Source organism: Pagrus pagrus (assembly GCF_965226575.1).
Source record: "Pagrus pagrus genome assembly, chromosome: 4".
In the NCBI taxonomy this organism is placed as follows: domain Eukaryota; kingdom Metazoa; phylum Chordata; class Actinopteri; order Spariformes; family Sparidae; genus Pagrus; species Pagrus pagrus.
The window spans coordinates 11,164,832-11,431,642 of NC_140188.1; the positions used below are offsets into that span (position 1 = coordinate 11,164,832).

The 266,811-nt window shown below is 41.2% G+C and overlaps 10 protein-coding genes across 29 annotated transcripts in view; 6 read left to right on the forward strand and 4 right to left on the reverse strand.

Moving 5' to 3' along the window:
• esamb (endothelial cell adhesion molecule b) overlaps positions 1–28,409 on the reverse strand; it is a 42,928-nt gene extending 14,519 nt beyond the window's left edge. Inside the window, exon 1 of one of the 2 annotated variants that reach the window (XM_084351732.1) lies at positions 27,984–28,409. In XM_084351732.1, the coding sequence (XP_084207858.1) occupies positions 27,984–28,038 (55 nt within the window). In that variant the 5' untranslated portion in view covers positions 28,039–28,409. Of the gene's footprint in view, positions 1–14,180; positions 14,259–27,983 lie in introns of those variants that run through there. The other variant, XM_084351733.1, reaches the window with a different exon arrangement.
• A 17,545-nt stretch (positions 28,410–45,954) lies between these two features.
• On the forward strand, positions 45,955–103,260 carry LOC311255651 (roundabout homolog 2). Of its 4 annotated transcripts, XM_084350290.1 has the most exons (27): positions 45,955–46,527; positions 57,115–57,441; positions 68,003–68,160; positions 69,945–70,065; positions 70,139–70,277; positions 72,001–72,128; positions 72,770–72,781; positions 77,341–77,465; positions 79,624–79,795; positions 80,184–80,389; positions 83,251–83,332; positions 83,560–83,728; positions 88,095–88,261; positions 88,574–88,695; positions 88,920–89,136; positions 90,826–90,944; positions 92,694–92,859; positions 93,818–94,036; positions 95,852–95,894; positions 95,986–96,119; positions 96,191–96,478; positions 97,231–97,369; positions 98,794–99,128; positions 99,347–99,463; positions 100,935–101,114; positions 101,407–101,528; positions 102,649–103,260. In XM_084350290.1, exons 1-27 carry the CDS (start codon positions 46,473–46,475, stop codon positions 102,658–102,660), a joined length of 4,074 nt encoding a protein of 1,357 aa, XP_084206416.1. In that variant the 5' UTR covers positions 45,955–46,472; the 3' UTR covers positions 102,661–103,260. The 4 variants fall into 4 exon arrangements, with proteins under 4 accessions (XP_084206416.1, XP_084206415.1, XP_084206417.1 ...); XM_084350289.1 differs by lacking the exon at positions 72,770–72,781 and having other exon boundaries at positions 95,974–96,119; XM_084350291.1 differs by lacking the exon at positions 72,770–72,781 and having other exon boundaries at positions 95,974–96,119; positions 96,194–96,478.
• A 3,825-nt stretch (positions 103,261–107,085) lies between these two features.
• On the forward strand, positions 107,086–111,028 carry lim2.3 (lens intrinsic membrane protein 2.3). Of its 2 annotated transcripts, none has more exons than XM_084351734.1 (6): positions 107,086–107,314; positions 109,110–109,312; positions 109,810–110,002; positions 110,371–110,520; positions 110,604–110,738; positions 110,820–111,028. In XM_084351734.1, the coding sequence occupies exons 3-6, from the start codon at positions 109,828–109,830 to the stop codon at positions 110,879–110,881; spliced, it is 522 nt and encodes a 173-aa protein (XP_084207860.1). In that variant the 5' UTR covers positions 107,086–107,314; positions 109,110–109,312; positions 109,810–109,827; the 3' UTR covers positions 110,882–111,028. The 2 variants fall into 2 exon arrangements, with proteins under 2 accessions (XP_084207860.1, XP_084207861.1); XM_084351735.1 differs by having other exon boundaries at positions 109,113–109,312.
• A 435-nt stretch (positions 111,029–111,463) lies between these two features.
• Positions 111,464–117,816, reverse strand: hspa8b (heat shock protein family A (Hsp70) member 8b). The gene is made up of 9 exons (XM_084351691.1): positions 117,671–117,816; positions 114,546–114,755; positions 114,258–114,463; positions 113,887–114,039; positions 113,108–113,663; positions 112,735–112,937; positions 112,450–112,648; positions 112,130–112,362; positions 111,464–111,989 (listed from the first exon to the last, which is right to left on the reverse strand). The coding sequence occupies exons 2-9, from the start codon at positions 114,748–114,750 to the stop codon at positions 111,804–111,806; spliced, it is 1,941 nt and encodes a 646-aa protein (XP_084207817.1). The 5' UTR covers positions 114,751–114,755; positions 117,671–117,816; the 3' UTR covers positions 111,464–111,803.
• Positions 117,817–123,497: 5,681 nt separating this feature from the next.
• Positions 123,498–127,588, forward strand: LOC311255766 (zona pellucida-like domain-containing protein 1; the record flags this gene model as incomplete). Its single annotated transcript, XM_084350415.1, has 10 exons — positions 123,498–123,511; positions 124,148–124,263; positions 124,371–124,597; positions 124,809–124,993; positions 125,100–125,172; positions 125,262–125,359; positions 125,443–125,523; positions 125,643–125,814; positions 126,393–126,495; positions 127,452–127,588. The coding sequence occupies 10 exons, from the start codon at positions 123,498–123,500 to the stop codon at positions 127,586–127,588; spliced, it is 1,206 nt and encodes a 401-aa protein (XP_084206541.1).
• Positions 127,589–131,132: 3,544 nt separating this feature from the next.
• Positions 131,133–165,427, forward strand: LOC311255767 (zona pellucida-like domain-containing protein 1; the record flags this gene model as incomplete). Its single annotated transcript, XM_084350416.1, has 9 exons — positions 131,133–131,189; positions 131,338–131,365; positions 131,501–131,727; positions 131,841–132,025; positions 132,132–132,204; positions 132,295–132,392; positions 132,737–132,817; positions 164,537–164,708; positions 165,422–165,427. 9 exons carry the CDS (start codon positions 131,133–131,135, stop codon positions 165,425–165,427), a joined length of 927 nt encoding a protein of 308 aa, XP_084206542.1.
• Positions 165,428–167,507: 2,080 nt separating this feature from the next.
• On the reverse strand, positions 167,508–184,335 carry sytl2b (synaptotagmin-like 2b). Of its 3 annotated transcripts, XM_084351661.1 has the most exons (20): positions 184,209–184,335; positions 181,364–181,543; positions 179,029–179,189; positions 178,031–178,139; positions 176,504–176,552; positions 176,288–176,387; positions 175,741–176,173; positions 175,448–175,656; positions 172,571–175,036; positions 171,319–171,432; positions 171,189–171,227; positions 170,992–171,086; positions 170,779–170,895; positions 170,431–170,600; positions 170,085–170,187; positions 169,789–169,950; positions 169,464–169,548; positions 169,271–169,373; positions 168,628–168,833; positions 167,508–168,530 (listed from the first exon to the last, which is right to left on the reverse strand). In XM_084351661.1, the coding sequence occupies exons 2-20, from the start codon at positions 181,462–181,464 to the stop codon at positions 168,382–168,384; spliced, it is 4,971 nt and encodes a 1,656-aa protein (XP_084207787.1). In that variant the 5' UTR covers positions 181,465–181,543; positions 184,209–184,335; the 3' UTR covers positions 167,508–168,381. The 3 variants fall into 3 exon arrangements, with proteins under 3 accessions (XP_084207787.1, XP_084207788.1, XP_084207789.1); XM_084351662.1 differs by lacking the exon at positions 170,779–170,895; XM_084351663.1 differs by lacking the exons at positions 167,508–168,530; positions 169,271–169,373; positions 169,464–169,548 and having other exon boundaries at positions 168,633–168,833.
• Positions 184,336–186,157: 1,822 nt separating this feature from the next.
• Positions 186,158–209,179, reverse strand: picalmb (phosphatidylinositol binding clathrin assembly protein b). 13 transcript variants are annotated; one of them, XM_084352120.1, is made up of 24 exons: positions 208,006–209,179; positions 200,309–200,451; positions 200,127–200,202; positions 199,912–200,014; positions 197,982–198,075; positions 197,680–197,791; positions 197,468–197,574; positions 197,131–197,172; positions 196,612–196,623; positions 195,962–196,047; positions 195,116–195,239; positions 194,887–195,020; positions 194,091–194,191; positions 193,755–193,907; positions 193,259–193,342; positions 191,942–192,034; positions 191,662–191,784; positions 190,722–190,838; positions 190,570–190,600; positions 190,340–190,439; positions 190,157–190,216; positions 189,171–189,323; positions 188,703–188,808; positions 186,158–187,659 (listed from the first exon to the last, which is right to left on the reverse strand). In XM_084352120.1, exons 1-23 carry the CDS (start codon positions 208,133–208,135, stop codon positions 188,716–188,718), a joined length of 2,271 nt encoding a protein of 756 aa, XP_084208246.1. In that variant the 5' UTR covers positions 208,136–209,179; the 3' UTR covers positions 186,158–187,659; positions 188,703–188,715. The 13 variants fall into 13 exon arrangements, with proteins under 13 accessions (XP_084208246.1, XP_084208251.1, XP_084208254.1 ...); XM_084352125.1 differs by having other exon boundaries at positions 194,887–195,014; positions 208,006–209,178; XM_084352128.1 differs by having other exon boundaries at positions 189,219–189,323; positions 208,006–209,176.
• An 8,770-nt stretch (positions 209,180–217,949) lies between these two features.
• LOC311256159 (zona pellucida-like domain-containing protein 1) lies at positions 217,950–224,467 on the forward strand (the record flags this gene model as incomplete). The annotated part of the gene is made up of 10 exons (XM_084351002.1): positions 217,950–218,088; positions 220,175–220,395; positions 220,514–220,695; positions 221,034–221,106; positions 222,044–222,141; positions 222,463–222,543; positions 222,741–222,912; positions 223,003–223,108; positions 224,004–224,033; positions 224,250–224,467. The coding sequence occupies 10 exons, from the start codon at positions 217,950–217,952 to the stop codon at positions 224,420–224,422; spliced, it is 1,275 nt and encodes a 424-aa protein (XP_084207128.1). The 3' UTR covers positions 224,423–224,467.
• A 3,293-nt stretch (positions 224,468–227,760) lies between these two features.
• Positions 227,761–232,585, forward strand: LOC311255953 (zona pellucida-like domain-containing protein 1; the record flags this gene model as incomplete). Its single annotated transcript, XM_084350661.1, has 10 exons — positions 227,761–227,857; positions 228,219–228,439; positions 228,809–228,993; positions 229,084–229,156; positions 229,272–229,369; positions 230,844–230,924; positions 231,243–231,411; positions 231,505–231,610; positions 232,075–232,095; positions 232,260–232,585. 10 exons carry the CDS (start codon positions 227,761–227,763, stop codon positions 232,394–232,396), a joined length of 1,188 nt encoding a protein of 395 aa, XP_084206787.1. The 3' UTR covers positions 232,397–232,585.
• Between the last annotated feature and the right edge of the window lie 34,226 nt (positions 232,586–266,811).

The following is a 266,811-nucleotide window of genomic DNA, read 5'->3' on the forward strand; positions in this document are numbered from 1 at the left end:
TGCCTCTGATACTGTATCATTACATTGTTTCTAGTAGGATTGATTCAAACGTTCAATCACTGTTAAAAAAAGAAGCTCCCCTGTAATTACTCACCGTTTAAACTATTTATTACCTTAATTTCCTGAACATTAAATCATCAGGAACACGATTACCATCATCACTACTGTGTGCACGTGTGATTTGTGTGAGCACACTACAGTTGAACAACCCTGTGACCCTCCTCACACGCCTGTCGTTTGTCCTCCCACTCTCCTTTCACTGTTTACTTACATGCATGATTATGCAGTTAAAGCACCAGAGGCGTGCATGCCTTACATGTCTCCTTATAGCTCTGACATCCAACACGTTTCACCACAATGCCCTCTGAACTAAACAAAGAGTCGGGCGAAAGGGGAAACAGAGAATTGGTTTCTATAGTCGGCGAGGGAGGGAGGGAGCAGCAGCAGGTTGAAGCTTTGATCACATGCAAATACCTCCCTCACAGGGGATATAGGTGTTTACGTGGGAAAACAAAGGCTCTCATTGTAGATGTGTGGATAAGTTAGGGGAAAGGTGCACAACGAGGGAATTAATTGAATTTAACTGTAGAAAAACAGGTGCCGCAACAATAAGTTACTGATGTGTTCTTGTGGCTGTGTTGGTCAGTCTGACTGTGACTACTGGATGCCAGCGGCCTTTTCATCCCAGCTGTCCATCACAAGTTCCCACAGTGCCCCATCGGCTAACTCTTGGGTCCTAGTGGCAGGGAATGAAAGGCAGACTGAGAGCTAATATGGGTCTGCAACCACAACAGAGCCCATAACCACCCTGCCGCCCCTCACACCGTCCCGGGTCTTTGAAGAAGATATTTATAAACCATTAGTGTGGCAGCGGGGCGAGGGGTTGGCTGTTTTATCTCCCAGATCTGTCATGTGTTACCAGGCACGAGGCGAGCTGTGCTGACAGAGTGACAGAGCGAGAGGGGCTGATAGGGCCGCTGCTGCACAAGTCCAGGGTCGAACATGGCGGTCTTGCCACTTCACCGCCTGTGGGACACGGGGAGGGCTTAATGCAGTGAGACTGTAATTAAGAAGTTGAGTGATCTGATTTCAGATTTCCTCCGAGCCTCTCATCAGAGAGGAATTACAGGCTTATCATCCGCATGCAACATCAGATACAGTACTTCAATGCCACCCAAGCTCATCATGGGAGAGGTGTGGGGTACGAATCATTTGAATGCAACATCTGGAGAGAAACTTCTCTCTCTCTCTCTTATGTGTCTGTATCCGTTTGTTGAAGAAATGGACATTTTGAGAAACAGTCAAACTCTTTTTGGCCGAGAGTTTAATGAGAAGACCACTCTCATGTCTTTCCAATATATATAAACCAGAAGCCAGTTAGCATAGCTTAGCATAAAGACTGGAAACTGAGGGAAACAGCTAGCCTGGCTCACTGAAAGTCATAACCCGACCGATACTGGATTGTTTGGAAGTTTTGAAACTTTGATATATTAGCCAACATTAACAGATGATAGATGTGGGCTTGTAGATTAACTTCCTAAATAACTTTCTAAAGCTACATTATGTAGAAATTGACAGTTTGTGTGATTTGGTGCCCCCCACAGTTTCTGAGTGCAATACAAATCCCAGGTCTGTAACAGTTTGTCAGGGCTAACTACAAACAAAACTTAATACGTCATAACAATGTTATGTGTTGAAAACTTGTTTGTTGAAGTAAACGTGTAACGCTGTGATCCGACCCTCTCACTGAAGTTACATAGTGCAGAAACAAGTGATGGGGGAGGCGGAGTGGCTGAGACAGAGACACCATTCACCCTGTTACAAGACACTGTACCATCAACATGAGTTTGAAGCTGTTAGTTTAAAGGTGAAAAAGTTACATAATGTTGCTTTAAATACTTTTTACATTCCTGTGCTGCAATTTCCAGCAGTTTAGATACACACCAATACCAATCAGAGCTGTGATTAATCATTGTTTTATGTAATCTGATGATTATATTCATGATTAATTGATTAATAATTTAGTCTATAAACTGGCAAAAAAGTTGAGTTTTGGACTCAACACTCTGTTGAGTCCAAAACTCAAAGATTTTTCATTTAATGTGATAAATGACAAAGAAAAGCAGCACATTCTCACATTTAAGAAGCTGGAACCAGCAACTGTTTGACAATTTGGCTTGAAAAATGATTAAACTGATTAATCAACTATCAAAATAGCTGGCAACTAATTTTCTTTTGATGGTCTGATTGGTCATAAGACTAATTCTAATACCAGTATATCATTATATCAGTATCAGCCAAGCCAAATGCGTAAAAAAAACAATTTACCATTTTGCGGTGGGTTTGTTGCCGGACTAATTCCAAGCACAGTGACACCTCGAACACTCGGCACATGACACTTTCATACAGCTTAAACAAACAAGACATTACATGTTAATTAGTGAGCTTTAGAGGGGCTGCTGGGCAGGTTTTGTTACCACTGGACAGAGTCAGAGTAGCTGTTTCAGTCTTTAACCTTCTCCAGGCTGCAGCTTTACATTCACACATGAGAGTTGTGTCGATCCTCTCCTCAGAAAGTGAATAAGCCAGGCCATTAACAGGAAAAGAGCAGGTCTGACTTCGACTCTCACCAGGCACTCTGAGGTTAAGTCTCGGTCCTTGTGGGGAATCAAAGCACTGATGGTATCATCAGTTCCCACAGCCAGAGCTGCTCCTAAACCCAACGTATAGATTTTATAAAGTGGAATCCAATCTATACAACTGACTGTGAGGCTACTGATCAATATGCCTCAGCAGGGGTCTCTTCGTGGATTGAGCCATTGTTTTGTGGAAAAAAAACACAATGAAATGAAAAACCTAAGTGCTATTTTGCCGAGTTTAGTAAATGCACAACGTTTTGGGGGCAGCACCAAAATCTGTAAACACAACATTCACTCATCACTCATACAGTTAAATTATAATTCCAGCAGATTAACAGATTAAAGTTTGTTTACAGGTCTCGGGGGAGTACTACTGTATATTTGTAAAGCCTTTTTTTGGCTCCAGAGGAAGCGGCATGTAATCCGATACATTGCCTTCCAGTGATGTCACACAGTAACTGAGCTGCATTGTGGGTAATGTAGGCATCAAAGCTGCATTTCCAGCAGATACAGAGCAAGGTTAGCTTTCATTTGAAGTTGTTTTTCTGGTCACCTGACAAATAAATATCTGACTCTTTGGCTGCTAACAGCTGCTAAATGCTCCGCTATGTTCAATAGGTAGTCGCTAACAATGTCTGTCTGCTTTTCCCTGCTGATCAAAGAGGGTACAGTTAAGTTTTTAGAGCCTTTTCTGCTCAACACCTGCCTACTTCTGGAAAAAAAAAAGTTGATATAAGCGATGCGACTGAAAAAACAGTTCAGTCTGACCAAAACAATGAGCTAAAAGACACTAAAGATGATGGGAACTGCTTTAGTAAATAAAAAATAAATCAACTGCTCACTGAAAACATCAAATTAAGCAGCTGCAGAAAACTTTGACTTTCTGATTTGGTAAAATCTGAAAATATCCATACAAATAAAACATAATCCAATTCTGTTACATAACAGAGTTAAATACTTTTCAATGTAAGATCAGGTTCAGAGATTTATAATCAAAGTCCCTTTGCAGTCACTGATATACAGTAGAGTACACCAGGTTATATTTAAACTACAGTAAGGTACATGTTCACCACACCTTATATCTCAACCTCTATCTTTACCTTAAGCACAGAAATGAGGTGATTAATTATTAACATCACCTGATGCCCAATCCATTACATAGCCTAAATCAATATTTATGAATCCTAATTCAAATCCTAATAATAGCATGCCATTTACACATGGATTTAGGACATAACACAACTTCACATACCCTCATAGAGCAGGGTAAACACACATGTGGGCAAAGAGTGAGAAAAGACTTTTGGATGTATGACGACGACCTTTGTAATGTTAGAAATGCTGTGATGAATGGCTCGAAATGAAAGTGATACAATCTTCACGTGCAGGAGAGTCTGGGCTCAGATGGTCCGTAACACATCTGATACACGCAGACAAACCTCAGCGACCCTCTCATCCACCCACATGTCCACCTACAGCACAGCTGAGGGGCCTGCAAAGGCTAAAAAGATGAGCGTGGCAGCTCAGAGTACAGAGACCAGAGGGAATAACTTAGCCCGGCATGTCTCCCACCTGAGCCCGGTTCACCTCCTGCTGCTCTGCTCTCCGCTCTAAACGGTCAGTTCACCAACATCACGAGTCCAGCTTGAGAAAGCTCATCAGACATCAGAACACTGCACAGAGGTTGTAGTGGCCATTTTGCCACATTTAAGGTTCATCTAATGTTTGGCCTTTATGGTTTGAAAAGAACAATTAATGCATTATATATTTTTTTGCAATTCTCTGTACAACAACACTGAATTACACGACTTTATAGGCTTTTTGTGCGACGATTGCTTCGACACCTGGTGCAATCTGTCCGTGCTGCATCTTTCCACACCACTGAAGTAAAGAAGATCATTAACGTGAGGTAAACTGTTACCCACTAGACCTCTTGATTGTTTGTGCTGCTGTGTTCCTGTTCAAACTCAGAATTTTAACATTTACAATATTAATGGAGGTAATGATACAAACTCAGAGATATTTATTTTCTCTAGAACTGAATGAACAAGCTGTTCTCAGAGGAAAATAAGGTCCCCGGAACAGTTTGAAGCTAGCATGGTGGCAGGGTCCGCCACATGTAAACAAAGTAAAACAGTATGAAGTTGTGTTGTCCTTTAGGGTCAGTTTGTTTATTCAGTTTACTCTGTCATGAAAAACAGAGTGTGTTTATTTAGTTTGTTTAGGCATAAAAAAACAGTCACTGAATCTTTCTCTTCTGTTAAAGTTTCTTCCCCAAAGCTACGTAGTGCACCTTTAATTTATGTGACGTAATATACAAATGTTTGTTTTGGAAACAGCATTTAGCATTTATTTGTAATTGAAGCCTAAAGTCAACACAGTCAACGAAACCTGAAATATTTACAGTGATTGTACCTTTGTTTAAGCATGACAGCATTATTGTAATTAATTTAACAACCTGTCAGATTATAACGATGTTTCACTGATTCTGCTCCGTCCGTATCTTAGCAATAAAGTTGGTGGATGAAGTGGATTCATGTCTTAAAGGAGTGATGGCTCTGCAACATGATTTTCTTTTAGGTAGTCAGACTATCGATGGAAATAAGCTGTAACTGACGCACAGACTTCAGGCAGCTTTTGGCAGCATATTGAGTTTGGTGACCGTCCTTCAACCACAGGCCATGAATTTAAGCCCCCCGTGTCGGCAAACATCCTTCAACACGACACTGAATCTTTACCAGCTGCGGGGCTGCTCGCCTGTTACTGACCCTGCACTTAGACCCTGCATGCTGCGGAAAGAGAATTTCCCTACAGGGATCAATAAAGTGTCACATTAGCGCCATAATGCACAGCAGGAAAGGAAAAGCAGGAGCGAAATTACCTGTACGAATCACCACGCCACATTAATCATGCCTGTGATTTGCGAGCGAGCCAAACAGACGACTACAAGCCACTTCACTCAGCAGTAAAATGTCACACATGATCACTGCCGGCTGCTGCGGAGGAAATAACTGCTGCTTAATGCTGCACGGCTGATGGACCTAACAACTGAACACCCTCTGAGGTGTAACTGAAGAAGACCTGCATGTTTTTTGTGATTTAAGACAATCGTTTGACATATATTTTGTTTAATAAATCCACAGACTGTACAGCAGCACGTCTTTTTGGTTTTTAAGAACAGGATATTAAGAGGAAAGCAGTTTTTGAGGTTGACCATAACTGCATAAATGTTCCTCTCATGGCATCTCATGATGTTTCTGACGCCCAAACTCTAAAATGATATCTGCAAAAGACATTTTTTATTTAATTATGTAGCTGCAGCTTTAACCACAGTGTGTTTAAGGGTCAGTTCACCCAAATTATCTCCCAAATAAATAATGACTCTCACTCTGGATAATCCACAGACCACACACCACTCATCAGTTGCCATCGAGAGCTATTTTCCACCAGAGAGAAAAACAATAGTTTAAAAAACATCCACACAGTGAGGTCTGTGGTTTATCCAATGTAAACATGCACATGTCGCTGCTGAGATTTTCAGATGTAACATTTAAAAATGTTGAGCTGCGTGAACAAGTGGATATTCAAAATCCTCCAGCTCCTCGACTTCACGTGAAACCTAAACTATCTGCATGGTCAAATATCGTGAAGGCCACGTCAGACTGACGACAAAAAACCCAAAATGGTGCCAACGTCATCTGGCAAGTCGCTGCGTTAGCGAATCAAATGTGTACTAACGCACATAACTTTGTTGTGTGTATACCGTACTTCTACACTTCACCTTGCAACGCACTAACAGAAGATAAAATGATTAAGAGGTCTACAAAACTTGGGATTGAAACATGTTTTCCACCGTCTGTGTAAGAACACGTATCGGTCATTTATGTAGGAATAAACCAACAAGTTGGTGATGGACCGGGCCGAGATGTAACTTTGGCTAATAATCACCTTCTGTGATGTTGTAATCCAGCTTTGCTCTGGACTTGTAGTACATTGTTAGGTTTTCACTGGAAAAGTCGGATTTTATTCAGTGGAACATGAAGATCTGCTGTTAGACTTCATGTTCTCCTGTGACAGTAAACTGATTTTCATTGGTTTAAAACTGTTTTTCAAACAAAACAAGCAATATGAAGATGTCACCATGGACTGAAGGAAATCGTGATTGTTTTGTTTCATTATTTTCTGACCAAACCTGGTGGCAAATGTCACCATCCTGTGGGATCATCTCACAGCTCGTCGTCTTTGCCCTGTTGGGACTCTTCTGTAGCGATGTCACCACCTTCACAGGTCTCAAATATTATTTAATTTGCAGGTAAAAATGTTATCTCAACTGACAGGAAAGGGATAGGGATTTTGGGATTTGGGTGCACAGATGAGTGTACATGGATATGTAGTAAAGGTCAAATGAAACACGTCTGTTTCAGAGATATATTATGTATTTTAGGGGACCAAAAATATTCACAACACACAAGATAAAAATTCAGATACGTCACAGAAAAAACAATCAAGTGAAACACTAAAGCATCCCAATATCTCTAACTAATTGTGAGTAGCGTTTGTACAAACCTAGAAAAAACACGGGCAAAGACGTGAGAAAGAATTGAACCTTTCCTTTAAATTGGCGACAGATTGAAGAGCAGATTGGTCTCGCAGGACGATCAGCAGTGAGTGAGCGAGGGACGGGCTGAGCGATTAAGTTTAAAAGAGCCGGAAAAGAGCTTTTCTTTGTTTACAGCCGCTGATAGATTCCCAATAAATACCAAATACACTCATAAACACACAATCGAGAGAAACTGTGGCAAACGTGCTGAACCGTATAATTGAGCTGCTGAACCTAAAACCTGCGTCACTTCTTGTTGTCCTGAAAACGAACTAAAACGCACACACACACACACGCACACAGACTAACATGCACACAGACTACATGCATCCCACACAATTAAGAGCTGCAGTAATTTAGGAGACGTGTGAGGTCTGTGATCAACGTGGATTAAATCAAAGTGCAAAAAGGATTCGATGGCTCCCACACCCTGACATGATAGATTAAGCCAAAGAGGCTTTTAAGGCCTCTCGAGGGTCTGCTGCCTGTGAATGCATTATAAACTGTGCCTCTGACTTGGGATTAGATGGAGAACAGTTGCTCCCCTGAGACTTGACCATGTGCCGTCTCTGTGTAATGGTCAAAGACAAATGAAAGAGATTTATTCGCTCTAATCCTCTTGAGCTACTTTACTTTTCACTACGATAAGTTGATGGATAAGAAGATGGTGCCTTAATGACAACACACCTGCCAAGAGGCATTTACTCTGAGGTGGAGGCCCACAAACAAACGGGTGAAGAGCATGAAATCAGGGTGTTCTTCAGTCTGGATCGCAGTCATCTGTGTTGTACATGATTTGTAGCAATCATCTGAATAACAACGAATAAAATGAGTGAAAAATATAACGCTCGGAGCCCTGAGCGATGTCGTTAACTTTTTGTGCAAAACCCCCAAGATATTATCACAATAAATAAGCTGGAGTATGTTTGGTATTTCTTTGCTTGTTTGGAAAATGATATTAACAATTCAACAATGAACTCTTCACCCTCTGGATCCTCAAATAACTTTATTTGTATACCACGTGAGGATACTTTCACACAGTATCTTATTTTTGTTTGTAGACAAGAAGACATCTTATTATTGAAAGAACTTACAATACAATCAGGTCATTCAGTAATTTACAGTTGTTTTTAATGAAAAATGCACAAAAATGAGTTTCACTTCACATGTGAATAGACTTACATTTTCTCCTTTAATAATATTTAGTATGATTATCACTAAAGATTTGTGTGTTCCCAGTAGCTTTATACTTTCTTAAACTGACAAAGGAAAAGTCTTTACAGCTGAGTTTGTGCTAAAAAAACAAAGATCCATGTGTGTTATGACCGTTTAAAGGTCCAATTTTGTAAGATAGTTGATTGTGTCTCATTCCCAACTCGTCAAATACTGACGCTGTGGGTTCAACAACCCAAAATGGAGCCATACAAAAACAAAATGAATGCATCTGCTAACATTTACCAAACTGAACTCCAGAGGGTCGAAACACTTTTACTAATCGACTACTCGTTTTCACGACGCATCAATTCTTTTACATTAGACGTTACAAAGCAAAGATAAAGACAGCAAAAGCAAAAGAGGGGAGAGGAAGGGGCTATATTCAAACCAGGCTGCTTCTGTGCTCACATTTGCTTTCTCTAGTTAGTCTGAGAACTGACAGTTTCTGATTGAACTAAAAGCAGATTAAAAAATATATCGGCCCTGATGATCGGCGTGGCCAATCATCAGGGCCGATATTTGAGCATTTTTCTGATTATCAGCATGTTTTCAGTGTTTATCCTTCATTCATTCATTTAAAAATGCAATACTTTGGCTCTGTGGTCTCCCTCAATGTCCAACCCACAACACTATCTGACTGGATACATGTCACAAGTAACAGCAAACACTGAATCTGCAAAGTAAATAGTGACTAAAGCTGTCAAATAAATGTAGCGGTGTGGAAGAATAAAGTAGCAGAAAAAGGGAAACTTTTCAAGTAAAGTACCTCAAAATTCTAAAAAAGTACATTTCATCACTTGTTCTTCTAAATTTTGACACAAAGATTTAGATTTTTTTTACTGAAAACAACATTAAACATTTGAGATGTGCGTATATTTTTCCAAGCAAGGTATCAAAAAAGCATTTTTTGCATTTTTTAAAATGGTATCCAGCCCCATGTTTGTGTTAATTCATATTCTTTTGGATTTGGACGTTTCAAAAACAGATGATAGCGTGTTTACTCCAAGAACTGTAGAGTAGATGTAGGAATTAATAAAGGGAAAACCCTATTGCATGTTGTTTTTGTTGTACTTTCAAAATAAATGTCACTTTTCCAGACACCAAGCACAATAATATCACATAAAATAGACATGAAAGATAAGTGGATTACAAAGTCAAAGTCATCAAACAAATATTATACATGGATAAAATGGTGTTAAATAATTTTATATTTTTTTGGGTGTGTTATCTGGTTAAACATCTTGATATATATAAATATATAAAAACACCTTACATGAAAACAACACTCCTGTTTCAGACAAATCACTGGAAGCTCTTTGACGGCAGTATTTCTGTGGTGCTCTGTGTGTCTTATGCTGCACAATACGCATCAAAGTGCCTTGTGTAAATCTGCAGTTCTGTTCAGATCCGAGCGACAGTTGGGAGCAAAGGGGTTAAGCCTTTAATTCTGCCACAGTTCAACAGAGCATCGATTAGTCTGGATGGATGGACGAGGCCACTGATGGAGGAGAAAGTTGTGGAGGAGGCGATTATGGACGGAGACGTAAACAGAGTGTTTGTGTGGACATAAAATAAAACATTAATTTTAGTGCATCGTTTGCTGTGTTGTGTGTGCTTGTGTGTGTGTGTGTGTGTGCGTGTGTGTGTGTGTGTGCACTGTGAGGATAAATGTCGACACTCGTGTGCGTTTTCCTGCACTGGCCATTAAAGCCAGGCACAGGACTGAGCGGCGCTCGTTGCCTTTTAACCTCAGCGGCCTCACACCAACCCTCCACTAGGAGACCCCCTTCCTCACGGCTGTGTCCATCTGCAGCAGCCTCCCGGATAAACCATCACTGTTTCTTGGGCCAGGTCGCTAAGCCGCCTCTCTACGCTGTAATCTTGTTATCGGCCCAAGCTGGCTTTAGCAGGGAGGGAGATGAGATGGACAAAAGTCGTACACAACAAGACATCATAACATGACCACTGTGCTTTGACGCGGGAGACAATCGCATTAAAGGACAGAGACGGACCTGTTGGTGAGCGTGGCCGGGCTGTGTGTGGGTGTGAGCGCAGTTAATATTATTGTATCAACACGTTCATGTGTGCTTGATTGTTGTTCTTTGTCATGAAAACAGAGTCTACAAGTATATTTTAGTCTATAATCAGTTGTAGCTGTGGCTTTATAACCATTGAAATACCTCTGTTGCACATTTTATTTCACTTTTGTGTGTAATTTCTGCTTTCTACACGTATCAAATGACACAAATCGGATAAAAAGAGCAGTAATTGCAACATCAGTGCTCTTAAAAACACTTACAAATCATGAAACCGATGTATTGTTTCAGATTTTTTTTTAGATGAAGCTCACGATTGTCAGGAGGCTTTTAGATCGTGCCACAGCAAACTCGTGTGCATCAAATGCAGCATCTACTGGTTTGAGAAGGAAAAAGTAGATCTAAAAAAGGTCCCAGTAGCTTGTTTTTCATCTAGTCCTTGAAAACTGTGAAACTGATCCAACCTCAGAATCGTCTTCATCTTCTTTTTGGTGTAACAACCCATTCATTCTTGACTCCATTGTGTTTTTATGACCACAAAACACTGTAGTGTCCATCTGGATTTGAAGAGTAAAGCAGTTGAAACACTATCCTGGTGAAACAAAGCGGCTTTCTAACCTTTGTTTAAAGCCATTTCGAGGAAAACAGTCTTCTAGGAAGAAAATTGAGCTCCTCGGGGCACAAACCATTGTCCAGTCCTTCAGCTAAACCGATTAGGTCTCAGTGTTGGTAAACTGCTGCGCTCCCCTTACCCCACCCCACCCTCTCAAAAGAAGTATAAATACAACTGTAATTAGATAGAGGGATTCACTTTTATCCGCAAAAAGACAGATATAGTGGAAATTAACTCCTGATAGCCTTGTATCACTCTAAATTGAGATGAAATCATATTTTAAATCCAGTAGATTGGGATTTTTATAAGGATTCAGATGAAATTGTACACTCTCATAGATACCAGACACCTAAATAAACCTGATTTTCCTTCAGAATCCCTTCATTATTCCCAGAAAAATGAAGGGATGTGTCAAAAAACACCCCATGTCACCATGTTAAAGAAAGTCAAAAATGTTATCTGGATCTGTACCAAAAGGTAACGAGGTCTATTCTGGGCTGAGAGGTGATAATAGAAACTTGGAGCAATTTGGCGGACCTCCGGCCTTTATGAAGGTATCTGTTTGACCCTGACACTGAACGTCTCATGTCCACCAGCGCTTTTAAGGAAACATGAAAAACTTAAGCAAGATAGTATTATAGTTTTGCTTTATTAATGTAGTGTAAAACTGCTTGAATAACAATCCTGCTGACCAGCCGGTGTGATCAGCAGCTTTTGTGATTTTCCACTATACCGAGACATCAGGTTGCGTTTCTACAAAAATTGATCGTTCCTTTTTGTTCTTTTAAGGAAAGAAATAGGAAAACTAGAACTTTCACAGCAACGACTGGATTGATCTGAACAAGGCCTCAGAAAACGAGACAGGAAACTGGCGGGCTGACAACATGCAATGCAAGGTTTAAGCCACTGAAGTGAATTAACCTGCGGTGACTTCTTGACCTAGGTACTCACAGTATGACATTCACTGGCTACTTCAGCCTCTTGATGCCTCGATATCTGTTACACTTTATATTTGACTTGTGTAATATCTGAACACAGATTCTGGCACTTCAGAGCAGGATGTCAACGTCCGACACTTATAGCGCGATAAAACTATCTGGTTCAAAACGCTGCCCATGCTCTTGTGTTTCTTACTTGACTTGTCATCTGGGTTTCAAAATTCAAAGCGTCCTCTGTTCTCGCAGTGGAAGCTGCATGTCCTTTAACCACCGCAGCTCTATAATTTCTGTGACTGCCGCAGTTCCACTAATTTTCTCATTTTAAATCAGGGAGGACGTACAAGTGCACTGATTAGAAAATCTAAATGCAGGACTGTCATCTCCACTCCAGGATTCTGCTGAAAACTCCAGCAGGATGTCCGTCCACACTTTGTTCTTCTTTTGGGCAATTAGTCAGTTTCAGTGCGGCGGAGAGGAGATGAATAATGAAACGCTGTCTTTAACGCTACAAACCAGCAGATGTTTTAGTCTGAATCATTGATTAATCACAAACTGCATGTGACCGCTACAATGTGAAAATGGAGCAGTGGTAATTTTTAAGGGCTATTAAAATTATAAAAGAGCTATTTTTCGCCTCCAGATTGAATAATAACACGTCTCCGTGATAAAGTTATTTGCAGCCACTGACGATCAAATTTTATTCTTTCAAGCGCTTAAAAGCAGCCGTTAATCTCTGCTTTCGTGCCGGTCATTACTGTGACTTTTGAAAACCAGGGGTGTAAAAAGATTTTCTCTTATCTTTTCTAGTCTCCAGGCTTCTTTTTAATTAACCGTAGGAACAAAAACAATCCTGTCACCTGGGTTTACAAAACAATATGTGGGATTTTATCATCGTCAAAAGGGTTCAAAAACTGGCTGTATTTCACACCGTGACGTCAAAAAGCAAAATACAGTAAGCAAAGCCAGCCACAAAGTCTGAAATAGAAACTCAAAACAAGACAGAGAGAACAAGGGAAGATTTAAGAAGAGATGATCCTTTACAGAGTTTGTACAGATAAACGGAGACACAAATAATACAACAATACCGTCTCAAGCAAAGTGGTACTCGGTACTAGTGCTTTGACGAAGAGCTGGTTGGTGAGGAGGTACCGAAGAATACGGCAGATGTGCTGGACACAAGTGTTTTCATCAGGATATCGACCGGTTGAGCATGTCTCAAAGAATGACGTTCACAATGGCCTGAAACACAGCTGGAGCACCGGTGAGGCCAAGAGACATGGCCAGGTGCTGGAAAGCGGCTGTCAACTCATCCCCTTCCCTTATCCTTACTCGATGATATGCATTTATAAGATCGAGCCTCGTAAAGATCTTAGTACCTTGCAGAAGAAGGAGGGGGAACCAGATTTTGATGGTGATGTCAATCAGGCCTCGGTGGTCAATGCAGGGACAAAGCGTTTATCTTGTCAGCCGAGAAGAAGCTGGGACTGGGGAAGTGTTGAGAGTCTCTAAACGTGCTGCTAGCTGCTGGAGTTGGTCACTCAGAAGACAAACCTGGCTACTGATGAAAGCCTCGAACCTTTAGTCTCTCACCCCGAGACTAAACTGAGGTGAGCTCAGAGTGCAGCATGCATTGAGTCAGTTTTTGACCAGTTCGTACTGTAACAACTGGTGAAATCACAGGCAAGACGGCTCAATTTCACGACTCAGAGACAGAGTCTTCCAAAGGAAATCTCTGGGGATGGTTCCTGACGGTTTGAAAATGCCAGGCGCTCTGCCGCGAAGGGAAGTCAGCAATCCAGTTTTACAAATCATTGTTTTAAAGGTTGCAGATTTTCAGCGATCCTCGAAAGCACATTCACAGCTATACTGACAATACCGTCACACGCTCCGAGATAATAGCCTGTTGGTTTGAAATTTTACAGGAATTTTTCAGTGGTCACCTTCACAAACGCTTCTGCTTCCTCCCAATACTTCGAAACATGTTGTGGAGACGGTCGTTTCATGCTTCTCACATTTCATCTTCAGGGAAACGTCTTCACATATCTTGACTGTAGAGCATAGACAGCTTAATCTTTTCTCCTGTATCTCACCAGCTTCAGAATAAACTCTACATTTTTTTAAAGGTGGTAGATTTTTTACCTGAGAAAGTTCATGACTTCAGCTTCCCATCTGAAATGGAGCACATTTGATGTTGGGGGCTTTGCAGGTAAAGGTGCCATGGTTACCGTTCTTATCAGGTCTGAGCAGGTTTCTTAGAAGCAGCTGTGTGTCGCCAGATCAATTTAGAGGACCAACCAACCTCTGGGCTGGAAATAGAAATGAGCAAATTCCCCTCCTGAAAAAAACCCATATAAGGTAAGACTTCTCCTAATATACAGTATGTAGCTCAATGCATGACTGCCTGCTGCCACTTCGCTGACAGAGATACAGGAGAGCGACTCACAAAGCAGCTCCTGTTTTTGGATACAGGTCAGGTTTATTTAATTTCATATGATTTTATTAAAAAAAAAAACTATTTTTCAGCACTCACACGAGTATTTCACAGTGGATAGGAAAGTGGTGATTTAAACAGCTTTACCACCCAGTTACTGTGTACGCAAATTGCCTGCTGATGCGGTTTCCAATGATTTATTTGGACTTTTATGCAAACACGGTGCCAGAGAAAGGTTCAGTGGAGTGAAAATGGAGCCGTGTTTGTTAAAACATCATGACATGTTTACGTTCTGTACGATTCATGTCTGTTGTACACTCGCGGTTACCAAACCAGCGTCAGTGCGTGATGTATAATGTGAGGAGACATAAATCAGACATGATGAAAATGACTCATTTACACATGGATCATTAATGACAGTAGGGGAAGCGTACTACTTTTCTCTCTCAGAGGAGTGTTGTGGTCAAGACCACGCAGACGCAGTCCACGTCATGACCAAGACCAGCGCGAGTCCCACAAAGCATGATACACAATAAAATGTGGAATATCTGAACTATAGATAAATGAAGTTTCCTCTTCATTTCCTTTTTGTTGCCACAAATATTATATGTCTGTATGTATGTATGTACCATGAGGAATATCTTGATCAAATAATCAAAAATCAACATGCAGTGAATTTTATGTGTTCTTTCTTTTCTATGAGCAAACAAACACAAAGTAGCTGAAATCAACTTAACCATTTTTATTCAACACTCTTTTTCCATGTTTTCAATCCAACATAATACAAGTTCTTGTGCAAGCGTTTGCAATCATTTCTGGGTGACTTGTCTTGTCTCATAGAAACCATCTTTAGTCACAAGTGCAGATGGTATCAAATAATTACTCAATGCAGTGATATCCCTGCAGATGTGGCCTTGACTTGCCTTGAAATAAATTCCAGAGTCTTCTTTGTCCGAGACTGAGACAAGACCGTGACCTCTATAAAGTGATCTTGAGACCGAGACTGATCTTGAGTACTACAACAGCACCTCAGAGTGTCAGTCCCTTTGGGCCAGCAGACCGGACCTTGGACACAACTGTTGGCCCATAAACAGCCAAAACTCCATAATAATTTATTTAGAATTGAATTCAATCTACACAATAACATTTTTTCCATGCAATACGAAAGGGATGGATCCAGGATTTTTGTTCTTGTGTCTTCAAAGTTGCATGATAGAGCGTTTCATGCCGTTTTCATTAATTTCTCAGCTAATAATTAATGGATGTTGATGAAAAAAGCGTGGTTCAAAATTAGGGTGATAAAGGGCTGTCAAGTTTGATATTGGATTAGGGTTGGTTGAATTAAAGGGGATCCTTACATACTCAAATTTTCTTACTATCTATTAACTTTTTTTTCTCTCTCTATACTGTGAAATTTCTATTCTAGACTGAGCCTAATATAACCCAATTTCCCCTCGGGCCACAATTAAGTATTTCTGATTCTGATGCTGTTGGCAGAGGGAAGACTGCTGCACCAAAACTTTAAATGCACAGAAACACAAACAACCCACAAGTGAAAAACAGCTAATAACTGGGGCAGAAATTTCACGGGACCGGACTGAAATTTAAAAAAAGGTTCACGTGATAATTAGGTACAATATGATCTCCCAACAAAAGATGTTCATCTTATTCAAACAGCTTGAATCTTGATGCTTTATTGTGAAAATCACTGAGGCCCTAAGATGGAAGGACAGCCCGGGCTAAGTAATATTTCAGAGAAACGGTTGCAGGATGAAGAACTGAATGTGTTTCGCTCAACTTTTACATAATCTGTAAACTGCTGTTCCATGTAGAAAAACACTGTTTGATGCAAAATGCAAATCCTCCTTTTTTTTGATCCAAATGTTTTTTTCTCGTTTGAACTCTTGCACTGCAGCCTCTGTTTGATTTGACTGTTTTGATCATATTTTCTGTGTGAAAATGTTGGTGACACAGAAACGCTGCGTGATACACGTCTCTTCCTCAATAACGGGGGAAAAATTACCGATGTTGTATTATGAATCTCACCTGTAGGAGACTACAGGTCTTGCAGAAAGGCTGGCAGCAGCGACGACGCTGAGGAGAAACGTCTCTTATCAAACCTCCCCGGTCATACTAATGACATCTGGAGAGGCTTACCGACAGGAGCGTCACTTGCTAAGGTCATTACTCTGCCTGGCTTCAACTCTCAGTCATCCCAAAGAGCCAATTATTCCAGGGTTTGACAGATCGCCCAGATTATAAAACACTGTTTGGCCTCATACTCCGCTTGCTAGGTTGTTTCTATTTTGGGCGTCAACACCCCCAAGGTATTAATTCTAATGGCAATCGCCTCGCCACCACCAGAGGGACCAAAGAGAGTGAAAATTTGATCCACAAACTAAATTGATGTTACAGCTGCTATAAACACTTGAGGGCAAGAAAACGAAGCAAAGGGACTTATGGAAACGACAAAGGCCACCGCTGGAGGATTAGATGTAACATATACGGCGAGCAGATCAGGTGAAGCACAGAAAACCGTGACCTTTAAAATATACTCTAACTTTTCACGCAAGAAATTAATTAAAATGTACGGTGTATTGTTATTTTGTGTAGGTTTGTTTAGACTTTTGTGCAATAAAAAGCTTTTAGGTCATCTCTGAAGTCGTGCTTTCACTTGGTAAAGCGGTTCTACCTGCAAAGAAACAATCAAGGCTCAGATTGAACACAGGAAGAGAAATCAAGTCCCACCTACTGTATAACCTCACTGCTCTGTGACAGGGGGTTAAAGAAGACGAAGGAGGGGATTATACTCGCCGATATCACTGATGCGCTAAATAGCAATGACCAGTCAGTATGCTTTCTATTGATCCTCTGTAAAAGCTACAATAACTTTGCGGTAATTTTGTCTTCTTAAGGTTCCTGAAGAAAAACAGCCATGTCTGAGCTTTCTTCACTGGGGTGGTGATGTGTGAAGCTGCGGTTCACGTGCTCGGGTGATCAATAAAGTCAGTCAGGTTTCCCTAAATGTCATTGCAATTCCTCTCATAGCTGGTTCAACTTGCTGCTGGTGCTAGAGAAAATAAAATAAATAAATAAAATAAAAAATAAAAACTAGAATGGCACTCCACATATCATACCAGCCAAATAAATACGCACTTTTCATCAAGATCCATGTATTATTCCCTGAGAAACTGTTTGAATTGGATTAATATCTACGAGATTTATGTCTCGTCCAGAGCAATTTTTGTTTCAGTTATCTGCTGTTTTTCGTTTGTGGGCGGTTTGTGTTTCTGAACATTTAATTTGTTTTGTGCAGCGCTTGCCTCCGCCTGCAGAGTCAGAATAAAAAAAACACTTTATTGATCCCAGAGGGAGAAATTGGGTTACATATATATTGGATTAGAGTTGCTCCTTCCAGAATAGAAATATCACAGTTATGAGAAACTACAAGATAAATACAAAATAGAGAATAGATAGGAAACAGAACTGCACTGATTAGAGCGCATACCTCCGCCAAGGCCCAAGAGTCCCCTTTTAATCCAATCAAGCCTACTCCTGTATCGCTCTAAAGTTTAAACCATAATTTAAGCTCATTAGATCTAGGATGTGCATCAACTTGCCTGATTTTGCCTGACGCCTGATATTTATCATCAAGACCCATATATTATTTCCTGACAAATTAATGAAAATTTCATAGCAATACATCCCGTAGATGGATGAGTCGAAACCAAAGCAGTGGACCGACCAACACTGCCATCCACAGCGCTGCTGCAAGCAGAGATAAAACTGTGATAGGATTTTGATATTATATATTTAGAGTGCCTTTAGGACGCCTCTCGCTGAGCTCAATAAAATAACTATACGGTATAAACCTCAGTGCCTCGAAACCACTCATAGACAGAACCCTTAAAATTCCAGGGTCACAAAACATTAAGGAAAGTCGTCAGTGAGAGGAAATAGAAAGGCAAGCTTTCCTTGAAGAGTGCATTACATGAGGGCGAGTAACATTACGGAGGCAGAGCGTAATGCAGTTTTAATCTGGAAGGAGGAAAAACTGCAGCCTGCGCGCTCGACTTGCCTCGCCACCACAGGATTGACCTGAGAGACCTTCTTTAGCCTCACATAGCCACGCCCGGAGCCTGCAAGGCCAGGTTACACCTCGAACCAGATGACATTGGCATTAATCTGGCCACAGCAACCCTCCCCTCCATCTGGCGAGACAGTCGAGCAACAGGAGAAAGGAGCAGGGATGCCTCTCGCTCCTCAATGAATACTAATCTCTCATGTGCGGCTCAGACAAAACAATCCTGCTTCCAAAGACACCAATTCTGTCCTTTTACACATAAGAAATCACCACTTCCACAGGGCTATCACCGGGCATTTTCAAACTAACCTATCACCAACAGAGCGTGGCAGAAAACTCATCCAACCCTATGACACCTCAGAAAAAAAATCCCATCTCCTATTGCTTTACTATAAGAGCCAGACAGGACTATAATCTTCCACCGTCTTAGTGCAAAACTCATCTGCAGCCAGCAGACAGCCCAGTTCCCACCTCGGCTAAGAAGTCCGAAGAATAAAGGTGATTTTTTTTCTTTACAGACCAGCAATTTTCACGCATTTTACCTTTGAAAATCAATCCTCCTCTTTGGATAAAAGCACTTTAAAGTGCTGATGAAACTGATTTTGTTCACAGTCATATTGTCCTCCTGCAATTACCTTTCTGACAGTGTTTTCCCGAGTAATTGTGATGAATTGCAGAACGCCTTTCTCGACCCATGAGCACCAGCATTAATAGGATTTCTTTGTCTCAGATCTCAAGATAAATGCCTCTTGGTGAATCAAATGTAGCTGCAGACGTTGGTTAGTGGCCCTGCGTTGTGTGTGTGTGTGTGTGTGTGTGTTTTTGATGCCGGGTCTCTGAAGTTCACACACGTGTTTCTACCAAGACCAAGGGTCTCATTTAACGACCTCATTAGTGTGTGCCATTTTCCCAGGGTGCACCTGGTCTAAATCGCCACGACCCTCGCCTACGCCTGGGGTGTAAATGACACACTCCTCTGAGATGCATCATTTATGGGCTTCGATCAGCAGGGAAACCTGGTTAGTACCAAAGCAACGCACCTCATTTGGATGCTTCTGCCTTCGCAGATCTTCTATGACTCAGATGCTTTAAAAGGTACCGTAAGCTGAGGTAAGACTAGAAGAGCACGATGACTTTATGGCGTAATTGGCAGAGTGGGAAGACTGGAAAGTGTCCCGATAGTCTCATCTCAGTGGTGGACGAACCCGGACTGGTCACCAGTAGCCACATCATTAGCCGCATGAGGATGGAGAGGTGACAACGGGTGAAACACCTGTCAGTCTACAGCGATCGCACGCTCAATCAGCCTGCGATTCATTATGAGTCACTGCACTGAATATATCCAAGTGTAATTCTATGACAAGCTCTCTATACAACCTCTAAATAAAATCATAATCACGATTATTTTGGTCAACATGGGATCTTATTTAAGAATACATATGTATGGTAGTCAATAACGTGACACAAATAAATGTTTGAGCCCATTTGAGTTGTGCCATGAATCACACATATGATGTTCGTGAATTTAAAAGATAATTTGCAAGTAAAGATGGTTCGTGACTTTGCCTCTACAGATCAAATGTGAGAAAAGAGTACTTCAATTGACCCTCCTGTACTGTTTTGCCGCTCCAAGCTTTGGTACTGTGACAGAACAGATAAACGCGCATCAAAATTCCCGCAGCGGCTGGTCCTGACAGGGGTTTTTGCCAACATGAGACCCGAGTGAGATGAACTACACAAGCCACAACCTGGCTGAGAGTGAGTTTGGGCTTTTAGGGAGGGGCGACGGCTCCTTGCTCTGAAGGGGGGCAGTGGGTTTATAACACAAGACAAGACGAGTATTGCTGTGAAACGCCTCAATTGAGAGAAACCATTCAAAGATACGGTACAGTGGTGTCCATGAAACAGTGACTCAACCTGAGTGTCTCTTACATACTGTACAGTATTTTCACGTCCTGTCACATTTCTTTGTATTTGACAAGAGAAGCTTGTTTCTTTTGGCATCTGCTGTCCGTTACGGCTGCATGAGAATGTTAATATCACACCAGATAAGGAGAACGTATCCTCTAGGGTTTTGCATATTACCAAGACTGTAATTATTTTTTCTTTGACAGACATCATTTAAGTTTCCCTCTGGTCCTATTTACAGTATCAGCCCCCACCTGTCTCTTTAATAGAGATACAGTAAACAGTCAATGTATTTTACCTTGTATAAACACTTTTGCTGTGAGGGGAAAAAATTCCATCTAAATAAATAAAATGGTAGAGATTTTTATTAAGCAGTTAAAGGTCAATTTTAAAAGGTCACTATACTGCTGAGTGACGCTATCTTATCATGTATGACAAGCAGCAGCCCTCTCTTCAGCTAATTTCAATAATTCAAGTACACCAGGTGGGGTCTGGAATAGCAAAATACATGCGAGTATACACATACTGTAAAAAAATAACATTTCACAGTCCAGTTGGTTCAGCTTTAAGAAACGTGCGGCCAGGTATAACAAAATTGCTCCAGGCTATCATAATGTGGAGAACTGGGTTTTAAATCCCCCCCCCTAATTTTGGAGGGCCACTACAAGCTGGGACAAAGCCTTAACGTGCGTCTTGTTTAGCTGAACCGATGGCTCTCTCCTCTTCCTCTAAAGCATTTCCAACTACTGGTACGTCATAATGCGCCAGGGGCACACTGCTTATCTCTACCTGTGCGGTGACAGCAGCGTTGCTTAACTGCTGCAGCTTGAATGCCTTTGCCAGCCCCTAGATTGCCTTTGATAATGATCAATAAAGATGATGACAAGAGATGCCTGGGACATACCAGGCGTTACTGACACTGTGCCTGTTCTTCCAGGTTTCCTCCCTCAAACACATGCAGGTTCGGTTAATTGGCAACTTTAAATTGCCCATACAGGTGTGAATGATTGTCTCTGTGTGTGAGCCCCGTGATGAACTGGCGACCTATTAAGGGTGTACCCCGATTGGCTCCAGTTTCCCCTGACCCTCTGAGGGATGAGCAGGTAGAGCTAATATGTGGATGGATGTGGAGGGGAAACTCATTAGGACACAGGTGCTTGCTTCTCTCTTTCTGTACATACTGTGAACATATACATAATACATGCTGCACTGACACAAGGTTGTCAAAATTATTTTTACTTGTGTTTAAAACCATAAAATATCTGCATTCAATAGTAATGGAAAGAAAAACTAAACAAAATCTCATGACAACCAAACTTAAATCTGAGGTATGCATACTGTGTTTAGGCCTCACTTCTCACAAGCCTTTGCATCTGCTGCAACTCCTTTCCAATGCACCCTCGCTGAAATGTTTCCCAGATAATTAAACTAATTGATTGGACTATTATTGATGAAGGCATCCTCCTTGATTGGTTGGACTGGGCTTCTGACAGATCTGATAATTCTCCCGCCCTGTTAAAGAAGTTGAACAGTTTAAACAAAGAACATGAAGACGTGATGATGATGCGAGTTAGTCATGGTTACGTGACGCCTCTTGGTTACAGTCAGAGTTTGAGTCACTTCTAAATGATTCGTGACGATGACTGGACTGTTACGAGTGTGCTGCGGACAGCAGATCATAATGCCGTACAGTACCAAAACATCAAAGTGCGTTTCCATTCAGCGAAAAAGATGCTGATTAGTTTTTGTGAACATAATGGGAAACATGCTGAGCTGTATTTTTCTGTTTGATGTTGAAGAAACATGGAGCGTTTTTCTGATGCGCATCAGCTAAAATATAATTGTATCACCTTTGCAGCGGCGAAGGAAACACAAGCTGCCGACTGCAACGGGGATGTGAAAACAAGCGCAATGATCGCATGCATAATATAAACAGAAATTGTTTTTTGCTGGAATAGAGACAGACTGTTCCTGTCACTTAAGAGTTGAAATAACTGAGTGTAAAAGTCTGTACTGTGTCAACGCATCCATCAACATTCACTCAGCACATTCAGACTTTCCTCAGAGTCACATTAGCTCACTGAGGCTGCACGCAAAGCTTCAATCAACACCTGTCAGCCTCCACTACAGTGGCTGTCACCGGATGGAGTGTGGAGCTGAACATGTGGCAGTTGTTGTCTGTGCAGGAACATAAAAATCGGAGTCGTCGTCGTCTTCATTTTTGCGGCGAGCGCGAGCCAATTAATTTGACCTAGATTTACATGAGACGATCCTTTAGGTGGCACCGTCTCCGTCTGCCTGCCTCTAATCGGTGTGTGCACCTCTGCAGGGGTCTTTCTGTGCGTTCGCGGCTCACACACAGCGGACTGCGGTCAATTAGGCCCCCGTGTTAAACCTCCCACACTGCGACAGCCTAACAAATGTAAGCGTTCGACCAAACTGGTGGCAGTTCACCGGTTTGAGTCAGAGAAGATAAATCGAGCTCAGTAAAGTGAGTCAGAGGATGTACAGCATCAGGATGTTTTCTCAGCAGCAGACTGCAGGAAGAACGACGGCTAATGTGTTCGCTTTTAATGTTTTTCAGCTTATTAGCCCGCAGGAGGAGAGAAATCTGACGCACTTTCTCTGAGAAGAGAGTCTGGTAAATAATTTAGGTTTATAAAACTAACTTTATGACGTTGTGCGATTCCTCAAATATGGCAGAATACTTTTTTGTCCTGTGCTGCAATGGACTTCAACTGGAAGAAATTTTATCGGACAGATAAATCATTGGCACAATAATGGAAAATGTACGTTATCGGTTATCGTATTGACTGAAAAAAGTCCATATTGTCCATCCCTAATAATCCCTTTTTTTCAGCCAATACTGGCCAATAATTACCTGCTTCTAGTGGCCGATACTGATAAGATAGAGATAGTTGATTTAACATTTATATCTCCTTCTTCTCTATGTTCACTGGTGGAGAGCAAACCAACTTTCACAGTGAAAACACCTAACTAAACACTTGTTAAGTCAGAGAAAGCAATTTGGCTTCATATCATCAGCTCCGTTTATTGGCTATAATTTCATTGATAACGATAAACAGTCAATTATATAAATCATTTCTCAATATGGTCCAATGTATATCATAAATTATATCTCTTCTTCGTAAGTTTACTCAGCTAAAGAAATATCATTAAGTTATCTGACATTTAAACTTCTCCTCAGACGATGGACAGTATTTAAGTCAACAAGTGAATGAATACAGCTTCTGAATGATTGAATGAAATAGACTATTACTGATTATCGAAATAGATAGCGATTAATATCCTACAGTTCTACAGCTCACTGTAGTGGACAACTAGTCAATCGATTAATCATCACAGCTCTAGTGACAACCAGATGTGTTGGAAACCTCTGGAAAACACAACAACAATTACAGCTACTTCCCTAATTTACCAAACTCCCTTCAAAAACTACTGTATTTATCCTTCTATTACACACAAACATATTGGTATCTTCAAGTACAAACTCACTGGCAGCTTTGACTTTGACTTGTACTCCTCCACATCCTGTATCTTCCAGATCTCTGCATGCCTAAGACTCTTTATTGCCAAACTCCGTTCGCTGCCGAGGCCAGCCAAAGGGAAGCTTTGCACTGATAGTTAATTCTCATGCAGCACCCTGCCGGGAATGCTGTTTGTTTCAATCCTGGACCCTGACCGACTAATTTCTTGTTTAGTTAATCATGCGATACATAATCAGAATTACCCTAAGCTCTGTGAGTTATTCTGTGAAAAGGGATATAGCTGGCTGGCACACATCAGCCTGCACCAGAGCCAAGATGGTTCCTTATAAACCAGCCGTCAGTGAACACAATCAGCTGAGGACATGACGATATTTTAATAGCTGAGGCCACAGAGAAAGGCATTTTCACAAGAGGGGGGGGCTGACGCTGGCATGCTAACCTAACTCTATATCCAGTCAGCTGCGAGTCACCTTTTCACTGTCCTCAGGCCAATTTGAGCCATCTTATGGGCAGCGGCACAACTAGAGTGTGACATACTGCTGTCAGTGATTATAACCCTTTTAAAAAATGTGCGGCAAGTGTCTCAGATCATCAAAAACTAAATGATCCTCTGGGCAGCAAAGTATGAACAGATTTATTTTAGCGTTTAATAGCCAATTAGCTACGGGTCCTCTCATGTAAAGCCAATGAGCTGCTCCATTTCATCAATACCAGCTGGAGCTACTTTCGGACGGACAGTTTAGTGCTGCAGCTTCTTGATTTACTAATTATGACGTTTCACAGATGGGATTGGTCTGTTTTGACGGGCTTAGCTGCTGTCAGATGTGTGAATAGAGATCCATCATGCAAACTAAGAAATCCATTCGATCATCAGAACAGGAAGCAGACGAAGTAGCTCAACAGCGAGCCACAAACTGAATTCATTCATCTGTCTAGTGTCATTAAGCAGTTACACCAAATCAAAGAGAGGCAGATATGTCACGCCACAGTGGCTTCCATGCAGAATCCCATAAGGAAAACACATATTTTAAGCCAGGTGTTCTTTAACAGAACAAACACACTTTTCTAGGGTACTTCAGCGTTCAAAAGTAAGTTAAAGATGGATTCAATGTCCTATCTTTGTGTTTTCCCGTGCTGTCTATCAGTAAAACTGTGTGTGAACCAAACAATGGTGAAATGTGAAAAGAAATCCATCATGCAAACTAAGAAATCCGTTCAATCATGAGAACAGGAGGCAGCTGAAGTTGCTCGTCAGTCAGCTGCAAACTGAATTCATTCATTCGTTTCATGTCATTTAGCGTTTACTCCAAATCAGTGAAAGGCAGATATAGTCACGTCTCATTGGCTTCCATGCAGAAGCCCATAAGAAAATCACAGATTTTAAGACAACAACGACTTTATATGGAATTATAGCGTTCAAAAGTGATTTAAAGATGGATTCAACATCTCTTTTCCAGTCCGGCCCCTCAGTGAAACTGTGTGTGAACCAAACAATGCAATGTAAAAGAAAACCATCATGCAAATGAGGGATTTGATCATCAGAACAGGAGGCGGCTGAAGTTGCTCATCAGTGTGCTGCAAACTGAAATCTTTCTTTCATTTGACGTCATTTAGCAGTTCCACCAAATCACAGACCAGCAGATATAACGTCACGCCACAGTGGTTACCATGCAGAAGTCCATCATAAAAACAAAGATTTTAAGCCAGCTACGACTTTCGAAAGGATTTAAACCTTCAAAAGTAAGGTAAAGATGGATTCAGTGTCCCATTTCTTTCTCTTTTACAGTGCAGCTCCGTGTGTGAACCAAACAATGCTGAAACAGAAAAGAAATCCATCATGCAAATTAGGAATTCGATCATCAGAACAGGAAGCGGCTGAAGTTGCTCGTCAGTGAGCTGCAAACCAAATTCATTCATTGCATTACATTAAGCAGTTACACCGAATCAAAGAACGGCAGATATGTCACGCCACAGTGGCTTCTATGCAGAAACCCATAAGAAAAACACAGATTTTAAGCCAGGTGTCCTCTAAGACAACGTACACACTTTCTAAGGGATTACAGCATTCAGAAGTAGGTTAAAGATGGATACAATGTCCCGTTTTTTTCTTTTTCCGTGCTGCTCCTCAGCGAAGCTCAGATTGACCCAAACAATCCTGAAATGTGAAAAGAAATCCATCATGCAAATTAAGAAATCCATTCAATCATCAGAATGGGAGGCAGCTGAAGTTGCTTGTCAGTGAACCACAAACTGAATTCATTTCATGTCATTTAGCAGTTACACCAAATCAAAGGAAAAGCATGTATGCCATGCCAAAGTGGTTTCTGTGCAGAATCCCATAAGGAAAACACAGATTTTAAGCCGGTAAAAATGTCCCATTCATGTCCAGTGCTGCCCCATGGTGAAAGTGTATGTGAACCAATCAATGCTGACATGTGACAAGAAATCCATCATCAGAACAAGAAGTAGCTAAAGTTGCTCATCAGTGAGCTGCAAACTGACTCCATTCATTTCGGTCACAACACAGTGGTTACCATGCAGAATCCCATAAGAAAAACACAGATTTTAAACCAACTACGACTTTCCAAGGAATCACAACATTCAAAAGTGAGTTAAAGATGGATACACTGCCCCATTTTTGTCTCTTTTCCAGTGCTGCTCCTCAGTGAAACTATGTGTGTGAACCAAACAAATCCTGACATAAAAGACACACACACACACACAATCTCTGATTTCCACACTGGAGGAAAGCCAACATCTGGTAAGAAATGATGCAGCAGCACAGTTGACAGGAGCAAGATTGGCTGAGCCAGAAGAAGAGCCTTGAGGGCTAAACTAGCCTAAACGATGCCGAATGTGAGCTGATAAGAAACAAGAAAATTACGGCAATTTAACAAATCCTGTCAATATTTTTGTGTTTGTTTGTGATCGTGTGGGGTAAGAGCATCCAGCTGGATATCACTCTCAGTTTTGGATCCAAATAAGATGATTAAAGGAGGGAAATTGTTAACAAAAAGCTGCACAAAACACATGAATTGTAATGTTTCTATTCGCCAGACATTTGGAGATATTCCACCAAATGTATTGACATTTGCTCAGTCAGTCATCGCATCCGTCGTCAACAACAACAACGTGCGTGCAGAGCCGTACCAGCCAAAAGCCTGAATGACCATTGTGTGCCCATCAAGTGACAGCTGTGATTTCTTGTCCAGAATCTTTAAAATGACGTCCCCGCTCTTCCAGGTAGTCTTGTGTGCTTTCTACGTTATTTTTACCCTCGCAAGGGAAAATAAGCATCAAAAGGAAGTCAAAATAAAAGCAACAACATTCGACTTCCTTGAAATTTCAGAGCTCAGTCAACCGTGCAACAACATTATGCCCTCTTAAGATGGAGAGTACTCTGCTGTGCGCTTTAAAAGGGGACCCCTGGTAGAAAAACCACGAGCAGCAGCAGCAGCCACAGCAATAAAAATTACATGTTTCATGGATTGTCAGCTGTGCTTGTTCCTGCATTCGGATTCAAAAATTTGCTTGAGGAGGGAAGAAAGGAGGGAGGTGGGGTTTTTATTACAGATTGACATGTGAGGCATCTGAGCAGGCTAATAATATATAATAGTGGTAGTTTAATAGTTTGAGCATGCATTTGAATTAATCAGGATTTAAAGCAAAGTGAAAAATGCAGCCAAGGTTAAAGGTCATGCAGGTATAGAACAAACTGCTTATTTAATATGTTTTATTGTACTTTACTGGCTTCAATCATCATAATTCACCTTTAACACTCACATCAGCTTGTTCTTTAAGAATTAAGTTGCATAAAAGAGAAGTTTTGTTGTGTTTTTATTCACTAATTGGCTCAAAAGTGGAGTTTGATGACAGGAAAAGCGCTAGAAATTAAGGTTTCATCTTATTTTTCAAGCTGAATCTCCTTTGAGATGTTTCTCATCAAGCAGCCAGTGGACTCTCGTGTCACTCTGCCTTTTAATCCCCGTCGAGTGAATTAATTAGCTTACCTTGAAGGATCCACATTAACATCAGCGTGGCTCGGAGTCTTGTTTTTATCTCCATGGCGCAACATCCAGCGCAAAAAGGCAGCTTCCCTTTCAAAGTTGAGCCCGAGCCCTCTCCTCGCTCCTCGGCCGCTGCCTCCTAATTGTCTCCAGGTAACAATTAACAGAGAGCAGCGGGGAGACGTCCGCACGTGAAGCCGCCTCTCCTCTTCCCATCCCGCCTACAAGCTGCGGCTGACATCGCGGGGGGCGCACCGGAGGCTCGGCTCGCCTTCACTTTGGTACAAAAACCAACAGGAGGGAAAGAAGCGTGCAGGTGTTTCTGTCTTTTCTTCTCCTTTCTGTATGTTCAGGCCACTTCTGCTGCCCGGCTGCACTTCAGCGTGTGCTGCTCTCCTCTCTGCTCTCCTCTCACGGTGTACCAGAGGACTGAGGGAGCTTATTCACCTGCCTGCTGCTCTGTGACGCCCCCTGCCAACACAACGCACACTGCACCTCCTCAATAAACTCACAGACACTGGAGCCTGTATTAGGCTGCTGCACAGGTAAGTGGATTTAAAGGGGCATTCTGTAGTTTAATCAGAAGAGGCTGAATTTTATGCCTCAATAAACTGTGAAAATGTGTATCTGTGAGTGTGATTTCAGATGATAGTTTCTGTTTTGCTGTTTGTGTTTTAATTGTTCTGTCTGTATCTTCTTGTACATGTGTATTGTTGCGTTTGTGCTAGGGACGGGCACTTCAATAAGCTCAGGCTGCTGAATGATGACAGTCTTGAAAAACCTGGCAATGCATTTTTGATTCGTAATTCACATGTAGTTTGCTATTTCTGATTTAGATTGCAGCAGCATACAGATTATATGTTTTATTAGTGTCATTTAAACAATATATTTTAATATTCATGTGTCCGTTAAGGGTCGGTGTTACTGATAACTATAACATTTGTGTAGTACCATGAACTGTGATATTTTCTGAGATCGTTTGGTGATTGTCTCTGAGTATTTTTGACAATATTGTAGGTTTTATTTGTATTATATTCACCCTTTGCTTTGATATCACTGCTAAAACTGATGGAAGAAAATTAATGTTTTGTACTGACCAGCATAAAAAGAAATAAAAAAAAGTTAAACTATTACACACGATGCGTTTCCTCTCTTCAACTGACAATAGAAGTAAATACTGATCGTAGAGTGTAACGGCTGTAGAAAAATGACACAATCCATATATAGATTGGTTCCCTATAAACCTCGCTCTCGCTACAGTCTGCCACTGGGCTCGGTCATTATCCCCAGGTAATAATGGACCAGCTGGAATAAACTCTACACTGTAAAATGATAGAAAATAACTCCATTGATGGAGGAGCCAAGGAAGGGAAGAGGGAGAGTGATAGAAACAGAGGTAAAACAATAGTGAACAGACAGGCATTCACACTTACAAGGTCAGTAAGTAAAATAACCTGCCCACGTGTTAATACAACCAGGTGTCTTACTCTGCCTTTTCATTGCACTGATATCAGGGTTTCTGGGTCAAATTGGGATTCTTGCTGTTGTTTCTTTTTGCTCTGGACGATAGCCAGGCTGCTATCGGAAGCCATGTTGCTCTTATCAGGCTGTTTAGCTACTAAATGCTCCATTGTGTTGTCGCTGACTGTGTGTGTGTCTGCTGTTTGGTGCTGAGCAGGTCCTGTACCGTGCTGTAACCTGCCACTAAGTGATGAGACTGAACTAAAACAGTAAAGTCGTGGGATAGAAAACCAAAACAATGAGCTGAAAAACACTACAATGCTCCATTGTTTACATAAAAAGCTGATTTCAACAGCTTTATGTAAATTGTAAAATTTCCTGTGAAAGGGAACACATTTTTCTTTTCCGTGTCACATCGTATTACATCTGGAAACATTAAAAATAATGAAAAACTCCCTCAGTCCAACTCTTAAATACACTTAGCTCGGTATAAATGTAATGTCAACTCCATTATCATGCATTACCTGTTATATTACAAAGTGTAATTCAGGGCAGAATCGATGTCACAGGTAAAAGTCTCACAGGAGCACATTGTGCAGCCACTTATACAGGAGAACAGGAGCTGCTGCAGGATTTTACATTGTAATGTAAGTCTGAGTCCCCGCTCAGCTCACAATAAATGGGTCGTCAGGTGAAATATTAATGCAGGTGGGTCGATGTGTTGTATTTTTAATGTCATATAATGGATTTATTACATGATATTAAGACTCACACGTTTTCTGAGAGCATCACGCTTAAAGTTCACAATTAAAGCGCGGATGGAGACGCCAAACTTCAGTCACGACACACGAAGACAGATGAGAGGATGCTGTCTTGTTTTTTTCTTTTCTGACGTGCTCCGATAGAGCTCCTGTCTGACAGGCAGTTATAATCCTGATTTATTAATGTCGCTCTCGTATTGTGGAACCTGCTGTCCCCTGTCCGCTCCGATTGTTGTCAGATTGTAGGGTTAAACCTGGTTCAGTTTACGCTGAGAGGAAACATGACTCAGACTAATGAGCATGAAACATTTTATGAATTATTCTGAGCTTGAGATGTGTTGAAATGCCAGTGTATGTCAGGGCAAACTGTGCATTTAACACTTTATATTATAGTGTAATTATTTGGCATATAGAGTGAGGATGATAATAACATACTTAAAGGTGCCAGTTAGTACACGGGAAGAATACACGACCTTAAAGAACAACAACGTGTCGATTAAAAGGAAATTACACTGTGTTGTAGGTATTTTTGTAATTACAGAGTACCCTATTTAATAATTCTGGAGGACAGTGGAGGACATGTGATTACTGGGTAACAAGGCAGGGAAAATGGGATAACATGTAATTTGAAGGTGAAATATATATGTATAGATATAGATATCGCATAAGAGCACCAGCATCTCAGACCAAAACAAATGTGTGCCATGTTCAGTCAATAAAGTTGAAGTAAAAAAACAAAAAGACGCTGCTCATGAAACTCACAATATCAAATATGAATCAAGATTCTGTTTCTGCATGGCTGATTTCTAACCTAAAATATTTGAGTGTACTGTTTAACTATAAGTAAGTTTCCTCCCAGGCTGCCATGTTGAAAACAAATGCAGGGAGGGACTCATTCATCCCGGCTACCGACACACAGAGCAGAGAATCTCAGATCACAACACACTGTGTGACGTCATTTTCTGTTCAGGATGCCATTACTCCAGTCTGTCTTTACAGAGCAAAGCGTTGTTCTGCTGTATTAATGTTCGAAATCTCATATATTTGGTGCAAAAGAGCAATCAACTGCTTAACGTCAGCAAAACCAAGGAGCTGATTTTCGATTTTAGGAAAAAGACACCCATGTTGACATCACTGGAGCTGAGGTGGAGCAGGTGAAGCAATAGAAAGTATCCTGACTGGAAACACCACAAACTGGCATGGTTTGTGCACATGCAAGGACAGGAAGGCTCTACAGCAGGTGATTAAAACTGCCCAGAACATCACTGGTACCATGTACATAGCATCAGTGACATCGTGAAGTGAGACGTCTGCACAGAGCCCAAAGGATGCTAGAAGATGACACCCAGAAAATACTTTGTTTTCTTGACCTTGAACTGAAATTTCATTTCTGAAATGATAAATAAATGAACCTTTAGCCTTTAAGTTTAAATGAGAATGTATTCACAAAAACAATGTAAAACGTTTTTACACTTTGAGTTCTTATTATTTAGTCAGTTGTAGATTTATTATGTTCACAAAGTTTAACTAATGCAGTCGAATACAATAGTCCTGCGACACATCCTGCGTTCATGAAGGTTATAATGTTCAGTTTTTGTTAAAGCTTTAATAAAGAGGTGTAGATTAAACTTTATGGTCATTGTGGAGTCTGCAGTTTTTGGTCATGTCGAGCTGTGTTGCATTATACTGAGAGGTGTTCCTATTATTTTGAATTTGGCTAAAAAGCACGTCTGAAACATCATAGTGTTCATGATTTTGTAACTAATAAACTGTCAATTAAAGTCTTAAAATATGACTTAAAGGCGTCAACATGCAATCACAGGTAAGTAGATGATGTTTAAGTATGAAAATAATATTAAAAAATTAAGATTTGTGTACTCTGAACTACATTCAGTCCAGTTAGAGGAAATCTGAAGTCCAAAACAAACTTACCGTTTTCATGGTTTTCAGTATATGCGGTGTGTTGTGAATGTGTGGAGGCTGACGTCAAGTTCCCCGGCTCGAACCTTGTGTATTTCTTACCACAGCATCGCCTTCGTGTCTATATTTTATGTGCTCGTGTGTGTGAAAAATGTGTAAATCTTGGAAACTTGTACATTAGAAACTGGATGTCACCGCTATGTGTGAATAATTGATTGCTTAAGTGTGAAAGAAGCACTAACATGAATCTGCACAGCTTGCATGTTCGGGCCTTTCTCGACCCTGTTCCCCTCCGATGAGCTACATTTCCAGCAGGTCAGGTAGATTTCCAGGAAGGAATTCAGCAGAAATGTTACTGACTGCTCCGCCACCTGTGCTCTCATGCCGGCTGCAAATGATTTACGACCGCAGAAAAGACACTGAGGTGACAGAATCTAATCTGCAGTGGTTGGCATTTGGTTGGAGGCGTGTGTCTCCAGTATTTGTGTCACTTTCAGCAGCTATTTATATGATAAAAAACACTCCCTGCAGTCTTCCTGAATGCACCTATTGTTGAAGTTGGCTGAGATGCTGTTATCTCGCTGTCAGATGCTGGAAGGTGAGCTTAGCCTTGACGGTCTACTCCTTGATAGCATGACTGGACTTCTTTGTATAGACCATTCCCTCCTCGCTGCACTTTGTTCCACTGTACTTACAGTGTCTGAAAAAACAACAAAATGATGGATTACTGCTGTCCTACCACATGCAAAGAGTTCAGATTTGTTGATTGTCTTTTGTGCCATCTAGTGGTCCACACCTGCAGCACCGGCGCCTCCCTGCCCCCCTTTATCCATCAACCTCCACCTGCTTCTTTTTCATTGTATCGGAGGATCGGAGCAGTGTGTGGGCTGCAGATAAAAAACTGTAAACAGGTCAGCAGTCCCTCTTAAGGCTAATAAAGTCTGACAGACAATCAGTCACACTCATGTTTGTGTACCTGTTGGCAGCTTCACTCCTGACCTGCTCGTCTGTGGATGGAGGGAGGAAACACCCAGAGGAAATCCACGTGAGAGCATGATGTCAAATGTAATGTCCTCATAGAAAAGGTGTTTTTCTTGACAGGTTTTGACCACTGAGGCACCATATTTCTGGTTTAGAAGGATAAGAAGATCCTAATGTGGAAAACTCAAGTCTGTAGACATTTTTACCAACCTGAGCCTTAATTTAAAATCATCTTCAGTGCTGTCATAATCAATATTTGTTGCATTCAAAAATGTAATTTTATCTTTATAGAGCTTAGATTACGTAGGTTTAAGGGACACTGTTAATCTGCCTCTCTATACATCCTGTCGTCCCTACCCTGCCTCCCCTGCCTCACATTCATAGTCTTACTCATAGCGGAGGATCATAATCTTAAAAATCAAGTCCATTAACATTTTATGAACCTACACCTTTATGGAAAATTGCGGGGCTGAAGTTGGAATTGCTGATATTAATTCAAACCGGACAGGCCTTGTGTAGAAGTTAAACTTTTTACGACACCCTGAGGTGATTGGATCCCTTATCTCCCTGAAAACTTCTGTTATGTGACTTGATCATATCCATTTCTGCAGCTTGTTAACTTATAAAACTTTGCTGGAGTCTCTAATGGCTCAATCTTTGCACACTCGCATTTGGCAGCCAATCAGTTTTGAGACCAAAATAACTTTTGAATCATAATGTCGATTCCAACGTTTCTGAAAAGTGCTGAAGAGGTCGAAACTCCTGCAACACTTGTAGTATAAAGAAATCATTTTATTACACAATATAGCAATACAATTGTTTGTCATACAGGTTTTACTGGAGTTTAGACCTCCTCAGACTTCTCCATGCACTTTGGAAGAATATGAAGTTGTCATTACAGTGTTTCTCTGTTAGGAGTACAAGTCCTGCGTTTAAAAGCTAAAAGTAGTTTACACATGATGCAGCCAAGATGGGCTTTGTCTTTGTTACATTATTATATATTATAGATGATGCAGGAACATAATTTGCTGCTGTAGATATAATTGAATATTATAGCTGGCTGCAATAATGCTAATTTTACTCATCGTTAATGCTGTTGGTGGTTTAATTTACTGTATAACAATGTGTTTTATACATACATATTTTAATGTGTATCTTATGTATTGTATTTTCTATGAAATCTTAGACTGCAAAGTTACTACAGCAGTGTTGCTCAAACTTTTCAAGGTCAAGGCCAACAAAAACTCACGGACCACCCAGCGTTAACTTCCAATCATCCCCCAAAACAATCTGTCTACTTCAACTGTATATTACGAATTAAATTATAGCCTAATTAGATGACAGTCTGGCAAAACAGCCTCGCCTACTCACTCATCATTGTCTCTGTTGCCGTCCTGGTGGGAAGAATGAGGACATCAGTGTCGCAATGTCTGGCTCCAAACTGGAGACTTGTACTCTCACATAGCGGTCAACGGTTTACATAAATTGTAAATGTGTCAGGCAGGCATTGTCCACGGACCACGCTTTGAGAAAGGCTGAACTATAGTCCATGTGAGGCGCTACTTTGGCACAGTGGTATTTGAGGCTACATGCTAACATCAGCATGCTTATATGCTCACAATGCTAACAAGCAAACGTTTAGAAGGCACAATGTTTACTGTCTCACTTCCTGTCCTGTCATTTTCAGGCTGATGTCATTAAATTTGACCATTTACAACAGGGGGAACGCATCCTGACAGCTTGGACTATCATATGAAAACATCTTTGACTACTCAGGTTATTATCTCTGAAAATTACAAAAAATACAATTGCCGGGGATCAGACTCAAAAGAAATCATCTTGTCCTCACAAATGTTGCCCTCTTTCAAATACTTTTCCATTTTTCTGACAGACGATCTGACAAACCTTTGCTTCAACTGTGGGGAGGAAAATGCAGATGACAGTGAAGAGGCAGAGCTGACATGGGTATTATAGTTTATGTATAGACTGTGGTCCTGTGTTTGGATCTATTTCCCTCATTTACTCATGTAAGTGCCAGTATTTCACTTTCCATAAAGAAGATATTTCTAAAAACGTCCCATCATGGGGAGCAAAAAAAATAAAAAATCTTATTTTGCACGTTTTGCCAATATTAATTTGTCTTCTTAAATATTTCATGCAGTGTTAAAATGTTTCTCCACTACAGATATCCTATGATACCTGTGGACGGCATGTGTTGAAAGGCCAAAGACAGAGGACAAATTAGTTTGTGCAGCATGCTGAAGGAAAGGAACTTAAAGTTCATGTATCAATAAGAAATTTTCTATTGACAGTTGGTTTTTCCTTGATTTTGAATGTTTCATTTTTTAAATTATTTTGATGTTTTTGTTGATGTGTTAAATATTGCCATTTAATGTTGTATTTATTGAATTTGAATAATAATTGTATGTTCTAAAAAGTAAGTATACACTATTTTTTGTTTAATGTTATTCAAGTCTTTAATGCTTACAACACCTGTTATGCTTATCTCCTAAGCTGTCGTGAGGACTAGCCTCTCGCCCGTGAGTAGTTGGAGGGTGTGGTGAACTATATCTCATTAAGCATATACCTGCAAAACTGATATACCTACAGAGCAGGAAATGTGTCTTTTTGAGATATTTATTGTGATATTGACGGGTAAAAGTAGGAGTTCAAGAGTGTAATTAATGTTTCTTGGAACATTTCATGCTCCACATTAACACAAAGACCTTAAAACCAGGCGGTAAGTGCTCTCTGAACCCATGCAAATCAAATTTACACTCAATGTTGCTTGACTTATCTATTTGCACTTCGCACATCATCTCTTAATTTGGATTTCCCTCATCACATCAGATTTTGGCATCACATCTTGTTTTTTCTTGTACATCTCTGTGCAGCCTTGTCCCAGTTTAAACCTGCTGAAAGAGAGGCTGCTGTTCATCGATATGTGCTCTTCCCTCACCGCCACGCTGCCATTTCAGGTAACAATAACTGTGTTTTTTTAAGGTTGTGAAAGACCGAGAAAGTTGACATTTCAGAATCCCACCTACACTAAATCTCAGCAACCGTGGACCACTTCGGTGACCTCTTCAGCCAAAGGATGTCCTGCGGTGAATCGAGCAGCCGGGCCTGCCACTTTGAATTTATTCTGCGTGTGAAAACTTTGACACCTACACACATGGAAACATCTGAGGGCATGAAAGCATGGGCCAAGTTATGAGCCATCAGGACATTTAAATAAGAGATGTCTGCATTTTTTTTAGGATGCAAAGCAAATAAAAGCATGAATAATTCCCCTCCCCTGTGAAGTAAATGTTATTGAATTTTTTTCAAATTAAGTCCCTTTTCTCTGGAAAGATTGATGTCTATCGCTGTCGAGAGTTTGAAGAATCCTCTCTGTGAAATCGGAGCTATTAGTTTACCGTGGACATTGACTGCTCCCTTCCTACATTTCCATTAAAAATTTAGGAGTCACGCTGACAGTCTCATATTGTGCAGCGGGGACACGCAGCAGCAGCAGTGACAGTCGGGCCGGTGAATAATCTCAGAGGCAGTTTGTGTGTGAGGCTGGATGCCTGCCACATGTTTGGTGATATGAGCCCTCTGTGTAATGGGCCCGCTGCCATTTATCACTCTTTATCGTCATTAAAGAGGAGATTAGATTTGGATGAGCATAAGGAATATGAAGATGACCTTGTCTGAGCTCCGCATGTGCATGAAAGTTTTTTTCTCTTCAGGGAGAGATAATGCAACAGCACGTCCTGTACTCCTCTCTGTGAGTTTGAATCTGCATTTTTTCTACATTATTTGTCATCAGACGTAAACATGAATCCGTGCAGGCTCCTATCATCAGCTGTAAATCTGCACCATCCTTGTTCTGCTTCCCTCCAAAGGCTGGAAACTGTAGTGATGCTGATTTAATCTTAATTGCCAATTTGCCTCACGCTAGCACTGCATCTGTTTTATGCGTTCTCCATACATGACACAACAGAGAGCCTGTGACAAAACAGCAGCTTTCTGAGGGATTTTTTATGCCCTCGTACATCTGAACCCAGGTCTCTGTAAGAACAAGCTGCTTTCTTGGATGAAGCTTCACAGACAACAAAACGACCATGAAAGGTTCTTCAAAACATGAGAAATCACAGCTGAGCCTCGCCGGATAATAACAGAGGGTGCTCTGATTCACCCTCTCAAGATGGATTTCATTCAGAAGAAGGTGACAACAAGCTGAGAGAGATAATGAAAGAAAATCTGATGCATATGCACAAAAAGATGCTGGCTGTTTATGTTGATATGATCCTGGATGATATGATAAAATGATGAACACAGATGTTGCTCCAGCAACACGACAGCAGTCCCAAAAAAGAAGAGCAGAGATGTTTCTTCATCTTTGGATCGATGATTGAATAGAGGAAGCAGAGAGATACATGAAAGATGTGTCATCTGTGGATGTAGGGAACACTGATGATTTTATCGATTCATTTCATTGTCAATATATTTCTCCGTCAAGCAATTAGGCGATTTACGTTTGATCAATAACATGTCAGAAAAAAATGGTGATCCTAGTTTCTTAGAGAACAAGATGTTGTCATTCACCGTCTCTTTTTGTCTGACTGGGGATGGGAATCAAAACCTATTTTTAAACGGGCCCCGGGGCTAAACTATTACATACCGAAGTATTGATAAGCTCTGATGTTTACAGTCCTTTTATCAGTACTTTTTAATGTTTTGGTGTAATTTATTACAAAGTTGTTACAGTATCTCTTCCACTAATCTATCGATCACCACTGCAGCTCTACTGTTTTATATTCAGGAGTCACTTTGGCACAGACAGTTAATGTTTTAAACAATATCCATAATCCAAATAGTGACAGAAAGCTTTGTAGTCAGTCACTGAGGACCAAACATTCACTGCCTCCAGCTTCACATATGTGAACATTTGCCTGTTTCTAAGATACAGTATGAGCACCTTTTGTTTCTCCTTCAGCCTAAGGTCTGAAATGTTATACTGGTGCAGCTGACAGGAAGGAGGTATACGTGGTGAATTGCACAGCTCTTACATAAATCATGTCCCCATCTGTTTCTTGCTTTTCAAGTCTCACTTAGTTTAGACGAGGACAGAAACAAATGTTTTTGAGCCGTATTAGAACTGATGTAATATAAGTTTTGTTTCAGCCACATGCCAGAAAAGCCCATTTTCAAAAACTAGAAGATATTACCTTTCAAGTGAAGCCTCATACACGCAGTTATTAAGATTTTCCATGTGGCATGCCAAAAAGATGAAAATAGTAGGTGGGTCTAAAGAGGTGAAGAAGCTTTGAAGGTTGAAAGAATCTGACAGTTTACTGTATATTCTTCATCTGTAGCTTCTTGCAGTTTTTGCAGATGCAGATGATGCAGTGGGTGAAATATTCAGATCTTAACCTTCATGGTTTTTATGGCTGCATATTTCCAGTTAATAGAAATATTCTACATGTTTTGTTTCCTCAAATTAAGTCTGACTGATTCGGTACATCAGTGGGTTTGAGCAAAGTCTTGCTGCGCAGCATGAGTGTTTACTGACTGAGCCAGTGGCAGGTCAGAGAGGTTTGTTTGTACACTGGTTTCATGCTGACAAGTATCGATGCACTTCTTTGAGTCTGTTTTGTCATGGTGGTACGTGAACTTCTGTTTCAAAGAGACTCCTACTGTTAGATACTGTTGGATATACATTTTTTTTTGAAGGAGTAGACATGTGACATCTGGTGTGAGCTACAGCTCAGTTTAATATCTGTTTCAGCGCTGGCTCAGTGCTGACTTGATATCTCCCAGGAAAGACGTGCAGTTCTGACGTCACACCAGTAGAGGACTCCCATGAGCCTCGACTGGAGTCACTCTGAACACTGCTCAGTGACAAATCATTGTGTCACCTCTGTCTTTCATTCCTTTCAATACTCTTTTATTTCCATTGTCGGATAAGGTTATTGCAACTGTTGACATGCTGTTGTGTTCAGCACAATACGTGCTGCACGCCTAAAAACAACATAATACATATTAAAAGTACAAATCATGAGGACAGAACACCTCTTTACACGACTGCAGCAGATGAACTCTGTTTCAACTGTAGCAGATGCAAAACATGTCTGATATTTTCATTACAGAAACATGGAGGAGAGGCAACTCTTGAGGCCTGTGACGTAATGCAGCAGAATAGATAAATGGGCTCTCAAGCATAAGTGGCAATTACATGAGAGATCTATTTGTACCAAGCAATCAGTGGCTGAAGAAGTGGAAACTGAGAAGTCATTTTTCTCCCTTCATTTCTGCAAATATCGGAATCATTAGACGACGTTGTTAAGTGGAGCTCATCTCGTCCAGTCTCACTGTTTCACGATCCAACAAAACAAGTTACATTTTAATTATTTCCCCATCATAAGATGCGTTTTATCCCCAGATCAACACACTGAACTCGACACTATCAACAGCTGCCTGAGACATTATCATTATACAGATTAGAAAGCTACGTATCATTGTGGGAAGTTGAAAGATGAGCCTGACTTGAAGGAATCGAAAGGTTGATGATGAATTAAGTCATTTACAGTTGTGAATATGCATGCGTACATGAGTAAATTAGGATTCATTGTGTTTTATATCACTGCCTCTGCTGAGTGAATCATAAGACAGGAGGCCATTTATCTAAACATATGGAAGCTCATTTCTGCCAGGAAAAGGGGCAAAATGGTCAAGATGAATTAAAATCATGAGACAAATAACTATTTCATAATATTGACTTATCGTATGCTGATTCAAAATGAAGCGGTACATTTTGAAAACTAAAGCTAAATAATGAGATAAGAAGTCAAAAAAGTGAACATACAAACTCACAGTTATGAGATACAATGTGAAAAATATGAGATACTGAGTCGTAATTTATTTTTTATTTCATAATTTTGACTTAACGTGAGTTTCTTTGATCACAACAAACTTATTGCTTCATAACTTAACTTATCACTAATGTATTTTGTTTTTCAGGTTTCCATATTTAACAAATGTAAAACACAAAATTTTACATTTTGGCCATGTCACTGCTTCTGCAACTGAACCATAGGAGGCATTTCAGAGAAAATTAACATTACAAAATATAAGTATAGAAGCCCATTTCTGCCAGGAAAAGAAAAAAATGCTCAAGGTAAATCACAGTTATGAGTGAAATGATAATAATCTCATTATATTGATGCATATTAAACATTTCTTTTGACTTGAAATGAGATTAAAAGTCAAAGTTATGGGAAACAAAGTCATAATTTAGAGATAAAAAAGTTAAAAATGTTGACATACTAAACCAAAATTATGAGATAAAGTGTAGAGATTATGAGACAAGAAGTCAAAATTTAAAAAAGATAAAGAGTCAAAAATTACTTTCTCAACATTATGAGACACTAAGCCACACTTTAGAGGTAAGTAGTCAGAAAATTGCATACTAACTCAAAATAAAGAGCGAAAATGAGAGGATTATGAGACAGAAAGTCAAAATTACGAGATACTCAGTCATAATTAGTTAAAAGATTTAAAAGTCCAAAATGTTGTCATACCAAGTCAACATTATAGGCTAAAATGTGACAAATTACGAGAGGAGTCAAAGAATTGACTTCAAAGTCTAAATGACACTGACTAACTTCTAATTCATAAACTTTACTCACCACTAATTTAATTTATTTTTCTGGCAGAAATCGACCTCCATACATAACTAAAGGTAGAGCACAACAAACTACAAAATGTGTCATGTTTGGACATTTCCAGAGTTGTGAGAAAGCAGCTCTAAAGGAAAACATTTTAAAATCGAAAGCAGCACTTGGACTACTTTACAAACTCAAACCTACACTTTGGCCGAGTTGAGAGGAGCAGTAACATTTATCACACAGTGTACTGTACTGTTAGCAGCCTTTTTACAGGCTCATTATAACGGCTTATCAGATGCAGCAGGAGTCAGGGCTCCTCCAGGGCTCTTCCAGCTCCGTGCACAGCTCACTACAATGAACTCTTAGACAATGTGACACTGCCATTTAAGAGCATCACAAAGTGTTGCCATATATTGCTCCCTCTGCTGGCACGGCTCCCGAGACATGAAGAAAAAAAAAAAGCTGAGCCTTTAAGCCAAATGTTGCAGCGATAGGAGCTGCTTACCTTCGCATTCTGGTGCATTGGATGTAAATGACTTGCTGCTGTTGGCCCTGCGCTGCTGTGACACACAGCCTATAAATAAACTCTCGAGCCCTCCTGGCTAGCTGAAGGTCTTTTGCTCTCGCTCTCACACACACAGGCTCACACACAAACACCACAGGGAAACAAAAGCCCCGAAATCTGCCGACGAGGTATCTTCGCAGGTCAACAGCCGAGACCCTCTGCCATGTAAAGAGCTAACAGGAGCTCAATTAGGGCATGTCAGCTCATATCACTGCCTTTTTTTTAATAGATATTTGGGAGGTTTTTTTTGTCATGTTATTGTTGCTGCTGCCCTACGAGAGTGAAGCAATATGGAGTTTGACATAATGAGATGGAGCCAGACGGCGATCAGAGACACATAAGGTCAGAGCCGGGGGGCCAGAGGCCGACAGCTGAATCTCACATTCTTCACTGCAGACAGACAGACTGCCACATCCCACCATCTGTACCTCCCAGTACTGTCAACACACACAGAAACACACACAGCTACCTACAGCAAGCGGGGAAAAGGTGTCACCTTAAATCCTGCTGAGCTAAAACTCACAGGGAAAATACAAAGAGGAGAACAAAAGTCTAATCTGTGTGGATTGTTTGTGAAAGAGCTCTGGTGTCCACGTGTTTTACAAACACATATCCTTTCAGGAATACTCTGACATTTGGAGGGATGCGCTTATTTGCTTCTTGCCGAGAGTGGGATGAGAAGATCGATATCTCTGTCAGACTGGAGAGAAAAAAACCTGCTCCCAGACAAGAAATAGTCCAGCACATAAACCCTTCTATAACCAAAATGTGGTGTCACTCTTAGGTTGTTGTATGAAATAAAACATATAAGACGTATATTTGTTAATTTGTTGAGCTTACGTAGTGGATGTTGTCATGTTTTGGCTTTTTCCCTCTGTTTCCAGTCTTTATGCTAAGCTAAGCTAACTGTCTCCTGGTGACAATTGTGTATCTAATGGAGCGATAATCAATCTTCTCGTCTAATTCATGGTGAGAAAGTAAATACAGAAACCGTCAGTCGATTCAGCGAGGGGCCCAGACAACATCAGTATGTTTATGTTCAAGTGACGAATGGGATGAGTCAACAAAACAATGAAGCTGAACTATGGCCTTATTTTAGTCCAAATCATGATCGTCCTCTCACCCTAACCAAACCTTGAACGCACAGTTTGTAATTTCTGTCCGACTTCCCTTTATCACTCATGTCTTAAAAATAGAATAACAACAGACGACCAATGGAAACTTACCTTGAACATAAACTACAGGTTTGTCTGGTTTGAGCATTGTTGGAAACATTTGGGATAATGTGAGAACACAACACAGAAAAACATTTAATTAAGTATATAATAAAGGGTAGACACAAATTATTTGATCTCTGAGGTCAATGCCTCTACATGTCCTGCCATAAAGGGCATGAAAAAACTCATTTAATTTGGAGCACTTGTTGCCATACGTCCCCCCAAAAAGTCAAACTACTCCTTTAACATTGTGTTTTCTAGATGAATATAAAGACTGGGCTCTTCTTTGCATGATGCTCCAAAACTAGACTTGGATCGACTGCTCCTTTAATTCAATCTTAAACATGCTGGGTTTCCTGTCCTCAAACTGTGTGGAGATTTGATTGATTATTTAAGACCAGCATCAGTTAGAGTTGAGATAACTCACACTCAAAATCTAATTTTAAAAGAGGAGAGAAACAGTTCAAAGAAGAAAGTTACGGTTCCTTTTTGAAACGTATGAAGAAATAGAGAACTGGGTTAAAGAGATCTGAAAAAAAAAGCAATTGTGTTAAAATCAGTTCATTAAAAAGCATAAAAAAACATCGAATGGAGGATTCCTACATCAAAGCAGACGAGCACAGCCACATAAAGTGAAATCAGAGTATCATATGACTTCTATCTTTTAGTTTAAAGTGAGAACACTCTTCCCATCTGACACCTCCAAGACTCTCCCATTGAGATGCCTCCATTTAATGCCCGTTTAGCCTTTGTGGCCCTTAATAAGCTACACACTTCCACTGAGGCTGAGGCTGAAGCCATTGTGGGCCCCTCTTTGTGTCACGCCTTACGACAGACATCTGGACTCCTCTTCTGTTGCCCAATTTCCAGTCCCATTCAACAGGGACAAAGGGGAGCAGGCATCTGACCGTCCAAAAGTCACTCTCCATCATGTTGTGCGCTCGCGGCCTGACACGGAGACAATGAGGTGGAGGTACGGCACCGAGGAACCGGTCTGGTCTGAGCTGGAGGAGGGGCAGTGAGTGGAACAGAGCTCATCACCCCCAGGAGAGCTGTGCGTCTCCACAACTCCCAGCCGGGCACCAGAGGCTCCAGCGGGGCCAGATTGCGGAGGAGTGGGTGAAACAACAGCTGCTTAATAAATCAGAGGGTGGAGGCTAAAAAGAGCAGGACTGCAAAGACGTGGAGCGCCGAGGACGACCACAGTCAACACTCTCCATCATCATTATCATCAGCAGCAGTGACGATAGTGACACCGGTGACAACACTGAGCTGCTGAGGTTGTTGATTATTGATAAACAATCAGCAGTCGTCAGCGTTTTAGAGCTCTCGGGTTTATTTATGCGGCACGAAAAATGACAGATGTGCCTCTTGTACAGACGGACATCTTTCATTAGGAAGAACAATACTTGTTTTACAGGCGAGCATGTGGAATAATCACCACTTCTGTCCTGTAATTTGTTGCATATTTTGTGCTATTGATGTCCGACAGCATGCGGTTAGGAGAAGAGACCATTTAGGAGTGATACATGAGCAGTGTTACAAGTGTTACAAGGTTTTAAATACACAAGACGTGTTGTGTTGCTGTATTTACGCATTAAAGAATATACTGTTGTCCTCAGTGAAACTACTCCTGGTCTATATTTTGAATATGGTCAAGCAACAAAAGTAGCTTCACACGATAATAAATTCCTCCTGCACTTTGTATGGAAGCTAGCTGCCATTAGTGTAAGTGCTTCAGATAAAAGAAAAGCCCTATAGGCCTATAAGTGCAGTCCATTTACCATGATCCAACTTACTGTGCATTCAGACTCAATAATTTCCAGTATTTTTAAGAAGTAGCGTCGCTATTGCTAAAAACAAAACAACCCTAACAACGTGAACTTTTTAGATACAGTGTGTGCGTGTTGTCATTGTCGCTAGTCGATTTATTGTTGTTTATTCATTGATTTTTGTTTTTTAGGCAGCTTGCTTTTTTGTTTGCTCTTTTGTTCCCTTTATGCCTTGGATTTTATAATTACATAATTGTTTTACATCATGATGCTATTTAGTATGTGAGAAGATTGAAAAGTGACGTGAAAAAACTAGACCCTCCCCCGACTCTCTCGGTTGCCTGTGGACGATAAGTTGTTAAATGCTGCTGGACTGTGGATTTCTGCTGTGAAGGACTCGGGTGGGATTTTCTGCAACAGTCCAAAGGATGTAACTTTATGCATGTTCTCGAGTGCTCGTCTCAGAGCCTCTCTCCGCTCTGCTAACAGCGAGCAACAGCAGCTAATGTTAGTTTAGAGATGGAGTACGCTAATAGAAACTAACGACCGGCTTCCAGCACAACAAGGTCCACAGAGCATCTTTAACCTGGATTTAAAAAAACAAACAAAAAAAAAAGAACTTAAACACAAAGTCTTGACCTCTAACCCGACTTGAGGTTTCCAGCCATCGTGGTTTATCGAACTAAAAAATGATACTTGCGACCCCTCAACACCAAAAACAGCCAAAAACAGCACTAAGTTGAAGTCAAAATTGGGGGAAAACTTATTAAAATAGTTTTGTATAACATTTGATGTTTTGATACCTCAGATGTTGGAAACAAACAGCCCAGACCCAAGGCTCATTAAAACATCTGCATCAAATTTAATTGGAGCCGACCTCATTGGGAATCTTTTTACCTTTGTCGGGGTTATTCTTATTTAGTTTAACTCACACTAAAGATTAAATTTCCAAACCTTAAACCTTAAATCATTGTTCACGACCTGAAACTTAAACCTTAGCCTTTGTTTAACACCTTTAACTTCAATAATTATGCCAACACAGAATGACCAGAAAATATTGTAAGTTTTATCTAATCTATAGAAGCTCATTTCCACCAGTTAACGACAAAAAATGAATGAAAAACTGAGCCTTCATTCAAAAAGTCGAAATTATAAGGAAAAAAGCAACTTTTCGTCACATAATTTTAACTTTTTATCTAAAATTTTGACTTTCTATCTCATAACTATGACTTTTTATTTCATAATTTTGACTTTTTATCTCATAATTATATATATTTTTCTAATAATTTCAATTTTGTATTCGTTTCTATGACTTTTTAGTTCATAATTTTGAAAATGTTGACTTTTTATTCCATAATTATGACTTTATTTAATAACTATGACTTTTTATTTCAGAATTTTGGCGTTTTATCTCATAATTTTCTTTATTCATAAAATAACTACTATGGAATACTATATAGGCTATATTTTAGTATTTAATATCTGCTTAGTTTTCTGTCTTTCTTGTCTTTATCCGGCGGAAATGGACTTCCATACATCTCACGGTATTGTGAGCACTCGTATAGCTGGAGATTACGCACATGCAGGAGGCAGAAGTCGTGCCTGTCCCTTTAAAACACTGACTCCTGGAGCTCGCTGAGGATTTGGTGCGGATAGCAGGGAGTGCGCAGCGCAGCTCCGCTCGGCATGTGCAGCGCGTCAGTCTCGCTCCAACTGCGGCCGCAACCCGCCGCCGTCCCGACCTCAGCAGAGAGAGGGGGATTGTTTTATTTATGACAGAGATAAAAATAGTTAAACCTAATTTTTTACACATAATTTCAGCAGCTGAAGGGGTTACCTTAGAAAGAAAGAAGTGTGTGCGACCATGCGGGGATGAAGAAGTGCCGCTGCTGAGTTTTGTTATTAGGTTTCTCCGGGGCGGTGCTGCCGCTGCTGCTGCTGCTGCTGCTGATCATCATCACCCTGCTGCTGGCATGGCTTTCTGGGAGTGATATCAAAGTTTCTCTGGGATGATTTTACTCGCTTGAAATATTCCAGCTGAGGCTCAAGCTCCGAAGAGGCGCAGCTTCAGTCAGATCTGGACTCATTTAAAGAGTGGAGGCTTTAATTTGACTGAGTGTCAAGAAGCTGCAGAGGATCTGACACCTGGAGAGAGTGGAGATGAACTTTGGACATTTACTTCTTGTGGCTGTCTCATTCATCACCATCGCATCAGGTAAAAAAACAACAACAATATTTATATCATTACGCAGATGTGTGTTTCCTGTTTCTCTGCCTGCACACACACACACACACACACACACACACACACAATCAGAGCCCATATGGTGTGACTGCCTCGCCTCGTCTTATCGTGTTTTCTGTCCCTCCAGATGGATGTAAATGTTGTGTTTAGCTGCATTTCAAACACGTTTTCCGAGACAGCTGTGGGAACCGAGCGCGTCCTCCTCAACACGATATGAATTATGAAAGCAAATGTCACACACGCATTCATTTGCAATATTTAAATACCAGGGGTGAATGCCAAGAAGATGCACGTTTTCTCAAAGTGTCCCCCACCCCCCTCCACCCTCCACCCTCCTGAGCACTGAGGGAGGCCATTAGGCAGCAGGGGAGGTCGAGAGGAGCTCCAAAGTGAAACCATTTAACTCTCACTTTTAGTGCAGCTGTGGGCACAAAAACTCTCAGTGACAGTGTCAGAGTCTGAGTCTGAGCCTCCACTCCACCCCGAAATAACTGCTTCTGATGACACACACACACATATATGATTAAAAAATGATTTTAAAAGCTCATTTTGATTACCTTTAGAGATAGAGATTAATTTTTTCCCCCCTTTTTTAACCATTGCTCTTATAACAGCTTATATTCATGAGCCTTAATCCAAACCCTAAATAAAAGCAGGGCTCAGAAAACAATTCATGAGAGTGCAGATGTTTTATCTTTTTACAATATATTGCATTTGATCATAAATGCCTGAATTGTGTGTTTCGGTTTTAATCTTTTAGCAAAATGAGAATGAATCAGAGGAAATCTTCACTGATGCTTCAAACTACAGTCATATTTTAAATCAGAGCCTGGCTGAGAATTCAGAAATCTGAAAACCATATATTTGCTTGCATTAATAAATATACATACAGAGCATTATTATCCCTTAAAGGTGCCCTGTTGAGTTTTCGACCACTAGTGGTGCTGTGGAGCAATGTTTTAGTCAGTGAAGTACGAGCTGTCAGGGCACAAGTCTCGTCCTGCTGGTGGATCAATTCATGCTTTACTGCAAATTCAGAGCTGCTAGCATTAATGCGCCAGAGGAGGACTTATTGCAAGTAAACACAATGAAGGCGGCTTTTCGAATGTTTTACAAGAAAGGAAATTGCGTCTACAGGTACAGGTCTCACCCCTCCGACATGATTTTGCGTGGACGTTATGATTATACCTGGACACAGCCACTGGAGACGAAGTCCCATTTATTTCTATGAAAGCGGCTCAGTGGCGCATGAAGCAAAAATGACTCGACTGTCTTCTGCAAAGACTCCACATTGTGGGGCCCATAGAGCTAATCTCTGGTTCACCGCCCGGCTAACTTGAATGAGGAAAAAATAATTTAATAGTGCAACTCTTCTAGACTTTCAAAATTTTATTGGACCAAATGACTCTTCTGACAGTGAAACGAGGTATTTTGCAGGGGTTGTGATGCTCAAAAACATTTATCCACCATTTTACAGGAGCTTCTTTCACAATGTTAGCTTATGGGAAAAAGTATTTTTGGACCCAAGTTCATCATGTAATAATGATATAATTCCACGGTTTGGCCACTACGAGATGCATCCATCTCCTTTTAGCTGTCTTTGGTCTACACCAACTCCTTTGTGCACTTTAGCAGCTAAATGCTACTAAGCTATGTTTGCTAGATAGTTGTTAACTTTGTTTGTCTGCTGTCTGGTGCAGAACAGGAAGCGTACAGTTAGTTTTCAGAGATTTCTTTTTAATGAAAACTTTGGTCTGTCCTGCTGCTGAAAACGTCACGGATACGAGCACCTGAACCAAAGCAGTAGTTGCAGTCCCTAAAATCAAAACAATGAGCTGAAAGATGCTACAATGCTTTGTAGAGCGAAAGGGAACTGCAGAGTCAGGCGATGATCGTCAGTAGGAGTGATACCTTTTAAATGTTAATATACATTTACTGATTGAAGCGAGTGCTGACAGTCTCTTGTTTCTACTGTTTCTTAACAACAATAAGCATGTCGTTTAAATCCCAGGACTGTAATTGTCTTGATTGGCTAAAATATACACTATCAGTAAGTCAGAAACTGGTCAATTTATTAGTCTAGTCACTCTAATTTACACCCTCCTCAATATTATAATTAAACTGTAAACCCTGAGCTCTGTGGCCCCAGCAACGCCTCTCTCAGCTGGCTCTGCTTCATCGTTATAAACTGGTGCCACCTCTCAACATTAAAGGCACTTTTCAACACCCACACCATCTGCTTTCATCCATTAATCTTGAGTGGGTATTTCCTCTCATTCCCACCTCCATCAAACTGCACGTTCCCGCAGGGGCGGTGTGTATTTTCATAAAAATACTCGAGAGAAGAAGGATTCAAACAGGTCTAATAAGCTCTGCGGGAGCTGTGTTGAGACAAATGCCACACTGGAAGATATCATTCTGTTGTTTTTATGTAAAAAAATGTGTCGGCTGTAGCGAGATATGTTCTGTCTGTGTTGGTGTGTCCGGCCAATAACGTCTCCGATGATGTTAAGATGCGTGCTGGGGGGTTTTGTGTTTCTCCTCGTGTGTGATTGAAAACAAATACAACAACAGCGTCCTTCACAAATTGCATTCGATTTCACACAGCAGCCCCTCCTCACACACACACACACACAGAAACCAAATCTCAATTAAGACACCGTCAGTGTGGACCCTAATACCTCTCATTGAAATCTCAGTTATCTGGAGCTGCATTCACACTCAGCTGTTTGCGTGCTGGCTGTGGAACTAATTGATGCTAAACAACCCTTAGCTGGTGATTTGTGTCCACTCTGTCCTCCTGCTCATTACTCGGTGACAAATATGGCTCAAGGCTGACTAAAGCCTCTCACAGCCCTTCTTGATGAGGTGGCCGTGGATGATGAAACCACTATGCGCCGCAGGCTTGAGTCATGTTGCCGGATGTTGACGGTGTCCCACTTCTGGTACAGTCGCCGATGACATCATTTAGGGATTAGATTTCTGGTGAGGAGGACAGTTGCCAAACAAAGGGCTCAAAAACGCCCAGACTGCCGCCAGGAGAAACTCAAACCTGACGCCGCTGCTTTGAAATTTAGTTTGCCGTGGCACGTTATCGCACTCCCGCAGAGATTACTTGGCAAAGTCACAAGAACTCCTTGAATGTTTTTGGCCTTTTTAAGTATGTAAATGAATTGAAATTGAAAAAGACAAGGAAATCTCAGCAGACAGCCACCAGCCCCACAGACAAGCTGCCAGCCGTCTGCTCCTGTCTCAGTTCAACTCGCATGAAAAAGTTAGTCTCTGAGCAGTGTGCCAAACAGGTAGATAGTCGTGTTTGTCTCCAGATATCACGCTGTGAGCTCAGACGGGTCCAGGTTCCTGTATGTGTTTTTCGCTCCGAGCCTAGCTGTCGCTTAAGGGCACCAAGATCTGAAGCAAAACAGAGACGCCCCCTCTGAGGATTTGTTGTTTTCACACATTAGTGTGACAGCAGTACACTTGTGCCCCTGGGGAGGATGCGAGGTTACTATTTAGAAATACTAATTAATGAAAGCCCCCCCCTCGTTACGCAACGCCGCAGCTACGAGCCAAGAAACGTCAAACATAGCCCGAGTCAACAGGGTTTGCGGGACGTGATCTTGATCACCCCCTCAGCTCTTACCCCGATAACTCTGGGTGTTCGATGAGGCAGAAATGCAGGAGACGCCACGAGCAAACATGTGGGCGTGTCTGAGTTTGCAATTAGGGCCAATGTGATGGCTTGTCTATCAGAGCTGCGTGCGGCACTAATAGACTTTCGTTTGACTGCTTGCGTTCTCTGGATTTCTGTTTTTTTTTTTCTATTTGTTCTGTGAATAAATGGAGAGATTCTCACAGAAGAAGACACAATCATGACAATTACTACAATCAACAAATCAACCACTCATCTGTACACACATGATGAGATCATAATGAGTTGAGTTTGTAGCTCTAATTTTTATTAATACAGCTGACAAGACAACAAAAAATCCCACGCAGCCCATCACTTGTACTCACTTTACTCATGAAATCATGCACTTCAGACCTCAGGTGACGTTCACACAAATGGCCCCATGCATACAGTATAATGTACAGGCTGCCAATCAAAGACTGTGGGTAAGCGTACCAATTAAAGCGGCTATAATTGATATTATTTTAAATGCACGGTGTGTTCTTTCTGCCACGAACAAAGCATTAGACATATGTAGCGTGGGATCACAGGAGCTGTTTTTCTATACTGTTAAACAACCGACATTGCTGATGAAATATTCTATATATATATTACTCAGACGGAAAAGTTAACAGAGGAGATAATGTTTTAAAGTTTTATTCACATTACTTTTAGTCACATTTGTTTACTTTCGTTACATATTTCTCTGGGTTTGAACATTGTTGAAAACATTTGAGATACTGTGATTACACAACTTTTTAGACATTTTAATTTGGAAATGTTGCATATTCTCTATTTAAAGGTGATGTATCAAATGGTAATAAGCGAGAGGTTGCTGGTAGTAATGAAGCTACATAGAGTTACCACCTGTATCTGCAGCTCTCCTCGGCTTTATAGAGCGTCATAGCCAGTTTCTGCTCACTGTTTTGATTCACACTCTTTACTTCCAGCATTGTTTTTTGGCCACAGCAGGTGGCTGCTCAGCGCCAACAGCCAAACAGACACAGTTAGCAACTAGAATGGCACTCAGTAGAGCGCATACCTCCACCAAGGCCCAACGGTCCCCTCTCTTACTCACTCATACAGCAGATACCAGCCACCTAAATACGCTTGATTATTTTCATCGAGATCCAGACACTATTCCTGTAAAAATGAATTAAAATGCTGATAAACAACCCGATCATCAGAATAAATGTTAGCCAAGTACGTCGAATTTTCTATTTCTCTCTTGTCACAACGCTTGTGCTTATGTTTAGGCACAATAACCACTTGGTTAGGGTCAGAAAAGCATCATGGTTCGGCTTAAGATACCTGTTGACCAGCGCTCATGGATTGAGATGGTCCGACTTCCTGTGACAAACAAAACAAAAACACCCATTCTGTTTTAAACTACATTGACCACATACAATCTTGAAGCTTCCTTGAAAACAAAGCTCTACCTACAATTTCAACTGACAAATCGGTTCTTTTATCGGCAATAAAACGGCTGGAAATATGGCTTATCTGCCAATGTTAAAGAAAGCTAGGAAACATTCCCAGATCCGTCCCTTTATTCGGATCCGAACCAAAAGTTATCAATCAAAAAACAAATGTACACAGGTGAGAACATAACCTGCTAAGTAGCTGGTGAACATAGCGGAGACCGTGCTTGATTTACATTCATCATTTGACCACAAACACAACTCCAAATCCATAATAATGTTTCTCCATAGCTCCCGGCTGTTAATAAATAACTGCTTGCTAACAAGTGCCATATCAATTTAAAAATGGATTATATGTTAATGTTGTTTTTCGCACCGCGTGTATGCTGCACCCAAGTGGCCAAAAAAAATCAATTATTGTAGATTTAAATTCATTAGCTGTTAATGTAACACACAGCATGCTGAGCTCCTCCAGCTCGATATTATTTTCACGTCACATAATAATGCCTCCTAACTTTTACAGGTCAGTCCCATATTACACAGTGTAGCTTATAGTCTTTAGACTTATCACAACAATTTAAAATCATTCAAAAACAGAAAACCCCTCACTCAGAAGACTAACACGAGCAAGCTGTCGAGGAGGAGATCGACACGTACTGTATGGCATTTAATATCCATAAATATTGGACTGTATCGCAAAAAAATTATCAGCTTCAATGTCACCGCGGATCAAATGAGCAGTGCTGCTAAATTTACTGTTTCTCCGTGAAAAGCACCTCCGCCGCTCCCCCTGACACATTCATCTGAACACAGTACAGCCTTGAGAGTGTACCAGGGAGCGACAACCTTGCATTAGGCCGGCACGCGCTCATTCACAAAGCTCCTGCACATTGGATGACAGCTCAAGGTTGACTGCCATTCACTCTTATGGATTATCGAGTTCTGCTTTGCCCCTCGCGCTGAAGGTCTGTGAGGTTCGGAGGAGTTAAGGCGTGTTTAAAGGGGCTGGATTGATTTGTGGGCGAACCTGTGACACAAAGATGATGTGTGTATTTGTGATAAACATTCGATACGAGCGGTTTGGATCAACACACGTGTGGAGCCGTGCATTTTAGCGCCTGTTTGCTGAAAAACATGGGATTGTCGAGTTGTTATCTCCTGTTGTTTTTCTTTTAAACTCATCTGTTGTTTTTGTGTTTCATTTGCTGCTGGGAAACCACTTAAAGCAGCCAGACGTGACTCCGATCTATCCAAAAATTAGACTTTCATAAAGGTGAATGTATAGTAAATTGAAATATATACACCCTATCGATCAAAGCTCTGAATTTTGTGGATCATAAAAACAGCTTCAATGAACTGAAGCAGCTTTTTGTGAAACATCTTTTCCCGTGTTTGTGTAATTTGTCCTAAAACTCAACTACACGACTAGACGATGTCCTTCCTACTTGTAAATCTGAAAGTGATTTCACACCAGGATGCCTCAGATTAATGTTTTTCACACAAATCAAGTCACTTGGATATCTCTGAGGACCCACTGCGGGCTCTAATGGCCCGTGTTTATGATCCGACTAAAAACGCACCTTCACAGGCGTCCCCATTATCGCCCGTGACGTTTATTTTTCCGTGTCACAGGCGGGGCTGACAGACTTTCTTTTTGGCTGGAAGGTGCTTTCAACCGCAGCACCACAATCTTCCTGTCATGGAGCGAACATTACTGTGAAAATATTCCTTCTCACAAAGAAAATGTGTTGCTGTCATGCTCAAGGTGGCGTAGACTTTTCTCTGATTGCACACTTGTCTCAGGAGCGGGTTGTTGCTTGTCACTTTGGCCACCTGAAGCTGTTTGCTGTTCTTTTTCTCATCAGACAGGACTATTTTTCCTGTAATACATCAGAACGGCGCTGCATTGATCCTGTCGCATGATGGTTGTGGTTGTATAAGTGCTCATTAACTCTCATTTATTATCCCCATTTATATATTTTCCAATAAAATTAATACAGAAGAATTTGTCACGGTGACGTTAAAACCAACTGAGAGCAACCGGGACTGACACACCGCGCAAAAGAACGGCTGGATCTCATGAAAACAGAGAGCCAGACAGCTGCTCTAAATGTATATAATTAAAGGATGAAAAAGACCAGTCTTTAATGGTTAATGGTGTTGTTAATGGCAGATTGATGGTTTTATTGGGTGGTTTGAACGATGAGGCAACCATTTAGCCTGCAGTTCTGCGCGTATGAATGCAAAATGTCTGTCAGAGCCAAAAAAAAGCCCCGAACATAAAGTGCTCTTTCAGTTTTCTTTGGAAAGTTTGGGCACCATATAAAGGAAGTGATCAGAGTAATCAAAGACTATAAGAGATAAAGAACTAAGAGATTAAATGTACGTGAAGTTGAAACCAGTGGAGGATTACACAGCGATTAGCAAGAAAATACATCCTCCCACAAATCTACAAAGGATTTCATACCTCCTGGTTTAGATAAACCTTCTTTATTCAGGGAATTAAAGATGCAAATAACACATATGCAAGATCACAACAAGACAATATTTGTGGATAATATATCACAAAACAAATATTGCACACTCACACAGCCACACAAATTAAAACAATCATATATATATTATTAAAAACATGAGCTATAAAAGTCCCTCAGAGGAATGACTGTTCCTCTTAGCTTGCATTAAAACAAACATTAAAGCTGCACTTTTTCATGTTAACTACGGACGTGTCATCGAAGCTCCTTTCTGTTCATCGTTTTGGTTTTTATGGCGCACAACTTTACTGTTTCGGCCCTATTTCACCGCTCTCTCCTGCCTCGTTTCCTGCCACAGAAGGCAGCTGTGTTCTGCATAAGAAACAAGGAAACGCTCACTGCACGGACAACAGACAGACACGTTTAGCCATTAGCTGGTGAACATCGAGGAGCCTGGGAAGCAAGATATTTCCCTCGGGAGGTGGTGGAGACCAAAAACAGAGCGTAAAAAAGTAGTGAATGTTTGAGGTGGACACAAACACGACGCTAAAGAAACGTTAATGCTGCTCCATTACTGATGGATGTGTAAACTGTCTATTCAAGGCGATAACAGGGTTATGGACATGTTTGGGCTATAGCACGACACTCACAAGATCGATCAGCTGTTTTCGCTGTTGTGTCTTGTCAGATTAATTCCTACATTCCCTCCTTGAGGCGACTGGTTTTCTTGTTTTGTTTCTGGTTTGCGACCTCTACTTGTTCAAAACTAGGCTATGATTCTTTGCATGGCCTAGTTTCTTTGCTCCAAACCAGTTGATGGAAACGTGCCTGACTTGTTTTTCCGTTTTTTTGCTTCTATAAAACATTTAAAAAGTTCTTCAAGCTTCAGAGTCTCTTGGCAGATGCAAACAGAGCGAATGTTGTGTCTGCAGCTTGTTTTGCGGCCCCTGAACGGCAAAAAAATTTAATTTTTTGCTTTTAAAGGAGATTTTGTTTTATATTAACCTTCAGTATAACCTGAGCTTAATCCATTCATCCAATATTATGTGCAGCAAGTTGCAAAAGTCTGCGGCTATTGAATACCCTGATACTGAAATGTTGTGTACAAATGCTCCACGTGCCTTACCTTGAATTGCCCCCCGGGGACAAATAAAGTTTTTGAATTGAATTGAATTGAAATGAATGCTGAAGTTAATTTTCTTTTTAGTCTGATCGTTGTGTGCTATTACAAAAAGCCGAGAGTCAATCTATAAACAAAAACATTTAATTTGATGATGCTTTTCAAGAGATGTGCCGTCTTTATAGAGTCAGAGGATCAGATCTCGAGCCAAGGTTCTGTCTCTTACCAAAAATTGCTGTTTAACATTAGCAATCGTGTTTGTCTGATGAAATAACCCTGATGATGCCACTGTGACTCAGTGACGGGGGGGAATTTAACAGGCAACAATCGAGAGTTGTTCAACATCATTTCCTCGGTTTTCGTACCAGACCTTTTGGACTTTGCTTCATGGATTACATCTTTTTTTTTTTTTCCAAGTATACAAGCTTCATGGTACTCTAGCATTAAACTGCTGGAGTAATCTTCGACGAGGTCAGCTGACTCGCGGTGTTTGTTTTTGTGGTAAAATCCAGTTAGGATAGAAGAGGGAGAGTTCAGAGTGATGTAACTGTATTACATGAGGCGGAGATTGAGACAGTGAATCATTGCGTGCCTTAAAAACACGCTCCAGCAGCGGGACGCCGCTGGGCTGCAAAAAATTTCAAGCAGATGTGTCAATACAGATACAGTACAGATGTGTTGGAATGTAATCTAAAGGAAAGTCCATTATAATATCTTAGAGGATTAGCTGGAAGGCCCGCTCGCATGAAAATGATTTACTTGTTGTAAACAAACTGTGTGTTTTCGTCAGACTGACTGGAGGTGCCGTGGCACATTTTAATGCCTCGATTAGTATTCATCCACATGATGCATTAGCGATTTGAGCTGTCCTGGTTTGTGACCCCGGGGTGTTAGCTGAGAGCGCTCAGATCGCACTTTAGATGTTTACTTCAGGTTTATGCCATGATGGCGACTCCTGGCCTCGGCGCGGATCAAATCAGTTCATGAAAAAGACATAAATCTGCTTACGGCTGGAGAGTGCGGCTTTATCCTGAAGCCTCCGATTTAAGTATAATGTAACAGAAGCATGTGCGACAACATGTGTGTCATTAGGTTACTCCTGACTGCTCCTCTGCCGTGATAATGGAGGATTTTCATGCAGTCTAGATTATGTGCTGAAAATAATGCCCCAGACAGAGCAGCACAATAATCAGTGGCACAGTGACCATTTCATTTTCTTTTTTTTCTGAGTGAGGGAGAGACCATCTGTTCCCCAGAACCAAACTAAGAGCAGCGGCGTTTTGAATTATTCATTTTTCTAACTGTAACACACTGCTCCAGACATTTGGTCTTGCTCTAAAAGCTTACCTTATGACATGAAGCAGTGTGTCTTTCCCTCACAGCCAGGGGAAGATAGATTGTAACGGATCCCCAGGGAGAGCGATACAGTATGGGAAGTTAGATATATTGCTCTGCCTCGCTCTTTCTCAAGCCCTCCTCCTCTTGAATAGACGGGTCTGACTGGGGTCTTACCCTCAGCTCTCACCTCGGCAACAATCCTGATTGACACAGAGATTGTCCATTACCATATCACATGGGTGAATTCATCCTCTGTGCAGGTGATGTTTTCTGTGAAAATACTCTGTTATAAATATGTTTTCTTCAGGCTACGGGAATATAGCAAAGAACAAACGCTTATCAAAACGTGGTGATCTGAAAGGTACAGGTTGTTTTTGTGATGTCTTCCCCTGAAATCGCAGTCAACCCTCAAGATCTGTTGCTTCACTGCACACAGATTTATCCAAACACACAAAAACTTTCAAAAGAAGACTCTTTCTTTCGGTTTTGTCTGAGAGATTACATGTTTTCTTTGTCTGTATTTGTACTTCACAGGGTCCCGGGCACGGTTTGAAGACAGCGCACCTCGGATTGTGGAGGACCCCTCGGATTTGATCGTCTCCAAGGGGGAGCCCGCCACCCTCAACTGCAAGGCAGAGGGCCGCCCCACCCCCGGCATTGAGTGGTACAAGGATGGTGAGCGCGTGGAGACGGACAAAGATGACCCCCGCTCTCACCGCATGCTCCTGCCCAGCGGCTCCCTCTTCTTCCTCCGCATCGTGCACGGGCGCCGGAGCAAACCAGACGAGGGCGTCTACACCTGTGTGGCCCGCAACTACCTGGGAGAGGCCATTAGTCGTAACGCTTCACTTGACGTTGCCAGTAAGGCTCATTGATCATGGTCCTAAAAGTGTGTGTTTGTGTGTGTGTGTGTGTGTGTGTGTGTGTGTGTGTTGTTTTTTGATCTATATGTTGATGTGTGTGCAGCATGCAGATGCTTCACAGTTGTGTCCCAGATCTTTTCGCAGCTGTCTGGCAGCTTTGTGGAGGTCCACTGGAGAACTGGCTGTGCTTAAAAAATATGATATGAAACCACCACACTGCAGGAAGCAACCCCTGAATAGATGGTGGACATAAATTCAGTAATAAGTAATAGCCTGTGGATTCGAGGCTAATTTTAGGCTGCCGAGACAACATACTTCATGTCTTTAGTCCTTTGTGTTTTTGTGTGTGAGGTGTTTAATTGCAGCTTGAGAAGAGACACCCCAGTGCATTTAGACACTTTCAGGGAAGTTTTGCTTGTTAACTACCACGCTGACCAATTTAGAGCAGCCAGTCGTAAATTGAAAATGGAAGCAGACGACTTAGCGAATCTAAGTGGTGTCATTTTGGCCCCGCTGTCACAAAGACAACTGGACAAGAAAATAAAAGAGACAACTCTCCTCAGCAATTATCAACAACACAGGACAAAAGTGAAGGTTTATTCATTTATTTAGCCTCTAATGGAGATGTGAAAGCAGATAGAAATGGTGCCAGGCTGCCAGCCTGACTGGTTTCCAGTCAGCCCTTATTTTCCCTGGAGATGTCTCTGCAACATAATACACAGACGTCATCTGGTCAGAACTGTTGTTTCTCCACATTCTGTTGACAATTATAGTTAATTTCTCTGTAGGTAACATGGATATAATAACAAAACTGTGGGATGTTTAGGTTAGTTATTGGCTAACGTTGTAACATTTCAATATATTAATTAATTAGTTTGTCTTTTCTGGTGTTAGAGGCTGTAAAGTGGGGGTCTATTCTCATATTTCTGTCCAGTGAAGTATCACTGTGACTACATTTAAAGGTATATCAATATCAATATTTCATTTTTGAATATCTTGATTATCATCAATGCAGGTATATCGCTCCAGCCCTAATCTAAATAAACGTTGCCTCCAACAAGAAGGTTTTGTTTTCGTCCGTGACTGTTTGTTGGTCGGTTTGTCAGCAGGATTATGCAAAAACTGCTGAACAGATTTCCAGAAAACTTGGATGGAGGATGGGTCACGGCTCAGATTAAACCCCATTAACTTTTGGATGGGTGGCTCTGAATAAACAGACGGATCCAGGAATCTTTCCTCACCTTCTTTAACATTGTGAGATCGTAAATTCTCAATAATTAATGGACCTTTATAAAAAACATCAGATGTGTTTTTAGGTTGATTTAAATATGTTAAATTCGATGTTGGATTAGGTTTGATTGAATTAAAGGGGACTGTTGGGCCTTGGCGGAGATTTGCGCTCTACTGAGTGACATTCTGGTTCATGTATATTGGATCAATTTACAGTTTCAATCATTTTCAATATCAGGAGAGAAAATTTGGTTCAGTGCATGTCTAATTTTATTCCCCACCTCTGTTGCAGAGATTTAGGGCGTCTGGCAAGATCAGAGTCAATCAGTAAAGGCGTGTGAGCCTCCTACAACATCCAAAACTCTTCAGTTTAACAGAAAAACATTACCTCAACACTTGTCTTTGTGTCAGAGTTGATCAGTTATGCTATGCATCTCACTTTAGCAGCTGCGGGGAGACTGTTTTCCGTGTCGGTCAGACTCAATCACAAGTGTTTGAGACGATTTCTGTTAAAGTGAAGAGTTTGGGAAAGCTGTAGGAGGCTTTTGCTTCTTGCTGTGATCAGCGTCTCTCCTGCCAGAGTCTGAATTTCCCGATTCTTTATAATGGAGGTGGTGAAATAAAGTGTTATCGTGACTAATGGACAAAAGTGTGAGAATACCACTCAGGTTGATAAATGTTGGAACTTCGCCTTAAAAGGCTTCTCCTTGTCTCTCCTTTATTTCCACATCGCAGTCACTTATTCTTCAGTCTCTGCACAGAAAATCAGAGCAGCTATTACTATGATTTTCATCATCGATTACCGTTTTGTCGATAAACTGTCGGAAAATAGCGAAAGGTTCCTGTTATCACTTCCCAGGGACCAATGTGGTGTCACAAATGTCACAAACATATTCAACTGACTCGTGTGGAGGAAATAATCACAATTCTTGGCATTTCTGCTTGATCGGTTATATAAAAGATAAATCATCACGGCTCAGTTATATTGTGTTGCTGACCTGTGGAGACCTTCTCAAAGGCAGCCAGATTATCGTCACATCATCTGAGAGTCCTCCCTGTTTGTACCAGCAAAATCATGTGTGAGCTTGCATGTATAGCTGTGTTTTCTTTGCACAGACGTGTTGTCTGCAGCTCCAGAGCTCAGCAGGGGAGTATGTGCTCCCCCTCCTATCTTTATGAAAGTGCAGTGAAGTAAGAAGCTCCTACTAGGAGCCATGTCTATTATTTTCCCTCCTCGGTCCAGGACACGTGCCATTGTCTTCCCTCCCTCCTAATTGTGCCAGTGCGGCTCGGCCCTGGGCTGAACCGCAGCTCTCTTTGGCACGGGGAAATGGATTAGTCAGTGGGTTGATTAGGGGAAGGAGCGTTAGATTAGCAAGGTCGAACTGTCCTCGTTAAAAAACACAAAACAGCAATTTGAGCACAGTCTTATCTTCCGCCATATTCTGGCTTCCTTACTGGCACTTAACACTGTGTGTAAGTGCTCATGGCTGGCTGAACTCATCTGGAGCTCGTGTCCGAAAATAGGGACGGCCTCGGCAGATAAACTGTATGTTGGAAAAGCATAAACAGCTGCCACTAATGCAAATATCCAGGCTGGGAGAAGACGTGATGCGTGCACTGTCATGCTGCCTCTTTTAAAACATCGATAATGAAATTTAGCGTTGTGCACAGTGCAGTCAGATCAGTGCAAGGATGACTCACCTGCAGGCACTGAGTGACTAACAGTATTAATAAGTGCCTGTTTTTTGTTCTAATCTCGCTGCCTGTGGCCAGCGAGGGCATATGCTTAGGCAGCATGGTGGTGGTCTTAGACTCCCCCTCCCCTCTGTGTGAGGTTATGCTGACTGTGGGGTAAGCAGTGACCCAATTAGCTCTGGCAGCGAGCGGAGAGGAGGGTGGGGTGGTGGTGGTGGGGGGGGTCTGCAGTGTTAATGAGAGGCCAGTATTTAAGCTGGTGGTCTTGCAGTAATGTGTGAGTGTGTGTGTGAGGCAGGAGTCTGAGGGGCAACAGGTGGGTGGAGGAAGAGCTTTAAAACTCCCACTGAGCAGTAATTAATACCGATGCATCTGTTCTTAGTATGTCTGCCTGCGTAGGGGGAAGGAGTGCTGACACTAACCTGGGTTTAACCACATTAATTACACATTAATTGCCAGTGAATGATGCATAATGTATTGTGCTGCATGACTAAGACTTTTCTCGGCAGTGGGCTCACAGATTTGCTCTTCACTCATGGAGCCTCTCATTTCTTTAGCCCCAGGATACTTAATGTGAATTTACTGGCACAACGTCCGCCTATTATTTTCACTGAAGTGGCATCTTAGCTGGAATTGCTTCTGCTGAATTGTATTTAAAAAGCATTATGGTCGAACATAAATTGCGGAGAAGAAATCCTTCAAGCTTTGTTGGGGTCTGTGTAGTCTGACTCACTGAATGTAGACATGTTGTTATGAGCCTGTCCTTGGGCTATCTGCGTGTGGCTATCTAAGAAGCTAGCGCCATCGTCCCTTTCAAGTTGGTCTCATGGGTGAAGTGGTTTGTACCCACTGACACTGTGATGAATCTGATTTACATTTCCCCATTTCATGTCTGAACGACACCTGTGGAAGTGCCTTCTTTCTGATGGCCAGCAGGGGGTCATTAGAGAGTCAGCTTGTACAGTATGTAAGCTTATGAGAAAATGACCCTACTTCTCACTTGATTTAATGCTCCAATAACAGATTCCTAGTGAGTTCATGGTCTCAATCACTATTTTCAAGCCTTTTTCAACACACCATGATGTTCACTTTATTTAAATTATTGTCTCATGTAGAGTAAAATAGACAATAAAGCAGGGTTGTGCTTTAGGGCGTGGCTACCTTGTGACTGTCAAGAGGCTACAACACAAACCTTGACTGGATCGATGTTGCCATAATGACTGTTTTGCCAGCGACGGTGAAGCAATGAACAAGATAAAAAGCTCTGAGTCTTATCAGTTGTTTGGCAGTATTTTGTAAAGACGGTGAGATCTTAAAGCAGACATACAGCCAAGTCAGTTCTTTTGGATTTGCAACAACCCCTTGTTGTTTGAGCCACAAATTTAGTCTTTCTTGATTATCCAAGTGTGCATGTTCAAATGTCTCGTTTTGTCTGATGAACAGTCCAAAAACCCAAAGATACTCAGCTGTGCGTGACAAGGAGCAGCTTCAAAAAGCTCACATTTCAGAAGCTCAAACCGATGAATAACTTTTTCATTTATCAGAAAATAAATGATCACTGGTAACTTGTAACACAGCTCCAGTACATTTACTGACCTCTGGAGTAGCTCCGTAATATCTGAGCTAACTCCACGAATGTTGTCCTCCTGTCTCTGGGTAGAAGGGATATGATGACATTAATCCATTTAAGATGTGATAGTGATGATGTGACACCTGTAGCAAACCTCTACCCTCGCAGACACAGGGTAAGTAAAAATCATAACAGGAGGTCTCACAGAAAATTCATGCATGGCATCAGGGGCGAGGAGTGGATGTGTCTTCATGAAATAGAAGATAATTGGCTGGGACAAACGCTGACTTTACCTCCGAGTCATAGAGGTTTGTGTCAAAACATAAAAAGGATTCAAGAACTAAGATAGATTTCTTTTTTTCTGTACAGTCAGTCCCTATTTTCTGCACAGCTGCAGGTGAGGTGATGTGTTTTATGCTCAAATGCATTTTGCGCACCCCGAGGTCCACAAGTTATGTTTTTTTGTATAGCTGCTGTTGCTCCGTTCTGGAGTAGCTCGTAGTAGGAGCTCGCTTTGCTGGAAAATGCCAGCAGCAGTCATTATTCTGTCTTTTTTTTATTTATTTATTTTTTTCCCCTCCTCTCCTCTTTCACTGTAAACTGCCACTGACCGGCTGACTTGCCTGGCTGGTAAAAAACCCAGAATAATGAGACAGTGGGAGTGGACTGAAATCCATTCCCCCCATTCTTCCAGTGCTTTTAAGCTTTGAAATAAAGCGAGAAAGGGGTGGGGGGGCGAAACAGTAGTAGTGTCTATTTCAAAATCATGAATGTGAATGTCTGGCTGTCTCAGCGAGGGAGGAGCCGGTCACATGGTGCGCCGGGATTAGAATAAAGTAGGACAAATAAAAAATAAAACTTGTTTAAAAGCCTTTCGAGCCAGATGTTCCTCTTACTCCTGATGAGAGATTATGGAGGAATCAAACTTGTGGTTGCAGCTTGTTTCTTGGCTTCTTCTGCTCCGTGTTTTCACTGGGAAGAATCCTTTGATATAGATCATCCCCGATTAATACAGTTCATATGCGTAGTTTAGAAGTGATCAGCCATAGTTTGACTCTGAAATTGTGCAAATCGCCACTGCTACGGTTTACATTAGCACCGTGAAGCCTCGCCGATAATGCAAAACGTGTTGTCTGTATGCAATATCTGCTTGTAATTGAAACGCCATCACATTTTCAGAAAGTGGAGGAATTTGTATCCATGGGTTTTTCATAAAGACTGTTTGCCCTGGAGTCTTTTCTCATCCTCCATCAACACAATCAGACAATGGATGGATTAAAGCAATCTCTCTTCTCTGTAAGCAAAGCCTCCATTAGCTGTGACAGGGCAGTATCATGGCAATGGGATTAGACCACCTCCCTAACGGGTTTAGTGCTCTCTGAAATAAAAGAACAATAGGAGCCAGGCAGCGGGTCATCTCAGGCTCACTCCCTCTGTCCTCTCACCTCTTCGTCCACCCTCCTACCTGTCAGAGAACACAGAGCCTGGAAATCATTCCCACATCTGGCTGGCCCACGCTGTCTGCCCTGTCTGCGTCCTACACTCACTGTCACCTCGTTTTTAGCACAAAAGCTTTTCTATTTTTTTCCCGTCCTGTCCGTCAAGCTCAGCCGTCACATTTCTTTTAACTTGCCGGTTATGTAAATGGCCTGTGAACTGTTAAGTAATTTGCCCCGTGGCTGCTTGATTTGAGGTGAAATAAATGAACAAATAAAGCCCTGTCAACATACATTCATCAGGTTTACATACACAGAAAGCGAATGCCTTACATACACTTTCTTGTGATTTATCTCCCTTCCTCCCTCTGTTCATTTTTCCAAAAACACTAACAGATGGCCTTTCTGCGGTCCTGGAGCTCCTCTCTGCTCAACGCTAATGTTATAGAGATAAATGTCACTTAAAACTCAAGTGATGAATATTCACTGGGAGATTAAATCTCCTAATCTGTATATCCCTGAAATATTAAAGTTATGAAAATGAATGGCCACCCTCAGAATAGCGCAGATGAAACCGCTGAGAGTCATTTAGCGCTGCTTCGCCATTATTTAAGCACACAGAAGGCGCCTTTGGGGAATATGAGGATTTGTCTCCGCAGAGGCAGAGGCAGGGTCAGCCCTCAGCTGCCCCGCAGTAACCACGCTCCCCGTCTGAGCCCAGTGTGGGCGGACGGACGGAAGCGATAGCGCAGGGCCTGGTTTAGAAGATTATTTGGCCTACTTGTATTATGTCTGAGGAGTTAAGTCAGGGACAGTGGCCCCTTAGGAGGGAGGGGGGGGGGGGGGGGTTGAGGGTTCGTCTCAATGTTTCTGAGGAGATTGGACGATTCTATGGTGGGATCATCGTCACAAAACATCCATGGGAAACGCTTTGGCATAGCCTATCAGCCTTTCAAGTCTGCAAAAGGAAGGATCACATTAACTTGAACACAGCTTCAAAGTAAATTTGGGAGCTCGTGTTGCAGGGTGTTTTGGGGGTAGTGATGTCGGGAATACATTCTGCTCTCTGGCATGTGTTTCAACCCTCAAATGTCCCACTTTCTGGGAGTCTGAGCCGGGGGACTGTGGGTTTCAAATGCTAAAGGTGTGTGCGTGCATGTGTGTGTTTTCGCATCTGTGGGTGTGTGTGAGTGAGTGTGCAGTTCAGGGATTAGCTCTCCGCCCATAACTTTTTCACTTCAGTCACCATGGCAGTGAAACAAAGGTCTCTGTGCACCCATCTAACCAGGCCTTACAGACGGAGGTCTAAAAATAATGCAGTGCTTTCAATTAGCCCTTCAGCTCTGCAAAGCATTTGAAACAGGCAGCCAAGTGAACAGGGTCGTGGTTATGCGGTGAACAGACCTTTGGGAGGCGTGTGAGTGCCTTTGCTGGTTACAGTCGAGACAAGTCTCTGCTATAGCTCCTGCACAGGCTCCTTAAAGGGGCAATCTGTAAGATAAGGCCAGAATTTTAGGTTAAAGCCGACATTATTAACAGAATGTGAGGAAAGACGTGTCTATTGAAGTTAGCATGCTAACCAGCTAGCTGCAAAAGGTGCTCGGGGAGTAACTGTTCTTCTTCTCACCAACTCACATAACCTTTCCCCAAAACTTTTTCCTCTTCTCCTGTGGTTGTGCTCTGCTAACCGAGCCATGAGCTGAGCAGCAGGTGTTGGTTACTCTAGCGACATACTGACCCCTTGCCATATTTTACACATTACACCTTTAATTGTCCTGTGTTGTGAGCGTCTTTAGGGTGTTTTCTGTGGCAGATGTCCACATGCACCCACGGGCTCCCCAAACTCCCTGGTCTGGGAGGTTCCTCCTCTGCTGTCATATTATCATAATCATAATCATAATCATCTGCTCTGAGATGTATTACAGTGTTTGACTATGAATAATGATTGAAATATCTCTGCAGCGTAATGAGAAATTTAATAATGTCAAAGAGGTGAGGAGTTTTGAATGAGTCTTCATTTTGGAAGAGACTTCTCACGCCGCCTCGTCCTAAATGTCATGGCATTAAAAAAAAAAAAAAAAAAAAAAGAAGTAGAAGAAGAAATCCCATTCTGCCGCTCGGGAGAGAAAGTAAACTTCTGCTTCGTTTCGATAAAGCTCTGTTTAAGAATGTCTGCATGATTGATTAACTCATATCACGCAGCTTGTTTTAGAAAAGGGAGTGTAATGTGCAGATTGACGGATGTCCACTTGAGACCTGAGGGACAAAAAACTGTCTGCCGCCGCTTTGTAATATTCATAACCGTTTACCCAAGACAATTATGGACGTCAAACTATACTGAGGAAGGATTTAACATCTTTAAATAGTTGTAAAAAGAAAAATTCAGGCTGAGATTTTACTCAGTGGGTCTGAATATTGATGCTGCATTAAAGGCCAGCGCTGCCATGTTCACACAGGCCTGTGAGACGTACTGGATAATAAATGTGTGGCATAGATTTAGTGATTGGCTTGGAATAAACTCAGTGCTTAGTTAAATTGATTTAAGGTGGATTACAGCAACGTGACTAAATCCTAATAAGTAAAGACTAACTGAGATTACAGCAGTTGATCGTCCACTATTTACACTTCACCTGTGTTTGCTTTCTGCTCGAGGACTGTAAATATGCAGCCTGCGGTGATAATGCTGGCACATTTACCACTCGAAATTCGCAGTGACACCTGGGTCTCGGATTTAAGTATCATAGACTTCTCATTTCTAGCCAGCAGCTGTGGATTTTGGTCATTTATAATAAGAAGCAGATAAGGGAATGCCCCGTAGAGCGCCTTTATAAAAGAGATGTCTGTAAAAGTGCTGACAGAGCACCTCAAACTCAACCTCGACTACAGACGTCAGATAGCATTCTTGCTAAATCAAGCCTGTTTACATTACGTTTTTTATTTTTTATGCTGATGTTGATTAACAAGCTCTTGGTGCAGTCTCGCTTTGGCTCACCTTTGAAAGTAGGCTAGGCTACAGGTAGTAGGCTAACAGACAGCTAATATTTGCAGTTTAGGTTGAAGCAGATAACCTCACTGCTTTATGCATTCCTTACACATTTCTGTTGGTTTTTTGTTTTTGTTTTGGAAAAGCTCCAGATGCCCTGAAGCCTTGATTTCACGGTCGCTCGGGCTATGACTGGATAATGGCTTTTCTGGGTTTTTTGGCTCAACTGATGATTGAGAAGTGTGTGTTTAATGTCGAGTCTGCCATCAGCTGTTTTCACAAAACAGTGGACAATCAACAGGAGTCCGTCCTTGCCTCACCTTGCGGAGGAGGACCGTCCATACCACTGACAGTTTTTGCGTTGATAACAATACATGTTTACAGACGTATCCCCAGTATCAAGGGAAGGGCTGAAAGCAATGCGCAGTCAAGCAGGAAAGAGTGTGAAGCGGCCCCGTGACAGGTCCTCAACATACCAACTTGCTGTGAATTCTCCAGACGATGACCTGCTCTATTTACACACGGTCTCAATCAGACATTACATGGACGTTGTACAAGGGGAGCTGGCCATTTCACGTCCGCTCCGACTAGCTCTGACATTTGCGTTCACACGTCCAGCTCCTCTGAGGAATGTCTGCACAATTTCACGTGGTGGAAGTGTTTGTGTGAAAGCGGTGATGGATCGTACAAGTAGATGTTGGCAGAAAAGCAGAATTAATCATAATTATTTGCGAAAGATCGCTAAAATATTCATGGAAGTATAAAAGGAGATTGTATTGATTGATGACGCTGGATTAAAAACACTTTGGTGGAGAGAAAAGGCTGTAGGCAGTAGCTACAGGATGTGGTCCGACATGCCGAGTGAAGTCGTTTGGTGCGTGTGTGTGTTTGAAAATGTGAGCCTGTCAGCATCTGAGTATGAGTTTCCATTGTACAGGAGAAGGCTCCAGTTCACAGTTCACACTGAGTCTTTCATCTGTCAGTCACCGCAGAAGATTAGACGATATCAAAGGTCGCCGTGTCAAAGTCATCTCATCCTGTCGTCATCCGGCGGGTGGCAGGAGTGCAAACTTTCGGGGGTGACTCGAGGATAAGCTTTCCTCGCTCACTGCTGATTCTGTTCGAGTCGGTGTGTTGCAGATTTGTAGGATGGCAATTGGAATCAGAGACACAATCCTTTCATTAATGCAGAGGCCATTTTTTCCTCCCTCACACTTTGGCTAAATTATGAATGCGCTGTTATTTGTTTACTCCATGTTGGGCAGAGAGATGTGCATTATTCATCTGTTCTGACAGGAGAGACAGCAGAGTAGGACACAGTCATGGGAAAACATTAAAAGAGAGAGCGCAGTCTAACAAGGACGGTGCCAGGGATTTGAGCAGTCATGCACATGCAAACACAATAATCGACATTCTCTCAATAAGCTCGTTTTCAGCCAACCCCTCCGCAAGAAGATGGTTCACTCTGGAAAACAAGTCTAAATGATATCCGAGACAAATTGGTGTTTCTTTTGATTATAGCGGTCATGTGTCTGCGCTGCTGCTCACCGATCTGTGGGTCTGATTTCCAGGCTTTGTTTAAAGCACGCCAGACAGACAGGGCTTCTGAAGCTAATTAGATTTCTTTGTGTTTTCTTCTTAGTCCTGAGAGATGATTTCCGCCAGGCCCCGAGTGATGTGGTGGTGGCCGCTGGTGAACCTGCCGTGTTGGAGTGTGTGCCTCCACGAGGTCACCCTGAGCCCACCGTGTCCTGGAAACGCAACAACGTCCGGGTCAGCACCAAGGATGATCGCATCGCTGTGAGTTCAACATAAAAAACACTGGACAAGGACTGAACGTATCGAGCTCCCTTTTCCAGATGAATGGGATACAAACACAGCTTTTTAAACCTCCATGTGCAGCCACATTTAGCGACAGAAGATGAGAATTAATGCCACAAATATTCTCACAATTATGAATCCACGACTGAAAAAACTCAAATGCACTGTTTACTCATGTCAAAGTAATCTACAGTGCCCAGCTGTTTGAGTAAATTATTCAGACTTTTTTTTTTTTTTATGAAAGTATGTCACACATTAGACACACTCGCATGTGTTCAGCAGGAACCAGAGGCTGAGAGCCAAAGACAAGGTATGCAGCTAGTAATGAGAGACGCCCTGGCTGAGGCATTCTTGGCTTTGGACTTTTCATGACGAGAACAAAAATGTAGAAGATCACCGTTCCTGTTTTTTACGAGGGAAATCAGAAGTAAAATGACTTAACCTTTAATTTTAGCTCAATTTCGTTGCTGTGTTTTCTCATTTTTGCGGGTGCATATCCAAACAGGTGCTACGATGAATAGCACATGTAATCTAAAACAACAGTGTTACAGCAGAGCTTTCTCATGAAATGTCCGTTTATTACCAGCAGTCGAGAGAAATGGCAGAGATAACCATTTACACTGACAACAGTTTCAATAGACCGTAATTCAATGCGGACACCTTGGTTTTCTATGGACCGGAAAATGCCTCAGATTCTGCTCTCACTTTTCTTCTCTCCTCTCATGTGTAAAATCAACAGCTGGACACTTTCTCTGGTGCTTTTTGAAAAGCATTTTCTGCCCGTAATGTAGGAATTTCACAAGGTCTCGTTGACCGAGCAGTGTTCAAGTACAACTGACTCTTCCACACTATAAAAATACTCCATTTCCAAGTCCTGCGTTGAAAATATGCTTAAGGGAACGTTCAGTCCAAAAGCTACATATTTGTCCTCTTACCCGCAGTGCTGTTTATCCATCTAGATCGTTTTGGTGTGAATTGCCAAGTTTAGTAGATATCAGCTGTCGATTTGTCTGCCCTCTCTCCTATATAATGGAACAAGATGGCACTCGGCTTGCGGTGCTCAAAGCGGCAAAAAAATACATTTAAAAAAAAAAAAGTCAACAGCAGTGTCTCTTTCCAGAAATCATAACACGGTTACTGAAGATAATCCACAGAGCTCGCTGTGAGCAGTTTCATTTTGGAACGTATTATTTTCTACCCAACTAAGCTCGCTCACTGAGTAGGTGCAGGCTTCCTTCTGCGTGGTGATACGGTTGGCGGGTGTAATTAGGAAGAAAAGAAAGTAGTTCATGAAACTGCGGTCTGTGAATTATAAGAGGTAAGAAGACACATTTTTGATTTTTGGGTGAACTATCCCTTTAAAGTATCAAAGGTTAAGGTAATTTACATCATTTGTTTATCATTATTGATGTTTTACTCATGTTTTGTATGTAAAATACTGACTTAATACTTGTATCCATGACTGTGAAATACATGTAGAGGAGTCAAAAATACAATAATAGTAACATAAACATAACATTTGAGGCATTTGAGTAAATGTACTCGGTTACGTTCCACCACTGTTCAGACGAATAGCAGGATGACCCGTGCAGTGTTTTTGAAAATGAAGGATTAATGATTCATAACAGTGGCAGAGTATCCAAATGTGGATTATTTTTTCATCACAGGCTGTGATGATAACTCTGAGTCGTATCTGTCTGCCGTCTTCACTCGGGGCACCCTGAAAGAATAATCTCTTGAGCTGTCGCTGTTCTGTTTTGCAGATGCGCGGTGGCAAACTGATGATATCTCACACCAGGAAGAACGATGCCGGCATGTACGTTTGTGTGGGCACGAATATGGTTGGAGAGAGGGACAGCGATCCTGCAGAGCTGGTGGTTTATGGTGGGTTCCTGATATTTATGCAGTAATGAAGGAACATAACACAGTCATGTTTGACGATCTCCTCTTCCTGCAGAACGTCCTGTGTTGGTACGGAGGCCGGTGAACCAGGTGGTGATGGAGGAGGAGACGGTGGACTTCCTGTGCGAGGTCCATGGAGATCCGGCCCCCACCATCCGATGGCGCCGAGAGGAAGGGGAGCTTCCCCGCGGGAGGTGAGAGCGACCGACATGAGCACCGGCCAATAGAGAGAGTCCGACTGGTGACGCACACACGAGGCTGAATAAGAAATACAGCTTTACCAGAGACAAGTCATGTATTTGATTATTAACTCATGTGACCCAGAAAACATATGTAGAGTAATTGTTCATTAATTCATGTCTGTCTATCGAGTTGAGACCAAAGAGGATTTAGCAGGCCTAGTTGTCTGAATCCTCCTGTGGACAGACTCATCCTATTTTCCATCTAAACTCAAGAGTGTCTAATACATTTAGCTCAGCTTATTTAATAATTACATTTTCTTTCAATTTCCAACATTAAATTACTCTAAAGCCTAATTTTATCAAACTCTAAAAATAATGCTTAACATAGTACGAGAGAATTGTACAGTTTTATGTAGGTTAAGAAACTGTTTTAAGCTGTGTTGAGCTGATGTTATACATTATAGATATCATTTTATTCTCCCTGCCTCTCTACATCAGCTGTTGAGAATATTGTCCCATCATAGTTAAAAAATAATATTTCCTGAGCTAATGTCAAAGTCCAACAATTTGGGAAATGTGCCTATTTTCTTTCTTCCTTAGACTTGGATGAGAAGGTCGGTACCAATCTCATAGCTGTACAGTAATATAAAGCTACAGCCCGCAGTTGGTTAGCTCACCTTAGTTTAGCATAATGACACTTTATATCTCGTTTGTTAATCCGTCCAGAAACCCAAGTTAAAAAGGTGTTGCTAGGCGGATTTTGTTACCTTTGGACAGAGCCAAGAAAGCTCTTATCCTTCATGTTTCAAGTCTCTGTGCTAAGCTAAGCTAACCGGCTGTTGGCAGTAGAGTCCTATTGACAAACGTGAGCTTGTTGAGAGTCAGATTAGAAGATTGATACGACTCCTTTGTCTGTATAAATGTACAGCCTGAGACAGTGGTGGGAAAGTGAATAAGTATATTTCCCAAAATGTCAGATAAGTTGATTACTAAGAGCTGTATAATATTCTGTCTTTAACCTTTCTCTTCATTTCTTTGATCCTCTGCCTCTATGGTTGGAGTCTTATATTCCCAGCGTCCCTCGCTGTTGTTTAATATGGTATATAATGGGAACATGACAAAGGTTGCTATGTCCCCAGGGTCCTATGTTCCCCAGTTTTCGGGTTTAGGTTAGGATTATTTGAACCAAACACAATAGGGAGGTCAATGTTTGTTTACAGAGAGATGAACGTAGGACCTTGGGGACATAGGGCCATAGATATACTCCCTCTATGGTTTATGAGTCTATGAGATAAAGTGACTCATACTTTGATTTGATTCATATCGTTCCTGAATCAACGCTGACAGCTGATTTATCTCTCCGTAATGTGGTTGTATTTGGTGAATTAAATAATTCTGCTCTGCAAAGTCCATCTTCATATTGAATCTACTGTTAAGAGAAAACAAAAAAGGCTGTTTGTCCTTCATCAAGTGAAAAATTGATTTGATTTCAACAATGTTCCTGGATCCAGTAACACCATCTTAAGGCGGATAAAGCACATTGTTCCACTCCTTTCAAGATATCGCACCTGATTGGAACCAATCCCTGCAACAGGGTGATTGACAGGGGGAAGAAATGACATTATCTTGTACCGCTGACAGATTTTCTTCCCTTTGTGTAGATTAGTACGGCCATTTTTCTTTTGCTATGCTTCTCTGTTAGATCTTTCATTATCTCTGTTTTTCTCATTGCCAGGTTTGAAATCCGTAACGGCAACAGCCTCCGTTTGTTCCGCGTTAAAGAGCAGGATGAAGGGACGTATACCTGCACATCTGAGAACAGCGTGGGCAAGACAGAGGCCTCAGCCATGTTGCAGGTCCACGGTAAGGAGCGCATCATGCATATCGAATTGGAGCGCACACAGAGACACTGAGGCATGCATATGAAAGCTCTCGTACCTAGAGCTATGTTCATGCATAAGGTAACATCCAGTCACATGGCAACAGTATCATGTAAATTCCCATTTTCATGTCGAATGCTCCGTGTTTTTAAATCAGTGTATCTTTTGTGCGTCGCTGTCCAGCGGTCCTGCCAGCAGCTTATGCTAAACCGTATGGATTACGCCATTTGACAGATGTTTGGTAGATGTGTGCTTTAACTCACTGCCAGAGAGCATTCCCAGTATTAATAAGACATGACTCTCTCCTCCTCTCTTCCTGTCTCTTTATCTCCCACCCCTCGCCTCCTCGCTCTCTCTGTGCCCTTTTTCCTTTCTCTCTGTGTGTCGTGGTTTAAATAGTCTCAGACGACTTCATCCCACTAATGCTTTTATCAGTGTAAATGAAATCCAAACCGAGCAGTTTTCTATTCACTCAGCCTCCTTTTTTTTCTCCCCCTCTCTTTTTTTTTTTTGTCTGGCTCTTTTCCATGCTATCACCGGTTTTGTTTTGTAGCGCAGCCTTTCATCCATCTCATTAATTTTCCATCTCTCTCCATCATGTTTCAAACCCTATCATCATTCCAGTCGGCCCGTTCCGTAAGTTCACTTTCCATCTAATTCTTCTTTTTAAAAAAGGCATTTGTGTTATGCTAATTTATTTCATGCTCTTTCCTGTATGACATTCTTAATGGTTTTTTCATCAACAATCAATGCTTAATGGTGTAAATAAGTTCCTCCATTAGGCACTGAGTTGTTGACAACATGCCTGTTGCTGCAGCCAGGCATTAAGTAAGCCTCAGACACAGTGACTTAATGTACATCAGATTAAGGGCTCCTATCAAACCCACATCTGCTGTGTAGCGGGGAGTGTGTCATGGTACTGTGACACCATGTAAATCCCTCTCTCGTTTGCAGCTACAGTAGCTGCAAGATTTTTAATTACAACTCAGTGGTGGTCTTGGAAATTCACTTAGAAATAAGGGCATGGCACATTGTGATTATTAAAAGGGGAACTCCTGCCGGTTAGACACAGAGAAAAAGAAGATAAATAAAACATAAGGGTTGAAATCACAGCATTGAATGTTGAGATCATGACTAAGGTTGCAAGCGGTATATGATTTTCATGGTACAGAAAATATCACGATTTCACAATTATTGTTTTATCAATTAAAATGAGTCTTAGAGGAATGAAAACAGACGGTCTTTTTACCTTATTATAATTTCACAAAATGTTATGTCCTGGTAGAAATGAAACTCGAAAATATTAATATATATATTTAATAACACTGATATAGTAGAATTCCATAACTTAATACTTAAATGTACAGCGTGCCTTAAAAACGACATATAGCTGAAACCCTAATCCTGATTTTGAATCTCATATATGGGTCAAGTTCCAAAAACACTGGATCCTACATTTCCCATAATGCAACTCTAAAGGATTTCTTCATTTAACCCTCCATGACCATTAAATAAGTCTTTCTTTATTGTCCCCAGTAATTAAGACTAATTTTGGTGATATATTTGTAGATTCAAGTCAAACTCAAGTCAAAATAACCCTGATGACATCATTATATCTAGAGCTGATCTATACATGTCGGATAATATTATAAGCCGATATTGGCCTATCACAGATAAATGGGTGACGACATGTAAATCCCTCCCTAATTTGCAGCTAGCAGCTGCAAGATTTTTAATTACAACTCAGTGGTGGTCTTGGTGTTCACTTATAAATAAGGACATGGCACATAGTAATTATTTAAGAGGAAGTCCTGCTGGTTTGACACAGAGAAAAAGAAGATAAATAAAACATAAGGGTGGAAATCACAGCATTAACTGCTGAGATATCCTGATGAGGGTCTGAGCGGTATGTGATTTTCATTGTACTATAACATCATCATCCGAATTGGCTCTAAAAACCAGGTACTGGTCGGCCTCTAACTATGATATCATCAGAGTTATTTTCTCAGATTTGACAGGACTGCAGAAGAGAAAAAGATAGTGGAGTGCCCCTTTAAGTAATATAACTAGTATTAGTAGTATTAGTAGAAGTAGTAGTAGTAGTAGTAGTAGTAGCATCTCTTGTGTTGATTTTACTATTATAATGTTAAGATTTTCTTTCAGCCTTTGATATGTGTATTGTGAGATTAAAATACTTTACCTCTAGTTTGCACCGGCCAGTATGCAAAAAATAACAAAAATTACAAAGGAGAAAAACATCTTTTGCAATAAAAAAACTGGCAAAAATAATAACCATAACCATAACAATGCTGTATAACACCATCTGCTTATATACGAGTTAAATATAACACAAACGCATAATGAAAATCTGCCATGACAGTGACTCAGGCAAGCAAACAAATCCATATCATCCAGCAAAAAGTAGAGATCAGTCCACTCAGATAGAAATGCAGCAATAAATCAGATACATGTCTGTGCAGAGTGATTATCTTTCCCACTATGGGCTCCATTTTTGTCAATATCTATCCGAGTGGGAAAGATGCCCAAGGCCCCATACTCCATTAAAAGCATATTCCCTTTCCTGACAGTCTATAGAGTATGTCTTGTTTATACCGAGCTTCTTTACACCAGCTGCTAGACGTCTAACTACCAACTGGACTAACAGCAATTAAACGGATAAGTCACAAGTTTGAGACTAACACATCAGATTTGTTTAAAGTCATTATAACATCTCAAGAAAGAAAATTCACAAAAACATCATCAAAGCGCCCTGATGTTGATGTTGAAGTGTGAGACGTCTTCTGTGTTTGGGAACATGCTCGTAGTGAGAACATTACCACTCAACACAGATGACTCACATCTCTTGTGTATCCAGCCAAATATGTGTTGGTGTGTGTGCGTGTGTGTGCATATGTGCCGTGCAGAGATTTGTAGAGAGGATGAATCCAAGCTGAAGCAGCTTTTCATCCGACGGGAAGCGTGAGCCAATTAATCGGACGGGAGGTAGAAGGCGGTGGTCAGTGTAAATCTACAGAGGGTGTGGTGATGTGGCTAACGCAATGATCTGACCCGAGCTGGAAATTGGCAGCTCTGCTCAGACCCTTTTCCCAAAATAACTGAGTAAATGTCATCAGACCAGCGCTTATGGCACTGTGATGATTAGTCTTTTTTGCAGAGGAGAAAGAGGTGATGTGTCTCGTTAAAGATGAGAGGCCGGTGAGTGTCTAGTGATGGATCAAACGGCTCAGAAGGTTAAAGATACAACTCATAAATCTTGCTTTTAAAGAGCTGATGAGTGCTGTACCGGTACGGAAAGCTGAGTAGATTTACTCAAGAGCTGTGCTGTAGTACAATTTTGAGGTTATATACTTAACCAACAGCTTAGCTTGACCTTTTACAAAAAAGCAGCATTTAATTGGGGCTGTGTTGTCAGCAAGAGCGAGCAAGACCCACCAAACTTCTTGGAAGTTTTTATTTGGATAACTGTTGCAGCCCAAAGAGTTAAAAATATTTATTTCACAACATAAAATAAATATTTGTAAGGTTTGTTCAAAGCTAAGGACCCAAATACAGACACAGAGGCAGGCGGGCTGAAAAACAAAAGGCGAGCTTTAATAAGTAAAGCACGCCACAACTCAAAGGCAGGCAAGAAAACAGACAAAAAGGAGACTGGGGCTAAAAAAAATCAATAATCTAAAGTAAAATACAAAAACTAAACTCTAAAACTCTAAAACTAAAACCGTAAAGGCAAGTGGAACAAATAAACACAAGAAGACACAAGGAGCAAAACAGGACAGGGGAGCAGACGTGAAGACGCACCAGTGACACAGGGACTAAAACATGAACTGAAGAAAAAACAGGTGAAACAAATCAAGGCAATCAGAAAAAAGTAGGGAAAAAAACAAAGACAGGAAGTGTAAAACAGAACATGATACATGAGGATGAAACCTACAAAATAAAACAGGAAATAACTGAACTGAAAGCCCAAAACCACGACAAGATTAGTAGAAAATAAAAAAATAAATGAATACAGATTTCTGAACCGAAACTTCGTTTTCTCTTTTTTTTCCCTTCTTTTTCTCATTAAAGCAACATTATGTAGAAATTGGCATTTTTCTTCACTATTTGGAGCCCCCCACAGTGTCTGAGTGCAACAGCGCAAAGTGATAGGGCGGCAGAGTGGCTGAGACAGAGACACCATTCACGCTTTTACAAGACACTGTGCCACCAACATGATTTTGAAGCTGTTATTTGAAGGTGAAACAGTTACATAATGTTGCTTTAATCATCCCACGACCCCACAGATTCATTCATTCATTCAACTACTAGTCCTACTTATGTTAAAAGTGGCTCAACCTTGAGCAGCTGCAGCAGCAGAGCGCTGCTCACACATTGATGCGGCAGTATCAACACTCTAATAGTGTCATATTCTGTATAATGAGTGTGAAAAGTACCCAGCAGTCACACTTGAGTAAAAGTAAAAGATATCATGTTTAAATATAACATGTGAAACAAGTGAAGATCACCCATACAAATAGCAATTGAGTAAAAGTCTTAACGTATCTGATATTAAATGGACTTAAGCATCTTAAAGTAAGACTTAAAGTACAATTAATGTGAAACCATACATATATTTACATGTATGTATTTACTGTTTACTTTGGGTCGACCGATTATCAGATACAATATTCAGCACTTTTCTGATGATCAGATCACCAGAGTAACCGCTACCTGCCCCTAGCTGTAGTGGCCGTTAGCTCAGTTAGCCGTGTAGCTAGCGGTCCACACTGGGAGGTCGGGGACCAGATGTGTGTCAGTGTTTACACAAGAGCTTTAGCTAGCTGGTTAGCATGCTAACGTCTCTGCAACACTATAAATAAATGTCATGAGATCAAATCTGTTATTTCTTCACATTCTGTTGATGATTTTAATTAATTTCTGAATGTTTATATCTTAATTCTTACATATCGGCCAATTCTTACATAACTGTAACTGTAACATGATAATAATATGCTTGTAAGTAGGATTTTGAATGCGTACTACTACATTTACTCAAGTAAAATGAATATTTCCAGTGCTAAAATACCAGGTGTTGATTGCTCAGTGGAAACAGGATTCAAAAAGCAGGAGTTTCACACATTTCCATGCAGTAATTAGGCTTTTAACGAATGGTCTTGCTCCTTTCCCTCTTCTAGTACCACCCCAGATTGCCACGAAGCCCCGAGACCAGATTGCCACACAGGGGAGGAGCGTCACCTTCCAGTGCGGCACCACAGGAAATCCTCCACCTGCCATCTTCTGGCAGAAAGAGGGCAGCCAGGTAAGAGGCTGGAGCAGAGAACAAGAGCTCCTCTCATGCAGAACATTGCAGCAGCAGTACAGTACAATCCTGTTTGCAAATGAGTGGATGAGTAAATATGAATAAATTTGCCTTCTAACAAGCCTCAGGTTGATAATTATGTGTGCTCGGGGATTTTTCCAAACCTTACTCATACTGTATTGTTTATCGTACATCAACAAACAGAGTTTCACACCTCCTTTGTTCTAAAGGCGAGAAAGGCTCACCGCGACACGAACTGGTTTTGTCTGATTTAATCGTACTTTTTCTGACACTTTTTTTTTTTCTCCTTCTTTTGGGTTGCCCACACTCTTCGAGACACATTTTTCCGAGCGGAATGGGCGAGAGGCGAACAGGAGAGTGCAGCCCATTTGCATTTGGCTCAGAGATATGAGTAGAGACAAAGTGTTGGAAGGCTTTGCGGTACTGCGTTGGCGGGAAATGTTTCTCCTGCTTTGCGACCGCTGTGCAAGAGAGTAGTGACGGGGAGGAGGGGGATGAAGAAGAAGAAGTCGGGGAGACGGAGGTAGAGGTGGCAGGAAGTACACCAGGTGTGGAAACTGCTTCTTCAGGGCAGATCTGCAGACAAACACTGTCCTCCTTCCAAACTATAAATACCCTGTTGCTCAACAGAGGCCGGGATCACTGAGTCGGAGGAGCAGCTTCAGATGTTTTTGGAAGCTTGTCGGAGAGCAAACGGGAAGTTCAGCTACAGATTTTGTGAATAAGCTTCAGTTGGCAGGATGGTTGAGGCTGTTTGTGGAGCTTTTTTGCTGTATTTGGGGGATTATGTGTAGCCTTATAACCTTGGTCCCTCCAAAGTCTAAGCCTCTTACAGGAATGAAATGGATGGCTGAATGGATTGATGTGCATCCCTTCCCCCTTGTTCACATCCATGTAACTTACAGAAAAACAGAATGGGACGGCAATAAAACGTCTGTCAGTGGGCGACATCCCAAAAACACCAAAACAACCCGTCTCCTCCAGTTTTCAGCTCTGCTTCAGCTAAAGCTGTTAGTGGCCATGTCGGTCTTTTGGATGAATCGGCACAACATTTTTGTTAAGATGACAACGGTGCTGAAGTGATGATGATGACGACAGCTTAAAATGTTGGTGATGCCTGAGTTTTCCTTTAGCCCCGCTCACAAGTGCCGGATGGATTGCCATGACGCTGTTCAGACCTACTTTTAATAATACATTTAGTTATTTACTTTTAAGAGTAGACACTTAATGACATTAACTCTGGGCTTACAACAGATCGCAAGTGCTACGTTGCTCTCAGGCAATGATGCATGAAACTAAAATCTCTATCAACCCATGCTGATTGGGCTTTGTACAAGGTCCAATAGACAAAAGTAGGTCTTAGGTAAGACACCAGTATAAGACTACAAAAGCTGCAGATGGTGAGCGTTACATAAGCGAGAGATGAGGGCAAAACGGTTGATTCAATCTGCAGGACATGTTGTTTTTCATCTGCGCCAGCGGTGATTCTTATTGAGAAAAAGTGTTTTCTCTGCCTCGTCTGATCTTGCATTCTTCTCGTTCTTTGTTTTGTTGTTGTGCTTTGTTAAGCGTCCTTTAGTATTCATAAAAGCACTATATAAGTCCAAAGTATTATTATTATTGCTATTATTCAAAAGGCGTTGTTCTGTTTTCAGGAATTGATTAGATAATTGGGTGCTACACGAAGCATGCTGGTGTTAGGATTTAATTCAGCTCAGTACAGCTGTACCTAGCTGCTAGCATGGCTGTAGACTCTTGTTGTGTGGCTGCGTTTAGAAGCTGATGAGATGACGCTATGACTAAGGTATTTCAGTCATCACGATTTCTGAGTTGAACATGATGAAGTCACGAAATAGTAATGCTTAGTTAATCTGGATTACACCTCTTGTAATTCAGCAGACTGTGCACTTCTGTGACTGTCCTTTTAACTGCAGACTTATCAATGAATAAGACATGAATATCATTAATAACTCAGAAAACATGGTGATTTAAATATTGTAAGTGTTTGCATTAATTAACATATTGTTTTATTGCATTAATGTTGCATTAATTTGTGCATGGTAATTGATCTTCCCTGAGCATAAAGTGTGATGTATCAGTAGTCTTATGTGTATTTTGTGTCGGTCTGTGTGTTCAGATGTTGTTGTTCCCGGGCCAGCCGCCATCCCAGTCTGGCCGTTACTCCGTCTCCATGAGCGGAGAGCTGGCCATCACCGACGTCCACTCTGAGGACTCTGGTTTCTACATCTGCCAGGCCATCAGTGTAGCGGGAAGCGTGCTGACCAAGGCGCTGCTGGAGGTGGAGGGAGGTGAGTCCACACAGCCAGGGTTTATTCTTTATTCTGTGCTATCAGCTAACGAGGAGAAAACATATTAATTACTAAGTAGGTGCATAACAACAGGGCTCATAAAAGACAAAGAAAGAACACAGTTGTGGACCTCATGCTGGATGAGGGATTGATTTCAGGCTTAATGTTCTTCCTCGGGCAGCTTGTAAGCACCAGATTTAAGCAATTTTTCTGCCCTTTATGCAGCTTATTATTTTCTGTCTACTAAGCATCTAAACTATTTACACCCTTTGCTCCTTAAACAGCTGGAAACTTTCTAATCTTATTTTCTGCAGCTTCCAAAATATTGTTCTCTCCGCTGTTCAGCCCATAATAACATATTCTGTTTCCTCTCTCCTCAAACTGGTAGGTCCTTCAGGTCGTGTCCCGCCGATAATTCGCCAAGGCCCGGCCAATCAGACGGTATCTCGGGGTGCGACGACGCAGCTGCACTGCCGTGTAATCGGAGGGCCCTCAGTCAGGATTTCATGGGAGAAGGATGGCGAGAGACTTCAGGGAAATAAACCTCGAACGACCTTGATGGAGAATGGCACTTTGCAAATCGCAGATATAACGGTGCGTGTGTTTGTGTGCGTGTGCATTGAGTGAGTGTCATTTATCGGAAAGGACATTAAAAGGATGAGTTCTGAGAGGCGCTTGCTCTCAAACGGCTGTGTGACTGATGGAAATGACTAAAATAAATTTAAAAAACCTGCACAGAGGACTGTAAACATTCCTGTCTGAACTCTGACCTTCTGTCACTCTCTCTGCAGCCCACATCATTTCTCCCTTTTCCATTATACATTTGGTTTGTAAAATGAAGGTGAGGCTGAGTTTCAAAGAGCAATCTCTCGAAGGCAGCGCGTATCTCAGCAGCACAATTATGTGCTCATGCGGTGTGTAATTGTAATGTTAATGAAGCCGCTTGTTTGTAAATGCTAATGTGTTCGGCTTTGATGGAGGAGCAGTCAGTGGGCCCTTTGTGCTATAACCCCACCTGGAGGTCAGCGAGAGCACGGAGCATCATTTTTCGTTAATTGACTGGCGATAGATGATTAATCATCTAACCGGCATTTTAATTAAACCTCCTGCCCGGACTGCGCTTATTCACCTCCTCTCTCGTCCTGTTTCTGCCGCCGTGCTTGCTGCTCAGCAAACTTGGAGCATTAAGTTTTGGTCCAGTGCACCACTGAGGCGAGGGAAATCTGCCATGCCAATGTGCTCAATGGAACAGAAGAGATGCATTAGTGTGGCATCAAGGGGGATGACAAGGGAAACAAGAAAGAGGGGAAATGGAGATGACGAGTCAGGGACTAAAAATATTTACCCTGCTGATGCCCCCAACCCGCCATCAATATTTCAGCAGCAGTTGGATTCATCTAAAGAAGTTCACCTGCACCACACGCTGCGCTGTCTGTCTGTCAGCCAGAGGTCAACACTGCGGTGGATGATCTCATATGGTCTGATGATGGTTCCAGCAGACTGGCTCTCAGCCAGGACTGGCCTGGAGTGGCAGTGAAGCGTGCATTTACAGTTTATAATGTAAACAGGAGGGCAGGTACAGTAGAGTGTGGCGTGGTGCCTCCTGGTTTGTAGCGGTGAAGCTTTCAGAGGCCAAGATGACGAATGCTGAGTGAATATGTCACAGTTTAGGCACGCGTGGGTTACTTTTGAATATAAGGAAACCAGACAGCAGCAGTCGAAGAAGTATCCGTTACGTATGTTTATTTTAACGATGGATCTAATGTGTGTGTGTTAAGTGAGACAAACAAACCCACGGAGATTCATGCAGTTGGAGATTCATGCAGTTCCTCTCAGCGCTACGAAGCTTTACATGCACGCAATACTCCAGTTTTTGCGCTATGGAGGAATTTACTTGCTCCCTCGTTGTCACCCTTACATTACATTTACGCATATCCAAAAACCTGTTGATATGCAAGTCTTTCGTAATGTTTAGAAGTAGGAGTGTTTCTCCTTTCCGACCAGAAAAGTGGGCTTTTATTGTTTGCTTGCATCTTCGCCTCAGCTTAGCTAACTGTTTGCTGGTTTGTTTACAATGCACAGAGCTGAACTGGCAAGAGGCTGTGTGTCGCAAACTGCCGTAAAAAACCCAAATAATAGTGGAAAATAAGTGTGCGTGTAAAAGTGGCCATTGTAAGCATCATGGCTGGTGAACATAGTGGAGCATTTAGCAGCTAAAGAGCCAGATTATTTCCCTCAGGAGTTGGTGGAGACCAAAACAGAGCTAATGTCAAAGTGCATTTTGGACATAAATTCATCAGGTGGCCTAAAACATGACTTCAAATCAGAGATAATGTTAAAATGAGAGAGAAACAACAAACAGGAGCAGGAAGGATATGATAAACAAAACAACAGACATGTCTCTCTGACACTAGTTAATGTTAATACCTCTTGTTATTTGTTCAATTTGTTTGGTGCGAATAAACAATGAGCTAATTTACCAAGCCGGGTTTTTAACTGACGAGTTTGAAGAGATTAAAATTCTGGTTTGACAAGTGGAGTTACGTTTTAAGTGAGGTTGGAGGGTCACTTGCCTATTATAAATAAGCCTTATAAATAAAAAAGGAGGGGATGTCAGTCCTCGCTCTGGTATAACTCACAGTGGTGACTACTGAAACATCACCAGCAGCGATAAAGCTGAGTGCGGCATGGTAACCTGTGTCGAGTGATTTCAATGAAATGTCACCATCGTCTATGACTGACATTATATTTGATATTTGAGTTGCCATATGTTCATTACTTCCAAATAGTCTCCTCAAGTTTGATGGAAAGACGTTTGTGAGTACTTTGGTCCTGATTACAGAGAAAAGAGAGACTCAGTTGCCTCACTAGCATAATTGCAGGCGGAACATAAAGAGTCTGCTAGTCGGCGCACAGCGGGTCAACTGAACAATCAAAAAGGTGAGCACGGTACTTTATATAAAAATTAAAGTGTCCAATAATGAATTACTGAAGAAAAGATAATTACTTGGGTTTGAATGGAGCGGTGCTTTCAAGGACATCCTTATTTTCTCCATAATTACTGTAGTTCTAACTTACATGCTGAAAACCTGAAAACCAATTTATGGACTCGAAAATGAAGCATTTCCTACTTTACTTTCAGTATATGAACTTAAAATGTTACATTTGTTATATATACTGTATATAGTATATTTAGCTACTTTCTGTCCACCTAATATGGAAGTAACTGCACATTATAAGCACGGGTAGCTCAGTAACTGCACATCCCTCCACCGTCAGACTGACTGAGCATATAATAAGTAAAAACTGGATTTTCTTGATCTAAACGTTCTTCCAGTCATCCAAACGGATCCAAACCATCCGTCAAAAAGTAAAAACCGCTCGCAGCGTTTGTTCTCTTTGCTTTTTCCTTTTTTTTTTTTTCGGGGTCTCAAATGTTGACTGCTGTTTAACAGGACACGGACTCGGGGATGTACACGTGCGTGGTAACCAGCCCCACAGGGGAGTCGAGCTGGAGTGGGATGTTGACTGTCAGAGGTACTCACAGCACTCACACTCTGTCTCTCTGTTACACTTCACACCCCGTCACTCTCACACTACACCTCCACGCTCAAGAAACTACACACTCTGCCAGTGTTCTCTATAAGAGCACAGGCTGTAGCTGTAAAAAAGACAAATTTTCAAGTCGGTTTGGTACAAAACTTTGATCAGGATCAGTGTCACTGTCTTGTCGTAATCGTCCTGCTTTTCTGTTTACGTAACAGAAGACGGACTCTCTTCAGTATCGAGAGTTTCGGAGTTCATTCAGCTTCCGGGGCCTCCGCAGAAGCCCGTAGTGACGGAGGTGACCAAAAGCACCGTCACCCTCACCTGGCAGTCCAACCCTCACGAGGGCGGGGCCGCTGTCACCTCCTACATCATCGAGGCCTTCAGGTGAGCAGCGACACGAGTCTACATAAGTCACATTTCCACAGCAGGAAACCGAACCTTTGGAGGAGCTCAGGGACCGGGGTCTATGTTAAGTTCTGGGGACATTATGTTAACCCTCCCAAAAAGTCCCTGATTGAGGGATACTACTTTCTTAATTCACAGCATTTTACTTCAGCTACCATTTTTGAGAATCTGCAGCCTGATTTGCCTCATTCTCACGTCTTTAGACCTTGAAAATGCAGATATAAGTGGCAGAAGGAACCTTTTAGATCCCCGAAAGTGTTTCCTCCGACTAAAACCAACACCAGTTTGATTCATATTCCTAGGAAAATTAATAAATAGGGAGAACACTTCATTTTTTGTGATGTGTATGAGTTTGTAGATACATTATGGGTGAAAAACAGCATTTTATTCTGACCAGCACTGTGAGCTGAGTATTATTAAATGCTGACATTTCTCTGATGTCGTATTCAGGTTACAACAAAACATCGCCTATTTAATGTCAGCACCGGAGTCAGAAAACGTTTATTTTTTGTCACATGGCAATGGAAATCTGTCTTTGACATGGCCTGCAAGTCAAAACACTCAGTACACGTCAGGTAAAAATATACAATTATGAAGTGGCAAAGTGCAGATGGAGTATGTACACAGCACCTCTCCTAACACTGTCACAAAGTGCTGCTTTAGTGAAAGCCATGACGTTATAAACAAAAACAAACAGAGCAAAAGAAGCAAAACAAAGTACGTTTAAATAATATGGCTGGCAACTTATTTATTTTTCATTATTGTTTGGTTTATAAAATGTAAAAAAACATGAAAAATGTTCATCAAAGAGTCCAAATAGCCAACGTCAAACTGCTTCTTCCTTTCAACCAACAGCCCAAAACCCAAATAATCTTTATTTACTAACATAAATGACAAAGAAAAGCAGCAACTCCACCATTTAAGAAGCTGGATCCAACAAAATGTTTGTGAAATGTCTGAAACGCTCAATTTATTAACAAAATTATCAGCAATTCATTTTCGTTTGATCGACTAATCAATTTATTGACTGATGCAGCTCTTTCAGGTGAAAACATCGGATAGCACGAGCACTGATAAAGATCACAGGATAAGATAAACAAAATGCTAAAAGTAGAAAGAAGAAAGGTAGATTTTTCAGAAGAGATCCTCAGGCAGGATGTTTCAAATCCGCTGAGGACCTCATGTTATGTGGGGTGAAGAGATCCGAGGCCGAGAAGGTCTTTGTTAGTTACATAACAAAAAGGTTTTAGAAAAGTTCATACCTCCTGGCTTACATCCAAGCCGTGCAGCTGTGTAGGCTATTTTGGCTGACGCTGGAATATAATGACTTCCACGTCTTTAAAGTTCGAGGAGAGACGGATCAGTTTTACAACAGAAGCCAAAAATCTCCCGATTTTTAGTCCTAAATACGCATCAAGCATGTGATGAAGTCAAACAACCTTTTTCACAGCTACCAGTTTATTAAATTGTGTTAAATTGGTGGAATGCTCCTTTAACACTTGACATTTCCAGTCAGGACACTTGTTTGACTGGTTGTTTTGCTAGTTTGCTCGTCTCGGTTGCATAAATCATGAGTATTATTAACCATGCACTGTTACTTGACTTGACCTGAGTTTACTTTCTGAAGTGTCTCGAGTTGACTGAGTTACACTTTCCACCCCTGACTCAGGTCTCACTATCTTAAAAGGATTTGTCTTAACTGTATCCACCCTCTCTCTGTCGCTCTTTTATTCTCCTCATATTCTGACTCTACCCAGATAATGAAGTCTTCTTCATTTAGACTCATTAGAGTTGGGAAATGACTAATCTCAGCCCGAGGGGGGAGACGGTCCCGTTAAGTGACGTCCTGAAGTGAAACCGTGACACTCACTGCGTCAGTATTTAGCCGTAGCATCCCGAGGAGAGCCAAAGCAGCTCTTAACAACCAACCAGAGGCTTTAGAGGGACAGACAGTGAGTGAAAGAGGAGACAATTACTGCAGTGGTCAGCTCGCCAGCTCTGTCCTATCCTGGGGCAAAGAAAGCCCAGTTGGAGAGATCAGTCATTACAGAAGCAGTAGAAACACACAAGTCCAGTTATCGCTGTGTGGAGAGGAGAGCTCGGTGTGGCAGGCTCGCACGCAGAGCCGGTGATGGAGATTCACTCACTGTTGCACGCTCAGCCACCATCCAATTGTTTGGAAGTGTTTGTTTTCAGGCACCTGCAGGAACAAAGGAAGACGTACAAACTAATGTTTCTCTCTCATAGCGCTCCGTGTAGCTTGTGCATCTTGTGAACAGCCAAGCATCAATTATACGTCCGATTTAAAAGATGAAAATCTTGATGGATGCGTGTAAAAGCTGTAGTTCCCACTTTGAAACCCATTTACAGGCCTAGCATCTCAGCGAAGCTGGATGACTCAGTTTAAATGGCAAAACTGTTTCTCGGGAGAACATTTGGTGAGAAAGGTGGAAAAGGAGAAACCGCAGATGACAGAAAAACACCGTGCCCTGCTCGTTGTAATTACCTTGCCATTTTCTCCTCCACGGAGTTGAGGAAAATGTTAAATTGTGCTCACGCTGTTTGATAGTCCCTGTTCACGCACTGCATCGGGCCGTTGTGTCCTCGCCGGGCTCGTTCAGAAGCCGCCGTTATAACCTGCTGCAATAAAAAAGAGGAATAAAACTCGTCATTGTTGTGTCCGCAAGCTGAGAACAGGGACGTGATTTAAGATGCACAGAACCTGAAGGCCTCAAGAAGCAGCTGAGAGAGTCATTTGTTTATTCAATTACTGGTGTTAAAGAAAAAAGGATATGAAGCCACAGCTAGGAGATGGTTAGCTTAGCATAACATAAGACTGGGAAATCCACACGTTTTCATTTTTGCTCTGTAATTTTTAATAAGTGAGCTTTTGAGATGTCTGTAGGTGGGTGTTGTTTTCTTTGGACTGATTCTCAGCAAGACAGCAAGAAAAAAGTGTATTTCCAATTATGTCAAACCGTTTCTTCAAAATCCAAACCCCATGCTGGAACCATAAGTTGATTGACTGGACGGTTAATTGACAGTAAATCAATCAAGCAGTTGTATAAGTCGAATTATTCTTTAAGTCATTTATCGAGATTAATATTTATTTCTGTTTCCAGCTTTTTAAATGTGGCGATAGGATGTTTTTCTGTTTTTCATGTCATTTAAACTGACATGAAGATTGAGTATCTCTTGGTTCACTGTCATCTTGAGCTCTGGGAAATTGTGATGGACATTTTTACCATTTTCCTTGACAGGTTATCAGTTAATTGAAAAAATAACTGACAGGTCAACCGTCAAGACTCGACATGAAAAAAGGAAAGTTGTACTGGCACAAGACAAACAATCATATTTATTGGCATAAATCAAAACAAGAAAAAATTAACCGCGGCTTTAAAATGGTCAGAGTGGATGAGTGAATGCGTGGTGCAAAATAAAGAAAAAATGCAACTAAACGAAACCAAACAAAAATAAACCATGTGTGGAAGAGCCGGCGATGAAATAAAACAGAGGAGCGGGATGGCTGATCTTAAATACCCTCCGGACGGACTGGTCGACTGCACTAATCAAAACTCTGCCTGCCAGGAAACAAACAGCAGCTCGGGGCAAGATACAACGCAACTGGCACTGGCAAAACCAGAGGGCCATCACATGAACTAATAATGAAAATAATCTGCTGTTGACAACTGAACAAGTATGAAATTTGGTTGCGGCCCATAATATGTTGAACAGCAGTCAGCAGCTGTGCAGGGAAGGTTAGGAGACACAAATGGATTCACGTACAGCTGCAAAGCCTCTGTTAATTGATCCAAATGAGTTGAGAATGTGTATTTATGCGTGTTAAACAGGCAGAAAGTGGGCAAAATGACTCTGAAGTATATTATTAATATGACTGCTGAGGAAGAGACACTTAGCTACTGAAAGGTTGATGTAACACGGAGCCTTGACAGCATATCCACGGAATAATGTCAGTAAATATGAGTAAAATACAGACTGTGCTCATCACGAGGTCCCCTGAGATATCTCTTTCTAACATCTCTCTTTCTGCCATTTTCACTCCCTCCGACGAGTTGCGATCGAACCTATTACCTCTTTATCTGAAGATAACGTGATAATGAAGCCGTTCTCTCAAGATTACGGGAGTTCATGTTAAATGTTCACACAGAGGGCAGCACATTAACACTACCTGCTAACTGATCAATAACATGAGACCTTTTAAAGGCAGCAAGCTTCCTCCTGATAAAGATGCAGCCCTTCAAGTGTGACACTGTCATCTCTCTCATGGTGTTGTTGTATTTTAATTGATATTTTGAGATAATGCAATATTCCTCCCCCCCCTCAGCCAATCAGTGGGCAGCACCTGGCAAACGGTGGCGGACCAGGTCAGGCAGGAGAGGCACACAGTCATCGGACTCTTCCCCAACACTGTTTATCTGTTCATCGTCCGGGCAGTCAACTCTTACGGCCTCAGTGACCCCAGCCCGATCTCGGAGCCTGTCAGGACGCAGGGTGAGTTACATAAGCAAGACGAACTGCTTGCTTGCGTAACATGAGTCCTGCTGTATAATCTTGATTTCAGTTTTTATTTTTAAAGCAGGAAATTAGAGATATTGAATGTAAGGCTGGCAACCGAGATAATGTGCCACATGGATTGGAAAAAAGTTGCTTTTCATGTGCAGTCTCAAACTAATTGCTTTCTCAGTGTGCAATCAGCCTTGAGCAATGTTGAATTTCATCAAAAAGCTTCTCTTTTTTTAAGCTGTATAAGTGCGATTCAGCTGTTTTCTTTGGCCCGGACTGAACATGGCTTTGTTGTTTCAGATGGGAGTCCTACAGAACAAGGTGTGGACCACAGACAGGTGCAGAGGGAGTTAGGAGAGGTGTCTGTGTACCTGCAGAAGCCTGCGGTTCTGTCTCCGAACAGTGCCAGGATTTCTTGGACCGTGAGTTGAACACTTGACTGATGTGAAAGTCTACTTTTCAAAGTCGGCTCGCAGAGTGCGGAGGACACGCTAATCTCTCTGAACATTAACTTCAAACCCTCCTCCGAACGTTACGTGACACAAACAGATTAACTTGAGGTTCAAACACAGCTGGTTCTGCTCTTGATTACTGATGTAAATGTTTTATTGATCCTTTTTCTCTTTGTCTTGCCAACTTTCTCCAGGTTGCCCTTCAGTCTCGCTACGTTCAGGGCTATCGTATATTTTACCGGACTATTGGCAACTCCTGGTTGGTCCAGGACGTGGAGGCCACGTCTGACCACAGCATCATCTTAGTAGATCTGCACAGCAATACAGAGTATGAGGTCAAGATACGGCCTTACTTCAATGAGTTACAGGGACACGACAGCCTCATGGTTCTGCTGCGTACGCCTGAGGAGGGTGAGAAATCAATGCTTATCAATAATTTTTCTACAGAACTGCAGTTATCTTTTTTTTTTTTTAAATTATTGTCCCTAAAGGAATAGTACAGAAATTACTCATTCAATTTTTGATGTAGAATTGGATGAGATCAGTTCATATTTGTGCTTTGAATGTGAAGCTGAAGCCAGCAGCCCGTTAGCTTAGCTTAGCGAGTGTCACGAAATGTTATTGAATACCTCCAAACAATCCAAACGGAGGGGCTCTAATGTCAGTGTTGTCATCATTTAAGGGTGCAATATGGAAGAATTGACAAACTGTCGAATTCATACTCAAGCTAGCTGTAGCTGCTGTTACCTAGTTAGCTCAGTTAGCCTTGCAGCTAAAACCAGGGTCAAAGACCGGCCCACCAGCCCCTCCAAATATCACTAACATGTTCTTGGCCGGGTGCAGTGACTTCTGGGAGTTGTCCCTCCATTTGCCAGTGACGAGTCCTGGAAAAGTAATCTGGCCAATAACCTCCAACGCACTGGGTTTAATGCAGATTTGACAAACAAGATGTTAAATAGTGAGCTTTAGAGGTGTTGGTAGGCGGACTTTGTGACCAGCCGAGCTAAGCTAACTGGCTCCTGGTGGATATGGGAGAGATATTGTATCAATCTTCCCATCGAACTCTCTTCAACTTTTGTCCCCATCACTTTAGTTGTGAAAAATGTTCTGACAATTTTTCTTTGCTAAGAAATGCTAACTTATAAATTAAACTAACATGCACTGGCGCTTTCTTCGGTTGTGATGACATCATTGATCGATTGATATGGTGTTGAAGTTGTGGATGTGATGCAAATGGATGACTGTTGAACATTATTGTGCTGTTCTGACGTGTAATTCGTCCCTCACCATTGAAGATCGTCTGTTCATCTGAGCCTGTTTGTCCTCACCACTTTTCATCACAAAAGCGACGACCTTGATTACAGCTCTCTTGATTTGGAATAACACTTTCAACCCTGGCAAGTTGAATTGATAGCAGTTTGGAGAAAACTACCTTGAAAAACACATAAAAGAGAAGAACAAAATAATTTCAAGTAGAGTTAAAGAGACTCTTCATCCCCAAATTAAGACCACTCTTACCTGTAGTGCTGTTTAGTCATCGATCTGCTCAGGGCCAAATAAACACTAGAAAAACTCAACAGCTGTGACCAGTTTTATGTAGAAACTATCTTCTTCCTCAGGAACTACACCCGACAACCGAAGTGTGCATCTACTCATGAATGAAAGGCTAGCTTACTCAGCTAACTAAGCTAGCTAACGTCACAGCTTAGCAGAGGAGGAGGACACTGTTAATGTTTACATGGAGAGAAGGCAGACAAGAGATATGACCCTTTACATTAAAGTCAATAAAAACAATTCAAAAATGTATTTATTTCAGCGTAAAGCAGGTCAGCTGAACATGCAAATATGCTGCATTTGTTGCCAATAACACTTCCAATAATAAATAAATAAAGAATATTTAATTGGATTTAAATTCAGGGCATTCCTCCTCTCCTGAAAGATGCTATCAAATTAAATAGTTGTTTAAAAGGAACCTTTTCGGACTTAATTAGGAACACTATCTGGTAGTGACAGACCTGTAAAGCAGAGCTTCATTATAACACTGATATCAGTGACTAATAATAATAGAAATATAATTATCCTTCTTATCTCTGTCTCCAGTTTTGAGTGAACCCCCACAGGCTGTATCGGTGGTTCAGCTCAGCAACAGCTCCAGTATCAGAGTGTCCTGGGAGCCGCCGCCTCACAATATTCAGAGCGGCATCATCCTGGAGTACAAGGTGAGAAGACAGCTCTATCAGCGTGCGACTACACCGTACCCCCCGAGACAACACCTGTCTCACTCTCTGATGTTTAATTCTGCTTTTAATACCGTCAATTAGTGACTCAGCTGTCGACTGCGACGTGGAACAAATTGTTCTTGTGATCCCTGATGTTTTTATTTTCGTGCAGTCATTACTCAGTGTTTTCCAAATTGGTAGTTTAGATTCACATGAAAAACACTGATTTTAATTAACAATTAGTTATTACTCATTGCCTCATATCTGCTGGCAGTACATGCTCTGCTGCCGCCGCCGAGAGAGACTCGATTTTGTCATCAGATTGCGAATGCTGACTGTACCCGTCATCTGTTTGCTCGGTGAAAAAACACTGAGTTCTGATTATCTGTCTCTGAGCATGAGCACAACACTGATTACTAATCGTCAGGCTGCTATTCCAGGAAGAAAAGGACACTGAAGGGGAACAGACAGTGCTATTGTTTTTGATTTATTCTCCCCATCTGTGTCTGCATGTGGAAAGTTATGAGAAAGCGGCGCAAGTCTGATCATGACATATCAGATCCTCTTCAGCCGAAGGCGCGGATCACACCTAATCCCCTTAAACATTCAATTTGTCGAAAAACGGCACACAGTGTCCTATAAAAGCCTCCCATGAATTAAAATCTTAAAAAGTAAATGTTGGATCAGTTTTACGGCATACGCTTTCATCAGGATAACGTCATTAATAAGACATTAGTTCATTGTACATTATGCAGATTATACCAGAGGCAGAAGGCCACTAAGACCATTTACTAAAGTGCTCGAGGCAAAATGAAATACTTTTTTCTCCTCTACATTATTTACAGATTTGCTCATTTTATAAAATGTGATGAATTGTCGTGGATTAAATCACCCAGCTGTAAATAGAGCACGTGAAATTAGCTCCACCTCGACCAGCTGCGGCATTAAAACCAACATCACAAATATTCTGCACGAGTGCTTTTATTTAGAAACTTTAATTACATGTTCCTGTTAATTGTATACGTTTAAACCAAGACTCCTGAGAAATAACACATTCCTCATTTCACAAATGGAAAGTTTCGTTAATAGGCAGTTAATTTCACCGTTGCTCGGTTTTATTGACAGCCGTACGTGGTCTGGTACGACCAGCGGCTTCTGTGGCTAATGTCAGCAGACTGTTGATAGAAGTGTGATGTGGACACTTGAAGCCTCCAGTGCGCAAACTCTGAGAAAAATGAGTTTATAACACACTTCATACTGTCTTACTTTGTTTATATTTGACGGACCCTGCCACCTGTTTGTTCTGGGGACCTTATTTTCCACTGATAACAGCTTGACTAAAAATAGATATTTCTAACTTTGTATTACTTCATTAATATTGTAAATATTAAATACTCTCAAAAACGACATAGTGCCCCTTTAATACACGTCTCAACGGGATCTTTGACAGATCTGTATATGTCTTGACTGCAGTTATGCAGGCACGTATATTTGCCACATCAGCCGTTTAAACCTGGCTTTCAACTGTCGTTGCGCTGACAACCCTTTTATCTCTAATCTCTGCGACATCTCTGCTGTCGTTCTTCACCGTGTGCCGCCAGATAAAGCTTCAATGCCAAAAAAGTGAGTCCGTCTTGCTATAATAACGGGCCACATCTTGCCCCCGGGGCGCGCAGGAGAAATTAATGTCTTTATGCGGTCATATCTTTAAAGATTCAAACATTAACCTCCCTGTCTGCTGTCGATCAGGTGTGGTGTCTGGAGCAGGAGAACCAGATAAACCGAACGGTGGACGGAGCCGTTCTGTCCATCCTGCTGACGGGCCTGCTGCCTGACGTCCGCTACACCGTGGTGGTGGCTGCTGTCACCAGCCTGGGTGTGGGCGCTCAAAGCCCGCCTGTCAGCCTGCTTCTCAGTGAGTCACTCAGACTGTCACAGCTACTACGGATAGAGAAATATGGCGAGATGCTCTCTCAGCGGGTTAAGCACAGGTGGACTCTGTATGTGGAGTGATGTTTGTGTCGTGTGAGTGATTAAACAGCCGAGGCGTCATCAACACTTATGTTTTGAGTGTGAAAATAGAAAAAGTGTCAGTGAAGAGAGGAGTTTATTAAGTCTGTATTTTATATACTTGGATTGTTGTGTATTCAGTTGTGATAATGAATAACATGTGGTGACAGACTGGCAGACAATTACTGCATTTCTCTGTTTTAAATCATTCTTAAAATAAAACGTCTTGCCAGTCAGTTTTTTTTTTTCCCTATCCATCACCTGCTGCCAAGTTTTGGAGAAATGTTTGTCATTTTTGGACGTGCACTTATTCACTCTCTTGCCTGGAGTTACATGAGAAAATCAAGATCACTCTCACGTCTGTGGCGAATATGAAGCTGAAACCAGCAGCTGGTTAGCTTAGCTCAGCATAAAACCTGGAAACAGCTAGCCTGGCTCTGTCTACTGGTAACATGATACTCCCACTAGCACATCCAAAGCTCAGTCATTAACACATTATAGCTTAACACACAACACTTTGTGGATGTACAGAGGCAGTGTTTCCTCTACCATTGCCTTGATGGGGTCAGCCCAGGGCAGTCAGCCCTCTTTACTATCAAAAGAGCCAATTTTGCCCCCCTCCCATGCAAAAAAAAAAAAAAAAAAACACTCCCTGAAGCATTTGAGCCTTAAATTATTATTGTTACCATTAGACGGAGCCAGACTAGCTGTTTAAGCTAAGCTAAGTTAACCATCTACCACTGTGCTAACCGTGCTGTCAATCAAACTCTCAGCAAGAAAGAAAAAATTCCCCAAAATGTCACTAGATTGTTGTTGTGTTGTTATGTAACAGCTCTCTATTTTGTCTTAAACTTTACTTTCAGCTCCCTCGACTGACAAGACCTTGACGTCTGTGAAGAAAGGCGGCAACCTCAGCATATCGGAGCAGATCACAAACGTCATCCGGCAGCCGGCGTTCATCGCAGGCCTGGGCGTGGCCGCGTGGTTGGTGCTGATGGGCTTCAGCGGCTGGATGTACTGTCGACACCGCAGGAGGAAGCAGCTGGGACACTACACCACGTCCTTCGCATACACACCAGCAGGTGAGTGGGACAAGCTTTGATGCTTCAGTCGTATCTGGGTTTTAAGCATCATGACAGCTGTTCAAAGGATTAACTGTAAAATATCACGTATAAGGTTGAATTTCTGGAACGTCACATTTTCAGTGATTTCAGCACTTTTTATGTCAGGTACATTACTCCTTAAAGGATGAACTGTAGAAAGCAGAAACGACTTTAAGACATGACTTTTAGACACCTTCAGACGCACTCTGTCACTTTCTATTCATTATATATATATTTATATATAATGTTCCTGAAAGAGAGAAGAGAAAAGCTCCAGTTGTTGCACAACAAACCATCAGATTTAGTTTTCAATAAGCGACAGTGACAGAGTTCCTAATAGAGCGCAGCAGCTGCAGGAGTGATAAATGTTTTCAATTTTAGTTTTTTTATTCTGCAAAGCAACACATCCACTTTCACTGCAAATCCCGTTCAGTTAATTAAAATGTATTTATCCCCACTGGGTCGTTTTCAAAGCAGTCATAAAGGAAAACACTGAAGACACAGTGAAGCGTATGTAAACCGCTACGTCTGGTTTATTTTAGAAAACGGCCTTCGGCACATGAGCGCATAAACACATCAGTTGTTTTCTGACGTTGAGAGATGTTTGTCCATGTTCATGAATACTCAATGAAGCCCAGAGCTTCAGGAAAAACACTTGATTTTTACATAAATATTTGATATTACTGCCACACTAATGACCGGAGATTATATTGTTTCAGCTCAGTATTGATCCTATTATGATCCTGTTAATTTAGATGCCAGAGCCGCAGTAGAAGACACATTGATGCATTTTAAACATAGATCAGCTGTGTGCCTTTTACTTAGGATATGTAGGTCAAAAGTGTGTTTGTAAGAGGATATTGATTAAATTGGGACACATAAACCCCATGTGTGACGCACTGTTTATTTGGAATGGGGCATAAATGAGCTCAACATATTTTTATCTTCAGTGAATCGTTTGAAAAGAAGTCTTAAAGGTCCAGTGTGCAGGATTAAGCCGCAGAAATGGGATATAATATTCAGGATTATTTATAAATATATAAAAAAAATTGGTCCTCCTGCAGAAAAATGGGAGTTTCAGACTTGTTTCCTTCATTCTGGTGAATTTTACTGAAAGGAAAGTAACAAAATAATAAAAAAGAAAACTGCAACCACATTTTTATGGTAAAAAGTTTTGATTTCTTTTAAGTCTTAGGATGATGCAGAATGATTTACCCCTCTGGTGTGAACTTGCTTGAAACCTTGAATTCTTTCTTTAAACTGATGTTTGTTAGTTTTCATTTATTTATTATTTTTTTGCCCCTTTTTTGGCCTCTGTCAGTTAAAACTCCACATAGGAATTGGGAAGTCTTCCTTCAAGGACGACTGAAATTTGACTTCACTTCTCCATTTCTCTGTTCGTCACAGTAGTGTTGTGGTCAAGATCGGTCTCGGTCTCAAGACCATTTTTTAAAGGTCTCGGTCTTGTGTCAGAATCTGCAGCATTTTGACTCAGTCTTTACTTCCATATGAGTCAAGACAACAACAGCAGGCATGTCACTGTACTGAATCATTGTTTGATACCTTCTGTAGTTAATGACGGTCTCTATGAGAAGACAAGAGTCACCCAGAGAACCTGATGTTTGCACAAAAACTGTATTGTGTTGGATCATAAAAAACATGGAAAAGGAGAGTTGAATACAAATGTTTGATTTGATTTCAGCTGGTGTGAAAATGTGTCATTAATGCCACTAAATCGTTAATCGTTTCTGCTGTAAGACAAGATTCATAACCAAGAACTTTATCTTCTTCCAGTTGGCTTCGCTCACGGCGAAGGATCTGGAATCATCAACGGAGGGTAAATGAAAGATTATGATTTGATTCAGATAACTTGTTTATTTCATGTATTAAGAAAACATAGCATGACATAATCCCAGCTCTCTCTCCAGGCCGGGCTTGTTAGGATCAAACATGGGGAACTACCCCTGGCTCGCCGACTCCTGGCCCACTCCGAACCTCTCTCACAGCAAAGACTCTGTCAACTGCTGCGCTGGCAAACTGGACTCTGACAGATATTACAACTGTAAGAGCTCTCCCACTTTGACTGTCTGGTGAAATGGCTCATTTTACTGAGTGGATAATCTCTCTGTTCAGCAGTTGGTATCATGAACTACCCGAGCCAGACGGAGAAACGCAGCACGGCGTCCAACGACAGTCCCATCTACAGCACCATCAACACCACCGCTGAGGACGACCTGCTGGCGTACTACGACACCTACTCCAGTACGTCCTACACCCAGGGCCCGGACCCGTACAGCAGCAACCCCATACTGTCAAACAGTGGCCTGGTGGGGCTGGAGCAGGACCTGGACCAGTGGACCATCCAGTCTGGACAGTCCGGGTCTGAGTACGCCAAGCTACAGTACACCAAGAAAGGCAACGGTGAGGGTTTCCTGCTTCTATAATCTATTTTGATTTCATCAAACAGGGAATAAATCTGATTACTTCCCCCCTGATCCAATACAGTGTTAGTGTGTGACTAGTGTGTTTCGTTCGTCCAAGGATACAGTACAGTATGTTTGATGCACGTTAACAGTGTTTATTCCTGCCAAACATTATTATGGACAAATATTGATACTTAAAGCACAAGCGAGCAAATGTCTTCTACTGATCTTAACTGTAGTCAAAATAAATCATAATTTCTATTTTTTTTACCCCAAAAGATGATAATAATAATAATAATAATAATAATAGTATTTATATGGCACCTTTAAAACCTTGTTTACAAGACAACATAACAGAATAACCACTCAACAGTAAAGCTAAACAAAAGGAAGCCCTTGAAGCCCTTCAAGGAATATTTCTTATTTGATTTTACTCATTTAAAATCTTATTTATTTCCTTCTTGTTTTTCTGTCTCACAGCATTCTGACTTACCGTCTTGTTAGATGGTCCTTTACATAATAACCTCGCCTTCAGATCTGAATGGGAACATATAGGGATTAACAGGGTCAAGTGCTCCTTCAGGCTCTCAAGGGCAGAACAAGGACAAAAGAGGGAATATGTTTAGTTGAGAAAATGTATTGTTTAAAAGCGTACAGCGCTTTCAACCTCAGGGACAGTGTGGAGGCAATAACACCACATCGATGACAACTTGTAGATCATATGACGTGTTGTTTTTTCTCTCTTTATAGACAAACTGGTAAAGCAGAGGTCCACCGGCTCTTCGTCCAAGTCTGCTCCCCTCACCTGGGTGGATGTTCTGTCGCTGCCTCTTCCTGCCAACAAAGACAGAAGCGATAAAAAGACAGACAGAGACGAGGAGAAACACAGGTGAGACTGACATCTGATTTATTTTTAAATTTAAAGATCAGAGCCCTTTTGTTTCCTCCTCTAAGACCTCAGAGTCTAACACTCACTCAGTGGGTTTATTATTAGCATTAAGGCCTCTGACTTCACCTACATGACAGAGGGAGTTAAGGCAGCTGGATATCAAACCTGCCCTGTAACGCTGCCAAGGCTGTCAAACAAAACTTGAGTGAAGTTTGGAGTCTGGGGAGTTTTCGAATTAACAGCAGTTTGTCTCTGCAGGCAGTGAGTAGATTGAGCTCGGGGGTTACGGAGGGGGGCGTCTCCTCTAACTGCTTCTGACAGATTAGATTGCGGACATAACGGGGTGGGATCGTGAGGACTACTCTGACTGTGCCGTGTCTGTTTTAATGACATTAGCCACCATCTGACAGTGTGGATTAGCACTTTCTATTTTCAATGACAAGTCCATCATTAAATTAGCGCTGATGGCACTGAACTGACAACAGAAATCATGGAGGTGGTACTCGTCGTCTCGTACTTGTATCTTGATTCCATTTCTAATATGAACTAGATTGTTATTTACTTAAAAATAACACTTAAATATTTTTTTTTCTTATATATTTAACATCTGTATCCATGTTAGCAGTGTGTCTATATGGATGGCAGTGTTGGTATGTCCTTCCACCGCCAGACTAGCGTAACATAAAGACTGAGGAATTTGATAAATATTGACAAATTTGCCGCTTAGCTGTCTTTTATCTACCGACATCACATGCATCGCCTCTATTCAGCTATTCAAGTGAAATCGCTATACATTCTGCAAGAAACCAACATATCTCAATGTTGTTTGTTTTCCAATATCTTGCAGCCCTCGTGTAAACATTCATGACTTTCTGACCTCTGAAAGGAGCCCTGTTTGTTTACATTCAACATTTCTCACCGAAACTTGTGTTATATCTTTGAGATGTAACTAAAACAGTCACAAAGAAATATATTCATATAATTATGAAACCTGCATTGTTTATATTGGTGTTTACTTCCTGCCTGTCTTCTTCTCCCCTGCCATTCCTGGTGATTTACTGCTGACTGCAGATTAGTGGAATAGTGTGAAATCATTGACAGAAATGTATATCTGGCTAAAAACATTGCTATAAAACTCCACGGGTCACCCTTAACTAGTCATTTAGTCATCAGTCAGCTGTTCTTTTTAGTGGTTATTAACAAGTGTGAGAGTACTGCTAATTTGCTAAACTAAGATGGACAGTGATGTTAATATTTAGCTCAAAGCACTGCTGCACAGCCTCACAGAGCTGCTCGCGTGGCTGTGAACTCTGTCTTGTTTTAATTACATTTATTATTTATATAAATAGAGGTTTTACGTGTTGACTGTTTCCCTCTGAGACGCACACTCATGCTGCTGCTGTTACTCACCGTCCGTCCTCTAGCTCCGAGGAGGACGATGACGACTGGTGTCCTCCGTTGCCTGCCAGAACCTACCTGATGGACGCCTCCCGGGAGGAGCTCTCCAGCCTGCCCTCCAAACCAACTGAGCTGTCATACGCAGCAACACTGACATGTTCCCCCCAGCGAGACACTCACAAGCCCAGCGAGAGTCCACGGCTGCAGCACATTGACCTCTTGACTCGTCACCAGTCAGGCTCCCAGGTATCCCAGTCCAACCCAGATCTGTTTACCAACAATGCCAAGGCCCGGGAAGCCGGTGAGGCGTACCACACCCGCCAGTGGGCAGAAGATTTCAAGGGAGAAAGCCTCGGCAAAGGTCAGTTCAGATTCAGTTTAACGTCTCACATCTTTGGAAGTGACTCCCCAAGAGGCAACGCACAACCACACAGTGTCATGTATAATTTAGTTTATGATGTTACCTAACAGAAAGGATTTGTACATGGAAATCATGTCACATTTATTCAAAGTGCAGCTCAGTGTACTTTAGTTTGCTCTAAGTTTCCCGAGGATGACATCAGTGTGCTTTCTTGTCAGGACAATCTCCGGCTTCTGCTGCCGAGTCGAGCCCCACGGCCCCGGCACACAGATCCAGGGGTAAGAAGAGAACGCCCAAGGATGGACCACTCAGACGAGAGCTACACAACCAAGCAGGTATGACACACTGTTTGGGGGGAAAAGAACAAGGAATATTACTATTTATTTTATTTTTTATATATATTTTTTAACCACACTAGCTGGAAGTCAACAATTTAAGTTGATCCTAACTGAAATATCTATCGGATGGATTACTCCATTACTACTTATTAAATTCTAAACAGACATTAATAAAAAGGGGGAACAGCGTTTCTCCTCAAAGTTTTGAAAATATATTCAATATGTTTATATAGTGCTGCTGTATTTGCTGTGTTTTCACTACTTCCAATCCAGAAGAGAGATCTCTCTGTCATCAGTGCGCTGTGCGAGGGGCGGGGCAGCTCTCAGCCTGCACACAGACAAGAGACATGCTTTGATGAGAATGCACTAAAAAAGTCTCTTTAAACTAGAATCAATGTAAACTTCAGCAGAGTCGATATAAACTTCACAAGAGTCGACGTAAACTTCTGATTCAGTCAGAAATGGTTGTTCAGAAATTCTCAGTTTCAGTGCGCTCAGAGCGTCCTCTGTATGGAGAATATGTTTGGCCATATAGAATTGAAAATTAAAAAAGAAAGAATTGAAATATTATTATGTTATTACACTATGAGGAATAATAAGGTTGTAATTAAACAAAAAGAATATGGAAATTAAAAAAGTAAATTCAAAATATCGATTGGTAATTTGAAAGTGTACAGCGAGTGAATGAAAAAAGTGACATTTAAAATGCATAAACCTAGGCTTATTGGAAAGCTCAGACTGAGCATCAATTGTAACGCTAAAATTTAATTGAAACATCAAATGTTTGCTCAAAATGTGGAACAGAAAACGCGTATAATGCTAGTATAATGTGTATAGGCTGTAGCTGCATAGCTTTCAAGGTATTGATTAAAATGCATCCCTCCACCCAAGTGGTGTTGTTGTACCTGGCCGTCAAAGATGATGGACACGCTCAGGCGTGTGCTTCCCAGATCGGGCAGATCAGGAAGTGACAGGGTGTTATTTGTCAGGCGCTTTCTTGGCCAGGAGTTTCCTCTTGTTGCCTGGCAACTGGTCATGGTCTAGTTCGATTCCCGGCCCCTGCAGTCTACATGTCGAAGTGGCCTTGGGCAATGATACTGAACCCTATATTGCTCCCGGTGGCTCTTCTGATGTGTAATGTGAATGTGTAACTGAATGAAAGGGGGGGGTGAACCCTCACCTGACTAAATAAAATGATTAAAAAAAAAATCAGTGAGCTTTCCTGGTGCTCATAGTTGGATTTCCTTCCTTTTGGACAGAGCCAGACTAGCTGTTTACCTATTTTCTTTACGCTAAGCTTACCAGCTGCTGTCTGAGCTTCATATTTTAGGCAAAGGCATGAAAACAGTATCGGTCCTCTCATCTAACTCTCAGCAAGAAAGAAAATATTTTCTAAAATATCAAACTATTCCTTTAAATCAGATCTCTGTCTATGGTTTATTAATCGCCATTGATCAATCGTTTGCAGAACTCCCCCCTCCACCAGCCCCTCCCACTACAGATGACTCCCTGCAGCTATTGGCTGATGTTTTGAGCCGCAGCCGAACAGACTGCGAAAGAAAAGAGGGCAGCGACTCGCCCACACTTCCGAGGAGGCGAGAGCATTTCTCACCACAAAGGAGAGGACCTACAAAGTGGCCGTCGCAGGGTGAGTGCGATATGTGACACTCACCTCTGTATCTGTCAACAACAGATGATAAAAGAACAATTTCTGTCCCAGCAGACATTTTTCTTCAACAGCTGGAACCCACATAGATGCTTCATGCAAATCCCTTTGAGCTTAGAAAGCACCAGCTGCCACCAGTGTATGCACACTTATTATCTCATAGTCGTAGCTCTGCTTTTAGTAGCAGGGGGTCTATTTCTAGTCTGCTCCCTCACTTAGGGTTTAACCTATATAAATACAGCGGTAACTTTGCCTGATTTGTTGTCATCCCCAGATGAGAATATAATCCCATATGGAACGTCCAGCTTCCTGCCCAAGGTGCAGATGTCAGGCTACGGGTCTCTGGGTGGAGGAGCCTTTCCTCGACAGTCCACCACCGGCCGGAGGAGAGATGAGGTATGTCTAGACTTGCAGTAGGATCTGCTGAACAGGCAGAGTGTCTGAATAGTGAGGGTCACAGCCAGTTCAGCGGTAAACTGAGGGCGGTTTGAGCTGCTTGTCAGCCTTCTGGAGACAGCAGCAGAAGTTTCCCGTAGACACAAGTAGTTATCGAGCATAGTGAGTCGACAAAAGTTTGCATTTGTCTCCAGGTTGAACCGTGAAGAAAGTACACATGCTTCCTTAGGTAAAGACAAACTAAATCGTTAAAGTGACACCCAAGATCTGTCTGTCGAGAATGAAACTCACCAACTGTAGTCTTGAAAGATGACTGTGATACTTTTGCAGTTTGCTCGGCGACAGAGACAGCAAACTATAACGAGGAGGAGAGTTATGTAATGTTTTCACAACTGAGGAAAAAAAGTGTCAAAATGTTCAGAAAAACTTTGCAAACCACCCCTGCAACATAATCCACCTTCTGGCTATTCTCCCATATGCGCAGTACCTTCAGTTTCACTTTAAAACATTTTGAAACGATAGTTTGGCACTTTTTAAAGTTGATATTTGTCATTTGACCTGGTGTGAAGCAACTTTAAGGATTAGTCATACAACTACTCTTTAAAATGTTTATTTTTACATTCAGAAAAGCAGAATTACTTGGCTTTACTGCATTAAAGCCTGAGGTATCAAACAGTGTTTGCTGTTCATTAGTGACATACTGTATAATGTCAGCCGATTGCAGAACATTAGTGAAGTTTTCATCAAAATGTCGCACAAATTTTAACAGAATTTCTTCAGAACACCTCACTTGTTTTAATAATAACAACGTTTCTTTACAAAGACCTTCATCAGGTATCAGAAAATGACCTGACCAGGTCTTTGTACAGAAGCTTGTCTTCTCCTACGCACCTGTTGATCCATTATTATAAAGCTGTTTGCTCGTGTTATGTGGTTATGGATAAAAAAATAAGGAAAGAGAAACAAAATAGTCCTCAAATATTGATATCATATCCGTCTTCAAGAAATAAAAAGTATCAGCCAGGCATTAAACAGTGTAACCATGTCCTTGTTTCTGCACTCTATCTCCAGCTCTTGCACTGTCCAACTGTTCTCCTGTGTTGTCTTTGTCTCCTCTCAGAGCCTCATGTAAACAGATGCCGGTCACATTTCCTCCATGATTTCCTGTCTTTGCAAAACCATCAATCTGTTGCCATGGTGAAAAACTGAAGACTAAAGGGAAAGCGTCAAGGCTAGCTCTCTGCCTTTTCACAGCTAGTATTATTTTATCTTAATGACTTTAATCTTTATTTTTTGTGATTTGCTTCACCCTCTCTCCATGTACATAGACAGCTTTGCAATTTTTTAAAGATGTGATCAGATATATTGCTAAAAAAAAATGATCTGGGGTTTAAAAAAATACTGTATTTTTTCGGTAAATGTAAGTATGACATTATTGTACAGCAGATTAATGAATGTATCGTCTGCTTACTCCTGACCATGAAACCATGATGATGTGTGTGTTTGACGAAAGACGTGATGCAGAAAATGTGTTAATAAACCATCATACAGTATGTGTGGGTGTGTGAGTGTGTGTGTGTGTGTGCGTGATAGTGCATGTGTGTAGTGTTTGTGTGTGTTACTGTTTTGATCTCTCATCTCTGTGTGACTGTGTACTGTGGTATCCCTGTAGATCACCAGTGTGTTAGTAAGATTTTTAAACTGACCAATAAAACATTTATTACAAAAGATCCTTCTGTCCACGTGTGAGTTATTCAGATTATTGTGGATTAAAGCATTTTTAGCCAAGTTTGCCTCTTGATTGTAATTTAAGTCCAATGGTTGGTCCACCACTTTGGTCCAGACTGAAGTACCTCAAAAACACCTGGATGGATTGCCATAAATCTGCCTGAATTGTGACACCTGTGTCCATCTAGTGCCACCATCATCATGGTTGATACTCCCTTCTTATAGAGGGCAACAAGCGCCAAGATATCATAGAAAAAATACTGTAGGTTAAGCACAACAGCACTGACGTTAATTTACTTGTGATATAATAGAAGAGTGGCAGGCAGTGAGCCGATGTGTGAAAAAATCAGTGGTTAACGTACTCTCTGAAGTGTGTTCTCTCATTTTCTGGAGGCGTTTCTTCCTCAGAAGTCACACAGCGGAGATATGTTGGGTCTTAGTGTGTTTCTCCATGCATCTCCCAGTGACTTCAGTACAGCTGTCACCACAGTCTGGCCCCAAAGCAAGATCCAGTGACGTAATGACCCTTCTTTTTTAAGTTCTGTGATTATGTGGCCCACTGAATATGTGCAGTAGAGTTTCTCCTGCTTGCCCTGCCAAATCTTTGAATCGCTTTTACCAGCTCAAGGAAAGATGTACGAATGTACAACCTCCACGGATCAAAAATTCATGACAGACAGAGTCATAGTTGACCTTGAATGCACTTTGAGCTGCCTCTTTTATAATGGTAGTCTATGGGGAAAATGCTTTTTGGGTTGCAGGGGAATTGAAAGCAAGGCTAAGTGGCTCTGTCGTATCCAGCTCTATAATACATTCACGCTCTGACCATGACTCTGAAACCAAAAGAGTCGGTTACCTAGTCACACGTGACTGAATCAAACCAACTGGGTACAAGGGTACTACCGCATGAAGGTGTTAATTACACAAAATGAAGCACACAAAAGACTAACTGTAGTGCACAAAGTTGCATACGAAATCAAGCAGACAATTTTCTTAGAAAAAAATAAATATGATTTGTTTTCCGTCACAGTTCCTGGGTTCTGTAATGACCGAAACACCTGCACCATATTCCCATCAGCTCTCTTTTCTTTTAGCACAAAGCACAGCTATGCCTAAGTATCATGCCAAGTACGGCCTCATTGTCTCTTGTTCAATCGAAATAATGTTTCTGAGTTGTGTTTGATTTGTTCTGGAAAAGACTCACACATACTTTGAAGATGTCTTGAAATAATTCCAGCACAAACTACTTTTGCAAAGTGAACAAAACCTCGATTAGACCCACGTGTGTTGGATAATAATGCCCGTCTCCACAGAAGGCAGATAGCAGGAAGACAGACGAGCCAGCTCCAATTTTTCCATCAGAGCCAAATGTCCCTGAGGTCTGAATGAACTTGGAGATTGTTATTCCATGTTCCCGCTCAGATGACTTCTCTGATATGAGAATGTGTAAGACTCGATGCCTTCTTCTGATTACGGTATTGTGAGAAGTTTGTGAATGTGGCCTAACGAGAGGAGCTAACCTTCATCTCACTGTGCGACTCCTGAAATGTGTCAGCGATGGGATATAAAAAGGCTGTCTTCATGTCCGCACCTTCATCTGCCTCCTGTGTTCAGATCTTCCTGGATTAAAGTACTACAGTATTTTGGCAGGGAGGCTGTGGGATAGTGTGGAGCCTGCGTTGGACTGCACTGCCTTTGGCAAACACACACTGGGTCCCACCAGGCTCGGAGGATAATGGTAATCCGATGCAATTTGAAGGGGTTATGCAATTTAGAAGGGTTCTACAGTTTTATGCTTTTAGGCCTGGAGCACGGATTAGAGTCTCAGTGGTTTACACACTCCCCCCCGCACAGACAGCTCAGTTCGACCAGCCACTGTCTGTAACTGAGGCCACTTCACATGTCCACACCAGTGGATCGACATTTGACTTCTTCTGCTTTAGGAACTCAAGTTAAATGACATTTACAACTTCTCCTTCACTGGAATATACAGACATTATGAAATCACAGATATTCATTTCACAAATGTAACTTTCTGGACACAGCTTGTCACCAGCTCCACTGAAACGTCCATTGTCAGTCAGTGTATGTGCACTCATGTCTCTACATCAAACCGTAACCAGTGCATCTCGGACCACGACTGGCGTTCAAACTCGTTGTGATGTACAAGTGAAATCATCCCTGATGTCAAGAGTAAGATTTCAAACTCTGCACATCACTTTGCACACCGAAGGTCAAACATTCAAGTGGAGCGACTCTCAGCAAAACACGCTTGAGTGGAGGACGACTTTAACATCCACATTTGATTGTCAAAGTGACAAAATTCATCTCGCACAGTGATTCTTACCCAGGGGCACGTACGCTCCAGGGGAATATTCTGCAGGAGGTACGTGGGAAAGATGATGGATTCATTCAGCTAATTTAAAAATAGATCAAATTATGAGTTGGTTATATAAATATGTATTCAAATATTTGTGTTTAAGAGGAATGCCACTTGAGTAAAAGTCTTAAACTGAGGAGAGACTCAGTAGTATCTGTAGTATGCACTTAAGTAAATTATACATATAATTACATGTACTGTATAAACTGTATGCTGTATACTATCGACCTGGCCAATTATCAGATCTGATATTCAGCATTTTTCTCATTATTGGAATTAGTGTTTTTGTTAATTTGTTTGTTTATATATCTGATTGTTGATAAAATAAGTTCATTTAAATGTGCACTCATTGTGCTGTGATGCAACATGTAATCTGTAGTCAGAAAAGTAACTAGTAACTAAAGTTATATTAATGTAGTGAGTAAAAAGTACAATATTTGCCTCCAAAATGTCGTGGGGTGGAAGTGTTAACTACCAGAAAATGGAAATACTCAAGTACAGTACCTCAGAATTGTACTTGCATACAGTATTTGAGTAAATGTACTCGGTACTGTGACCAAGATAATAAAAAAACGAGCAAGAAAAGTGAGAAAAGAAGTCGAAACAGAAAAGAACAAAGATTAGTAGCACAAATAAAACCCTGAAAAATACTGAAGGAACAAACCCAAGAGTAAAGACCAACAATTCTAGGATCAAAAACATTATTAGCTAAAGCCTCAAGTCAGCAGGGGCTTTATTACTCTGCTAAGTTTTGTATCCATTGATTGGATAAACTCATCAGGAGCTGCTGGCATCAATATCATTGTGTCCAAAAAATCCCTTCTGACAACAAAACAGTTCGAAGTGATTTACATAAGACAAGAGATATAAAGGAGCCACAAGGGGATGCAAAAAGACACTGAGGATTAGTCCTCAATATAATTTGGAAAAAGCCAAAGTTTTACGCCCCAAGTGAAGAGAATTGAGAATAGGTAAGGCATTCTGGGTTAATAAGGGCAGAATGAAAACAGAAATCCAGTTTGAAGTCAAATGAGACTTAGAGAACAATCATGATTATCTGGCTGAGCAGGTATAAACACATAATCATCATTTCAGGGAGGATTAACATAGTGATTCTTTAAACGTGATCAGAAACTCATGATTCAGTCTTTGCTGCAAGACTAAATAAAAGGCCCCATCTAGTGGTCATACCCGAGACATGCAGGGTAACTGTGATGCAAAGTGACTCCATGCTCTGGATTTTGTTGGTCATCAGTAAATCCCCTTGGACTTAAAGGTGCCGCAAATTGTGTGAAGTTTAATGTAAATCATGAAGAGATCTGCTTAAGTTTTAAGAGTAGAGTTACTCCAAGATTTCAGGTTTCACACCGTGAGCATGAGCTCAGAGAGGTGTCAGGAAGTAGCTGATGATTCAGCTGCATCGATCAGAGCCGTGACCTTTTTCCACAGAAGACTTAGTCATTCTATGAAAAAGCACAGATTTCATAGAGCAGAGCCAAAACCAAGTAAGAACAGCGTGACAGTGAGCCAAAGTGTACAAAACCAGGAGCCTGAAACTGAAGCAGCTAAATGGAATTCAGCCATAATTAATTAAATTTTTTACACCTGTGATTTTCCAAGTGTGACATCTCAAAATGTCCCAAATTGATTGAAATGTGTTGCTGGCATCCAATTCAGAGTAAGTATCTATTTATTTTAAAAATCAATTAAGTTGATGAGGTGAAACATTAAAAGGACTGTTTTCAATTCAGTATAAGTCCAAAATAATTACCAAATGCTCACATTCTGTTTTATTTATGTTTTTTGACCACTGGTATCATGACAGCAGTTTATAAACCTCCAGGAAACTGAAGTTGTTCAAACGATGTTGAATACTGAAGGGGTATCTTACAGCTCAATTGTACATGCACATACTATCTTATTTATATATATTTCTTCAGTGTGATACCTTTGTTTAGCTTCCTGTGTTAAATGTCTCCCATTTGAGTCATTTGTATCTGTACATTGTATACTTAAAACTGGGGTCGACTTCCTCGTATGTATTGTAACATATTTGGCTAATAAAGTTGATTCTGGTTGATTCATCTGACTAACCAGTGGGCAGATGAATGTTGAGACTGCAAGTATGGCAAACTTTTTTTGGAGTAACTCTGCTCTCAAATTTTAAGTAGCTTCTTTTTATATATCCTAAACTCTAGAAGGAGAAGGTTGTTTGGTGCCTTTCAGGGAACATTCAGGAAGTTCTTTACTTGTTAAGGGGACTGTTAAGACCACAACAAAACCAACTGGTTTACCTTGTGACCTGCAACATAAAAAAAAGGACACCATACCCGAGAATACATAAACTAAACTAACAAACAAAGCCACGAAGACGGGACTACCAGATATCCATCCTCAAAAGAAAACAACTCAGGACACCAACTGAGGCAAGAGACACTCAAACGGTCAGGGCTGCTTGGTCGGTAGAAGAAGACACCACCCTCCCTTAAATATGGGGCCAGGCTAAGTGCCTGATGAGCAGCACCTGAGAGAAGGGAAGAAAGTGGAGGAGGAGCAAACACAGGAGAGGGTAACAGGGACCATTATAAGAGAACATATAAAACATAATGCTGATCCTGTCCCTGACTCTTCCCACAGCTACACCTCTTCATGTGCAGTATACTTCACCAGTTACACCAGGGAGAAAATTAAACGTATTTTCTCACCCATCTGACCACTCCCACTCCCTGAAGATGCTGCAACAGAGATAATTTTCTTTCACCTCTGCTTCTTCGCCCAAACTGTACAAACCTACACTTTTTTATTAGCTGCCCACCTGCCAGCCTGTACCAAGTTAACCCTACGCATCTTGTCCTGTTAATTTATGTTGTTGGCTGTGTTCACGTTCGCTGTTACATATGTTTAATTTTACAAATGTCTGAGCAATTTATTTTATGTGTAATTAGATAGAGTCCTCTGGGCCGGGCTGCGTGCCAATGAAATGACAGGGACTTGAAAATATGATGCTAAATGTAAGATTAATGGATTCAATTTGTCTTTCCACTGTTATTATGAGGGATCGAAAGACATTAACTGCAGAGAGTGCAGTTGCTGTTGTGTCTTCATCATTTATACTAAAGAAAATATGAATTGATTGTAACAATTTGTATGCAAGGCGGCACAAAGAGTTGTATTTAAAGGCCTGATATTTACAGAAAATAATGTTGCTTTTTCCATCAGCATAACAGAGAGAAGGGTTTAGCCAAAACAAATTAACTTGGATATAATTCAAAATGTCAGTGGACTCAGTTTTTAAATTTTTACCGCTTAAAATAATCTCTGTTTAAATGATCTTTTCCAGCCCCTGGCTGAGGGTAAGCCTCTCGCAGGCCGTGAGTTTACTGCGTGTGGTTGTGCAGCATTTTGAATGAAAAGCCCTGTGTCATCAGTATTACCGAGATGTGCGCAGCGCTTTAACAGTTTTGTATTTTCAGCAGATTCCCTAAAACACAAAACTCATCCTCTGTGATTGGTCGTGGCTCAGCACGCTCCATTGTTCCATCAGCCCGTTTGTTCGCTTGGTTTCCTGCACACAAACAAAACTTTCCTGCCACTCTGGGCAATATCGGGCTCCTGTGTGCTTTGACAACCCGAAATATTGGAATCTCTGACTTTTTCTGCAGGAAAAAAGATAAAGGTAGGTCATTCATATTTAAAATTGATGAGTAAATGTATACCTGTTTAATATTTTGATATTTAAAAATAGATCGTAGTTTCTTTAAAATAGTTTCTTTTAATTTTTCAACACATAAATATAATTTTAAGTCACTTTAAAAATTCTTGAACCCATAGAAGCCATGTTTTTATGAAAATATAGACGTGTTGTGCACCACTTTACACACTTTTACCTAAAGTTAGGCATGTTTGGTATCTTTGGAAAACTGGTGGTCTTTAAAAGAATTTAAAGCAAAAACACGTGTTTTTAAAGATAGACAACCTCTCAGTCTGTCAGTATTAGAGGTTAATGACTTGTCACACTGAGCTTTACTGTCCCTGTGACACCCTGCTGAATGCATTTAGATATTGTTTTATTCATATCCAGTGTCTCTCCATGCTCTGTAACAGGAAGTCCCTGCTATAATTGGTATCGAAGCGGCCCGTTGACCTGCTCTTCTTTCTCTCCCTGTGTGTCAGTCAGTGTTTTTTGGCAGGATGTACAGCTTCATGGGAGGTGGGTTGTTCTGCGCCGGAGTGGGGAACATACTCCTCATTGTCTCCACGGCAACTGACTACTGGATGCAGTATCGTCACTCCAGCAATTACATGCACCAGGGCCTGTGGCGGTACTGTGTGCCCGGGAAATGCATGACACACACAGACAGCATCGGTAAGACTATCCGGGCGGGTGACTTCCACACAAGGCAGCGCCTCATTTATATGTATTAGTCTGCTGACAATCAGGCCGTGACCTCGCCACTAACACTGATGAGCACTGGGGTTACAGTAGTTCCCTGTTGGGCTTTAAATATGGCTGAGACTCAAGTGTGAGGAAGATGGAAATGTAAGATTTTCTTTATCTAAATCAAAGCACACGCAACAAGAAATTGTGATAACCTGAGGTGTTTAAAAAACTAATTTAAAAACTAAATTTCATGCGCACCAGTGCAACACTAGTCACACCCTGGAGCCCCGATTCTGAATTCCTTGTTCAGTTCTGTCCTGGCTTACAATTTCTTTGTTTCCTCTCACCCACAGCCTACTGGGACGCCACCCGGGCCTTCATGATCCTCTCCCTGCTGGCTTGTTTCATCGGCATCGTGATCGGTGTCATGGCCTTCATCCACTACTCCTCCTTTGACGGGTTTGACAAGACTTTTGCAGCCGGCATCCTCTTCTTCATCTCCTGTGAGCTCCTCATCTGTTCACATACACAAGCCGCTCTCATACGTTAAAGACCTTCATCACTTTTGTTCTGATCTCTTGTGCAGGCTTCTTTGTGTTGCTGGCCATGGCTGTCTACACAGGAGTGACAGTGAACTACTACGGTAAACGCTATGGCAGCTGGCGGTTCTCCTGGTCCTATATAATGGGCTGGGTGGCGGTGGTGCTCACATTCTTCTCAGGTATGCATCTCGTCACGTCAACAAATAGGCGTGTCTCATTCTCATGTTCACAATCTTAATAATCGGATTGTTCTCTTCCAGGTATCTTCTACATGTGTGCCTACCGGATGCACGAATGCCCAAGAAACTCTAACTCACGCTGACCTGCCAAAGACATCAACAAACACACATACATACATCAGCATTGGTCCATAATTTATGGCCGAGAGGAACCAATCAATACCCCTATGAACCTTCCAAATACTTTGTGTTAACCTTCATGAATAAGCAAAATAAATGAGAAAAAAGACTGTTGTCTGTATTGTCTCTCTACATTTATGAAAAGTGAATAAAATACAGGATAGAAGAGGTGCGCAAGGATTGGAGCTGATATAGCCTCTTGTATTTGGGAGTCTGTTGGGAAAACCGAGACAGAATGACGTGTGTTTAATAGTGATCAACATCTTCGTCTAGAGGGTAAAACGTCTGTGACACATATAATTACTCAAGATTGTATAAGTGTAGTAATCAGCTGAATGTGTAGTTACATTTATAAATCAACAGCTATCTGACAGAAAAAGATTTACGTAACGACAAACTACTAAAAACAGGATAAATGATGATGTTAGAAATGACCTGAACTCATCATAACAGTGATGTTGTCACACTGTAACACCTAAAGTCGATTTTATAATAATAATAATAATATCTGTTATAATCAAAGTAATAAAAAGACGAGCAATGAGTCAATTCTCAATAGAATCTTTTATTTACTCTCATTTTGCAAGTGCTGAGTAATACTGACCATTTTGGCACTTTAATCACCTCAGAAGGAACAGCACACTGTGGTAATGCAAACATTAACTGGTTTAACTGAACGCAAAACAGCCCCCTGAAAAGACAGCCTCCCAGAAAAGCCACAGTCGAGGAGTTGGCTTAAGCGTGGCATAGAAAAAACATCAAAGCAATCCCAAAACAATCGTAGTTAATGCTTCTGTGTATAAAATGTGATATTTTGACTGTGAACACCCCTTACACCAACCTCAAAAGAGGAAAGAGAACAAGCTTGAGCAGGTTTGGTTTAGTTTAGTCGACCTCCTCGATGGTGGGGCCGGAGGACGCTCCTCCTCCAGGAGCAGCGCCACCTCCGGGGAAGCCCCCTGGCATTCCTCCCGGCACCCCGCCTGTACTCTGGTACAGCTTGGTCATGATTGGGCTGCACAGCTTCTCCAACTCCTTCTGCTGGTGCTCAAACTCCTCTTTTTCTGCAGACTGAGAAAAGAAAGAAAGAAAGAAAGAAAGAAAGAAAGAAGGGGAATTTAAGCATCGATCAGATGCCAGTCTGACAATTATTTTAACAGTTGTGGTACGAAAGTTTAAGGAGTTTTAAGGAGTATAATTCTGATTCAAACCTGGTTTCTATCCAGCCAGCTGATGACCTCTTTGCACTTGTCCACAATCTTTTGTCGGTCCTCGTCGCTGATCTTTCCCTTCAGCTTTTCGTCCTCCACGGTGGACTTCATATTGAAGGCGTAAGACTCCAGACCGTTCTTGGCAGCCACCTTGTCTCTCTGCACATCATCCTCCGCCTTGTACTTCTCCGCTTCCTGGACCATACGCTCGATGTCCTCCTTGCTCAAGCGGCCTGATGGATTTTAATTCAAATAAACATGAGGCTGAGTACCAAAATTTCACAATTAAGCTACATCGTTAAAGTTCTTCTTCAGGTTACCTTTGTCATTGGTGATGGTGATCTTGTTCTCCTTTCCAGTGCTCTTGTCAACTGCAGACACATTCATGATGCCGTTGGCGTCGATGTCAAAGGTCACCTCAATCTGAGGAACCCCGCGGGGTGCAGGGGGGATCCCAATCAGCTCAAATTTCCCCAGAAGGTTGTTGTCTTTGGTCATGGCCCTTTCACCCTCAAACACCTAAAGATTTAACATCAGATCAACCCATCAATGAAGATTTATTTGAAATTCTCTAGAGTAATTATTTTCAAAGATGGTGGTCGTACCTGAATGAGCACACCAGGCTGGTTGTCTGAGTAGGTGGTAAAAGTCTGGGTCTGCTTTGTGGGGATAGTGGTGTTCCTCTTGATGAGAACAGTCATGACTCCCCCAGCAGTCTCAATGCCAAGAGACAAGGGGGTCACGTCCAGCAGCAGCAGGTCTTGCACATTTTCAGATTTGTCGCCTGACAGGATGGCTGCCTGGACAGCTGCAGAACATATCAGTGGATTTTGAGTTTTGTCAGTGTGTTTAAATATCCTGTGATTTTTTTTTGCACTCTTTATTTCATTGTATGCTGGGCTTACAATGACAATAAAGCCATTCTGATTCTGATTTATGAGCGCATGGCTTAATTTATGGACATTAAGAGGATTATACCTGCACCGTAGGCCACTGCCTCATCAGGGTTAATGCTCTTATTGAGTTCCTTTCCATTGAAGAAGTCCTGCAGCAGCTTCTGGATCTTGGGGATACGAGTGGAACCTCCCACCAGGACAATGTCGTGAATTTGAGCTTTGTCCATCTTGGCGTCACGGAGGCTCTTCTCCACAGGCTCCAGGGTTCCTCGGAACAGGTCTGCGTTCAGCTCCTCAAAGCGCGCCCTGGTGATGGAGGTGTAGAAATCAGTTCCCTCATGCAGAGAATCGATTTCGATGCTGGCCTGAGTGCTGGACGACAGAGTACGCTTGGCCCTCTCGCAGGCCGTGCGCAGGCGACGCACCGCCCTCTTGCTGTCGCTGATGTCTTTCTTGTACTTGCGCTTGAACTCGGAGATGAAGTGGTTGACCATGCGGTTATCGAAGTCTTCTCCTCCCAAGTGTGTGTCGCCTGCAGTGGACTTTACCTCAAAGATGCCATCTTCAATAGTCAGGATGGAGACGTCGAAGGTGCCACCTCCCAGGTCAAAGATGAGGACGTTCCTCTCAGCTCCAACCTGCAATTTAAATAATTTAAATTAATTACAGCAGGCACTTATACAGGGCTTCTTAGTATCTCACATAAAAGTCTACATTATCTTAGAGATTCAGATTAAACTATACTATCACAGATGGAAAACTTTCTTAAACAGGTAGGTGAGACTGCCTACTACAGTAAACTCTGTCAAAACTCTGTTAAAACTAAAAACTGGATCTTGTAGCCTAAACTATTAAATGTACCTTTTTGTCCAGGCCATAAGCGATAGCAGCAGCTGTCGGTTCATTGATGATACGAAGAACATGTAGCCCAGAAATGGTCCCTGCGTCTTTGGTGGCCTGGCGCTGAGAGTCGTTGAAGTAGGCAGGCACTGTCACTACAGCATCAGTTACAGTCTGCAACAAGGAAAAGGTGGAAATTTAAATTTTAACATTAAATGTACAGTTGTTATCATACTAAATTAAACCACGAATCACAGATCCCTAGTCTATTTAAACAACACTCGAACTAGGAGGGTTGTATTTAAAACTGTTAGCAGAAGACATAGCAGCCAAAAAATGTGTGTATTTTTAATGCAAATCTCCTCTCCTAATAGAAACAAATAAAAGTGTACCTTCCCCAGGTACGCCTCTGCAATCTCCTTCATTTTAATCAGCACCATGGAGGAGATCTCCTCTGGGTAGAAGCTCTTGGTTTCGCCCTTGTACTCCACTTTGACTTTGGGACGTGAACCCTCACCAATGACTGTAAATGGCCAGTGCTTCATGTCTGACTGGACAACGGCGTCATCAAAGCGACGTCCAATGAGACGTTTCGCATCTGAAGGACGACAAAAGACACAGTAAGTAACCTGAAACATCACAGTCAACTGATCATACTTGACTAGAGAAATGTTTCATACCGAATACAGTGTTGGTGGGGTTCATCGCCACCTGATTCTTGGCTGCATCCCCAATAAGCCTCTCGGTGTCAGTGAAGGCAACATAACTGGGTGTGGTCCTGTTTCCCTGGTCATTGGCAATGATCTCAACTTTGCCGTGCTGAAACACTCCTACACAGGAGTAGGTAGTGCCCAGATCAATGCCGATTGCTGGTCCCTTAGACATGGTTCCTGAAAACATGAGAATCAGCTGTGTATCATATATTGACACAACACTGAACATCTGTGTGAAAATATGACAGATGAGTAACTGGAGCCCTTGTAAGCACTCGGGGGGCTACCATGATATACATTAGTAGTATGGGGTAATGATGCTATTACCAGAGACTGAGCAACGCAAACAGAAGTGGAAACAAACTGCCTGTGAAGTGAAGGTCCACAGCACCTGTTTTCAAGCCTCCTATGTTTGACAGCTTGGAAACGGCCGCCTTTATTATGGCAACAACAGACAACATGGATGAGTGGGTCTTTAACTCAGGAGCAGGTTTACTGTCACCGGATAAACAGACTGAACTGCCATTTTGATGAATTTTATTATCATAAGGCTGAAATATTAGTTGTTTAATTGTTTAAAAGCTGAGTCATTTTAAAACAACGTCAAACTGTTGTACTGATATTGACAGTAAAATGATTGTAATTGTGTTTGAGGTAAAACAAGCAGCTAAAATATGTAAACTTGGCCTCTAGACAGTACTTAGTGCTATTTTATTTACTGATATTTATACTAAATCTGGTTTGTAATGTTTCAGAGGTTGAACTAGAGCTGGGTTCACTACTTATCTCAAATATTTGTAGAGCGAGACTCATTCCTGGTTTTACTCAGTAACAAAGTTATCAAGATGACTCAGCAAGCAGTAGCTTTTTCAAACAGGCCTCATGTTTGCTGTTGCTACAGTATCAGAGCATCAGTATACTGTAATGTTAGCCAAATGTTAAGCCACAAGGGATGTCATTACAACCAACCAAGGCAGACGCTCACATGCTAGGGAGCTCCTCTGCATTGCAGGGGGAGTGATGTGCTCCAGTGTCTCAAGTAAATCCAAAGTCATTTTCTATTGGGCAAGTCAAGTTACAGGTTGTGTCAATCCAAGTCAAGTTGAATCAGTCTTACCTGCAGTATCTGGTCTTTATAAAGAGTAGTAAGTACTGGTAGTATAAGTACCTCTCAAATAATGATATTATCGACCATTTATCTAACCTGTTCAAAAAGTTTGACAAAGAATTGTTCTTTTGTTATTTTTTTATTCAGTGAGATAAATATAATCAAGAACTTTAAAAATGTTTTCTTAACTTCTTCTCGATAAAAAAAAAAAATCCCTCCCCATCACTCTGAAAGAACGAGACTCTGACACACAGACCGCAAAAAACTAAAATGAAAACATAAAATTGACACGAGTCATCATGTCTTAAGTCTAATGCAGTTTTTCCATTACATCTGCCGCATTTCCACCAAAACTGGGCTACCTGCTTGAAGGTGTGCCTTGAACCAATGGCGCGCTTGTCCCGATCCCCACAGTACAATCAAAGAATAACCGCTAACAAAGTGGCTCTGTTAATTCAGTCACAAACACGTTTTTATTAACTACAACAATAAAAGTCCCTGTTATTAACTCATTTAAAAAAATTTATTATGAAGCAGCAGCATTACAGGAAATGTGTTTTCATCAGCAGTAACTAAACATGACTCCTGAAACAGCTGAAAGTGAACACGACAAAACAGTAAAAAAAACAGCAGATGTTTCAAAGTACAAACAAGACGAGACTCAGTTAGAAAGCTACCAAAGTACTGAGAGCTGATTGCAGACTTTTAAAAATGCTGTTCTCTCAGGTTTCCTGCACAGACATGAGATGAGTATTGATTTAAGGGGAGACGGGCGCTTGTTACGGGTTGGCTGCAGTCGCCAGATGTCACTGCGACCCGCTTGGAGGCGGGGCAGGGCGGGGCAGGCCTGGCTTGGCCCTACTCCAGAGCTGGTCCATCGCCAGCAGGGCTCGGCTCAAAAGTGCCAGTGGAAAAACGGCGCAAGTCAAGTCTCAAGTCATTTATAGTCTAGTTGCAAGTCATCAACACAGTGACTCAAGGCAAATCGCGTCCAAGTCACAATGACTCAAGTCCACATCTCTGGATTCAAGTAGGAAAATGTGAATTTGAGCTGAAACAATAACTCATATAAACCATTGAAAAACAAGCCAAAACACTTATTTTCTCAGTCTTTGGTGTTTTAAAAAAGAAAAAAGACATTTGAAGGTATCAATTTGGGCTCTAGGAGCCTGTAATGAGCTTGTTTTAATTATATTGTATTGTTGCTTACAATATAGCAGGAGTGCTTTCAGTCTTTTGTGAGCAGGTTTGTTGCATTTTTAATTTGCACACCTGAAACTAATGAGAAACATGCAAGTTCATGTTCTAGATAAGGTTACTACATTTAAACCTGCTCATACTACAGGAGTTGTTAATATTTGTTAAAAAGTCATGTGGTTTGGGGGTTAGACAGATGATTTTTTTAATGTCTGACAGCCACTGAGACATTACAGCAAGTTATGCTGCATCATTAGCTCTGCTGTAAACAGCAGCCTCGGGACATGAGGGCGTGTCCCTTCATATTTTAGGAGACTTTGAACTTTCTGGATTACTCCTTCACTTCCTTAACACACGGAAATGTGCAGAGCCATCCATTTTAGCAACTTTCAGCAACGCAGATCCTGAGCTGTCAGCAGCAGAGAGGACGCAGCTCGTTAGCATCATGTCATACCTGTTGTTAGCCACGTTACCCGACCAACTTTCTCATCACATGAACGTCAAGGCTAGCCTTCAACATGCGCAGTAACATTACAAAAAGTTCGCTTACAAGATGAATTAATTAGATAACCTGTGTGTAGCTGTATTTTAATAATAGCAGAAGGATGCTAAAAATGATAGCTAGCTTACATGTATAACATAAATTGAGCAGCCGTTGACGTTGATAACGTAAAAGAACGATAGACGCATTAACGTTAATTAGCTGATATAACACTCCCTGTAGTTGTTAGCAACCTCTCCCACCTGTTAAAGTCTGTATGAAACATGATTTTCCTAGTATACTCACCTCTGTTCAATCAGAATATGTCGTTTTATCGTATTGTGGTTAAATTAGCTGTTTTAATACCGCAGTCTGGCTTCACCAAAGGTCCTGGTCCCCACTGTCAGTGATGAGGGAGCGGCCGCGCCTCCTCAACAACACTCCCACTGAGAACGCTCTAGAACACGGGAGGAGCGGCGCTGGCCAATCAGCTGCCCGAAAAATCCCTGCCTCTGTAAATTGTCCAATCAGAAAAAAGATTCGCTGATTTCCTCATCAGTTGCTATCACGATTGTGGAATATTAGTAAATTACATCTGAGTGACTTCCAGCAATCTGACACTGGTTGAGTACAGTGATGGAGAAAGTGTTCAGATCTTTTAAAGGACTGATGCCACAAAATACACGAATATGATTGAAAAACGAGTAAGTATTATGTAAGTATTCTCAGGAAAATGTACCAATCCATCAGGAGTGCCATTTAGAGACTATACTCATTCAACACCCAAATCTAAATTTGCAGCAGCAGGCTGTGTATTGTATAAAATAATAGACTTTATTTATATAGCACCTTTAAAAACAGAGTTTACAAAGTGATTTGACAATCAAGCAAAAGCAGAAAACTCAGGAAAGACAATATTACAGAATAAACAGGCAACAGTCCAGCCAAACACAAGGAAGTCTAGTCTAAGGTGAATTTAAACAAGAGGGCAGAACAGAAAATGTTAAAAGTCAATATAAGTCATTACAAGTAAAAGGAATAAAAGTGATAAAACAGGTAATGAATGTATAAAATATGATGTCTCATTATTTTACAGTACAAAACAGTGTAAGGTGTTAAAATTGGCTTCATCTCGACCGACTACAAGAATACAATCCTGTGTAAAGTAATACTAATAATACTATTACTAGTGCATATACATGGCACTTTAAGAAGGGTCATTCTGCTGTATGTACTTCTTAAGCCAATGGCACAATGATCAAGCACATCCAAACAGTTGACAGGTCAAAAAGTTGACTCCAAAATGACTTCAAAATAAAGAGTGAATAGGATGTCAATTAGAGACAGTCCTAAAAGTGGCAAGATGGCTTCAAACACGCAAGAAATATCAGAAATATCATAAGAAAATCTGGAGCAAGCAGTGGTTATTAGACAACATATTAGTTAGTGTCATGATGGATCTGGTTTTGTGATCTTCACTTGAGTTGCACCACAGCATTTCTACAGGCTGCTGGAAAAGGTTACACATAAGCCGTTAATAACTAATTACAGGGACTGGGGAGCGTCTGATTGTCTCTTTGAGACGTTTGGCAATAGGTGAGAACCAGTTAGGCTTGGGCTTAGTCAGGTCTAATGTGACATTTATGACATTTGTTGGGGTCTGTACTAAACACACATGTTTTCTTCCAAGAGAGAGCATGAGTTGTAGGCCAGGACGTCTCTGCAGCACTATAGTACAGTACTTCATTGTAATGTTGTTTTGTCACACATTTCTCTAAAACAAATCTTGCACTTTGCCATGTTGTAATTTTGGCAATATTTATTTTAATTGTGCAACCCTAATCAGGTCACAGTCCAAATGCAAAACAAACATGTAGGCCATATGAATGATTATCCATGTCATTTATCCATTTGAAAGCATGGCAAAGTGGCCAAATTCAATCAAACAAGGAGAAACCAAGGATCGAACATGTAGAATCTGACCAAACTGAAGGAGAGACAGCCATGGCACACAAAACAAACACCTGTGATTATTAAGTTAAGTAAATACGTTTTTAAAAACACATGACCTTCATGATAATGAAGTAGTCTACAGCGTGGTATTGAAAGCAGGAGTACTTCTTCCACCACTGAAGAGTTCAAGTGAAAGTTGACTCTGAGAAATAAAAAAATGAAAGCTTAACCACACCTATAAATGCCAGGTTAAAACACAGTGAGTCATTTTAGAAGCATGAAGTGCACTGAAATGTGGGCTCACACCACACAGTCTGCCGTGCAACACCAAATATTCATGTGAAAATGATATAAGAAGACAAATGATTTCTTTCAAAAAAAAGAACAAATGGGTCACAGATCCTCAGGTTTTATAACAAATCCAGGGATTGGTTTTCAATGAAGGAGTTGTGTCCTGATGTGACTTTTTTAAAAAAGGGCTCCTATTACCGGCATGACATGTTATGATACCGTTCGGGTGTTACATGTGTTTAATAGTGTGGCTCAGCATACGGGATGGTCTTTCACATTCAATAGCTGTCGTTGTGAAGAAATCTATTGTAAGTTTAAACAAAACAAATTCAATACTTTGCAGTTAATTTGACCCTGCGACACAACAAAGAAAGGAAAAATAAGATCTGAATGGATGGATCTAAAAAATGTCATAAAAGCTAAATATACATGCTTTCTAATAGTCTGAATAGAATAAAATAAAAGTAAATGTCATTGACAGCAAAATAACAGAAAACACTGTTATTTATTTTAAAGCATTGTGACATTAAAACCATTCATTTAGCAAATGTCACATTCATTTTCAGCCAGCAGGTGTGAATGTGAAAAGATCAGTAATGCACTGACTCAGTTTCTGTCAAGCCTGCACATGCTAAGGCTCAAACCAAGTGCAGACAACTCCTCATTGTTCAGAGTGGGATTATAAACATGACCAAAAAAGGCAGTTCTCATGAAATATTTGGGCGTTCACCGTGGCGTTGGGTTATGTAATTTATGTTGTTATTTGCTGTGAAGATCCCAAGAGATCCTTGTATATCACAGTGCCTTTAGAGTCACAAGCCTTTAGAGACCAGACACCTGTCCTCTGAGACTTGCGTGACCACCATTCATGCTCCAATGTAAACATTCCTCACATGTCTGCGAGTCACATTGATGGACACATGAGCGTGTCATGTGCAGGGGGCCTGCCATTGTTGCTGCCTGTAAGGTGTAAGAGGACGAAGTGTTAAGTGCGTGTTGATAAAGGAGAACTCAGTCATTATCCAAACACCCTGTGAGTCTAACGGGGCATACAGATGTTTGCTGTTCTGTGCTGGTGATAAAGCACGAACCAAGATCGCTTTTTCTTCATGGTATTTTCTTTGTTGCTGTCCAGGGGAAAAACCTATATCACCTATATCCACTTATTTGCTTCTGGAGCTTTCAGTTGCAACCCATGGTCTTCATCCAGAGGAGGCCACTCACTGTGGTTGGTGAAAACTGCTGCCTGCTGTGACCAAAAACAGATCTACCTTTCAGACACAAGTATGGGATTTATTGTTCATAAGTAAATATTGATCATCATCAGTGGAATTCATTAAAATTTTTGGGGTCAAAACCAGTACTGATATTGATATTTGTGAGTTAAAAAAATGATTATGTGTTGATTAATATGACAAGAGTTTCTTATAGGAGTCATTTGACATGCAGTCACTGATTTGTTTGGCCACGTGGGGGCAGTGCGAAGAACTTGAAGAAAAGACCATTGAGCCTTCAAGATGTACTGAGGATGTTTCATGGTTGAAAATACTGTAAACTTGTCGGTCCTCTCTAAATGACAGTATACAAGTATGATGGCACTGTTTCTATATGACAGACTGTCTACCTGTCAGTCTCTGTTGTTAACTGACCAGATGATCAGGAACATATTAAGGTAAACGCATGAGTCAGCATGAGTTGGATTCCTACATGTGGGTGTGTACTGCAGGCCTTCTGCAGACACTAACAGTATCTGCTCCATTTTAATACAGAACATTTTTGCTTTTTAAACATGAATCTTGACCTAAATCTGCCTGTACCACGTTAGAATTGTTATTCCCTAAGGGTGCCCACATTTACTGCCTTGTGGTCCAAGTTCTGAAGCAATGTGCCCCCAGTATCACTGATGGCATAGCTTGCAGACAATTGCTTGTTTAGACGACAAAAGAGAGATTAAAACTGGCATTTGACATTGGATACGTCTAGTAATCTAACAGGCACCTTTTTCAGACTGTATCCTCTCGCTGTATTGTGGCGCTGTACTTTAGGGACCCTAGTTACTCAGGAGTCGTTTTCATGTCATGATGCTGCACAAAAGACTTTGTGAGTCTCTCAGATAGGTGTGTCTTTTATTCACTAACTGTACAAAACAGCACTGAAATTTTCTATTTTACAGTTCACAGCCTTGGGCCATAACAAAGACTGATCCATTACAAAACTTGCACTCGGAAGAACAATAAGGAGACTCTTATCACATAAAAAGATCTCAAAAGAGAACACTTGTGATCAGATCACTAATCCTGCTCTTTCACAGGCCTGTGAGAATCAAAACATTGATTACGTGTATGCATTATGGTTTCCTATGCAACAGTCTCCCTGCCCATACCCAAGACAGCAATAAAGTGTTTTCCATTGCATAACATCATTACCAGCCATTAAATTTTCATTATCATACATATAAAGTAAGATTGTGAGATGACTGCTAATGCATTACTGGAAGTTTAAAGGTGCACTCTGTAGCTTTGGACATTTTAATCAGAAGAGAAAGATCTTTATTGACTGATTTTTTATATACCTAAACAAACTAAATAAACAAACTTTCTTCATTTTCATAACTGAATAAACAATAAACAAACTGACTTTAAAGGACAACACAATTTCATACTGTTTTACTTTGTTTATATGTGGCGGACCCTGCCACTTTTCTAGCTTCAAACAGTGAGCTGGGACCTTATTTTCCTCTGAGAACAGCTTGTTTATTTAGCTTTAGAAAAAAAGTTTGTATCATTACCTCATTAACATTGTAAATATCAAAATTCTGAGTTTGAATTTCTTCTACAAAACTACACAGTGCCCCTTTAAAGATAACTGCTGTTGATGTCAGTCTGACGGCCATCTCTAAACTATGGATTACATGATTTATCTTTTAAATTTGAAACACAAAGTGCTGATAACCCACAGGGTAACACACACTAAATTACCCACTTCCCTTTAAGTGCATTCAAGAAACAAATGATTAGTTCAAAATGCTCTAAGTTATCAGAGAGCTCATTCATCTCTCAAGGAAAAGCACCCAGTTTCAATATCTGGCTTTAAATAACAGGCGGACCAGCTGGCAGCTCCTGTAGCGGAGTTTTCTGCTTGACCTGATTGAGCCAAAATAAATTCTCCCTGCTGAGATCAATACCCATTACACATTAATAATACAACCAGGCTGCACACATATGGCATGAAGATTGATCACTCCAGACCAACAAATAAAACCAAAAACAGGCTGCTTATCTTTGAAAACACACTTTTTTTTTGCAACTTTTTATAAATATTCCATCTCTTGAAAGGTATTTCAATGTCTTCATTTGACTCCAGAAAGTGTGGCGAATGAGTTCAGATCAATAGATTGAGCTTGTTTTATGAATGTCTTCAATTAAACAACAACGTAATACAAATCAGATTGAGAAATCTTCATCTATGATAACTGTTTCCACTGAGGGACAAATGATATATGAAGCCCCAGTCTACTATTTCCTTACAGGCAAATATCACTTACATGTGTATACACAGAAACAAACACTAAAGAGAGCAGGTAACACCAGGGAAAACCTGTAAAAAGAGCTGGTTGTGTCTTCAAGAGGCTCCAAAATCTACTAATCATTATATAGAGAATGTGAACGGGAGTTGGCATATTGAACAGTGTAGAAAAAACAAGATTGTTCTTTGGTGTTGAAATGTTATTTAAATTCAAAATGTATGGACAGTGAAATATTCAAAAAAATGAAGATGTTAAAGGGACAGTTCATGTTACATGTTATTGTCAGAGGCGCTCCCTTACACGCCCCTGTGGGGGGGCGACAGTATAAAAAAAGAGATCTGGTGAATGATAGCGGGACACAAAATGAAGACTTACAGGTGAGTCCCTACAACTTTATCATCTCTTTTTCCTCGTAGTTTACTACGTTAAGCTATAAATATTCTTTTTACATAAATGAATGATTTACTTTTATATTTGAAGTGCAATAATTTTATTATTATTACTATGATTATTGTTATTATTATTATTATTATGATTTTTCTTACTATATCAACAGTGGAAGTTTCAAAAATGCAGTTTACAAATACAGTTATCTGGATTCCCTGGGTCCTTAAATCACAGTTGACATATGAGATATAATTTGAGGGTCTTTATCTGTTCAGTAGTGCCAGATTATTTAAAATTTTCATGAAGGATATATTAATAAGGAGGCACAGCTTGTATTTCATCAAGAAAAATGTCTTTCAAAGATGCAACCAAACTGAATAATGTTCGTACTTCAGCTGAACATAATGCCCAGGACCTTCCCTTTTCTTTCAAGTGACTGCTCACTGTAAGTTGCATAATGGGTGAAGGAACTCTTTACCTTTGTGGGCTTTTCCCTCATGTACAGTAAAGGATGATCTGTCGTCTTTGACGTAAAAAAAAATGGCCGTTTTTGAAAAGTTTTCTCTTTCCTCTTGAAAGAAGACGACAGATTCTTTAGTTTCTATTGTTTTGCTGTTTTCTCACAGGTCCACACTCAGAACAATGAAGCTGGTCATCCTTGTGTGCCAGCTTGGCCTCATTTTGAGGACAGAGGCTCAGATACCAGCACCCTGCATTACAAGCCTAACGAACAGACCTCCAGGTTTGTGCCATTTCTTTTTCTTTCTTTTTTTTTTACATGCTCTTCAGTTATTTTCACTTTTCCACTTCTGTTGATTTACGTCCTCTGTTTTTAAAAATCTCTTCCAGAAAACTCGGACATGGCTGTGGTCTGTGGCACACAGTATATGGACCTGAGCATCTACATTTGCCCAATGTACCAGGCTCTTTACAATGAGTCTCTCATGGTCGTCAATAATGAGTACAGCAAACCTGAGTGTTTCGGGGTGGCTGACTGGAACGCGGACCCACCAGTCTTGAAATTCAGATTCCCGATAAATGAAAGTTCTATCATATCCTGCAACAACAACTTTAGGGTATACTTCACAACAGATTTACCTTCTTTGTAGATCAATTTAGGCACTTTATAAAGATATTCCAGTACATAAGGATGTTAGAATAGCACCAGATCTTTAGTCCCTGGTGGTAAAAGTTGCTTTGATTGGATCTTGACTTTCTGCATCAAAGAATGAATCTGACATCTAATTTAAACTGATTCCAGTAACATACGTGTTTCTTTTTGAATAGATAATCGATGATGTTGGGAGCGGACTTTTTGCTGACTTCTCAAATGTGCAGTACGTCAACATCTCTGGCACTGTTACCTCCATGGACCCCTCTGCAGGTACGATCACCTACCGCCCGCAGATCCTGTACAAGTTCTCCTGCCGATACCCGATGCAGTATCTCCTGAACAACACCAAACTTGGCGTGTGAGTATGACACCTACACTGCATGTGAAATCAGCAGGACTCAGCTACATCATGAATCACCGAGGTTTTTAATGCACAATATTAATTTTATTTTGATTGTACACAGATCTGGTGTGAATCTTGCCATACGAGACAACAATGGGAGCTTCATCAGCACACTGAGTATGCGACTCTACAGTGTAAGACCTGCTCTAGCTTTCAGCATTGAACTGAGTCACTTTCTTAACATCTTATAATGTGATTTTGTTCTTACTTTTCCGTGCAACAGGACGATCAGTACAAAGAACGTCTTATTATCCCAGAAGAAGGACTCAACTTGAAGACCAAGATTTATGTTGCAGTTATGGCCACCAATTTAACAGAGAGGTATAAGTTGTGACAGTTTACAGTAACCCGTAAGTTACATTAGTAAGAAAAGACACTTAAAATTCACCTGTCTGGCCTCACAGGTTCAACGTGCTGCTGGACAGATGCTACGCAACAACGAGCCCATATCCCGTACGCAGCACCTTTTATGACCTTTTTGTGGGGTAAGTTACATATATTAATCACCACAGTGTATAATATCTCCCACTTACAGTGACACTCCATGCTAGCTCTTTGTGTTTCCCTACGTGAAGTCATGCTACCCATCTCTTTTTCACCCAAGGTGTACACGTGACCCACAAACTAAGGTGGAGGTCAATGGGGAGTCTCAGGTGGCACACTTCTCCTTCGAGGCCTTCAGATTCGTGGAGCACAAAAATCAGACAGTTTCCACTTTCTACCTGCACTGCATCACCCGACTGTGTGAGGTGTCCACGTGTAGCAGATTACTGCCTGTGAGTAGACGTCAAAAGAGTTCCTTGAAGAGTCCTATTATAACATTAAAGGAGACACATTATCCTAATTTTCAGGTCCATAATCTTAATTTGGGTTACTACTGGAATAGACTTAAATGCTTTAATGTTAAAAAAACACACATCACTTTTTTCATACTGCAGCACTGTATTCCCTCTCTGTCTGAAACGCTCTGTTTTAGCTCCTGTCTCTTTAAGGCCCCCCTCCTGAATACCCAGTCTGCTCTGATTGGTCAGCTCACACATGCCTGAGCCAGCACCGCTAACAACAACAGAGCATGTGTGCTAAATCAATTCTCAAGTGGCACACTAGCTGCGAGGCATTAATTATGCAAATGCATGGTGGTGACGTAGTGTGATGTCACAAAGTCACTGAATTAAAGGCGCGATTACTGACGAGGCGTTTCAGGAGAAGTGTCTCTGTGGGAGAGAGGAGCTTCTGTTGGTGTGGACCTTTTTAAATTCAAAGGTCTTTTAATGAAATGCATAGTCGGTCTCCTTTAAGATATCACAACTAGGTACTGTCAGAATTTTGATTGTCTTTCATTCATTTTAAACAGGACTGTAGCAGTAGCATTGGCAGGAGAAAGAGAGAGGTCCAGGAAGTGTCGGAAAATGCTACAATCAGCTCGCCTGCCATTAATGTGGGAAAACAGACTGCTGGTACGTCTTAATTATGATAATATGTCTTTACAACCTATCACAGTGACATAGTGAATAAAAATACAAATGCTAAAGTAATTGGAATTACCTGAAAATGTGCACATTTTTTATTTGCTTGGTTTTCCTCTTGAGGCACTTTGCTGATATTACCAAGGGCCATAATGACCATTTTTACCTCTATTATCTTCTCTTAAAGGAATATTTTGACACTTTAACAATTATTTGCTTTGTTGCCATGTTAGCTTAGCTTAGTATAAAGACTGGAAGCAGGACAACCACAAATTGGCATTTTTACACTTTTGTATTGATTAAACAAAGAGGAAGGGCTAATTTGTTCATTATTGAGCCGCTGGTGTGTGGATTTTTTTAACCTTTGGACAGAGCCAGGCTAGCTGTTTCCCCATGTTTCCAGTCTCTATGCTGAGCTAAGCTAACGGACAACATTTAGCATACACACATGAGAAACAACATTTGTTATTCCATGATAATGACATAAATAACAAATAATATTTAACTAGGAGGGAATGTTATATGTTTGACCCTGGATTGTTCAGGGCTTTCGTACAAAAGAGAGTCAAAGAGAATTAAATAACGCAAATTTAAAAAAGTGGGCATTCAAAAGTGATTTAAAAATGGTGAATCACTCATTTTAATGTAAAACTATTAATTTAATTCCCATTTTCCTTGTGTTAAAAAGTGAATCCTGTCAATTACTGACTTTAGTTTTTGCACAATTTTTCAGAGGATGCTCAGACTTTCTCGGCTTCTTATGGTAAGCATCTGCATTTTATGTGATGTTCTGAATGTACTGTTGAAATGAAGTGTAAAGAGCAGCAAATGTGTCTGTGATGGACTTCCTGGTCACTACGTGTTCAGTCAGTAACTAGTGACATTAGTTAATATACCCATGAAGCAATATATCATCTGATATCTTTTCGTCGTCGCTGCTCACACAGGTTTGCCATCTGAGACCAACTACAGCAGCCCGGTGGTGGCTGTGATCGTCTGCATCGTCGTCCTGGCTATTATCCTCGTCGCCATGGCAACTTACTTTATGTTGTACATCAGACGGAAAAAAGTGATCATTCAGTAACATCACCCGACAGAGTGGAGTCCCTCTACCAAACTTCCAGTTAAACTTCACCATCTACAAAGCATAGCAATTATAGCACACAGAGTCATGAAAGACAATAGTCAGACATATCATACTGTCATTCTACTATCTAGCTTTTCTGTTTCAAAGACAAAATTATAACAAGGTGGTCATTAACAACTTTATAATCAATCTGAATCACATAGTTTAAAGAGATGAGGGCACAGAATGTGTACAAAAATTGTGTATTATAATTAAGTGTGTGTTTTAATCCTGTTGTCAGAGTCCTATTGAAGTATTAAATTAATGCTTTTATTATTTGTAATTAGTCAGAGATGGTGTACATTTAAAATGTTTGCAATGACAATGATGGAAAAAGTACTTGTGCTTTATTCTTTCATAAAACGCACCATTAAAGCAAACATTAAAATACCGTCTGTCTCTTATTGTATGGCTGACTTAGAGAAAACTAACATTTTGGTTAAATGCTGATTATATTGTATATATTATATATACACACATATATATACATATATGATATAGAATATATATATATATATATATATATATATATATATGTCATACTTGAGTAAAAGTAAAGATATTGTGTTCACATATTGAGTGAAAGTCTTAAAGTATCTGATATTAAATGTACTTAAGTATCAAAAGCACAAATTATTCTTATATTGACATGTATGTATGCTTGATACTGTGGGTCATTGGATTGCCAATCTTTCTTTTATTCCAATTGATGATTAATTTAAAAATGCGTTACTTTGGCTCTGATGCGACATGCAGTCTGCAAAGTAACTCGTAACAAAGTTATCACATAAATGTTGTGGAGTAAAAAGTACAATATTTGCCTCCAAAATGTCGGGGAGTGAAAGTATAACGTAGACGAAATTGTAAATACTCAAGTAAATTACAAGTAACTCAAAATTGTACTTGAGTAACTTGAGTAACACTACCTGAGTTAGTGTACTCAGTTATGTTCCAATAAATATACGTTTTAAGAACTTAAATATTAACCTTTTTCTGGCCACTTGCAGGCAGCAGAAACAAGCTGTGAACATAATGTTTACATATAATCTTCTTTTAAGTTGATTTGGTGAAATTGTAATCACAGTAATCATTTACACATTATGCAGGTACAGAGTAACATTATCATTGTCAACCTGGAGAATATAACTCCAATGCTGACTCCTGAAGGAAATATCTGTCTCTGTTCACCAGCTGCCAGCTGTGTCTGTCTGCTGCTTGGTGCTGAGTAGGTAGTGTACAGTGGGCTTTTAGAGATTTTTTTTCCACTATAAAAAAAGCTGCCTGCTGCGGCCAAAAGAACATGAGAGCAGCGCAAGTGAAACAAAACAGGAAAGCTGTGGGCTGAACAGCAAAACAATGAGCCAACACTCACTATAAAGCTCCATAAAGCCAAGAGGAGCTGTGGACTGAGGTGATAACTTTCTGAGGATAACCCCTCTTATACTGTCACATTGTTTTGTCACTGTCATTTAAGAATCATTTAAAAATATTGATTGTAGCACTTTGAATAAAATTGCGTTTGTCTTTTCAAGTGAAAAATGTCTTGTTGGCATCTGAGGTTCTACCCTCAGTAGGGTATACGCTTGAAGAAGTATCAGCAGGTAGATGCACCTACCAGGTTTGTTATACAGAAAAAAACTGAAGCATAGCAATCTACTGCTGGAAACATTAGCATCTTAGCTAACGTGTTCTGGATTTGTAAATACTGCAACAAACAACTCAGACAGAGCAAGACCCTCGTTGTTTTACTGCAGTAAAGTTAATAGGCTTTGTTGAAGTTAAGTCTTGTTTATATGGGGGAAAATGACGAAGATTAATAATTTAGCCTTCCTCAGTGTGCTCACTGCTTTATCATTTGTTTCCTTTCCTTCAGTGTTTTATAGGTTCTTGTGCATGTTAAAGATGTTGAAAATTAAAAAAGGTCAAAGTCTGCACCAACAGAAGCTCCTCTCTCCCACAGAAAACGCTGCTCCTGAAACACGTCGTCAGTAGTCACGGCTTCAAGTCGGCCTTAAAGATACGGGAGCTAAAACAGAGCGTTTCAGACAGAGGGGGATACAGTGATGCAGCACTGGACAGTATGAGAAAACTGATGTGCTTTTTGAGCATTAAAGCATGTAAACCTATTCTAGTAGTTACCCAAGATAAAATGATGTTACACTTTGTCACAAGAGAAGGACCCAAATGCAGACAACACACAGGAGGCGGGAAATAGGGAAACCAAAAGTGAGCTTTAATAAAATAAAGCTGAAAATACAAAACACAAGAAATCTATACAAACCAAAAATTAATCACTAGGACCAAAAAGAAAGTAGCAACAAAAAAGCAAAGTTCAAATCAAACGAGACATAAGAAACCAAACTCAGAAACATACCAAAACAGGAAGGACGAGGAAACACTGGATGAGACAATGAACATCACAGATTTCACAGAGGGAAAGGGAAAATGATTTGACAAAGACATGAGGGAGGACAAAGACTAAATACCGACAACACTAATGAGGGGATGAGGAACAGGTGGAGAGAGGAGGGAAACTGACAGGTGAGGAAAGTAGTGGAAAAACACCGGGAGGGAAGAACACAGGAACTGAAAAGCAAGACAAGACACATGAGGGCAACATTTCCAAAATAAAACAGGAAGCACAAGAACACAAACTGGGATCGTAACAAATGATGAACCTGAAACTGAGTATTACATGTCTCCTTTATCTGGCAGTCTGTATTTATGTTGTATCGTACCCACAATCTCACAACAGTACGCCTTATGATAGAGGCTCTTCAACACATGAATCACTTTTTTGGGGTTTTTTTTGAGGAAGCTCTGCATGTTTTGATGTTAAGACCCAGCTTATGTTACCCTTTGTATGAGAAGTTTCATCTTACACCTCTTTGTTACTTGGTGGACACTATAAATGGAGAGAAATGGCAACAAATAGCCAGACAAAAAATGAAGACTTTCAGGTGAGTGTTGAGAATAACTAAACCATCTTTTCCCATACAGTATGAATAATATACCTGAGTGAAAATACTGAAATTCACTGTTGCCACAATGAAAAAAGAATATTTACAAATCCAAAACTGTTTATTGATTCATTTATCTAATGCATAATGAATTCAATGTCATTCTGTTTTGCTGAATATGTGAAGAAGCTCAGTCTATTGTTGATTATCTCTGAAAAGATGACTGAAGATGCAGCTGAATTCAGTGATAATTGCAATTTCATGTAGTTACATTTTTCATTTGATTAATATTACAGTAGGATAATCATGCATGAATCAATGCCCAGCTTGAAAGATGCATTTTTTCATAGTAGCACAGCCACATGTGACTTTAGTTATTCTGCCGTAGCTTCTTCATCGTCTGCAGGCTTTGTCCTAATGTAGTTTGATCTGCCGTGTGTGATGACAATTTCTTTATTCACAGTACTTCCTCTTGAAAGTGATAATGAGTGCTTTGATTCCCATAGTTTCTTTTATTTTCTCATAGGTGCAACCTCAGAACAATGAAGCTGGTCATCCTTGTCTGCCAGCTTGGCCTCATTCTGAGGGCGGACGCCCAGGTACCACAAAGTTGCATCGGACATGAAACATATAGACCTCCAGGTTTGTGACATTCTCTAAGACCATACACAGTTATTGTTGCATTTATCTTCATATTATGTGTTATTTCTGCATTTCTGGTGATTTACACCCTCCCTTGCTACCCAGTCTCACATCAAAATGTCTAATAGCTACAGTACGTTGGTCCACGCCACAAAATGTAGCAGTTTCACAATAATGGCTCATAAATTGTGAGATACTTACATTTTATTCTGCTATCACACCTTTTGATGTGCGACTTGGTTGCAACCTCCCTTTATGTCTCTTTCAGAATACAGGGACATAACTGTGGTCTGTGGCACAGAGTATATTACCCTGTACATCTACCTGTGCCCAGTGTACCAAGCTCTTTACACTGAGTCTCTCATGGTCCTCAATAATGAGTTCAACAAACCCGAGTGTTTCGGGATGGCTGACTGGGCCGCTGACCCACCGGTCTTGAAATTCATAATCTCCTTAGAGGAAAATTCCCTCTCATCCTGCAATAATAACTTGAAGGTAATAATAGCTTTTCCTACTACTTTAATTACATTTAACTCAGAAGATCTCATGCTTTGAATGTTAAGATGACTTTCCAGACAATAATCAGAAAATGTTTGTTTTTTCAACAGATAATCGATGATGTTGGGAGCGGACTTTTTGCTGACTTTTCAAATGTGCAGTACGTCAACATCTCCGGCGCTGTTACCTCTGTGACCACTGCTGCAGGTATGATCACCTACCGTGCGCAGATCCTGTACAAGTTCTCCTGCCTATACTCATTGCAGTATCTCCTGAACAACACCAAACTGGGCGTGTGAGTATGACACCTACACTGCATGTGATACCAGCAGGACTCGGCTACATCATGAATCACCGAGGTCTTTAATGCACAATATGAATTTATTTTTTATTGAAAGCAGATCTGGTGCAAGTCTCATGATAGGAGACAACAATGGGAGCTTCATCAGCACACTGAGTATGCAACTCTGCAGAGTAAGACCTGCTCTAACTTGTAGAATTGAACAGAAAGAATATTCTTTTCATTTCATAGTTGTATTTTGTTCTCACTTTTCCCTGGAACAGGACAAGCTATACAAAGAACCTCTTATTATCCCAGAAGAAGGACTCAGCCCAAGAACAGAGATTTATGTAGCAGTTGAAGCTACCAATCTATCAGACAGGTACTGGAAGGAATAGTTTGACATTTTGTGAAATTTGCTTATCCACTCTTCCCAGAAAAGGAACGGGCAGCAGCTTGTTAGCATTACTTAGCATAAAGACTGGACATATGATGAAATAGCTACCCTGGCTCTGTCCAGTGGTGACAAAATCTATCCACCAGCAACTCTAGAGCTCAATAGTTAACACATTGTGTCAGACTTCACTCATCCTGACAGTCTGTAAAAAACGTAAAAACAAAAGATCATCTCAGATAATTACTGGTGTATTTGCCAAATGTCTGAACTGCTGACAGTGCTACATTAGTAAGAAAATACACTTAAAATCCACCCGTCTGTCCTCACAGGTTCAACGTGCTGCTGGACAGATGCTACGCATCAACCAGCCCATACGCCACGCACAGCACCTATTATGACCTTTTGATTGGGTGAGTTACATAGATACAGTATGTGAGCTTCCTTTCCTATGGAACAGAGGGGGAACAGTATCTGACAGCAATACTCCAAGCTGTCAGGATGCGTTCCCCCTGTTGTAAATGGTCAAATTTAATGACATCAGCCTGAAAATCACTGGACTTGTCTGTTGTTTGGAAAGAAGTCAGCAGTATGAATTTGAAAGATATGTGAGCCTCCTTTCATATTGAACAGAGGGGGAGCAGTATCTGACAGCAATACTCCAAGCTGTCAGGATGCGTTCCCCCTGTTGTAAATGGTCAAATTTAATGATATCAGTCTGAAAATCACAGGACTTATCTGTTGTGGGGAAAGAAGTCAGCAGTATAAATTTGAAAGATGTGTGAGACTCCTTTCCTATGGAACAGAGGGGGAACAGTATCTGACAGCAATACTCCAAGCTGTCAGGATGCGTTCCCCCTGTTGTAAATGGTCAAATTTAATGATATTAGTCTGAAAATCACAGGACTTATCTGTTGTTTGGAAAGAAGTCAGCAGTATGAATTTGAAAGATGTGTGAGACTCCTTTCCTATGGAACAGAGGGGGAACAGTATTTGACAGCAATACTCCAAGCTGTCAGGATGCGTTCCCCCTGTTGTAAATGGTCAAATTTAAAGATTTCAGCCTGAAAATCACAGGACTTATCTGTTGTGGGGAAAGAAGTCAGCAGTATGAATTTGAAAGAGGTGTGAGCTTCCTTTCCTATGGATCAGAGGGGGAGCAGTATCTGACAGCAATACTCTAAGCTGTCAGGATGCATTCCCCCTGTTGTAAATGGTCAAATTTAATGATATTAGTCTGAAAATCACAGGACTTATCTGTTGTTTGGAAAGAAGTCAGCAGTATGAATTTGAAAGATGTGTGAGAGTCCTTTCCTATGAAACAGAGGGGGAACAATATCTGACAGCAATACTCCAAGCTGTCAGGATGCGTTCCCCCTGTTGTAAATGGTCAAATTTAATGACATCAGCCTGAAAATCAATGGACTTGTCTGTTGTTTGGAAAGAAGTCAGCAGTATGAATTTGAAAGATGTGTGAGCTTCCTTTCCTATGGAACAGAGGGGGAGCAGTATCTGACAGCAATACTCCAAGCTGTCAGGATGCGTTCCCCCTGTTGTAAATGGTCAAATTTAAAGATATCAGTCTGAAAATCACAGGACTTATCTGTTGTGGGGAAAGAAGTCAGCAGTATGAATTTGAAAGATGTGTGAGACTCCTTTCATATTGAACAGAGGGGGAACAGTATCTGACAGCAATACTCCAAGCTGTCAGGATGCGTTCCCCCTGTTGTAAATGTTCAAATTTAAAGACATCAGCCTGAAAATCACAGGACTTATCTGTTGTGGGGAAAGAAGTCAGCAGTATGAATTTGAAAGATGTGTGAGACTCCTTTCATATTGAACAGAGGGGGAACAGTATCTGACAGCAATACTCCAAGCTGTCAGGATGCGTTCCCCCTGTTGTAAATGGTCAAATTTAATGACATCAGCCTGAAAATCACTGGACTTGTCTGTTGTTTGGAAAGAAGTCAGCAGTATGAATTTGAAAGATACAGTACATAACCACACTGTATAATACGCTCCACTCAACTCCATGTTAGCTTTTTAAAATATTCACCAAAATTCCACCTGAATCCAATAAAAACTGCTGTGTCTTGTTCAGCCAGAGAAGGACCACATTTGGGAGCAATATTGGGTCAATCGGTCCAAAGACCTGGAAGCTATTGAAAAAAACGGCCAAGGTTTTCTTGAAAAATGGCGGCTTTTCTTCAAAATATTCACCAAAAATACAAATTCCATTGGAATCCAATAAAAATTACTGTTTTTTCTTTCCACCAGTATCGAAGACATTTGTGATCAATTTTGAGTCAATCGGTTTTCACTAAAATATTCACCAAAAATACAAATTCCACCCGAATCCAATGGGGACTGCTGTGTCTCGTTCAGCCACTTTAGGACCACGTTTGGGAGAAATTTCGAGTCAATCGGTCCAAAGACCTGGAAGCTATTGAAAAAATCGGCCGGGAGTTTCATGAAAAATGGCCCCCTTTCACTAAAATATTCACCAAAAATACAAATTCCACCCGAATCCAATGGGGACTGCTGTGTCTCGTTCAGCCAGTATAGGACCACGTTTGGGAGAAATTTCGAGTCAATCGGTCCAAAGACCTGGAAGCTATTGAAAAAATCGGCCAAGGTTTTCATGTAAAATGGCCGTTTTTAACTAAAATATTCACCAAAAATACAAATTCCACCCGAATCCAATGGGGACTGCTGTGTCTCGTTCAGCCAGTATAGGACCACGTTTGGGAGAAATTTCGAGTCAATCGGTCCAAAGACATGGAAGCTATTGAAAAAATCGCCAGAGGTTTTCATGAAAAATGGCCCCCTTTCACTAAAATATTCACCAAAAATACAAATTCCACCCGAATCCAATGGGGACTGCTGTGTCTCGTTCAGCCAGTATAGGACCACGTTTGGGAGAAATTTCAAGTCAATCGGTCCAAAGACCTGGAAGCTATTGAAAAAATCGGCCGAGGTTTTCATGAAAAATGGCCCCCTTTCACTAAAATATTCACCAAAAATACAATTTCTACTTGAATCCAATGGGGACTGCTGTGTCTCGTTCAGCCAGTATAGGACCAAGTTTGGAAGAAATTTCGAGTTAATCGGTCCAAAGACCTGGAAGCTATTGAAAAAATCGCCAGAGGTTTTCATGAAAAATGGCCCTCTTTCACTAAAATATTCACCAAAAATACAAATTCCACCCGAATCCAATGGGGACTGCTGTGTCTCGTTCAGCCAGTATAGGACCACGTTTGGGAGAAATTTCAAGTCAATCGGTCCAAAGACCTGGAAGCTATTGAAAAAATCGCCAGAGGTTTTCATGAAAAATGGCCCTTTTTCACTAAAATATTCACCAAAAATACAAATTCCACCCGAATCCAATGGGGACTGCTGTGTCTCGTTCAGCCAGTATAGGACCACGTTTGGGAGAAATTTCGAGTCAATCGGTCCAAAGACCTGGAAGCTATTGAAAAAATCGGCCGAGGTTTTCATGAAAAATGGCCCCCTTTCACTAAAATATTCACCAAAAATACAAATTCCACCTGAATCCAATGGGGACTGCTGTGTCTCGTTCAGCCAGTATAGGACCACGTTTGGGAGACATTTCGAGTCAATCGGTCCAAAGACCTGGAAGCTATTGAAAAAATCGCCAGAGGTTTTCATGAAAAATGGCCGTTTTTCACTAAAATATTCACCAAAAATACAAATTCCACCCGAATCCAATGGGGACTGCTGTGTCTCGTTCAGCCAGTATAGGACCACGTTTGGGAGACATTTCGAGTCAATCGGTCCAAAGACCTGGAAGCTATTGAAAAAATCGCCAGAGGTTTTCATGAAAAATGGCGTTCAGCCAGTATAGGACCACGTTTGGGAGATATTTCGAGTCAATCGGTCCAAAGACCTGGAAGCTATTGAAAAAATCGCCAGAGGTTTTCATGAAAAATGGCGTTCAGCCAGTATAGGACCACGTTTGGGAGAAATTTCGAGTCAATCGGTCCAAAGACCTGGAAGCTATTGAAAAAATCAGTCCCCAATGGGGACTGCTGTGTCTCGTTCAGCCAGTATAGGACCACGTTTGGGAGAAATTTCGAGTCAATCGGTCCAAAGACCTGGAAGCTATTGAAAAAATCGCCAGAGGTTTTCATGAAAAATGGCCGTTTTTCACTAAAATATTCACCAAAAATACAAATTCCACCCGAATCCAATGGGGACTGCTGTGTCTCGTTCAGCCAGTATAGGATCACGTTTGGGAGAAATTTCAAGTCAATCGGTCCAAAGACCTGGAAGCTATTGAAAAAATCGGCCGAGGTTTTCATGAAAAATGGCCCCCTTTCACTAAAATATTCACCAAAAATACAAATTCCACCCGAATCCAATGGGGACTGCTGTGTCTCGTTCAGCCAGTATAGGACCACGTTTGGGAGAAATTTCAAGTCAATCGGTCCAAAGACCTGGAAGCTATTGAAAAAATCGGCCGAGGTTTTCATGAAAAATGGCCCCCTTTCACTAAAATATTCACCAAAAATACAATTTCTACTTGAATCCAATGGGGACTGCTGTGTCTCGTTCAGCCAGTATAGGACCACGTTTGGAAGAAATTTCGAGTTAATCGGTCCAAAGACCTGGAAGCTATTGAAAAAATCGCCAGAGGTTTTCATGAAAAATGGCCCTCTTTCACTAAAATATTCACCAAAAATACAAATTCCACCCGAATCCAATGGGGACTGCTGTGTCTCGTTCAGCCAGTATAGGATCACGTTTGGGAGAAATTTCAAGTCAATCGGTCCAAAGACCTGGAAGCTATTGAAAAAATCGGCCGAGGTTTTCATGAAAAATGGCCCCCTTTCACTAAAATATTCACCAAAAATACAAATTCCACCCGAATCCAATGGGGACTGCTGTGTCTCGTTCAGCCAGTATAGGACCAAGTTTGGAAGAAATTTCGAGTTAATCGGTCCAAAGACCTGGAAGCTATTGAAAAAATCGCCAGAGGTTTTCATGAAAAATGGCCCTCTTTCACTAAAATATTCACCTAAAATACAAATTCCACCCGAATCCAATGGGGACTGCTGTGTCTCGTTCAGCCAGTATAGGACCACGTTTGGGAGAAATTTCGAGTCAATCGGTCCAAAGACCTGGAAGCTATTGAAAAAATCGCCAGAGGTTTTCATGAAAAATGGCCCTTTTTCACTAAAATATTCACCAAAAATACAAATTCCACCCGAATCCAATGGGGACTGCTGTGTCTCGTTCAGCCAGTATAGGACCACGTTTGGGAGAAATTTCGAGTCAATCGGTCCAAAGACCTGGAAGCTATTGAAAAAATCGGCCAAGGTTTTCATGAAAAATGGCCCCCTTTCACTAAAATATTCACCAAAAATACAAATTCCACCTGAATCCAATGGGGACTGCTGTGTCTCGTTCAGCCAGTATAGGACCACGTTTGGGAGACATTTCGAGTCAATCGGTCCAAAGACCTGGAAGCTATTGAAAAAATCGCCAGAGGTTTTCATGAAAAATGGCCGTTTTTCACTAAAATATTCACCAAAAATACAAATTCCACCCGAATCCAATGGGGACTGCTGTGTCTCGTTCAGCCAGTATAGGACCACGTTTGGGAGACATTTCGAGTCAATCGGTCCAAAGACCTGGAAGCTATTGAAAAAATCGCCAGAGGTTTTCATGAAAAATGGCGTTCAGCCAGTATAGGACCACGTTTGGGAGATATTTCGAGTCAATCGGTCCAAAGACCTGGAAGCTATTGAAAAAATCGCCAGAGGTTTTCATGAAAAATGGCGTTCAGCCAGTATAGGACCACGTTTGGGAGAAATTTCGAGTCAATCGGTCCAAAGACCTGGAAGCTATTGAAAAAATCAGTCCCCAATGGGGACTGCTGTGTCTCGTTCAGCCAGTATAGGACCACGTTTGGGAGAAATTTTGAGTCAATCGGTCCAAAGACCTGGAAGCTATTGAAAAAATCGCCAGAGGTTTTCATGAAAAATGGCAGTTTTTCACTAAAATATTCACCAAAAATACAAATTCCACCCGAATCCAATGGGGACTGCTGTGTCTCGTTCAGCCAGTATAGGATCACGTTTGGGAGAAATTTCAAGTCAATCGGTCCAAAGACCTGGAAGCTATTGAAAAAATCGGCCGAGGTTTTCATGAAAAATGGCCCCCTTTCACTAAAATATTCACCAAAAATACAAATTCCACCCGAATCCAATGGGGACTGCTGTGTCTCGTTCAGCCAGTATAGGACCACGTTTGGGAGAAATTTCAAGTCAATTGGTCCAAAGACCTGGAAGCTATTGAAAAAATCGGCCAAGGTTTTCATGAAAAATGGCCCCCTTTCACTAAAACATTCACCAAAAATACAAATTCCACCCGAATCCAATAGGGACTGCTGTGTCTCGTTCAGCCAGTATAGGACCACGTTTGGGAGAAATTTCGAGTCAATCGGTCCAAAGACCTGGAAGCTATTGAAAAAATCGCCAGAGGTTTTCATGAAAAATGGCCCCCTTTCACTAAAATATTCACCAAAAATACAAATTCCACCCGAATCCAATGGGGACTGCTGTGTCTCGTTCAGCCAGTATAGGACCACGTTTGGGAGAAATTTCAAGTCAATTGGTCCAAAGACCTGGAAGCTATTGAAAAAATCGGCCAAGGTTTTCATGTAAAATGGCCGTTTTTCACTAAAATATTCACCAAAAATACAAATTCCACCCGAATCCAATGGGGACTGCTGTGTCTCGTTCAGCCAGTATAGGACCACGTTTGGGAGAAATTTCAAGTCAATCGGTCCAAAGACCTGGAAGCTATTGAAAAAATCGGCCGAGGTTTTCATGAAAAATGGCCCCCTTTCACTAAAATATTCACCAAAAATACAAATTCCACCCGAATCCAATGGGGACTGCTGTGTCTCGTTTAGCCAGTATAGGACCACGTTTGGGAGAAATTTCAAGTCAATCGGTCCAAAGACCTGGAAGCTATTGAAAAAATCGGCCAAGGTTTTCATGTACAATGGCCGTTTTTCACTGAAATATTCACCAAAAATACAAATTCCACCCGAATCCAATGGGGACTGCTGTGTCTCGTTCAGCCAGTATAGGACCACGTTTGGGAGAAAATTCGAGTCAATCGGTCCAAAGACCTGGAAGCTATTGAAAAAATCGGCCGAGGTTTTCATGAAAAATGGCCCCCTTTCACTAAAATATTCACCAAAAATACAAATTCCACCCGAATCCAATGGGGACTGCTGTGTCTCGTTCAGCCAGTATAGGACCACGTTTGGGAGAAATTTCGAGTCAATCGGTGCAAAGACCTGGAAGCTATTGAAAAAATCGCCAGAGGTTTTCATGTACAATGGCCCCCTTTAACTAAAATATTCACCAAAAATACAAATTCCACCCGAATCCAATGGGGACTGCTGTGTCTCGTTCAGCCAGTATAGGACCACGTTTTGGAGAAATTTCAAGTCAATTGGTCTAAAGACCTGGAAGCTATTGAAAAAATCGCCAGAGGTTTTCATGAAAAATGGCCGTTTTTCACTAAAATATTCACCAAAAATACAAATTCCACCCGAATCCAATGGGGACTGCTGTGTCTCGTTCAGCCAGTATAGGACCACGTTTGGGAGAAATTTCGAGTCAATCGGTCCAAAGACCTGGAAGCTATTGAAAAAATCGGCCAAGGTTTTCATGTACAATGGACGCATTTCACTAAAATATTCACCAAAAATACAAATTCCACCCGAATCCAATGGGGACTGCTGTGTCTCGTTCAGCCAGTATAGGACCACGTTTTGGAGAAATTTCAAGTCAATTGGTCTAAAGACCTGGAAGCTGTTGAAAAAATCGCCAGAGGTTTTCATGAAAAATGGCCGTTTTTCACTAAAATATTCACCAAAAATACAAATTCCACCCGAATCCAATGGGGACTGCTGTGTCTCGTTCAGCCAGTATAGGACCACGTTTGGGAGAAATTTCGAGTCAATCGGTCCAAAGACATGGAAGCTATTGAAAAAATCGCCAGACGTTTTCATGAAAAATGGCCCCCTTTCACTAAAATATTCACCAAAAATACAAATTCCACCCGAATCCAATGGGGACTGCTGTGTCTCGTTCAGCCAGTATAGGACCACGTTTGGGAGAAATTTCGAGTCAATCGGTCCAAAGACCTGGAAGCTATTGAAAAAATCGCCAGAGGTTTTCATGAAAAATGGCCCCCTTTCACTAAAATATTCACCAAAAATACAAATTCTACTTGAATCCAATGGGGACTGCTGTGTCTCGTTCAGCCAGTATAGGACCAAGTTTGGAAGAAATTTCGAGTTAATCGGTCCAAAGACCTGGAAGCTATTGAAAAAATCGCCAGAGGTTTTCATGAAAAATGGCCCTCTTTCACTAAAATATTCACCAAAAATACAAATTCCACCCGAATCCAATGGGGACTGCTGTGTCTCGTTCAGCCAGTATAGGACCACGTTTGGGAGAAATTTCGAGTCAATCGGTCCAAAGACCTGGAAGCTATTGAAAAAATCGCCAGAGGTTTTCATGAAAAATGGCCCTCTTTCACTAAAATATTCACCAAAAATACAAATTCCACCCGAATCCAATGGGGACTGCTGTGTCTCGTTCAGCCAGTATAGGACCACGTTTGGGAGAAATTTCGAGTCAATCGGTCCAAAGACCTGGAAGCTATTGAAAAAATCGCCAGAGGTTTTCATGAAAAATGGCCCTTTTTCACTAAAATATTCACCAAAAATACAAATTCCACCCGAATCCAATGGGGACTGCTGTGTCTCGTTCAGCCAGTATAGGACCACGTTTGGGAGAAATTTCGAGTCAATCGGTCCAAAGACCTGGAAGCTATTGAAAAAATCGCCAGAGGTTTTCATGAAAAATGGCCCCCTTTCACCAAAATATTCACCAAAAATACAAATTCCACCCGAATCCAATGGGGACTGCTGTGTCTCGTTCAGCCAGTATAGGACAACGTTTGGGAGACATTTCGAGTCAATTGGTCCAAAGACCTGGAAGCTATTGAAAAAATCGGCCGAGGTTTTCATGAAAAATGGCCCCCTTTCACTAAAATATTCACCAAAAATACAAATTCCACCTGAATCCAATGGGGACTGCTGTGTCTCGTTCAGCCAGTATAGGACCACGTTTGGGAGACATTTCGAGTCAATCGGTCCAAAGACCTGGAAGCTATTGAAAAAATCGCCAGAGGTTTTCATGAAAAATGGCCGTTTTTCACTAAAATATTCACCAAAAATACAAATTCCACCCGAATCCGATGGGGACTGCTGTGTCTCGTTCAGCCAGTATAGGACCACGTTTGGGAGACATTTCGAGTCAATCGGTCCAAAGACCTGGAAGCTATTGAAAAAATCGCCAGAGGTTTTCATGAAAAATGGCGTTCAGCCAGTATAGGACCACGTTTGGGAGATATTTCGAGTCAATCGGTCCAAAGACCTGGAAGCTATTGAAAAAATCGCCAGAGGTTTTCATGAAAAATGGCGTTCAGCCAGTATAGGACCACGTTTGGGAGAAATTTCGAGTCAATCGGTCCAAAGACCTGGAAGCTATTGAAAAAATCAGTCCCCAATGGGGACTGCTGTGTCTCGTTCAGCCAGTATAGGACCACGTTTGGGAGAAATTTCGAGTCAATCGGTCCAAAGACCTGGAAGCTATTGAAAAAATCGCCAGAGGTTTTCATGAAAAATGGCCCCCTTTCACTAAAATATTCACCAAAAATACAAATTCCACCCGAATCCAATGGGGACTGCTGTGTCTCGTTCAGCCAGTATAGGATCACGTTTGGGAGAAATTTCAAGTCAATCGGTCCAAAGACCTGGAAGCTATTGAAAAAATCGGCCGAGGTTTTCATGAAAAATGGCCCCCTTTCACTAAAATATTCACCAAAAATACAAATTCCACCCGAATCCAATGGGGACTGCTGTGTCTCGTTCAGCCAGTATAGGACCACGTTTGGGAGAAATTTCAAGTCAATTGGTCCAAAGACCTGGAAGCTATTGAAAAAATCGGCCAAGGTTTTCATGAAAAATGGCCCCCTTTCACTAAAACATTCACCAAAAATACAAATTCCACCCGAATCCAATGGGGACTGCTGTGTCTCGTTCAGCCAGTATAGGACCACGTTTGGGAGAAAATTCAAGTCAATCGGTCCAAAGACCTGGAAGCTATTGAAAAAATCGCCAGAGGTTTTCATGAAAAATGGCCCCCTTTCACTAAAATATTCACCAAAAATACAAATTCCACCCGAATCCAATGGGGACTGCTGTGTCTCGTTCAGCCAGTATAGGACCACGTTTGGGAGAAATTTCGAGTCAATCGGTGCAAAGACCTGGAAGCTATTGAAAAAATCGCCAGAGGTTTTCATGTACAATGGCCCCCTTTAACTAAAATATTCACCAAAAATACAAATTCCACCCGAATCCAATGGGGACTGCTGTGTCTCGTTCAGCCAGTATAGGATCACGTTTGGGAGAAATTTCGAGTCAATCGGTCCAAAGACCTGGAAGCTATTGAAAAAATCGCCAGAGGTTTTCATGAAAAATGGCCCCCTTTCACTAAAATATTCACCAAAAATACAAATTCCACCCGAATCCAATGGGGACTGCTGTGTCTCATTCAGCCAGTATAGGACCACGTTTGGGTGAAATTTCAAGTCAATCGGTCCAAAGACCTGGAAGCTATTGAAAAGATCGCCAGAGGTTTTCATGAAAAATGGCCCCCTTTCACTAAAATATTCACCAAAAATACAAATTCCACCCGAATCCAATGGGGACTGCTGTGTCTCGTTCAGCCAGTATAGGATCACGTTTGGGAGAAATTTCAAGTCAATCGGTCCAAAGACCTGGAAGCTATTGAAAAAATCGCCAGAGGTTTTCATGAAAAATGGACGCATTTCAATAAAATATTCACCAAAAATACAAATTCCACCCGAATCCAATGGGGACTGCTGTGTCTCGTTCAGCCAGTATAGGATCACGTTTGGGAGACATTTCGAGTCAATCGGTCCAAAGACCTGGAAGCTATTGAAAAAATCGCCAGAGGTTTTCATGAAAAATGGCCCCCTTTCACTAAAATATTCACCAAAAATACAAATTCCACCCGAATCCAATGGGGACTGCTGTGTCTCGTTCAGCCAGTATAGGACCACGTTTGGGTGAAATTTCAAGTCAATCGGTCCAAAGACCGGGAAGCTATTGAAAAAATCGCCAGAGGTTTTCATGAAAAATGGCCCCCTTTCACTAAAATATTCACCAAAAATACAAATTCCACCCGAATCCAATGGGGACTGCTGTGTCTCGTTCAGCCAGTATAGGACCACGTTTGGGAGAAATTTCGAGTCAATCGGTCCAAAGACCTGGAAGCTATTGAAAAAATCGCCAGAGGTTTTCATGAAAAATGGCCGTTTTTCACTAAAATATTCACCAAAAATACAAATTCCACCCGAATCCAATGGGGACTGCTGTGTCTCGTTCAGCCAGTATAGGACCACGTTTGGGAGAAATTTCGAGTCAATCGGTCCAAAGACCTGGAAGCTATTGAAAAAATCGGCCAAGGTTTTCATGTACAATGGCCCCATTTCACTAAAATATTCACCAAAAATACAAATTCCACCCGAATCCAATGGGGACTGCTGTGTCTCGTTCAGCCAGTATAGGACCACGTTTGGGAGAAATTTCGAGTCAATCGGTCCAAAGACCTGGAAGCTATTGAAAAAATCGGCCAAGGTTTTCATGTACAATGGCCCCCTTTCACTAAAATATTCACCAAAAATACAAATTCCACCCGAATCCAATGGGGACTGCTGTGTCTCGTTAAGCCAGTATAGGACCACGTTTGGGAGAAATTTCAAGTCAATCGGTCCAAAGACATTGAAGCTATTGAAAAAATCGGCCAAGGTTTTCATGAAAAATGGCCCCCTTTCACTAAAATATTCACCAAAAATACAAATTCCACCCGAATCCAATGGGGACTGCTGTGTCTCGTTCAGCCAGTATAGGATCACGTTTGGGAGAAATTTCAAGTCAATCGGTCCAAAGACCTGGAAGCTATTGAAAAAATCGCCAGAGGTTTTCATGAAAAATGGACGCATTTCAATAAAATATTCACCAAAAATACAAATTCCACCCGAATCCAATGGGGACTGCTGTGTCTCGTTCAGCCAGTATAGGATCACGTTTGGGAGACATTTCGAGTCAATCGGTCCAAAGACCTGGAAGCTATTGAAAAAATCGCCAGAGGTTTTCATGAAAAATGGCCCCCTTTCACTAAAATATTCACCAAAAATACAAATTCCACCCGAATCCAATGGGGACTGCTGTGTCTCGTTCAGCCAGTATAGGACCACGTTTGGGTGAAATTTCAAGTCAATCGGTCCAAAGACCTGGAAGCTATTGAAAAAATCGCCAGAGGTTTTCATGAAAAATGGCCCCCTTTCACTAAAATATTCACCAAAAATACAAATTCCACCCGAATCCAATGGGGACTGCTGTGTCTCGTTCAGCCAGTATAGGACCACGTTTGGGAGAAATTTCGAGTCAATCGGTCCAAAGACCTGGAAGCTATTGAAAAAATCGCCAGAGGTTTTCATGAAAAATGGCCGTTTTTCACTAAAATATTCACCAAAAATACAAATTCCACCCGAATCCAATGGGGACTGCTGTGTCTCGTTCAGCCAGTATAGGACCACGTTTGGGAGAAATTTCGAGTCAATCGGTCCAAAGACCTGGAAGCTATTGAAAAAATCGGCCAAGGTTTTCATGTACAATGGCCCCCTTTCACTAAAATATTCACCAAAAATACAAATTCCACCCGAATCCAATGGGGACTGCTGTGTCTCGTTAAGCCAGTATAGGACCACGTTTGGGAGAAATTTCAAGTCAATCGGTCCAAAGACATTGAAGCTATTGAAAAAATCGGCCGAGGGTTTCATGAAAAATGGCCGCAATGGGGACTGCTGTGTCTCGTTTAGCCAGTATAGGACCACGTTTGGGAGAAATTTCAAGTCAATCGGTCCAAAGACCTGGAAGCTATTGAAAAAATCGGCCAAGGTTTTCATGTACAATGGCCGTTTTTCACTGAAATATTCACCAAAAATACAAATTCCACCCGAATCCAATGGGGACTGCTGTGTCTCGTTCAGCCAGTATAGGACCACGTTTGGGAGAAATTTCGAGTCAATCGGTCCAAAGACCTGGAAGCTATTGAAAAAATCGCCAGAGGTTTTCATGAAAAATGGCCCCCTTTCACTAAAATATTCACCAAAAATACAAATTCCACCCGAATCCAATGGGGACTGCTGTGTCTCGTTCAGCCAGTATAGGACCACATTTGGGAGAAATTTCGAGTCAATCGGTCCAAAGACCTGGAAACTATTGAAAAAATCGCCAGAGGTTTTCATGAAAAATGGCCCCCTTTCACTAAAATATTCACCAAAAATACAAATTCCACCCGAATCCAATGGGGACTGCTGTGTCTCGTTCAGCCAGTATAGGACCACGTTTGGGAGAAATTTCAAGTCAATCGGTCCAAAGACATGGAAGCTACTGAAAAAATCGGCCGAGGGTTTCATGAAAAATGGCCGTTTTTCACTAAAATATTCACCAAAAATACAAATTCCACCCGAATCCAATGGGGACTGCTGTGTCTCGTTCAGCCAGTATAGGACCACGTTTGGGAGAAATTTCGAGTCAATCGGTCCAAAGACATGGAAGCTATTGAAATAATCGGCCGAGGTTTTCATGAAAAATGGCCCCCTTTCACTAAAATATTCACCAAAAATACAAATTCCACCCGAATCCAATGGGGACTGCTGTGTCTCGTTCAGCCAGTATAGGACCACGTTTGGGAGAAATTTCAAGTCAATCGGTTCAAAGACCTGGAAGCTATTGAAAAAATCGGCCAAGGTTTTCATGTACAATGGCCCCCTTTCACTAAAATATTCACCAAAAATACAAATTCCACCCGAATCCAATGGGGACTGCTGTGTCTCGTTCAGCCAGTATAGGACCACGTTTGGGAGAAATTTCGAGTCAATCAGTCCAAAGACCTGGAAGCTATTGAAAAAATCGCCAGAGGTTTTCATGAAAAATGGCCCCCTTTCACTAAAATATTCACCAAAAATACAAATTCCACCCGAATCCAATGGGGACTGCTGTGTCTCGTTCAGCCAGTATAGGACCACGTTTGGGAGAAATTTCGAGTCAATCAGTCCAAAGACCTGGAAGCTATTGAAAAAATCGCCAGAGGTTTTCATGAAAAATGGCCCCCTTTCACTAAAATATTCACCAAAAATACGAATTCCACCCGAATCCAATGGGGACTGCTGTGTCTCGTTCAGCCAGTATAGGACCACGTTTGGGAGAAATTTCGAGTCAATCGGTCCAAAGACCTGGAAGCTATTGAAAAAATCGCCAGAGGTTTTCATGAAAAATGGCCCCCTTTCACTAAAATATTCACCAAAAATACAAATTCCACCCGAATCCAATGGGGACTGCTGTGTCTCGTTCAGCCAGTATAGGACCACGTTTGGGAGAAATGTCGAGTCAATCGGTCCAAAGACCTGGAAGCTATTGAAAAAATCGGCCAAGGTTTTCATGTACAATGGCCGTTTTTCACTGAAATATTCACCAAAAATACAAATTCCACCCGAATCCAATGGGGACTGCTGTGTCTCGTTCAGCCAGTATAGGACCACGTTTGGAAGAAATTTCAAGTCAATCGGTCCAAAGACCTGGAAGCTATTGAAAAAATCGCCAGAGGTTTTCATGAAAAATGGCCCCCTTTCACTAAAATATTCACCAAAAATACAAATTCCACCCGAATCCAATGGGGACTGCTGTGTCTCGTTCAGCCAGTATAGGATCACGTTTGGGAGAAATTTCAAGTCAATCGGTCCAAAGACCTGGAAGCTATTGAAAAAATCGCCAGAGGTTTTCATGAAAAATGGACGCATTTCAATAAAATATTCACCAAAAATACAAATTCCACCCGAATCCAATGGGGACTGCTGTGTCTCGTTCAGCCAGTATAGGATCACGTTTGGGAGACATTTCGAGTCAATCGGTCCAAAGACCTGGAAGCTATTGAAAAAATCGCCAGAGGTTTTCATGAAAAATGGCCCCCTTTTCATTAAAATATTCACCAAAAATACAAATTCCACCCGAATCCAATGGGGACTGCTGTGTCTCGTTCAGCCAGTATAGGACCACGTTTGGGAGAAATTTCGAGTCAATCAGTCCAAAGACCTGGAAGCTATTGAAAAAATCGCCAGAGGTTTTCATGAAAAATGGCCCCCTTTCACTAAAATATTCACCAAAAATACAAATTCCACCCGAATCCAATGGGGACTGCTGTGTCTCGTTCAGCCAGTATAGGACCACGTTTGGGAGAAATTTCGAGTCAATCGGTCCAAAGACCTGGAAGCTATTGAAAAAATCGCCAGAGGTTTTCATGAAAAATGGCCCCCTTTCACTAAAATATTCACCAAAAATACAAATTCCACCCGAATCCAATGGGGACTGCTGTGTCTCGTTCAGCCAGTATAGGACCACGTTTGGGTGAAATTTCAAGTCAATCGGTCCAAAGACCTGGAAGCTATTGAAAAAATCGCCAGAGGTTTTCATGAAAAATGGCCCCCTTTCACTAAAATATTCACCAAAAATACAAATTCCACCCGAATCCAATGGGGACTGCTGTGTCTCGTTCAGCCAGTATAGGACCACGTTTGGGAGAAATTTCGAGTCAATCAGTCCAAAGACCTGGAAGCTATTGAAAAAATCGCCAGAGGTTTTCATGAAAAATGGCCCCCTTTCACTAAAATATTCACCAAAAATACGAATTCCACCCGAATCCAATGGGGACTGCTGTGTCTCGTTCAGCCAGTATAGGACCACGTTTGGGAGAAATTTCGAGTCAATCGGTCCAAAGACCTGGAAGCTATTGAAAAAATCGCCAGAGGTTTTCATGAAAAATGGCCCCCTTTCACTAAAATATTCACCAAAAATACAAATTCCACCCGAATCCAATGGGGACTGCTGTGTCTCGTTCAGCCAGTATAGGACCACGTTTGGGAGAAATTTCGAGTCAATCGGTCCAAAGACCTGGAAGCTATTGAAAAAATCGCCAGAGGTTTTCATGAAAAATGGCGTTCAGCCAGTATAGGACCACGTTTGGGAGATATTTCGAGTCAATCGGTCCAAAGACCTGGAAGCTATTGAAAAAATCGCCAGAGGTTTTCATGAAAAATGGCGTTCAGCCAGTATAGGACCACGTTTGGGAGAAATTTCGAGTCAATCGGTCCAAAGACCTGGAAGCTATTGAAAAAATCAGTCCCCAATGGGGACTGCTGTGTCTCGTTCAGCCAGTATAGGACCACGTTTGGGAGAAATTTCGAGTCAATCGGTCCAAAGACCTGGAAGCTATTGAAAAAATCGCCAGAGGTTTTCATGAAAAATGGCCCCCTTTCACTAAAATATTCACCAAAAATACAAATTCCACCCGAATCCAATGGGGACTGCTGTGTCTCGTTCAGCCAGTATAGGATCACGTTTGGGAGAAATTTCAAGTCAATCGGTCCAAAGACCTGGAAGCTATTGAAAAAATCGGCCGAGGTTTTCATGAAAAATGGCCCCCTTTCACTAAAATATTCACCAAAAATACAAATTCCACCCGAATCCAATGGGGACTGCTGTGTCTCGTTCAGCCAGTATAGGACCACGTTTGGGAGAAATTTCAAGTCAATTGGTCCAAAGACCTGGAAGCTATTGAAAAAATCGGCCAAGGTTTTCATGAAAAATGGCCCCCTTTCACTAAAACATTCACCAAAAATACAAATTCCACCCGAATCCAATGGGGACTGCTGTGTCTCGTTCAGCCAGTATAGGACCACGTTTGGGAGAAAATTCAAGTCAATCGGTCCAAAGACCTGGAAGCTATTGAAAAAATCGCCAGAGGTTTTCATGAAAAATGGCCCCCTTTCACTAAAATATTCACCAAAAATACAAATTCCACCCGAATCCAATGGGGACTGCTGTGTCTCGTTCAGCCAGTATAGGACCACGTTTGGGAGAAATTTCGAGTCAATCGGTGCAAAGACCTGGAAGCTATTGAAAAAATCGCCAGAGGTTTTCATGTACAATGGCCCCCTTTAACTAAAATATTCACCAAAAATACAAATTCCACCCGAATCCAATGGGGACTGCTGTGTCTCGTTCAGCCAGTATAGGATCACGTTTGGGAGAAATTTCGAGTCAATCGGTCCAAAGACCTGGAAGCTATTGAAAAAATCGCCAGAGGTTTTCATGAAAAATGGCCCCCTTTCACTAAAATATTCACCAAAAATACAAATTCCACCCGAATCCAATGGGGACTGCTGTGTCTCATTCAGCCAGTATAGGACCACGTTTGGGTGAAATTTCAAGTCAATCGGTCCAAAGACCTGGAAGCTATTGAAAAGATCGCCAGAGGTTTTCATGAAAAATGGCCCCCTTTCACTAAAATATTCACCAAAAATACAAATTCCACCCGAATCCAATGGGGACTGCTGTGTCTCGTTCAGCCAGTATAGGATCACGTTTGGGAGAAATTTCAAGTCAATCGGTCCAAAGACCTGGAAGCTATTGAAAAAATCGCCAGAGGTTTTCATGAAAAATGGACGCATTTCAATAAAATATTCACCAAAAATACAAATTCCACCCGAATCCAATGGGGACTGCTGTGTCTCGTTCAGCCAGTATAGGATCACGTTTGGGAGACATTTCGAGTCAATCGGTCCAAAGACCTGGAAGCTATTGAAAAAATCGCCAGAGGTTTTCATGAAAAATGGCCCCCTTTCACTAAAATATTCACCAAAAATACAAATTCCACCCGAATCCAATGGGGACTGCTGTGTCTCGTTCAGCCAGTATAGGACCACGTTTGGGTGAAATTTCAAGTCAATCGGTCCAAAGACCGGGAAGCTATTGAAAAAATCGCCAGAGGTTTTCATGAAAAATGGCCCCCTTTCACTAAAATATTCACCAAAAATACAAATTCCACCCGAATCCAATGGGGACTGCTGTGTCTCGTTCAGCCAGTATAGGACCACGTTTGGGAGAAATTTCGAGTCAATCGGTCCAAAGACCTGGAAGCTATTGAAAAAATCGCCAGAGGTTTTCATGAAAAATGGCCGTTTTTCACTAAAATATTCACCAAAAATACAAATTCCACCCGAATCCAATGGGGACTGCTGTGTCTCGTTCAGCCAGTATAGGACCACGTTTGGGAGAAATTTCGAGTCAATCGGTCCAAAGACCTGGAAGCTATTGAAAAAATCGGCCAAGGTTTTCATGTACAATGGCCCCATTTCACTAAAATATTCACCAAAAATACAAATTCCACCCGAATCCAATGGGGACTGCTGTGTCTCGTTCAGCCAGTATAGGACCACGTTTGGGAGAAATTTCGAGTCAATCGGTCCAAAGACCTGGAAGCTATTGAAAAAATCGGCCAAGGTTTTCATGTACAATGGCCCCCTTTCACTAAAATATTCACCAAAAATACAAATTCCACCCGAATCCAATGGGGACTGCTGTGTCTCGTTAAGCCAGTATAGGACCACGTTTGGGAGAAATTTCAAGTCAATCGGTCCAAAGACATTGAAGCTATTGAAAAAATCGGCCGAGGTTTTCATGAAAAATGGCCCCCTTTCACTAAAATATTCACCAAAAATACAAATTCCACCCGAATCCAATGGGGACTGCTGTGTCTCGTTCAGCCAGTATAGGATCACGTTTGGGAGAAATTTCAAGTCAATCGGTCCAAAGACCTGGAAGCTATTGAAAAAATCGCCAGAGGTTTTCATGAAAAATGGACGCATTTCAATAAAATATTCACCAAAAATACAAATTCCACCCGAATCCAATGGGGACTGCTGTGTCTCGTTCAGCCAGTATAGGATCACGTTTGGGAGACATTTCGAGTCAATCGGTCCAAAGACCTGGAAGCTATTGAAAAAATCGCCAGAGGTTTTCATGAAAAATGGCCCCCTTTCACTAAAATATTCACCAAAAATACAAATTCCACCCGAATCCAATGGGGACTGCTGTGTCTCGTTCAGCCAGTATAGGACCACGTTTGGGTGAAATTTCAAGTCAATCGGTCCAAAGACCTGGAAGCTATTGAAAAAATCGCCAGAGGTTTTCATGAAAAATGGCCCCCTTTCACTAAAATATTCACCAAAAATACAAATTCCACCCGAATCCAATGGGGACTGCTGTGTCTCGTTCAGCCAGTATAGGACCACGTTTGGGAGAAATTTCGAGTCAATCGGTCCAAAGACCTGGAAGCTATTGAAAAAATCGCCAGAGGTTTTCATGAAAAATGGCCGTTTTTCACTAAAATATTCACCAAAAATACAAATTCCACCCGAATCCAATGGGGACTGCTGTGTCTCGTTCAGCCAGTATAGGACCACGTTTGGGAGAAATTTCGAGTCAATCGGTCCAAAGACCTGGAAGCTATTGAAAAAATCGGCCAAGGTTTTCATGTACAATGGCCCCCTTTCACTAAAATATTCACCAAAAATACAAATTCCACCCGAATCCAATGGGGACTGCTGTGTCTCGTTAAGCCAGTATAGGACCACGTTTGGGAGAAATTTCAAGTCAATCGGTCCAAAGACATTGAAGCTATTGAAAAAATCGGCCGAGGGTTTCATGAAAAATGGCCGCAATGGGGACTGCTGTGTCTCGTTTAGCCAGTATAGGACCACGTTTGGGAGAAATTTCAAGTCAATCGGTCCAAAGACCTGGAAGCTATTGAAAAAATCGGCCAAGGTTTTCATGTACAATGGCCGTTTTTCACTGAAATATTCACCAAAAATACAAATTCCACCCGAATCCAATGGGGACTGCTGTGTCTCGTTCAGCCAGTATAGGACCACGTTTGGGAGAAATTTCGAGTCAATCGGTCCAAAGACCTGGAAGCTATTGAAAAAATCGCCAGAGGTTTTCATGAAAAATGGCCCCCTTTCACTAAAATATTCACCAAAAATACAAATTCCACCCGAATCCAATGGGGACTGCTGTGTCTCGTTCAGCCAGTATAGGACCACATTTGGGAGAAATTTCGAGTCAATCGGTCCAAAGACCTGGAAACTATTGAAAAAATCGCCAGAGGTTTTCATGAAAAATGGCCCCCTTTCACTAAAATATTCACCAAAAATACAAATTCCACCCGAATCCAATGGGGACTGCTGTGTCTCGTTCAGCCAGTATAGGACCACGTTTGGGAGAAATTTCAAGTCAATCGGTCCAAAGACATGGAAGCTACTGAAAAAATCGGCCGAGGGTTTCATGAAAAATGGCCGTTTTTCACTAAAATATTCACCAAAAATACAAATTCCACCCGAATCCAATGGGGACTGCTGTGTCTCGTTCAGCCAGTATAGGACCACGTTTGGGAGAAATTTCGAGTCAATCGGTCCAAAGACATGGAAGCTATTGAAATAATCGGCCGAGGTTTTCATGAAAAATGGCCCCCTTTCACTAAAATATTCACCAAAAATACAAATTCCACCCGAATCCAATGGGGACTGCTGTGTCTCGTTCAGCCAGTATAGGACCACGTTTGGGAGAAATTTCAAGTCAATCGGTTCAAAGACCTGGAAGCTATTGAAAAAATCGGCCAAGGTTTTCATGTACAATGGCCCCCTTTCACTAAAATATTCACCAAAAATACAAATTCCACCCGAATCCAATGGGGACTGCTGTGTCTCGTTCAGCCAGTATAGGACCACGTTTGGGAGAAATTTCGAGTCAATCAGTCCAAAGACCTGGAAGCTATTGAAAAAATCGCCAGAGGTTTTCATGAAAAATGGCCCCCTTTCACTAAAATATTCACCAAAAATACAAATTCCACCCGAATCCAATGGGGACTGCTGTGTCTCGTTCAGCCAGTATAGGACCACGTTTGGGAGAAATTTCGAGTCAATCAGTCCAAAGACCTGGAAGCTATTGAAAAAATCGCCAGAGGTTTTCATGAAAAATGGCCCCCTTTCACTAAAATATTCACCAAAAATACGAATTCCACCCGAATCCAATGGGGACTGCTGTGTCTCGTTCAGCCAGTATAGGACCACGTTTGGGAGAAATTTCGAGTCAATCGGTCCAAAGACCTGGAAGCTATTGAAAAAATCGCCAGAGGTTTTCATGAAAAATGGCCCCCTTTCACTAAAATATTCACCAAAAATACAAATTCCACCCGAATCCAATGGGGACTGCTGTGTCTCGTTCAGCCAGTATAGGACCACGTTTGGGAGAAATGTCGAGTCAATCGGTCCAAAGACCTGGAAGCTATTGAAAAAATCGGCCAAGGTTTTCATGTACAATGGCCGTTTTTCACTGAAATATTCACCAAAAATACAAATTCCACCCGAATCCAATGGGGACTGCTGTGTCTCGTTCAGCCAGTATAGGACCACGTTTGGAAGAAATTTCAAGTCAATCGGTCCAAAGACCTGGAAGCTATTGAAAAAATCGCCAGAGGTTTTCATGAAAAATGGCCCCCTTTCACTAAAATATTCACCAAAAATACAAATTCCACCCGAATCCAATGGGGACTGCTGTGTCTCGTTCAGCCAGTATAGGATCACGTTTGGGAGAAATTTCAAGTCAATCGGTCCAAAGACCTGGAAGCTATTGAAAAAATCGCCAGAGGTTTTCATGAAAAATGGACGCATTTCAATAAAATATTCACCAAAAATACAAATTCCACCCGAATCCAATGGGGACTGCTGTGTCTCGTTCAGCCAGTATAGGATCACGTTTGGGAGACATTTCGAGTCAATCGGTCCAAAGACCTGGAAGCTATTGAAAAAATCGCCAGAGGTTTTCATGAAAAATGGCCCCCTTTTCATTAAAATATTCACCAAAAATACAAATTCCACCCGAATCCAATGGGGACTGCTGTGTCTCGTTCAGCCAGTATAGGACCACGTTTGGGAGAAATTTCGAGTCAATCAGTCCAAAGACCTGGAAGCTATTGAAAAAATCGCCAGAGGTTTTCATGAAAAATGGCCCCCTTTCACTAAAATATTCACCAAAAATACAAATTCCACCCGAATCCAATGGGGACTGCTGTGTCTCGTTCAGCCAGTATAGGACCACGTTTGGGAGAAATTTCGAGTCAATCGGTCCAAAGACCTGGAAGCTATTGAAAAAATCGCCAGAGGTTTTCATGAAAAATGGCCCCCTTTCACTAAAATATTCACCAAAAATACAAATTCCACCCGAATCCAATGGGGACTGCTGTGTCTCGTTCAGCCAGTATAGGACCACGTTTGGGTGAAATTTCAAGTCAATCGGTCCAAAGACCTGGAAGCTATTGAAAAAATCGCCAGAGGTTTTCATGAAAAATGGCCCCCTTTCACTAAAATATTCACCAAAAATACAAATTCCACCCGAATCCAATGGGGACTGCTGTGTCTCGTTCAGCCAGTATAGGACCACGTTTGGGAGAAATTTCGAGTCAATCAGTCCAAAGACCTGGAAGCTATTGAAAAAATCGCCAGAGGTTTTCATGAAAAATGGCCCCCTTTCACTAAAATATTCACCAAAAATACGAATTCCACCCGAATCCAATGGGGACTGCTGTGTCTCGTTCAGCCAGTATAGGACCACGTTTGGGAGAAATTTCGAGTCAATCGGTCCAAAGACCTGGAAGCTATTGAAAAAATCGCCAGAGGTTTTCATGAAAAATGGCCCCCTTTCACTAAAATATTCACCAAAAATACAAATTCCACCCGAATCCAATGGGGACTGCTGTGTCTCGTTCAGCCAGTATAGGACCACGTTTGGGAGAAATTTCGAGTCAATCGGTCCAAAGACCTGGAAGCTATTGAAAAAATCGGCCAAGGTTTTCATGTACAATGGCCGTTTTTCACTGAAATATTCACCAAAAATACAAATTCCACCCGAATCCAATGGGGACTGCTGTGTCTCGTTCAGCCAGTATAGGACCACGTTTGGGAGAAATTTCAAGTCAATCGGTCCAAAGACCTGGAAGCTATTGAAAAAATCGCCAGAGGTTTTCATGAAAAATGGCCCCCTTTCACTAAAATATTCACCAAAAATACAAATTCCACCCGAATCCAATGGGGACTGCTGTGTCTCGTTAAGCCAGTATAGGACCACGTTTGGGAGAAATTTCAAGTCAATCGGTCCAAAGACATGGAAGCTATTGAAAAAATCGGCCGAGGGTTTCATGAAAAATGGCCGCAATGGGGACTGCTGTGTCTCGTTTAGCCAGTATAGGACCACGTTTGGGAGAAATTTCAAGTCAATCGGTCCAAAGACCTGGAAGCTATTGAAAAAATCGGCCAAGGTTTTCATGTACAATGGCCGTTTTTCACTGAAATATTCACCAAAAATACAAATTCCACCCGAATCCAATGGGGACTGCTGTGTCTCGTTCAGCCAGTATAGGACCACGTTTGGGAGAAATTTCGAGTCAATCGGTCCAAAGACCTGGAAGCTATTGAAAAAATCGCCAGAGGTTTTCATGAAAAATGGCCCCCTTTCACTAAAATATTCACCAAAAATACAAATTCCACCCGAATCCAATGGGGACTGCTGTGTCTCGTTCAGCCAGTATAGGACCACATTTGGGAGAAATTTCGAGTCAATCGGTCCAAAGACCTGGAAACTATTGAAAAAATCGCCAGAGGTTTTCATGAAAAATGGCCCCCTTTCACTAAAATATTCACCAAAAATACAAATTCCACCCGAATCCAATGGGGACTGCTGTGTCTCGTTCAGCCAGTATAGGACCACGTTTGGGAGAAATTTCAAGTCAATCGGTCCAAAGACATGGAAGCTATTGAAAAAATCGGCCGAGGGTTTCATGAAAAATGGCCGTTTTTCACTAAAATATTCACCAAAAATACAAATTCCACCCGAATCCAATGGGGACTGCTGTGTCTCGTTCAGCCAGTATAGGACCACGTTTGGGAGAAATTTCGAGTCAATCGGTCCAAAGACATGGAAGCTATTGAAATAATCGGCCGAGGTTTTCATGAAAAATGGCCCCCTTTCACTAAAATATTCACCAAAAATACAAATTCCACCCGAATCCAATGGGGACTGCTGTGTCTCGTTTAGCCAGTATAGGACCACGTTTGGGAGAAATTTCAAGTCAATCGGTTCAAAGACCTGTAAGCTATTGAAAAAATCGGCCAAGGTTTTCATGTACAATGGCCGTTTTTCACTGAAATATTCACCAAAAACACAAATTCCACTCGTATCCAATGGGGACTGCTGTGTCTCGTTCAGCCAGTATAGGACCACGTTTGGGAGAAATTTCGAGTCAATCAGTCCAAAGACCTGGAAGCTATTGAAAAAATCGCCAGAGGTTTTCATGAAAAATGGCCCCCTTTCACTAAAATATTCACCAAAAATACAAATTCCACCCGAATCCAATGGGGACTGCTGTGTCTCGTTCAGCCAGTATAGGATCACGTTTGGGAGAAATTTCAAGTCAATCGGTCCAAAGACCTGGAAGCTATTGAAAAAATCGGCCGAGGTTTTCATGAAAAATGGCCCCCTTTCACTAAAATATTCACCAAAAATACAAATTCCACCCGAATCCAATGGGGACTGCTGTGTCTCGTTCAGCCAGTATAGGACCACGTTTGGGAGAAATTTCGAGTCAATCGGTCCAAAGACCTGGAAGCTATTGAAAAAATCGGCCAAGGTTTTCATGTACAATGGCCCCCTTTCACTAAAATATTCACCAAAAATACAAATTCCACCCGAATCCAATGGGGACTGCTGTGTCTCGTTAAGCCAGTATAGGACCACGTTTGGGAGAAATTTCAAGTCAATCGGTCCAAAGACATGGAAGCTATTGAAAAAATCGGCCGAGGGTTTCATGAAAAATGGCCGCAATGGGGACTGCTGTGTCTCGTTTAGCCAGTATAGGACCACGTTTGGGAGAAATTTCAAGTCAATCGGTCCAAAGACCTGGAAGCTATTGAAAAAATCGGCCAAGGTTTTCATGTACAATGGCCGTTTTTCACTGAAATATTCACCAAAAATACAAATTCCACCCGAATCCAATGGGGACTGCTGTGTCTCGTTCAGCCAGTATAGGACCACGTTTGGGAGAAATTTCGAGTCAATCGGTCCAAAGACCTGGAAGCTATTGAAAAAATCGCCAGAGGTTTTCATGAAAAATGGCCCCCTTTCACTAAAATATTCACCAAAAATACAAATTCCACCCGAATCCAATGGGGACTGCTGTGTCTCGTTCAGCCAGTATAGGACCACGTTTGGGAGAAATTTCAAGTCAATCGGTCCAAAGACATGGAAGCTATTGAAAAAATCGGCCGAGGGTTTCATGAAAAATGGCCGTTTTTCACTAAAATATTCACCAAAAATACAAATTCCACCCGAATCCAATGGGGACTGCTGTGTCTCGTTCAGCCAGTATAGGACCACGTTTGGGAGAAATTTCGAGTCAATCGGTCCAAAGACATGGAAGCTATTGAAATAATCGGCCGAGGTTTTCATGAAAAATGGCCCCCTTTCACTAAAATATTCACCAAAAATACAAATTCCACCCGAATCCAATGGGGACTGCTGTGTCTCGTTTAGCCAGTATAGGACCACGTTTGGGAGAAATTTCAAGTCAATCGGCTCAAAGACCTGGAAGCTATTGAAAAAATCGGCCAAGGTTTTCATGTACAATGGCCGTTTTTCACTGAAATATTCACCAAAAACACAAATTCCACCCGTATCCAATGGGGACTGCTGTGTCTCGTTCAGCCAGTATAGGACCACGTTTGGGAGAAATTTCGAGTCAATCAGTCCAAAGACCTGGAAGCTATTGAAAAAATCGCCAGAGGTTTTCACGAAAAATGGCCCCCTTTCACTAAAATATTCACCAAAAATACGAATTCCACCCGAATCCAATGGGGACTGCTGTGTCTCGTTCAGCCAGTATAGGACCACGTTTGGGAGAAATTTCGAGTCAATCGGTCCAAAGACCTGGAAGCTATTGAAAAAATCGGCCAAGGTTTTCATGTAAAATGGCCGTTTTTCACTAAAATATTCACCAAAAATACAAATTCCACCTGAATCCAATGGGGACTGCTGTGTCTCGTTTAGACAGTATAGGACCACGTTTGGGAGAAATTTCAAGTCAATCGGTCCAAAGACATGGAAGCTATTGAAAAAATCGGCCGAGGGTTTCATGAAAAATGGCCGCATTTCACTAAAATATTCACCAAAAATACAAATTCCACCCGAATCCAATGGGGACTGCTGTGTCTCGTTCAGCCAGTATAGGACCACGTTTGGGAGAAATTTCAAGTCAATCGGTCCAAAGACCTGGAAGCTATTGAAAAAATCGGCCGAGGGTTTCATGAAAAATGGCCGCATTTCACTAAAATATTCACCAAAAATACAAATTCCACCCGAATCCAATGGGGACTGCTGTGTCTCGTTCAGCCAGTATAGGACCACGTTTGGGAGAAATTTCGAGTCAATCGGTCCAAAGACCTGGAAGCTATTGAAAAAATCGCCAGAGGTTTTCATGAAAAATGGCCCCCTTTCACTAAAATATTCACCAAAAATACAAATTCCACCCGAATCCAATGGGGACTGCTGTGTCTCGTTCAGCCAGTATAGGACCACGTTTGGGAGAAATTTCAAGTCAATCGGTCCAAAGACCTGGAAGCTATTGAAAAAATCGGCCAAGGTTTTCATGAAAAATGGCCCCCTTTCACTAAAATATTCACCAAAAACACAAATTCCACCCGAATCCAATGGGGACTGCTGTGTCTCGTTCAGCCAGTATAGGACCACGTTTGGGAGAAATTTCGAGTCAATCGGTCCAAAGACCTGGAAGCTATTGAAAAAATCGGCGGAGGGTTTCATGAAAAATGGACGCATTTCACTAAAATATTCACAAAAAATACAAATTCCACCTGAATCCAATGGGGACTGCTGTGTCTCGTTTAGCCAGTATAGGACCACGTTTGGGAGAAATTTCAAGTCAATCGGTCCAAAGACATGGAAGCTATTGAAAAAATCGGCCGAGGGTTTCATGAAAAATGGCCGCATTTCACTAAAATATTCACCAAAAATACAAATTCCACCCGAATCCAATGGGGACTGCTGTGTCTCGTTCAGCCAGTATAGGACCACGTTTGGGAGAAATTTCAAGTCAATCGGTCCAAAGACCTGGAAGCTATTGAAAAAATCGGCCAAGGTTTTCATGAAAAATGGCCCCCTTTCACTAAAATATTCACCAAAAATACAAATCCCACCCGAATCCAATGGGGACTGCTGTGTCTCGTTCAGCCAGTATAAGACCACGTTTGGGAGAAATTTCGAGTCAATCGGTCCAAAGACCTGGAAGCTATTGAAAAAATCGGCAAAGGTTTTCATGAAAAATGGCCCCCTTTCACTAAAATATTCACCAAAAATACAAATTCCACCCGAATCCAGTGGGGACTGCTGTGTCTCGTTCAGCCAGTATAGGACCACGTTTGGGAGAAATTTCGAGTCAATCGGTCCAAAGACCTGGAAGCTATTGAAAAAATCGGCCAAGGTTTTCATGAAAAATGGCCGTTTTTCACTAAAATATTCACCAAAAATACAAATTCCACCCGAATCCAGTGGGGACTGCTGTGTCTCGTTCAGCCAGTATAGGACCACGTTTGGGAGAAATTTCGAGTCAATCGGTCCAAAGACCTGGAAGCTATTGAAAAAATCGCCAGAGGTTTCATGTAAAATGCCCGTTTTTCACTAAAATATTCACCAAAAATACAAATTCCACCTGAATACAGTGGGGACTGCTGTGTCTCGTTCAGCCAGTATAGGACCACGTTTGGAAGAAATTTCGAGTCAATCGGTCCAAAGACCTGGAAGCTATTGAAAAAATCGCCAGAGGTTTTCATGAAAAATGGCCCCCTTTCACTAAAATATTCACCAAAAATACAAATTCCACCCGAATCCAATGGGGACTGCTGTGTCTCGTTCAGCCAGTATAGGACCACGTTTGGGAGAAATTTCAAGTCAATCGGTCCAAAGACCTGGAAGCTATTGAAAAAATCGGCCAAGGTTTTCATGAAAAATGGCCCCCTTTCACTAAAATATTCACCAAAAATACAAATCCCACCCAAATCCAATGGGGACTGTTGTGTCTCGTTCAGCCAGTATAAGACCACGTTTGGGAGAAATTTCGAGTCAATCGGTCCAAAGACCTGGAAGCTATTGAAAAAATCGGCAAAGGTTTTCATGAAAAATGGCCCCCTTTCACTAAAATATTCACCAAAAATACAAATTCCACCCGAATCCAGTGGGGACTGCTGTGTCTCGTTCAGCCAGTATAGGACCACGTTTGCGAGAAATTTCGAGTCAATCGGTCCAAAGACCTGGAAGCTATTGAAAAAATCGGCCAAGGTTTTCATGAAAAATGGCCGTTTTTCACTAAAATATTCACCAAAAATACAAATTCCACCCGAATCCAGTGGGGACTGCTGTGTCTCGTTCAGCCAGTATAGGACCACGTTTGGGAGAAATTTCGAGTCAATCGGTCCAAAGACCTGGAAGCTATTGAAAAAATCGGCCAAGGTTTTCATGAAAAATGGCCCCGTTTCACTAAAATATTCACCAAAAATACAAATTCCACCCGAATCCAATGGGGACTGCTGTGTCTCGTTCAGCCAGTATAGGACCACGTTTGGGTGAAATTTCGAGTCAATCGGTCTAAAGACCTGGAAGCTATTGAAAAAATCGCCAGAGGTTTTCATGAAAAATGGCCCCCTTTCACTAAAATATTCACCAAAAATACAAATTCCACCGAATCCAATGGGGACTGCTGTGTCTCCTTCAGCCAGTATAGGACCACGTTTGGGAGAAATTTCGAGTCAATCGGTCCAAAGACCTGGAAGCTATTGAAAAAATCGCCAGAGGTTTCATGTAAAATGCCCGTTTTTCACTAAAATATTCACCAAAAATACAAATTCCACCCGAATACAGTGGGGACTGCTGTGTCTCGTTCAGCCAGTATAGGACCACGTTTGGAAGAAATTTCGAGTCAATCGGTCCAAAGACCTGGAAGCTATTGAAAAAATCGGCCAAGGTTTTCATGAAAAATGGCCCCCTTTCACTAAAATATTCACCAAAAATACAAATTCCACCCAAATCCAATGGGGACTGCTGTGTCTCGTTCAGCCAGTATAGGACCACGTTTGGGAGAAATTTCAAGTCAATCGGTCCAAAGACCTGGAAGCTATTGAAAAAATCGGCCAAGGTTTTCATGAAAAATGGCCCCCTTTCACTAAAATATTCACCAAAAATACAAATCCCACCCAAATCCAATGGGGACTGCTGTGTCTCGTTCAGCCAGTATAAGACCACGTTTGGGAGAAATTTCGAGTCAATCGGTCCAAAGACCTGGAAGCTATTGAAAAAATCGGCAAAGGTTTTCATGAAAAATGGCCCCCTTTCACTAAAATATTCACCAAAAATACAAATTCCACCCGAATCCAGTGGGGACTGCTGTGTCTCGTTCAGCCAGTATAGGACCACGTTTGCGAGAAATTTCGAGTCAATCGGTCCAAAGACCTGGAAGCTATTGAAAAAATCGGCCAAGGTTTTCATGAAAAATGGCCGTTTTTCACTAAAATATTCACCAAAAATACAAATTCCACCCGAATCCAGTGGGGACTGCTGTGTCTCGTTCAGCCAGTATAGGACCACGTTTGGGAGAAATTTCGAGTCAATCGGTCCAAAGACCTGGAAGCTATTGAAAAAATCGGCCAAGGTTTTCATGAAAAATGGCCCCCTTTCACTAAAATATTCACCAAAAATACAAATTCCACCCGAATCCAATGGGGACTGCTGTGTCTCGTTCAGCCAGTATAGGACCACGTTTGGGTGAAATTTCGAGTCAATCGGTCTAAAGACCTGGAAGCTATTGAAAAAATCGCCAGAGGTTTTCATGAAAAATGGCCCCCTTTCACTAAAATATTCACCAAAAATACAAATTCCACCGAATCCAATGGGGACTGCTGTGTCTCCTTCAGCCAGTATAGGACCACGTTTGGGAGAAATTTCGAGTCAATCGGTCCAAAGACCTGGAAGCTATTGAAAAAATCGCCAGAGGTTTCATGTAAAATGCCCGTTTTTCACTAAAATATTCACCAAAAATACAAATTCCACCCGAATACAGTGGGGACTGCTGTGTCTCGTTCAGCCAGTATAGGACCACGTCTGGGAGAAATTTCGAGTCAATCGGTCCAAAGACCTGGAAGCTATTGAAAAAATCGGCCAAGGTTTTCATGAAAAATGGCCCCCTTTCACTAAAATATTCACCAAAAATACAAATTCCACCCAAATCCAATGGGGACTGCTGTGTCTCGTTCAGCCAGTATAGGACCACGTTTGGGAGAAATTTCGAGTCAATCGGTCCAAAGACCTGGAAGCTATTGAAAAAATCGGCCAAGGTTTTCATGAAAAATGGCCCCCTTTCACTAAAATATTCACCAAAAATACAAATTCCACCCGAATCCAATGGGGACTGCTGTGTCTCCTTCAGCCAGTATAGGACCACGTTTGGGAGAAATTTCGAGTCAATCGGTCCAAAGACCTGGAAGCTATTGAAAAAATCGCCAGAGGTTTCATGTAAAATGCCCGTTTTTCACTAAAATATTCACCAAAAATACAAATTCCACCTGAATACAGTGGGGACTGCTGTGTCTCGTTCAGCCAGTATAGGACCACGTTTGGAAGAAATTTCGAGTCAATCGGTCCAAAGACCTGGAAGCTATTGAAAAAATCGCCAGAGGTTTTCATGAAAAATGGCCCCCTTTCACTAAAATATTCACAAAAAATACAAATTCCACCTGAATCCAATGGGGACTGCTGTGTCTCGTTTAGCCAGTATAGGACCACGTTTGGGAGAAATTTCAAGTCAATCGGTCGAAAGACATGGAAGCTATTGAAAAAATCGGCCGAGGGTTTCATGAAAAATGGCCGCATTTCACTAAAATATTCACCAAAAATACAAATTCCACCTGAATCCAATGGGGACTGCTGTGTCTCGTTCAGCCAGTATAGGACCACGTTTGGGAGAAATTTCGAGTCAATCGGTCCAAAGACCTGGAAGCTATTGAAAAAATCGGCCAAGGTTTTCATGAAAAATGGCCCCCTTTCACTAAAATATTCACCAAAAATACAAATTCCACCCGAATCCAATGGGGACTGCTGTGTCTCCTTCAGCCAGTATAGGACCACGTTTGGGAGAAATTTCGAGTCAATCGGTCCAAAGACCTGGAAGCTATTGAAAAAATCGCCAGAGGTTTCATGTAAAATGCCCGTTTTTCACTAAAATATTCACCAAAAATACAAATTCCACCTGAATACAGTGGGGACTGCTGTGTCTCGTTCAGCCAGTATAGGATCACGTTTGGAAGAAATTTCGAGTCAATCGGTCCAAAGACCTGGAAGCTATTGAAAAAATCGCCAGAGGTTTTCATGAAAAATGGCCCCCTTTCACTAAAATATTCACAAAAAATACAAATTCCACCTGAATCCAATGGGGACTGCTGTGTCTCGTTTAGCCAGTATAGGACCACGTTTGGGAGAAATTTCAAGTCAATCGGTCGAAAGACCTGGAAGCTATTGAAAAAATCGGCCGAGGGTTTCATGAAAAATGGCCGCATTTCACTAAAATATTCACCAAAAATACAAAGTCCACCCGAATCCAATGGGGACTGCTGTGTCTCGTTCAGCCAGTATAGGACCACGTTTGGGAGAAATTTCAAGTCAATCGGTCCAAAGACCTGGAAGCTATTGAAATAATCGCCCGAGGTTTTCATGAAAATTGGCCGCTTCTCACTAAAATATTCACCAAAAATACAAATTCCACCCAAATCCAATGGGGACTGCCGTGTCTTGTTCAGCCAGTATAGGGTCACGTTTGGGAGAAATTTCGAGTCAATCGGTCCAAAGACCTGGAAGCTATTGAAAATATCGCCAGAGGTTTTCATGAAAAATGCCCACTTTTCTTTAAACTCTTTCTTTTTCACCCAAGGTGTAAACGTGATGCAAACACTGAGGTGGAGCTTAATGGGGTGTCTCAGGCAGCACACTTCTACTTCAAGGCCTTCAGATTCATGGAGCACAAAAATCAGACAATGTCCACTTTCTACCTGCACTGTGTCACCCGACTGTGTGAGGTGTCCACGTGTAGCCGATTACTGCCTGTGAGTCACACCAGTCACTTCACACTATTAACATTATTCCTTATCACAAAACATGTACTACTCCTACTACTTCTTCTACTTCTACTACTACTTCTACTACTTCAACTACTTCTACTACTACTTCTACTTCTTCTACTACTACTTCTACTACTTCTACTACTTCTACTCTTACGTCTTCTACTTCCACTACTTCTACTACTGCTTCCACTACTTCTACTACTTCTGCTACTACTTCTACTACTTCTACTCTTACGTCTTCTACTTCCACTACTTCTACTGCTTCCACTACTAGCGCAGAGTTTTCTTTAGTCTTTTTTTTGTTTTGAACAGGACTGTAGCTCTTCCCACCACCTGTCAAAGAGAGAGGCCCAGTATGTGTCTGACAGCACGACAGTCACTTCTCCTGCCATTCTCGTGGGAAAACTGGACGCTGACGTGACTGATTTGCTGAAAACCACAGATATGCCTCCACATTATCCGACTTTGGAAGAAAACGTACATAAAAGTAAGGAAAACTTGCAGTATGCACATTTGCTTGGTGCATCTTTCTTAAAAGAAGTTAAATATAAACCTTAAAATTCAGCACTTTTGCCATAATTATCTTTCTGGTAACTACTCTTAATAAAGCTCTTAATATTTTGGATTTGCTTCAGTCCTGACGGTGGTTTTTGGTTTAATTTTTCAGACGACCCTCCATCTTCCTCAATTTTCAGTGGTAAGGATCTTGCTTTTTTAAAAAGCGTTTTTTAAAGCCAGGCCTCTCCGAGCTTCAGTGGAGCCTCCCCTACGTTAAAATCACAATATTAACCACATTTCAAATTATACCTTGACAATCTGTTATGTAGGACTAGATATTAAGACCCTATGCTGCTGCTTTGACTTTGTGGGATGGTCAAGTGAGTGATGGCACCTTCTGGGTTATCAAGTGGGTGCCATCCTTCCTCAATGTTTCGCAGATAGGCCCACAATATCTCCATCATTCCGAGCAGTTTCAGGATGTTTCGTCAGTGTTTGCCTGAAAATTGACCTCGATAATCTCTACGCCAAGTGCTCTTACTGTACAGTATGATTTGATTTCTTAATTACTGTCTTTTCTTTAACACAACAGTGGGAAAAAAGTGAACAATATTGCCTTAAAACATGCTGATTTGATCATGGGTTTGGTTAAATGTTTGAGTCTACTCTGATGGTCATAATCTGCTCTGAATATGATGTGTGTAGCTGGGACAATGAGGTGTGTGGACACTGTTGACCAGTTCTAACTCAAGCATGTAATATTCAATAGGTGACACATGCAGCATGATACCATGAAAAGCTTTGATGCTGCTTGTCTTCTTCTCTCACACAGGTGGGCCTCCATCATCTCTGAGCTGCTACAGCATCCCTCTAGTAGCTGTAATTGTCTGCAACGTGATCTTGAGTATTTGTTTCTCCATCTGAATCAGAGCCCCAAACTTTACATGTCATTGTTCAAAAGGACTCGACACTGTACATTTTAAAAGTTGACTTTGAAGTCAGGAAACTAATTACCTGGAAGAGCATTACATTTACAACAACTTAAAATTATTAGTCTACTGTACTTGGTACTTTGTAATTTTTAGGTAACTGGTCACTTTTTTGTGTGAGTTTATTGTTCTGCATCTCAACTTGTAAACACAAACTTACATGTAAACTGCATTTTATCAATCTTGTCTTTAATGATTAGTCTTAAAACTTTGATGAACTACACAATCTTCATTTTTCTTAATCTTTTCTCTGTCTTTACATGACTACTGATATTTATGTTCGAGAGGCATCTCCATATTTGGCTTCCAACCTCTTCTTCACAATGTTAAATGGACAAAAGTCAATTTAGGAGTCACACTTTTTAAAATTCTCACTGTCTCTTATATGTGCTAAATTAAATTAATACAATAAATAAAAAAGGGATTGCATATGTGATTATGATTCATCTTGAGTTGGACGTGAACCACATTTTATAGCAATTCCGACTTATAGTTGTTGAATCATTTTATTCAAAACCACAAATGTCAACATCATGGTGGCACCAGAGGAAGATGGTAAATTGACTTTTCAGCATCTTGCTTGAGGATACTTCGACATGCAGCAAAGCGACCTTCTGATTACTGGACGACCCGCTCTACCTCCACAGCTGCTGTTAGAGGATCATTAAAGTCTGTAGGATTCAACCTCTTGGAACCACGAAAGTCTGTACGAAACTTTGTGCCAATCCATCAAGTTAAATGTTGAGATATTTCACAGGATGACTAATAAGTTTGACTTGGAGCAGCGAATTTCCAGTCAAAAGCAGCACGTTATTCAGCCAATCTGTAGGTGAATATCTACTTTTATCAGAACTTACAAATGATTAAAAAACAGGCTTGTGAAAGTTGATCTACATTTAATTTCTTGAATCCCCCTCGTGGTTATCATCGTGTTGTTCATCTAATGTCAGATATTCGGTCAAATTCAATTAAATTTATAACAATACTGTAAAATTAGGTGTTTAATAGTTTGAGAAGCAATGTTTTAAAAAGTAAAATAAAGGTTGTTTGGGATAGTTTAAGTTGACATAAGATAGAGTTTATTCTCTTGGGGTAGGTTTCTTAAAGGTCTAGTGCAATGAAAAATACATTACAAACTTAAACACTTAAGAAAATTAGAAAAGTATGATGATGTAAAATATCTAAATTTGTGCAGAAATGTGACCCTGTACTTACCCTGTAAGATTTCATTGTCATGGACATTTGAGTAACAGCTGCTGAGAAACTTCAATAGAAAACACTGATACAACTTCAATGCAGGGCACATTTTTTTTATTGTTTCCACTGTTTGCCATCACATTTCTTACTGGTGATGTCAGTTAATATAAACCTTATAAAAAGATAACTGAGATTACATGTTGATAATTCGGCTCACGAGACAGGAAGGTGTTGCACATTGAGGGCAATTAGCAAATTACTTTCAAAAACAAAATGGTGGACTTTTGGCAAACAGTATATTGTGGTAAAGAATATAAATCCAATTCCTGTAAACAGTGTTTAATCACAAAGCCTAGATGTAATTAAATAAAATACACACACAGCAATGTTATGGTTTTAGCCTTCATCAAGGTACTCAAACATGAAAACCACTGGACAAAGAGCATTGATATTTATGATATATGTATATACTGGATATATATACATGAAAGTGGCTTGTGTAGATATTAAATAAACTCATACTCGCCTATAAATAGATGCTCTGCCAGACTTCTATCTGGGTTTTATTGTACTGTGATTGCTGCATGATTGTATTTCTCTGTGTGCTAACACATACATCAGCAGGTGTCTCAAATTTCTACTTTCTCTCCCAGGTAAAAGCTCACACAGCTCACTCTCCAGAGGTGTTTTTCTAATATTATTTCCTGTTTTCCTTGAGCGCATGTGGAGTTGTTCACAAAGCCACCATTTTCAGGAAATTACTGTTTAGGTAGAACCACTGGTGTCGGTAAAATGACAGTCACATGGCTGATTCCAGTGTTTCACTCCGGCGTCTTTATTTTACTTTCATCGGATCCTAAAGAAGCTCGTCAAGACTGAATTTTAAATCAATGCACTGGATCTTTAAAAAAAACGCTTTTACCTATCAAAAATACACGTCTTTGCAGTATGGCGGTCTGTTATACTTTTGCTTATTTGAAAGCCGTTTTGGCAGAGTTCAGCACTCTTAATGGGAGTACGTCCTCCACCCATTCATTCGGGGTGGTCCTCATGCGCTCCCAGAGGGCCGCCTCATAAGGAGTTGAGTCCATCCAGTCCACCGCTGATCCATAACTTCTGCCTACAGAGACACATACAGACAAATACAGGCATTTCAACACAAATATTAAACTTTTTACTCCAGTGCTGATCAATAAAATGACTTTTTCTGTCAGTACCTGTTCCGGGTCCGAGCCTCAGGCCCCCCAGCAGGTTGCTGGCGAGTCTGTCCCGGTCCCAGACAGTGAGCTCCACGCAGGCTTCTGATAGGTCAGCCTCTCTGATGCCATCGTACACCATTGTGTGGTTAAACGCCGGGTCTGCTGTCCTCCGCAGCACACGTGTCTTCTGGCGACTCTTCCTGCTCGTGTCTGGCAGCACAAAGCTTCGGACGAGGGGGGATAAGGAAACGTGATGATTGATAACGGCAGAACACTTTATAATTAAATGATTTTTTATCCCTTTATCCCGTACATATCAGTCCGTTCAATATGAAGCCAACGTTAAAGCCAGGAAAGAGTTAACTTAGCTCTGCGTGAAGGCTGGAAAGAAGGGGAAACAGATAGCCTGGCTCTGTCTAAAGGTACAAAATCAATCTGCAGCAATCTTAGTGAGTGCTCTTTGGGCAGAGCTGGGCTAGCTGTTTCCAATCACTGTGCTAGGCTAAGCTAACCAGCTGCTGGCAATACGTTTATATTTAGTGAACGTGTGTATCAATCTTCTCACTAACTCTTAGCAAAAAAAAAACCCCAAAAAACAAATTAAGAGTATTTCCCAAAATACAGATCTATTTCTCTCACTAAGATGGATTTTTGTGCATACCACTTAACATATGGGTCAATGGTGGCCCTGATTAGAGGCAGGTTCTTGCATTCTTTCACCCAAATGTGAATCTCTCCAGTGTTTGGACTCTCCTTAGCTAATCCTAAAAAGAGAAAAATAAAAAAAATAACCAACAACTTTAAAGAACTAAGAATGAAAATCATTAAATAATAGAATAAAACCGAGCGCAGACCTGCACTGTGGATGATCTGTGGCATGAAACGCACCGCTACTCTCATCTCTCCTCGATCGTTTGATGGTGCTAGAGTGGGTGTAGTCTGAAACATTTTACAGAGTATGCATTACATAAACAGACGATCCAAAATCCATCCTTAAGCTCAAAAAATCCTTTGTACGCAGGTTATACAATGACTACAGAGCATGTGATACAACCGGCTCAAATAGATAGCGGGGTAAATGAGCAGGCTGACCACAGTCTGAGATAACCTGCTGTTATTTGATGAGAAAACAGCTGCTGTGGATAAAGCAGCGTTGTGTGCTTGTGTTTTTCTTCCTACCCTTGCTTTCAAGGCTAAGTAGTTCATCTGGGTGTGGTCAAAGTCCCATTTGGAGAGGTCCACGTCGACCTCGCCCAGGAAACTGTTCTTGCCAAAGGTGTCGTGATGCCAAACGGAGAGAATGAGCGTCTGGGTTCTGAGGTACTCCATGCGAACACGATACTGTAAGGACAGGGAAGAGCGAGATGCTTTTGTTTGTTGATTGTCAGGCAACACCGAGCATGAAGCATTACAGTGTGGGAAAGTGTCTGTGTGTGCTTAGTACTGCAGGTATTATTATCTCTGTGGATTCCTACTCTGAGGATCTCGTTGAAAGTTGGATTCAGTGTCTTCTTTTTTACAGATGTTTTCCTCTTTCCAAGATTAGCTTTGTCAGGAACCAGGTAGCTTTTGACATACCTTCAAAGGGAAAAAAAACCAAAAAGGTTTTATCTGTAATGATGCACCTAAATACGATATGGAATTGGTAATAGTTAGGGACAAAACTGTACTTTCTGACACATGCCAACAACTGGTTACCATGCGAGGTTTGAAAACAACACACTCTTAAAAATGAGAGAGTGGACGCTGCTATAACATACGCTACATCAGAATTGGAGAGTATGTTTCAATTAAAAAGAACAGCAAATAATTTCAACTCACGGATCTGAGCGGCCCCTCTTTGGGTCAACTGTAGCCAAGTCTCGACACTCGGCCACGAATATGTGAAACTCTCGGAGCCTCTGAATGTAGTTGATGGAGAACTGGATGTTTCCCTGAACCTCCACATTCCCAAAGTCCCCACTGTACATGGTCATCACACTCCCACTCAGCTAGGAGCAAACAGGTTGCCAAACATTTCATATCACAACTATAGTCACCACATACATGTTTACTGGGTTAATGTCAATACCTGACAATAACAATTAAAGCGTAAAAAGCAAACAAGCAGTGCAATTAAAGTCAGCAGTGTTTGGATGTGTAAGCGTCGGCTGCTGTGTGTGACCATACAGAAGACAAAGATGCCATGCCAGAGGAGCTGGTGAGGTTAGTCAAAGAGCTGCCCATCATTAGTCTTCCTTGGTGGTAAGTGTCCTCGCAGTTGGAGTCAGTGTCTCTGTCAACTTCCTGAAACACAGACAGCAGGCAAAGACAGCTCCATGCACAAGGTCGCAGAGCGGCTCAGATGTACAGCAGGACTAAAAGATTCAGACGCGACTTTACCTCCTTCTGTAAGAACGATGGAACTGATTTGCTCATCTTCTTCAGGTGGTCCGGGTCCGAAAATAAGGATGAGGAGGGTGACGGGATGGTTGAAACTAAAGAGATGTTGATTGGGAAGCAGAAGATACACAATATTGACATTCTTGCCACTATGATTGCAAAAATATCCTTCATGCAAAGAATCAAGTGATTTTTACCAGCACTGATTCGTCTCATGTCAGCAGTCGGGTCTTGTCCTGTGAGAAACAAAATAATAAATCAAAGTCACCCAAAACGAGCTGTTATGGACAGTTACACTTGAGGAGGAGAAGTCGAGGAGATGCTCACGTGGTGATAAGGAAGCTGTGATGTCCTCCATACTTTTCGCCAGGTTTTTAGGCCGTGCTTCTGCTCGCCTCAGTGCTTTCCTCACAGGGTTTTGAGCCTCATCAGTGTTCTCACCTACGATCCATATTGGAAAGAAAAAACTTGTTGGTGTATTTGTTGCTGCTTTTGGTAAAATAAAATGTGTGTTTCATAACAGAGCATTAAATGTGTAAATCAGTAAACTTAAGAAATTGTGTGTACTGTGTTTGACGGACAGGTGTAGCTGCTGCATCACACCTTAAAACTACTAAGAAGGAAAGTTTGACATGAAACTGTGTGGGTTGTAAGTTGGTGAAACGTGTTATTATCTGTGAGGTGTCAGTTTGAACTATGTATCGAACCCAGCCCACAAACTAAACATGGGCAGCTGACCGCAGGTACATGCTGTGTTTACAGAGATTTGCTTCTGCCAACACAGATAACCCCACAAGGACATGATATCAAGGATACTGCTGGACACAGCCCACTGTAATAATAATGAGTCTGCAAACAGCAGGAGTTCAGTACTTCAAAACAGATGTTACAACAGCTTTATTTTCAATATATTGAAAGACCAGACTAGAAAATATTAGATTAAAGGTAAACTACGCAGGATTTCCCTAAGGAAATGTATCAACAATGTATTATCTCTCTTAATCACCCTGTCTGACACCCTGCTGTATTTTCTTAATCTTTTTAGTATTTTGCTGTGTTCGGGACGTTTCTGGGCGTCAACCTTTGGGCATCGGTTTGCAGCTCCCACCCAATAACAGTGTGAGGTTAGGACTCCATAAAAACGTCAGGACCAGGTTACTTCATATGATGGTTGCCTCCATCTCTCTCCTCTGGCCTCTGTTTGTTATGGATGAATAAAGAGCTGTAGGTCTGTGTGTGTCTATTTGACCGAGGGTGGGGCTGAGCTACACACACATACACACACACACATATACAACAGGCAGAGCAAAAAGGCAAACAGCAGACAGGAAGCCTACACTTCAGCTGCATACCATAATATCTGTAAAGGGTTGTGTGGAGGTGTGGGCCTTAACTGTAAAACTGGGTAGGTGGGGGCAACTATGAATGGTATGTTTGATAAAAGCAATAAATCCTGCACAGTATGCATTTAAGGTATCTGGAATAGCTGATGTTTATATTTCTTTTTATGTTTTCAGTTACTTTAAAAACAGGATTCAGGTTATTTGTGTTACTGTAAAAATCTGAAGTTGGTGCTCACGGTTTGAACTGTTCCTCGAGTTGGACCAGGTTTCCGACGTGCTGCTCACAGATGACTCCAGACCGGTGTCTGAGCTGCTGTAGTTTGTCCACAGGGGGCGCTGATTTGTCTTGTTCCCCTTCCTGCTGTAACGGTCCTCTGAGCCCACAGGAGTGCTGGCCCTCACTGGCCCGCCCAGGTCAAATTCATACCCAGATTTGCCGTCTGACCCCTCGTCCTTCAGAGCTGGAGCGAGGGAGGTGTGGACGCTGGTCGCATCGGTCATACCCAGGTAATGTCGGTAGTCTCTTGGAACACAAGACCTTGCTCGTGGAGTCAGAGGCTCAGTTTCCTCGGATGATCGTCTCGACATGGTGCCTTTTTCTGCGTTCTGCCTCTGTTTCCTGCTCTGTGAGTGGACAGGGCTTACATCTACTTTAAATGGGCTCAGATCTCTTTCTTCAGGCTCACTCAGAGCGAACATGCTAGTGGCTCGACGGAGCGAATGTCCACGACTACTTGAATAGCTAAAGCTGTCTTTTCTACCCTTCGGAGAGCGAGTGTCTTTTCCTGAACTGCTTTGTGGTTTCGTGGAGTCTTTTGAAGACCTTCTTGACTCTCTCTGCTGCTCAGCTGTCGTATAATTTGACTGGTTGTTTTTGCTGTCATTTGCCGCTCTTGACCCAGACTGTCTATCATGGGGGGACTTTGATCGATTCTGAGGGGACGACTTTGCAGCTTGTCTTGTTTTCTCACGGTAAATCTCGGAATCGCCACACTTTAATTCCTGAGACGAAAGCTGGGCACTTATCGGCTCTTTCCTTTTGGGGCTTTTGGGCTTGTCGATGGTAAATGATCCCTTGGTATCTGACGTGGCCTCGTCCCAGAACTCACGCAGCGTGTTGAATTGTGCTCGACTCGCACCAAGGCTAGGGGACGACTTTTCTATCCTCTGGTTCAAAGGAAGAACAGTAAAATTTCTATCATAGTCGTCCTCATCGCTGCCTGAAATATTTCCAATTGACGTCAGGTCGTACTCTGACTTTGTGAATCTTTTATTCAGCTTTGCCTGATTGGCACCACGAGCGACTTTACCATCCCCAGGAGCTCTGGGCTTTCCAGTGTAAAACATGGGCTTGTTCCTCTCCTGCTCCCAGAAAGATCTGAGCTGCTTTATCCTCTCTGCAGTACTTTCTTGATTTGGCACCCCATGTCTGTTTGACTGTGGACTGTTGATTCTGTCTTTATTCGACATATCCTCCTTTCGTTTGGGAGACATGCCTGGTTGCATGCTTCTATCCTCACTGTCCCTCCTCCTTGCATCTTCATTTGAACCTCTACGCACTTGTGTTTTGGGAGTGATCTGTATATCCCCTTGCTTGTAGTCCAAGTACGGGCTGTTTCTTGATGAATAGTGCATCTCAGAGTCTGGACTGTCCCTTGTTTGTAGATCTGTATCCAGCTGAGACACAGGAATAGTCTTGGGGAGTTCGTCTTGCAGTGGGGTTTCTCTATATTGGGAAATACTGTCAGGTTGTGGATTTGGTTTGACGCTCTCAGACTCTGGACTTAGTCTGGACTGGATGGCGGTCCTTTGCAGTGGACTCAGTCTGCTTATGCCTAAAATATCAGTTTCTGAACCTCTTCTGTCAACTACGTGGGCATTGGCTGCTGATTTTGAGTTTCTTTGAGTTGGAGTATCCATCAAGTATCCCTCCTGGTTTCTATTTAAGTGAACATTGTCTCCAGTATCTTTCTGTGGGCTCATTACCAGTTGTTGTCCTCTTTCGTCCCCATAACTCCCCTTCCCATTGTATAATCCAGGAACAGAAGGCATATCAGACACTCCGTGGGGCTTGTTCACTTTCTCCTCATCTTTCTCCGCTGAGAGCTGAGCAGGTTTTTGTCCTTTGTTGCTGAGCGTGATTGAATTACTGATAAGTATTTTAGGGCCCACGTTGCTTTTCTCCCAGAATGACTTCAGATGGGAGATTTGGGGTGGTTGGCTTTCATCGTTATTATCTTCAAATTCCTGTGACCGCATTCTTTCTCTGTTACGCTTCGCCACCTCTTCTTGTGTTTCGGTCGCTTCCTTGTTGCCTGTTCTGTCTGTTCCTCTTGACTCTTTAACATCACTGCTCTGTTTCTGTAAGTGACTTCTCTTCATTTCAAGAGATTCCTTCTGTCTATCACTTATGATATCCCCGGCATCTTTTCGTAATGAATCTTCACCTCTTAATTTGCTTATTTCGACATGTTTGTTAGATCCCGTTGCGACCTCTGGACCATCTTCTGTATTGAGCAAATCACTGCTGTCTGTGCTGCGGCTGAACCAGTCCAGCACCTTCGCGATGGAGTCCTCGTCACTCGTGGGACTGGTGGTCTGGGTGGATAATTTAAACACCTGGTTCTGATTGGATTTCTTCTGCATTTGCTTATCAGACTTATCAATGAAGATCAGATCGTAAGATACTGGAGGATCTGCATCTGAAAATAAAGGTACGAAAAGAGAATTAAATACTTGTCAAAATAACATCAGAAATCTACTATTGTCTGCCCTGCAGCAGGTTTGCATGGTCTCACAGAGGGTAGCATCTTTATCAACAAAACTAGAATGGGATTCAATAGAGCGCATACCTCCGCCAAGGCCCAACACCCACCACCCATAAGTGCTTTATCATAACTTGGTTGATGATTTGCCAGCCCTAAAGTAGTGCAGCTAGCTACAAACGCAGTATAACAGTGCAGAGCAATGGCCCTTTTACCTGGATCTTTCACTTTTGAGTTACATCACTCCAGAAGATTTTAACAAAACAACGTGTGAATCAGTATGTAGAATGACTAGTTTAAACATGATTTTAACTACGGTCAGTAGTTATTTCTTGTTATTAAACTTACCCACAGTGCTTTGAGGCAGACTCAGCTCTTCCTGCCTCACTGCTGTTCCTACACTGCTGCTGTTTTCTCTGTCTGAATCCTGAATGCTGCCGGCGTGCAGGTCGACAGCGTTCACCGCTGCTCGTTCTCTTTGTGTCTCACCATCCCATTCTTCACTCTTCTGTTTCATCTCTCTGTCAGTGGACGTATCATTCCTGGTGTGGGCTGGTCTGAAATTGTGCAGGTTGTGAGTTGCAGTGGGCGGATGAGAGAGTTTAATTAAGATTTTTGTGTGAGATAAATCATCCACTGACCTGTCTCTTGTTAGAGAAGGTGGGTTTCTTTCTCTCTCCAGACTGGAATTAGAGGAAACCTGAGATACATCACATAATGGCTGCTGGGAGTTTTCATTTAGAGACTTGGACGGCTGAACAGACTGAGATACTTGATCAGAAGCTGCACTTTTCTGAGGTGTTTCATCCTGTCCCTTCGGGTAGGACTGGTTAGAGCTCCCGCTGGAGCCTCGCTGGAGGCTCCGTCTGGGGGCAGGAACAACCCCTGCTGACCCCACCTGAGTGTCTGACCCCAGGCCATTGTTTTGTGACTGACTGGAGGTACGCCTGGAGAGAAATGTCCTCTTCTTTGGCACTGGTCTGAACCCGACAGAGGAGCCCTCAGATGTGATGGAGCCCCCTGAAGTCAGACTGGCCTCTCCTGCCAGGTGGCTCTTCAGTGGAGATATGGGCTCTGAGGGAAACACAGATCAAAGTCTCAGTCTGGATTATAGATTCAATACTGCCATCTACAACCTCACAGCCAAATGCCACTAAATCCTACACGCTGGACCTTTATAACTCAAACCTGTCTCAGATGACTCCTGCTCCCGACTCGCTGACACATCATAATTTTCAGGCGGCTCAACAACAATCAGGGAGGCTCGGTTGAAAGGGTTGTGCCTCGGCTTAAAGGAAAGGGAGAAGATGTTTTACATAACAATATCTGCAATGTGAATGTGAGCAAGATTTCATATAAAGAAAGTAAAACTTGTGGGGGAAAAAATGCTGATCTGGTTTGTACCGGTCTTGGAGAGCGGGCCTCTGAATTCAGATTCTCCTTTTCTGCATCACTGAAGAAAAGAAAGACAATTAAAACGTTTAGTCAGGAAATGTGAATATAGAAGAAATACAAGCAGTATAAAGCATCACATGAAGTGCAGCAGCAAAGTCTGTGTTTTTCCTCACAAGTACACTGTAGTGTGCATGACTGAGGCCTGCTGACTCGTAAATAACGCTGATATCAAAGAGGACGATGTCGGGCCGAACCTGAACAACTACAATATCAAAGGAAGTCCACACATAAGAGTGAACACTTGATGAGATAAACTCACATTATCTGGTATTTTGTGGCTGAAAAACAGGATTCATATTAGAGGAAAGCAACTCTTTAATTATCAAACTGATTCAGGACCTGCACTGCAAAACAAAGATTATCAGATTACAAATACATTTTCAGCAATTACGTTCTTGAATTGATTGTGTGTTTAGGAAACTTGTAGCTCGAGCTGCAAAGATTAGTTGATTGAAAGAAAATTAATTGTGAACTGTTTGTCAAGGTCTTGTCGATTCTGCCATCTTATATATGTGTTTTGTGGTGCTTTTTGCCCTGTTTCTCCACCTCCCTCCACCTGTACCTCATCCCCTCATTAGTTTAGAATGTTTTTAAGTCCAGTCTTTAGTTTACTCTTGTCTTTTGCATCCATCTTGATTAAAACCTTTTTTCATTTGACAGTAAATGAAGAGTCTTTGGGTTTTTGACAGTTGGATGAACAGAAGAAGCAATACAAAGACGTCACTTTGGGTTCTGAGGAATTGTGATGAGCATTTTTTCAATTTTTGACATTTTAAAACAAATAATGATAACTTTATTTGTATAGCACCTTCAGCGTTCTGGGGTATGACTATCAACTTATAACAGAAGGGTGTGAATGAGGCTCAGAGTAAATATACATGGCCTGAGATGAACATTGTGAAAGTATCTAAGGTGTTGTGATCATAATTTAATTAAAAAAATGAATAGAAATATCCTAATAGGTAATAAACTACTGAACAACAGGAGTGAACATCCTGCTGAGGTGCTTCCTCCAGAAATAACCCTGAACGGTGACGTCTCATTCGCAGCAGCGATTCTCAGAGCTCTGACGAGTCAACCACTTTACAAACTGCCGCTCTGTTTTCCCGTCGCACCACATCCTGCAGTGCTGCGAGCAGTTAGCTGCTATAAAACTGCCGTATTCCCATTTAGCACCACCTATGTTTACACTGCCTGAGTCACAAGACAGCACACACACTTCTCACACTGCACACACACACACACACACAGACAGAAATACTGACACTGTGAGAACAGAGAGAGGAGCTGAAACTGTATATGTGAAATTGATTCAATCTGAATTTGATCCTTGTAGTAACATCTTTATATAGTGTGTGTTTGATTTTGATTTTCAATTTTTACTGTGAGAAGTGTTTAAGGTTGGCACAGACACAAAAAAAGAAGAGGTTATGGAGAGACAGATAGGTAAACCTGTGAAAAGAAAGGACTGCGTACTTGATCTCCTGCGGCTGTAGTGCTTCCAAACATCTGGCAGGTTTTGGTGGGGGGGCGTCTGAACCTCGACTGCTGGGTGTCTTTGATCTTTCCATTCTTAGAGAGCCGTCTGCAGCACAGAAAAGGGAAGGAGTTTATGAATAAGCAATCAAAATATGCAGGTTTACAATGCTGCATTATTTAGATTTTAGAAGAAACTCTGTTTTCAACTTAATTGTCAAATAAAAAAATCATTATATTTCCACTTGTTATCCAGCAGAGGGTATTTTTATAATCCCACAGTCGTCAACGTTCTGCACCGGAAGATAAAATGTTTGCCCCGAGGCGAAACCACAGTTTAAATCCAATATTTTCAGCTTTACTCTGATCTTCTTCTCTGCTGTTACAAACACTAAGTCCGATGCGCAGCGTCTGCAGTGGCGGGCAAAGTCTGTGAAAGGAATTAAAATTTTGGTTTCGCCCCGGGCAATGATTTTACTCATCTGGGCAGACTGTGGACATCTGAGAGATCATGAAAACACCTCTGAGGATGTAACCTGCAGCTGGATAACAGGTAGGAAGGATGTTTGTGACAGAGGTCCCACACCTTCTCAGATATCAAAATCAAGGACTCAACAGGATCAAGGTGAACTACTGTCACAACACTTTTATAACGACAACTAGACAGAGGCACTATTCATGGGAAGTAAAAATAATATCAGAAGAACTTCAATTTCTGTTCGAGGCCTTGATTTTTTTTCCCTCTCAAGCTGACAAACCGAAAAAGATCAGGATTTCAAGGAAATGCGTGGGGACCTCGGACAGAATCAGCACCACCTGCACCTCATCCCAGATAGTTTGTATTTATGTATAGAAGTTTTTGATATGGGTAGCTGTTTATCAGATCAGATTCTCAGCATATTTCTAATTAATGTGTTAGTTACTTTCCATCCCTGCACAGAGCACTATAGAGTCTGCTTTCAAACCAGCCCTTTGTCAACAGTACAGAGCGAACACACCTAAAGCAGCTTTCTTCTGCTTCATGGAGGCCATGATGATCTCAGAGCCGTGGATCTTGTCCATGTGTCTGCGAGACTTGGCCTCGTAAAACCACTCTCCTGTCAGGTACTTCCGCTTGGTGTCCAGCTGTGAGCCGCTGTTCAGTATCTCCTCCAGTTTTCTGGAGGGAAGACACAAAGGAAACGTGTACAAAAGAAGCTTTAGTCAAGAGGGTTTTTCTTGTATTGTCAATTATTGTTATAAGTAATGTTAATCCCAGCTGAAGTCATTTAAAACACACAGGATATTGTTCCTGCGCAGCCCAGTGGCTACACAGAGACAATAAAAGTCTCTTGTGAGGGAGCAAATACAAGACAATGCCTCCTTTAAGCTGCGCTGAATGGAGAATCTGACACTGTTTGAATTCAGTTTGAGCAGCACTAATCTCTCAATATGAGGTGAAATATAAAACCAGGGGTGGACAAAGAGGAAAGGGACCAAAGCAGGGTGTGTTGACGCCGCTCACGTCAGATTTTTGATACTTTTGTTTGTATTTGCGTTTGAAAATCCAAAATGTTGGTGTCTACAGGTGTCAGACACTTGAATTTAATGCTTCTTATGAACCTTTTTCAAAGTAATTTTAACCCAAATTTAAGACAGATTTTTGGTCATTTGGTATGTACTGTATATGGTCCTGTCCAGAGGTAGATTTTATGTAAGGATATGGTTAGTTGAGTGAGTTAGGTTCACCTAGATTTCACCAACAGGTAAGTGCAAGGATGAAGCAAAAAGACAGTAACAGATTCAGTGGCAGGTTTACAGATTTGTACTGTCATAAATGTGGACTTTCAGCTTGACTCATTTTGACAAGAAGAAATTAAATATAATAAAGATAACGATAAAATGTTTGTGGCAATAAACTAAGACCATACAAATTCTAATTTAAAGGAGCAGTTGACCCAAAAATGAAAATTTAGTCATTATCTCCTCAAACCCATGCCGATGGAAAGTCAGGTGAAGTTTTGTAGTCAACAAAACATTTCTGGAGCTTCGCAGCTAAACAGTGTTGCATTGTTCTCCTAAACAACTGAAGTAGATGGGGAGTTACTGGCCATACTGGCAAAATCCAAGTATATGGAAGCCCCGAAATCCTGACTGATTTAAAATGACATTACGGCCTATATAAGCTGAAATCTTTGCTGTGGCCGCTTCACCAGACTTTCTGTTTGGGTGAACTCTTCCTTTAAGACATGCGGTTCATCAGGGATTTCAAAGCCTGGAAATGTTGATACACACTAGAAGTTTCCTATCAGATTTAAAATGTTTGTATGATGTTTCCTCCTGAGGCAGCTCGGTTTAAGAAGCTAACAATGCTTATTATCCAATCTATTCTCGAGTGCACCATGTAGTTTCCCCGCTTCATCATCGGCCTTATATAACAGCGGCACATGATCTAACTAAAGGAAGGAATTCGGGAAAACATTTCCATCAGCTTTAAATTGAATCAAAGGCATTAAAAACGAGCGCTCCAACTCATCTTTACACGGCGGTCATGTGAGAAAAGGGTGGCGCATTATTACAGGCCGTTGGACTTAATCCTTTTACACTAGACTGCTCGAGACACGGCGAGCATTCAGCCTCCCGCTGATGAAAAACTTGGCCGGGCCAATTCCATTAAAAACCCACAGAGAAAAAGCACATTGTTTCTTCTAGACTCTTGAAAATGAAATAAAACACGTCCGAACGTTTGGAGTTTTTTTTGCTTAGTTTACATGCATGGTGGCATTTCAATCTTTTCCTTCTGCTCCAGCACACGGGAGAGGTCAGAGGCCTTGTGTTTGTCTTGACAAGCCTTGGATATACACAATGAGGAATGCTATGAGGAAAGGGAGCAAAGGAATGACTGATTTACAGTATTTTTAGAGCATTTTTTTTCTTTGTTTCTGAGCTGAGAGGAGGCAGTATCAGGCTTCACTTTGCTCTATGTGGTCATCAGGCTCTTCACAGGTGAGGTGTCTCATCATCGGGGCCTTTAAGGGTTTCTATTCCTGTCCGTCAGAGCAGCATGATCCTCTCCCATGTGTGGCTCTAATCTAATTGCACGTCTCACATTGAGGCTTCTCAGCGTTAGAGGCGGCGTGTATCCGGCCAAGCTGTTATTGTGTTATTCTATTACGGCCGGTCGTTTTGACTAGCATGTCAGCCGTCCAACAAAGGCCTCCTCTCATGAAACAGGCGATGGAGGGGCTTATTAAATCATGACAATGACATTAGCCGAATAGCAGGACATCAACTTAAATGTCGGCCAAAATGTTTTCTGCTCATGGGGAGTTCCAGGATGTTGCACATTTCTACCTGATCCTCTCCTCCTCGGCCTTCTTCAGCTCGGCGTCCCTCCTCAGCACCGTCATGATCGCCTCCTGCTCCTCCTCCGTCAGGTGGCTCAGGTCGATCATGGTTCTTCCTCCTGGTTCTCTCAGCAGGCAGATGTGGAAACACTCAGCAGCTGCAGACAGCGACCAGCCGGGTCTGTCGCTGTGAGACAAATTCACATCGTCACATCCTGCAAAGCCATATTTTCTTCACTGTCCCTGTATTTTACAATCTTGTTAAAGCCAGTGGAGTGAAGTGACCTCTTATGAAACATTTGGAGGAATGTCCTCTGTTCCAAAGTAATACTCGAATAACAGAGCAGACAGTCTTTTGCTGTTGTTTGGTGAGATGTCGTGCAAAACGCTTCTGATTAAGGACAGAGAAACCCATTAAATTCATTTAAATCAGAATCATCTGAAATACTTGAAGCTTCTCCAACATGTCCAGCAAATTCTCGAGAATTTAGTTCTGACTGTAAAATGAATCACTGAATCTTCTGTAGCTGCACAATGGTGGACAGTAGATTTAAAGTAATTTAAGTAAAATACAAAGGTTCTTGTAGTGGAATATGTCCAGTTTGTGTCACTTTATCCTTCTACTTAACCACAGTTCAGGGAAATATTGTGTTTTTTACCCCATTGCATTTATTTCACAGCTGTTTTTACTTCACAGAAAAACTTAACTAAAAACTCTAAAATAAAAACAGATCAGAATCACTTAAACCTTACATTTTGTTAGGAAACTACATCGCAGATTGGCAACATCTTTTGTCTTTTCGAGAAAAATAATCAAAGAATCTTAAATAAGTAATCATAAGGACAAATAAACAGTGGTAACCTCATCTCCCTGTCATGTTAATTTTGTTCTTGTGGGGATACAATGTGGCAGACATGCCTTCAGCCGTGGTGACAGGTTAGGCAATTCAAAATAAATCAGATAAACCAATATCGGACCGTATGTCAGCGAGCAATGATGCCAATAATAAAAATTCAGCACAGTCAACTTATTAGTGAGTAGTTTTTATCACGATCCACAATGAAATCTTTTATCATCCCACCCCTAATCTATGAGACATTATCAGTTCTTCTTAACTCTGAATGGTTTCATTTAATAACTGTTTGAGGCCCAAAGAGGTCAAATGAATCTTCTTCTCTCTCCCAGTCATCATCTTACCTCCCCACGGACCTTCAGAGGGGCCCAGACTGGAAACTTCTGGAGCAAACCAACCTAACTGTGTATAAAGTAGTTGAAACTGTCTCCATCTCGAGCAGCTACAACTGTACACATTAATACAACAGTATAAAAACTCATATGAATACCAGTAACACTTTTAATGCAGAGCGAGTACTTTGACGATGTAAGTATATTTTTCTGATATCACATATATTTGATAAAGTGAATCATCTGAGTGTGATGATGCAGCTCACAGACTGTCTGAGCATCTATTCCTCTGAAAGCCTTTGAAACACCTTGACTTTGACCTGCAGCGCCTCACAGTAACGTGACACAGTGTCTGGTCAGTCATACGTGTCTGTGTGCAGCTGCAGATTAAGAGATAAACCGGAACAAGCTGCTGAAAATGATTCGGCCACCACTTGTTTTTCTCTGTTATTAAACACATAAGTTTAATTTGATTTATTTGTTTGTTGTGCTTCCAGAGTTTGATTTGGCTTCAGAGGGAGATCACATGGTATTTTATTATGCTCTCTGCATCTCCACCGCCACAAGTTATAACAAGATCCAGATTTGTCTAACCCCAACCCTGTCTGAATGAAGTCGGAGCAGTCGATCGTCAAAGGTCAGGGTTAGACACTGTGACATCATGTGACTGACAGTCACTTGATGTCACAGTGACAGTACTTTATATCCATTTCACGCTACTGTACACTCCACTTCCTCCATGTTTCAGAGGGAACAATTGCACTTTTTCGCCACTGCATTATTTGATAATTCGTTACGACTTACTTTGTTGATTCAGACTAATAATAAAAAATATTTCGACAAAAGATTATGACATAATATTATAAAGCAAGATAGAATTGTATCAAAGGGGCGCTATGTAGTTTTGGAGAAGAAATCCAAACTAAGAATTGTGATATTTACAATATTAATGAGCTAATGAAACAAACTCAGATATATTCATCTTCTCCATAACTGAATAAACAAGCAAATCTCAGAGAAAAACACTGTTTGAAGCTAGAAAGGTGGCAGGGTCCGCCAAATATAAACAAAATAACAGTATGAAGTTGTGTTGTCCTTTAGGGTCAGTTTGTTTATTCAGTCATGAAAACAAAGAGAGTTTGTTTATTTAGTTTGTTTAGGCACAAAAAAAAATAGTCAATTCTTCCTCTTCTGATTAAAGTTTCCACCTCAAAACTACACAATGCACCTTTGCACCATAATGCAGTTTAAGTTTCAGTTCAGTTTAATTTCTAAGCCACCCAGCAGATGAAGTATGTACAGTAGTTAATAAGTTTCATCTTTGACAGCTGCAACATTTCAGCGATGAACACATGCAACAATAATTATTATGTCATAATATAAGACATTCATAGATCAAATGTTAACACTTTTTCCCTGAGTCAAACTGTGAATGCATGACTACATAACAGAGTATTTTTGCAGAGATCTAAGCAGCATTTTCTGGCATATTTCTGAGCCCAAACTTCAGACTTTTCCCTGATCTTTTATGTCAGTGAAAGTGATATCATTTTTACCTCTTTTATTTCAGACTGTGCCTCTCCCTTCCTTTACATTACTCTCAGTAGCTGGGAAACAGCTTGCAGGCTATCATTTACTCTGAGAACAGTGTTGACATGTGGCCTACCTTACAGCACACCCGCAGGCTCGTCACCAACAGCTCCTGTAACTCCCATCCTCATGTGTCGGGTATAAAAAAAAACAACACGAGGTGAAAGAGTAAAAAGCAGTTAGGGTTTCCACCTCCTCCTCCTCCTCAGGTCTGCAGCTGCTGCTGGATGCACTGGGCTCCCTGAACAGGAGCTGGGAGGAGGAGGAGGAGGAGGAGGAGGAGGGAGGACTGTGTGAGTGGATGGGAGGACCTGACTTCAAACATCCAGCTGAGCACTTTAAATCTCCTTTCAGTGTGTCCATCTTTTAATGTGAGGCAGGTGTGGCTGTTTAACTTGCGACATTGAAAAAGAGTTTTATTTTTCTTCTTCTTCTTCTTTTATCAAACTGATACAGGTTGTTATGTGGGGTGTAATGCCAGGTATCATCCAGCAGGTGTCCTCAGTTTCCACTGGTTGCTCTCATCAGTGTGTTTGACAAAAGGGTGTGAACATCCCCACAGGCAGGACAGGAGGACACGAGGCATTTCATGTTCACAATGCAAATAAAACGCCTTAAAATTGTTTGGAGCAGACAGACAATAGTCCCACTGTGATCCTGGTGTTGCTCTTTCAGCTCACCGCCATGGATTTAAAGGGGCACTATGAAGTTTTGGAGAAGAAATCAAAACTCATATTTTTTAATATTTACAACATTAATGAGGTAATAATACAGATTATTTTCCATAAGTGAAATAACCAAGCTGTTCTCAGAGGACAACACTGTTTGAAGCTAGAAAGGTGGCAGGGTCCGCCACACATAAACAAAGTAAAACAGTATGACATTTTGTCATCCTAGTAACGGTGCAATGTGTAAGAACTGGCATCCTGGTGAATTAATATTCAAAACAAATAGGGGGCAGCACTGCACCAGAACAACTAACCGCTGCCAACTGTATAGCTACGGTTAGCTCGTTAGCTCAGTTAGACGTGCAGCTAGCAGTCCAGGCTGTGGGCTCAGGGTACTGTGGCTGTGTTGGTGTTTACATACATGTCATAATGTTAACTTTTATTTCTTCACACTCTGCTGATTGTTTCAGTGAATTTTTGAATATTTTCAACTAAACACATCTCACAACTGTTGTGCATGTTGCTAAAAGAAATGAGAACTTTGAGTTATTGTATTAAATCAACATTTTAGCTTGTGACCAATTTAAATATGGGAATGCATATTTGATAACCCTTGAGAAAAGTCAGACAAAAAGGAAAATAAATATATATCTATATATAGGCTGGATTACAAAGTCAAATAATGTGAGCAACTGGCTCCCAGAGGCCCTCAAAAACTCCAGATTCACTGTTTCATAATTGGTTTATGATGATCTGATCAATTCTAACTTAGTGAAATAAAAAACAAACTTCAGAAAAGGTTATTTATTTCCCTCTCCATCGCTGACGGCCAGACTAAACTAAAAAGCTAAAATAAACACAGACACGTGTCATGTTTCAAGTCAGGTCTTTAACTTCTACGTCCAAGTTGAGTCTCAGGTCATTTATTTTCTAAGTGAAGTTTCAAGTCATTAAAACAGTGACTCAAGTCCACATCTCTGCTCTGAAGTGTAATGTCCTGCTTCTTCTGATCTCGAGGGTCCGTCTCGAACAACCGCTACATGTGGGAACATGTGTTTAACTTACAGAATTAACAGAGAGGGAAAGAAACTGAGGACAAGCAGGCTTAATCCAGCCGTGCCCCTGAGATTTATCTTAAAACCTATTGGGGTATAATGACAAAAACAGTCTTATGCATTTTAATTTATTAATGATCTATTATCGCAACAGTTGCTTGGGTGAAAGTACTTATCTTCTGTAAACTTAATAGCTTGAAACTGACGACATATGTGCCTCCAGATGTTTACCACACTGTCATAACCATTAAAATTCAACATATATAACACTCACCTTGAACAAATGAACACATATACCGTACAATAGTTTGTGGAAGCTGCTCTTTATTTGTAAAAGAAAGAAAAGACTTCAGTCATTGTCTGCTACACGTTCTAATTACATAAAGAAAATATCTGCGGAGACAAACGCAGAGAATATCCTGAATCAAACTTAGGTAGAGTCAAATTTGATTGAATTGCTTTCATATTTCATACATCTTTCACTTCTGAACTCAAAGAACAGTCAGTTATTTATATACACGGAGCACCGATCAACAGTGCTCCTCCACTCCAACCCTGGTCCTCTGGATCTTTTATACAATTAATTTACACATCAAATCTGTGACCCTTTATCCCCCATTAGCGTAGCGACGACTAACCAGCAAGCAGACACACTCCGTCCTCTCGACCCGCCCCCCACCGCCCACGATTCTCGCTGAGGAACTGTAGTGTGGAAAGATGTGTGCAACATGAAGACAACTCTTTCACATTCAGAGTAAAGGCAGCCTTGAATACGGTCAGTGAGTCAATGGCATGCCAAGCTTAAAGCAAATGGAGCCCACCACCCAGTGCGACGCTTCAGATTCGTGGATGAAGTGTTTTTTTCTTCTTTTTTTTTTTTTTTTTTTTGTTCAACTAGACAGGAAACTGATCCATTGCAAAAAACCCTAGGCACAGAATCGACTATATACTGTTAACTGACTCGTACTCTAACCCCCCTGCACTTAAGTACAACAGAGATTGTGAAATCTTTCATCTAGTAGAAAATTTTCTTAACACAAAACTCGTAGAATATTTAGTGCTCTATCATTCCGCTTAATAGGTGTAATTTATATAATAGCTATTTTTTTTTTAACTCTACCTCTCAATGATAGTCTGAGATCCTTGTTTTAATGCTGAAGCACTCCCACAGGTGTTCAATGTACTGTAGATTTTACATTTTTTTTCTCCCCAGTCTTAAACCAATAATCATAAATAAATACAAACAACACACAAGGAATGTCTACTGTAAACACGGTAAAAAAGACAAAAACTAAACAGGTGTAAACGCCATTAGCATCACTACTTAGTGACAGTTAAATAACTGTAGGGGATGGATGACTGATGATCGGATCAAGAAAGGGAAGGGACCGCTCTCCTTTTTTTCTCCTTCCGCCCCCTCCCCGCTGAACATCGAGCCTTTATATCCAACCACAGTAAGTCCAAATACATAACATCAAAGTTTCTCAGCACCCAGAACTATCTTTACAGATTACACTGTAAAACGGATAGGGAATCCTCTTTAAGGGGGGGGTTTTAGACAGCAGCATCACTCGACGTCTTGGACAAGTTACAGAATAATGGGTGTGAGCTATCGCCAAACGTCATTTGGACATTGTTACCATGGTTTCTGACAGTCGCTGCACCATTGTGTTCTTGACATGTCTGTATTTGGGGGGGTGTGTGAATGTTTCTCTGAAGAGTTAGACTGCAACGAGGACAAAGCTTTGCTGCTAAGTGCTTCGTCTTCCGAGAGACACTTTTCTTCAAATTACATGAACTGCATCTGCAAGAAAGGCAACAGACGATATTAGTGACAGGGAGTATAAATAATGAATAAGTCAAATGACTGTTTTGCTAAACCCTTCACCAGAACAGCACTGTCCAATTATCGCCCTAGCAACCTTAACTAGGCACGGCAGGCCTGTCAAGCTATGACTTAATGTTGAAGTGGTGCTCAGGAGGGATTAATAAGAGCTTTACTCAGCAGGTTGTGTTATTTTTACTCTTTCAAATCAAAAAACTCAAGTGTAAGAACTTTATTATGCAGTATGTTATGCAGTTAGCTTCTCCGGCTAGCTAGCTTAGCCACAAAAGTAGCAACTTTCAAGGCCAAGGACCACATCATGAACTGACTTCATTATACTGTAGTGGGTTAGTGGGATTAGCAAAAACTGCCACGATATCAGTATAAAAAGGTTCAACATTCCCCATCTGGCAATGCTGCTATTGCTGTTGCTCAGGGCCTGTTAGCTTTAATCTTTTAGCATGATATCATACAGCCATCAAGTGCTTATCTAAAATATCTATTGTCTTGTGAAGGAAAGAGTAAGCTGAAAAAATGTAAGAGGAGGACTACTTCCATCTAAATCTAGTCTATCTAAGTCTCATTGTTTTAAAAATAACTGAGTTTTGATGGAAAAACAGCCGTTGTTATTATTTTAAACTGCGTAGGCTGTGTGTTGTTTGAGAATGGAAAGCTTGACATACGCAGCACGAGTAACTTAGGCGCACAGAGCTAAGCTAACAGTCAGTCAGTTAAACTCAACGATGAATAGATTCAGAGAAAACAGGTTTGAGCAAAATGTGATGATGGTGGAAGAACAAAGGGTCAGAATGAGTCTGGCGATGTTAAAGACGCCATCAATCCATCAAAACAAGCAAGAAATCCAAGCAACAAAGGTCATGATACAACAGAATAACTGAGAATTATAAATGTTGCATCTGATCAAATGAATACATCAAGAATGCAAAGATTTTTAAAAAAGGGTATTAGCATTGGGCATGCGACGCATGCAGGTGCACCCGCAAGCAAAGAGCATGCTGTACCTAAAGAGATGCTCTACAAGAAATCCTTGAGAGAGAGGTGTGCAAACGGGTCCTGTCCAGGGGCTCGGAGAGGACTCTGGCTGGAAGGACTAGAGGCTGCGGAGGGCTATTTCAGGAAGAAATACAGGAAGTAGGAGGACCAGAGGAGAAGTCAGATAGTCAGTACAGAGACTGAAGGAGGGATGAGATTAGTCTGGAGAAGCTGTGATGTATGACAGAAGGGTTAATAAAAAAGGAGTCATTGGGGGAAAAACAGGGAGTCAAACGAGGGAGATGATTCACAGTTTTTTTTTTTTTTTTGTCCCTTTCAGCTCAGGAGAGTGAATGGTCCATTGTTAAAACTGTCATCATCTTCAGCAGTATTCACACCGACAACAAAGCTTACACAGTGACTAATTACGGGACACGTCACGGCACAATGGATACACCTATTTACCCAACCTGATAACTGTGCAAATAGATACTGACTTCATTGTGCATCAGCGTGGAGGAGCAGTCGGACTGTGGAGCACCCACCTGAGCACTAGACACAGAGCCGAAGGGGTTGGGTGGCCTCATCACAGGCTGGGAGTACATCATGGTGGGTGGATTCATCATCCCCATAGAGCCCATTTGTGGAGGCTGTACAGAGATGACAGAGGCATGTCAGTAACAGGCAATTTCAATGGTTTCACTTACAAATTTAAAGCAACTGTGTGTAGAATTTATACGTCTGTTAGGAGTGAAACTGTAAATTACACTAATCTGCTGATTCATTCTTTCTACTTAATCATTAATAATTTGGTCTCAGAGCCCATGATGACATATTAAAATGTATATTAAGTGTATTGTAATAAACAAAGAAGAAATACAGCCACATGTGAGAAGCTGGAAGGAGTAAAATTTTGCATTTTTTGTTAAAAAATGATTGAAAATTTTATAAAACCACTAGGGGGCACCAAACTAAATAAAATATTCTACAAATACTAACATAATTAAGCAGAATATGTGACTATTAGAAGTTAAACCTTCAGTCAATATGAAGGCTAATAAGATAAAATGTTCATCTCAACAATAAATAACCTGTGTACCTTCCACTGTTTTGTGATGAAAGAAAAGATAAAACAAGTTTATTTACATTTCAAAATAAAACAATTATTAATAAAGACAACCTTGTGCCTGCCAGTAAAAATTAAATATTTATAAGCCGCTGAGTGTGCTTTAAATTAAAGCTATTGAGAATTCTCCACCCTTCATTTTATTTTGAAAACAAAACAAAAGCCAAAGAACGGCTCACTTGACCCAGTTTAAGTGCATATAATTAATTCTCTTTTGGGGATTTACCCAACGTGAACTATTTCAACAACATTCAGGATGTAATATGAGATACATTTTTCACTTCAAAGGACTGAACAGCAGCTAGAGACTGTTCTCAAGCGCTACAACATCTACTGTGTGTGTGCAGTTGTACTGACCATGCCGTATCCCATCATGCCTGTGGGTGTGGTGGCAGGGAAGGCCATGATTGACGATGGCTGAAGAGACACAAACAGGCCAGTGAGCAGGCGTAACACTGCAACTACCTCATTCATTTGTCAGTAAAATGAGACAGGAGGCAGAAATCACGAGCACTACAGTGAGAAGTGCGTGTGTGTCACCATTGAGACGGGGTTCCAGGTCGTGGTCGGCGCCGCTTTGGGCTGCCAGTTGGTGCCGCCGGTCATCCTCTTCTCCCCCGGCTGGCTCCAGTGGATGTCACTGCAGATTAAGACACTTGATGTTAGCACCAGCTTGTAACTGCCCTGAAAGCACAAAGCTGCCGCTGTTCTTTCTCCACAGCAGCAGAGTGGGTGCGTTCGAGCCGCACAAGCGCTCAGCCGTCACTTACTTCTTCATCGTGCCGTTCCCGATGCCGAGGTCTGAAAAAGACAGAGTTCATTGGGCAAGTGTTAGATGTGTGTCTGCAAATATTTTGTCTGTTTGTGCCTTAATGAGCATGAGCTTTAATGAGTGCAGCTGAAATCAAGGCGTCACACTCACTGCCGACGAGGTTGGCCAGGGAGGAGTCAAGGTCATCTGACACCAGCTTGTCTGGCGGCAGACCGGACGCCTGGTTGGCGCCGGCAAGAGTCGGTTTCAGGATGCCACTAGCGATATCTGACAAGACATACAGAGAGAATAAACATATATATGGAAATAAGTGCAGACAAAGTTTAATATGTTGTATTGTTTACACATATTAAAACATTTGTTGTAAACCAGATTAAAACACAACAGTTTCAATCATTATTTTTAATGCTTTTATTAAATAGATGCCTGTGAGGTGAGAGATGACAGGAAATTAAACGTCTCCAGCCAGCTCCCCTAAACTGATATGAATATCAGTCCTCAGTCTTCTGCTGTGACAGGAGCTGTTAACTTGGAGCAATGTAACGTAATTGTAAGGTACTGTGTAGGTAATGTGAGGTCCAACGTGTCTCAGCGCTGGTCAAAGACAAGAACGTTGTGACATTCTGCACTTTTGGGCACCACGAGTGGTAAAAATAGTAACAGATGAGACAACAGTGCGTTCTTTAACTGGCGACTTGTAAGTGCTGCAGGTGTCTCCGTCGTATGTGACGTCAGGACGAGACACAGTGTGTGTCTGATATCACGATTTTCCTCTTAGTTGACAATGTGACTCATCTGGGTTTCTTTCCAAAAAAATGATATAATGGGTCTAAAAATAAGTGCACCATGCTGTATGGACTCTGCCTTTCAGATAGGTGCTCCTTTTCTTTAAGCTTTGAGGTTTGACTTTTTTCTGCACGATTCCTGTTCTCAGCCGAGCAATTTAGTTTCAGTGCCAAACATGAATGAGGGCTTCACGCAAGACTGGACTTTGATTCATTATCTGCACACTACATTTAAGCACGTCTACCTCGCTCACACGCAGAAAACCTTTTGCATGTCCACTTTTATGTAAATGTGAAATCCTCACCATCAGTGTTGAGGCTGTTGCTGCCTGCGGCTTTGGCTCCAAAGACTGACTCAAAGTCTACTTGGAGTCCTCCTGCTGACTGCTGCTGCTGCGGAGGAGGAGGAGCCTGTGGCGTCGAGTATCCTTCATAAGGGATGAGAGAGAAGAAAGCTGCAGTCACAGAGCGACACGAAGAGAAATTAATCTGAAAACTGACCACTGCTTGGACTTTTGGTTTCTGCACTGCTGCATGTACAGTGTCCACATATCAATCACTAGAGAAGAGCCTTCAGTACTCTACCTCTGAATAGACCTGCTATAGTAGAGGGCTCAGTGGGGAAAGGAGCCTGGTGTGGGAGGTGCTGAGCAATGGATGCTGGACCACAGAAGGAGTCTGACAGGCCACAGGAAGCAGGAAGACAAAGAGAGAGAGCGAGAGAGAGAGAGAGAGAGAGAGAGAGAGAGAGAGAGAGAGAGAGAGAGAGAGGAAGAGCAAAAGGAAAAAAGGCATTTCAAGGCCAGGCCAGAGAGACAGGTGGGAAATGACAGCAGTACAGGCAGAAAGAAGACAGCTAACATGTCCAACAAGTTATTAAATTCTGGGTGTTTTACGTATAAATTCATGTTGGAGAATAAAATAGTGCAGAACAGTATTATAGCAACCAAGAGGGAGAGAGTTAAGGAATAGTTTTGACTTTTTTGGAAATATTTGATTTCTTGCTGAGAGGTAGATCCAACGATTGATACGACTCTCATGCAGTGGTGGGATGTAACTAAGTACATTTACTCAAGTACTGTACTTCAGTGCAATTTTGAGGAACAGAAACGGGGGAAACAGCTAGCCTGGCTTTGTCTGAAGGTGACAAATGCACCTTTAATGCTCAATAATTAACATGACTATAATAAGTGATTATTGACAGCTCAAGGGGCATTATTCAACTTATATCACCTTCACTTTCTAAAGGGAAAAAAAATCTGACCATTTATATTCTGATGCGATCAAAATGTAACATTTCTCACAGTCAAACTTTCAGGTGTTGCTAGAAAAAAAAATATTGCTTGATTCCTGGAACAATCTTTATATCTTTATAATTTTATATGTGATGAAAACATTGATTATTGCTCCAGTAAACAGGACGAACCTTAGATACGACCTTTGGCTCAGCTATAAGCCAGAAAGCTAATATTACGCTAGCAAGAATTCAAAGTCAGTAACATTATTTTGAGCCTTTTCATGGCCTTAATTTTGAGCAGAAAATGGGAGAGGGGAATCATGCAGCAAAGAAACACAAGTCAGATTTGAACCCTGTGCCGCTGCAGCGCGGACACAGCCTCTGTAAATGGGGCCAACACTTCACCAACTGGGCTACTGGGGCGCCTCATGTGTGATCATGTCAGAACACGAGAGTGTTATCAATCTTTGCATTTAATCCTAGGCAAGAAAGCAAACAAATGTAATTCCCAAAACGTCAAACCTTTCCCTTTATATGAGTTTATGTCCACATTTCTACCATAGATATCAAAATAAGAGCCCTGGGGGGGAGGGGGGTATTACATAGGATCCTATGTTTGCCAGGGCTCAGGAAACATAGGCTGAGATGGTGAGCCATCGTAGTACCTGAGATGGAGTGTTCTATCCGCACTGTGCGTTTGTAATTGGTTGAAACGGATGAGTTTGTGTCAATAAAGGGATTGTAACGATCTGGAGAATTAAAAAATAGTGTTGGTAAAAGAAGAACAGGTTTCAACTTAAAGCTCTACTACTGTTTGTATTACAATGAAGCACCAAACTTTCATTAAAAGAGAGGATGAGAGGTAACTGTGAAGCAGAATGGGTGTATGGCCTCTAAAGTGGGACATGAAGGGTCCTGGTTGATACATAGGAGGAGTTGAGAGGTGCAGTCACTATGAAATAACACAATTTGAGCTTGGTATGAACTGCAATGAGGTGCGTTGCACAGAGAGAGAGAAGAAGATAATTTAGACATTTGCACAATTCAACATTCAAACTACAGCAGCACAGTGAACATGCAAACTAGTCATGCCTCTAAGTGACTACAGAGAAATGAACAAGAGTGACGAGACTTCTGAGGAGAAACAAAATGAGTCGTTACCACCAAACATTTCATGACCAGATGTCCTAGAGGAAAAGCTAACACCGTCTGAAGACACGACAGGTAAGTGAGTGGCATCGACAACGAGTTTTGAGAGGAAAGGGTTAAGGTTTGGCATGGAATCATCTCCAGCTTCAGCAGAGGTGAAAGGATCTATGCAGGCAGAGGAAAGAGAAGACAGAGAAACAGAAAAAAAGACAGAAAAGAGTGGAGAGGAAGAGGTGGGCATCAGAGTCAGACAACAACAAGAGAAGGAGAGCATGCAGAACAGGTCACCAAAGTCCAGAAAACACAGATGTTGGTTTGGAGGTGTTGGAGGAGGCGGCGGCTCCTTACCTGCCCACGCTGTTGCCACTGGAAGCCCTGTGGAGCCTGACTGCATGGAGGGCTGGAAAGTTGACTGCAGGTCGAAAAGGTCACTCTCCATCTTCACCGCACTGAAGACGAAAAAAGGACAACAAAAGATGTTTTTACCCTGCTACAAGTACTCCTTTTGTGTGCACAAGAAAGAATGACAAACCCAAAATAAAATGGTTGCTGAAGTGATTCTGGTCTCCTCTGAAAGTCTCCATTAGTCTAGGTCTCAGTCTAGTCTCTAAGTATAGTTAATAGGGGCTGGACAATAAGGATTTATGAGGTGAAGCACAAGCATACATTTAAATATCTCTGAAACGGGAGTTTAGTTATGTGTGGTTAAAGGATGTGGGTGAAGCTTCAACTATAAATATCTGCAGGTTTGAGAGCAAGGCGGTCATCCAGGAAATTGACTAATTCATAAATTAATCAATAATTAAAATAATTGTTGGTGGAGTGAGTGAGTGAACAAGCCAGTACAGAAAATATATGTGACGCTTCCAGACAGAATTTACTTCAGGAGTTGGTGGAGGCCAAAAACAGAGCTAAAAGTGAATAAATGATGCCCCTGATGGCCTTTTACTCATCAGGTAATCAGAAATATGACTTAAAATTCATGATAATGTTGTTTAAATAAGCTGTTTGCGAACCAATTGGTCAATATGTCAATAATTCAAATCGTCCTTCCACTGCTCCAAACTGGAAAAAAAAGAAAAATTTGAGTAACCCAGCATAGAAAAATCTGAAATATGACATATGATATAGATCTGAGCAGTACCCATTAGAGCAGCTGGGTGTGGAGAAGAGGTCGATGGCTGGTGCTGTGCTGATAGTGCCCCCGGTGGTGGAGATCGGCGATGTATCAGTGGTAGAGAAGGAGGGCCTCTTTGACAGCTCTTTGAGCCTCTGTTCCTGGGTGAATGGGGAAGTCAAATTCAAACAAACAACTAACAGAGACGCTGTGAACATGTTTGATCAACGCGTTATTTTATGAAACAAAAACGAACCTTCAGAGCTTTGAGTCGAGCCTGTTCCTCTTCGAGAGCAGCCTGCTTCTCCCGCTCGTCCACTTTAGTGAAGGACATCCCCGTGCTGGCCAGAGATGACACTGCATTTGACAGAGTGCTGGCCCTGCAGGGGAGACACAAAATCACACCAGAATGATTCATTTCTTATCTATTTTATTTAAGAGTACAGTTTAATAGTACATTTTCATCTTTCTCACCATTCTCAAGTTGTTTTACTGATTACATACGTTGGTATTATGTGTAATGTTAACAAATCAAGTGCACAGTAACTCACAGTACGATACAATCACGATACATAGTCCACGTTACAATATTTATTACGATACTAAAGAAATGACTCAAACAATGTCCTTTAATAATAAATGTGATGTGTACAGCATCTATTATTCATATACAATTTGGTTTTACTTGAGGTACTTCTGCTTTTACTTCTTGAGCAAAATAAAAGTAGCTGGTCAGGACCTACGCATGTGAAGAAAGTAGCCACTGGACTACGTACTATTACAAAACAATACAGCAGCCATCCCTCCATCCCTCTGATTGTGCCAGGGCCCCCAGGGGGGCGTGGCACAGGAGGACAGCTGAGAACAGGCACTCGACCGCGGGTCCCACCTATCTCCCTCCCTCTTGTTTTCCATATTCCACCGTTCCAACTGATACTGTATCATTATGCAGTGCTGCACCTTATAACGATATTAAATCAGACCGGTCCCAACTCTAATTTGTGCCGTCTCATTATCAGCTTGTCAGCCATCTGTACAGTCTGTTGAACTGCATCATTCAAGGAAAAAGATGACAGGAATTCAGAGATTGTGATGAACGTACCTGCTGGCTGCGGTGGAGTCTTTGACCTTCTTGCCCTCTAAAGAGGCCAAGTGCTGCTCCAGAGCTTCAAGAAGGCTACTGGGAGCCTGTTGTGACAGAAAAAGCACAGTCAGCAAGTTCCTGAGAAGCAGAAAATGTGGTTTGTATGGACATCAAGACCATAAAGGACAGTGGTGGGCAACCAAGATAGATAGAGCAGAAAACAACATGAAATAGACCACACCACTTAAACCAAGGTGTAGGCAGCCAATTGATGTCTTTGATCAGGAGGTTAAAGAGAAACTATCACACGTATTGGTCACCCACCACTGATCAATGACTGCATTCCAGCCGAAAAGCTACTTTGGATGAGAGTAACATCTGTGTGGGATGACGTACTGCACCACGGCACCTTCAACAACTTGCTGGATGTTGTTGAACTGGCCGTGTCTAAGCACAACAGGGCAGCCATTTTACAGTCGATGAGCTACACTGGTTCACACCTCAATAACCAAAGTGACCAAAGTGAACAGAATTTACCACAGCGAGCGTTTTTTCCTTCAACTGTTTTTCACCACGATGTAGGAGACAGAGTCAGAGCAGAGGCATGCAAAAAGACAACACTGAAGCAAGTCACGGACATAGAAGAAGAGTGAAATGATAGTACTTACACAAACTGTGAACTGAAGTGGAAAGATAAGGGGAAAATACAGAATATAAAGGTGGTGACAGTCAGAGGGGAATGCATGTTAGCTGCAGTTCTCCGGGGGGTAAAATATTTATGTAAAACTAGTCCCCACAGCACAACAGTATGTGCAGTTTTTATCAGGAAATATCGAACTGTCACTGTTTACTGAGTGGGATGCAGTTACAGTGCTTCCTTTAAAACACCTTTATTTACTGTAGAAAGACGGAGAAGAAGTAGGCAAAGGTGGAGAAGAAGAGGAAGAAGAGGAGGAAGAAGAAGGACAGGAAACAGGAGAAGAAGACAACCTCATCCGGCAAACATGCGCTTGAGGAGGAAATCATGCAAAGTGTTTTATTTCTAAGAATATTTGTGTTGGGTGGACTGTACTGTAGTTGGACATAGACAAAGCTGATGAAAAAAGAGCAGTTAGAGCTTGAAATAAGAGGAAGAAAGAAAAGAAAGACTTCTGTGTTTTCAGATTGCCTTGAAGGCCGGTGCTCACCTGTGAAAGGTCTGGAATGTCTCCTCGATCGATGCCCACCTGCTGTTAAAACCAGAGAGAAAACCAGGTTACAATCAAGTCTTTGCAGCATCACTGAAAAAGGTAATTCATGACTAGCGGTGGGACAGATATCGATACGGGAATATACAAATATAGATATTTTTATTAAATCCTGCAGGCACTCTGATGATGCCCTAAGTGTGCCTTCAAGCTGATTTGATCAATCACAGTTCTTGGTCTGAACTACTTTAGTACTTTTTTCTTCTTCAGTTGAGGCACACAACACTACAGTATTCATGACAGCAGGTGTATCTGGGAAAAGACAAGCGTAACATACCTCTGCTACTTTGAGGAACTCTGATATCCGAGTCATTCGGGTGAGAAACTTCTTGTAAATATCCAAACCTTCTTTACACTGAGTCTTCTTCATGTCAAAGTATTTCTCTGTTTGGTTAAAAAAAACAAACAAACAAACAAACAAACTTAGGAATGATCAACCACAAAGTGAACCAAAGACAAAGAGAAAGCTCAAAGTGGAAGCTGTCTTACCAAGCAGGTTGATAATGCCTTCATTATAAGCAGCAAAGAGCCTGATGGAGTCTTTGAAGAGGAGCATGAAGGCTGCATTGATGACTCCATTAGTCAGCTCATTGGCATTGACCTGGAGGAAAGCAACAAGCCAGAAGATTTATCTTACGGCTTCTTCACAGTTGACGTAGAAAAACAACGCCTGCGTATGTGAACTAAGATAATGCAGCTCCACTTTGTTTGCAGTGGCCTCGGCAGCAATCTGCACACTCCAGACGAGCTTTTTACTCCGCGAGCTGCGGGAGGCTTCACCTCAAACTCACATTGAAATCGAGGAGGGCGTCCATCTGGTTCTGAATAATGGGGATCGTCTTCAGCAGCTTCTCTGTATTCATGGTCCTCATTACGCCGTCCACTCTGTGCGCACACATGCAGAGTCGGAGCAGGGGAGGGCAGCGAGGAGAGAGGGGAGAGATGGATGAGCAAAGCAGTGAAGCTCCTAAAACATGATAACAGACTCACTCTTTTTTCACACAGACTGAAGGGCTTCAGCTAACAATTACTTTCATTAGCAAGCAAACTGACGATGAGCTTCTTGATTAATCGTTTAGTTTGTAAAATGTGAGAAAATAGTGAAAAATGTGGCTATAATTCCTCACAGCCCAGAGTGATGTCTTCAAATGTAATCTTTAATCAAACAGAGATATTCAGTTGCGTTTGTAATGTTGAGCATTTCACTGAAAGGATTATTTGACCATCAGCATAGATGCTGATTAAATTTCTTTCTAAAATCAACTAAAAGCTAGTAAACTGTTGTTAAAGGGGCACTATGTAGTTTTGGAAAAGAAAATATAACTCATAATTTTAATATTTACAATATTGATGAGGTAATAATACAAACTCAGAAATATTTAACCTTTCCATAACTGAATGAACAAGCTGTTCTCAAGGAAAATAAGGTCCCCAGATCACTGTTTGAGGCTACAAAGGTGGCAGGGTCCGCCACATACAAACAAAGTAAAACAGTATGAAATTGTGTTGTCCTTTAATGTCAGTTTGTTTATTCAGTTCATTCAGTCAGGAAAACAAAGAGAAGTTGTTTATTTAGTTTGTTTAAAAAAATCAGTCAATGAAGATCTTTCTACCCCAAAACGACACAGTGCTCCTTTAACTGTTCAATAGACTTATTGTCGCGGCTCTAACTGATTCATTTCCTTTTGTAAATTAAATTTAAATTACTCAAATTTCATTCTGACATTTGAAATGACAGGTTTGGAATATTTGCACTTATTTTGAAAGGGGATGTTATTTTAAATAGGACACAGAAAATTGTCAACGATTCTGATAAACAAATAAGTTAAGTTATTCTGGTGACACTTTATTTGAAGGGGAGTGCATAAGACTGACATGATACCTGTCATCAAACAAAGATGTCTTTATGAATGTTTGTGAATGCTGTCATTAAAAGTCATGTGTCAATTATGTCTCCCTTCAAAAGAGCTCTGGAAGCTGGTCGTTAGTTTATGTTCGTTAGCTACTGTCGGTCTCTGTTGGCAGAGTGTAGAGAGGCACTGAGACGTGGCACTCAAGAATGTACATATCGTCACATCCTTTGGACTGTCAAAAAACTCGACCTTCACCTTTATATCTGAATTGAATTTGAAATGATAAGTTTGGGATTTAGTTTTATGAATATTTGAATATTATTCTAAGTAGGACACAAGTAGGGCTGAAAATTGCCAACCAAATAATCACTGAAGTTATTAAACCAACCACATATGACAGTGTAATGTAATGTTAAAACATGAAGCTCAAGAGTTCCTTTAAAGTTTGATAATTAGGTTATGTTGTCTTGGTTAATGTCAAGTTGTCGCAACAAAGACAAACAATGTCCACTTTGCATTAAAAGTTACATAACTAAACGAACAACACTTAATGCCAGTCATAAACATTCATTTTAACTTCTTCATGTTCATCACAGGTGTCATGTTAGTCTTAGAAAAACAGCAAATTTTGAGAAGCAAAATCGAGAAATATTTTAATTTTCCCTCGATAAATAACAGTTTGTGCATCTATTGATTATTTGAGCATAAACTGTGATTGGTATAATTCATGAATTTCCATCACATGTCAGACAAAACTATTAGTTGATGAATTATACAAATACTCAAGATATTTATGAATCAAACTGTTTGTCGCAGACGCAACATAAGACAAAAACTTGTTTACAGTTACAGTGTTTTCAGTTCTTACCCGCGTTTAACTTTTGTGAAGTCAAAGGCAACCTGTCTGTATGAAACAGCTTTCTCATTCAGGTATCGACTATACCTCCTGATAAACGTGGACATGTCATAACCTGGAACAAAGAACCGCAGTAGATAGTTTAAAAAAGACAATCATTTCTTATTTTAATGGCGCATAAATTCAGACTTAAAAATGAAACTGAATAATTATAATCCCTTCGTTACCTTGTAAACCACTTTTGTCCAAAAAATTACTGAGGTTGAATAGTGTATTCCTTGAAGCCAGGTACTGGACAAAACGCTGTAGGAGTAGGAAGATGGTTAAACACAACACCACCACACCATCAATTATTAACACATTAATGCTCAAATAATTTGCGGTGAGGTTATCTTTTTTGGTGTCTCACCTCATTGCCGTAGACCATGAGGTGGTGTGTGGTGATGAGTGACTTAAACACGACCACCCAGCTGGTGTTGGTGGTCCTCTCGAACAACGAGTCGGCCAGTTGGGGAATGTTCACGTTCATCTCGTTGGTGCAGTGGATCAAATCTGAAAGAGAAAGAGAAATAATTCATAAGATCACGAGGTTCAGCTGATCATTGAACAGCAGCGCATCAGTAATAATAGATTATTATTAGGGATGGTTGTACGAGGCTGCAAATCAAGTTGATCAACATTAAATATGTTGAACTTTTCTTCTCCAATATACCTTTTTTTATTTATCACACATTTTGAAAACACACATGCAGGGATGCTGCTAGAGGAATGAGAAATAACAAAACAATCTTTTTTTGGATAATAACACAGAGATAGAGCTGAAACAATTTGTCGACTTACTAATTATGTACAGTTTCCAGCCTCTCTTATATCAGTATTTACAGGATTTCATTGCCTTCTATCATGAATAGACCCATTATCAGTCTGGCCAATATTCAGCATTTTTCTGATTATAAAGAATGATGTTTATTGTTGAGAGTGCAGATTAATCGAGAATGAAAATAATGTTTATTTGCAGCCCTAAATACAGATATTATCCAGCTACTGGTCACAATGTTGTGTTAAACTGTAGCTTGAATGCTGAATTTTCCTGTTCTTTACGGCTAGACTGAAGTTAGAAACAAAATCTCATTACATAATGATACTGAGTTGCTGAGTCATGGTTATTTTGATATTAAATATCACCACATTGTTTGTGTGGTGCCTTGAGGTCTGACCTGAAGGTTTCAGTGTCAGACTGTTCTGGTTTCTGAAGATAGATGTCGATTTATCTAATGTGCAACTGTATTAAGGAAGCAGTTTTTATCTATAACAGACACATTTAAAAGCTTCATCTTGAGCTGGTGCGCAGACAAATACCTGCTGCCTACAAGGAAAAAGTTAAAAGTCTGATCCAAAAACAGTCTCTGATGTGACTCACGCTCATGTCCTCCACAACAGGGTACATGTGTGCAGTTTTTTTTAAATTGGTAACCTGTGAGCAGCATCAAGAAATCTTAAAAGTTGCAAAACCAGACTGCTTCTCATGTGGAAATCATTTGAAGAGCGGTTTGGTTGAGACAAAACTGAAAACGGTGAATGGAAAATGGACAAGACGTCAAAAATGGTTCTCCAAATGATTCAAACATCATCTCTCTCCAAAAAGAGCTGGAAACCTTCAGTGCTGTTGGTCTAATCATCCAAGGCAACATAATCAGTTTCAATTAGGGCTGCGACATCAAGTTCAGACACTGAACTTTATCTGAACTATTTTGATAATCACTTGATTATTTAATTCATTTATGAAGTGCAAATGTCAAACATTCGCTGCTTACAGCCTCTTAAATGTGGGGAATTGCTGCTCCCATCTATTTCATACCATTTTAAACAACAGATCTTTGCGTTTTGGACTGTTAGTATTAAAGAAAAATCCCACTAATAACACAAATGGTTCTAGTCCATGAAATTTATAATCCCAAAGGTCCCAAAACGGAGAAAATCATGTTGAAGTTTGGGGGAACTAACACACAATGGTGCTCAAGCGGTTAAAAAAAACATTTCATCTTCCTACCTTTTGGTCTGTAATCCTGTCAGAGCAGCCTAAAAACTCAAATAAAATTTTGTCTAAATAAATAAAAGTAAGTTGTTAAAAACCCAACATGTGAAATATGTATGCAGGGTTCAGGGCTAACGCTTCACCGTGGTTGCACTGGTGCTACTACTGTAACTTTCTGTAACCTTAATTTAGGTCCACCTCATACTATATTTGAATTAAATCAAGCGACAGATTTTGGAGCACATGTGCAGCCAAAACAGTCGCACCCTGGGGCCTTGGTATGTATTAAATGGCAAATATTAACTCTTTGTGTCATTACACATCACCCCTATTTGCAAAACTATTACAGCAGACGTGACCTCATTTCTATTCAAAATACTCAACAAAACACTGCGACTAAAATGGGGCAACAGCATGTTAAACGTGGATGTTTTCTACATAACATTTGCATAATAAAACAGCAAATCATCTTCCTGTAATGTCAATGCAATCAGAGATCAGTGCAGCAGCAGTAGAAACTGATATTGATATTTTAATTGTTCGACAGAACATCCTTTAACAGACCGGTGTGTAGAGTGCAGGGCATTAAGATGTTAACCATACATGTCCCACTTCCTCTGCTCATATGTTCACCCATGTGCTGGTTGAATGATGTTAGTCAAAGCAGTGCTAACGACCCTGCCATTCACAGCAGTGATCAGACTGACGGGGTAATTGGGCCTCCCTTTCTGTCCTATATTTGACTTTTCAAAAGGCGGGGGAATTTAAGTAGGACAGGATAACCTTCCAGAGAAGCAGCAGCAGCAGCAGCAGCAGCAGCAGTTAGCATGGGTGGCTGAACTGCCCAGAGAAGAAGAGGATGACTGAGAAGAGATGAGCAGGGAGGAGGAAGACAAGGAGGAGGAGGAGGAGGAGGAATATGGGGGAGGAGGATACATTGACAGCACTGACATGTTACAATCAGCCTGCTAAATATTCACAGTGGCTGACATTAATGATGTCAAATGAATTCATGGGTCACAAATGTGTTCATGTAAGAGTCATGACGGTTCATGGTGGTGCTAAATGGTGCGTTAATGTTAAAATAAGGCTGGGTCATATGGTGGGAGTCAATATAAGTCACAACTAATCAATTCAGGGAATCATTATATATTCTGAAAAATGTTTTCATTTATTTTCATATTTTCTGTAAAGCCTATCAAATGAACTGTTTTTCTAAACTTAAATGTCCTTGAAATGATGAATTAAGAGATAACTTTGTGAAATAACATACTACAGCTGATCATAAATACTAAACTTTCATTTTGTGTTGATTATGGCGGCCCCTGTGGACAACAGCAGCAGTGTTTCTACTGCTTCCTGTTTAAAAAACCTGGATCTGGCTAGCAGGTGCATTTGTTTTGCAATCAGGTAAAAGAAAGAAGCAACCTTTTTGTTTTAACACAACAGCTGTGTGCAGGATATATGCCAATGGGGGCAAGTACCTATTTGTGGCTATGTAAGTACTGTAATATGACGATGGTGCAACAAATAGGGGTAGACCTATGATCTGGCCCATATTCAGCATTTTTCAGATTTATCTGTATCAGTGGTTTTTCTGTCAGATTGCTGATAAAATAAAGTAATTAAAAAATGTGCTACTTTGGCTCTGATGCAGTATCCTCTAATACACTGCCCCACCCACAACAGTCTCTGGATGGTAACACGCCACAGTTAAAAGCATATAAACACTGAATAATCTGAATCTGCAAAGCTAAATGTATTAAATAAATGTAACAGAGGGGATGTATAAAGTAGCAGAAAATAGAAATACTCAAGCACCTGAAAATTGTGCTTAAGAACAGTACTTAAGTGAATTGTAGTAAATTGAAAAAGTCCTATCGGTCGACCCCTAATGAAAAAGTAAACTTTTAGTACCTTTCATACACCTAGGTAACATTTAAGCCTATTATTTACAGATTCGCTTAGTCATAGAAATTTTGATGAGAAACTTTTCAACATTCTCCATATTACAGACCTGTCTATGGGATCAGGGACAATTCAGGATCAGTTTTGAATCCTTTCAAATCCTGCAATTCTCTTCATCTGTTGAATAACCGTCCAAGGTTGACTTGTGTTTCTCTGCCCCATGCTCTACCATCTTTTTCTCTAGATGCACCCCAGTATCAGCCATTACAACAAAACATAACCTTAACAATAAAATTCTGCTAAGAAAAAATCTCCTTCTGATTACTTTGAGATGGCTTACATACCACTCACTGCAAAGCTTTGCATGGGAAATCGTAAACATAGGCTCTTCACCTTTGCGTGCTGTAAACTGTTTCGACGCAATGGCAGCCATTAAGAATAACCATATAGATACAATTGGTCTTCTCGCTGATGGCCCCGTTTGCTTATGTAGTTCATTGGAGACATCTGCATTAAATTTAATAAGTCTAATAACTCCTTGTAGTACATTTAAAGCTAATTTATCGGTTTATAATACTATCATTATAATTTTGTTGTGTTTGTAGCACTGATTACCAAACATAAGCGAGAATCGTGTTTCCTTAAAGGTTCCTTGACGCTATTCCACCAATCGACAGGTGGAGGTAACGTGCTGAGAGATGCAGCAATAAGTCAGTAAAGGCAAAGAAGAAGACTGCAAGCTAGTTAACATGGATGTAAACAATGCAGCATAAAATTACTTAAAATCAGATTTGCAAGTGTTAAAACAAGCATTTTGAGGACAACAGCTGTGGACATTAGTGGACATCTCCGTCAATTTATAAAACCAAATGATTAATCAATTGATGGAGAATCTGGTCATGTATTCAGCAGCATTCGCGGCCATCCTACATTTGAGCTAAGGTGAATATATGATAACACTGCCCAGCTCTTACCATGCATGAGGCTTTGAATCAAACTTTAATACTGTTTTGGCACGAGACCAAAATATGTCCGGTGCAGTGAGTAGTTCTAAGTATAGCCCGATCGATACAAGTTTTTGAGACCAGTCCTGATGTTTCAGATGTGTATATCGGTTTAAATTCATTTTCCTGATTTAACATTTGAGAGGTTTGGCTTCTTCTGTTTTACTTAAAAAGCATTTAGCCATATCCAGCCATAGTTGTGCATTCCTTCATCCCAAAAACTTTCTTTAAACTAAGAAAGGGTCAAACATAAAATGGGATGGGTCAGAATGGCCATAAATAACACTTATGCAGGGTTTTCCCTACTATTGTTAGGTTTGGGTGCAGCACCTAAGCCGTTCTGGGCATCTCATAAGCTGAATGAATGTAAAATTAATTTGGAGAGCATAAAAACTAACAAAAAGGACTTTTCCCAGATAATGGTGTAATTAGTCCCCAGTGGACTTATTTAGCAAGTTATGTTATTAAGCCTCTTAGTTTTTGGTGATTTATTATCCGCTCTGACTTTACCAACTTTTTGTGAACCGATATATTAATAAATGGTCCAAAATGATGTAATATTGTATATTTTTTTGTGAAAATGTAAAACATTGTCTTGTCGGAGGTCTCCCAAATCTTTTGTCAAGTACATGCACCTCAGTCTTTCACAAATCTAGGGATAGCATCGTTATAACATGCATATTAAGGAATAATAAAACATTACCACTTCTATTCTGTCAGAAAACATTAATCTTAATTAAATAAATCAATATAGAATTATTAAACAGAGTTGCTGCTGTGCCTCATCTGGACTCCTTTAACGTATGCCTCAACATGAAGCAAGAGGACACCGTGTTATTCAGTACAAGTATACGTCAGTCACGATGAGCCGACAGAGCGTCACTCTGCCAACTTTCACTCATCTCTCCTCAGGGGAGTCAGCTGAGCCGCACAACAGGTGGGGAACCTGTGATTTAAACACCAGGCCAAAATATTCACAACTAAAGATGCCACTTTTCTGCTCCATTTCACTCCACAGACTTGGAGTGAGTCTTGGAGTCTGAAGATACAGCACACACCTTTCTCCTGGACTGTTACTGAACTCTTATGATGATGCAGAGCCTTCATAAAAGATAAAACCACTTTCATTACTGCCATCTTGCATTTGCAAGTGGAGATCGATGTGCTGAAAATCAACCACTGCTGTATCTCTGAGTACAGACAGGCAGTGACTCCTCAGTGAGTGCATCAGACTAATGATCACACAAAATTTAAGCCTCTTATGCTTACATCAGGGCACATATAGAGGAGTCTGATATCCTGAGTGAAAGGAAGGGAAGACCTCTTTTGTTAGACCTCAGCCACAAACTGTGATTCGTACCCTTAAAGGATAAGTTCACCCGAAAATAAAAATTGTCCACAAAACGTTTCTGGAGCTTCTGAACAACCGAAGTAGAAGGAGACTTGTTTTAAAATGTAAAAAAACAACATAAAATGCTCCATACAGCTCGTCCAGCATAGTCGAAGTCTCCGGAAGCCCTGGGATCCAACATTTATTTGAAAAAGATGTGATTTACATCCCTGACATGCAGTCGACAGGGTGCACGCAAACAGGTTTTACCTGAGCAGCTACAGTGAAGATTCTGGCTCAAAGGAGGGCCTAAATATTTTTTTTAAAACAAGTCCCCATCTACTTCAGTTGTTCAGGAGAACGCTGCGATGCTGTTTTGCTGTGAAGCTCCAGAAATGTTTAGACAGGGATGTGGTTTTAAAACGTAGGAAAAACCAACTGAAAATAAACACAAAGTGGCTCCATACAGCTCGTCCAGTGTAATACAAGCCTACAGAAGCACTGAGACCCAAAACTGATTTGAAAAGACATTATTTAATCCCTTTCTGTAACCTGAAATCTTCACTGTAGCTACTACGCTAAAAGCATTAGCGCGCAACCTATTTGAAGTGGGTGCAGGAGTTCAACAGCACGTGTAAATAACATCTTTTCGAATGAGTCTTGGATTACGCCAGACGAGCTATATGGAGCCATTTTATAGGCTTTTTTGGTCATTTTTTTTAGGTTTTAAAACAAATCCCTGTCTACTTCAGTTGTTTAGGAGAAAGCTGTGACGCTCTTTTTGCTGTGAAACGTTTCGACGGGGATGGGGTTTCAAATCATTAACAAAAACAACTGAAAACAAACATAAAATGGCTCCATACAGCTCATCCAGGGTGATACCCAAAATTTGATTTAAGAAAATGTTATTTACACCCTTTTTAAAGCTGAAATCTTCACTGTAGCTACTACGCTAAAAGCACTAGCGCGCAACCTATTTAAAGTGGGTGCAAAGGGGGTCTTTTCAGAACAATTTGGGATCTCAGGGCTTCTGTCGACTTGGACGAGCTGTATGGAGCCATTTTATGCTTATTTTTACGTTTTAAAAACAAGTCTGCGTCTACTTCACTTGTTCAGAAGCTCCAGAAATGCTTTGAGGACTAAGAAACTTCATTCGACTTTCCAATCAGACAGTGACTGAACTTTAATTTTTTGGGTGAACTCATCCTTTAAACCTCATCAGGCCTCTAACAGCAGGTGTCATGTAGCTGAAACAGACACCTGTCCTGCTGCAGGTGCATCAAGATGGGAGCTGGATTTCCAGCATTCCTGTAAATGTTAAATCAGGGCCTGTGTGTGCAGGGGCCCTTTATACCTACACTGATTTATTTCATTTTTGTCAAGGTTTTCCTGTTAGTTTCCTGTTAAACATCCTTTTATCCTCATGTGTTAGCATGTGAGCTAAACATTTAACCTATAAATGAATGAGTGATCGTGAGAAAGACAAGAGAGCTAGCTAGCAAAAAACCAGACAGCTAGACAAGCTAGTTTTAGATGCCATAAAAATGGCAATAACAAATAAAATTTCTGCAAACTATCACAGCTTTCTACGTGTTTAAAAGCGTATTAATTGCGTGTAGGAGTGTGTCAACAAGGCCTGTCCGCGATGTAAAAAACAATATAATCTCCCACGAACATGAACAAGCAGTAACTAGCATATTAGCTAGCATATCCTGAGGCTTTGTGGCCTGGTGGCTCCTCCATCGCCATAACTGTTTCTCTGCGGTGATTTAACCCTGAAATACTACGTTTAAAACACACACAGACAAGTTTTAAATCAAGGTACTCACAATCCAAGTGTTTCTTTTTCGGGCCCATGACTTCGTGAGTGGTGGCCTTGCATACTGTTTTCGACACGGCGGATCCCGTTACACTGTGCTGGGCTGCAGTTATCCGGTCCGTAATGCTCTGCCCCGACATCTTCGCTCATTCAGCGTGACAACAACAAAAAAAAAACCACACACAGGACTCTGAATGAAGTCGAGCCTCGTCTGGGGTTTTGTCTTTTTTTCTTCTTTTTTTTAAAAAAGAAAGAAAATAAAACCTCCACCTCGTCCGCAACCTTGCCGGACCCCCCCAAACTCTTTATCTCCCCACCTTCCTTCCTTCCTCGGTGGGAATGAAATGAGCAGCTAGGCTATGGCAGACTGAGACCAGAGGAGGGCGGAATAAAGAGGAGCTCGGTCCGACAACAACAACACACACTGATAACGTGAAAAATGTTTCTTCTCCGTCGGTTCAGGCTCATTCAGATGATCTCTGGGACGCCGTGATAGCGGGATCCGCTCGCTGACTCATCCGACCCGGGTCTCTGTCTCGCTCTCATCCCGATGTGGCACACCGGATCCCTGCCTTGCCTCCGCCGCTCCGCCAGTCGTCTCCGCTGCTCCTCCTCCTCCTCCTCCTCCTCCTCCTGCCGCTGCCGCCGCTGCTCGGCTTTAAAGCGCTATGAAAGGGGGAAAAAAAGAGAGCACGGAGCAGTGAGTGAGGAGGGGAAATGGCGGGCCTCAGCTCTCGGCTCTCGGCTCTTCAACACCGCCCCGCAGACCCTGGATCAGATCTGACACCGCGGGCCCGCTGTGGTGCAGGTGGACACGGGCTGACCGCAGTCCAGCTGGAGGAGGCAGGAGAGGAGAGAGGCGAGCCAGAGGCCTGGAGGAGAGGATGAAGCCTGTATTGATTGAGGAGTGGACGTGAGAGCAGCCTGCAACAGGCCTGACAGTGAAGGAATGACACACAGGACTTTATAATGCTCAGTAAAAGTGACCTTATTTCACTTTATTGCACTGTAATAATACTGTAATAAAGACTGAGTGATGTTGTGTCTGTATACAGTCCAAGAGAGACATTTTGTGCCACTCAAAATTGGCATTTTAATGATTTTTAATCAAAGATATAAACCAGAAATGTGGCATGTTTATTGCCTTGTGTACTTACAGAAGCTGACTAGACACCCTGGCACATTTCAGTACCAGGCTACTGCTATGTGAGTACAATTAGGCCTGTGCACTGTACACTATTGGAGCCAAAATTCAGCTTTTTTCTGATAAATGACTCACAATGAAGTGAAGTCATTTAAAAATGTAAAAGTGTTGAGTAACTAAGGAGTAAAAAGTTTAATATGCGCCTCCAAAAAGTAGTGAGGAAATGAAATGAAAGCAAAAAAAAGTGTGACAAGATGCCCTGGTCTCCCCTACTAACTTTACTTGAGTATGTCTATTTTATGGTACTTTACTGACACTCGATTATAATTATTTATCTAATTTTTCTCGACTTTAAACTTTCATTTATTTGCTAGCTGTAGTTACTTAAGATATAGATCAGGTAATAATGTTTGATACGCTACTTTAAGTATATTTTGATTCTAAAACTTCTGTACTTTTACTTGAATGACCCTTTGAATGCAGGACTTATATATATATAATATATTATGAGTTGTGTTATTACAAATACTTACATTTTTGCATTAAAGTAATTTCACTGAGTCAGTTTTTTTCTCGCCACTGTCGCCTATTGCTGGCTCGTGATGGGAATTGTTGAGTATCTGAGAGTATGCCCCGATTCAAAAGTGTCATGGGATGACTTTTGTTGTGAATTTGCACTATATAAATATAATTTACTTTAGTTGACTGATGTTAAAAAAAATGTTAAAATTCACTAGCTATTGCTTGGCTTTATGTGTTTCTGTAAAGCAGAAGTTTTGTTCATTTTACTACAAACTTATTACCTTTTACTTTCTGCATTAAACAGGTCTTCCTTTTCCCTGCTTGTCAGTTTGGGTCATACAGATCAAACCTCTTTGTATTTTCTCAATAACCTCTGTTAATTTAATATTTTTACATTTGTTTCTTGTGTCTGTTCTCCATGTGAAGAGCTTTGTTAGGAAAGGTTCAACACAAATAACATCATTATTGGTTCCTTTGCACTCGATCAGCTGCTTCATACAACCGGATGTTCGAAGGAATATTCATGCTGAGATTTAGGTTTTGTCCACACCTCTTAAGCACAAGAATAAAACAATCAATGAGACAAGAGTGAAAAATGAAAATGTAAAATTATCCCTTAAAGAAACATTATGTGACTTTTTAACCATAAAATAACAGCTTCAAAATCATGTTGGTACAGTGTCTTATAACAGAGTGAATGGTGTCTCTGTCTCAGCCTCTCCGCCCCCCATCACTTGTTTCTGCACTGTGTAACTTCAGTGAGAGGGTAGCATCACAGCGTTACATACATGTTTACTTCAAGATACATACATAGTTTTCAGGGCCAAATCGTACAAGATTACAATTTCTACATAATGTTGCTTTAAGTAAAGGGCTAGGGTTAAGAATCGCAGTGTAGAAATAGTAAGAATCTGAATGAATTAAAAATACATAAGTATTAGCATCAAATGTAGCCTTAAAGTACCAAAATGTAAAAGTACTAAAGTACTCATATCATATATTATATATTATCATGTCAGTTTATATCATCACTTGCCTCTTTTACTTGCCATTTTTATTGTATATTCATTACTATTTTTATGTATATTTATCTTTATCTATCCTATTACTTTTTTTTATGTTGCGCATAGTTTTTCTACTTGCTAGTAGCTACTTTGTCTTTGTGCTGCTGCAACACTTGAATTTCCCCTCTGGGAATCAATAAAGGATTATCTTATCTTATCTTATCTTATCTTATCTTATCGTATCGTATCGTATCGTATCTTATTCTATGACTGGTTTGTAATTATGGATTAATTACTGTGTAATTATCATTAATGTCGCAGCTGGTAAAGACAGACCTAATTGTAACTTCTTTATATACTGTTGGGGAGTTTAATCTATAATACTACATCATAATTCATTATCTGATGATGTTTTGTCTTCATGATTTTAATCTGCACAGTAACTAAAGCTGTTTGTTGAATATAGTGGAGTGATAAGAATAACATTTGCCTCCAACATGTACTAGTAGAATTATACAGTAGCATAAATGTAATTACTCAAGTACAAGTACCTCAAAATTGTACTTGAAGTACATGATAAAATAGTTGCTCCCCTGTGCAGAGGTGCTGATCACACAGTGAACACACGGGGGCAGCACAGTGCCACCAAACATAAAGTCGACCATGTTATAGATTCTGTATTGTGTTAATGAAGCCCTCAAACTTAAAGTGACAGTTTACTGTAAATAATCCAATCATACATACATTCATCCATGAAAATATTACATAAAAAATATCCAGTTCTTTCTTTGATTTGTCACAATAAATAAAACTTTATTTTTCTGATTAAAAGATTATTTTAAATCAAATTCAGTCTTACAACCTTTTATCTAATGTATTTAATGTATTTTTAGATACTTTATCTACAAGTTTTAAAGAACAACACATCAAATCTTAGCCTGGTTTCCTCAGCCTCATTAACAATAAAAAAAGTGTATGTTTATACATTTTTTATTCTAACACAAACAGATAAATCTGCATTAATCTGCGTCTAATCTTAATCTTAAATCATGTCTCCAGGTGTATGTATATGGATACCTGAACTGTATGAGCCACAAACATAGCTTCAGTGAGTGATATCCTTGACAAGGTCATGTTAAAAGAAGCAGCAGTGCTGCTCACATGCTGTTCTCTTAATACAGGGTTGGGTTTCATACATAAACAATAAGTCAAGCCCGTTGTTTTCTCTCCTCACCTGGGAATTTTTATCCTCACCAGGTTGTTTGCAGCCTGACAAAAGATGCAGACATGAGGCCTCTAGAAACCCCTCTCACTCTGAAATGAAACTGGTAAAATCACCTTGAGAAACAAACTCTGTTCTTTTTTAATAATCTGCATCATTATGATAAAATTTTAATAATTTATTGTCTCCTTTTTTCATGTTTTTTTTTCACGCTTCAAATATAGTCTGTGGCAACAAGCTAAGAATGTTTTAACCAAGGTTTATTGTACAAAGCCCCTTTTTTTAAGGTAAAAAAAGGGGGTTTCTGGAAACATTACTCACTGGGGCTCAAATCACAGCGCTGTCTTTGATGAGGGCTTCACTTTCCTGCCTGTGTTAAAACTGCAGAGTCAGATTACAGCCTTACTCTCACGGGGTTTGTGATGCAGCCCAGATTGTGCGATGTAGATGTCTGTTTGTTGAGTCTGGATGTTTCGGGTTGATCAGATAGAGACGACTCTATCAGGCAGATCTAAGTGTGGCGGTTGGTCCTGAGCCATTAAAAGTCTCTGAGCACAACGACCTGCTGGAAACATTCACAAAGCTCAGGAGAGTTGTGACTCAAGGTATCACGGTGTGTGATAACGAAGCTTTTCCTGCAAGCTTGTAACATTTAAGGTGAGATAAGGGAGCTTCTTGTGATCAAATCCCAAATGCACAGGTCATGTATGATGAAAATTACAATGAAGATGATACACAAGACGCTGAGCATTGTTATGCTTGTGTGGGTGTATGTTTTCTCACACACCTCACCTTATATCTTAAAGACAGTCAGGTGACTTAAGCATAGAAGCGGAGCACGTGGCTATATATCGGCTAAATAGGTCATTTTCTGGGTGGGATTTGTAAAATAAGCAGCATGGTAACAAGTTCACCATATGTATTCATTACATGTGCATGTGGCCACCTGATCCTGTTTACTCTGAATGGCACTTGTCTGCTTGGAAGCTTTTCATATTTGATTTCAGCCCTACTTCATCAGAGGGGCAGGTGAGCAGCAGTGAATAGCAAACACCTGCAGGCAGCTGTGTTTCTCAGGGCCCGTATGGCTTTAAGTCCGGATCTGAGCGTGGCACGTGAGGCCACGATGAGTCAACACTGAGTGACGCACAGGAGATGTGTTACAAGAGGGCTACTGTATCATGGGTGGGAGGTGAACAAATATCCTCCAAGTATATAATATTCCATGTGTGCTCACAGATCAACGTACTTATTGTTGAATTCAGTGACAAAAAAACCTTCCCTATACTGGTTTTACTTATTGAATGAACACATATTGAAAAAGACATGCATCAAAAGTTTCTAAAATTATTTTTTTAAGCTTTTTAAGTATTGAGATGGGCCAGCACTGGGCCAGATCAACCTGCCGGGGTTGCCCCGGGGCAAAAAATAAAGGAGCTTATAAAAAAGAGCAACCTGTTTGGCTCAGAGTCCCAAAAACAGTATTTCTACTTTTGTTCTAGACCTCTGTTACAACAGACATTGTATGAAAAGGACTACTAATAACATGGGACGATGGATTTCCAAAAAGACAGCCAAAGAATATGCAAATAAATGCATGTTTCCATCCTCAGCTGTTATGTAAATATTAGGAGTTGAGCGTGTGAGATAAACTTTTGGTGGCTTTAAACCACCAGGAGATTACTGAAGGACCATTCAAACCTCAAACAATGGAAAACAATGCGGAAAATATTATGGAAAAATGACATTTCGGTTTGTTTTGCGAATCAGTGTGAGGAAGGTTCAAGTGTCCTCATCTCTCCACACAGAGTGATTGTTTTCGTCTCTTCAGTGGAAGCTCGGGTGATGTTTAACTACATCATGAAACATTTGCTGTCTTTTACAGTTTGAGATAATTTGTGATTAACCACAATTTTTTCCTGACCTTTACTATTCAAAGCAGTGAACCAGAGAAATAAAACATTATTTTCTGTTCACAGACATTCACTTACACACATACAGTACATTCGGTTACATAAAACACAAATAAACACACCCACACATCGGCAAAACTCTCTGAATTGGATGTAAAAAGCAGATTTATCCTGTCCACAGTTTACATCTCTGCTCTGTGTGTGTGTAGCTCAGCCCCACCCTCAGTCAAACAGACACAAAGACCTGCAACTCTTGAAGACAGTCTGCGAGCAGAGAAGAGCGACAGAGACAGTGATATAACTGGTTGCTACGTTTTTTATAGAGTCCTAACCTCACACTGTTATTAGCTTGGGGCTACAAACCACAGGTCAATGTGTGACACATCCCAGAAACAGTGAAATACTAAGAAAAATGAAACTACAGGTAGAAGGCAGGTTATCAACACACTTCTAATGAGCCTGAGGGGGATTACTTTTCTATGAGTCTATGCATTTTTTTTTCAAGAAAACACTGCATATTATACCTTTAACCGTAATGTAGTTGCTGTGCACAGATATGCCAAAAATCAATTATTGTTTTCATTAGTACTGAACACATTTTCACCTAAATGAAAAGTCATCGATCACCAAACACAATGAACGTCTGCACTGAATGGCAGTTCATTCAACATGTATTGTTTTTACTCTGAATTAATCAGTGTACCTGGAGTTTTGCAGCATTTTTCAATATTGATGTTCTTGTGTGGAGAAAGGCTTGTGTAACAATAATATGAACTGAAATATTGAAGGTGTCAGCGCTAGATTTTGACAGCGAGACTCTCTATGAGACAGGGCATCAACATTGAGGACCACATACTACATAATTTGTGTTGTGTTATATAAGTTCACAAAATTTGAAATTAAACAAAATAACTGCAAAGTCATTGTCATTCAAGCAGATTGGGGCTTCAGGGAATATGTCCGCTTTGCCCAGTTGTTAAATCATCATTGTGGCTGTAGATGTGTCTAATGCAGCATCTGGTTTCTCAGAGAAAAATTCATAACAACAGGAGAGCAAAAAAAAAATTTGGAAAATCTACAACTCTCTGACAACTGGGCAGACTCCATCTGCTGGGGAAGATTGTGTGATACGACTGAAAGATCCTGAAAAAGCTAATAAATGGACCTTGTGACCATGAAGACAGATTGCTCATGCAAGAGTGCACCCAATAGAAACAGGCCGTGAAACTACTTGCTGTGCAGTATTCTGTCTTTCTGTTGAAATAAAGACTTTAAAGGGAAAGGAAAATAATCAGAATGAAAGAAAGTGAGAAAGAAAATAAGCTGTTGGTTGTGTCGTCAATCAAACAGCCGCAAACTAGGCTGTTATTGATTGAATCCACCAATCAAATGAGTCACGAATTGGATTAGTTTCCAGCTATTTCTTCTTGGTGCTTTGCTTGTAATCTTTTCATTCTTTTGTAACATATCACACTGAGGTTTTACTAGAAATAAAACAAGCCATTTTAGAGGATAAGGCTGACACTGTATACTTCATTTTCTTACAATTCAACAAATCACATAAAAAGACCTAAACCAACAATTAATTGATCCGTCTCGGAAGCATTGACTGTGTAGTCAAGGCCAGAAGATATACCTTATTCCTCTGGCCAGAAAACTGCCAAGAAAGCATAAACATCCACAGTGATGCACTGGTTGACATGTCCTTCATTAAAATGAACATGGGCACTGTAGTTTTTTTGAGTAAATCCCTCAAACACCATCCTGCTGCTGTAAATACTCACAAGAGCAAAATATGTATCAATACGCTGCTGGAATTAGTTCCCAAGAATTACTTCTGTTAGAGTAATGTTTGCTTGAAACTACAATGCCTAGGTAAAGATTCATGGTTTAGAGTCTCATGGTTAAGTTTTGGGGGACTGACTATTGACTCTTTTTACAGGATTTATTAATTGACAGCAAGAAAACTAGACAGCATCTTGTGATGGGATCACAGCCTTGATGCTCATCAAGATGTTGATGTTGCTATCCACGAGTGCCCAGTTGTCATTACTACATTATTACATCAGTACTCAGCTGTGCTGTAGTTATATTTTTCTAAATACCAGAGCCCGTCTAAGGTGCAAGCACAAGGTTTTGTTATGGCTTTATTTAAAGGTCACGTAACCACAGTTCCTTCTGTACAATACTTAAGCAAAGGTACACTCCACCACTGAGTTGACATCATGAATCATTCAACACACCTTAAATGTCAATATTGCACCTTTGACCATTCTGCTAGATTTTATTTTGTTGGGCTTTTTTTGGCGGATGCTTCAGTGATGATTAAATCTGTAAGAGCTTAACATGTATTTGATTTTCAACTGGATTATGCAAACTGTGAACATTTTTTTCCCTATAGAGAAAAACAGTGGTGCAGTAGTGCTCTGGTGTAATCCAGCACCACTACATCTACAGTACTCAGTAATTATGAGCTGGGCCACACCCATCTTTGATCTCAACTATACACCTGTATACGAATGTGGGCCAGGGGCGTAAAGCGTGAGGCCATCCCCCTTAATTATTGACCCCTTGTTTGCACCGGGACCATCTTCAAACTCTGCCTTCATTTTATTTTTTCTTCTGGCCTTTGACTTTTTGGCCTTTGGCATTGGACAGGACAGTTTAAGAGTGACAGGAAATGGGATGAGAGAGGGAGGCATGTCATGCAGCAGAGGTCCACAGGTCAGAGTTGAACCCAAGGCCATTGCGGCGGGGACAAAGTCTCTGTACAAGGGGCGCAGGCTCTACTAAGTGAACTACCACAGCGGCTTTCATTTTTTCTTCAATTTGATGTCAACTATTTGGACTGTAACTTGCAGGGTTATGATGCGATCCCGCTCGCAAAATCTGTCCACAGACAGACATATAGCTGGCAAAATGCTCAAAATTGCTTCTGTGGTATTTCCAACTCCAATAGGTGTCTCCAGGGCCCAATTTGCAAGGATGACACACACAAATACAGACTCACAAGGTGAAAACATTACCAGCCAAAAGCTGATGCAGCTTGTAAATATCCTTTTACGACTGCAATGCCTGTCTTTACACCTCTTTAGTGTTGTAAAGATCAGTTTAAAGGTCAAAGAACTCTGCAGAAGCGGAAGGACTTCTTTCTTCTGATACAAGTTCAACATATTAATATTGTTTGGTTGCTTGTACTGCAGCAACATTAAAAGGTGAGCGGGTTATCTGGAGCCAGAGTAACAAAATGTAAAGCAGACTTTAAGATTCCTCTGTTACCCTCTGCAACGCTGAACACACCGTGCTGGAGCTCTACACACCACTGAATACCTTTACTCTAAGTGATGCCTTGTGCATCACAATTACCCACACACAGCCCTGCATCAGACCGTGAGTTGACTTTTATGTTCATGTGAATGTGGGCCGCAGCAGCAGCCGATGACAGCTTAATTCCTGGGATGGGCCCCCCTCGCTGAGGCCCACCATTTGTCTGAGCTGACAGACGGAGATCAGGCTGAGGAGAGATGAGTGGGAACCCTCCTAGCGCGCTCAGGTTTCTGGGCGCTGTGAAAAGATTTGTCCAGGCCATTCAGATCTGATGGAGTTTCCCATGTTCAGCACCGCAGTGAGGTTTTTTGTCAAAGTGTTTGGATAATAAGCCCCTCTATCTTTCCCATCTCAGCATAAACAACAGGTACCAAACAGGTACACGTAAGGCTGATGTTGTGTTTAGTTTAAGTCCTTGATGCCACTGAGAACTACACGCCACAGTGTTGAACCTTTCTCTCGTCACAAACCGGGGGAAGCAAGGTCCCAAACAATTACTCTGGAAGAGGCAGGAAACAGGTGAATTGGGGGTAGAGACAGGGGAGTGGGATGAAATGAGCTGGAAAGAGGGGTGACCTCAGTTTAAAAAGGGTTGGGGAGGAGAGGTTTTGGGCCAACATGAGCATCTGAGGTAAAAGGGAGCAGAGGGAGCAGGATAAGAAGGATTAGGGGACGTGGGGAAAGAAGGTTGTACCACTTTGATAGAGGTCAGAGCGACCGGCAGACGAGGACAGGCAGGCGAGCATTGTTTTTTGAACATCTAATTTTGAGTCAAGTGCTGTTTTAGAGGAATGTGGTTAATGCAATGTTGACCTTGTGAAGATGACAGCGGAAAAACGTCTCTCGAGTGCTGAAATGACACGAACGTGCTTCGTCTTCCTGCTGATGAGTAATGCCGTCTCGGTCTCCACACAGTTTAATGGGTACAACTGTGACGCCAGCTACCACAGCAGGTTTCCTGGTGAGAATACAACACACACACTCTTCTGTTATTCAGCCTACAGCTGTGGAATATATACAGCTTTAATACATGGTTCATTACACACTGTGATGAGGCTGTAAGCAAATAAAAGGACAATTTTGTTAAGTCAACGGTTATAACATCGCTTATGAAGCATCTGTTACTGCTGTATAGATGGTTAATGAATGCTTACACACATGAACAAGGCTTACAGAGTGTTTATTTATTTATTTTTTATCATGTTATTAAGGATACAAAAGTTATGGATGCCTAATAGGAGGAGATTTAAAGGGCTTTAACTTGATAGAAATAATGTTCTTATGTCAACTTAAAATGACGTTATAAAGTGCTTAAAACCATTTATGATTATAAGTGCTTAATTGGGTACTTAAAACAAAGGGTTATCAGTACAAACGATAATGGAAAGTGCAATTTACTCGAGTACAGTTTTAATGGTAATAGTACTTGTGCTTTATTTTGATGTTTCACAGCTTAGAGTAGCAGTAAAAATACTTTACTACATTTACATCAAAACAAATAGGTTGATAAAAATATCTCTAACTTCTTACATTTCAAATACCAAATGAGCTCCACTTGAACCATCTACACGGTAAAATCTGACAAGATGACTTTGAAAAATCAAGGAAACAGAGTATTTCACGTAAAGTAGACCAATAAGTTTAAGTTGCTAAAACTTTTTAGCTCGTACAACTTAAAAATAAGAGTCTACCTTATTTTGTAATTCTGAGGAAATCGGTTTCCTGACTTTTTTAAAGCAAAGCGAACTTTTAAAATGTACAGCGTAGAGCATCTACTGTAAATGATGTACATGCAGTACATTTGACAGTTGCCTTTAAGTAAAACTGAACAGCGTGGCTTTTTGAATATTTCTCTCCATGTCACAGTTTCTACTGAGGAAACTGAGTTCATCGAAAAATGAGTTTTGATCTCAAAATACATTTTAAAAGTGGACAGGAGAACGATTACCTGAGAATCTCCAATGAAATGAATCTATATAATGTAAGTTATAAAAGCTACTTTAAAATTATTAGTCTACATTACATGAAAATTTGGAGGTAATCAGATTCCTAGATTATTTTAAGTAAAGTCACATTGTTAGACTTTAAAACTTGTGCATTTTCGAAGCTGTTTCTTTGTGTAGAAATTTACTTTTGATTGCTGTAAGAAATTAATATTAATATATCTGTATTATTCCACCAGAATTTTATTCCTGACAATATGAAAGGTCCTTCAAACAAACCTTCATGTTGGGAAATGAATAAGTTTTGAGCAGCTGCCTGAAAAGATAAAAATTAAAACAGTTCTAAATAATTAACATATTTTGAGACACTTTCCCTTTGGTGTCTGCAACTCTGCCTAAGGCCTTAATATGGAGACTACAATAACAAAACAATATAAAATTTAAGAAAGTAACACGAACACATCTCTGATAAGGACAAACTTTGAAGGAACCATATCGGCTGCGATCCATAAAACACTCAGTGGTTGTGGTTTTAATCTGTTCTTATTGATGCTTCTGTAAACGGGCTGATTTGGCCTCTGAGCGCCGTTGGTTGTCTCGTTTTGCTCTGAAACTTCACATCTGAAAGTGCAAATCGTCAGATCTCCTTTAAAGCCGATGAATATTAATGACTGTCTCACCTTCACAGCAGTGTTTGCGTTTAAGTTACTATTTAAAGTGTTTTTTCTCAGCCCACTGTATCTAAGTTACAAGGTAATATAGAGAAAAATCCTGGTCTTTATGGTTCAAGAGTCCAGCTGGGTTCCAGCCTCACCATGTAATCAGGGACTATTTTACGCCTCAGATGTCAGATAAGAGGTAAAGTAAGGCGGCAGTGCTCTGGGAGTCAGGGGCCAGTCTCACCGCACTTTCAACACATTTCCCTCTAAATTTCAAATTGCATAGATTTCATTTTCAATCCAAATCAACACTTGTGACCCACGCATGAGCATTTATGTATCTGCAATTTGAGTGATAATCATTATATAAAAATGTAGGGAGCGAGCACAAACTGCTTTTGTAACACAAAGTTAAAAAAGCTATGTTAAATTTCTCTGCCTCCAGGCGAGCGTGACATCAGCGTGTACTGCGGCGTTCAGACCATCACCTTGAAGATCAACTTCTGCCCCGTGCTCTTCTCCGGCTACACCGAGGCAGATCTGGCCTTGAATGGTCACCACAGCGATGCCCAATGCCGTGGCTTCATCAACAATAACACCTTCCCCACGGCGGTCCTGTTCAGCATCAGCCTCAGCACTCTGGAGGCCTGCGGTAACAGCCTGGTGGTAAAGAATACACAAACACAAGAGCAGGGTTTTAATACAATCAATAAGCTACTCGATCGTGTTGTTTATCGATTTGGGAGAAAGCAAAGGGACACGGCTGAGATGTTTCTCTCTGCAGGTCAGCACAGCCTACGGGGCCAATGCCTATGGGAACATGTCGCTGGTACAAATTGGGAATGTCTCGGGTTATATCGACACCCCTGACCCACCAGCTATCATCAGCTACCTGCCTGGTTTGTTGTATAAATTCAGCTGCAGCTACCCGCTGGAGTACCTGGTCAATAACTCCCAGCTGGCATCGTAAGTCTCTGCCGACAGAAAACCTTGACCTTTGAGGATTTACTCACGGGATTTGGGGTTACGATTCATTCATTTAATCAGGAATTAATTAAGATTTGTTAATTGTTCTGCTAAACTGTGGCAGCAGCCTGGTTGAAAAGCCTGCGTGGGTTCGTGCCTCGTGGTATTGTGAGAGCCATTTATTTCAGAATGCAGGTGTACACATCTCTGAACTGTCACGTAAATAAATAAATGAAAATGGCAAAACTCTGCTTTCAAAGTAATGTTGATGAAATTAACGTGCACAAAAGATGAATTATGGAGAAATGGTTAAATACGTATGCTGCATTTCTTCACAGCTCCTCTGCTGCTGTGTCTGTCAAGGACAGCAACGGTACATTTGTGAGCACGTTGAGTATGATCCTGTACAACGTGAGTACGCAGCTGTGTTCAACTAACTTACTTATGCATAATAATTTCCCTACAGCATTGAACTGTGACGTCTATGAACATTTTTCATGAGGTGAAACACATTTTTGTCTTTCATGAATCCGTTAAAGGTGCCCTATGTGACAATTTCTATGCATTAATCACTATTTTATTGGCCAAATGTGAGCAGATGATGAAGAATGAGACCTTCGCCGTGTCTCAGTGGCCTATACAGTCCTGTGGATGATTTGTTTAGTAGTTTAATGCTGCTGGACTGTGAGTTTCTGTCGACTTTATACACGTTCTCGTCTCAGTGCCCCTCTCTCTGCTCCACTAACAGAAAGCAATAGCTGATGTTAATTTAGAAATAAAGTCTGCAAACATAAACGACTGACTTACAGCACAACACAGAAGCTCCACAGAGCCCCTTTCACTATTTTAAGAAGTATTTCACCAGATTTGTCTGGTTTCTTATTGTTTACAAGACCCATTAAGACCAAAACCATCAATGAATTGTATGTTCCTTCACCATGATGAAAAAACTAAACTATATTTGTCTAATTTCTAGAAAATTAAGTAACGTTTCCTAAAACTACAGTGCCTCACACTTTTGTTTTATAAAGGGATTTATTGACGAGGTATCACTTTACAATAACCATTATTAATAAATGGTAAGATTGTAGTTAATTAAACTTTAGTTAATAGTTATAGTACCATGAACAAACAATGACATGCTTTATGAACCATTTGTTAAGCTATTGGTTATTGTAAAGTTGCAACTGATGTAATGTGATGAAATAGGCCTTATACTTTAACGCTCATTACGTCAGGACTGAGCCCCTCTTTGACGTTCAAACGTTTCTTATTTCGAGTGAAAAACAAACCATTTTTCTTTTCCTTTTCTTCTTCCTCTCTCCATTTTTGACTCTTCCCTGCTCAGGATTCAACGTACAATCAGCCTCTCTCCATCCCCATGGCTGGACTGGCTCTGAAAACCAGAGTATTTGCCGCTGTGAAAGCCACAAACTTGGACAGACGGTACCCGCTAACATCCAGCTTTTTCACTATCACATATTGATTTTCAGATATGATAAATCTTAGAAGTAGAAAAGAGCCAGAAAAATGTTGCCTTTACAACATACACAGCGTAGCAGAGATGATATTTTCATCGATCACAGCATCTTTCCCACCATCATTTTTACAGATTTAGTCCTTTTTTTGCCTACATTCATTACGCCATTATGTTATTATTCTACGTGAAGGCGCCAGTCTGCGGCAGAGAAAGACTTGATCTGTGCTTTCCCATGTGCAGTTAGATCTCTATCCTTCATCCCATCTCACAGTTTTGTCCCTCTGCAGGTGGAACATCTTGATGGACTACTGTTACACAACCCCCTCAGGGAATCCTAATGATGAACTCCGCTATGACCTTTTCTTTGGGTAATCTTGTGTTTTTTCCCCCCCTCAAGATGATGACTTGATAAACCACAAAAGGGAGTCATTTTCTATTCAGGCTCGCCAAACGGCTTATCCCGAATGAATGCTTCTCAATGAGTGCTTAAGCATACATCTAGACGTCAAATCTGTCATTTTCAGTGTGTGCATGTGCATATTTGTGTCGTACTCGTTTGACACAGCTGCTACAAAGACCCACAGACGACGGTTTTCGAGAACGGGAAGAGTCAGATGGGACGTTTTTCCTTCGAGGTTTTCCGTTTTGTTAAACACAGACACCAGAAGATGTCGACGGTGTTTTTGCACTGTGTCACCAAGCTTTGCCGAGCAGACGACTGCATCATGCTCATGCCAGTAAGAGTAAAAATCATGAATCTCGGTTTGTGACTCCCTCTGTGCCTCCTGACCTCAATGAGGACTGAAATCTGATGATGTGATTGGCAGATTTGTGGGCGACGGCGCAGGCGGGATGAAGGGGAGAGCCTTGATTCTCCACCGGCGGCATCTGGGAACGCCGTCATCACCGCAGGGCCAATCATCACCAGGAGTGGTAAGAATAGTAATCTGACTCTGAGAGGAATAGGCCGACATTTTGGGAAAGAGTTAGACGCAGAGGATAATCAATACCATTCACATGTCTGTACGCTAAATTTGAAGCTACAGCCAATTAGCTTAGCTTAGCATAAGTCTGGAAACTGTTGTGGCTCTGTCCAAATGTGAAAGAGAATCTTTTCTACCAGTATCTCTAAAGATCACTAATAAATATGTTATATCTGGTGGGTTTAGTCTGCACAAAAGTGAAACACACTGGATGTAATGAAACAGTAATGTAACCTGGGAAGTTTTCTGAATGCTAACGTTAGCTAATTGGTTTTTAAATGTGCTGTTTTATTTTTTAAAATGTGGCCCAATGTCCCTCCTGATTTTAAACAATTCGGCAGATTTCCGTCATTTATCCCAGCGTGACATCAGAGGAAAATGGCCGCTGTGTGAATATGGTCTATAGAAATAGTCTGGCACATGACGCCCTGCAAAACTACAAATTTTTGTACACATTAAACAGACAATATAAAATGTGTTAATAATGCTGCGCTGTAGTCAAAGTTGCTGGTTAGAATTTCCCAAATTTTCAAACTTCAAAACAAAAGACACGGCTGACAAACATTGTATTTATTAGAGAGTTTTAGATGTGCTGTTATAGAGGTTTTATTATCTTTGGACAAAGCCAAGCTATCTCTTTGACCAGTTTTTGAGTTTTTATGTTAAGCTAAGCCCACTGTCTGTCTCCTGAAAGTTCACAAGAAAGTAATTAAACACATTTTCCAAAATGTCAAGGTATTCATCCAAACCTAGATCGATCAATACACCGACAGAGCCATTGAAGATTAAAGTATCTGTAAAGAAAAGTAAGATAATATTCTAACGCTTTTAAAATCCTTTTTCAGATGAAACTCCTGTCAACAACTCCCAACTTGGTAAGCTCCCTTATGCAACGTTACAAAACATTAAAGGTTTAAACTATCACCCGTGACTAAGTCCTCAGGTAGGGGGTGAAGACAGCAGATACTCATGGAAATTGGTGATTTAAGGCAACAACAAAAAGGTTCCACTTCACAAACTCAGCTCATGTTAAGCTCATGTCAATGAACCTGTTTCAAGTTTCTGCTTTTCTTCACCTTTCCCTCCCGCAGCATCTGGAGACCCCTCCCGGCCGATGAACCCGACGACCAGCACTCTGATCTCAGGCGTGGTCATCCTGGGCGGGGTCAGCGTGGCCTTCTTCCTGCTGTCGGTCCGCCTCCTGCTGAAGTCCCACCTCCCAACATCCACGGCCTCAGGAGTCTTGAACCCTGGCTTCAAATGATGAACATCTGTATATAAAGATATCCTGGTACTGATGACATGTGCAGTCCACAGACTTAAACAAACTGTACATGTGCATGTGCATGAGCGCTCGCCTTTGTATACATATTATTAGATGTGTTTATTGTGCTGTAGGTGTTGTGTATTTATTGCCTTCAATACCTCATTGTTGTTTTTTCCTTATATTTTGTTGTTCGATCGATTACAGTGTTTTTACGGAAGCTTTACACTCGTAATTCTGATGCAAATGGAAGAAACATTAATCTTTACAACTTGTAATAAAAGACATCAGATCTGTGTGTGTAACTTTCCCTTTATTTGTTTCATGTGAACTGGTTGTGACCAACAGTTATGCTCGATTAAAATGAATAATTTTTCTCTTATTTTCACAGATATTATAGCATTTTTTTATTATTTTTTGACAAGTCTGTTAATGAAGAAAAGAAAAAAAACTGAATGAAACTGGAATATAAACCATTATCACAAAAGAGTTGCTTAATTTTTTTGTTTCACTGTCATAGCTTTTATACCATTTTAACCCTGTATAATGAAAATCAAGAAAAAAAAGAGATTTTATCAGGTTTAAAGTACTTTGTCAAACTTGTACACATTCTAAATAAATATTTCAACACTTCAAGATATATTTTATTTCGCTTACTACGTGAAAGTTTGTACGTGTCATAGGCTGTGTATTGACATTTCAACAAAACGTGTCATATCACATTCACGTTACATTTTTATGATCTGACTTAAATATCTTGAAGTGGAGCTGACGGTGGTGAGTTAGGTGAGAAGGCTGCCAAGCCAGTGACTGCAGTTCAGGTCTGTGTTTCAACATTTGTCGGTGCGAAAGCATGTGGGTATTTAAAGGACATCTTGGGACAATTTCCAGCCGTGTTTGTGGTGCAAGTAAATAGATATTTTGGACAGGAAGTCACATCTCCATCTGTGTTTGTGGTGACCGAAAGAGGTATTAGCGCAGTGTTGTCTCGAGATAAACTGAACATAAAGAAACGTAAATTTGCTGCATAAAGAAAAGAAAAAGATTCAGAAACATTCACTGAGCTTTTGCTGATTTTGTCACCCTTGAACAGAGCCTGGTTATCTGTTTTCCTCCCCGTTTCCAGTCTTTAGGCTAAGCTAAGCTAACCACGATAGACTGTTTATGTTAGCTAATGTTAGCTGAGTAACTCTTGGCAAGAGAGCAAAAAACGGATAGAGTATCCTGGTATTTGGAAAACACTTAGACTGTGTCTAAAATTTAAAAGTTCAGGAACTGGCTGCTGTTGTTTTCCGAGGTCAAGAATGAGCTGCCAAGTTGACATATCAAGACCAGAACTGGATTCAAACGATAGAAAGAAGTGGTAAGAAATGTTATAATTGTAACTGTAACTATAATTTAGTGGCATCATGTCGCTGACTAGAACAGTCTCAAAATGCGGTGAGTTTGAATTTTGCCGATAAACAGATAAAATATTCTTGAGCAAACCTTTATAGTTCTCGTCTTTAAGCTGAATAAACCGCTTTAAAATCCAGTATATTATCTGAAAATGTATATTCACAATGCTCAGCTCATAAAAAGTTGATATTTTGGAGGTGGTGTTCACATGACAGCGACAATATGTAACGTCAATATAACTGTACGATTTTATATTTAAGCTTGCACGCACCACCTTAATGACGGCCGACCCATGAAACCTTTTTGTATTTTGCGTATAATAATACTTGTAATAGGTTTCATGTAATTTCCTCTGTGATTAATGTGACTACGATCAGAAAAGTTTACTCTTTAATACTGGCACATATCTTTGAAAGTTTCCCAAATGTCATGGCCTCACGGGTGTTCAATCTCCAGGAAAATGAACAAAATACCAGCCGCTGCCAGAGCTCATTTGATGACTGCCAGAATTAATCTTTCAATTTTTCCCGTATTGATTTTCCTTTCCGATGACCTATATAAATGTCTGTTGGCGTCAGCTGCGTCTCACGTGTCCAACTCCGAGGCTGTTTTTGTGACCCGCGCGGCCCTGCTGCATTCACTGCTCTTTATCACTCTAATCCCTCATTTCAACAGCCATTTTGTGATGTATTCAGCGTCCACAATGACCGCAGATAAACTGAAATGAGAGGAATTCATGTTATCATCCACCCTCTCAGTTTACTATCAGCGATAATTGATTAAACCCTTCTCCCAAAATGGAAATGAGGCCTGGATTTGGTTTTTGAATGTTGAGGCCAAATTCAGGTGAGTCAACACCACAGAAAACTTTTTTTTTTAAAGACCTGTGGAGTAAATATGAGAGTGTGTGAAGAAGGTCTCATAGCATGTTTAAGCGCACGCGTCATGAACAATAATAACGTGCCCTGCATTCGACAAAAGATTGAAGGAGACGCCCATCCTCCAACTTGACCCCATATCGGAGCTTTCTCTTCCCAGGTGGCTCACCTGACAAGATCAGGTTTCCGACTGTCCTTCAATCATTTGCTTTTAGTTAAATCTCGACATTCACCTCATTTTAAAAGATGCTCCAAACATCTGGGCATCTGTACTTTGACTCACAAGCACAAAGAGAAATATTCTAATGTAAATCTTTTGTTATTTATGCTTCAAAAATAAAAAATCACAAGGTTTAAACCTGATAAATGTCAGTCTGACTAACAAATTCGTTGATTGAAGTATGACAGGAAATGATCAGAATCAAAAGCCGTCATATAAAATGTCTTTTGTGCCAATTTGTCAAAATAAGGGTCACCCAGCTCCCATTAAACCACCAAACACCTCACAAGACAACAGGTCCTCTTTCCTCCATTATGCGTGAGCTGAATAGAAACCATGCATACTCTTACTTTATTAAGTTTCATATAAGCAGGCGAAGGCATTTCACACACAGTCACAAAGCCGTACTGACATTGTTAAAGCATGTAACTTTGAAGGGGGCTGTGTTGGGTTTCATCATTTTGCCTCCAGCAGAGGACCACCGCCACAAAAAGTGAATTGTTTACGGAAACACTGAGGCAGCCCCGCCAAAGTGACACTGACCCTGTTTCCATCCAATCCTACGGCAGTGTTGTGACCACACCGCTGTCAGGTTCACCATATATAAAACAGCCGCCTGCTCTCTTATCTTAAACCAGCAAAGAGACGTAGGAGGTAAGATCCAGGCTGAGATGCAAACAGTTTCATGATTGACAGCTCTGGATTAAGCATCTAAATTTGGACCTTCATGACTGGACTGACAGATGTTTCCTTCTGCATTGTGCTGGATTCATTAAGATTTTCTTCTGTATCTGACATGTGTGTGTTTGCCTCAGCTTTCTCACACAGGGCAGAACACTGAGATGGCTTTATTCAGCTTCCTCATCCTGACCTCCTTGTGTATTGCGGGCCGAGAGGCCCTCAGCTTATCGGACTGCGGAGCGTACGCCAGACGACCAGGTGAGATGGCCGTGACCTTCATGCTCACACTTTTGTTTTGTGTTAAAGAGGTCATATTGATTTTAGTTCAGATGTAGACCTTTAGGGAGGCCGTATTGATTTTAGTTTATGTCAGATATCTAATTAACACACTTGAAAGAGTGTTAATTACACTGTTAGATATGTTTACAGAGGAGACAGAGATGCTGAGTCTTCTTGTGCAACTAGATTTGCAATTTTAAATGTATTTTCATATGAAGTTACACAATATTCAACTGTATTTGTCCATACATGCAAAACAATCCGAATGTGCATGTGCAATAGTTTGGATTAGAGAAATGCGAATGAAATATCAATAACAGTTTGATTTTATCATCATCAGAACACACCGATATCTCTGTGGTTTGTGGCACATCTGCCATCGACCTTGCGATCCAAGTCTGCCCAGTTATCTACACCGGCTACAACAAGAGCCTACTGATCCTCAACCACATCCACAATGATGTGGACTGTCGGGGGACGCTGGACACCTCGGTGACTCCTCCTGTGCTGAGATTCAGCTTCCCAATCAGAGAGGGAAACGCCTGCGGGAGCAACTTCTTGGTGAGTGTTGCATCAATGGAGTGTCCTGATCTGAAGTCATGAGGGATGGGACTTGTTGACCTTTAGCTGAGGAGAGTTAGAGCAGATTTAGGAAATTGAGTGCCGTGTTTCTGGGCCAGGTAAGAAGAAGAAGAAGAAGAAGAAGAAGAAGAAGAAGGAGAGAGTGATTTTCTGCCAGATATGCATGAGGAAAATCAGTCTGCTCTTGACTTAATGTTACACACACACACGCAATCCCACCAGCCTCAAAGTTGTTCCACTTTTCTGGCTGTGATTTCATCACAGCTGCCTGCTGTGTCAGAGACGTTTGCGGACATCGATTTTTAACCATTTCTTAAATAATCATGTCTCCTTTGAATAATTCCTCAGACCACTAGTGCGCCCGGGACGGGAATATTCTCCGACTTCTCCAACATCCAGACGGTCAACGTCAGCGGGGTGATCCGATCCTTCGACCCAACCATCGGGATGATCACCTACAACGCAGAGCTCAAGTATTACTATTCATGTGCTTATCCTCTGGAGTATCTCATCAACAACACCCAGGTGGATGTGTAAGTTCTGATATGTGGGTTAAAAAATACATTAAGTCTTAAGTTTCACCAGCGTGCCAAGTGTGATCTCACTCCTTTCTTCCTTTGCAGGTCATCCTCCTCCATTGCTTTGAAGGACAACAATGGGAGCTTCATCAGCACCCTCAGCATGTCCATGTACCAGGTGCCACCTTACACCTTTCTCACATTATACCCTCATTTCCGCCTGGCACCGACGTAAACTGTAACTCCAGAAGATCTAGAGCTTGCATAACGTTCACCTTCTCTTCCTTTGCCAGGATATTAATTACACCAAGCCCCTGTCCATGCCACCTCTGGGCCTCGAGCTGAGAACAGACATCTACGTTCAGGTGGTCGCATCCAACCTGACATCCCAGTAAGAACCATTAACCTTATCTGACACCTGCAGCTTCTTTCTTTGTGTGGTTCTGACCTGGACCTGTTTTTATCAAACATCAGTTGAAACACTTGTACTTTATTTGAGTATTTCCATTTAAGGCAACTTTACACTTTTAGTCCACTACATTAACACGATCAAACCAGATGTGAACACATTTTTGGGTTGTTAAAAGTTCAAAGTTGCACCAAAGAGACGTTTCCACTTTAAACTTCTCACAAGATTTTGTTCAAATAACTACTAGAGGCCCAGAGAGGTCTAACGATCTAATATTTTTTTAACAGTTTATCATACCCATGTACAAAAAATGTGCTCTTTTGCTGAGGTGGTGCCCACAAGAGCCTGAGTGATGCAATAATTATAACGATAGGGAAAGCCTAGTGCTCAAGTGAGTGCAAAGAGCCAATCAGAGTATTTATCAAGCCAATCAAGTATTTAACCTACATCTACCGTATCGGTCATTTTTTCACAAAGAAGAAAATCTTAGATTTTACTTCAAAGCAAACTTTTGAATTTCAAAATGTTTGAATTTCTCCAGAATCAATCAGGAAGTTGAATTAACAATATATGGATGAAGAAATAACCTGGCTAAGATGGAAACAAAGAAATCTCACTGCGAGTACATGAAAATGGTAGAGAAGACAGCTTCACATTTACACAAGTGCAGATAATGGAGGAAAATTATTGTAAACAAAATCAATTGTACACTTGAAAGAAAAAAAAAAAACATCTAACAGAAATAATAGAGTGGAACCAGCCTATTGTGATTTTTATGCATTCACTCTCAGCAGGTGTGTGCTCCCCTCTGTCTCTGTGCGCAGTCGTCAAGGATCTGCTCCAAAGCAACATGAAAAACTTGTTTTCACTGTAAGAAAATAGATAAAAAAGCTCGTGAGCGGGTTGACTTTCAGGAGTTTGATAAAAACAGGTCCGGGATGTCTGCCATATACGGATGGCTGAGTGAATGTCTCGATCAGAGGTTTTTCAAAGTGGGAGATGGGCTGCAGATAGTTTCAGGGGAGGCTCTGTGAATGAAGGGGGAAAGGAGATCACATAGAAAAGCCTAAATGTGTTTTAGTAGTTTTTAGGATTTCTACTGTTTTCTAATAAATGCCCGAGGACAGACCTTTTTAATGCATTTGCTGTAGACAAACATCAATATTAGGCCATCGTAGCTCCATTGGAGTGTCTACAGGGTCAAACAACATACTCATGACCCCACAGGCATCCAGGAATTGAGCAAAATTAAACATGTAAGCTGAGGGGGGACCTTTTTTCCAAGCTCCCACAGTCTCAGGCTTTGAAAACCCGCTGGTCTAGATTAGCAGAAGATGTGTTCCAGCTCTCGTAGTCTCCAAACACGACTGTGTCTTGATAGATTGTAAATTTGAGGATTCCACCTGTGACCTGGAGTCTCTGACTCGGTGCTGGGGACCTCATTCTTTCTCCACAGGTACTTTGTTCTCCTGGACCGGTGCTACGCCTCGGTGAATCCGCAGCCCACCAACTCCACCTTCTTTAATCTCTTTGTCTCGTAAGTCACAAAAACACCTCACGAAGTTCTGTCAAAAAACAGCATGAGCTGCCTGCTAATTGTGCCACTTGGTTTTCACCCAGTCTTTCAAGGATTGATAATGGGTTCTGTCTCTCGCTTCAGCAGTCCAGCTTTAAATTTAAACCTTTACACGTATCTACAGGTTTTACTCTCTTGCCCTCTCGCAATAAGTGCAGCTCAGCTACCTCTAAATCCAAAGGGAGTCTTGATTTCATCTTCCTGCCTTTCTTTCATTAATACACTGCCTGTATGTGATGTACAAATGGGGCACTTGTGAGGTTCGCCTTCTATTGAAAGGTGCTCCATAGATCAGCTCACCACCATGCTGGAGAACGGGGAAAGCCAGAAGGCACGCTTCCACTTCCCGGCGTTTCGCTTCATCGAGCAGCAGAATGAGACCCTCTCCACCTACTATCTGCACTGCATCACCCGACTCTGCGAGCGCAGCACCTGCAGCACCTTCAAGGTAGGAAGATCACACATGCATGTCAAGCAGAAATCTCCACTCGCCCCCAACCAGTTCATCATATCGTGTGTCTCCGTCTGGTTTGATCCACAGCAATGCAACAGGAGGAGGAGGAGGAGCGAGGAGTCCACGGTCGTCCAGGAGAGCGTCACTGAGCCGTCTGTGCTCACGGTGGCTATAAGGACCAAGACAGAAACCTGTATGTCCCTTTTTTTGTGCAAATTAGTAGTTACTAATGCTTTTATTGTGTAAATAACGTCTACATTTCAAAATAAGTCCCCATCTACTTCAGTTGTTGAGTACTGAATCGACGCTCCAGAAATGTTTTGTGGACTTTAAATGAACAAAATTCTAATTTTTGGTGAACTTTTCCTTTAAATGGAGAAGAAAAATATAGATTAAAACACTAAATAAAAGAAGTCCAGTCACCGCATAAGACTACATCACAAACATTCATTAAAATGTAAAACGTAAAATCACTTAAATGATCCAGAAAGCTTGTGAAGTGCTGCCCACATGTATTTAACACACGTTAAAACCACTCATCACACCTCAGCTTTCTCTCTCTTTCTCTCTATTGTTCCATTTTTTTTGTCAAATCTAACATTTTGGATATAATCTCCCTCATAATAAAGTCCAGACTTCTTCTTGTCTTTCTTGCAGCCATTGTCTCCAAAGAAGAGGGTGAGTGTGTTATTTATTAACTTGACTGTCATTCACAAAGTTTTTTATTAATTAGATTCCTCCAGAAATGAAAAGCACTTCTTATCTGCAGCGAGTCATAATGTCTTCTGTTGTCTGCTGGAATTAAACATCCCATAATGGTGTCACTCTCGTTTTGTGCACAGCGCTGTCTGCTGGCCAGTCTGATGGCAAGGGCGCGTCTGTTGGCCTGGGGATCGCTGTGGCTGTCCTCATTGTGATAGGGGTGGCAGCCATTTTGATGGCGGCAACTTTTTATCGAAAGCTGCAGCGGCTAAGCTAGCAGCAGCTGCCCCTGATGTGGATTGAATAAATGAGTTTGACAGGGGGGCATTCACATACTGGTGGAGGTGCATAATGTACATATGTAGGACTCTGCTGTACTGAATCAAACTATTGATCGAAGCACTTAATGTTTCTTTCTAATCCTTCATGGACTGTTATGGAAGGTGAAGTCTGAATAATGCACTTAAGAAAGTAGGGCTGCAACTAATTATTATTTGCCTTATTGATTGATCTGTCAATTATTTTTCTCTATCTTTAAATTCAGACAATGGTGCAAAGAAGTTGGTCAGTGTATCCCAAAGCCCAAGATGTTGTCCTCACGTGCAGGGCTCCAGGCAAACGTTTTACACTGGTTGCACATAATTTAGGTGCACCCAATAACATTTAATTTGGTTTTAATTGCAGCACACGCAATTTCCTATGTGGAAATGTGTGTGCTCAATGTGCTCAAACCGATTAATCGATTATCAGAAATGTAATAGTCGACAACTAATCGATAAATTGTTGCAGCTCTAAAAGAAAGACGGAACAAAAAGAAAGACAGATGTTTAGTTGTCATTTTAAAAGAATACTTCGACATTTTGGGAAATACACTTGTATGATACTTGGTAAACTTGCAAATAAATTGTCTAGAAAGAATTTCTATAAATGATAAATTCTCTATTTCGCATTTGTTTATATTAAACAAACAAGACAATTAATTATTGAGCTTTAGAAGTGTTGCTAGGTGAACTTACCATTGGACGGAGCTAGGCTAGCTGTTTCCCCTCTTTTTTTCCAGTATTTGTGCTAAGCTTAGCTAACCTGTCTACATGTTTGGACGTGACATTGGCATCGCCCTTCTCATCGAACTCTCTGCAAGACAGCCAATGAGCGTATTTTCCCAAAATGTTGAACTTTTTCTTTAGGCTCCTGCAACAAATTTTTAATTCTTACGATTTTTGTGTCACTTTGTCGGGGAGTAAATCCTCTTTGATTCAAGTGCATGTTGTTTATTTTACCTACAGTTCATAAAAAAATGTCTACATCTGTGTATGACTCATGAACCTGCATGACACAGACAGTGGATTGCACTTTTTGTAACGACTTCCCAAGCAGCAGATACTATTTTGTGCAAGCGAGTGCTGAAATGTTGCATGTTTTATGTAGAAACGCATGTGTAACTGATTCTAGATGCGGAAATGAGTCCTGCGTTCTGAAAGTATGACATGAAATGCAAATGATACCAAGAGAACGAGCGGGTTGAATTTAGTAATTTATTTTGCTTTGTTTGCTTCAGGGGAGTTTTATTTAGCTTTAATACATGTAACAATGTTAAATCTACTGTGGCAACTGTTCTGAGAAAGTTTGTACATTTCCACGAGGAGAATGATTGCTGCTGTGTATATTTGTGCCATTTCTATCATGTCACGCATACATTATTGTGACTATTAAAGCTTGCAAGATATGAAATAAGAGAGCGAGAGGTCGTGTCTTCCAACAGCAGACGCTCACCTGCAGCTCAAAGTATCCTCTGCCTGCCCGTCCGGTCCACATGAAACAGCTCCTGACACACAAGAAGACTTTGGTTATCTCCAGTGTGATGTGGGGAAATTGAAAAAAAGAAATGAAAAGGATTAATTCATCAGACTGAGTATACTGTAACTGGCACACGCACATTTATGCTGTTTTATAACCGGAGGAATGTAGATCGTACAAAAAGTGGAGCTGTTCAATATGAATATTGGTATTTCAAACTCACACACTGGGGAGTTTCCGTCAGTTTGAGGTTTGATGTGGGAGCACAGTGGATGAAAGTAAGTGTTGTGTGTTGAGGTTGTGATGTTTTTGTAATGATCCTCCACTAGAGGGTGTCTAATCACCATTTTTTTTTAATCTCATTCTCTGGAAGCCTTGTACTGCATTTCCAAGCCTACCTGCCCCAGTGTGTGCCAGGACTTCTTACGAGGATTGTTTTTTGTTTTATTGCTCACGAGCTCCAGCACGAGCTTGTTTCTCCTCATGTCAGCTTTATGAAGGGCAGACAGCTTCACACGCTGCCTATATATTTCCAGTTTACTGTATCATGGGAGGTAAGATCGATGGTTTTCTGAGTGACCCAGGAAAAAGCTGGGGTGTCTTCTCGTCTGTACGCCATAAAAAGAACAAGCAAAGCAATCAGCTGGCTTGACAAATGATCTAATTACGAGTTCTTGTACTGTTAAGTAGGCCATGACAAACTCCATGACAAGACGACCCACTTTGAAACGTGATGGGGATAAATCAGCTGAGCTGGAAGGTAGTGCCCCATTAGGACTGCAGCAACTGTTTGTTCGGGATAAATCCCCCTTTTATGAGTTCCCTGTAATTTAATTAAACCAACAGGGATAAACGCATGCTCTGTCACTCTCTAATGGTGTGGACATTAACCTTTGTATCCTGCTGCTTTGCCCTCTATAATGATAATAGCTGTGGGGGAGCCGGAGTGAAGTGCGGCTACAAATTTGCAATGCTGCTTATGTAGCTCTCGACAGCGCATATTTTATTATATTTTAGCATATTTAAAGTCAACTCATGTTGTGTTGCGTCTTTGTTTTGCTGCCATTAAAAGTTGTTCCTTATAATCTGCGAACGACGTGAAATCTCAGCGAGGAGGCAGTTGTGTTCTTAATATTTTGGGGGCGGTATTTGTGTCCTCGGCTGAAAGAATAATTGTCCTGTCATTTCCACCCTAATTAATATGCATATGAGTCTGTCTGTAGGCTATACATTAGGCTTAGTAGACAGCACAATCACGAAAAAATTGATGGAGCAGTTGCAATCCAGGGCGGGCATGTGAACATGGAGACTCTTGGAATATGATGACTCCGTATAAACAGTGTCAGACTCGTGCTAATGGGATGATGTGATGTGCTAATGTGCAAAAAAAAAATTATTATAAAATAAAGCACGGATGGGTTCAAAGCAGGTAAATGTGAAAAACTTTACAAAGGTTGGACTGAGCCGGACTGCTGAGCAGGCGAAGCCACGCTGGAAGGTCCAGCTGTTCCATTAACCTTTGGTAATGAGACAGTGAAGCTGGGAAACTGTGGGCAAAGTGTAATGTCATGTTCACGTCATATCAGAGGAAACAGAGGAAGAACGAACAAGACACCATTTCTTTGCTACATCCTGCACATATTTAAGGGAAAAGTCCAACATTTTATGAAATACAATCATTTAGTTTCTGGCAGAGAGTTAATGTCAATGACACGAGCAAAAGACCTACTTCTCTTATCTCTGTTTGTTAGCTATACAGACGCTAAAGCTGGAGCTACTGTTGACTTAGCTTGGCTTAGCTTAAAGACGAGAAACAGCTAGCCTGCCTCTGTCTGACTAGCACCTCTAAAGGTCACTATTTAATCCATTTCTTCTGTAAAAACTGGTTTCACATTTAAATTAATGAGATATAAAGTGTACAGCAGGCTAGGCTAAGTTTTTGAGGCATTAGTCTGATGTTTTTTACTGTCGGACTGGGCCAGGCTAGCTGTTTCCCCGTTTCCACTCTTTATGCTAAGCTAAACTAACCGCCACCCAACCTAAAGCTAACTTAGTGAGCTTTAGTGGTCCAAGTGAGCTAAGCTAACCCTTTCCTGGCTCCAGTTTCACAGCTAGCTTCAGCTAATGGAAAAATATTACAGTCCGTCTTATCCAGCTCTCTGCAAGAAAACAAAAAAGTCAGTGAGCTTTAGAGATGCTCAGCTCTTTTTAGCCCTGGACTGAGCCAAGCTAACCGTTTCCCTGTTATCACTCTTTTGTTAAGCTAAGCTAACTGGCTAACCAGCAGACAGCTTTAGAGTGTGATTACCTCTGGACTCTAATTGATTAAAAAGTAGGTCTTTGAAAAGTTTCATGAGATAACTTTTGCTGTGAATTGGCATTATATAAATAAAATTGACTTGACCTGGCTTAACAATAAGCTTCAGCTTCATTGATTGATTGGCCTTTTCTTTTTTGCCGTTGTCTCAATGGACATCTCCTGGGTACAGTTTAGTTTCAACGAATGGACAGATGAGAGTGGTGTTGATCTTCTCATGTAACTCGGAGCAAGAAAGCCAACACATGTATGCCTATTTCCCAAAATGCCAAACCATTTACGTCAACATTAAACTGAGATTGTGACTCAGAAAATCAGGTTTTCTGAAAAATTGCTTCTTAATCAGATACAGGCTGGTCAAGAGCCTGTAAACCAAGCAAACATTGACGTATGTCAGCCAAAGTATGTTGTGTAATGTTATGTATACCAAATGTAATGGATACAGTTATCGTTCTGGTACAGCATATCATGAACATCTCTGTTATCCACTAATCGTATTAAACTGGTCGGTGACGTGAATGAGCATGGCAAGCAAGGTAGATGTTTCCCTGCTTCCCCAAGTCTCCAAACTAAGTTAACTGTCTCCTTACAGCACAGCGTATTTGTCAAAATGTCAAACTATTCCTAATTTGCACACATTAGAAAATTCAAAGTGGAGGATTGTGATGCCTGCAGAAAATATCCCAAAGATCTTTCAACTAGAACTTGACAAGGTTTCCCCAGTCGGCATCTGGTGTTTATGTGATACAATATGAATGCAGCATATGCCCAAGTGTAGGTGCAGCGTCAGTGCAGCCGGTCTGTGTGGAGTGTTGGTCCAATTAGCGTTGAGAGGAGAGCGGAGAACTTGGTTGTATGTTAAACACCAGAACACACTGTAAAGCTTTCAGGGGTTGTTGTGGGGTAAATCCAAATAACTTTGACTTGACTGTAAATGTTTCACAAGAGGAGATTATTTCCAATCATTAATCACCGCAAACTGTGGCACAAAAAGAGCAACTGAAGGAAGGGAAGAAAGCCTGAGCTTCTCCAGAAGAACGTGTGATTGGCACGTAGCTTGAAGCGTTTTGTGCGAAGTGTGTGAATAAGCTTAAACCTTTAATTACCTTTTTTCTTTTCTGTGTTGTTTTTTTTTTCAGTAAATCAGTTTCCATGGAGATTCGAAATTAGGCTTTTCACTCTAACTGGAAAGAAACTTGACTGATTAAATTTAAGGGTCAGAGAGTCAACTTAAACACATTAGTTTATAGTGAGTTCAGCTCGGTTAAATGCCACCAATGAAAAAGAGACAAGTGTGAGTCACTATGATTAAAATTAGACCCAGGATATGTGTTTCAATTTGCTGGATTTGGGTGCGATCGGGGAGTCTGACAGCAAGTCTGCAGCGAGCTGAAAGACTTGGCAACAGAAAAAGGTCATGACACAAGATGCTGTTATGACTTTTTAAAAGTAAAGTCAACTTTTAAAATTCACAGAGCAGGTCCAGGAAGTATTCAGAGACTGACTGAGTGTTGGTTCTGCTCTCTTTTCTTGGGATTTGCTCCCAATAGAAAATCCTGAATATTGACAGCCTCATCCTTTAACATTTAAACCTGCATTTACATTTTTATAGCCAGTGCGTGCAGTTCGACAAGTTGTATTAGCAGACGGTAGCTTATTTACATATTCAATATATGAAGCTTGTGTTCATGTGTCCAAACTTGATGTAAGTCCAGCGTTCACTCTCCTTTAAGCTCTGTTTTTGGTCTCCACCAACTCTCTTTCTCACTATTTAGCTGCTTAATGCTTCACCATGTTCACCGGATATTTGCTGATGGGTCTGTATGCTGTTCAGCACTGGATAGGTGCTGTACACTGGGTTGATCAGTACTTTTTTTCTGAATAGCTGCCTGCTCCAGATGAAGAAAATTGCCGATGAAAATGGAGAGTGAATCGAAACAGTAAGTACGTTTTGGGCCGTAAAACCAAAACAGTCAGCTGAAGGGTGCTAAAATTCAGCGCAGTGTTGAGGGAAACTGCTGAGTTGGCTTTTGCCATTGACAGCTGTGTATTTTTAGGCCAACACATGATGTTTTCCTCCCCCTAAACGAGTGTTGTGCCTAAACCTTACAAGATCATAACCGAAGTTGTGACAAGAAAGAAAAATATAAATTTAACCCAAAGAAACATAAACAAAACATTTACTCTGGTGATTAGGTTGCTTCGACTCCTTCCAGTCATTTAACTATTAAACTTCTAACACTTGTCTGTGTTTTCAGCACCTGATTACAGAGCTCATCGGGTATCATTACAAGTCTGTGCAGGTCTTCAGGTCTGTTGACCTCATGCAAACGTCAGTCAGAATAAATACAGCTAAAGTGTCAAATCCCTCCAAAAGGGGGAATAATCCTACTCTGGACAGACGGCTCCAGCTGTTCTCTGTACCTGCCTTCAAAATCCTCTCAAATGTTTTTCCAGGACTTCTAGATTATCAGCGTCTGCATCCCTTCCACCTGGATGAGCTCTAAGAAGAGCTGGCCACCCATGAGAGAAGTATTAAGTGTCGTCTGTGCCCAACACTTCAGAAGTCCTGAAAGCATCTGCAAATTCACTCTGCGACTTCAGTTTAGTGGAGTTTAAAGCGCTCTGAGAGGGAACCCATTACCCATTATTTTCTTCCGCTTAGAATTATAGCAATTTCTATTCAGGGTCGTTTCATTGCCTGCATTTGGATCTTCCATTGTTGTGTCTTGAATAAATTGCCTGAAAAGTGAAAAAGGCCAGCATCACCTTGTCCCACTTCATCTTAACTTATTTGTCAAGCTGTCCATCATCCTTTCAACAGGGGGCTACTTGTTAATGATTGATGCGGCACCTCTTAATGTGATGGATGAATCGCCTGCTGCATGATGGGACAGGGGGTGAGTCACCCACCCCTGCTCCCCTCCCCCACCACTCACCACTGGCTCTTCATGTAGGGGGAGACACACGCCTTGTGTCCATCGGTGGAGGAACAAAGCCACATTCAATTTAAGCCCCATCAATAATGTACAGCTGAGGAGGCCTTTTGCTAAAGGAGCCCTGTAAAAAGCCAGGGCGATGTCGAGGTCTACCAACGGTTTCTGACTGGTTTATTATCTCCGGATGTGTACACAGAGTCATGTATGGCATCATCATTTCATTTATTGTTGCATGGCAGCATCGCTGTGATGTCTGAGAGCCCCTCTTGAGCTGCTTTGTTTCTCTGGAGGCTGCAGCCCGACTGCTGTGAGAATATGTCAAACGCGAGATAAGACGAAACCCATACTTTTGTGATTTATCACCCATGTCACACATTTGCACACGCCGTCTTCAAAAAAGGGAAATATTTCTGCTTTAAGTAGAAGCCGGACTGTGAATGAAATGTGACATTTTGAGAGTTACTTTTTTTATATATTTATATAAAAACACTTAAAAGGCAGCGTGATAAGAGAGAGGGAGGGATAATAAAGAAAACGCAGCAATCACTACATCACAGAAACACAAGGCTTTAAATATAAACCTCAGACATGACAAAGGGAGATGAACAGTTTGATCTTTACAGAGTTGAGGAGTATAAAAGTACAAAAGTATACTTTAGTCGTTATCCAAGACTTTAGGACGGCCGGATACGTCCCATGTGAGGGTTTCAGGCTATATACAATATCTAATGGGCAGTTTAAAGGTCAGGGTCATAGCTTGGGGATAAACTCAGACGTGCTGTAAAAAGTAATCAATACCCGCCCTAAAACGGAAACAGACACAGTGCCAACGCCGCACTGTTTGGGCATTATGTTATCAGTTTTGTAGCAGTTAAAATCCATGTGTAAACATCATGTGCAACAGAACGAGAACAGAAAGCTGCTGGGATGTAAATAGGATGAAAGCAGGGCGAACACTTTGCAAGTTTATAGTCAATAAAAATGATTTACTGTTGCAGCCACAAATTTTAAAAAGACTAAAGAGTCCACAGCCATGTTCGCCGCCCTGTGTGGCCAACATGGGGTGCTTTGAGCTAAATGCTAACATCAGCATGCTCACAACAGCCCTTTTTTACACAGTGATTGCTCAATACCGCCACTATGAAGACCCTTCTTTTATCCACTTTTGTTTTTACACACTGATCAAAAAAACAGCAGCATAATGGCGCCTCAGTGTGTGATTTCAGATCGCATGCCAGGCGATGTGAAACACAACAGCTTCTGCGACTACTGTGACATTTTACATACGCGTCTGGTAGTGCTTATTAACAACAGCATAACATGGAAAAAGCAATCATTTGCCATCTCCTGCTCAAAAGGTAACGAGCTCCCAGACCACGCACTCAAACTTGCACAAAATTTCGCTGGCTGTCCTTTTTCATGGTGCTAACTGCTGCTAGCTTGTGGGTCACACAGATGACACGTCGTCAAAACCAAGACCGTTGCAGCTTAATAATGACACACTTACCAGACCTTCATTGTACGGTTGCAGTTTGGTTGGGCTTAGGCAAGAAAACTACTTGGTTAGGTTAAGGTAAACGTGATTTGGGTCAAAATCACTATGTTCACCAAGGTAACTTACATTACGTTATATAGGTCACATAACTTCACTACGTTTACTCTGTTGTGTCCTGGGACTAATGACAATGCTAACACATCAAGGTTTAGCAGGTAGGTATTGGCATGCTAACATTTGCTAATTAGCCCAATGTGCCACTGAGCTGCATGGGTATTTGATACATTTTGCATTTGTTTGGTCATAAAATGAGAGGATTAAACCACCTGTCAAATTCATACTCAAAATAAATACAAGGCGATATATCACCAGAGTAGCCACTTGCTACTTCTAACTGTGGCTGCCCTCAGCTAGTTAGCTCAGCTAGCCATGCAGTTAGCTGTTCGGACTGGGAGGAGGAGGGGAGTGTTTGTGCTTAAATTCTTACATATTGCCTCTTTAATGACCTGATGATGGCAAGTCGACATGTCCAGAATCACAAACATCACAAGAGGACAGTCAGTGAGCTTCATCCTCTCGGGACCATGAACGTCTGAACCAAATTTCATGGCAAATCATCTAATATTTGGTGAGATATTTTAGTCTGGAAGCAAAGTGGTGGACTGGCCAACCATGACTGCCATTCCTAGACCTCTATAATTAGTGTGACTAATGGGAGACAATGTGTGACATCTGTTGGGTCTGACAATGAAGACACATCTGTCTGTATTCAGCTGCAACATTTAATATCATGAAGAGGAGTTTCAAACCGTGGCTCAGAAGAGACAGCCTGCGTAGGAGTCAAAGGTGAGGTTATATCTTTGAGTCATGTTGCCCAGGGGTAACCTATCACAGGAAAACAGACATTGACCTAAAGGGGAACCCTGCAGAGCTTTTTTTTTTCTGAAGAGGGTCTACAAGTTCTCGTACCAACAGAGAAAGTTGAACTACTTTAGAGCGCTGTGTTTGAGCTTGTCAGGCAGAATCACATGATCAATGGTGTCAAAAACCGGCGAAAGGTCTGAAAGGATCAAAAACGGATATTTTTCTTCCGTCTGCTGCTAAAAGACAGCTATTTACTGCTTTAAAAGCCAGACTGAAACTTCTTCAAAAGATTGTTTCTTTTCCTGAATGCAATCAGCTGATTAGCAATTAACATTTCAAGGACCATAAGAGAAGCTGACTGTCTGTCTCCCTGAGGACTGGATGAAGAGCTTCACGATGGTCTGAGATTTGAGTATTGACCTGGAATAAACCCTATAATAGGCGTCCTGGTGGCCAAAAGCAGCAGGACATCTTTGTTGCATGCCAGTCCATCGCTTCTTCATCGTGTTTCCCGTGTCGCTATCAAAGAACGGTGAAACCATTTTTTTTTAAAATCCTCAGACATTTTCACAGCTCTAGACAGCAATCACACCTGTTCACATGTAGGAATCTTCTGCCCCTTTAGCCCCCGCTTTTAACCCGACACCGGCACGTTGCACAGAGGGTAAGAGGACACGCAGCACTTTACACAAACAACTGCATCCCCTCACACAATACAAATGCCCTTCGACACCACAACTGAGATAGGCGGCTTTGCCCCCAATCCATCTGCGGTCACTGGGGAGCCTGCGAGGATCATGGTTCATAATTCATAGAAGAAGCCAGACATAGAGAGAAAGACAACCCCAGGCTGGGGGTGGGGGGCTTGCCAAAATGAACCAGCCCTTTTCATTATGCATTGCATCGCTGAGTCTGAGACTCAGACGGCAAAACACTGGATGCTCTGTGATTTCTTGAGATCTGTGAATGTGGGTTATTAGCATAGTCAGTTGTGCACAGACAGTCGCCTTCTCCGGGATATACAGCACATATAGTAATTGCATGAATTCCAATGTGAAGTGGAGTCTGCGCCGTGTTTGCATAGGTCAGTGATTAAGCTGGATGAGCTGGAGAACTCCTGGGATGTAAAGCAGTGACAAACAGAGCTGTGCTAAAGGTTTTGATAAATCCCCTTCGTGAAGTCAAGCTCCCACTTCTCCGTTAAATCCTGCAGCGCTGCATTCTTAAGTTAAGAGAGATGAGAAATGCTAATAGAAAGCTAAAGCCAGAATTAAACAGCTCTGTGTTTTATGCTACTGAGGTGTAGCCAAAGACGAGTGGACAACCAAGCTGTATTTTCTTTCTTCACCCTTGCAGCAGAGTTAAGGTGGTGTAATAACAGAGCAAATGAGCTCCAGAGCTCTGCAACCCCACCACAAACCAGTGGGTCTCCTTTTTGGTTTCGGGCCAATTTGTTGTGTGAAGCTTAAGGTTCTGGCAGGTTCAGTCATTTTCAAACTTAATTCATTGAGAAATTTCTCTCTTTCTCCTCCTGACTGTGCCAGTTGTCTGTCTATGTGTATCATGTGGTGCAAGTAGATACACAAAGCCCAGCGGGAACAGGAATAAAGACAGGGTAGCCATTGCGTTGCATTCGCCTGGTGAGCTTAAAGTCAGTTATGGATGAAATAAAGGAAAGTTATAGCTTTGGCAGCACCAGTTGGGCTGAGTTGGGACAGGTCTAGCTGCTCTGATGTGGATCAAATTGTTGTCGCTTGAAGTGACAAACCCACTGAGAATTTTCACCAGAGTGATTTTTCACGACATGTAACTTTAATGTTTCGGTTCTCTTTCAACACTCAGTTTCATTTTTGGAGGCAGCGTGCAGCTGCTTTCAGCAACAAAAACGAAGGTAGCCCTTAGCTAGTAAGCAGCTAGCTGGTGAAAAGAGGTTGGTGGAGACCAACATGGAGCTAAATGAAGAGTAAATATCACTGACTGTTTAAAATACGGCTGTAGCTTCTGGGTTTGAAAATTGAAGCCAACACGTAAGTGCCTCACCTCTGCATTCTTTCTAATTGCCAGCAGGGGGCAACTCCACTGGTTCCAAAAAGAGGTCCAATTGTATGTAAGCTTATGAGAAAATTACCCAACTTCTCCCTTGATTTGTTGCCTCAGTTAAAAGTTTCCTAGTACGTAAAAATGTTTTCGAAAAAACATTAAACGTTTACTAAAATGATCAACAGAATGTGAAGAGATAACAGTTTAGATGTTATGACGACTATGTTTTGTGTTGCAGAGATATTTACTGACATTAGCATGCTAACCAGTTAGCCCCAGTCTGGTCCAAAGCTCCTGTACTAGCGGCGTAAGCGCCAATAATCCAGCTAGCGACAGCTACAGGTAGCAGCAGTCAGTAGTTCCTCTAGTGATACACTGCTCCCTTTATGATTTTAGTATAAATTGCAGGTGGCCAGTTCTTACAGTATATATGTATATATCTGTGTGCTCCCTGCTATCTTTCATCTGTTTGGTTTCCCTCGGTCTGTTCCTGTGTCTCTCGTTCCCATCTCCTTGTGATATGTTTCTGGTTTTTCATTCCTGATTCCCATGTTATTCCTGGTTTGTACCCCTGCCTTTTGATTTTTCGTTCATTCACTTTTCGTTCAGTTACTTGTCTGCCTGTGTGTCTTGCGTTAAGGTCTCCTTTTTTGTTAAACTGTGACAGTGACAGCCATAATGCCAAACTCAAGACTTCATAACAGTGGTCCAGGAAAAAAAATGGGTGATGTCATACTTGCTCCAAATAAATGATAGCCATCTCTGCTGGATGTGTAACTAAATAAGCCGCTGTTTGCTAACAAGTTCAGCTTCATAAGAAGATTATATGTGCGGTCTTTACAGCTGGTTGTCTGACCTCCAAGTGATTGAAAGCACTCGTTGCAGGTTTAAAGACTCAAAAAAGATCAACCTCACAACCAGAGGACTTCACGTTGGCAGGACTCTGCCCGGCCTGAGTGTCCTTGAACAAGTCGTTGACTCTGCCAGCTGTAAGGGCGCCACTCCGGTGCTTTAAATAATTGACTGTGATGTAAAGCTGTTTGTATCCAGTTGGCATTTGATATTTATTCGCTTATTTAATCTGAGTAAAGCTTCTTATACTATACTAGGAATGACAGACACATAAAGCTTTTAATGCAACGTGTCCGTCACTGTTAACAATGGAGTTAAAACCATCAGACATAATAGCTAATATGGTTGATAGACTCACAAAGTAGGACTGTTTGCCTGTACAGCACTAACGCCCTCCTTAACTCTCCACCTTTAGTCGAGCAGAGTGATGAATTGCATATTATGCTCTTCATTTGCCTCTTCTGTCTTCATCAGCATTTTGTAAAACATTCTCTCATTTTTCTCTCTGATAGACTGTGAAAGACTGATTTCTCACTTTAAAGGTGCGAACCATTCAGTGGTTTCTCTTTTTTCCTTTTTTCTCACTTCACCTGCAGCATCTGTCTCCTTTTGTTTCGGTCGGACTGTCTCCGTCTGTTTCGTATAGTTTGATATTTTTAGGAAGACTTTTTGAAATGATTATGCATGCCGGTGCTGAAGTTGTTTTGACTCGGGTCATGTATACGACTTCCACCCCCTCTTCACGCTGCATCTGTGCATTTCAATTGCGCGCACATTTGTATGCGTGTTTGTATAAACATGGAAAGGGAAGTGGCTTTGTTTGTTTTATATTTTCTTCTTTTCATCTTCCTTATATGTATATGTACTTCTCCTTTGGGTGCATGTGCATATGATTTTGAAGTGAGTGAGTCGAACGTAATCTCTTTGAAGTCACTGTTCACTTCACAGAGATTTTCTACCAGTGAGTTCAGTTTTTTTTACAGGCAGCACAGGCACTTACATCAAGGGAGGAAAAAAACAGAAATCTCTGCCTTTACGTTTATAATCTTCTTGTACATTTGTGCTAAATGAAGCCATCATAATGCGGCTAAGTGCCTCTAATTTGCTCAAATACTTTCCCATGGTGAATGCATTGCCAGTCTATTAAAATACTTATATGTATACTTCGAACGCTGTAATAGAAATAGCACTCACCTCACCGATATTGTTTGAAACCACGTCTAAACCCTAATGCACCGCATAGCTTTCTCGGTGAAATTTCCATCTCTTGCTGCCATTAATCTGTTTCATTCATAAATAATCACTTCCTCTTTTTACTACAGCTGTAATGCATGGTTTTCAAGCAGCACTTATCATAAAATCTATATGCTGTCAAGATGCCTGTAATGTAAACTACTGCAGAAGAGAGACACTCAAGCAACCCAGGAAGTAATCAATGAGCAACGTGGATTTATGATATTAAAATGTGTGAAAACTGCTTTTTAAAATTGTGTAAAATAAGACCTCTGCCTGGAAGAATCATCTCTATTTGCAAAGCTAAATTTGACTAAACTAAATCTACATTTCATACATTTTCCGATGTCATTTTTCTTATTTGGCTCATGCTCAATCTGCTCTAAACTTAATAAACAATCTCACTTGTGCATGTTTGTATGAGGACTGTTTTAGATCTTTAACCGGAGGCAAAATGATTAAGTATGTGCTTCACTGCCTCCTGTTCCTTACCCTTTTTAAAATGCTGAAATAGTGCAGGGTCCCTGTGGGAGTTTCTGAGGAGGGAACCCAAAACACAGCAGCTTCAGTGCACAGAGAGCCGCTCCCATGACACATTTGTACTGGAGTAGGGGATTTATCCTGTTTTGGGGGAAGCAAGATCTGAGATCTCAGCATCTGCTCTCCAGCTTGGCACTGTGAGTGCTGGAGGCAAGGCACATCACCGCCGTTTGATTAAAGATTTATACCCTTTCAGACATGTTTTCTCTCATTTTTAGCAAACCCATATCTCCTGCGTTTTGCTGAGCGCTTTTTAAGGTGAGGGAGTGGCTCCTGTCTCAGTTGTTTTTCAGCGTCTAGAAGCCGAAACAACTACGGTGTGGATTTTTAATAAACGTTGAGTAAAATATGCAGCAATAACGGATTTAATGGGGCCAATATTGGAGTTATTTCCATTTTCTCACAATAAAACAGAGCAAATTCGTCACATTTTAAAATCTCTATTGATTTTCAGATTTTGGATTATCTCCAGTAAACGCATGAGTGGACAGGAGTTGAACTCCATTCGCTCTCTTCTCTGAACTAATGTGTAAAAAGCCTCCTTTCAGCAGATTTGGGGATGGCTCTGCACTCTCTGTGTTCCACTGTTGTAGCTCTTGTCCGTGTTGATTTTTTCAAATTCATTCAATAAATATCCACTTTTAATCAAGCCACTTTTATGTGAAAAACATCCTGAAGCACAATATTATAGTCTAACAGATGGCAGTGCATTTGAATGGAAGGTGAATAATATAACCCTTAACAAGCAAAACCACAAACATTAAAGGTATATTTGAGGATGCAGCCTACATTCCCGGCTCCATTTTGTTGTTTATTTCTCTGATTACCTCAGATGACACAGGAAAGGTTGGCCAGCTGATGTTGGATGCAGATGATTTAGCATAGCTCTGATACAGTCTAATGGGACAGCATGCTAAATGTCAAATGTTTTAGCGTTAATCCTTCAGAATCTGCAAGTTCTCACCCTCATGCTGATGGAAAGTCAGAGACAAAGTTTCGTAGCCCACAAAACATTTCTGGAGCTTCACAGCAAAACAGTGTTGCAGCGTTCTCCTAAACAACTGAAGTCGATGGGGATTTATTTTAAATCATAAACAGCAACCAAAAAAAGTCTGGAAGACCCTGAAATCCTAAAATGATTTGAAAAGTTGTTATTTACACCCTCGACACGTGGTCAAGTTCGTGAACCCACGTCAGAGAAGGTCGCACTAACACTTTTAGCTTGCCGGCGAAAGTGAAGATTTCAGCTCTAAAAACGTGGCTCGAGTCTTTTCAAGTCAATGTGTGATCTCTGGGCTTCTGAAGACTTGGATTACGCCGGACAAGCTGCATGGAGACATTTTATGTTCATGTTCGGTTGTTTTTATAATGTTTTAAAAACAAGTCCTCAGCTACTTGACAGGTAGGTTGCACATGAAGGACTCTGCAGTCATGCGTAATATTCAACGTCCGGTTAGAGCTTGCTGATAAACAAATCATTTTATGACTTTTGGGCTGTTATTATTGTTGTCAGATGGACCTGGTTTGGTTAGGTTTAGGCACAAAAACTACTTGGTTGATTGATGTTTAATAGAGTTTTGCAAACTAGGATCGTGATTGTTTGTTGTCCGGATCTAATAATCAGACCTTGAAGCTCACATCGCTACCGTTCCACTGCATTGATCCATCTGTCCTCTGCTTTTGAACAGTGAATCATTCAGGGCACTCACATACTTCAGCTCTTATCATTTCCCTCGCTGTTGATGCTGCAGTTGCCATAGACACACAGAGATCTGGTTGAAAAAGTGGAAACAATCATAAACTCTAAATGTAGTGGCAAACGGCCAAATAAAAACCCTCCAGTCTTCTTTCTGCCTTCTTAATCACAGAGTTTTACCCTCTTATTTCCTAACCTGTCGTCTTCGTTCTATCTGTCCTGAAAAATGTTTGCACCATGTACAAAATAATTACACTGTGGTTTCGCAGGCTGTGATTCATTGTAACAGGAAACCCTGCAAACACCAGCCATCATGTGTTGTGAAGTAGGATGGTTCAATTTTGCTCAACCGGAAAAACTAGTTCCCTCGCTATTGATTTCACTACAACTTCCCCTGTTGTTGTCGCTCTCCGTCTACAGGACTCATGCAACAAGTCCGGGCCAATTCTGCGGGGGAATGTTGAAAATAGTTCTGGTAATGGAAACCATTAACTGAGGTTAAAATAAGACAGGCAGGCTGAGGTATGAGAGAAAACAGCCTAAATCATAGCTGTGGATCACAAATGACCTCCTGGAAAGCAGTGAACATCAGACACTAATGATATATGAGAGGAGTTATTTTTGCTTTAAAGGCTGTTGGTTCACATCCACCTGAGCGGGCTGTTTTCTACTGAGGGTGTCAGTCTGGCTGTGCCCTGCAGCCTTGGACAACACCAGTGATTTTAATTGGTCTCTCTGTCAGAGAATCAAAATGCAAAGCCTGCTCTCAGCCCTTTAATTCTCCGCTGATTCGCCGGAGCAAAAGCTTAAAGAAGTTCCACCTTTTTTTTTTCTTTAAAGTCGTGAGATGCAAATGAGCAAAGCTGCAGGACGAGCGTGTCATCGCAAACATTTCCATAGTAGATGAAAAATTGGTTTCGCTGAGGGACGTCAGGAATTAGCTCCTTAATTAATTGGTTTTGTTAATTACTTTGTTCATCAATATTTCACACGGATGCCAGTAGATCATCTCGACAAAGTGAAGTAAAAATATGAAATATTAAATAAAGTCACTTGAGCGGGCCTGAGGGTTAACCTCGGGCTGATATTGTTCATTTTTAATAAGGTGTGTTGTTTGCAGTAGACTTTTCACAAGCGAGTGAGTAAGAGACAAATGTGGACGGTGATTCATTACTCATGAAACTTGATGGAGTTGCTCACAAGCACATTATTATTGCTCTAAAGCCTCCGGAAATAGAGGTCTCCTCTCTGAATCGGAGAGGGTACCGGCTGTCAGGATTCAGGGGAGGCTGGGGAGCCAACCTCTGACCCCTGTAAGAGGAATGTGGCCGGTGTCGGCAAGGACGCCCTGTTTGAAAGGAGAAACATCGCCATGAGGCCGTGCGGGGGCCCCAGTAGTTAAACCATCGCTGGAAGCAGAGACGCCACCCAAGGGATCGTTTACCGGGGATAATATAACCTGACTTTCAAGGAAATTGTGCTCTGTTACAACCTGTTTTATTTTTGTGGTTTTGGCAAAGATCTTACAAGGTTATGATAACATTTTACTCACTACTATAATAGAGGCCAGGCAGCGTCTTGCACAACACTATAGTTGAGTCAATGGAGACAAGAAACATCAGTCAAGACACCCAGTTTCACAGGAAAGCGACACACAGTGTGTATGTCATTAGAAAATTACGCTTAATGAAACTTGGTCCGGAGAGCAGTTCTGTGGAAATAAAAGACTCAGACAACCGACAGTTTGACTAAGTTCACATCTCTTTTCACCTTCAAACAACTTTTTTAACAACTGCATGTCCTTAAGATCGATATATTCCTAATTTGTTTTGTAAAATAGGAAGTTCACTGTCAACACTTTTTCCGTTCAAATGTTCTTGTACGGCACAGAAGCCGCGGGGATGATGTTCTTGGTGGATGGTGGGTGTTTTGAAGTTCAAGGTCTCCTGATTGGTGAAGTTTAAGCAACAAAATAAGGAGTTTTATGCCATTATGTAACTTGGTGCCATCTCCCACGAGAGGTGCATAACGTTTACAGCACTACTTCACACACCACCAACTAGTCAGTGATTTTGGTGAAACTGGACCGATACCTTTACTTGTTGCTAAAGTGACCGCTAACTGCTGCTAGCTGTAAATGACGTTAGTTGGTTAGCTCAAGCACCCGGTAAAGGTGCATTCCTTTGAGGTCAATTTTAGCCTTAGAGCAAGCTGCGGAGCTGGAGCAGTGCCAGGGTAGTGTTGTTTTTTTTGGCTACACTGTTGGCAGACGACCTTTGGACTGCTAGCAGGAGGAGGTTTTAAGATGGGCAGTGGATCCAGGCTCAACAGCCTCTATGGACATCATGACAGAGGTGAAGAGGTGAAGAAGCTGACGAGGATGTTAACAGAGGAGGCTAGAAAGAAGTCTGATGAGAGTTAGTTCCAGACTGGCCTCTAGTCAATGGCGAAAGCTTTGTAAAATAAAAGGCTGCAAGACAGATGCCAAACAATTCTGGGATAATATTAATTTCATCCTGTCTTGTTTCATTACTAAACTCTGATCTTTCCCTAACTTTCTTGACCGTCTTGCTATGAGGCATCAACGCTTACCACGCACTTTGAGTTGCCGTAAAACGGTAGTCATGCTTCCGTTACTTCTTGTGAAACATTGTGCAACTTGGCAGATATGTTCATAAAATTTCCCACTCCCACGGGGGGAAGGTGATTCTGGAGAAAGACAGTTGATTGTTGAGTCTGATTCACAGTTAGCTGAATACCGATGCTTTGTATCAACTCAAAGTGTAACTGTTTGACGACCTGGGACTCAACAATCGACTATCTCTCATCAACTTTCTCCAGAATCACCTTCCCTACCTTTAATGTGGGGAGAAGGATTGACAAAAGAAGGTCAAAATGGATGCAACTGAGGCTGAGATAGCCCGACTTTTAGTCCTTAGTATGGGTCAAGCTCCCAAAACACTTCATGCAACTCAGTAGCATCTTTCATTAAACTCTCCTCTCTTAGTCATACCACATGGAGCATTGCGCAACTGCTTTCTTAGGCTGTGTTTTGTCCATGACAGATAAACCGATCTGTGAAATGCCTCTTTAAAAGTAATACAAGACTGGGGTTGGATTTACAACATGTCTGAAGTACTTTGATGACGCTGTAGGCCTTCAAATCAGCAACAAAGTTGATGAGTGAAATGTTTCATAACCAATATAAATGATGGCCCAAACTCTGAAAGTACGAAAAATGATGCATTCTTAATGCACTCATGTAAGATTTTGAGCAAGAAACTCAAAGCAGATTTAAGATCAAAGCAATCGCTCAGAGCAAAGTTAAGATGTTTAAACCTGTGGCAGGTGCTGCATGCAGAGGAATTGTAGTATAACTCACAGAATTTCCCCTGAACTCTATTAGTAAAAGGACAGATACGGAGCAAGGATTAGTGTTGGTGTGCTGCTTAATATCACACATTTGTTTTCAGCAATGTGAACAGGCCATTATGCTGTCCACGTATCAGTCCAGATTAATGGTTTGTTGTCCTTGTTGCAGTTACCAAGGCTGCTGGAAGATGAATGAAATGTGACTTGTTTCTGTAGAAAAGGGACACCGGTATACACAAAGAAGGAGATTTAACGAGGTTGTCTAATTTGAGATAGATAAAGGCAGTCCTACTCATTATCAATACATACAGACTACCGATGTGAGAAAAGGGTTGACATCGATGAGTAATTGCTTTACCCCTCGCCTCTATCACACCTCAACACTTCAACAGTATGCAATAGGTGCACTGATTTCCCCACATGAGCAGAGGGTAAGACTCTGATACAGCGACATATTAAAAGGAAAATACAGGTGTTCATGAATGCGTCTGATTGTCGTGTATATCTTGGATTGATGCTAACAATTTTCCAAAGCAGTGTTTTGGATGTCTGAATATGCTTTTATTACTTCTTAGGTGATGTCTGGTTTACATTTGTGATAAAATGGGAAGTGTGTCAGCTGAGTTGATTTCTGATATTCATCTGGTGCAAACAACTGCAGTGTTGAACTGTGTTGTCAGAATATGATGAGAATGTGATGTGAGTTGTGTAAACATTCAGCACTGGGCCACAAATGATTGTTTTTGATATCAGCTAATCTAGTACTTGTTGCCTCAAGCATGAAAGGGTCTATTTTAACCCAGACAGTTATCTTTTCTCAAATCTGAAATGAAAACTGACAACTTTTTAAAAAATATTAAAATTATGACTCAACTACCTGTAAGTCTGAAAACTCAAACATTTCTGTTTATGCTAGTCTATAGCTATGCTAGCAGCTCGAAACGACTGTACTCAAACAAAACAGCGGTTTGAGATAAATGCTGCTGCTAGCATGCTGACATGCTCACAATGACAATGACACAATTTGATGCTTAGAAGTTCATTCAACATGTTCACAGTTTTAGCTTAGCATGAAAGCAAATTTTGTTAATTGACACAACACATAAAATACAGCCGAGGTTGATGTTTTGCTAATCTGACTCACTGGATGTAGACTGTTGGTATAAAGCCTGCCATAGAGGCGTAGTTTGTAGTCCTAAAATCTGGAAATCAGTTAGCATTTTTGCACATCTTGTTCCCAGAGTTTTTTAAATTGGTTTTCGGTTAAATGCCCGAGATAAGATTTAAGGTATTTACATGTTTTGTTCTACGACATAAAATACATCATTAAATGTCCCACAATTTAAGTATAAAGCGCTTACGTATCTTTTAAACTGTGGTTGCTAACAAATGGCTAAATGAGACAACCAACATGACAAAGGCCAGATCTCAGTGTCCTTGAACGCACCGGTGGCCAGTTTTCATGACAGTCCTTAGCAGCACATAATTTAAACAAATCATTTACAAAATCAGTGGCATGGAGTCATTCACCGTGATGGATTACCTGTCTTGAGCAAGATTCAAATCTTTGTAAGCTGATTTTAATAGTGCAAAGAAATGACTGGGAAATAATGTCTGGCTGGGAGACCGGAAATCAATCTGAAATGTTATGGTTTTCTCTGGAAAATAGCCAGTAAATTATAGCAAAGTATAGATGATTTGTAGCTAATGAGATGGAAGATGCCCAGCTCCCATTATGATCCTTTAAAGGCCTCTATAATAATACAGTATGTGCAGGAGAAACTCATTCAGCCCTGATGTTAAATATTTTCGTGCTCGGAGGCGTGGCAGGTTCACAGGAGGTGTAAGCAGCCCATTAACCATGAGAGCATCCCAGCCTCGCTAGAGACAGCTAATCTTGTTTTACTTTGCAAATGCATTTGCTTGCACTTAATTGCAGCAGCAAGCAGTCTCTGAGTGGATCAAAATACAAATTTGAGCGATTGTTTGGGCTGCTGTTGACCTCTAATAAATTTCGAGGTTAATCTGGTTAAATTACTGACTAATAAATTCAATTTTGAAAATGTGGTTAGCACAGAAAACACCGGTGATGTAAGTCAGGGACAAAACAGGAGAAGTGTCACATTTAGCAGCTGTAATGGGCAGTGCAAAGGCATGAAGAGGTTTTAATGGATATCTCATAAGCGATTCTTCCTCACGCCAACGTCGTTCAAAAATAGGACTGCTCAGTCTGTTTTAGACCCGAATTTACCTACGATGACTGATATTTGCATGGTTGACTCAGACACTGCAGAAACTCTCTCTGCAGTGCATGATAAGCTGCACCTCTTGATTCAGCCTGACAGCAGCCCAACGAGCTTATAATGCTTCACTGAGGCACTTAGGTTCCCCTTAATGTTTCCCATTTCAGCAGCATAAGACCTGTTTTTGAACGCCACGTGTAGGATACGTCAGTTTGGCGGAAATGTTTATTTAATGAGCGTTGGATGTCTTTACACTGTGGAGATGACAGCACTTTCTAAATAGAATTAAAGCTGCATTACTCAAGATATTTATGTTATATAAATGGATGCCACTGACCCATGGTTATCACCCGACTCTGCAGAGCATTTTGGCGTCTTTCAGGATATTGTTTCGGTCTTCTGGTTTCTTTCGTTTCAGTCTCTTAAACCTGGTTTGCAGCTGCAGCAGGCAGTAGTTATGGGTGAAAAATCTCATAAAAAACACCTGTAGGCCTTCACTATCTGTAAGGGTCCTGTCATTTTAGTTTCATTGTATGTGTTTTCTAGGTTTTTGTGGTGTCTTTTGCCATTTTTTCTGTGTTCAGTTTTCCTTCGTGTTCTTGTGCTCGTCAGCAGCATGATTTCCCCCCCACACGCGTCTTGGATCCGTTTAATTAACCGAGCCCTGAACCTGAGCTCTTCCCCAGTCTGCTGTCCCCCCACACATCTCTCCTTCATTAGCCTTCCCTGTTCCCAATGTTTTTGCAGCCTGTCAACTAATTCCCTGTTTCTAGTGTTTTGCCATTCATTACCCTCACCTGTGTTTCTCGCTTGACTCCACCTGCACCTCATCCCCTCATTAATTTAGGTTTTATTTAGGTTCAGTCTTTTTTACAGTCATTGTTGGGTCATCTGTTTTCAGTGTCCCTGATCCTGCTGTCATGTTTGCCTGTTCCTGTCATGTTTCTCAGATCATGCCGTGTTTACCTGTTCCTGTCATGTTTTCCTGGTCCTGACATATTTGCCTGTTACCGTCGTGTTTCTCAGATTCTGCCGTTTTTGCCTGTTCCTGTCGTGTTTCCCTGATCCCGCCCTGTTTGCCTGTTTCTGTCATGTTTGCCTGTTCCTGTTGTGTTTCCCGGATCTTGCTGTGTTTCCCTGATGCTGCTATATTTGCCTGTTTCCACCCTGTTTGCCTGTTCCTGTCGTGTTTCTTGGATCCTGCCGTATTTACCTGTTCCCGCCCTGTTTGCCTGTTCCCGTCATGCTTGCCAGTTCCTGTCGTGTTTCTTGGATCCTGCCGTATTTGCCTGTTACTGTCATGTTTGCCCATTCCTTTCGTGTTTCTTGGATCCTGCCGTATTTACCTGTTCCCGCCCTGTTTGCCTGTTCCTGTCATGTTTGCCTATTCCTGTCGTATTTCTCGAATCCTGCCATGTTTCCCTGATGCTGCTATATTTGCCTGTTTCCGCCCTGTTTGCCTGTTCCTGTCGCGTTTCTTGGATCCTGCCGTATTTGCCTGTTCCCGCCCTGTTTGCCTATTCCCGTCATGTTTCTCGAATCCTGCCGTGTTTGCCTGTTCCAGCCATTGATCTCTAATCATATATACTCTCATCGTGACACTATCTGCTAAATAACAGATGGCTCCATATCTGCAGATGTGTAAAAAAACTGTTTTGTACCAAGGTTACCACATCTTCCTTAATACAATGTTAATATTTCAATGTCAAAACAATCAGTTAATGCTGCTCTTACTCACTTCTTCTCACACAGCCACATTGAAATCATTTGCATTCAGAAGCTAATTTTGGTTTATAAGTGGCAGTCGAGAGTCACCATGGATATTGCAAGGTAGCCTGTATTTTTTCAGATTGAGCTGCACTTTTTGATTCTGAAGGGAAAAATAGATTTGCCCTTCAAAGACCAGAAAGTCTGATGTCCTCACCTCGCACTTGGGCAGGAGTGCTGGGCATTTCAATTAAAGATGGGGTGAAGAGGTCAGTCTTAGTTGGTGACAGTACATCCATTAAAAAGTTTCCACTTTTCAAACTCTGTGTTTCTTACATGACTCTTGGTGAGAGGGTATCCAATCAATGCTCATCAAATACAATATTATGTAATCTATACTTGTAACTATGGGCTAAATCATCTGCTTACAAATTACAGGCATGCATCACAAGTCTCACAGCGTTTCAAATAAACACCGTCTGTGTCAAGAATTATCAGGTTTTTCTGCTACTTGCTTTACTTTGTAAAAGGTTATTTAGAGTCAATCAGCCTCTGTAATAAAAAGTCATGAAATTCAGAGCCGTCTCACCAGAGCAGGTCTGGGGTGAATGGCACAGCTAGCTAATCTCCATATGAAATGCAAACAACAAAGGGGAAAATTAGCTGCAAAGAGTAATTGTTTGGAAGGAGGCACGGAGAAAGTAAAGCGCGAGGACAGAAGGGGACAAGTCAGCATTAGTAAAGTCTCAAACTGCCCTGTAAATGTCCCACGAGTTCACACAAAGTAGCTGTTTATCTCCAGAGTTATGAAAAAAGGATTTACAGTCAGTGCTCGGCAAGAGTATTTCCATATTGACTCCCTAAATAGAAGCAGAAATGCACAATCAAGCCAGGAGAAACAGCTCCTTGTTATTGGAATCATTTGATGAATGAATATTTTTGTCATGTCAGAGTAAATAAATCGAGAAAAGGAGAACAAAAAAACAACAAGTACGCCCCAAACAAGTCAGTGTTACCGAGGGCTCAACCCTGTTATTTAAAAGTGAACCTGCACAACAGAGGCAACACACTAAATAGATGCAATGTATACAAGGCCAGATCTTAGATACAGGCTGTTTTTGTAATCCATGACACAGCCCCGGGCAGGTTTCAGTGTCATTTGCATTCTTTCAAACAGTCCCCAGAATGAAACAATGCGCCTTCCCTCCACCGCGAGTTCAACCGCAGCCAGCTCTGCACCACCCGACTGTCTCCCTCTGCAGCTGAAGGTGCATTGTCATGGACACGGCTTGAGACAGAGCCGATTGTTATGGTAACATCCGTTTGTTTGGAGGTGTGGTGTCAGTGTAGGTGTGGCTAATTGCACTGTGTTCTCGTAGGCCGCTGAGAGTGAGTATAAACTCTATGACTTGTTATCCAGAGCCCTGAGGGCGTTGGGGAGATAATGTCAGCCCGCCGCTCTTGTCCCAGACTGGTATTAAACCTTCAGGGCAAAGACGCTCCACATTCCAGAGTCAGGGGGCTTTAGTCGTCCCTCTTCCGCAGTGCAACCGCCTGTGTTTAAACAACCTTAATCAGATCTGTGTGTTGGACTGTTGAGGGAAGGGCTGGCTCTGCATTGTTGCCTCAGACAATGGCCGGCTTTCTGGCAGCGGTGTGAGGTGACACCTGTAAGGTGCTTCTTTCACACCCTGCAAACAAGGTATTAGGAAGTCAGTTAGCGAGCAAACTTCAATTTACGTGGCGCCATTCAAGACCGAGGCCACAGAGAGGACATCAAGATAGACAGAAAAGAGCTTTAAATAAAAGTTTAATCTCAGTAAAAAGCTCAAGTGATTACAGTGAAATGCTGTTTTTAATTTGAAATCATTTAGCTCAATTAAATCTCCCATTAAGATTCATTTGTTGCCGTTGTAAAGGGTTAAATATAATGTAAAATACTATAACTCAGCCCTGCCTGTAAAATGATTGGTTTGTTATTTGGCTTCTGTCCCTGGCATTTCAAGCTGACTGAATTGATCACCGCAAGATATGGAAGATGCCTCATCTCTAATTGTTTTGCGAGGGATTCACTTAAGACATCTAGCAAATATCGAGCAGTCTGAGTGGGAAATCAAGCAGCACCTGATGGAGGAGACGTTTCGGAATCACGCGAATCTGCTTAATTGCGGCAGAAAAACAAAGAGCAGTCAAACTTTGAGGCCACTGAGGCAACTTGAAGCAGTTAATGAATTCAGCAAGAAAGAAATGCAACATGCAGCGTGTTTTGATGTACTCGTGTGTGTGTGACTGTCACCAATTGGGACCTGCAGCAGGCTCGTGAGCAGTAGTGCATTCAGAAATCTGACACTCCCTCAGAATAAAAGACAAGCCCTATTCTCTGTTGGAGACGAGCATACATTCAGAAGAGGAGCTGCAGATGTTTACTTCCTTCACTGCAAACTAGATATTTTGGACATGGCCCCGTATTTGTTTCATGCCAAACTGGAAAAAGTACAGAGAGAGTTTGATTAATAGTAGCAATAAGATGAAAAAAGGTTTTTGAGGAATAAAACTGACAGGAACTGGCTTCAAGACATCAGCAGCCTGGTCACTGGTCAGACTCATAAAGTTTTCAATTTGCTTTCTATCGCCAGCAGTTCTCCACGATAGTCAAAATTTTACATCATTCATCAGAAGTTTTATTTTCATACATTAAATAGCTGGGTCTTGTGTTATATGTTATATTCTCATCTAAAGAGGGAAATGTTGAGTGGGGCTGCAAAAACAAGTCTGCACACAGAGAGGCAGACCGTGTCACCGATGCATTAGAGTTTTATGCATCGCATTACTTCTTTCACGCTTAGAGCTGCGATAATCAGATCTTTTCTATGAGCAGTGGTGAAATGTATTCACTCAAATCTGAGTACTTGTTCTTGAGTGCTAACCCTCTTGGATTAGCTGGAAAATGCGTCGTCACAAAGCTGAGAGCTGGCAGTTTATACTGACATCATCAAAAGATGACTTTTTAGAGATATTTGGTTCTCACAGGACAGCGACGCTACAAATATATGATGATCTTATAGTGCGTCATGCATTGCTGCAGATTAAACTCGGCATCAATATGTAAAGCAGTTAAAATGATCTCAACCTTAAACATCTGCAGCAGTAAAATGTAACATACACATTAATGCAGCAGTAATACGTAATTGTGAAACACTGACAGGGAAGCTTTTACTGCACGGTGAGTACTTTACATTTGATACTTTAATTAGATGTTGCTGATTTTACCTTGGTGCGGTATTGAATGAAAGACTCGTAGACCTACTTAGAGTTGAGTGATTTTATTAAAGAGTCTGAATACTTCTTCAGCACTGTCTATTAGCAATGGCTTCATGTGTGATGTGAAAAGGAAAAAATATCCAAGAGGACAACTGGTTGTGTGAATTCGAAGAAATTAATTGAACTAGAAGTAATTGAGAATTAATCACATTTTCTTCTGTTTTGTCCTCATTATGATGTGTTAGCAGAACAGAGCAGAAATGTTCTGGTGCACAGACGATGACAGAATGACAGTGTTGTTTGTTCAGTGATATTTTTAGTTTATATTAGGGGTAGAAAAATGATAATTGGAACCGATATACATCTGCAGTAAAAATGGAAAGTTTTTCCTCGCTCGAATCGAGGGTTTCAAGGACAGAGGATGTTGTTCACTGTACAGTCCGTAAAGCCCACTGAGGCAATGTGATTGTGATTTTGGGCTTTATAAATAAAACTGATTTGATTTGATTTGATTTACCCCAAGTTTATGTGCTGCTACTCTGGTTTACGGTCTGTTTGTTTTTCTAATAAAGGTGTCTTGTGGGCTCATTACTTGTGCATGACAATAACAAAAAACAGTCAGTCAAATATTGTGATGAACAGTGGTCTTTTAGCTCGCTGTTTTGGCTTTAACAGTCGGCGACTTTTCTGATTTGTTTCACTCTCACCACTCTCATCAACTTGCTTTCAGTAGGTAGTTGTTTTCAGCAACAAAGATTGAAAACACATAGGCGAGACGGACAAAGGCAGCAGCTAGCTGGTGAACATAGTGGAGCATTTAGCTGCTAAAGAGACAGATATTTCTCTCAGGAGGTGGAGGAGACCAAAAACCGAGCCAAAAGGGTTCAATATGGGACTTACAGTTGTCGGGTGGCCGAAAACACGACTGCAAATAAATCATAATCTTGCTCCATACTTGTTGGATTGACATGTCAACATAGAAGATGATAGAAAATATGTCAAAAACAGCAGTTAATGCAGGTTTCAGTGACTGTTTGACCGACACACGAAGCTTCTTCTTCTCTGATTTACTTTTTATTTGTGCATTTAAAAATGTGAAATATGTAGCGAATATTTTCGCACATCACAATTTCAAATTTGCTTATATAAAACTTAACTATAAATGCCAACATAAGGAGTCTCCTCAGGCGCTCACTGACATGAGGAAACCTCTTGGGGTTTATGTCACAGTCACTCAGAGGCATCTGTGGGGAATTGTGAGGTGATGTTTTGTAAAAAAAAGCTTCTCTCTGTTTGTGTAACTCTTAAAACTTTACTTGAACAGTTTATGTATTCATGGATGATGAGGTGCTTTTAGTTTGTTTGTTTGTTTACAGCATTTTTTTGTAGCAAGAGTGTAATTTCACTTACAAACACGTAAGACAACAAAATCAATCAATCAATCAAACAAATAAAGATTGATTGATCGATTGATTGTGTCGTCTTACTGTGCCGGTTTGTAAGTGAGATATAGTTTTCTCAAGTGACAGCAATCGATGCTTGTGCTCCGTATCAACAAACAGCTCCACAACCCTCGAAATCTTGTCTGATGACACATTTTCTGAAAGCTAAATGAGAGCAGGATTACTGTAATGAATGCAAAGCTCAGAAGCAGACCATACAGACAGTGGCTCTTCTTCTTCTTCTTCTTCTTCTTCTTCTGTACTGTACAAACTACATTTCTATGAAATCCCAGCAGACCATAAATGGCACCACCTGATTCAGTTGTTGTGGGAGGTAAAAATAAAAAGTTTATCTTTATATATGATTACTTTGTCGTCTGTTTGATATTCTCGACATGCCCTTTTCACTCCAATATATCATGAGATTGTATCTCACTTCAGCTGGTATCTTCTCCTTCTGCTTTAAAGATTATCCCGTGAACAGAATGTCAACCTGCTTTCACCACTGTATTGTAAAAAAAAAAAAAAAAAAAATGGAAAAAAAAAAGAAGAGGAAGACTCTGCAAATGATAGCGCAGAGACAAATTATTCCCAAAACTTTCCCTTTGAAATCCCGGCGCGGCGAGGAGCTCCAACTTTTTTAATTCTAGTTACAGAATTGGCATAACATGACTTATCTTTTGTTTAAGAGTTAATTTCATGGAACATTTGGGTGTTGCACGTCATTATGAGGAAATGGCGGAAACGTTCGCTGCCGTATTAAAGAGGGATAACAAGAATCTACCACTCGTGTTTATTCTGGGTTGTTGCTCAAAGCATCAGCCTGCAGCAGGCGGCATTTAAGTGCCGCCGAATCCGCTGGCAAAGGAGCCGCCATTAGCTGACAAACCAACAAATAGTTTCAGGCTGAGGTGGGAAATAAACAATACTGACAGCTGACAGATGCCTGAGTTGTAGCAGACCGGTCTACATCTTCATGAATAATTTCTCTGCCTTTCATGTTGCCAGTGAATTACATTTATGCATTTCCCAACCAGGTAATTTGGGAAAACAGACACAACCAGCAGCCAGACTAGGTCGAATATATCGCACAGCAACAGCTGCATCCAGTGCAGGCTAGAACATTTCACCTGTAATACATCTGAACTCCTCAGCCCTCGGTGTAATTGATTTTCCCTCACAAGATTTTTTTTTTATCCAAAATCAGCTGGGCAGGTTTCCTTGTCTTTTATATGAACTCCTCAAACAATACTGAGAAAAGTGTTGAGACAAAGAAATCACCATCAGAATAGTCACTGTTGATCAAGACTTTGCGGGCTTTTAAGTCATAAAAGATAAAGCAAACATTTCATACATAGAAAAGCGCCTTGTTCACGTCTCTCTGGAAATGATTTTTTTGTAATTCCCTCTTTAGAAGATGTGTCGTATGATCATTAAACACGTTGATGTCAGACAGCAGAATCTCCTCTTCTAAATCTCATGAAAAACAGCGGTGGTTTCTCTGCAGCATCTTCCCAACAGGTCGCAGGCCTGGAGGAATCACTTTCTTTCACGGAGCACAATGCCTGCGCAGGGAATTTGTCTCGGTGAATTTGCGCTGACATGCTGCAACACAGTTCCACAAGACAGGATTAACTGACGGCACGCAGGATAAAAAACGTCACACATGGTGAAAGGACATGCAGTACGATATTAGACTGTAAAAAAAAGCACCAGTACATGTTCAGAACTAATGGAAATCTATCAGTGTGACGGCAGGTTAATGCATAAATATGCACCAACAAACAGAGATGTTCTTGACCCTTTATGGAAGAAGTATCATAAGCCCAGAGGCCAAAATACCGTCGTCTCTCATGTGTTTTATTTGAAATATCTTTGCGTCTTTGCACGCTAACTTCTTGTTGTCTTAACTGGTCAAATTTTCTGTGTTTACATCCATCCAAAAGCACTTTTCCTCTAAGTCAGGAGAGGACCAGTGTGGCAAAATGACTTTCTTCACTAATTATTGTGTTGTTAAGAAACAGCACAACAGGCTCTTACTGCCACCCACTGCTTACTTCTTCATTCAAACTGTTTCTGTTCTTCTATTCATAAATTTGACAAAAAAATGTTAAAGCACCATGAAAGAATGAAAGAATGGATTATATGAACCAAAATGCCAGCCAAGTGGCATTAAAGCGTCAGCCAACAAAGCAAAGCTTGATGTGTCTACACACTTTGGTAACACTTTATTTGAAGGCATGTTCAAAGAGTCTTTATTAATGTTGTCATTAAGTGTTATTCTGTCATTTATGACAGGTGTCATGTCTGTGTACTGCACGCCCTTTCAAATAAAGTGTTACCCCCATAAAGTTGATATGATCTTCACATGATTAGATGTAATGTGAAAGGAGTTGCTCCTAGTGAAACCCACAGAAAATTATCACCTAATTCTGCTGTTTTGGCTTTAACAAAACACATCAGTGAGTGAAAAAGCTAAAAAAAAACAAAAAAAACAACAACAACAAAACCTGTTAAGCTACCTGCCCGGTATCAAACGCTAAAAAGACAAAGTTGGGAGTTGGTGGAGACCAAAAATGGAGCAAAAATGTTCGTTTGGGGTGACTTGACTACTCTTTATGAAAAGAGACAGCAGGATGGAGACGGATAACTTTTTGATGTGTTTTATTGTCCTCCGTGCACAAGCAGTTTCACAACACTGAACCAACCAATGAGGAGCTTGCAGCACTACGATTAAGGTAAATATGAAAGAATCAGAGAGGTACATTCAACAAGTTATTGTAACTGCATATAAATACGCAAATAATGAAATACATGAATCAGCTTTATGGTACTTCTGAACCGTACACATTCATCAGGTGGTTAAACACAAGCTGGATTTGTAAAATAACTCTTTCCTTCCCAGTTACAAGAATAAATGTGGGCATTGTACGTTTCTGCAAACCACAGATATGTTGAAACTTTACATTAAATATGTTGCAACTTCAGTTCAGTTTTCAGTTTTATGTTGGGACAATGTTGTGTTTATGATCTGGTTAGGTTAAGGCAGAAAAATGACCTGGTTAGGGTAAGGAAAAGATTTGTTCACTTGGTTCTGGCGCTACAAACACGACTGAAACTTGCGCTGATGTCTCGTTTGAAAAATACCCAGTTTTGTTCGGAAATGGCCAAACATTGGGAAAAAAATATCCAGTGGTTCTGCGCTGACAAACTTTGAAACCGCATCTCGAAACAGCAGTCTTTCAGCCGTCACACCACCACCATCCCCTCCAGTTTCTGACGTGACAGTCAGCTCACATGTAATCTGAACTTGCTCTCAAGTATCCATAAAGCATCAGTTAGTGCAGCTTTAAAGTCCCTGCTGATAAGATGCACACGAAGCGATACTGAGTGAATGACATCAGTTAACACACACACATTTCTCATTATCTCGCACTCAAATTAAACACCAGTCCCCAGTCTGGAAAATATGCATAACATTGTGCGCATGCTAAATATTATTGGCTCACTTGCCATTTTAAGCCTCATGGAAACATAGCAACCTGGCAACACAACACATGCCATTTGGTCTCCTCATTTGTTTTACTGTTGCTATCAAGAAGCACTTTCTATCGATCGGTTATAATAGAAGTGAGGTATGGCCGGTATGAGGAGCTCAAACAAAGAGATCCATTCTCCTTTTCTTTGTGTAAATGTGAGGATTAGTTGGGGGGAAAAGTTAGGCTCTACAGGGAACAATGAAATCAATAAAACAGAGACTCCTCGCAGAAAGAGAGGTAACTCTGCATCGACTGCAGGCTGCTCACACACTCAATCAGATTAACTAATGAAGCAATTATCGATCCAAAGTGGGGCTGCTGGCCGGCACAGGACTGGCCATTAAGTGGATCTTGCCTTCCCTTGGCCATGCTGCAAATGTCAGGGTCACTGTGTTCGCTGCTTGACACAGTTTACTGACGCCCAATCTGTCGAACACCGATCACTCGTCCGCCTCCCGGGAGAAGTTGGTGAACGCCTTGACAGGACAGTTGGAGGAATTTGAGGAAGGCTTCATGCGGGAACGCAAAGGAGAAGTGACCACTGCAGGGCTGCAGATGAGACTGTTTCTGTCTGGCTGCTGTTGTTGCTGAATTTCATTATTTTTATACACGACACACACCTATGATAATTAGTGTAGACCTGCGACACGAGCCAGTGAGGGAAGAGGGAAAAAAATCCCTGTCTGCAGCATCCCTGAATGTCAAAAATGTGTATTTTCATAGCCCGAGTCCATAGCAACGCAAGGTTGTTTGTTTCCATGCTCATAGCAGGAGCAGTGTCACAAGATGTCTCACAAGATGTCAACATCGGAGCGTTCATTCTTTCATCAAATAAAAGACAGCAGGCGCCGGTGCAGTTCCCCCAATATGACATGATATATTGTAATTCATTAGTCTGTGTGTAATCTCTTTCTCCAGTCATGGGGACTGACTGAAAACGTTCTCCTGTGAATACAAATTTAACTACAGCTGCCTTTATATCTCTGAAAAAGAAAAAAGCCTGACATTGAGTTGTGGCAGCCTGCTCGCTGCTTTACTGTAGATGTTTTTTTGAAGGTTCTGACACGAAAATTGAGGTTGTTCTTCATTGTTGTTTGGTGTTTTTTCAGTGTTTAGTCCTTGACCGATCTCACCTGAAAGCCCAATTATTACCTAGACGTTATTGTTTGGTAATTGAACGCTGCGCTACTGGCTCGGTCATCAGTCAGTCTCATTCACTCTCAGCCACACGGAGAGAAAAAAGAAGAAGCAAATAGTTCGTTTTTTTTCACTCTGCGCACTGAGGCAGGAAAAATATTGCTTTGCGGTTAACTTCTAATCAAATTGCATTAGGTTTTCACAGCCTGTGCCCTCGCTCCATTTGCACAAACCATCACAGACCTACATGAATTTCACACCCAGGGTGAGGAATACTTACTTCTTCACCCCGATAGATTTCCCCCCCCCCCCCAACCCAACACACACTGCGCGCACACGCAGACACACACACGTTGTGATCAGACAAGCATGATCATGCAGTTACAGCACAGTGGTAAATCATTTTATTTGCACCAAGTGTGGTTTTAATGACATTTTACATGCTCTGATGTTATTTTTACCAACTTCTGAAATGGACTCGGTGGAAACTGTCACTGTTGTACCTGTTTTAGAGCCGTACTTTGGTACTTTTCTTTTTCTCAGCTATAGTCACGATCTATTCGTCATCACAAGAAACCCAACTGGAAACCACGGCAAGTAAATATAGATAACTACTGACGTTACACAGAGCCAAATAATGAGTGCAAGTGTAGAGAGAAGAACAGCTCTGTCTGTGCCAAAACCTTCACATTAATTCTGATTATTAGCATAGTCATTATATGGATATTAATTATTGTGGTGCTGCTCTTGAATGTGCTCAAGGAAATAATTGAAAAGTAAGGAGATATGAGCAAGAATTTTAATAATTAATTAGGGATTAATTATTTACATGGACTTTTCTTCAATTATAATTAACCTTGGACCTACATCCTATAGCTCGCTTTACCACGGGCCGTCTGTCCCGTCGTTTCCTGCATGAAAAAGGAGCTGGTTGATTGAAAGCACCCCGATGTGTGTCTGCGAGTGTGTGTGAGAGGACATGTTGGAGGCAGCAGAGTGTACATGTACATTTACTCGAGTGCAGCAGCAGTTAAGTACAATTCTGAGCTCCTGGCTCTTTCCATCTTGGCAGACATCTACTGTTACTCCACTTCACATTCAGACGTTGTACTTTTCTACTTCACAGCCCTTATGTGATGGCCGCAGTTACAAGTTACTTTATAGATTCAGATTCTCACTGTGATAAGCTCATAAAATGCCACTGTTGTCAGATAGAAAATAGCAAATAAATAAATAAATACAAAATCTAAATGTCAGCTTTTCAGAAACTCCAGCCTCGCATATCTTGATGACATAATACGTTTCTGACATTGACCTGACATTGAAATGAGTCATCAGCATAACATGCTAGTGGTTAACATTTAGCAAACCACACAGTGTCCATACGTACGTGACATCTGTATGTTTATATGATTATTACAGGGGAAGAGGCTGCCAAGCTGGTGTCCCCAGTTCACAGCTGCATTTCGGCATTTATAGGCATGAAACCACTAGATGCCTCAGCACAATTTCCAGCCATGTTTGTGACACAAAAGTGGGTATTTTTGACAGGAAGTCTGGACTTCTCCATTCCTGCCATTGGCGACAAAAGTGTGTGTTTTAAAGGAGAAGTCAGGACAATTTCTAGCTGTATTTGTGGCGACAAGAGCGGATATTTTCGACAGGAAGGATATCTCCAGGCTTGTTTGCGGTGACCAAAACATATATTTTAAGCCAAACCATGATGTTCTCCGGACCCTTACCAAGTGTTTTTTGTGCCTAGACCAAGATCAAATAGAAAATTGGTTTCTTATCCATGTATTTAGAGTGTTTGTGTATTTATCTTGTACATAGCATGTGCTTTTCTTATCTGTTCACACTCGTTTAATGTATTTTGAGATGTAGATAATTTCTTTTGATACGGGACTGAAGCGATTAGATGATTGATCAAGCTGTTGACGGACAGAAAATCAATCCGCAGCTGTGTACGGTATGTCGATTGATTTTAAAAGCAGAGATGTTGAACATTGTGCTTTCCAGCTTCTCAAATGTGAAGTTTGGCTGCTTTTCTTCTTCTTTTCTTGAATCGCGGCACCCTGAGTATTTTTAGCTTTTTCCACTGTTGATTAAAAATGTGACCTTGGGCCATGTTCGACTACTTTCCGATTATCCTTGGCAGAGTCTACTACTTCAGTACTGACGCTCACTAACGTGCACTTACTTTTTTTTTTTTTTTTTT

Bases quoted from the DNA above. Each gene is read 5' to 3' on its own strand.
- LOC311255651 (XM_084350290.1), top strand. From the start codon at position 46,473: ATGAACTTTGGACATTTACTTCTTGTGGCTGTCTCATTCATCACCATC. The intron at 83,729-88,094 runs GTGAGCAGCGAC...CCCCCCCCTCAG, and splicing joins TACATCATCGAGGCCTTCAG to CCAATCAGTGGGCAGCACCT. The intron at 92,860-93,817 runs GTGAGTCACTCA...CTTTACTTTCAG, and splicing joins GCCTGTCAGCCTGCTTCTCA to CTCCCTCGACTGACAAGACC.
- lim2.3 (XM_084351734.1), top strand. From the start codon at position 109,828: ATGTACAGCTTCATGGGAGGTGGGTTGTTCTGCGCCGGAGTGGGGAAC. The intron at 110,003-110,370 runs GTAAGACTATCC...TCTCACCCACAG, and splicing joins GACACACACAGACAGCATCG to CCTACTGGGACGCCACCCGG. The intron at 110,739-110,819 runs GTATGCATCTCG...GTTCTCTTCCAG, and splicing joins GGTGCTCACATTCTTCTCAG to GTATCTTCTACATGTGTGCC.
- hspa8b (XM_084351691.1), bottom strand. From the start codon at position 114,750: ATGTCTAAGGGACCAGCAATCGGCATTGATCTGGGCACTACCTACTCC. The intron at 112,938-113,107 runs GTATAATCCTCT...TATGTTCTGCAG, and splicing joins GGCAGTGGCCTACGGTGCAG to CTGTCCAGGCAGCCATCCTG. The intron at 112,363-112,449 runs GTAACCTGAAGA...AAAATCCATCAG, and splicing joins CACCATCACCAATGACAAAG to GCCGCTTGAGCAAGGAGGAC.
- sytl2b (XM_084351661.1), bottom strand. From the start codon at position 181,464: ATGATCGACCTGAGCCACCTGACGGAGGAGGAGCAGGAGGCGATCATG. The intron at 178,140-179,028 runs GTGTGTTCGCTC...TCTGTGCTGCAG, and splicing joins GCAGAAGAAAGCTGCTTTAG to ACGGCTCTCTAAGAATGGAA. The intron at 176,388-176,503 runs GTACAAACCAGA...CTTTCCTTTAAG, and splicing joins AGGCCCGCTCTCCAAGACCG to CCGAGGCACAACCCTTTCAA.
- picalmb (XM_084352120.1), bottom strand. From the start codon at position 208,135: ATGTCGGGGCAGAGCATTACGGACCGGATAACTGCAGCCCAGCACAGT. The intron at 195,240-195,961 runs GTACGTTCATCA...TCTCCCCTGCAG, and splicing joins GACTCCACCGCAGCCAGCAG to GGCCAGCACTCTGTCAAATG. The intron at 191,785-191,941 runs GTAGAGTACTGA...TCCCTTATGAAG, and splicing joins TATAGCAGGTCTATTCAGAG to GATACTCGACGCCACAGGCT.